At 55.0% G+C, this 253,108-nt stretch overlaps 89 protein-coding genes and 1 non-coding gene across 90 annotated transcripts in view; 45 read left to right on the top strand and 45 right to left on the bottom strand.

The window, feature by feature from the left end:
- LY79DRAFT_540556 (peroxisomal membrane anchor protein conserved region-domain-containing protein) overlaps positions 1-1,010 on the bottom strand; it is a 1,588-nt gene extending 578 nt beyond the window's left edge. The window contains exons 1-2 of the mRNA XM_060556883.1: positions 482-1,010; positions 1-422 (exon numbers count right to left, since the gene is read on the bottom strand). The exon at positions 1-422 is cut by the window's left edge and continues 578 nt beyond it. Coding sequence (XP_060418408.1) covers positions 1-422; positions 482-769 — 710 coding nt within the window. The 5' untranslated portion in view covers positions 770-1,010. The remainder of the gene's footprint in view (positions 423-481) is intronic.
- Positions 1,011-2,439: 1,429 nt separating this feature from the next.
- LY79DRAFT_350918 (PAPA-1-like conserved region-domain-containing protein) lies at positions 2,440-4,066 on the top strand. The gene is made up of 4 exons (XM_060552644.1): positions 2,440-3,088; positions 3,248-3,494; positions 3,559-3,665; positions 3,722-4,066. The coding sequence occupies exons 1-4, from the start codon at positions 2,594-2,596 to the stop codon at positions 3,956-3,958; spliced, it is 1,086 nt and encodes a 361-aa protein (XP_060418407.1). The 5' UTR covers positions 2,440-2,593; the 3' UTR covers positions 3,959-4,066.
- A 1,797-nt stretch (positions 4,067-5,863) lies between these two features.
- On the top strand, positions 5,864-8,840 carry LY79DRAFT_540544 (uncharacterized protein). The gene is made up of 2 exons (XM_060556882.1): positions 5,864-6,323; positions 6,801-8,840. Exons 1-2 carry the CDS (start codon positions 6,206-6,208, stop codon positions 8,552-8,554), a joined length of 1,872 nt encoding a protein of 623 aa, XP_060418406.1. The 5' UTR covers positions 5,864-6,205; the 3' UTR covers positions 8,555-8,840.
- Positions 8,841-8,935: 95 nt separating this feature from the next.
- LY79DRAFT_540542 (uncharacterized protein) lies at positions 8,936-9,632 on the top strand. Its single transcript, XM_060556881.1, has one exon. The coding sequence runs from the start codon at positions 9,115-9,117 to the stop codon at positions 9,568-9,570; it is 456 nt and encodes a 151-aa protein (XP_060418405.1). The 5' UTR covers positions 8,936-9,114; the 3' UTR covers positions 9,571-9,632.
- Positions 9,633-12,139: 2,507 nt separating this feature from the next.
- LY79DRAFT_540534 (ATP synthase F1) lies at positions 12,140-14,549 on the bottom strand. Its single transcript, XM_060556879.1, has 7 exons — positions 14,456-14,549; positions 14,231-14,375; positions 13,974-14,156; positions 13,863-13,905; positions 13,297-13,807; positions 13,058-13,101; positions 12,140-13,002 (listed from the first exon to the last, which is right to left on the bottom strand). Exons 3-7 carry the CDS (start codon positions 14,067-14,069, stop codon positions 12,311-12,313), a joined length of 1,386 nt encoding a protein of 461 aa, XP_060418404.1. The 5' UTR covers positions 14,070-14,156; positions 14,231-14,375; positions 14,456-14,549; the 3' UTR covers positions 12,140-12,310.
- Positions 14,550-16,104: 1,555 nt separating this feature from the next.
- LY79DRAFT_666466 (uncharacterized protein) lies at positions 16,105-16,660 on the bottom strand (the record flags this gene model as incomplete). The annotated part of the gene is made up of 3 exons (XM_060563228.1): positions 16,105-16,187; positions 16,347-16,525; positions 16,611-16,660. 3 exons carry the CDS (start codon positions 16,658-16,660, stop codon positions 16,105-16,107), a joined length of 312 nt encoding a protein of 103 aa, XP_060418403.1.
- A 624-nt stretch (positions 16,661-17,284) lies between these two features.
- On the bottom strand, positions 17,285-19,238 carry LY79DRAFT_694656 (ATP-dependent Clp protease; the record flags this gene model as incomplete). Its single annotated transcript, XM_060564800.1, has 3 exons — positions 17,285-17,885; positions 17,951-18,518; positions 18,571-19,238. 3 exons carry the CDS (start codon positions 19,236-19,238, stop codon positions 17,430-17,432), a joined length of 1,692 nt encoding a protein of 563 aa, XP_060418402.1. The 3' UTR covers positions 17,285-17,429.
- Positions 19,239-21,332: 2,094 nt separating this feature from the next.
- On the top strand, positions 21,333-23,841 carry LY79DRAFT_587233 (alpha amylase; the record flags this gene model as incomplete). Its single annotated transcript, XM_060560746.1, has 8 exons — positions 21,333-21,417; positions 21,468-21,592; positions 21,656-21,755; positions 21,816-21,928; positions 21,981-22,672; positions 22,735-23,070; positions 23,119-23,749; positions 23,803-23,841. The coding sequence occupies 8 exons, from the start codon at positions 21,333-21,335 to the stop codon at positions 23,839-23,841; spliced, it is 2,121 nt and encodes a 706-aa protein (XP_060418401.1).
- A 156-nt stretch (positions 23,842-23,997) lies between these two features.
- On the bottom strand, positions 23,998-25,472 carry LY79DRAFT_540524 (cytochrome c oxidase subunit IV). The gene is made up of 3 exons (XM_060556878.1): positions 25,097-25,472; positions 24,552-24,745; positions 23,998-24,481 (listed from the first exon to the last, which is right to left on the bottom strand). Exons 1-3 carry the CDS (start codon positions 25,326-25,328, stop codon positions 24,395-24,397), a joined length of 513 nt encoding a protein of 170 aa, XP_060418400.1. The 5' UTR covers positions 25,329-25,472; the 3' UTR covers positions 23,998-24,394.
- Positions 25,473-25,812: 340 nt separating this feature from the next.
- LY79DRAFT_540519 (uncharacterized protein) lies at positions 25,813-26,762 on the bottom strand. The gene is made up of 2 exons (XM_060556877.1): positions 26,550-26,762; positions 25,813-26,476 (listed from the first exon to the last, which is right to left on the bottom strand). Exons 1-2 carry the CDS (start codon positions 26,605-26,607, stop codon positions 26,304-26,306), a joined length of 231 nt encoding a protein of 76 aa, XP_060418399.1. The 5' UTR covers positions 26,608-26,762; the 3' UTR covers positions 25,813-26,303.
- A 138-nt stretch (positions 26,763-26,900) lies between these two features.
- On the top strand, positions 26,901-34,145 carry LY79DRAFT_540518 (Mus7/MMS22 family protein). Its single transcript, XM_060556876.1, has 6 exons — positions 26,901-31,901; positions 31,955-32,139; positions 32,188-32,355; positions 32,405-32,542; positions 32,596-32,776; positions 32,826-34,145. The coding sequence occupies exons 1-6, from the start codon at positions 27,026-27,028 to the stop codon at positions 34,025-34,027; spliced, it is 6,750 nt and encodes a 2,249-aa protein (XP_060418398.1). The 5' UTR covers positions 26,901-27,025; the 3' UTR covers positions 34,028-34,145.
- Positions 34,146-34,343: 198 nt separating this feature from the next.
- On the top strand, positions 34,344-37,911 carry LY79DRAFT_540516 (ATPase). Its single transcript, XM_060556875.1, has one exon. The coding sequence runs from the start codon at positions 34,405-34,407 to the stop codon at positions 37,576-37,578; it is 3,174 nt and encodes a 1,057-aa protein (XP_060418397.1). The 5' UTR covers positions 34,344-34,404; the 3' UTR covers positions 37,579-37,911.
- LY79DRAFT_599568 (TFIIH p62 subunit domain-containing protein) lies at positions 37,895-40,405 on the bottom strand. Its single transcript, XM_060561822.1, has 2 exons — positions 40,001-40,405; positions 37,895-39,937 (listed from the first exon to the last, which is right to left on the bottom strand). The coding sequence occupies exons 1-2, from the start codon at positions 40,140-40,142 to the stop codon at positions 38,112-38,114; spliced, it is 1,968 nt and encodes a 655-aa protein (XP_060418396.1). The 5' UTR covers positions 40,143-40,405; the 3' UTR covers positions 37,895-38,111.
- Positions 40,406-40,928: 523 nt separating this feature from the next.
- On the bottom strand, positions 40,929-42,342 carry LY79DRAFT_587229 (extracellular protein; the record flags this gene model as incomplete). Its single annotated transcript, XM_060560745.1, has 3 exons — positions 40,929-41,385; positions 41,443-41,808; positions 41,879-42,342. 3 exons carry the CDS (start codon positions 42,340-42,342, stop codon positions 40,929-40,931), a joined length of 1,287 nt encoding a protein of 428 aa, XP_060418395.1.
- Positions 42,343-42,473: 131 nt separating this feature from the next.
- On the bottom strand, positions 42,474-43,321 carry LY79DRAFT_350522 (uncharacterized protein). The gene has a single exon (XM_060552643.1). The coding sequence runs from the start codon at positions 43,182-43,184 to the stop codon at positions 42,606-42,608; it is 579 nt and encodes a 192-aa protein (XP_060418394.1). The 5' UTR covers positions 43,185-43,321; the 3' UTR covers positions 42,474-42,605.
- Positions 43,322-45,909: 2,588 nt separating this feature from the next.
- Positions 45,910-48,955, bottom strand: LY79DRAFT_507429 (LsmAD domain-containing protein; the record flags this gene model as incomplete). Its single annotated transcript, XM_060553828.1, has 4 exons — positions 45,910-46,127; positions 46,180-48,404; positions 48,456-48,840; positions 48,895-48,955. The coding sequence occupies 4 exons, from the start codon at positions 48,953-48,955 to the stop codon at positions 45,910-45,912; spliced, it is 2,889 nt and encodes a 962-aa protein (XP_060418393.1).
- A 2,412-nt stretch (positions 48,956-51,367) lies between these two features.
- Positions 51,368-52,931, bottom strand: LY79DRAFT_507552 (peptidase M16 inactive domain-containing protein; the record flags this gene model as incomplete). The annotated part of the gene is made up of 4 exons (XM_060553841.1): positions 51,368-51,463; positions 51,522-52,360; positions 52,417-52,591; positions 52,671-52,931. The coding sequence occupies 4 exons, from the start codon at positions 52,929-52,931 to the stop codon at positions 51,368-51,370; spliced, it is 1,371 nt and encodes a 456-aa protein (XP_060418392.1).
- A 479-nt stretch (positions 52,932-53,410) lies between these two features.
- On the top strand, positions 53,411-56,028 carry LY79DRAFT_540505 (RNA polymerase III subunit RPC82). The gene is made up of 4 exons (XM_060556874.1): positions 53,411-53,686; positions 53,747-53,809; positions 53,915-54,664; positions 54,718-56,028. The coding sequence occupies exons 1-4, from the start codon at positions 53,678-53,680 to the stop codon at positions 55,882-55,884; spliced, it is 1,989 nt and encodes a 662-aa protein (XP_060418391.1). The 5' UTR covers positions 53,411-53,677; the 3' UTR covers positions 55,885-56,028.
- Positions 56,029-56,328: 300 nt separating this feature from the next.
- LY79DRAFT_599554 (mitochondrial carrier domain-containing protein) lies at positions 56,329-58,120 on the top strand. The gene is made up of 7 exons (XM_060561821.1): positions 56,329-56,554; positions 56,616-56,653; positions 56,712-56,753; positions 56,840-57,087; positions 57,152-57,329; positions 57,388-57,642; positions 57,703-58,120. Exons 1-7 carry the CDS (start codon positions 56,491-56,493, stop codon positions 57,784-57,786), a joined length of 909 nt encoding a protein of 302 aa, XP_060418390.1. The 5' UTR covers positions 56,329-56,490; the 3' UTR covers positions 57,787-58,120.
- A 1,205-nt stretch (positions 58,121-59,325) lies between these two features.
- LY79DRAFT_540500 (uncharacterized protein) lies at positions 59,326-59,772 on the top strand. Its single transcript, XM_060556873.1, has one exon. The coding sequence runs from the start codon at positions 59,376-59,378 to the stop codon at positions 59,589-59,591; it is 216 nt and encodes a 71-aa protein (XP_060418389.1). The 5' UTR covers positions 59,326-59,375; the 3' UTR covers positions 59,592-59,772.
- A 14-nt stretch (positions 59,773-59,786) lies between these two features.
- On the bottom strand, positions 59,787-63,459 carry LY79DRAFT_694630 (hexose transporter). The gene is made up of 6 exons (XM_060564799.1): positions 62,948-63,459; positions 62,094-62,781; positions 61,946-62,023; positions 61,389-61,871; positions 60,621-61,333; positions 59,787-60,562 (listed from the first exon to the last, which is right to left on the bottom strand). The coding sequence occupies exons 1-6, from the start codon at positions 63,075-63,077 to the stop codon at positions 60,204-60,206; spliced, it is 2,451 nt and encodes an 816-aa protein (XP_060418388.1). The 5' UTR covers positions 63,078-63,459; the 3' UTR covers positions 59,787-60,203.
- Positions 63,460-68,655: 5,196 nt separating this feature from the next.
- Positions 68,656-69,435, top strand: LY79DRAFT_540494 (uncharacterized protein). The gene is made up of 2 exons (XM_060556872.1): positions 68,656-68,687; positions 68,761-69,435. Exon 2 carries the CDS (start codon positions 68,796-68,798, stop codon positions 69,276-69,278), a length of 483 nt encoding a protein of 160 aa, XP_060418387.1. The 5' UTR covers positions 68,656-68,687; positions 68,761-68,795; the 3' UTR covers positions 69,279-69,435.
- A 1,238-nt stretch (positions 69,436-70,673) lies between these two features.
- On the top strand, positions 70,674-71,878 carry LY79DRAFT_540492 (uncharacterized protein). The gene is made up of 2 exons (XM_060556871.1): positions 70,674-71,239; positions 71,312-71,878. Exons 1-2 carry the CDS (start codon positions 71,113-71,115, stop codon positions 71,527-71,529), a joined length of 345 nt encoding a protein of 114 aa, XP_060418386.1. The 5' UTR covers positions 70,674-71,112; the 3' UTR covers positions 71,530-71,878.
- A 432-nt stretch (positions 71,879-72,310) lies between these two features.
- Positions 72,311-75,982, bottom strand: LY79DRAFT_540491 (WD repeat domain-containing protein). The gene is made up of 3 exons (XM_060556870.1): positions 75,544-75,982; positions 75,334-75,468; positions 72,311-75,273 (listed from the first exon to the last, which is right to left on the bottom strand). The coding sequence occupies exons 1-3, from the start codon at positions 75,973-75,975 to the stop codon at positions 72,451-72,453; spliced, it is 3,390 nt and encodes a 1,129-aa protein (XP_060418385.1). The 5' UTR covers positions 75,976-75,982; the 3' UTR covers positions 72,311-72,450.
- Positions 75,983-77,124: 1,142 nt separating this feature from the next.
- LY79DRAFT_540489 (AMP-binding enzyme) lies at positions 77,125-79,982 on the bottom strand. The gene is made up of 3 exons (XM_060556869.1): positions 79,152-79,982; positions 77,508-79,095; positions 77,125-77,453 (listed from the first exon to the last, which is right to left on the bottom strand). The coding sequence occupies exons 1-3, from the start codon at positions 79,576-79,578 to the stop codon at positions 77,351-77,353; spliced, it is 2,118 nt and encodes a 705-aa protein (XP_060418384.1). The 5' UTR covers positions 79,579-79,982; the 3' UTR covers positions 77,125-77,350.
- A 2,020-nt stretch (positions 79,983-82,002) lies between these two features.
- On the top strand, positions 82,003-82,731 carry LY79DRAFT_350278 (uncharacterized protein). Its single transcript, XM_060552642.1, has one exon. It carries the CDS (start codon positions 82,230-82,232, stop codon positions 82,695-82,697), a length of 468 nt encoding a protein of 155 aa, XP_060418383.1. The 5' UTR covers positions 82,003-82,229; the 3' UTR covers positions 82,698-82,731.
- Positions 82,732-83,028: 297 nt separating this feature from the next.
- LY79DRAFT_540475 (uncharacterized protein) lies at positions 83,029-84,039 on the top strand. The gene has a single exon (XM_060556868.1). It carries the CDS (start codon positions 83,276-83,278, stop codon positions 83,573-83,575), a length of 300 nt encoding a protein of 99 aa, XP_060418382.1. The 5' UTR covers positions 83,029-83,275; the 3' UTR covers positions 83,576-84,039.
- Positions 84,040-84,856: 817 nt separating this feature from the next.
- On the top strand, positions 84,857-85,493 carry LY79DRAFT_576444 (marvel domain-containing protein; the record flags this gene model as incomplete). The annotated part of the gene is made up of 3 exons (XM_060559797.1): positions 84,857-84,929; positions 85,029-85,157; positions 85,225-85,493. 3 exons carry the CDS (start codon positions 84,857-84,859, stop codon positions 85,491-85,493), a joined length of 471 nt encoding a protein of 156 aa, XP_060418381.1.
- A 1,020-nt stretch (positions 85,494-86,513) lies between these two features.
- LY79DRAFT_350236 (uncharacterized protein) lies at positions 86,514-87,278 on the top strand. Its single transcript, XM_060552641.1, has one exon. It carries the CDS (start codon positions 86,680-86,682, stop codon positions 87,160-87,162), a length of 483 nt encoding a protein of 160 aa, XP_060418380.1. The 5' UTR covers positions 86,514-86,679; the 3' UTR covers positions 87,163-87,278.
- LY79DRAFT_540469 (uncharacterized protein) lies at positions 87,102-88,634 on the top strand. The gene has a single exon (XM_060556867.1). It carries the CDS (start codon positions 87,395-87,397, stop codon positions 88,172-88,174), a length of 780 nt encoding a protein of 259 aa, XP_060418379.1. The 5' UTR covers positions 87,102-87,394; the 3' UTR covers positions 88,175-88,634.
- Positions 88,635-90,184: 1,550 nt separating this feature from the next.
- Positions 90,185-92,042, top strand: LY79DRAFT_507242 (O-acetylhomoserine aminocarboxypropyltransferase/cysteine synthase; the record flags this gene model as incomplete). The annotated part of the gene is made up of 7 exons (XM_060553808.1): positions 90,185-90,234; positions 90,336-90,390; positions 90,459-90,542; positions 90,621-90,980; positions 91,067-91,659; positions 91,742-91,805; positions 91,890-92,042. 7 exons carry the CDS (start codon positions 90,185-90,187, stop codon positions 92,040-92,042), a joined length of 1,359 nt encoding a protein of 452 aa, XP_060418378.1.
- A 1,087-nt stretch (positions 92,043-93,129) lies between these two features.
- Positions 93,130-94,130, top strand: LY79DRAFT_666447 (uncharacterized protein; the record flags this gene model as incomplete). Its single annotated transcript, XM_060563227.1, has 3 exons — positions 93,130-93,568; positions 93,710-93,802; positions 93,907-94,130. The coding sequence occupies 3 exons, from the start codon at positions 93,130-93,132 to the stop codon at positions 94,128-94,130; spliced, it is 756 nt and encodes a 251-aa protein (XP_060418377.1).
- A 1,180-nt stretch (positions 94,131-95,310) lies between these two features.
- On the bottom strand, positions 95,311-96,399 carry LY79DRAFT_666446 (uncharacterized protein; the record flags this gene model as incomplete). Its single annotated transcript, XM_060563226.1, has 3 exons — positions 95,311-95,369; positions 95,433-96,235; positions 96,299-96,399. 3 exons carry the CDS (start codon positions 96,397-96,399, stop codon positions 95,311-95,313), a joined length of 963 nt encoding a protein of 320 aa, XP_060418376.1.
- A 2,157-nt stretch (positions 96,400-98,556) lies between these two features.
- LY79DRAFT_587219 (uncharacterized protein) lies at positions 98,557-100,898 on the bottom strand (the record flags this gene model as incomplete). Its single annotated transcript, XM_060560744.1, has 2 exons — positions 98,557-100,808; positions 100,886-100,898. The coding sequence occupies 2 exons, from the start codon at positions 100,896-100,898 to the stop codon at positions 98,557-98,559; spliced, it is 2,265 nt and encodes a 754-aa protein (XP_060418375.1).
- Positions 100,899-102,960: 2,062 nt separating this feature from the next.
- Positions 102,961-103,758, top strand: LY79DRAFT_576438 (ras family protein; the record flags this gene model as incomplete). Its single annotated transcript, XM_060559796.1, has 1 exon — positions 102,961-103,758. One exon carries the CDS (start codon positions 102,961-102,963, stop codon positions 103,756-103,758), a length of 798 nt encoding a protein of 265 aa, XP_060418374.1.
- A 22-nt stretch (positions 103,759-103,780) lies between these two features.
- Positions 103,781-107,034, bottom strand: LY79DRAFT_656372 (dolichyl-phosphate-mannose-protein mannosyltransferase). Its single transcript, XM_060562688.1, has 3 exons — positions 106,410-107,034; positions 104,896-106,330; positions 103,781-104,827 (listed from the first exon to the last, which is right to left on the bottom strand). The coding sequence occupies exons 1-3, from the start codon at positions 106,545-106,547 to the stop codon at positions 104,184-104,186; spliced, it is 2,217 nt and encodes a 738-aa protein (XP_060418373.1). The 5' UTR covers positions 106,548-107,034; the 3' UTR covers positions 103,781-104,183.
- A 1,341-nt stretch (positions 107,035-108,375) lies between these two features.
- Positions 108,376-110,955, top strand: LY79DRAFT_540433 (CHY zinc finger protein). Its single transcript, XM_060556866.1, has one exon. It carries the CDS (start codon positions 108,842-108,844, stop codon positions 110,675-110,677), a length of 1,836 nt encoding a protein of 611 aa, XP_060418372.1. The 5' UTR covers positions 108,376-108,841; the 3' UTR covers positions 110,678-110,955.
- LY79DRAFT_540429 (mitotic-spindle organizing gamma-tubulin ring associated-domain-containing protein) lies at positions 110,956-111,604 on the bottom strand. The gene is made up of 3 exons (XM_060556865.1): positions 111,330-111,604; positions 111,192-111,269; positions 110,956-111,129 (listed from the first exon to the last, which is right to left on the bottom strand). The coding sequence occupies exons 1-3, from the start codon at positions 111,543-111,545 to the stop codon at positions 111,061-111,063; spliced, it is 363 nt and encodes a 120-aa protein (XP_060418371.1). The 5' UTR covers positions 111,546-111,604; the 3' UTR covers positions 110,956-111,060.
- Positions 111,605-111,746: 142 nt separating this feature from the next.
- On the top strand, positions 111,747-115,456 carry LY79DRAFT_656370 (RNA polymerase I-specific transcription initiation factor RRN6-like protein; the record flags this gene model as incomplete). The annotated part of the gene is made up of 3 exons (XM_060562687.1): positions 111,747-112,155; positions 112,204-114,217; positions 114,268-115,456. The coding sequence occupies exons 1-3, from the start codon at positions 112,035-112,037 to the stop codon at positions 115,454-115,456; spliced, it is 3,324 nt and encodes a 1,107-aa protein (XP_060418370.1). The 5' UTR covers positions 111,747-112,034.
- Positions 115,457-115,699: 243 nt separating this feature from the next.
- LY79DRAFT_666439 (PITH domain-containing protein) lies at positions 115,700-116,627 on the bottom strand (the record flags this gene model as incomplete). The annotated part of the gene is made up of 2 exons (XM_060563225.1): positions 115,700-116,114; positions 116,377-116,627. The coding sequence occupies 2 exons, from the start codon at positions 116,625-116,627 to the stop codon at positions 115,700-115,702; spliced, it is 666 nt and encodes a 221-aa protein (XP_060418369.1).
- A 1,177-nt stretch (positions 116,628-117,804) lies between these two features.
- On the bottom strand, positions 117,805-120,935 carry LY79DRAFT_349761 (uncharacterized protein). Its single transcript, XM_060552640.1, has 6 exons — positions 120,676-120,935; positions 120,349-120,594; positions 120,006-120,117; positions 118,787-119,912; positions 118,540-118,723; positions 117,805-118,484 (listed from the first exon to the last, which is right to left on the bottom strand). Exons 1-6 carry the CDS (start codon positions 120,799-120,801, stop codon positions 118,020-118,022), a joined length of 2,259 nt encoding a protein of 752 aa, XP_060418368.1. The 5' UTR covers positions 120,802-120,935; the 3' UTR covers positions 117,805-118,019.
- Positions 120,936-123,621: 2,686 nt separating this feature from the next.
- On the top strand, positions 123,622-125,295 carry LY79DRAFT_507311 (citrate synthase-like protein; the record flags this gene model as incomplete). Its single annotated transcript, XM_060553818.1, has 5 exons — positions 123,622-123,729; positions 123,811-123,875; positions 123,943-124,136; positions 124,194-124,937; positions 124,997-125,295. 5 exons carry the CDS (start codon positions 123,622-123,624, stop codon positions 125,293-125,295), a joined length of 1,410 nt encoding a protein of 469 aa, XP_060418367.1.
- A 1,704-nt stretch (positions 125,296-126,999) lies between these two features.
- LY79DRAFT_540417 (uncharacterized protein) lies at positions 127,000-127,419 on the top strand. The gene has a single exon (XM_060556864.1). The coding sequence runs from the start codon at positions 127,105-127,107 to the stop codon at positions 127,369-127,371; it is 267 nt and encodes an 88-aa protein (XP_060418366.1). The 5' UTR covers positions 127,000-127,104; the 3' UTR covers positions 127,372-127,419.
- A 243-nt stretch (positions 127,420-127,662) lies between these two features.
- LY79DRAFT_507338 (mitochondrial carrier domain-containing protein) lies at positions 127,663-128,866 on the top strand (the record flags this gene model as incomplete). The annotated part of the gene is made up of 3 exons (XM_060553821.1): positions 127,663-127,888; positions 128,076-128,748; positions 128,812-128,866. The coding sequence occupies 3 exons, from the start codon at positions 127,663-127,665 to the stop codon at positions 128,864-128,866; spliced, it is 954 nt and encodes a 317-aa protein (XP_060418365.1).
- Positions 128,867-130,674: 1,808 nt separating this feature from the next.
- On the bottom strand, positions 130,675-131,729 carry LY79DRAFT_349626 (uncharacterized protein). Its single transcript, XM_060552639.1, has 2 exons — positions 131,118-131,729; positions 130,675-130,812 (listed from the first exon to the last, which is right to left on the bottom strand). The coding sequence occupies exon 1, from the start codon at positions 131,526-131,528 to the stop codon at positions 131,118-131,120; it is 411 nt and encodes a 136-aa protein (XP_060418364.1). The 5' UTR covers positions 131,529-131,729; the 3' UTR covers positions 130,675-130,812.
- Positions 131,730-134,318: 2,589 nt separating this feature from the next.
- Positions 134,319-135,269, top strand: LY79DRAFT_349459 (uncharacterized protein). Its single transcript, XM_060552638.1, has one exon. The coding sequence runs from the start codon at positions 134,465-134,467 to the stop codon at positions 135,074-135,076; it is 612 nt and encodes a 203-aa protein (XP_060418363.1). The 5' UTR covers positions 134,319-134,464; the 3' UTR covers positions 135,077-135,269.
- A 380-nt stretch (positions 135,270-135,649) lies between these two features.
- LY79DRAFT_540406 (uncharacterized protein) lies at positions 135,650-136,115 on the top strand (the record flags this gene model as incomplete). The annotated part of the gene is made up of 1 exon (XM_060556863.1): positions 135,650-136,115. A coding segment is annotated over exon 1 (250 nt), but the record flags the coding sequence as incomplete, so codon positions are not given.
- A 9,340-nt stretch (positions 136,116-145,455) lies between these two features.
- LY79DRAFT_540394 (plasma-membrane proton-efflux P-type ATPase) lies at positions 145,456-149,103 on the top strand. The gene is made up of 4 exons (XM_060556862.1): positions 145,456-145,959; positions 146,087-146,394; positions 146,476-148,693; positions 148,768-149,103. Exons 1-4 carry the CDS (start codon positions 145,761-145,763, stop codon positions 148,812-148,814), a joined length of 2,772 nt encoding a protein of 923 aa, XP_060418361.1. The 5' UTR covers positions 145,456-145,760; the 3' UTR covers positions 148,815-149,103.
- A 246-nt stretch (positions 149,104-149,349) lies between these two features.
- LY79DRAFT_576427 (uncharacterized protein) lies at positions 149,350-149,806 on the bottom strand (the record flags this gene model as incomplete). The annotated part of the gene is made up of 2 exons (XM_060559795.1): positions 149,350-149,484; positions 149,618-149,806. 2 exons carry the CDS (start codon positions 149,804-149,806, stop codon positions 149,350-149,352), a joined length of 324 nt encoding a protein of 107 aa, XP_060418360.1.
- Positions 149,807-150,775: 969 nt separating this feature from the next.
- LY79DRAFT_349194 (uncharacterized protein) lies at positions 150,776-151,618 on the top strand. Its single transcript, XM_060552637.1, has one exon. The coding sequence runs from the start codon at positions 150,850-150,852 to the stop codon at positions 151,279-151,281; it is 432 nt and encodes a 143-aa protein (XP_060418359.1). The 5' UTR covers positions 150,776-150,849; the 3' UTR covers positions 151,282-151,618.
- On the top strand, positions 151,519-153,221 carry LY79DRAFT_507226 (uncharacterized protein; the record flags this gene model as incomplete). Its single annotated transcript, XM_060553804.1, has 5 exons — positions 151,519-151,561; positions 151,636-152,046; positions 152,096-152,150; positions 152,200-152,420; positions 152,488-153,221. The coding sequence occupies 5 exons, from the start codon at positions 151,519-151,521 to the stop codon at positions 153,219-153,221; spliced, it is 1,464 nt and encodes a 487-aa protein (XP_060418358.1).
- A 622-nt stretch (positions 153,222-153,843) lies between these two features.
- Positions 153,844-155,780, bottom strand: LY79DRAFT_576425 (BZIP transcription factor; the record flags this gene model as incomplete). Its single annotated transcript, XM_060559794.1, has 2 exons — positions 153,844-155,288; positions 155,513-155,780. The coding sequence occupies 2 exons, from the start codon at positions 155,778-155,780 to the stop codon at positions 153,844-153,846; spliced, it is 1,713 nt and encodes a 570-aa protein (XP_060418357.1).
- Positions 155,781-156,952: 1,172 nt separating this feature from the next.
- Positions 156,953-157,786, bottom strand: LY79DRAFT_576424 (chromosome segregation protein; the record flags this gene model as incomplete). Its single annotated transcript, XM_060559793.1, has 2 exons — positions 156,953-157,500; positions 157,558-157,786. 2 exons carry the CDS (start codon positions 157,784-157,786, stop codon positions 156,953-156,955), a joined length of 777 nt encoding a protein of 258 aa, XP_060418356.1.
- Positions 157,787-158,060: 274 nt separating this feature from the next.
- LY79DRAFT_540381 (uncharacterized protein) lies at positions 158,061-159,088 on the top strand. Its single transcript, XM_060556861.1, has one exon. It carries the CDS (start codon positions 158,271-158,273, stop codon positions 158,652-158,654), a length of 384 nt encoding a protein of 127 aa, XP_060418355.1. The 5' UTR covers positions 158,061-158,270; the 3' UTR covers positions 158,655-159,088.
- Positions 159,089-159,092: 4 nt separating this feature from the next.
- LY79DRAFT_349167 (uncharacterized protein) lies at positions 159,093-160,635 on the top strand. The gene is made up of 3 exons (XM_060552635.1): positions 159,093-159,334; positions 159,446-160,422; positions 160,562-160,635. Exons 1-2 carry the CDS (start codon positions 159,253-159,255, stop codon positions 160,219-160,221), a joined length of 858 nt encoding a protein of 285 aa, XP_060418354.1. The 5' UTR covers positions 159,093-159,252; the 3' UTR covers positions 160,222-160,422; positions 160,562-160,635.
- On the bottom strand, positions 160,636-161,586 carry LY79DRAFT_349168 (uncharacterized protein). The gene has a single exon (XM_060552636.1). It carries the CDS (start codon positions 161,423-161,425, stop codon positions 160,910-160,912), a length of 516 nt encoding a protein of 171 aa, XP_060418353.1. The 5' UTR covers positions 161,426-161,586; the 3' UTR covers positions 160,636-160,909.
- Positions 161,587-162,024: 438 nt separating this feature from the next.
- On the bottom strand, positions 162,025-162,841 carry LY79DRAFT_656358 (uncharacterized protein; the record flags this gene model as incomplete). The annotated part of the gene is made up of 3 exons (XM_060562686.1): positions 162,025-162,206; positions 162,529-162,667; positions 162,797-162,841. 3 exons carry the CDS (start codon positions 162,839-162,841, stop codon positions 162,052-162,054), a joined length of 339 nt encoding a protein of 112 aa, XP_060418352.1. The 3' UTR covers positions 162,025-162,051.
- Positions 162,842-165,648: 2,807 nt separating this feature from the next.
- On the top strand, positions 165,649-168,388 carry LY79DRAFT_507479 (SPX domain-containing protein; the record flags this gene model as incomplete). The annotated part of the gene is made up of 5 exons (XM_060553833.1): positions 165,649-165,731; positions 165,796-166,966; positions 167,017-167,361; positions 167,416-168,193; positions 168,243-168,388. 5 exons carry the CDS (start codon positions 165,649-165,651, stop codon positions 168,386-168,388), a joined length of 2,523 nt encoding a protein of 840 aa, XP_060418351.1.
- A 743-nt stretch (positions 168,389-169,131) lies between these two features.
- LY79DRAFT_507292 (vacuolar sorting protein 39 domain 1) lies at positions 169,132-172,511 on the top strand (the record flags this gene model as incomplete). Its single annotated transcript, XM_060553815.1, has 4 exons — positions 169,132-169,213; positions 169,273-171,699; positions 171,752-171,860; positions 171,926-172,511. 4 exons carry the CDS (start codon positions 169,132-169,134, stop codon positions 172,509-172,511), a joined length of 3,204 nt encoding a protein of 1,067 aa, XP_060418350.1.
- A 175-nt stretch (positions 172,512-172,686) lies between these two features.
- On the bottom strand, positions 172,687-173,013 carry LY79DRAFT_666425 (Gon7 family protein; the record flags this gene model as incomplete). The annotated part of the gene is made up of 1 exon (XM_060563224.1): positions 172,687-173,013. The coding sequence occupies one exon, from the start codon at positions 173,011-173,013 to the stop codon at positions 172,687-172,689; it is 327 nt and encodes a 108-aa protein (XP_060418349.1).
- Positions 173,014-175,054: 2,041 nt separating this feature from the next.
- On the top strand, positions 175,055-177,275 carry LY79DRAFT_540368 (HbrB-like-domain-containing protein). Its single transcript, XM_060556860.1, has one exon. It carries the CDS (start codon positions 175,412-175,414, stop codon positions 176,822-176,824), a length of 1,413 nt encoding a protein of 470 aa, XP_060418348.1. The 5' UTR covers positions 175,055-175,411; the 3' UTR covers positions 176,825-177,275.
- An 87-nt stretch (positions 177,276-177,362) lies between these two features.
- On the top strand, positions 177,363-178,313 carry LY79DRAFT_540365 (uncharacterized protein; the record flags this gene model as incomplete). The annotated part of the gene is made up of 2 exons (XM_060556859.1): positions 177,363-177,471; positions 177,733-178,313. Coding segments are annotated over exons 1-2 (236 nt in total), but the record flags the coding sequence as incomplete, so codon positions are not given.
- A 1,981-nt stretch (positions 178,314-180,294) lies between these two features.
- LY79DRAFT_587206 (LIM-domain binding protein-domain-containing protein) lies at positions 180,295-182,900 on the top strand (the record flags this gene model as incomplete). Its single annotated transcript, XM_060560743.1, has 6 exons — positions 180,295-180,589; positions 180,646-180,848; positions 180,904-181,629; positions 181,684-181,983; positions 182,033-182,353; positions 182,412-182,900. 6 exons carry the CDS (start codon positions 180,295-180,297, stop codon positions 182,898-182,900), a joined length of 2,334 nt encoding a protein of 777 aa, XP_060418346.1.
- Positions 182,901-184,852: 1,952 nt separating this feature from the next.
- Positions 184,853-184,940, bottom strand: LY79DRAFT_t42. Its single transcript has one exon. It is a non-coding gene; the product is annotated as a tRNA-Gln (tRNA).
- Positions 184,941-185,476: 536 nt separating this feature from the next.
- Positions 185,477-186,490, bottom strand: LY79DRAFT_666422 (SNARE domain-containing protein; the record flags this gene model as incomplete). The annotated part of the gene is made up of 2 exons (XM_060563223.1): positions 185,477-186,137; positions 186,294-186,490. The coding sequence occupies 2 exons, from the start codon at positions 186,488-186,490 to the stop codon at positions 185,477-185,479; spliced, it is 858 nt and encodes a 285-aa protein (XP_060418345.1).
- A 407-nt stretch (positions 186,491-186,897) lies between these two features.
- On the bottom strand, positions 186,898-189,008 carry LY79DRAFT_694580 (WD domain-containing protein; the record flags this gene model as incomplete). The annotated part of the gene is made up of 2 exons (XM_060564798.1): positions 186,898-188,284; positions 188,372-189,008. 2 exons carry the CDS (start codon positions 189,006-189,008, stop codon positions 187,200-187,202), a joined length of 1,722 nt encoding a protein of 573 aa, XP_060418344.1. The 3' UTR covers positions 186,898-187,199.
- Positions 189,009-189,925: 917 nt separating this feature from the next.
- Positions 189,926-191,425, top strand: LY79DRAFT_666420 (geranylgeranyl transferase type-2 subunit alpha; the record flags this gene model as incomplete). The annotated part of the gene is made up of 3 exons (XM_060563222.1): positions 189,926-189,934; positions 190,065-190,983; positions 191,046-191,425. 3 exons carry the CDS (start codon positions 189,926-189,928, stop codon positions 191,423-191,425), a joined length of 1,308 nt encoding a protein of 435 aa, XP_060418343.1.
- A 155-nt stretch (positions 191,426-191,580) lies between these two features.
- Positions 191,581-193,214, bottom strand: LY79DRAFT_666419 (histidine acid phosphatase; the record flags this gene model as incomplete). The annotated part of the gene is made up of 2 exons (XM_060563221.1): positions 191,581-192,843; positions 192,909-193,214. 2 exons carry the CDS (start codon positions 193,212-193,214, stop codon positions 191,581-191,583), a joined length of 1,569 nt encoding a protein of 522 aa, XP_060418342.1.
- A 1,288-nt stretch (positions 193,215-194,502) lies between these two features.
- LY79DRAFT_540345 (Alpha/Beta hydrolase protein) lies at positions 194,503-196,258 on the bottom strand. Its single transcript, XM_060556858.1, has 2 exons — positions 195,788-196,258; positions 194,503-195,516 (listed from the first exon to the last, which is right to left on the bottom strand). Exons 1-2 carry the CDS (start codon positions 196,209-196,211, stop codon positions 194,717-194,719), a joined length of 1,224 nt encoding a protein of 407 aa, XP_060418341.1. The 5' UTR covers positions 196,212-196,258; the 3' UTR covers positions 194,503-194,716.
- Positions 196,259-201,298: 5,040 nt separating this feature from the next.
- Positions 201,299-202,141, bottom strand: LY79DRAFT_540337 (uncharacterized protein). The gene has a single exon (XM_060556857.1). The coding sequence runs from the start codon at positions 202,046-202,048 to the stop codon at positions 201,503-201,505; it is 546 nt and encodes a 181-aa protein (XP_060418340.1). The 5' UTR covers positions 202,049-202,141; the 3' UTR covers positions 201,299-201,502.
- A 1,817-nt stretch (positions 202,142-203,958) lies between these two features.
- LY79DRAFT_576414 (uncharacterized protein) lies at positions 203,959-204,589 on the top strand (the record flags this gene model as incomplete). Its single annotated transcript, XM_060559792.1, has 2 exons — positions 203,959-204,231; positions 204,299-204,589. The coding sequence occupies 2 exons, from the start codon at positions 203,959-203,961 to the stop codon at positions 204,587-204,589; spliced, it is 564 nt and encodes a 187-aa protein (XP_060418339.1).
- Positions 204,590-205,126: 537 nt separating this feature from the next.
- LY79DRAFT_348843 (uncharacterized protein) lies at positions 205,127-206,507 on the top strand. Its single transcript, XM_060552632.1, has one exon. It carries the CDS (start codon positions 205,514-205,516, stop codon positions 206,228-206,230), a length of 717 nt encoding a protein of 238 aa, XP_060418338.1. The 5' UTR covers positions 205,127-205,513; the 3' UTR covers positions 206,231-206,507.
- On the bottom strand, positions 206,508-207,428 carry LY79DRAFT_348844 (uncharacterized protein). The gene has a single exon (XM_060552633.1). The coding sequence runs from the start codon at positions 207,322-207,324 to the stop codon at positions 206,785-206,787; it is 540 nt and encodes a 179-aa protein (XP_060418337.1). The 5' UTR covers positions 207,325-207,428; the 3' UTR covers positions 206,508-206,784.
- Positions 207,429-207,578: 150 nt separating this feature from the next.
- LY79DRAFT_666416 (uncharacterized protein) lies at positions 207,579-208,212 on the top strand (the record flags this gene model as incomplete). Its single annotated transcript, XM_060563220.1, has 2 exons — positions 207,579-207,714; positions 207,995-208,212. 2 exons carry the CDS (start codon positions 207,579-207,581, stop codon positions 208,210-208,212), a joined length of 354 nt encoding a protein of 117 aa, XP_060418336.1.
- Positions 208,213-208,915: 703 nt separating this feature from the next.
- Positions 208,916-210,733, bottom strand: LY79DRAFT_507471 (glycoside hydrolase superfamily; the record flags this gene model as incomplete). Its single annotated transcript, XM_060553832.1, has 1 exon — positions 208,916-210,733. The coding sequence occupies one exon, from the start codon at positions 210,731-210,733 to the stop codon at positions 208,916-208,918; it is 1,818 nt and encodes a 605-aa protein (XP_060418335.1).
- Positions 210,734-212,276: 1,543 nt separating this feature from the next.
- LY79DRAFT_507551 (family 43 glycosyl hydrolase) lies at positions 212,277-213,830 on the bottom strand (the record flags this gene model as incomplete). Its single annotated transcript, XM_060553840.1, has 1 exon — positions 212,277-213,830. The coding sequence occupies one exon, from the start codon at positions 213,828-213,830 to the stop codon at positions 212,277-212,279; it is 1,554 nt and encodes a 517-aa protein (XP_060418334.1).
- A 1,634-nt stretch (positions 213,831-215,464) lies between these two features.
- LY79DRAFT_507401 (family 10 glycosyl hydrolase) lies at positions 215,465-216,757 on the top strand (the record flags this gene model as incomplete). Its single annotated transcript, XM_060553825.1, has 4 exons — positions 215,465-215,950; positions 216,064-216,298; positions 216,381-216,583; positions 216,665-216,757. 4 exons carry the CDS (start codon positions 215,465-215,467, stop codon positions 216,755-216,757), a joined length of 1,017 nt encoding a protein of 338 aa, XP_060418333.1.
- Positions 216,758-217,359: 602 nt separating this feature from the next.
- Positions 217,360-218,372, bottom strand: LY79DRAFT_507514 (cyclin domain-containing protein; the record flags this gene model as incomplete). The annotated part of the gene is made up of 2 exons (XM_060553837.1): positions 217,360-218,153; positions 218,213-218,372. 2 exons carry the CDS (start codon positions 218,370-218,372, stop codon positions 217,360-217,362), a joined length of 954 nt encoding a protein of 317 aa, XP_060418332.1.
- A 708-nt stretch (positions 218,373-219,080) lies between these two features.
- On the top strand, positions 219,081-221,963 carry LY79DRAFT_507268 (mitochondrial carrier domain-containing protein; the record flags this gene model as incomplete). Its single annotated transcript, XM_060553813.1, has 6 exons — positions 219,081-219,243; positions 219,307-219,387; positions 219,500-219,707; positions 219,987-220,912; positions 221,083-221,248; positions 221,411-221,963. The coding sequence occupies 6 exons, from the start codon at positions 219,081-219,083 to the stop codon at positions 221,961-221,963; spliced, it is 2,097 nt and encodes a 698-aa protein (XP_060418331.1).
- A 1,991-nt stretch (positions 221,964-223,954) lies between these two features.
- Positions 223,955-226,570, top strand: LY79DRAFT_666409 (uncharacterized protein; the record flags this gene model as incomplete). The annotated part of the gene is made up of 2 exons (XM_060563219.1): positions 223,955-224,896; positions 224,951-226,570. The coding sequence occupies 2 exons, from the start codon at positions 223,955-223,957 to the stop codon at positions 226,568-226,570; spliced, it is 2,562 nt and encodes an 853-aa protein (XP_060418330.1).
- Positions 226,571-227,158: 588 nt separating this feature from the next.
- LY79DRAFT_624587 (uncharacterized protein) lies at positions 227,159-229,836 on the bottom strand (the record flags this gene model as incomplete). Its single annotated transcript, XM_060562085.1, has 1 exon — positions 227,159-229,836. Exon 1 carries the CDS (start codon positions 229,679-229,681, stop codon positions 227,159-227,161), a length of 2,523 nt encoding a protein of 840 aa, XP_060418329.1. The 5' UTR covers positions 229,682-229,836.
- Positions 229,837-230,590: 754 nt separating this feature from the next.
- LY79DRAFT_666407 (mitochondrial carrier domain-containing protein) lies at positions 230,591-231,511 on the top strand (the record flags this gene model as incomplete). Its single annotated transcript, XM_060563218.1, has 1 exon — positions 230,591-231,511. The coding sequence occupies one exon, from the start codon at positions 230,591-230,593 to the stop codon at positions 231,509-231,511; it is 921 nt and encodes a 306-aa protein (XP_060418328.1).
- A 597-nt stretch (positions 231,512-232,108) lies between these two features.
- On the bottom strand, positions 232,109-235,503 carry LY79DRAFT_587193 (WD domain-containing protein; the record flags this gene model as incomplete). The annotated part of the gene is made up of 6 exons (XM_060560742.1): positions 232,109-232,297; positions 232,349-233,541; positions 233,595-233,805; positions 233,856-235,107; positions 235,221-235,305; positions 235,470-235,503. The coding sequence occupies 6 exons, from the start codon at positions 235,501-235,503 to the stop codon at positions 232,109-232,111; spliced, it is 2,964 nt and encodes a 987-aa protein (XP_060418327.1).
- A 1,929-nt stretch (positions 235,504-237,432) lies between these two features.
- Positions 237,433-237,930, bottom strand: LY79DRAFT_666405 (uncharacterized protein; the record flags this gene model as incomplete). Its single annotated transcript, XM_060563217.1, has 2 exons — positions 237,433-237,539; positions 237,663-237,930. 2 exons carry the CDS (start codon positions 237,928-237,930, stop codon positions 237,433-237,435), a joined length of 375 nt encoding a protein of 124 aa, XP_060418326.1.
- Positions 237,931-239,081: 1,151 nt separating this feature from the next.
- Positions 239,082-241,353, bottom strand: LY79DRAFT_700510 (DEAD/DEAH box helicase). The gene is made up of 2 exons (XM_060564907.1): positions 239,733-241,353; positions 239,082-239,638 (listed from the first exon to the last, which is right to left on the bottom strand). The coding sequence occupies exons 1-2, from the start codon at positions 241,053-241,055 to the stop codon at positions 239,132-239,134; spliced, it is 1,830 nt and encodes a 609-aa protein (XP_060418325.1). The 5' UTR covers positions 241,056-241,353; the 3' UTR covers positions 239,082-239,131.
- Positions 241,354-242,607: 1,254 nt separating this feature from the next.
- LY79DRAFT_587190 (6-phosphofructo-2-kinase) lies at positions 242,608-244,167 on the bottom strand (the record flags this gene model as incomplete). The annotated part of the gene is made up of 4 exons (XM_060560741.1): positions 242,608-243,126; positions 243,181-243,294; positions 243,350-243,939; positions 244,062-244,167. The coding sequence occupies 4 exons, from the start codon at positions 244,165-244,167 to the stop codon at positions 242,608-242,610; spliced, it is 1,329 nt and encodes a 442-aa protein (XP_060418324.1).
- A 2,310-nt stretch (positions 244,168-246,477) lies between these two features.
- Positions 246,478-246,871, bottom strand: LY79DRAFT_540287 (uncharacterized protein; the record flags this gene model as incomplete). Its single annotated transcript, XM_060556856.1, has 2 exons — positions 246,672-246,871; positions 246,478-246,590 (listed from the first exon to the last, which is right to left on the bottom strand). Coding segments are annotated over exons 1-2 (225 nt in total), but the record flags the coding sequence as incomplete, so codon positions are not given.
- On the bottom strand, positions 246,714-247,428 carry LY79DRAFT_540283 (uncharacterized protein). Its single transcript, XM_060556855.1, has one exon. The coding sequence runs from the start codon at positions 247,331-247,333 to the stop codon at positions 246,896-246,898; it is 438 nt and encodes a 145-aa protein (XP_060418322.1). The 5' UTR covers positions 247,334-247,428; the 3' UTR covers positions 246,714-246,895.
- Positions 247,429-247,865: 437 nt separating this feature from the next.
- On the bottom strand, positions 247,866-249,306 carry LY79DRAFT_576402 (eukaryotic aspartyl protease; the record flags this gene model as incomplete). Its single annotated transcript, XM_060559791.1, has 2 exons — positions 247,866-248,363; positions 248,425-249,306. 2 exons carry the CDS (start codon positions 249,304-249,306, stop codon positions 247,866-247,868), a joined length of 1,380 nt encoding a protein of 459 aa, XP_060418321.1.
- Positions 249,307-250,849: 1,543 nt separating this feature from the next.
- Positions 250,850-252,732, top strand: LY79DRAFT_540279 (uncharacterized protein). The gene is made up of 2 exons (XM_060556854.1): positions 250,850-251,699; positions 251,738-252,732. The coding sequence occupies exons 1-2, from the start codon at positions 251,251-251,253 to the stop codon at positions 252,423-252,425; spliced, it is 1,137 nt and encodes a 378-aa protein (XP_060418320.1). The 5' UTR covers positions 250,850-251,250; the 3' UTR covers positions 252,426-252,732.
- Positions 252,733-253,108: the final 376 nt, after the last annotated feature.

Genomic DNA, 253,108 nt, shown 5'->3' with positions numbered 1-253,108 from the left:
ACATCGTCCCTGTACGCCTCTCCGTGCCCGGCGGTCGCCTTGGGGGCGGGGACCTCCGAGACGGCGCCCTCGAGCTTCTCGATGATCTTGGCGAGGTTCTTAGACGTGGTGTCGTGGAGGTCACAGCGCGCTTCGGTGAGGGTTTCGACCATGGGCGCCACGACGTACTTACTCGTGCCGTAGAGGAGGGTGGAGAGGCCGGCGAAGGCACAGAGTGTGTTAAGGATTCCATTGGCGGTGACCAAGGGCGGCGGACGGGTCGACTTCGTGAGGAACTCGGGGTAGGTTACGACGGGGGGCTGGTCTATTTGGCGCGGGATAGAGACCTCGTTGTTAGGCGGTGGTGTCGGTACTTCTTGTGATTTGGGTGTCGTTGCCGTTACTTGTGTTGAGCTTGCCGATGCTCGTTCTGTTTGGGTAGTCTAGTAGTATCCTGTCAGTCATGAGCAGCGCATGCCATGGGCGGGGCAGAGAGACCAACGTCGTGTGCTGGTTCGGGTACCGAGCTGCCCAACAACTGCTCTATATCTGTAGAAGAGATTCCCTTGGTCTTGAGAAATGCCTCCTTTGCCTCCCTCGGCGCGTCTTTGATCTCGTCGTCTTGCAGAAACTTGCGAGCGATTTCGATGCTGTTCTCTCTGGGGGGCTCGTTCGGTACAGCATCCTGTGATGGCTGTTGGGTCTGCGGCTCGAGTTCGGCATCCGTCTTTTGGTCACGCTGCCATTCTGGGATGCCGGGCGTGCTCTTGTTGTCGTCGGAGTCGCTCATGACTGCGCCTATGATTTTGGGGAACCTGAAAGGGCTTTCTTGAGGAAAAGATGTCAAGACGCGCGCAATACTGCGACGATGTTGAGCCGGACGTAGAGTTCGAAGGTGTGTGTGTTGATGGTCGGCGGTTCGGCACCTATGAGCACATGCCTCGGCTGTTGCGGTAACGGAAGAGCTGGACGTTCATGACGGTGCTGGTACAGGGGCGACGGTGCGCTACCTAATACCTAGGTACCTACCATTGTCGTTTTCTTTTTTCTTTGGCTGGCCTGCTTTTGCGGTGGGAAGTGGAACCACACAATGCACGGTGCCCATGGCGACCAGCAGGGACGGGGCTCCGTTTTCGACATCCGGCGCTTCTAGTGGACTTCAGTGGCTGTTGGAAGAGAGAAAGGCTGAACCCAAAGTGAAGATCAACCGTAGTCCAACTGGATGGTTTAACAGCATCTCATTGAGCACCACCTCAGCTGTCCGCAGTCGCCCAAGTCATCCATCTTCCCGTCGCTGATTCGAAGCACTCTTTGACAAGGCCCCCCCCTTCTGTTTCAAGCGACCGCAGCGCCTTCATCGGAACCATCTGATTCGCTCGCTCACCCATCGACGACGATCTCTGACTATTTGTTGCCTTCGCCGACCTGAACGTTGCCCGCAAACCAGGGGGGGTTCCAGGTAAGATCTCTCAGTTTAATTGCCCGCTTCGAGTTGATGGGAAATGTGTCTCCAGTTGAATCGCTAAGCAGGGAAAACTAGGACGCAGAACAAAGCAGCGCGCGCCGGACACGGAGAGCAAGGGTTTTTAGCAAAGACGCGGAAGAGAGACATAGAAGGCGACACGCGTGAGAGCTGACGAGATCCAACCATTCCCAAGTCTCACTCCAGGGGGTCGTCTCTACTTTTTTCTTTATTTTTTATCGCCCACGCCCACGTCCACCAGTTTGGCTTGGCTAAAGCCACCAATCTATCCTCCCAGGAACCTTGCCGTGTGCTTGGATCCAGTTGTGAGGCGATAGGCCAACAAGGAAAGCATCACACCTGCCGTTCGTTGCCTTCGCGCGCGTCCCTCTCGCTGCTGCGGCTAGCCGTCATCTATCACTCCAGGAGTATATCAGTCGGTAAGCTCAGATGCGACCTTCTCTTTTAGCTTTTGCTTCCGTTCTCGACCCTCCCCCCTACTGCACCTTATCATCATTGCCCTCATCCTTATCCTCGGCGGTGTCTCTTCGTTGTATATCAGCCATCGTATCCGGTTACCTGCGCCGAGTCAAGTGAGGCAAGCAGTAACTTCTGGTTTGCGGATCAACATCTCTGAGCGGAAAGAGGCTGGATCGGCCGCTGTGCATGTCGCAAATCCAGATCCAGTTTGGTTCGGCCGGAGAAAGTTGAAAGTAGACGCGTGTTGAGAAACCGAACGCCAGGAACAAACGGAAAAAAATAGAGTGCCTGCACGTGTGTGCGACTCATTAAAAAAGGAAGAGGCGTAAAGCCTACCTACCTTGGCGTGCAACTTACCATCCATCTCCGGCCGACTACATTGCCTTACCTCATCTCTCTGTGTCTAGGGATCAGATTCCTTAGCAGCAGTGCCCCTTTCCCCTACCTTGTCTGCCCGGCCCCCCGAACTTACCTTAATTCAACCTCCCACGTCCAACATTGAACCAAAAAAAACCCAAAAAAACTCTCCGCCGTTATTCAAAACAAGCTCCCAAACCTTTTCACCCAAGACATCATCCGGCAATAAATCGCACCCGTGGAATTGACTCTCGCGACGTCGCTGCCAAGCCAACCCGCGAGAGACCACGTTCCCTCGATAACCCCCCCCCCACAATGGCTTCCCGGCCTCGCCGTTCGGCGGCCAAGAAGGCCCAAGAGCAGATTACTGACTGGGCCGACAGCGAGCGAAACAGCAGCATGTCAACCCGTACTCGCCGCTCAGAGGGCCGCACCTCAGGTGTTTCCCGCGGCCCGCCGTCTTCTCCCGGAAGCGAGCACCTGAATCTCACTGTCAAGGTGCCAGCCAACAAGCTTCGTGAAGCCACCAGCAGGGGAAGGAACTCGACGGGGAACAGCATCTCAGTTAATAGCAGGGTCTCATATGGTAGTGAGATTGTCGCCGGCAGACGCAACCGTGGTCCCAAGAAGAGCTACGTTGTTGAGTCTGATAGCGATGAGGAAGATGATGACGACGAGATGGAGGAGCCTGATGCCGATGCCGACGAGGTTGACATGGATGTCGATGCTGAGGGCGAAGAGGAAGACGCTGATGGTGACATTGACATGGACACCCCTGCTGCTGCCACCATCAAGATTTCTTTGCCCAAGGCCGGTAAAGTTGCTCCTCGGCGACCGGCAGCAGCAAGGGTCATCGAGGATGATGACGATGACGAGGAGGAGCTCAGTGAAATTGAAGTCAGTGACCCCGAGAACACGATGAACATGAGCATCGATGTGGGGGGTGCGGGCGATGATGAGGACGACGAGGACGATGACGAGGACGAGGAGGACGCCGAAGGCGAAGAGGAAGATGCCGAGGGCGAGGAAGACGACGCTGAAGGCGAGGAGGAAGAGATTGAGGTCGCCGATGAGACGGCGCAGCCGGATGCTGAGGGCGAAGAGCTTGACAGTGAACTCGGCAGTCGCGAAGGAACTCCTGACTTGACAAAGATGACAAGGAGGCAACGTGCCCGCTTCGAGGATGAGCCACAGCAGTACATGAAGCTTTCGGATGGTAAGTCTTGCAACGAATCCGAGGTGTGCTTGGATGGGCCCTGCGCTAATGATAGCGATCCCAGAGGTTCAAGCGAAGAAGGTGTTCACAGCGGAAGAGCTGTCGATGAGAAGGCTTGAGATGGCCCGTCGACGACGAAACTTGTCCGACAAGCGCAACGAAGAAGTCAAGGCAAGTAACTTTCGGCGGTGGAGTCGCTAGTCGGACGTACACTAACACGAACGTAGATGGAAACCATCAACAAACTGCTGAAGAAGCAGGCCCCTAAGACCAAGGGCAAAGGCGTCGGCGATGACACGCCCAGCAGCGAGTCGCAGAAGCCTGACGTCGCGTTTGTCCGCTGGGTTAACTCCAAGAAGGGCAGCGTGGTTGCAGTGCCGGAGGAGATGCTCGGAGGACCGACAGGCAAGGTATTTGTGCCCGGGGGTCTGAAATCCGGCAAGATGGTGGAGGAGGTTGCATAGTCGGGTTGATGGGCATGGGGATCTGCCAGAAAGGGTATGATACCCTCCCTACCAGAAAAGTCACAATGAAGAAGCACCTTGTAGTGAGCGACGCTCGGTATTGTTGTACAGAACACAAGGTCAGCTTGAACCGGTGTCATTTATTTGGGTCTAGAGATTTTGTTTAATGGCATGAGCACCATATACTATTTGATGCGTTTTACTTCGTCGCCAGACCTACAAGGGTTGGACGTTTGAGGCTACGAGCGGCACGTCGCTCAAGGGGACGAAAACAGCCTGACATTGAGCCTCAGGGCCGACCGGTTGTCCTTCTGTGACTTCAGCGCTCAGCATGAGGACGTGAAGGAGGACGTGGATGAGTTTGTGAGGTGATGTGATGATCAGCGGGTGACGATCTTCACCACATCTGCGGGCAGCGGGTGATGTTAGGTAATCAGTCAGACCCGTCCGTGGTGGGTTGAAACCCCTGCAGAGGCGAATGGGGGTCATGTGGTCACCCGCCCCCAATGGAGTCGAAGCTTTTCCCATCCGATCAGTCTGTCTCCGCATTTCTTTTGCGCAACTCCAAGGCTGTTGTAGATGAACCCTCGTCCGTTGGTTGATAGAGAGGGGGGACAGAGAAGGTTTGGGACGGACGCGAGAGGAAACATCAGCCAAGATTTCTCGCAAGACCGACGAGTGTTGGATGACCAAGAACAGTCGCGATGGTCATCTTTTGAAGCTTCAGGCTGCTTTGGCAGTCAAACCCGAGGATCCCCTCAACGTTTGTCATCACCCGGGGCTGACTGCTGCCAATATGTGTGAGTGGTGCGATGTCGACGCGTCGCCTTTGAATTGGGGTTTTCTGTCTCGGTCTTGAGTATTGTTTTGTAGTCAGAGGGGAAAGAAGCCAGATTCGGCAGACGATCTTCTGGAAGAACACAGATCTTGGCCGTTGAGCTCATCGGCGAATGAGCTCTCTCGTCTTGTCCGCTGGGGAAAAGCTTTTCGTCGTGGTTAAGGCCTCTCTTGGCTATGATTGACCGTCCTGCTTTCTGCTCCTGTCAGCATCTGACACGCCCAACGAAAAACGCGGGCCCTGCACGTACAAGCAGATGCTCAGTGTATCATTCGTCACTGAATCCCCAGACCGACTAGGTACCTAGGTTGGACTGTGCACCGAAGAAACGAAGAAAAAGCCCTTCCCCGCCGAGGAGCCTACTAACCCCCGGATCTGCTCCTGTCGTTAGCCGGGCAGTCAGGCAAAGAACCCGAGGAACGGCAGCACCAGCACGCTAAGGGGGGAAGCAAGTAGCTTGGCAAACTCGGTCATGGAGGAGGCAAGCACAATGTCGGCATGCTGCAGCTCGCCGGAAACCATCTGGAGCAAGACAGTCATGTCAAAGAACTTGGGCGCAACAAGTGCTGACAGGGCCATTGTCTGTGCAAGACAACCAATGGCACTATTGGCGGTTGACGAGCTTCTAGCTCTGGACCTGCCTCAAGCATCCACCGAAGCATCTTTCCTCAAACTTAAAGCACTTAAAACGACAACGACAACGCGATATGCCAGGGCACGGGAACCACCTCGTGTATCCGTACATGGTACAGTACTTGGAGGCCAAACTCTCTTCGTGCATTCGGCTGGTAGATAGTGGGCTCTTCCGGTGGCTTCTGCCAGTCTCCCTTACACTACCTATGGGTGTACGTACATAGACAGTACCTATTTTGTACCTCGGCCAGCGAAGACAGACAGACAGACAGCATCTGCGATTGGGAACAACATGCCCGCCACCAGCCAGGCGCACTCCTGCGGACCTTGGTCGATAGAAGGACATTGCTCAACTGACTTTCCGAATGTGGCATCGCTGAAAAAGGGTGCCGGTTTTATGCGCAGCCGCCGAGAGGGCATATCCCGACTGCAAGTGACTGACTGCGAGTGACATTGGCGAACTGAGGTCACTCGCTCCTAGGTGAACCCCTGTCCACCTTTTGCATTTTTGATGGTGGGGAGGAACACACCAGGCCCTGGCGGGCTTGTGCTCTGTGCTCCAACTACTATTACTTAGCGTAAGCCGCAGAAAATAGAGCCAGAATTGCCTTTGGGTTTTTCGCCTCCAACTTTTCTTGCCTTGCCGGATGGATGGACCCTTGGCCTGCTTCCCCTCGTCCTCCCACCCTCTTCCTCTCCCCGACTAAGTATCGTACATACTGACCGATATCTACCTGGTGCCACGACTCGCTTGCCTCCGCTATACAATATAAGCCATGGCGTTACCTCCGCCGGTTGACGTGCCGGGCCAGCATGATTGCCCTCCTCCGCCTCTAGCTGCTACTGCACATCTCGCCCCCGGCGACGAAGCCACCGCCCATCCATCAAACCAAGGTAAGTTGACGACGCTAAGCCAAGCTTGCCTTGTCGCTTTTGCCTCCTCTTCCTCTTCTTTCATCTAGACATCTCTTTCGACGCTCGTCCGCCACACTTTGGTCAAGTGCCTGTTGCCGCCTGGCGGTACCCTTCTCCATCCTCTCCACCTTTCCCCCCTCCCACTCTCATATGGATCTTCCTATTTGCTCTCAATATGGAAAGGGGACATACAAAAAACGAGATAGAGAAAAAGGTTCTGGACCGTCTTAGCCTGCCTCCCCCCCTCGAAACTCCATTCCACGATGCCCAAAAGTGGCGCGCACTACCACATAAACCTCCTACTTCTCCGCATTTCTTCTCTTACCCTGGACACAATGTACATTGCATGACCAAAGGGCGTTGCGTTGCGTTGCACAAGAAGCACCACCGCTCACTACCTATTTCCGTACCTCTGTAAGCTATTTTCATGACAGTATTTGGATACTGACAGCCCAGCCCCCTTGGAAACCACTATCAGGCCACTCGCGGCTGCGGCCACAACCCCAGACCCTGTCGCGGATCCTGACACCGGCGCGCCCCAGTTACAGCTCCATCACACTCACCCGCACCCGCATTCGCATAACCAGCCCACCCCGCACGCGACCGCGACTGCGACTGCCACCGCTGCTACTCCAACTTTGGCTAATACCGCCCCGGCCACCCTGCCCGAGGCTTCACTTGCACATCGTATAAAGACATCTCCCGGGCCCTCCCTGGAGCCCTCCCATATGTCCCCTCTTGCTGCCTCTCCTTCGTCTGCCGCGTCCTTTGCCAAACTCCCGCCAAAGACAAACCCCTCCTCCTCATCGACTTCCAAGATGCTGTTCTCAGAGATATACAAATCACCTCGCTCGCCGCTATCCAAATTCCGCCTGTCCATGTCACAGCAGCCTCTGACCCTGGACCTGCCTGACTACGAACCCGATTTGCTTAGCAGGGACAAGCTCAAGCAAAAGGAAGCCGTCAAGAAGTACCTGGCCGCCAAGGTTCGCAACGACTGGGAGTTTGTTTGGCCTCCAGTCGCCTCCTGCCCGCAAAACGATCACGTACTACCCGCTGCCGATGCGCCGCCCGAAGGAGGAGGTGTAGATCAGTTGCAGCAAGAAACCTCTGATCCTCGAGCCGAGGCGGCAGCGGCAACCTCACAAGACGAGGCTGTAGGGTCGATGGAAAGCGACGAGGACGACGAGGAAGAGGAAGACAGCGACGCCGACTCGGTGTACAGTACTGTCTCCGAGGACATAGCCCGCTTCAAGCCTCGTTTGGAATGGGTGTCTGACTTGTCCGATGAGGAACCGCCCGTGTCGCTCTCCCCATTCCGCTTCGATAGCCCCGACGCGATTGGCGCAGCTGTGAAGGCATCTGTGGCAGACAAGCGTGCGCGGAGGAGGCGAGCCATTCGCGAGGAGATGGCATGGAACGAAGGTCTGGCCTGCTTCGAGGCAAGACGCAATGCCTGGACAGGTGCCAGGACAGTGCGGGTGCGCACCAAACCCGTCTCCCCAACGCAGACTTTCTCCCCACTATCCCCTCGCCGTCTGTTCTTCCGTACTTCCTTTTCCTCGGGCCAACCCTCGCCACCGCCGCCTTTGCATTCCTTGCAGCAACGGCCCAGTAACGAGGCCTCCACCGCCGTGTCGGACGGCTCCGACCTCTCCAAAGACCCGTCCAAGGAACTCACGGCCCAAAAGTCCAAGGAATCCCACAAGTCAGCCGCATCCCCCACGTCGACGACGTACCCCATCGAGACCATTGTACCCCTCTCTGCGCCACTCCTCCCGCCAGGCAACCCAATGCGCGCCTCCATTACCCCAGCTGTATATATGTCGCTGTATGAGAAGGTAATAGTGCATGCCCTCACACCATCGTGCCCTGTCAACTTGTCAGACATGATCCGGGCATGCGTGGTGGGTTGGAAGCGGGACGGCGAGTGGCCGCCAAGGCCCTCAGCCGCAGAGCCCGGCATCGTGGCCGTGCGGCGTAAGAAGAAGTCAGCGACGGAAGGCCAGGGTCAGAATCCTGCTCGTAGGATGAGTTTTGGTTTTCTGGGCAGAGGCGAGAAGGCAGACAACCACGATGAGAGTGCTGGGAAGGGCATTAGGAAAAGCCTGCAAAGAGTCCTCGGCATCGGACACCATCCTGCCTCGGCTGCCCCTGCAGCTGGGAACAATGGCCCCGCAGCGAGCGGGAAAGACGCGGCCATTTCCTGAGCCTTGATATGATGAAAGAACACGAGTATGGTACAGAAGGGAATTAATACGTGTGTAAACCTTGGCAGACGGGAAGGGGGGAGCCTCCCCCCTTGGGTATCTTGTTGGAAAAGGGATGAGAACGGGCCTTTTGATCAAGTTGTATGGAACAAGAGACTACGCGGGACGGGAAGGTTCTTCTTGTGACGCTGATACCCCATGTGATCCAGTAGAGATGATAGTTGTAATGGTCCTTTGCAATGGTAATGAGACGCAGTTTGCATGTCATGAACGTTTTGTTTCGACCCCAAAGAGCGTCTTGATTGGTCGCCCGTGTACATAAACCCCCATCCATGCCTTCCTGACTGAGGACCTCCTTCCTTCCCTATATTTATCATGACACTTTCTTTTCTCCATTTTCAAGCCCTCTGCTGAATTCGCTTTCTCGTCGCTTCAACTCATCGCTTCAACTTAACCTATTGGCCTTCTCATCCTTTTAGCTTTCAGAATAATCATACCCTAACAATTCCTCCCTCTTACTCCCAAATTGATGACAGACGCCGAGATTAGCAGCAGTTACGATGAGTGTACCGAAAACCTTTGGCGGTAGCATCCCACTGGGAAGCATGATAAACCTCTTTAATAGCGAGAGCGAGTCGCCTGAGCCCGATCTTTCTCGATCATCCAAGCCGTCTAGAGAACGAGGTCGACAGACCTTTAACCCATTTGTGCCCCCCCCTTCTGAGGGACGGGCAGGCTCCGACGCCTTGAAGAAAATTGGCTCCAATTCCGAAGCCACCAATCTGCAGGCATGGGTCACGAACTCGAGATGTCTAAGCATCAGAACATATCGGACGACCAAGCTACAGAGGAAGGACACTACCTACTTTGGGGTTGTGAACGCAATTGTGGAAACAGAAACTGAGAGAATGAATACCTTGACGCCGGAACGAAGCCTGGTTAATGGGTTGTTGAAGGCGGATTCTCGGATGTGTTCTCAGTCACAAGCTGGATGCGGTGGACTCCAAGACGGTTGATTGCAACCTAGAGCCTCCTAGAACCCGCGGACATTCAGAGCCTCTTAGAGCCCTTAGATAATACCACTCTCGCAAGTACCTAATAGGCATGTTGAGGGTTACTATTTTGATGCCAATATCCCATATAATCTAGTAGAGAATGTCGACGAGTGATCCGAGGTTTCCCATCCGAATCTGTGCCTTCCCAATTAAGAACCTCCTCCCTTCCCTACATTCTCACAATACATAATTTCTCCTCCGCACTCTCTACCAAATTCACTTCTTGTCACTTCCACTCTCCTTTTCTTGGTTTTCTTCTTTTAACAAATCTTCAGAATGATTCCACCCAAATAATCCTTTCCTACAGATCACAGACCAATGAGATGATAATCACCTACGATGAATAACACCAAGAACCTTCCCTAGCAGTACTAGCCCCCCGAGAAACGCAAGAAGCATTTATTGGCAGTGACAGCGAGTCACCCGAGCCCGATCCTACTGAGGTCGATAGTGACGCCGGAACTAGGTCTTATCAATCGATTTCTAGAGGCACGAATACAACCAACAACCCCCGCCTACCTCAAGGGCTGAAGCGACATATAGAGGACATGACTGGGCTCGGCGTGCTGAGCACCAACTCTACAAAGCAACCATATCGGCCAAGCAGTCCTTCCTTCTGAAGCCAGTCTATCCGCTTGCTGCCACACCTGATCTTGACAGTCAAGACGGATACACCACTCATCAACGGTGTTCATCGCCCGTACCATCTGGTTCTAGCTCCGCGACATCTGAGCAACAGGAGGCAACGGCTAAGAAGTGGCCGCAAGAATTCCAAACGAGAGTCTCAGATAGATAGACCCCGCAATTCACGCAAAAACGGATTGACTTCACCAGCACCGTTGGAGCAAATCCCCCGTCTCATCGACCGAATCCAACCCCGAAAGGAAAAATCAGGTCAGGCGAATTCCCCCAGCATCCCTAAACAGCTCAGTCACAGGTCAGACCAGGAGGAATCCCGTGGACTGGACATGCAGCAAGATCACATTCTCAATCACAGACTAGACTATGCGGAGCTTTCCAGAACGTGCAGACATTCAGAACATTACAGGATCAGCATACAGATCAAATCACTCAGACCCAGCCAGTTCCTCGGCCACAGACCCGACCCGGTGGAGCCTCCCAGACTGGATCAGGCAGATCACAATAGGGTCCTGAAGGAATACTTGCCTCTCAATCAGATGATGAGAAAGTCTCATTTCAAACTCTTGCACCGAGGCCCAGAAGCAATGATCGTGTTTCGGGAGGATGACCGATCTGCACATGTCGACATATTCTTCCGTCTTTAACAGGATTCTTCTAGACTGCGAATAACACTCTTCGATTACAAGGGCGATCCGAGACCTTAGGAGGACAAAGACGCTTGATTCTTTTACACATTACTATTCTGTTTCTTTTTGGTTTGTATTGTGTCTTTCTTTTATTCGCAACAGGGGCGTTGCATTTGGGGGACGGACTTGATTTTATCGTGGTTTGGTGGAAGGAATCAGGACCATCAGGCATCTCCGAATAGAAGGACAGAATCAGAGGATAACGTTTGGCCTGTAGGCACCTCTTCAGGATCAGAATGGCTGAATTGATACATTTTTGCTCTATATAATCACGCCCTAGCTGAGTCGCCTCCTTTCTGTAGGGGTCGTTTGGGTGTCGAAGTCGTACAAGACATGGGCGTTGGCGGCGGTGTTCATGTCGTTATCTACAGGTGTCTCGCCCTTGTGTATGTCTACAGCGATGCGGCCCATTGCATCTGTGGCGAGTCTACTCGCAAAACCTCTAGGAAGCTTATCCAACTTTGTATGCGCAACTCGTCTGTTGCAGCTTCAACTTTTGCTGACAATTGTCGATTTTTCCGGTCATCAAACAACGATTTCAAGACCTTCAAGGCGGGGAACAAGGCTTAGTAATGTGGGAAGTCGTGTTTGTAGGGCACAAAATATTGATGACATCAAGAGTTGTGACGTTCTGCCTTGATGCGGTCCATAACCATACCTGCATCTCTGACGTGCCGCGCGTGTGGATGTTGTCGCGTCCGAAGGGGTCGGCTGTCCCCGCAGCCTCCCTGATGGCTTGTACCCCTCGCAAAACCACACGTCGGTAGGCTTACAAAGCAGACCCGGATGTCATAAGATAAGCCACAGTCGAGTCTCCTTGGGTGGCTGGGCCGATGTGTTGTGGAGCTTGCATTGCAACTCGAAAAAAGAACGGAGCCTGAACGCTACTCTAGGGAGCATACGAACCGTTCTACTATCTAGTCGCGAGGCAAGAACATGTTCCATCTTATGGCTTCATGGCACTGTGACTAAGGGCTAGGCAAGGTGTAGTCCAATACCAACGGAGCATGACGACGTTGGCTGAGCCACCTCGGATTGCCCTTTCTGACAGAGCTTCTAAACGACGTCTGGACATGGCAATACGTAGGACTCGAGAGCAAATGGCAAGGGTAGCTTCCTATGCCGGCAGCTGTCGAGTTTGGCACATGTTAAACTCGGGAGGCAGTGGAATGAATCACTTGCAAGAGGGACAATGGCTGAAGAAATAAGGAGATTCTCTCAACTACAAGAGGAATTAAGTAGATTTCTTGGTACACAGCTCACAAAAGAAACTTGAATTGAGCTAAGAAACCTCCCCGTTCCATCGTTCCTCTTCTATACACAGGCTTAATGCCCCACTCTCGACGTGATTTGGTATTTTCGTCGCGAGTCGTTTAGTTCTTCTCCAGATCCGCAAGGATCTTCTCACCCTTCTCCTTGGCTGAGGCGAAGTCACCAACCATGTAGAAGGCACCCTCGGGAAGGTTGTCACCCTCACCGCTAAGAATGGCCTTGAACGAGTTGATGGTCTCCTTCAGGTCGACGAGCTTACCCTCGATACCAGTGAAAACCTGGGCGACGGTGAAGGGCTGCGACAGGAAGCGCTGGATCTTACGGGCACGCTCGACGGTGAGCTTGTCGGCCTCGGAAAGTTCGTCCATACCCAGAATGGCAATGATATCCTGGAGGGACTTGTACTCCTGGAGGATCTGCTGGACACGGGTGGCGGTGTCGTAGTGGTCCTGGCCGACAATACGGGGGTCCAGCATACGAGACTTGGAGTCAAGAGGGTCGACAGCGGGGTAGATACCCAACTCGGAGATACCACGGGACAGGACAGTGGTGGCGTCCAAGTGAGCGAAGGTGGTGGCAGGGGCAGGGTCAGTCAAATCGTCAGCAGGGACGTAGACGGCCTGGACGGAAGTAATGGAACCCTTCTTGGTGGTGGTAATACGCTCCTGCATACCACCCATGTCGATGGCGAGGGTGGGCTGGTAACCGACGGCAGAGGGGATACGACCCAGAAGGGCAGACACCTCGGAACCGGCCTGGGTGAAACGGAAAATGTTGTCAATGAAGAGCAACACTTATATGTCGTTAGCCAGATTTTATCGTAGGTCACACCGTTGTTCAAAACTCACCATCCTGTCCTTCTTCGTCACGGAAGTACTCGGCAATAGTCAGGCTGATTGTTTGTTAGCATACTGTTATGTTTGTTGAGATGGAAAACGCCATGGATTGAAACCGGACGAAGAGCGCGATGAAAGAAAAGGATTTGACGAAAGTGAAAGAGAACGGAAAGTGAAACAAAAACCAAGCGGGATAGGCCAGGACTTGCCCAACAGGAGGCATTGAAGGAAAGAGTGTAAGAGCAACTTACCCAGTCAGGGCAACACGGGCACGGGCACCTGGGGGCTCGTTCATCTGACCGAACACCAAGGCGACCTTGGACTCGCCATCAAGTTGAATGACAGAAGTCTCCTGCATCTCGTGGTACAGATCGTTACCCTCACGGGTACGCTCACCGACACCAGTGAAGACAGAGTAACCACCGTGGGCCTTGGCGATGTTGTTGATCAACTCCTGAATGAAGACGGTCTTGCCGACACCGGCACCACCGAAGAGACCAATCTTTCCACCACGGGCGTAGGGGGCGAGCAGGTCGACAACCTTGATACCGGTGACGAGAACCTCGGCGGTGGTGGACTGGTCGATGAACGCGGGGGGCTCGGTGTGAATGGGCAGTCTCTTGCTGGACTTGATAGGGCCACGCTCGTCAATGGGGTCACCAGTGACGTTCATGATACGGCCCAGAGTCTCGGGGCCGACGGGGATGGTGATGGGGGCACCAGTGTCGGTGGCAGGGCGGCCACGGACGAGACCCTCGGTACCTAGGGCGATGTGAGCACGAGCGTAGTAAAAACTTTTTCAGGCGGGAACACGAACCGTCCATGGCAATGCAGCGGACGACATTCTCACCCAAGTGTTGCTGTCGAAACGTGTTAGATGAGACAAGACTTTTGCGATTGATATTTTCGTGACCGTCCAGGTACGTACCGCGACCTCAAGGACCAGCTTCTGGTCGTTGTTCGTCGTCTCGAGGGCGTTCAGAATAGCAGGGAGCTTGGCAGTGTCGAACTTGACTGTATTCATGAGTCAGTATTGATGCTTCGGCGATGAAGTTGAAACCCCTGAAGGGTTTTTTCTCGGTTACGAACCGTCGACGACGGCACCAATGACCTGCAGGATTGTTGTTGTCAGTTACCGGCTTCACCCTCGGGCCAGCGGAAGGGATGGGCGATGCCAGCACTCACCTGGTAGATCTTTCCATCACCGACACCGGCGGTGCTGGCGAATCTGCTGGTGGCAGGGAGTCTGAAGGTAGAAGGTCTGATGGCGCGACGGGAAGCGGTCGCCGCGAAGGAAGGGCGAGCCGCCCGGGCGAAGGAGGAAATGCCGCTGCGAAAGGTTGGTTAGCTCAATTAGGGCCAATTGAACACCAGAGGGTTCAATAAGTCGATCAGGCAATTGGTACCAACCTCTTGAACATCTTGACAGATGAATAAGGGCGACTTCGGATGGGAGTGGAGAGGTGATGGTTGAAAGTTGGAGGAGGACTTGGGAGGAACAGTGAGCAGTTTTGCTCGGAATCTACGCTTCGTCGGTAAGAGCTTTGCTCCGGGGTGTCACGTGACCGGAAATCGATTGGGAAAAATTACCTCGCTACGCTAGTCTCGATTTGGTCGAGCTCCTTCCTCCGGGATACACCGGGTCCACGTCGGGTTCAATTGGAGACTGGGAGCTTTACTTAGGAAATGACTGGAAACTTTTTTCTGTTCCTTTCCCGGCCTGGCTCAAGTCCTTGCCGCTACCAATACTTGCCTAGATACACTAGTAGTACACTAATTCAGGAGATTCCACTCGACGTGGGGACTGCGGGTAAATATCGTCAATTTTGGGGCCTTGTGGCCTTTTCCAGGCTCATGAGCACTCAAGAGCTGGAGCAAGCCCCCCTTAGTGCTTGCACTGCCTACGTGTCCTGCTATATTATGCTATCTAGTTTGAGATTAACGACATGGCCGAGCTGTTACCTCTACATACACAAAGTATCCTGGAATCTTGCGTGTACAGTCCCTTCTATTTCATACATAGATAATACACCTAAATTCTGATTCAACAGTAGCTCTAGATCATTAAGCCCTGTTTACTGTATTAATATATTAAGATATAGTATAGACTAGAAGTGCTACCTCTTAGGTTAAGCATGTCATAATATTCTTAAACCAGGACTGAGTCAGACCTCTTATACGGTCTAAAGTGATAGAAACACTAAATAACTACCTAATCCTCTATGCACCTGCTAGAAAGATTGCCAGCGTGCACCTCTGTTGCACTTTATAGCTAATAATATTTCTACTTCACTTGTAATAAAACGGAAAGACTGAACACATGAAGATGTAGGCACTTAGAACAAAATAGGTTTAATAGAATATGCTCTAGAGACTGCCACAAGAGACTAACTGAGGGATGCAAGTTGAGTAGAGGCGGTCTCAATCTAGGAGACGGTATCTTGTAACCCGGGGTGTGAGTGACATCCACGGATAGACGTACCCAGGTACCTACCGACTACCTAAGCAGAGCGGCGTATATGTACTTGTCCGGAGCGAGCGACTGAGGTAAATATCCAAGGCGGTCCCTCCCAAGGTCGCATAGGTGCACAGTATACCTCTAGTATCACAGAGGAATTAACCTAGATTAAAGGGGCGACGAAAAAAAAGGTGGGATGTGGCTGGCCTCGATCATGCGTGAGGAAGAAAAGAAGCTATCGCGGATTGCCTTGAACTCGGGGATATCGGCATTTAGGCCACCCAGACTGGTTCCCTCCCCTGGAAAAAAAGATAAGAAGGAAAAACGGATGCTCTCGTTCAATCGCTCCAAGCCCGTACCAAACCAGTGTCACTTCCATACCAACTCTAAATCCATTAATGCCGCCCGATGTCAGATGCTTCGTTCCTCCATGCTTGACATCTTCCGTTGGTGTATATCATGCCTTGCTTGGTTGTATGCGTTTGTTGGGCCCAGTGACTACTTCTCACGGTGTATCTTTGCCACACTGTAGGTGTGTGCTTCCGAAATGTAAAGGAAAACGCAAGGGAAACGCAAAGCTGCTCATGTCCCGTCGTGTCAATTAGGATATCTCATCACCTATCATCTTGCACATCTCGATGTATGTGTCGACATCCATGCCTGCATTGAGCTCAGCGACGGTCACTATGAGAAATTCATTTAGGTGTTTATCTCTAATACTACAAGAAAATACTTTTATTTTCTCCTCAATGCTGTTGATTGTTCGAGCGACGCCACGGACGACCTGTCTCAAGGCCTTGAATTTGTCGTAAATGACAGACTAGCGAGACTGGCAGGACTGACCGTTTAGCTTTTCAAGGAAGTTGTTGCCATCCGAGGCATCCGAGGCCGATTTGATGTCGTTGGCGAACTCGACGCGCTTCTTCGATGTTGAAAGGGCATTAGTTTCCTCTCCAAGGCGCTTAGCGAGCGAAGTCTTAAGGACGGCAGCTGCCAGGTCGCGGTCATTAAAGATATCTGCACTGTTGAACAGCCAGCCGTCTTTCTTGAACTTCGTACCATGATGTAAAATGTATCAGGATCCTGCCCATAGCGTCGGTAACCGACTTCGCGTCAAGACCCCTGAAGATATTTGTCGTCTCGCCCTCAAAACGCATCGCCAAATACTACATTTGGAGAAAGTATAGTATGTTGGAGGAAAAAAGAGGTAAGCGAGGTACGAAGAGTTGCTGGTGCAAAAAGAAAAGCAAAAAAAGTGTGGAGGAAGAAGGTTGTATTTTATATTTGGTGAAAAGCTCTATGCTCAAGCCGTGAAGAGTGAGCCGGGCGGCTGAAACTTTTCCTACGGCAGGCGCCGATTCCAAGACAGAGAGCTATTTTTGACGAAAAGGGCTACTTGTCTGCCACTTCTTTCGCCATGTCCATTGTCTCCAGCTATCCATGAGCGCACCCTGGGCCCTCCGATATAGTGTCCAGGTATCATGATCCAGCTCGATAGGTCAACATGCAATGAGGTACTGGACGCCCCTTGCGGTAGTGCGCTCAGCTTTGTCCTCCAGCCTTCGAGTGTATGGGTGTCTGGGAATCTGGGAAATGCCAGAATACTTCAACACGCCGTTTCTACATTCAAAAAGTGATTTAATGGAGTAAGCGCCACAGACTGCCGTACCACTCTCCGGAGGCCATGCTCGTCTGAGCCGAAGAGTCTCCACCGACACGCAGTCAAAGACGACTTTTGGTTCTCTAGGCAACAACGACGCGTGGCAGTGTTAATCGGGAATATTTGGAAATTACTGAAACTCCACCTCGTTGAAGTATTTCCATTCCGACGTGGATCATCGTCATCGACACCACTACTCCCTCAAAATATAGCAGCAGATACACACCGAATGGGCCACGACAACAATACCCCCCCGAAGACGGCCCTCAAGCGCCGCTCTGGCCGGCCTCTCGGAACTGCTCAAAGGTTATGTCGGGAATGCGCGAGCTGTGTTCGACGTCCTCATCTGCCATCCTTCGCTCCAACTCCATGCGGCCATCCTTGCCCCAGTAACCGGCCTTCTCGTTGCCTTTCACACAGCCCTCAGTGATTAAGACATACGGCATCGGGGCGTCAAATATCGGTTCCGCGAGAACACGCTCCATTTCCATCTTCAGGCCACGGGCTCCGGTCTCAGCCTTGACAGCTCTTTCGGCAATGGCGTATAGTGCCTTCTTGGTAAAGTGCAGGCGGGAAGGGTAGGTTTCGAAAAGTGCAGTGTACTGTGCGACTAGAGAGTTTCGTGGCTCTGTAAGGATCCTGTAAAGATCACCCAAAGACAAAGGACTCAAAGCGCAGATGTTATGCACTCGGCCAATCAGCTCGGGAATGAAACCGAATGTCTGGAGGTCAACCGGTGTTGTTAGGTCGAGGGGGTATATGAAGATGCAAATGCATCTGTGCTAACGTGAGGCAAATGCGAAAATAGGTGGCGCGGCAAATCGTGTTGATTGCCGGAAAGGCTCTGCTTGCCTCGTAACTCGGACCCAAAGCCCATTGAGGGTTTCGACACTCTCCGCACGACAACTTTGTCAAGACCAACGAAGGCGCCGCAGAAGACAAATAAAATGTTTGTAGTATCTATGGTGTATTGGTCGACCTTCGCCTGCGGCGGAGTGGACTGAGGGGCCGACGTTGAGCTCGAGGACGTGTAGTTGGTGGTGATGGGTGGTGTTGACCGCGAAGATCGATTGTCCTTGACATTAATGGTCACTTTGGAGCCCTCGACGAGCTTGAGTAAAGCTTGTTGGACACCTTCTCCGCCAACATCCCGGCCGTTCATGCTCTCCCTCTTGGCCAGCTTATCGAATTCATCCAAAACGATGATGCCATGTTCAGTCGCTTTGATGTCGTAGTTCGATTCAATCAGCAATCTCTCTACACATGTCTCCACATCCTGACCGATGTAGCCGGCTTGTGTAAAGGAGTTGCAGTCGGATATCGTGAACGGCACGTTGAGCTTCTTACTCAAAGTCCTGGGAAATGTTAGACCTGTTGGTCTAGGCTGCCTCTACAGAAGCAACTCACTCAAGAATATACGTCTTTCCGACACCAGTAGGACCGATGAGGAGCAAGTTGCTCTTGTCAATCTTGACCTGCGGGGGAGTCGGGGGTTCTTCGGATAGGTAAGACCCATCGGACCCGTTGGAAGAGCCATAGCCCTCTCCTAAGTGCTGTGTAGCTTCAGCGTGACCAGGGAACTCGTCTGGGGGCCATTCATCATCAGCTGGGAAGCGCTGGAAGGCAGAGTAACGATCGCGCTGACCTTGAACAGGATGGGTATCACGCTTCTCAAGGATGTCCCTGTCCCGTGCATACCGCTGTCGCTCTGCCTTTTCCCTCTGCACCCTCTCTTCATGTTCCTGATGTCTCCTCCTCCGCAAGCCCTGATAGTGGTTAAATATTGTGGAGCATATCGTCTTCTTTGCTCGGTCTTGCCCAACAACGTAATCGTCAACCCGCTTCTTCAGGTCTCGGGGGTAGAACTGAGGAACCCCAAAACTATTCTTTTTGAACATGGGGCCTCGGCCATGTTCGGAATTCGGATCGTAGCTGCTTGTGAAGCCAGAGTTGAAACCTCGTGTTTGTGTCGTTGCGGTTCGGGCGACCGAGGAAGCGGAGAAGGTGCGCCTGGTGCTCGCGAGCACCAAGCAGCGGGCACAGGTGTAGGCTTGGGGCCTAGAGGATAAAGCCATGGTGAAGCGCGCCCGGCGAAGGGACCATATCATGAGACGGTATCGGCTGGAGATCGCCAACAGATAGCATCTGCCGTCTGTGTAAGGATTGAGGAAGTAACGGTGATGGTGATGAGGATGACGATGGGTAGATAGTTCGGTGACCGGAGGGGATATCGTGAGTGCGCGGCTGCAGGTACCTTAGTAGATAAAGGTAGACCGGATAAGGAACCATGGCCAGAGCTCGTGGACGGGTGCGGGGTTGAGGAGCTGTAGCTCCAGCACAGCAGCGCTTAGGAGCGGCTAAGATTGGGGAAAGTTACAGCTGTGTGCTCACCCCCCAAACATGCTCCCAAAGTCAATCCGAATGCACGGAAGCTTGTACGATCATGCAATATAACTATACCTGCACGATACTATATTTGAATCGTATGGTCAAATAGGCAGCCTGCCAGTTGATTCATGAAGAGTGCTACGTCCATCAGTTCATAGGTTGTGGACTTTCACCAACTTTGCACATGGGATTACCCTATCTAGGCGTTGAGACCACTGGTAATAGGTAAGAGAGTAACCATGGACATCCCCGACTCGAGGCGCTAGTGCAACTGACACACAATGGGACAAAGAGTGTTGCCAACTACTGGTTTCTGTCAAATAAATGCAACGGCTTCGCGGTTGAACTGCGGTTCGGCCTGCAGAATCCACAGTCTGTGAATTGGTCCATCATATGGTTGACGGCCAATGGTATCGAGGTAGGAACTCGTGCCTAACCCACCCCCATAGTTCATGATAGGGGCAAGCTCCACCACTGTGCGTTAGGCCAGGCATGCAATTCTCAGAAGGCCCACGACGTATCTGTGATGGCATTTGGCCACGATAACGACATGTCGGTCCCACTACGCTGATACTGGTTGATCAAAGCCATCGTCTACCCTGCTCGCCAACCCCCCTTGACTGGTTCACCGATGGTACGACATCGCATTTGGTGTCCTCTTACCTCGACTCAAAGGAGTATGGTGGAAAGCAGGCAAACCTGTAAGCGGCAGTCTATTATCAAGTAAAACCAAGGGGCCGACGCGGAGTTAGCAGCTGAAAAAGCCTCAACCTTCAGCGTACCATTTGCCTTGGACCATCTGGGATGGACAGTCATCCCGCCTGAGATGTGTTCTGATTCGGCCGATGCATTTGTTGTTGAGACGCCAGAGGGGTTGGAGTGGCGGCCGCGTTTTTTTCTCTCCCCGTCGTTCCTACCCTGTCTGCCTTAGCGCCCTGGCGCTTCCGATGCTGCAGCAATTCTCGTTAAATTGACCATAGCAGACCAACAACAGAGGGTGCTGGGGCTACCTAGACTGGACCTAGACTGGACCTAGACTGGACCTAGACGGGACCTAGACGGGACCTAGACTGCTGAAATACTGCAGCGGGCTTGCTGTGAGGGGAGACGCGACCCGTGAGCTGCGTTGCCCCACGACGTCATACCATGCAATGCGCCGAAGATTGCACTTTCTCCCGCCCACCTTTCGTGTCCCCATGAGTTGGATACAAGTTTACAAGCTCATCCTAGACAGTGCGGGGAGAATTTATCAGGCCAATGTACATAAAGTATCTACATCCAAGGCGTTGCTTCCTGTAGCATCATTGTTTCCAAACTTATTCCTCCTTCCCACGTCAATATCATCATCTTTACTGCTGTCTTCACGACAATCCAACGCCTGATCGAGATTTCCCGGGTTCTTTTAACCCTTAAAGAGATTGCTACCAATCTGCGCATTCCTTGCCTAGCTCCATACCCCTACCGACCTACGTTAGGAAAGGCGTGGACTCCCATTTAGTTCAGGTACTTAGCTCTGCCGTCACATAGCTCTTCCACCTTACCTTACCTACCTCTTTACCTTGCCTCAACATTTTGCACAGGCAGCTTCAATTGCTTGCAACCCGCCCCATTCCCTGCGTTCACCCTGCCTCCCCTTACCTTAGGTACCTTGCAATCTTGGACGACACCTGACGTGCTGTGTCTTGCCCTACTTCAGGCCGAATCCAATCTGAACTATTGCGGTTCTGCCCCGCACTCTCAACTTCAACTGCAATTCTAAACACCAGTCTTCATCCTCCAACATGGCTGCTGTCGAGAAGTCTTCCAACTCAATCGCCTTAAATGGCTCTAGTGGTGCTGCTGACGGCTTTCCTACTGATGGCACTGGTAACACCTCCCCTCCCTTCTTTGCAGGATCATTGGCTGATTTCCGCCAGGCGTGGTAAAGCTTGACCCATGGCTGTCACCATTTCAGGATTCCCTCAAGAGGCGCTATGCCCGTGCTCAGGATTGGATCCAGAAGATCAATGAGACTGAGGGTGGCCTAGATAAGTTCTCCAAGGTAAGAGGAAGATGAAGCATAGTGATGTTTTCCTGGAGCGTCAAGCTAACCCGACCTTGACAGGGCACCTCGCTTTTCGGTTTCAACGTCGACGAGGACAACAACATCGTGTACAGGGAATGGGCCCCCAACGCTACACAGGCCTTCTTGATCGGCGACTTCAGTGAGTCTCTCTCTCTCTCTGATGCGGCGTCATGATTTTCTACTAACCGGAACACAACAGACAACTGGGACAGACACTCCCATGAGATGAAGAAGAACAACTTTGGAGTCTTCGAGATTGCCCTCCCCGCCGCTAATGGCCAGGCTGCGATCCCGCACAACTCCAAGGTCAAGGTAAGTTCGAGCCCAAGATACACCTGCCGCGTTTGAAGTTAACTCCCATCAGATCTCCTTGCAACTCCCCAACGGCGAACGCGTCGACCGCCTGCCCGCGTGGATCAAGTATGTGACACAAGACTTGTCTATCTCCCCCGCGTACGAAGCCCGATTCTGGAACCCGCCGGCGTCCGAGAAATACCAGTTCAAGCATCCGAGACCACGGAAGCCTCGAAGCGCTCGCGTGTACGAGGCTCATGTGGGAATCTCCTCGCCCGAGCTACGGGTTGCGACTTACAAGGAGTTTACGAAGAACATGTTACCGAGAATCAAAGATCTCGGTTACAACGTTATACAGCTCATGGCTGTTATGGAACATGCCTACTATGCCAGCTTCGGCTACCAAATCAACAACTTCTTTGCTGCCAGCAGTCGCTATGGTCCTCCCGAGGACCTCAAGGAGCTGGTTGACACCGCCCACAGCATGGGTATCACCGTGCTTCTGGATGTTGTTCACAGTCACGCCTCCAAGAACGTCCTGGATGGTCTGAATGAGTTCGATGGTACGGACCACCAGTATTTCCACGAGGGGGCTCGCGGTCGTCATGAGCTGTGGGACAGCAGACTTTTCAACTACGGTCATCATGAAGTAATGAGATTTTTGCTCAGTAATCTGCGGTTCTGGATGGACGAGTACCACTTCGATGGCTTCCGTTTTGATGGTGTCACAAGCATGTTGTATCTACATCATGGTATTGGAACGTAAGTCGAGCCGCCCGCCCCTTAAATTGATGCATGGAGGCGTTGCGTGCTAACCAAAACAGCGGCTTTTCTGGAGGCTACCACGAGTACTTCGGCTCTGACGCTGACGAAGAAGCCATTGCGTACCTCATGATCGCCAACGAGTTGCTCCACTCGCTGTACCCAGAGGCTATCACTATTGCTGAGGATGTGTCTGGCATGCCGGCTCTCTGTCTGCCGCTCTCACTAGGTGGTCTTGGCTTCGATTACCGTCTTGCCATGGCCGTTCCAGATATGTGGATTAAAATCCTCAAGGAGAAGAAAGACGAAGAATGGGATATCGGCAATATCTGCTTCACACTGACAAACCGAAGACATGGGGAGAAGACTATCGCATATGCGGAAAGTCACGACCAGGCGTAGGTTTTCTCTTCCAAGGTGACCAGCTCCAGCTAACGAAAATTTAGACTTGTGGGTGACAAGACCCTCATGTTTCATCTCTGTGATGCTGAGATGTACACCAACATGTCGACTTTGACTCCATTGACGCCGGTCATTGACCGAGGCATGGCCCTTCACAAGATGATTCGCCTCCTGACACATGGTCTCGGCGGTGAAGGGTACCTCAATTTCGAGGGTAATGAGTTTGGTCATCCGGAATGGCTCGACTTTCCCCGCGAGGGCAACCAGAACTCGTTCTGGTACGCGCGTCGTCAGCTTAACCTTACTGATGATGACCTGCTTCGCTACAAATTCCTCAACAACTTCGATCGGGCGATGAATACCACGGAAGCTAAGTTTGGCTGGTTGGCGGCGCCGCAAGCATACATCTCGCTCAAGAACGAGAGTGACAAGGTCATTGTCTTTGAGAGGGCCGGCGTTGTCTTCATCTTTAATTTCCACCCTACCGAAAGCTTTGCCGATTACAGAATTGGCATTGAGGTGCCTGGAACGTACAAGGTACTCCTCAACACCGACTCCAAGGACTTTGGAGGCCACGCCCGTGTCGATGAAGGTACCCGTTTTTCCACTACTCCTATGGAGTGGAACAACCGAAAGAACTGGACTCATGTTTATATTCCAAGCCGCTCTGCACTGGTAATACCCCTCTCTCTTCGATCAGTATACTATTTGAAGCTAACGGCGTACAGGTCCTCGGCTTGGAGTCTCCCGTGTCTCAGCACTCTTAGCTGTGATAGATCGGAGAGATTGTACGGATGCGAGATGATGGAGACTCACGGGTGAAAGGGAAGACGAGAAATTTACTTAGCAAGCTAATCCAAAATGGTGCAATGAATTGTGCGGAAGCACGTCTTTTTAGAACCAAACCCAATAGATCTGTTACTTGTCCAGGCAAACGTAGCTGCGTAGCTCAAATACCACTAAATCCGTCCCTTATGATGCGGCTACATATTTTGGGAGTACAGAATCAACACTGTTGTGACCGGGCAGAGCAGGAATGGAGACAAGAGGCATACGAACCATGGAGATCATACGTTTCACATGCCGCGTATACACAGATGTGCCGAGGATATCAAAAACGGATATGAAGAAACAAATGGAAAGGTGCTTGGAATTCAGATCTTTTGGTACAATATTTACACCAAGCAGATGGTTGTCCTCGAGTCACGTCGCAAGCCCCCCAGCCCATGCCAGCTCTACTACTAGTTTTATACACGGGCAAACTGCCATGGTCGAATTGTGATTGTGATTCTAAGAGACGATAGGGAAGGAGGATATCGATTAATTGGTCTTGGGAGGAGACTGGACCATGCCCTTGCCGGAGTAGCCCTCGGAGGAGATACCGGTGATGGGATCGGAATTTTGGTTCTGAAGGGAGAATAATTAGCCATTGGCCCGGACGGACATGCCCAAAGCGTCCGGAACGCCGGTGACATACCTTAAGGTACTCGTTAGAAGCCTCCTGGTATTCCTTGGTCATGGTGTCGGGGGGAGCGCCGGCGAAGGCACGGATGGAGGCGAAGATGGCCAAGCTGGCAGCGACGGAAGCGGCGACACCCCAGAAGACACGGGTGCCCTCACCGGTGGGGGTGCCAGCGCGGGGACCGTGGGGACCGAAGGCGATCCAGTAGGCTATTGAGTCAATTTGCGTTAGTTTCATCCGCGTCTCTTTTTGTGTAGCTTTTTGTGATGTGACGCAATGCATATGCACCAGGGATGAGTTTGGGTGGTTGTCAACTGGCGTTGCAATCTGGCTGGTTGGGTTCCGGAGCATTGGGAAGCTTGGATATATAGACCTGAACCTCGCCCTCCCAGCTGCAGCGATGGCTCAATTAACGGGAGAGAAGAAAGAAAGAGGCATTGGTGCATGTCATATAGCTTTTTCAATGCCTCTTATCCCCTCCAGTCCATCCCCATCTACCAATTCCCTTGCGGAGAATCGGAACACCTGTCTTTCGAATGAACGGAAAATCAATTACGCACCAGCCTTCTTCTCCTGAAGAGTAAGCTCCGACCAGGGGCCCTTCATGCGGTCCCTCAGCGCCATCCAGAGCTCGGCCTGCTCCTGAAGGGGCATGCCCTCCCATCTCTTTTCGATGTTTGCGAGCGTCGGGTTGGAGATGGCGTGGGTGGTGGCGGCGCGGCGGATGACGGAGGTCTGCTGGGCGGCGCGCAGGCCGGTGCGGGCCAGAGAAACGGTCGGGGTTCGCAACATTGTGTTTTCGGTTGTGGTTTTGTCTAACAAAATCGAAAATCGCTATGGGAACGGTTCGAGAGAGCGGAGAGGGTCTCAATTGCGGTGACGTCGAGGGTGGTTCGTTCGAGATGGGCCGTCGGAAGGGAAGAGAGGGTTTTTTTTGGCTACCTAGAAGTTCCGAGCAGTCGTCTGATTGGAATTTCGATTGCAATACGACAGCTGCGACTGGGTGTCTGGAAAGTCACGTGATGACACTGTGGCCTGTGCGCTGTTCATCCATCCAATTGGAATCATCTAGGGGGTACTTCACCTTGATATTCCTTGGGCCTTGCGACACCGAAAGGTAGCTGAGAACTCTCTCATGTGGTAGCACGGCGCGCTCGCTCGGCTGTTGCAATGCCCATCCCGAATACTGCCGCTTGCCCGGGATTTTGACTACCATTAAGGCTACTCCTAGTTATTGATACGCCAATGCTATTAGTGATTTATTTTAACCGTTTTTCACCAGCTTTGTAGTGATTCAGAATCATAGGTAGTGTTGCTTTGAAGCCTGGAAAACACAGCACTTGTGCTTCCGGAAAACCCACGGCAACCTTGACATCACGGTGCATTTCGGCTAATGGGACGTCACCAGCTAAGTGCATATGCAAACCTTGCCTGACTCTTTCAGCATTCTTAATCGCCCAACTCGCGGGACTCGCCTTATGTTACATATTTACATCGATCTTTATATGAATTCTGACTTGACTTCTATCTGGCAATTAATCTGATGTATGCCTTCAATCTGGCGTGACTTCCAGTTTGACTGCCGCATTTTCAACATAACCCCAAGTCGCCCGGGGAATAACGCCTTGCTATGATCAGTTCAGGAAGCTCCATCTCGTGTTGCATTTGTATTTGCTTTTGGGCAGTTATCGCAGTCCTATTGCCTTGCCCCAATTGAAGATGCTTAGCCCTGGCTTTTCTTATGTCTTCTGTGCACTCTTTTGCACCTCAGGTTTTCCGCGAAGAGCTATCTGCATCAGCGCCAGATCTGGGTGTCATTATGTTCGGGATTTGTAAGTCCGGGCTGTTCGGTTCACCGGAAGGAAGGGTTCTCGGTAGCTGCTCTTTCGATTCGCGAAGTCTCTTTTGCTCTTCAAGAGCAGGCTTCAAGGTGTGAGTGGCTAGGTATGTCAGTTATACCGGCATCATGAAGGGTAACTCGTTCTTGGGTTACAGGACTGGGATGTTGCATACAGATGCCGACACCAGCCACAACAGCTACAACAATTGGCAGGAAGTTTCGCAAGCTCATCTTGGAGGGGTTGATGAAGTGGGGCAAATTGCAGTTTGATGATACAGACAGGACAGCCTTGCCAGTTTGCAGACTACAATAAGCGGTTAATGGTGTAGAAGGCGATCGAAGTTGGATTAGTTGAGCGGCGCATTGCGACCGAGCAAGGTAGAGCTCTCGGCCTGTCTCCAAAAAATCCGGGCCCGGGCTGGGCATCTGACCGACGTAAAGTGGTTCGCCGACCGCGACGGGCGCGTGCCCCACCAAACGCGCTCAGCAACCGCCCGAACGCGTCTGCATCGAACGCTGTCCCAGTCAGGGTTAGGTAATGCACTGCGCTTTGCCAACGAGCCAAATCTCCTGGCCACCAACCTCCCAAATGCCTTACGCTCGGTTATGTTTTACGATGTTTAACTGTTTATGATGAACGGTACATGTCATGGCGAACTGGAAAGAACTGGGCGAGGTCCCAGATTCGGACGACGAGCTCGACTTCGATAGCCAGGATTTGGAGTCGCTGCCGGATCCCGAACTTCCCTCGAATACCCCCGTCGAACCCCCGCAGACGAAGAACACTCGACAAAGCACATGGGACGTTCCCGAGTCGTCGCAAGGATCGCCCGCCGTCGCGTCTTTAAAGCATGGGACGACAACCCTGGATCATGAGGTGCAAAGGCCCTCCGAGCAGGAACCGCCCTCCTCGCCATTGTCTTCGGTACCCGATATAGACGAGATGGACGACCCTTTCAACTTGGACGAACCGGAAGTCCAAGCAACTCCTCCTGTTAGGACGAGGCAGTCACACTTTCCTCATGGCCGCGACGACTCTCCCGATCCTTTAGCTGGCGACGACAGTATATCGACGAGCTATGTGAAGATCACAGCTCCCCAGCCCGAATTCCCGGCCGAGAACGGCACCACAGATCTTTATCCCCCGCCCAGGTCTCCAGCCGTCTCTCTATTGACGAGTCAATCAAAAGGCCAGCCAAGCCAGCAAAAAGCACCAGTCATAGAGCCTGGCGCAAGCCCTGGCCAGGACGAAGATGCCGCAGACCCAGTCTCGCAGCACGCGTCAGGTGGCACCTCCCCAGCAAGACGCCCGGCTAAGGCTCGGGCTGTGTTCTCTGTGGATATCCCAGTGCAGAACCGGGCGAGGAGTCAGCAGCAGTCGCCCACTCAGCGGGAGATACCCACAAGTCGAGATGGAGAGGTTGCCAGACCCGTTGCAGTGCGATATGAACGCTCATTCAGACCGAGAAAACCCATTCAGGAACACCCATACCTTATCGAGAACGCCCAATACAGCAAAGTCCTAAAGTCACACGGCATTCGGCCAGTCAGAATGCCTACAGAGCCCCCCCCTAGACGACAGAGAGCCGATGAAGATTCTGGCGAGAAGGACTTCGAAGACGATAGCCAAGAGACGACGGCTGGTGTGCCAAACGAAACCACAGATGAAAGTCAAGTCAACGGGATGGATGAACCGCCGAGCTCTGAGATCTTGCGCCTATCATCGCGGTCCCCGTCACCGTCGCCGTTACGAACCTCGTCCCCAAAGCACCGCACCAGGCCCAGCAGCCAGCCTAGTCAGGGTGACACCGACAACACAAGCCTCTCCGATAATGACGACCTCCCTTCACTTGATGAGATTCACCGCAATTTATTGTCAAACCGGTCTGCGAAGAAACGAAAGCTTGTAAGACGGGCCACATCTAAGACAAAAGTGGTCAAGCAGACGACTCCAAATACTCGCATACCCTCCAAGCCAACGTTTCAGCAGTATGATGAGATATATGGCACATTTTCTTCTCCGTCTTCGTCACCACAGGTTCCTAACGCCTCTGTCAATCCGTCAATGGAGCCGGTAGCGTCGCCTGCTGTACCCGATATTCCAGACCCATTTGCTGAGGACGACGGGCAGCCTATTGATAGCAACATGATGCTCCCGGCGGTGTCTGAGAGACACAGTTTCATGTGCGCGGACCCCCCCGTATTCGATCTGACCATGGAGGATATCTCCGATACTGGAGAGGATGATTCTGGGCACCGAGATGTGGAGATATCAGGAGGTGAATCGGAGGCCGGCAGCGACAGTGGCTCGGAGACTGGCGCAGAGGTTGTCAAGAATGTTGGAAGAAGAATGCGAGGAGTTCTTCCAGCATCCTGGCTCAGACTTGATCAACAAGCAAACCGACCCAAGCCCACCCAGCATCAACGACACGAAGTATCACCCGAGAAGGCAGGGAGACGTGGTGTAGCGGTTCGGCGAATCGGTCGTTCGGCATCGAGCGCAGCGGCTGCTTTCATCTTCGAGGACTCGGATGATGAGATTACACCGGCACCAACGCCCACACGCGCAGCACATGATGTTCAAACCATTTCACCTTTCGAAAACCCAGTAATGGAGGTTATAGATGACAATGACACTGGCTCTGTTATCGAGGACGATCAAGTCGACCCCATGCTTCCAAGTAATAAACGTCAGTTGAGTATGAAAGATTTCCAGCAACCCGCCAAGCGCCAGAAACAAAATGATTCAACCATGGGCAACCAGCGCAAGAAACTGGGAAGGCCTTCAAAAGCTATAAACCGGTCTTCCAAAGCCTCGCGCCTCGATCTTTGGGTGAAAAGCCATAAATCGACAGTGGGCAAATCTAGGTCTGCTGCCAGAGCGAAGACACCTCCGAGATTAAGCATTTTGGACGTCATTGAACCAGACGCGCCGAAGTTCCTGAAGATAGCAGCCCGGACGGCTCAAAACAGGTGTCACCTGGGAAGATCCAGCCCCTCAAACAAGACAATACGTCTTGCCACCCGAAAGGACAATGTCGATGCCGGTACAGTGCTGCAAAAGTGGAAAGGGGGGAAGATTCGGCCCCGTCAGGGGCTGCAGGGCAAAAAGCAGACCACATCAACCGGGAGGCGCCCACTTACCCAGTTACCTTCCAACGTTTCTGCTCGCGGCGTGGTGTCATCGCCCAAGGTCGACACTGCCGCACAATCTGGCCGAAATCGGTGTGAGGGCTCAACACTTTCGACCCCCTTATCTGAAGTGCGAGCTCGCGCACGAAACATGTCCAGGAGCCATTCCACTACAAGTCAACATGCTCGAGAGGCCACAAACAGGCCGGCGCACCTCGAAACGGATTTAACTGAGCAGACAGGGCGAATCGGATTCCATGCAAAGAAACGGGCCCTTGACGCTCTCTTCCGGCGCAGCCAAACGCAGTCTTTTTCCTCACGGAGCGCGCATCTGGATTCGTTTCTGGATGACGTATCTTCAGTTGTTTCGGGGCATAGCTTCGCTACCAGAGCCTCCCCCGAACCACCAATCACCCAGAAGTCCCGTCTCAAGCGTCTCAGAAAGCCCGCCCAGCCGATACAGATCGATGTTGCTGCTGCTCACTTCCAACATGCCAATGACCCGCTGCCGACCACGGAGCTGTTGACTCCAGCAGAGACGCTCAAGTCCACGTTCAACGACAACAAACTCCTTGGACTTGGTCCGTTTGGCACACACTATACACAGCACTTCGAAATATTTCCTCTGGACCGTGGGGTATTTTTTCACGAGACAACACTCATCGGCAGCGGTCGGCTCAAGTCAGCTGTGGACGACCAATTTCCAGACAAAGTCTGGCACCCTCGTCCCCGGATATCATTTAACCTGGGCGAGCTGGTTCTTCGTTGGGATACTTGGAATGAGCATGTATCTTCTGAACTTGGCATTCTGATGGACGGAATACTCGATCAAGTCATCAAGCCGGCAATATCAACGGGAGTTGGCTTCAACGCCAAAGAGGCTGCGCGCTTCGTCCTCGATTACGTACAGAAAGCTATGAGCTTCGCCAACGATTCCGATGCGAGGTCCTTTGTCACTCGTCTCTCTGATGTAACTCAAGCTTTCCTATCACGCCTGGATTCGGAGCATGGCCTCGATCCGCATAGACGTATAGAGCTTGTTGACATCTTGTCAAACTTGGTCCTGATTCTCTCGTCTGCAGTGCGGCTATGCCAGAAGACACACTCTTTGGTAACAGAGTGCTTCACCACGGAGGCTGTCTTCAGAAAAGCTGCTGAGGTGCTGGTTCAACTTCTGCTCAATATTGGACTGGACGACGTGAATCGTCTATACGACGACCTTCAGATATTGAGATACCGCGAGCGTGGTATCCGTTCGGATAGAATTGTACCACATGCCTGGGTACTCCTGATGAAAACTCTAGAAAATTTCCAGATACCAAGGATGGCTTTCTGGGACGTTACGTATTCGCGCATGCTTCAGTCTAGCGTCACCCGTGGAGTGGATGCAGAGGAGTTCGAACGGCTTTGGAAGGACATGTTTACGCTCTTGCCATTGTGCGAGTTCAATGATACGGGTGTGCTCATAAGCGATAGGAGACATCAGGTTCCCATGGAAGGCTGGAACCTGCCCCAGCAAATCCTGAAACGTGTCTTCCAGCTATACAGAGACAATCCTCGTCAGTCTCCCAGTTTCAACGAATACTGTCGGGCGCTTGTATCCAGATGTCACTACCTGGTTGACCAGTGGGGATGGCAGAAGTGCAGCGGCATTATCGGCACCATCTTTGACTTTTTCGGTTCCCAGAATCTCTCCCACCTGCGCAACGAAGAAGCATTCCGCTCGGCACGTTTTCTGGACAGCCTTCACCTAAACCCAACACTCACGGTTGAGCCTGAAGATCGATGCTTCCACATCTTCCTCAAGCTTGTGGCACTGACCATAAAAAGGTTGAAACAGAAGGGGCTAGTCAACGACATCCGGAACCTGGTCGCTCGTACGCTCCCGAATCATGACCGGCAATACTCCAGGGAGCAGAATGTTCACCAGCATGACTTGGCCGCACTCAGGAACCATCACGATCTCCTATGTACACTGTTCTGGGCAGCGCCACCTGACCTTCGTCCCGGCATACACAACCTGGAGAAGCTGGTTATCCCTGCCAGTTCGCACAAGGAGGCTTGCCTGATCAATTTGCGAGCGTGGAGTCAACTCGCACGGTTTGTCGTGCACGAGGAGCCTGCGGCAGCGTTCACACCGCTGGCGAGCTGGCAGACTAATGTATTCAGGCAGCTTCTCGATCAGTACAATTCTGCCGCAGCAGATATTCAACAGCAGTTCCTGGACTTATCCAAAGATGCTAGCAACAACGTTAGTGAAGACCTGATGAACTCCATCGTGGCTACAAACAAGGCCGCTACAATGGAAATCATGTTGTTTTCCGTCAAGTCCTCGATGGATGCTGTGCAACATGCAGGTAGTTTGGAGCTGGCCAGACTTGCTTCGAGTCCATGTAAGGCACAAACCTGACCGACTTTCGACGTTCTGGGGCTAATCTTTTCGCAGATCAACTACAGCAAGTTTTTCAGCATTTCTCTACCCTGCCAGCAGATTTCCCGTCTACACTTTTACAGGCGTCCCTGACTACTCTTGAGCGCCTTCTTGGCAGGATTGAGTCGGTATTCAACGAGGCGGATGACAGTCAAGACAGCATGGCGTCTAGGACGTTGGAATCGGAAGATGCTATTCTTGTATGTCTACTTTTACTCTCGCTCGATATCATTTTTAACCCATTGTAGATGCTGGATCGCGAACTGGCCACCGGATTTCTCTCCACAGCGCGCTGCCTTCTATCAAATCAGTCACGTGGCAGTCCTGGCACCTCTGCCGTGCCAAAAACTTGCGTCGAGCAGTCCGTCGTTATTTCAGGCATGATGATCGGCCTGTTCGTTCGTTGCACAATGATGGTGGGTTTGTCTCTTTCTATGGAGTTTCGATTGTGCTAATTGTTTTCAGGCACTCTCACAAGCTTTCAAACCTACCAAATATGGGCTTTTCGGCAAGGCGCCGAGCAAGCTTAGCTGGGAACAACGCCAGTATCTCCCCCTGTTTCTCTCTGTGATTGCACAGAAGGGAGCAACGATCAATCTGGAGGTAAGAAACGCAGGCAAACATATGTGACTGAAACATAGTTAACATCGTATTAGGATATTGGAACGAGTCTTTTACAACTGTGGCTCTCAACCATCGTCCAGCCAAGCCACTGCTTGAGATTCGAGAACCATTTCGGACAGGAGTTACAGCGCCAAGGGCATCCTTTTATCCCCGACAGAACTGCAGGACTGGTCGTCAATCCAGGTTACTCATCCAACCGCGACTTCTTCGAATGTAAGTTTGCCGTTATCTGATCTCATGAATACACGACTAACGCTTTCAGATGCGATATCCTGGATGCGACAGTCACAACAGACAGCCGATGCCGCCTCAAAGAAGGACATGCGTGTCGAGTTCGAGAAAGTGCTTAACACCGTCATGAACCAGATGCGGGTTGATGTCCAAATCATGGCGGCTGACTCGTCCGAGCATCCAAGCTATGTCAAGTTCGTCCGCGACATCATTTCTTTGATCAAGGCCTACGGCACGGACATCTGCCCTGTGCAAAAGTTCTTCTTGGAAGTGAGCAAGGAATACTCCCCGCCCATGCAAGATCCTCAGCTCCAAGCAGCCTTGATCCAGTCGTACGGATTCAAGCTTGCGGAAGGTGATCCAAGAGTCCCGAGCACTCTCTTCCACTTTTTTCTCAATAACTTCAAGGGTGCTCTTCAACGAGACCGACTATCGCATGAGGTTCTCCTTTTAAAAGGGGCTTTGAAACATGACGCTATCATGTCGTTCATCTTGGGAAAGATGCTTCCAGCAGTTTTGCATGCCACGTTGTCCAGCCACGAAGCTTATGCAATGCTTGACGTGCTGTGCGATGCTCTCGGGCTGGCACTGATGGGGCCAACTGTAGCTCGTCGAATGAGCGAGGACAGTTTCGCCTGTATCCCGGCCTTGATCACGGCAATGCTTGCCTGGGCCACGGTGGTGAAGGGCACGACACTTTGCCTTGAGCACATTCACGTCCTCAGAAGAATCACCTGGCTTCTCAATGCCTTTCAACCATCGATCGAGTCCTTCTCGCTCATGCCGGTCGCCGTCAGGGGCTGGGATAGCGTCATGGACAAATTGCAATGGTTTAGCCTACTTGCTGAAGGCGCTCGTGAATACCTCGGCGCGGAGCTTGACAAAGGTGATGTGCCTGTCGTGGCACCCTCGAGGCTGTTCCGTCTCCTAAGAGCCCACAACGAGGGCTTTAGGATCCAAGACACTACAGTTCTGACCTGGTCTGAACACATCGGGAACGACATCAGTAGGAATTGGGTGACCACAGGACCGTTTTTAACGGTGTCGGGAATCAACCGCGGAACATCATCTACACAATCTGGGCAAGGCTCACTCAGACCACAGTGGACCATGCAGGGGCTGACAGCGAGCTTGTATGACCAACTGGGAATTTGGCATGAGTGGTGGATAAGTGTCAAGGGATCGCCCAAAGAGCGTGAGGCGTTTAGCTATGGGGAGGATCTGATATTCTAAGATTAGCTCAGCCGGAGTTGCTCGTTGCTGCTGTAGTGGATTCCAAGGGGTGTTTGGAGCTATGGCATTTTACTTAGTTGCTATAACCTGAAGACATCAATATACAATAAAAGTGTACTTTAAACAACTGCGTTAGGCTGATGCAGATCCCATCATTCTGGTTTTTTTTTTTATCAATAAGATATCTACTTGCGAAACGCTGGGCGATATATTTATTACTGGGCCTGTGGTCCATTCTGCGATTCCATTATAATCTGACTGGTTCGGTGTGGTCCGGTCGCCGGTGAGCTTCGGTGAATGCTCTGCCGAGATTCCGCCGCTGTCACTAATCTAACGCCGGTTCAAAGAACTTGACGGCGAAAAAGGCTTCTTTTGCCATGCACCGAAACCGCCAATTGCTGGCATTCTGCACCCTGTCCTTCCGAATGCATGCAATAGGGCTTCGGGCCCTTGCCTCAGCCTCCCGAGTCTCTGCGTCGTCAAAATTGGCGCTTACAGTCGCCCGCCAGAGCCAGTGTCGACAATTTCACCCTTCGTATAGGTTACGGAAAAGTCCGTCCGAAGGCGGCGCCGGCGCAGAGGACGGCAAGCCTTCCGAAAAAACCCCTGGCGAGCAACAGGATGACGGCGGCAGTAGGAGTCGGGACGATGGCATAAACAAGACCGAGGCTAACTCGTCAGAGTCGGCGTTCCGACGCTCCAGAGGCGGCGCGTTCGCGTCTGCGAGAGCACGCCTTGCGAGGCCGCGACCCGCCGATGAGCTTCCGCCGGTGAAGCTGCCGACGAGCTTCCTCGAGAGCGGTGTGTCGCTGTACGACCCCAAGAACCGTATCGACACCCTCACGAACGATCTCTGGCATCGCCGGTATATGGGCACTCGTTGGCACGACCTGCTGTGGAAGGACTTGGAGCTGGTTTTTAGTCACGCCTCTTGGACCGAAGCGAAGCTGCAGGATGCGCTTCGCCAGGGCAACCTCGAGGCCATCGAGAGGCGCAACCGCATCTTGGCCGAGACATCGCAGTGGCTGAGCCTTTCTATTGACGAGATGCGGTCCTCAAACCACCCACAGGGTTCCCGCGAACCGCTCCCGACGACCGAATTTGCGGACATGCTCCGCTACTCCAACAAGTTCGTCCTGTCCAACCTCTTGTCGCAACACACACGCGACATAACAGACGTCGGTCCCGTAGAGGAACAAAATGATGATAGCGTACTGCAGTCACTGGTTGATCAATATATTCAGGAGGGACGGCCGAAGCCGAGGCGCGATGGACTCAGGCTATTCGACCCCAGAATCCGCGGCGAGATCGTTACAGCGGTGCTTGCGGAGCTCTCCCTGAGGCCGGACGCGGGCGCGGTGGGGAGGGAACTCAAAAGGCCCCTCACCGTCGTCAACATCCCTAACTACAGCGGCCGAAGCCATACAAAGAAGCTCATGGAGCACGTTGCATCGTGTGCCGAGGCCGATCTCGTTCACCTCGATGCGCAGGAGTTGGCGATGCTCGTAGGCGACTACATCGGTCAAGATTGCGCCTACTCACGGGGCTCTATCTCCGTGCTGGGTTACCGTGCGGCAGAGATGAACGGACGTCTGGCCAAGACCGAGGAGTCGCCCAAGCCTAATGATGAGGACCTGTCTGGGGAGATCGAGGCCGCCTGGGTCAACCTCCGGGATCACGGTGTAGATGGCGGCTACAACAGCCCCATGGATAACGAGCTTCAGAAGATCAGAGAGGGCCCCAAGGACTACATCCTCCCTTCTGTCGACCGATGGGAGAACCTCAAGATCAACGCCGTCCTCGAGGAAATTGTTAACTCTGCCACAAAAATGACGTCGCAATCCGACCGAAACCTCATCATCCATGTGGACGACTTCGTCGAGCTGAACATGACGCTTGAGGGCGCACTGCTCATCGGAAGACTACGCGCCATCGTTGACACCATGTGGCGCGCTGGCAAGAAGGTCATACTCGTCGGCACGTCATCCAATGAGAACCCTTCAGACCAGTACACATCAACACTCAAAGAGATCGCCGCCGAGGAGTGCCTGATTCCCCTGCCCCTGAACTTTCAGCGCATCGTCAACGCCAGCAACACCAAAAAGATGTACGAGGCCAGTGACTACCTGCAAGAGAACCTGCGTAACATTCAGCACATGCTGAGGGCCATCGCTGGCGTCTCGCCGGACATGAGCAAGCTACGCATCGTCGGCGTGTCCACGTCGTCGCCGCCACAGTACCTCCTCGGTGACGCCGAGGGCACCTTCAAGGAGGCCTCGCAGATCCCGCGTGTTCTGACCACCTCCATCCTCCCCGTCTCCGATGTCTACCATATCGCACGCCTTTTCTTCGTCTGCGAGGGCTCCGCTAGTCCCAATCAGGAGTGGCGGACGCTCTTCGATGTCGTCGAGTCCAGCAGCTACAGCACCGCCCAGATGCACCGCCTGCAAGACCGCCCGACGCGCTCCAAGCCGTCCGCCGGCGGCGGGAACTCCGCCTCTGCAGACATGCAGAAGACCGAGCCCGAACGCCTCCGCGTGTCGGGCAACTACAACGATTACGAGAAGAAGCTCCTCAGCGGCCTTGTCAACAGCAGCGAGATCAAGACGACGTTCGCTGACGTCCACGCCGACCCGGAGACCAAGAACAACCTCAAACTCCTCACGTCATTGTCCCTAGTCCGCCCCGAGGCCTTCACCTATGGCGTCCTCGCCACGGACCGGATCCCGGGCTGCCTCCTCTACGGCCCCCCCGGCACGGGCAAGACGCTCCTAGCCAAGGCTGTCGCCAAGGAGAGCGGCGCCAACATGCTCGAGGTCAGCGGCGCGAGCATCAACGATATGTATGTCGGCCAGAGCGAGAAGAACGTCCGCGCTCTATTCTCGCTCGCCAAGAAGCTCTCGCCGCTCGTCATCTTCATTGACGAAGCCGACGCGCTCCTTGCGGCGCGCGGGCAGCGCAACCGCGCCGCACATCGTGAGACCATCAACCAGTTCCTCCGCGAGTGGGACGGCATGTCCGACACCAAGGCCTTCATCATGGTCGCCACCAACCGACCTTTCGACCTTGACGACGCCGTCCTCCGCCGCCTGCCGCGCAAGATCCTTGTTGACCTGCCGCTGCAGCCGGACCGCGCCTCGATCCTTCGCATCCTCCTCAAGGGTGAGGATCTGGACCCGTCCGTGTCCGTCGACGACATCGCGCGCAAGACGGTGCTCTACTCGGGCTCCGACCTCAAGAACCTCTGCGTCGCGGCCGCCATGACGGCCGTCCAGGAGGAGAGCGAGGAGGCCGCCCGGCACACAGGCCCGGCGCCCTACGTCTTCCCCCCGAAGCGCACGCTGCGCAAGGACCACTTTGACAAGGCGCTCAAGATGATCGCCGCTAGCGTCAGCGAGGATATGGACAGCCTAAAGAGCATTCGGCGGTTCGACGAGAAGTACGGCGACGTGCGGGCGAGGAACAGCCAGAAGAAGAGGAGTATGGGCTTCGGCGTGTTGCCGACGTCAGCTGACGCCGAGGAGGCCCGGGTCCGGCAAGCTGTCGCGTAAGGCCGTCTACCACCCAGCTAGTCCCGGCCTCCTTCTTTTCCCCTTTCCTCTTCGACTTGGAGGAGTGTTTTATTTTAATGACTGGTATCCCGGAGAGGAAAGCTTTTAGCCTATGCTCGTTTTCGGGAGTGATTTGGGTTCATTGTACGATTTCTGCTGCGCGATGGGTCGAGGAGGATCCATCGCGCATTATAGAATGAATGGGATCTGGAGTCGGACTGTATCATTACTTGCGAGGTAGCTTCTCGGGAGGTTTTAACCCTGAAGGCTATTAACGGCTACTCTTAGAGATTAGTCTTCATAAATATAAGAAAGCCTTTTTCTTTGTTTCAACTATCGAACATCCTGACCCAAAGGCGCGGCTTCTTCGCTCGCCGAGGTGTCATGATTGCAGATGTATATGTCATTATGATAAGATGCTGCTTCCAGTGTAGCGGGAAACACCTAATGTTGATTCCGATTCCAGTTGCTATAATGTACAGTTCTTAGCTCCATCGACGTGCCCAAATCTAGCCGGGAAGGCTTTTCAGGCCTTAGGCCTCGGTGGAAAGCTGCACCCCCTCGGCGGCAAGAGCCCGCTTGTAGTCCGCTTGAGCCCTCTTAAGCGCCTCCAGCGTAGGCTGCATAATGGCCAGCACAGCCTTGCGCCCGCCCTTCTCGTGCTCCGGCCGCCAGCCCCTAATCTTCTTGCCCGTTGCCTTGTAGTGATCCATAATCTCCTTCTTCTTGGCACGGATGATGTCGTCGCGGGCCCGCTCGGCCTCCTCGGCAACGGCATTGATACGCTCCGCCGACCGGCCCAGCGACTCGACGAGATATTGCAGCTCGTTTGCGCGGTCCGGGTCGCCCGAGAGGAACGCGTTCCAGAACTGGTGCAGGAACTCAACCGTCGTCGCGTGCGTCAGCGAGCAACGCTCGGCGATCTCGGCGGGGAGGCCCATCGGGCGGGACTCGTCTGTCGTCATGTCGCCATACTTCTCGGCGCGCCGCTGGCGGATGCCCGTCATGATGTCGTCGCCTGCGGCCTTGCGCGCGGCGCGAGAGCCGACGTGAAGTGGCCGCTGACCCTCCTCCTCGCTGTCGCTGTCGTCGATGATACCTATGCCAGCACGGAGGTTAAGGCCGCCCGCGCCGTCCGTCTCGATTGTCTCGAGATCGGTTTGGATGTCGAAGAGGACGTCCGAGGGATTCTGCTTCGCAAAGGCAAGCGAGTTAGCGGACTTGGCCTGATCCTTCTTGGCGAAGAATCGATTCTGTTCCTTGATGTTCAGAATGATCTTGTTCTCCTTGGCGTCGCCTCGAAGATCACGGAGGGCGAGCTCCTGCCACGTCAAGTCCTCACCATCGGGACCGGCCTCGCGATCTGAAGGCGCCACGTTGGAAAGCATCCTCTCGCTGAGACTGTTGAGGGTGCTAACGATGGGCACGTTCTTGCGAGGTCGCATCTCAATATCCTTTTGGTTTCCGCTCCTGAAGCCGCCCTGGTTCTCTTCGTTGGCGTAGACGTCGATAATATGCGGCACGCTCTGCGCCATGCTCTTCCTCTGGAACATGGCTGTATTCTCGCTGGCATCGTGGGCGTCGAAGAGCGCATCTCGCTTGATGCCTTCCTTCCTCTCGTCGGTGATCCTGTCGCCTTTGAGGGTGCGGAACAGCTTGCTTAGGAAGAAGCGAGACCAGAACTCGCTCTCGGGGATCTTTGGCACATTCTCATCGTACAGTCTCTTGACCAGTGGGTGCTGCGCCATAATGAGCTGGACCATCTCGACGGTGATGTCAAGCTTGAGCACGTCATTCTCCAGCCGTGGCTTTATCGAGGGCAGGACGTTGTAGGCGCCCTTTTGCTGATTCACCTCGATGGCGTGGGCGCGCAGCAGGTTTGTGCGGGTCGACCAGAACTGCGCGTTGAAAGCGGCGTCTGATATCGACTCGGGCTTCGTCGCGCGCGCGTCCATGTAAGTCTGGTGAAGCGTGCGGTCCTTCTTCATAAGGGACTGCTGCAACTCAATATCGCCCTTGAGCTGAGCATCGTCAAACCAACGAGCATTGCTTGGCTTTGAGTTTACGGAGCTGGCAAATGTCATAGAACCCGAGCCTGACCCGCCAGCACCACTGGCACCATTCGCACCGTTCGCCGTTGGGTTCGGGGTTCCGCTACCTGATGGCCTGGGGACACTGGGATCGGCGGAGCGAACGTCGGCCAGCAGCCTCGAGAGCAAGTCCTTGATGGCGTTGGCCTCGGATCTAGCGTCCGACGAAGTGAAGTGGAAGAGATAGGGTATCTGCTCCGTGGCTTCGGGCGGCTTCTCAAAAATCTTCAGCATAACCTTGGCCGCGCTGTCTGGTGTCTGCTGCAGGTCTGTATCTCATATCAGTCCTGGAGCCTCCGGCTACGCGAATCTTCGGCCCGGCGGCAACTTACTCGTGATGTTGCTGAGGGCCAGTGAAACCGTAGGTGGGCCATCGCCAGGCGCTGGAGTCCAGATTACGAACTGTCGATTTGGTGTCAAGGTCAAGAAGCCATCCTTCTTCTTGAACGCCGCGCGACCGGACGGCAACGCCATTCTGCTCTGGTTGATTCAGGCTATGAAGCACTGTGAAGCATTACGGTGGAGAGTCCTCGTCACCACTATTCACGCTCTGAGTGTTTACTTGTCCGGCCCAGGGATGAGAGACCCAATACGTCAGGCACGGCCGCACTGGCCAACGCAAAACCGTCGAACCTGCCTCAGGGATTATGGAACAGATAGGGTTTTATTTTTCCAGAAGTAGGGATCGCGTGGTGACGTGGAATGGGAATCGATCAATGTCTTTCACTCGGATTTGAAGGCTCGAAGTTCAAAGCCTCAGCCACCAGAGCACATGCTGCCTGAAGTGGCGCGCTCGTGCCACTTGGCCAGGTGTCAGCAAGCCAGGACAACCGACAATGACAGTGGCAGCGCCAGCGGCAGGGATGTCCACTTAGAGTTAAGGCGAGCATCAATTTACTGTCCACTCAAAACCAACATCATCTGGCCCGAGTGAGTGGATGCAGCGCCGCAAGAGTCACCATAGCCACATGACGCGCACAACGGCCATACATTTACAACGATTGCAGAGTTGCGTGGTGCTATTTCTTTTAGAGACACGATTACCTGTCCCACCGTTCCGCAATGCAAGCCAGAAGCCAGGAACCAGTCCCGGAAGATCCATTGCCATCCTCCTAACGCCGAAATCTCAGAAAACCAGACCCTGTGTCGTGTCTATGGATGCGTGCGCCCGCGTATCTCGTCCAAGCCTCATAAAAATGTCGTGACCCCCTCGACAATACATTCAAAGGGCGATGAGGTTATTGCACATATTTTTGGGGCTTAGATGTGGTGTCTGAAGCGGATCGATCGGCGACCGTGAGCTCTCTTCTTCTGCCAAACCAAAACTTCGGTTGTGCCAGACTGGCACTTGGTGCCAGGAGCCATACTCATGAGGACCGACCATTGGCCAGAGGCGCAACGCTGAAAATAGGTACCAGAGACACAGTTCCACTGACCCTCGGGGTTACAAGCCTTACCAGGCGTCATGGAGCCGTCGGCAGCATCACCACCGGATCCAGCACCGGGAGAAGGTGCGAGGGTAGGCGTGGCGGGCGAAGCAGGTGGCGGAGTGCCTGCAGAGGTGGGAGCTGGAACACTCACGGTAACCCCAAGCTCCGAGGTGCAGTTGTCACTAGGTGCAGCTGGCTGGCTGACAGTAGCGAAGGTAGTCGGCTGAACGGGCGAGGCAGCAGGGGCGTTGCTGGGGGCCGGGACTGTCATGAAGACGCCGCCAGGGCTTTACAAAGTCAATAAGGACTAAAGGACAAGATGGAGTCTCAGGTGGGCCACTTACAGAGACGATGCGCCTCCAGCAGGAGTGGTGGTAATGGTCGGAATGCTCGACTGGTAAGCCTGGGTGGCAGACGGAGCAGGAGCTTCGACGGGCTTAGAGCTGCTGGGAGCGCTGCCGCTGCCACCGCCGCCGGTGCCAGGGTTAGGAGCAACGACCGCACCACAGTTGCCGACAGGAGGAGCGGTTTTAGTGCCAGCCATGGTAACATCCGGACCGGGGTCGGGGAACATGACATCAGATCCCTCGACAGTGCTGCAGCCGTCGGCGATGTTGGCCTTGAAGATCTGGGGACGGCTGCTGAACGGAGTGGCAGTGCTGCCTCCGGCGCCACCGCCGGTGATGGTGATGACAGCACAGTTCATGTAGCTGTTCGGATGTGTCAGCAAGGCAGATCTTTATTTCAGAAAGAGGTAGGCGGGAGAAGAGGGAAACGTACAATTCTCGGTTGCCAAGGTTGTTGAACCAGGTCCAGGCGAAGATGGCATCCTTTGCAGAAGGGGTATCGGCGGGCAAGGTGAACTTGAGAGAAGAGGTGCCAGCGGCGGGGCAAGCGCCGATGTAGCTGTGGATGACGGTGAAGGTCTTACCGCTGTCGAAGGAGAGGGACGCCTGGCAACTACCACCATTGTGGTTGGCACCGCCGGCGATGGTCATGTTGTAAGTCTGGCCAGCCTGCCAAGTGGCGACGGGGGCAGCCTCGGGGGTGCCGAGAAGCTTCAAGTCGCCCTTGCAGGGGAAGTCGCTGCCAGAAGCACTCAAGGGGCTGGTGATGCTGTAGTCGATATCATTACCAGAGTAAGGGTTCTCCTTGGATCGCAGAGGCGGCGGGTAGGTGATGGCCATGTGAGCGGCGGCCTGGCTGGCTAGCAGCGCAAGCGCGGATACGAAAGTACCCTTCATGTTGTCGTTGTTACTGGTTGGACGAAAGGCCGGTGCGAGATGAGGTGGGATGGAGTTGTTGTTTTCTTCCAGAAAAGAAAAAAACAACTAGGGCTTGATGGGAAGTTTGGAAGGTGTTTGTGTATGATTTTTTGGGGTCTTGTGAGATGTGTCAAAGAGTGTGTTTGCTCCTCGTCTTGATTGAGATATCCGCGGTTCGGTTGATCCTGGTATTGGGGGGAAGGGGGGCTTCAATGTGTTGTTGGTGAGTGATAGTGAGTCGTTCAAGTCAAGGTGACTGAGACGGGGGATATCTTCAAGTTTTTTATTCTCCGAGAAAGAGAGAGAAAAAAAAGTCTTGAAGTCGAGAAAGAATAGAAGTCAAACAACTGACAGTATTGGAAGGTCCAAGGAATGTGGTCGATGTGCAACAGCGAGGCTGGTCGCGAAGGATAGTACGTAACCGCTGCGAGTATTGAAGAGGCAGGGGAGGAAGGAACGATGATGAGGCTACTGATTTCCAAACGTGGAAAGCGTAGAGTGAAACCAAGTTGGGCTGGATTCTTAACAGTCAAGAGCGTGTATGACGGAACGTCGTAGACGAGTGAGCAGTAAAGGAAAAAAATGCGCGAGGCGAAGGAAGGAAGAGAAAAAGAGGTCGAATCGGTGATGAAATCAAGTGCGGATGAGGCAAGAGGAAGTTGTGGAAGGCAGGAGGCCGTCATTGGGTCTTTATCGTTGAACAAACCCATACCACGACCAACCAACTTGTCCATCTCAGGTAGGAAGGTACGAACGGGAAGCGAGCAAGGGTGAATCGGCAAGTCTGCATCTTGTCCCGTCGTCGCATAGGCACAGCCCATCTTGATCCATGGCCATGCGGCCAAGGTAGCGGTCGCGGGGTGTGCTTTTCTCTCTTGCGCCGCAAAAAAAGACTACCACCCACCCCTGTCGTCTGCACCTTTCTCTTCGTCTTCTCTATATTTCTTCACCATTATCTACTTCTAAATACTTTCCCTTCCCGTGTTGGTTGCCTCTGGCGGCTTGGTATAGCTACCTGCTGGCTTTACCTCCAGGCTCTCAGACGCTGGCAGCTAAAAGGACCCTTGGCCATCCCTTCGACGTAGAGTAGGTGCGATGCGGACGCCGTCTGGTTCGATGCCCTCCCTTTTCTTCTCCCTCGGGATTCTTTTTCCACGGGCCCAAGTCAGGGCGGATATCTCGGCTGCTCCGGCCCCTTCCTTCATGTCCAACGGCGCCTCGATGTCGAGAAACCCCGAGTTGCGCCCAGGGCCCGCGCCGGATTCCAGTCCACAGTAGGCAGCACACGTAGTTGTCTCCCTTGCGCAATCCTTGTACTCACCATTTTGCGCCTTACCCGCCGTCTACTACCGCCTTGCGGGTATAGGCCCCCCAGTCGTGCATGTGTGTACTACTCTCCAGATGTGATGATCAGTGGGCCAACATGTAAAATAGCCTGAACTTGGCTGCAATGTCGATTAGAGCGCGCATCTAGTCAATGTGGTAGCGCGCTCTTGTCTCTGATGTGAGTTGGGGGCGGATGGATGGTGGCTAGGAAAGTGGAAAAGGTGGGATGAACCAAGGATCCCAAAAGGGACAGGGCTGATCCAGAATGGTCATTGGCCAAGGGATGAATGCACTAATGGCAGGGCACTGCGGTAGCTGCGCGGTAAAGATCTGAAGCGCAAGGGATGCAAACCGACCCTGGAAGTGGAAGGGGATGGATGGGGTGCCGCCGTCCTCGCCCCTTTTTTTTTTTTTTTTTTTTTTTCCCGCCGTTCGACGTTGCTGCTGCTGCGGCTGCGGCTGGTTCCTTTCTTTTCAGACTCACGTCCAACCAGCTAGCTCGCGTGCCTGAGACGTCCAGTTCGCTGATTGGCCCAGCCCGTTTACTCACACTAGCTCACCTGTGCTTGCTGTAGGTAGGTATTACCTCTTTTTACCTTACAGCACATCACCTGTTGTGACACTCCCGGACTAGCTCAACAGTACCCGAAGAGGAAGAAATCACAAAATCGACGGAGCGTTTTCTCCATGTCTGTTTGTCCAACTGCCAAAATGGCTCAGTATCTGTACCAGCTATGACAAGCGAACCAAGTGTCGTTGAGGGTTCCACTTTGCCTCCCCTCGTGCACGCCCGATTGCATTCCTATCAGTGTGTTCCAGCCATACTACCGGCCCAGCGCCTCATCCCCCCTCTGACGCCCCTCCGTCGAGCCATCCCCTGGAACCGACTGTGACGTGACTTGGCGACAAGGGCCTGGGCTTTAAAAGTGGGAAAGAGTAAAAGGAAGAAGCGAAACCTGGAGGAGATGGCCTGAAACATGCGGCTTGCGTGCGCCGCCAATTGGCATGCGCCGTGCAACCGCCATAAATGAAAATGTTTCCTGCCGTCCCATCCAGCCAGCCGCCCGTCGCCCGCTGCCAGACTAGGGCCCACCCCCATGCCTGCATTCACATCACGTCTTGCCGTGCCGTTTCCCTACCTTAGTTGAACTCCAGCCGCTGCTATTTTCCCTTCCGACGATCCTACCCAGAGTTTCTAAAAAACTAGATTGAACTAGAGATAGAGCCACCTCGTCTGCTCAAATGCTAGTCATCGAAAAAATAGACCATATGCCATATATAGTCGACTTCACGTCATCCGTATTTCTGCCTACCCTGCCATGCCTAAGAATGGGATCTATCTGCACACCTTGGAACAGCCCTACGCGAAGCCATGCTTTCGACCCAGACCACGCTCGAACATGTCGAATCCAAGACCCTCTCTTGCTAGTGCGTGACAATGCCGAACGTGCCGTCTGAGATATTCCCGCGACGCTAGTGTTTCCTCTTGATCTATCTCCCTTCCGTCATGGCCACTCGTGCCATTCCGATGTGAAAACTCCCACCCGGCATCATTTCTTTTCTGTATTTCCCGCTCAAAGCGGCCAATTGCTATCCGTGATGGACTTCGTCCCTTTCGTTTGCTCATAGGCTCAGGATCGTCCCTTGTTGAAGTAATGTTTTTATCATGTTCAAGCCACCTAATGATAGATGGCTTTAGCCTAAGCTGCTTGATTCCTACGCTTCTTCTCACCAACTCTGTCCAGTTACCTGCGACATCCATCCTTCACATACGCGTCTGAATCACGACCGACGTCCTCACATCCCCTTAATCCCGTGCCATGGCCCGCTCCCGTGAGACATGAACAATCGCCCTCTTCGCGGCATCTTCGCGAAAGGCCCCTCTTTACCACCCCCCGAAACCCCTTGGGAGCTGATTCCGAGCTATCGTTTCACCAGCACAAGGCTTTCTGATAAACAAAACGCATTGCGTGCAGGAAGCCTAATCTTGTCTTTTGTCCCAGTGATTGGACTGCTCCAACTGACATATGACCCGAGGACGCCATCGCACAGCGGTGTTGTTTTCATCGCTGTTAACTGCCAGTACAACTATGTTCGTGACGTCTGTCTCAGGCTCCGCAAATCGAGTGGATGTCATGAACGCCGAAGGGGCACAGGTGCTGAGGCAGGTGAGGCGGGTTTCCACGGCGCTGTCGGCATGCCTTGGTCATGTTGACATGCTCATTTGGCTTCCTCGGAGCCTTCAGCAACGCGGCCGGGACCGCCGGCAGGAACCGAAGGAGCCTGTTGAGGAGCTTGATGCTGCCCGTGATTGGCAAACGGCTTGGCTCCGTAACTATTGCCGCCACTGCGATGCTGCGCCCCATACTGGTGCATTTGCGAGGGGCTTGTTCCGAAGTGCTGAGGACCAGGGCTGTTGTACCCACGGACGTTGCCAACTAAGCCGGGTGTTAGCACTTTAGTGGTATCGGCCGCCGGGTACCATCTTACCCTGACCGCCGGGTTGCTGCGGGGTGAACGCAGGCTGCTGATACTGCACGTTGGGGCTCATGCCATATACCGGCTGACCCTGCTGAGAACCTTGGTGAACCATCATGGGCGCTGATGGGCGCCCCGGACTGGGATAGCCGTTGGCCCCAGGGATGGGCTGAGGCGGTGCGCCGTTCGGAGGCATAAACTGGGTGTGGTTTCCAGCATACATGGGCATCTGCCCAGGGGCCGGAACCATGCCCTGAGGGTTCATGAACTGGGGCATCATCGGTGCTCCCATAGGGCCACCGGGCTGTTGCGGCATATACTGGTGGTTATTGGAGAAGTTCCGATAACCGCCCATCTGGGGTGTGCCAGGTCCGACAAAAGGCTGCATCATCGGCTGGTTGTAAGGAACCTGACCAGCCGAGCCCATTGCCGGTGTGTAAGTGATCGGGACCTGGGTCATCCGAGGAGAGGCAAACGACTGCGCCGAGTTTGAATGCATCATCCGGTGGTCATCCATGTTCTGGTAAGGCGTATGAGGGACGTGGCCATGCTGGTTCTGTATAGGCATAGGCGGCATATGTGGAGACTGGCGTGGGCCAAGGCCATGAGCAGGCTGCTGCAAATGGAATGGAAGCTGATGCTGGTGGGCACTGGGCACAACGTGCGTGTGGTTCGGCGTGGCGATTGACGATGCAGCGAACGACTGGCGCTCCAAGAACTCCTTGGAAGTGATAAGCATAGTGGAGTCGGGCTTCTCATTGTCTGAAGGCGCTCTCCAGGTCGGCAGAGTGTCGTACGAGGGCCTCAAGCCATCGTTGTCATCCCAGTTCCGACCTTGAGGGGGTGCAAAGGTCTTGACATGCGCAAGGATGTAGCATTTCTTGACATCAACAGCTTTGGTCTTCCGGCGAATGAGTTGTCCGGCGGACGCTGGGGTTGGCGTCGTCTCAGTACCACTAGCGCCAGCAGCACCGCCAGTACTAGCAGCGGCAGCGCCGGCGTTGTTGGCGGCAGCAGAGCGAGGACTGGACCCGGCACTTGGATGACCGTTCGGGTTGAACGACGTCGCAAACGGGTTGGGTCTGAATTCGTGACTGTTTGGGTTCAGCTTTCCGCCCATGTGGCCTGGGACACCGCCAGCGCGCCGGAATGCTTCCGTATTGTTCGCGGGACCCGTTGGGGGCATACGCATATCCTGGCCACCAACATGCTGATTGGGTGCCTGCGACATCTTCTGTTGCTCCACATTGCGCAAGCGTTGGGCCAACGGCTGACGGTTCTGCGAAGTCATGTGTTGACTAGATCTATCGTTCCTGTATGCTTGGGTGTGGTACTGAGGACTGGCGTAAGACTGACGAGCATTGGGATGGCGGCTCGGGACGTTGGAGGGAGATATCGTTTGTTGCGCAGGCCCTGGGCGTGCCGTGCTCTTGGTCTCAGCGGGAACTTGAGCTGCCGGGATGTCTGTAGACGGCTTTGCTGCGCCATCCTTTGAAGGACTCTCCTTGCCCTTGGGGGCGGGCGTCGCCTTTGTGCGAGCAACTTCTTCCGCGTTCTGAAGCGCCTTGGCCTGGATCTCCTTTTGTTTATCAGGATCCTTGGCAATGATGGAAATCAAGTCAGTAGGGACAGGGGTCGACAGCTTGAAAGTGTCGGCAAATTTCTTCAGCTCTGTCAGTTTGACTTCCTTGTCAGCCTTTGCCTTGCTGCTTCGAACTTTTTCAGCATTTTGCCGCTGTTGGCTGGCAAAAGACTTGAAGGAGTTGAGAACGTCGCGTTCCACGGTCGAAGCTGCGCTCGGCGCGCCCTCTTTGACCTGAGGAGAGATGGTTCGGCTCGTAGCTGCAGAAGGACGAGTCGCGGGAGCAGGGTTATCCACAGCCTTAGCTTCGCTGGTCTTCTCAGAGACTGGTTTAGTCTCTGCCGGCTTGAGCTCGGCCTGTTTGGTCGGGTCTTGCTTAGAAGCAGCTTTAGCCGCGGGCTTCGGGTCGACAGCCTTGAGCGTTTCAGCAGACTGGGCGGCGTTACCCTTATTTACCAGCTGGCTCAGGAGCTTGGCATCTTCCGGCTTCACGGTGGTCTGCTTCTTTGCAGGTGCTCTCAACTGCGATGAGATGATCGCAGGGTCGACAGGGGCCCCAGCCACATTTGTGTTCGAAGAGGGAGCTCGTTTTGCGGGAGGGGTGTACTTGTTCTCGCGGCTCGACAGAGGTGGGAAGTCCTGGCGGCGAACTCCACTGTACCTTAACATGGCTGTTAGCTTTGGACGCCGTCATCGCAAGTGAAACCCGTACTTGTCTTCTTCATCGCCACCGTGATCATCGCCACCGCTACTGACAAAATCCATCACGCGCTCCTCCGCTACGTGTGCCGTGGTGGCCAGGCTTCGCTCAATCTCGCGGGCCTTGCGATCGGCGGCGGCCATGCGCTCCCGGTACTGGGGGTGACTCTTGTCAATGGTGGTGGTGTAGATGTTCTCGTCATAGTCTGTCTTGAGCCCGAAGAGTCGCTCATTCTCGGCGAACTGATCCCAGGCTCCTCCGCTGGCGGAGGACTTCTCCAGGCTACCGTCAATTCCGTCGCTGGAGTCGGGGATCCATGGTTGAAGGGTTCGCTCGCTGCCCGGTCGGTTGTTGGAAATGGCAGTATCGGTCCTGAACCCAGATCGGGCGCCTCCAACATAGTTAGCATCGTCATAGAGGTCAACCAAGTTGTGGGAAAGCACACCGTTCGGGCCCTTTCCATCGGCCTTACCACCCATGGCTGAGTCCCTCTTGTTATAGGGCATGTTGTTCAACTTGTTACCGTTGTTCCCGATCTCACTTTGTTTCTTGGGCGCAACCATCTTGCGATCTGCGGATGTCGTGGTAGTACAGAAAGAAAACCTTCAACGGCAGTGCCACCGTGACCGCCAATACTCTCCAATCCCCTGTGACGAAGAGTCAGCCAGCTTCGCGGTTATTAGCTGCAACCCATCAAGGAGTCTTGACTCAAACCAGTCCACAAGAAAGTGATCGTATTGCCGATGTGATGAATTTCACTCCCAATGGATGGGACACCACACCGTGGCCGAGAGTGGTGGAGCAATTGTAATTATATGGAATTACGCACCTTGCGACGGGAAAAGGAGGATATGTTGGCTCGGCGGGCTCGAAATCGAACAGTCGCCGTTGACTGGCAATCGGCAACACAATCAGACGGCGAGGCCGCACCCGGCCCTTCAGTTCTGGTCAGATTCGACTGTGGTAATGGCAACGTTGGCAACAGTTAGCTTCCAGGGTCCACCAGTGGGGGGCAGAAGCATAAAGAACAGACAGCTGAGTCGCAGCTTGGCGCAGGGTTGAAGTATAGGTACGGCAGTAAGGAGGGAGAGGATATAGGGACGCGGTAATGGAATAACGAGAGTTTAGGAAGGGAACGATGTCGTGATGTCCGAAGACTTGGGCCCAAGAAGCAGAGATGGGGATGTGGAAAGGGCAAATGGCTATATGTCTCACCTAGGTAGTTCTGGTGCAGCGAAAAGGGCTCGAAGAGGCCTAATGGAAAGTAGAGAAACGAAAGGCGTCGTCCCCTGATATCGTCCAGCCGAGAAAACGGAACTGCACGAACTGCGTCGCAATTGGGCGACTCGATTCGGAGGGTTTGAGGGGGGGAGCAGGCTCAGAGACCAGCGTCGATCGTGGGCGAAAAAGGGCGAGAACGTGGAGGGAGTTTGGGATTGGGTGTGGTTGAGGTGAGGTGAGGCTTTGTGTTCCCACCACCACAGGCTAGCAGCAACTGGCACCAGCAGTCCCCTACGAATATGCCGGACCCTGGTGCTCTTGTGGAAGGTCGAACGAAGGTGCTAACTCGGGGTACCTTTGCCTATAGTGGGCCTACACTGCGGTATTATGTACCTTGCGCCATGTCACTTTTGTATGGGGGCTAGCGACCTACCTAAGAAGAGTGCGTGGTGTGGGTGCGGGTACGGATAGTGCTCCCGGGGGATGGTCAGAGATGAGTGGCTCCTCCATCGTTTAAGCCCCCTCGAGCCATCGGGTCAATCCACTACACTCTGGGCGGTTGATTGAAGGCACGAGACACCGCCTTAGGTTGGCTCACCTTTACCAGGTACGTTGTCACGCTGAACAGCGTTGGTTGGCAAGAGGAAGCTGGACTGGGCAAGACATGGAATTGAACGGTTAGGTACCTGCCTATTGATCCAACCATCTTGTCTCCTTGACTTCTCCTTCTGGGAGTTCTTTTTTTAGGCTCTCTGCTCTGGGAACTTTAACAGTAGGTACCAAACATCCCCCGTTCAGAACTGGGGGGGCCGTGCTTTGTGTTGTTCCCCGCCTCAATCCCATTAGGTAGGTGTGTCCATGCAGTGTTTCGAGCAATCGCTCAGAGAAGACTCGTCCCCCTTAGTATTGTTGTCCATTTTCCTATGCTCAGCTGGCAGTGACCGGAATAAAGACAGCTAAATGTTGGGGTTCTGATTTATGCCTCATCCAACCGAGCCTGTATATATCATTCTCCCGGTCGGCCCATCTTACTTATCTGTTGCACTTTGTTTAGAGAGACGAGGGCATCCATAGGTAGCCAATGATAGTTAATACAAAGATCAACCCACCAGACCAATCAGTGGTGTCCATGTAGCCCGTCGCATGTTCGGCGTTACCACCAGACCCCGTAAGTTTGTTAAAAACCGAGTATCTTAGCTTTGGATGGAGAATTTGTGGGTTTCTGAGCTTAGTATGGCTGTGCTTTGGGCATCGCCAGCGTCTGCCGCAATGAACAACATAACGAGTTGAGACCGTGGATATCTGCAACAACGGGTTTCTTGGTTTTTACAATATGGCAACGTCAGAAAAACTTTCGCTGGAAATCAGGGTGCTCACCCTTTGCCTCAGACCACAATCGGTCTGTCTGCTTGGGCTCGGTTGTTTATATGAAGTCCGCCAACAATTGGTGTCGCTGCCCATTCGTCCCTTGACTGTCCGTCAACCGGGTTTCCTGGGCTGACAAAAGGGTCGCGAGAAACACCGGACGAACATGTAAACAAAACAAAATTTTCATACGAGGGAATTAGGCAACCTAGGCAGACACAAAAAAATTCTACTACATATGTTCACAACGGATACATTTCCCCAATCTACCGCAAATGCTTGACTGTTGGTACACTGATCGTTCGGCCGCTAGGAGCCAGGCTGTTTCCCGTCTACACCCGAAGGCCAAGCTCCTCGGCGTACGGCAGCGCGTACAGGTCCCCGACGGCCGCAACACTGGCCTTACCCTCCAGGAGCGTCTTCGTCGCCTGCAATACAGCTGTTAGTATTCCAGCTCACAAAATATAGAAGGTTAGGTCCACTTACCGCCTTGAGCTTGTCAGCCGTGACGGATCCGATAGAGTTGGCGATCTCGGCGGCGTCGATGGGCTTGCCGTTGTGGACAAGTCCGGATCCGGCAAGAAGAATGCTTCCGCTGCGCTTCTCAGTAGCCTCAAGAGCGTCAAACTTGGCCTTAGCAATAGCCTTGGTCAGGTCCTCCTTGCTGACGGTACCCTCGGAGATGCTCTTCAGGGCCTTGACGGTCTCCTGAGCAGCGGTGCGGACAGCGGAAGCCGATCCCGAAAGCTGAACAGCCAAGAGTCCGGCGTCAGAGTAGTTGAGATTGACGGTGGAGGTGGACAGGCCAGGGGCGGAGCCAACAGCCTTGTTGATCAGGCTGAAGCCGGGAGACCACTTGATGCTGGACTTGCCACCCAAAAGGGCCGCAAGCACGGCAAGCTCAGGAGAGGTCTGACCGTTGGTAGCGCCAGGGAAGGCAATGACCAAGGCGTTGCCAGAGGGGCTGTAGGTGCGCTGCTCGCCACCGTAGTACTTCGTGGCGGCAGTGTTCAGAGCGAGCTTTCCGGAGGAGGCAGAAGGAACGGTCTTGAAGAACTGCTCAGCCCACTTGCTCACGTTCGCGGCGGACGCACCGTCGGCAATCAGGGCAATGTTGGACTTAGCGAAAGCGGACTGGGCGAACTCGGAAACGGCGAACTCGCTCAGGTAGGGCTGAATGGGAATCGAGGGTGTCAGGTTGGCGGGGGAGCCGAGGCCGGAGTGGAAAGCAACGGAGTGGGCAGAGTCGAGAGCGAGAGCAGCAGCACTGACAGCGGACTGCTTCAAACGGAGGACGGGCTGAACCTCCTCGTGGAACTCGTGCGCTAAGCAGCAATCAGCCAGTTGTATCACACATGCCATATTCTGGAGGGAGTCTCACTGGTGTACTTGGTCTGCGAGACAACCTCGGCGAGAAGTTCCGTAAAGTAGGGAAGGTCATCGCGGAAGAAGCTGGCCTCAAGGACAAGGGCTTCACGGGTGTGGTATGCGGTCAATTGGCTGCCGAGAAGCTCGGATTCGCGGACGATGCGCAGTCCAGAGCGCTTTGCAGTGGTCTACTCGTTGGAAAACTTGTCAGCGCAATGTTTCTCAACGGACTGGTTTCAAGGGTTGGATCTTGGCTTCGCATCGTACCTTGAAAGCAAAGGACTCAAGACCAGAGGTCAGTCCGGGAAGAGGCTGATATCTGGTACCGGCCTTGGCCACGATGGCCAGCTTGGTTGTAGGGCCCTGCGAGTCTCTCGCGGCAACCTTGACACCACCAACGTCGGAGGTCTCGAAGGCGCCGGAGCCAGCAGCAGCGCTGGCGAACCGGCGACCCGAGATTGTGCGAGCACAGCTCGAGTGGCGTAGAGCCTGCTGCGCAGGTCTCGCGAGAGACGGTCTAGAGATCATTGCGATGATGCGGTTGCCGACAATTGGCAGATCCAGTTTCGTGACGCTCAATTCGTCGGAGCTTCAACAAGAAAGTGCCTCGTCACAATCCCGACCAATTTTCGATCCATCGAACGAGGTTAGCTACGGGTCACTCGTACTATCACGTGACTGAAAAGTGCCTTGTCTCCGAACCTCCAATGAACGGTCGACTGATTACGTGCAACAGGGGCTCCACCGATTTTTCTTCCCAAGTTTGGAATATAAGCCTTAGGTAATCACAGTGATGAGTCGGACATTTCCTCGCATCGTTGGGAACTGAGGCTGGTGACCACCGGGTCTCTCCATCAAGCCACGGCGAGCCCCCCCTACTCCTCCACCGGCCGCAGATCCTAGGATGTGGCACCTCTGCGGCTCAGCCAAGTACCTGTTTAGGTAGTACCTGAAAGGTTCTAGCCTTGACTCACCTTGACTGTGTCGGTGACTCGGCGCTTTTCATTGATTTTGTCCCCCACCCCGCCTTAGGTGGCCCGCTGCCCAAGGAAAAAAAAGTTCCATACGGATACACTCACTCGACCTCCGTTCCTTTGCCAGCCAACGCAAGCGACACTTGACTGCGACCACATTGTTTTCCGGCCGATTGCTTCTTTCCCACACCACGCACCGGCATTGCATTATTTCAATGACTTCGCGGTAGCTTTTGTGGCAGCTCTAGGGATATTGAGAGAATCTCTAGAGTCGATTGATTACTGAATCCACGTTTCGCAATGTTGGTGGTGAGTCCTGCATGCCGCCAATAAAGCTGAACCGACAACTTTTTTCTAACATTCAACCAGACCAAACATGGCGCCGAGCTTTGTGCTCACCTCGTCAACGACATTTGCGGCGAGCTCCCTGCTGTAAGTCTGCTCAGCACCCTGGTCTTTTCCCAGTTGGCGCATCATCTCTGCACATCTTTGGCGACATGCCTCATTATTGTGTCTTGCTGACAGGTGCTCTTCCAGCGAATCTTAGGGGTCCTTTTTAGCAGGGGCAGGTCTACTATCGCACAGCTTGTCCAAACTACGGCCCTTACTCCGCGACAGTTGCGTCATGGCCTCGCCGTCCTTGTCCAGCAGAACCTTGTATATCACCAGGCCGATTCCAAAAACACGATCGCCACATACGAGGCCAACCCAGATGGATGTTACAATCTCATTCGAGCTGGAAAGATTATTGAAATGGTTGGTATCGAATACGGCAGCGCTGAGCAGGAGGTTGTGCAGACCGTTATGCAACTCGGCCATGCCAGGGTGTCGGACCTGCTGCAGGCATTCGAGAGCAGAGATGGGCTGGGCATCAATGGCGCCCATGCGACCAATGGCCATGTCAATGGCAACGGCTTCAAGCCGAAGACCAACGGAAGTACCATGGCGCACTCGTCTCATCAGTTGCACGCTATTCTTAGCCGGTTGATTGCAGCTGAAATCGTCGACCAGGTTGGTCCCAAAACATTCAGGAACCCTGAGGATGTCTACCGCGAAATCGAAGAGGAGGTTACCAAAACGGCCCCTGGCGAGCGAACAACAGCGCGGAACAAAGAACTCATGCAACAAGAGGTGGCAAAAAGACTGCGAGAGGCTCGGGACGAGAGCAAGAAGCTGAAGCGTCAAGTTGGACGGGGCGGCATGCTCTCAACCAAACGGAGGAAGCTTGTAAACGGCAGCGGACAACGACAGTACTCAGACTGGGATGATGATGTGCCAGAGCTCGATGTGAGTTATTGCTCTCAACCCACGAAGAGTCAACCCAACTAACAGTAGCACAGTCGCATATCGTTCTCAGAGTGAATGTTGAAAAATGTCTCGTCGAACTCCGTAATCAACGACTCGCCCAGTACGCGGCTGATGCTTTCGGGGAGGTCACCGGCCAGGTATACCACACAGCCTTGCGGTTGCTAACGCAACAAGTACCTCGCTGTCAGCTCGATCCAAGAATCGACTCCGATGCAAATGACGGTGACGGCCCAGGCCCGAATGTACGCCAGCCAACCGTCACTAGCATGGAAATCCTTGAAGCCCTTGATGAGTCTGTTGATGTCTCTCATGGAGTTGGCAAGGCTTCAGCAGATCAGATTGACCATAAAAGCGCCGAGAAAATAAGAGCTGCATCCGGCCAACCCATGTACGATTCTGATGATTCTTTCGACGAAAGCCCGCCAGTGCCGAGGGCAACTGCTCGCTCCCAGACAAATGGTTCAAGAGGCGGAGAGTCTGGCGATAGCGAAGATGACGAGCCACGAGCTGTTTCTGGGTCTCGGGAAGCAAAGGTCAAATTTGAGGACGGGCCTGCACCAGGTAGTAGTCGTATGGACCAAGTACGACAACATCTTCTCCTACTATCAGAAAGCAGGCAGGGGTTTCTGCGGCATTGCGGTGGCCAGGGTCGAGGCCAATGGACCGTCGACTTCAAGCCATTGATCGAAGGCTTCAAACAGACGGAGGTGGATGCCGTGATCGAGCAATCATTCGGTCGGCATGGACTTCGTCTGACTAGAATTTTGCGAGAAAAAGGCAAATTGGACGAGAAGATGTTGCCTTCCCTTGCTCTTATGAAGAAGGGAGAGGTGCAGGGCAAGATGCTTGCGATGCAGATGGCTGGTTTCGTTGACGTCCAGGAGGTCCCGAGAGATGCTAGCCGAACAGCAACACGAACCATGTTCTTCTGGTTCTTTGACATTGAGAGGATTGAAGCTCAACTTGTCGACGATTTCTACAAAACCATGCTTCGATGCCTTCAAAACTTGGAGGTCCACCGGTATCGGGAACGGAACATCCTGTCTTTCGTGGAGAGAAATGATGTGAAGGGTAAGGAGGAAGAAGTCATGACTGCGGAGCACTACAACAAATACAGCAGATACTTGGAGTTGCAGAGTAAGCTTCTCGGTCACGTCATGAGACTTGACGATCTGGTAGCTGTCTTCAGGGACTACTAGATGGAAGCATGATTAACGGGTGGCGCCTTGGTCATGGGTCAAAAACTGGCAGGGGAAGGCAGATGGTAGATACCCAACAAATCAACACGAAGACGCCGACATTTGTTAATGGCGTCTCAGCCTCGTGCTCAACATCTGTGCAACTCTAATTGTTCGGTAAATTTCCATGGATACTCCGATCATGGAGATCAAGTATTGGTTAATCAGCCTCCATTCATCTGGTGTATTCATTTATCAATCTCAATCAAGAGCCGGATTCAACCTCGATCGTCCGGCGGTCGCAACGGTCGGGTCGCAGCGGTCGGTAGCTATGCTTCGGCGGGTGCTAGTCCCCACTTCCCGATGCTCGGCGGCGCTAGGGGCCCCTGTCCTTGCAGCAGGGCCAGCAGTCGAGCTGCGAGGCCGGGCAGAAGTGGTTGAGTAAAAATTTCCAGCTGTCTGTCTCCAAAAACTTTTGAACCACACACTCTTCGAACCGCTTCGTGTCGTGTGATATCCGTGCCCCTCGACCCCTACGACCTCCGGAGACTGCTTATTCTCTTGATCAATTGGAAGCTCGTTTATTGATTTCTTTCATCTTTCCACACGCAAATACACACATTCAAGATGTCTCCGCCTGTTGCTTCTGGACGGGAGAAGGAGTCGAACACTGCACGACTTCTGGGCTCCGGTATGCATTTTGCGCCTGGTCTCCCATGATGCGCAAACCTTGGCATGCTGACTCTTCGCAGGTTCCGCTGGTATCGCCGAATTGGCCGTCTTCCACCCCGTAAGTTTTGCGACAGGCTGCATTAGTCTGAAGTGGAGAAGCTGATGTGAAGCTTTAGGTCGACACCATCGCGAAGCGATTGATGAGCAACCAGACCAAGGTACGCACGATCACCGAAGACCTTTCAAAAGCTTCGGCAACACAACGGGCTCAAGAGACGTCTGACACGTATTCCAACCATTCTAGATCTCCGGCATCGACCAGCTCAACCAGGTCATCTTCAAGGACAAGGCCACCGCTCCCGCAGGCCGCAAGTTCTTCTCCCTCTTTCCCGGTCTGGGCTACGCCGCCGGCTACAAGGTCCTGCAAAGAATATACAAGTACGGCGGCCAGCCCGTTGCCAGAGACTACCTGAGCAAGAACTTTGGCGAGGATTTTGAGCGCGCTTTCGGCAAGAAGACTGGCAAGGCCATCATGCACTCCACTGCCGGCAGGTTAGTCTAGCTTGGGTGAAGGAAGCAGCTGGGCCGGGGTCATTGCTAACATGCAGAACAACAGTTTGATTGGTATCGGAGAAATTGTTCTTCTTCCCCTTGATGTCCTCAAGATCAAGAGACAGACAAACCCCGAGGCTTTCCGCGGTCGTGGTGTGTTCAGAATCGTCGCCGACGAGGGCTTCGGTCTGTACAGAGGATGGGGCTGGACTGCCGCCCGTAACGCACCTGGTTCCTTCGCTGTAAGCGCTTTTGCCTGCTCTGATCTTGGTTTCGACATGGCTAATTCTGGGTACACAGCTGTTCGGTGGTTCCGCTTTCACGAAAGAGTACCTCTTTAAGCTTGACGACTACAATAAGGCCTCGTGGTTCCAGAACTTCATCGCCTCTATCGCCGGTGCATCTGCCTCCCTAGTCGTATCCGCCCCCCTGGACGTCATCAAGACCCGTATCCAGAACCGCAATTTCGAGAATCCCGAGAGCGGCTTCAGGATCATCTCCAACATGATGAAGAACGAGGGTGCCGGCGCTTTCTTCAAGGGTCTTGTTCCCAAGGTACTTTTCCACCCTTGCCCTTTCATATTGACGCTAGTTGACGCTAACCTCCTCCCTTAGTTGTTGATGACTGGCCCGAAGCTGGTCTTCTCCTTCTGGCTGGCACAGACGCTCATTCCCGCCTTCGATGGTATGCTTAAATAAATACAAAAAAAGAGACTCAATTATAAAGGCCACGGCGTTGGGTTGATGAATATGGAGTCTTGGGAGCTAAACCTGCTAGACGGTTGGGTACTGCAAGAACCCGACGAAAGGGTATTAGACAAAGATGAGAAGCAAGGTATTTAGCTGGTCACCCAAAAGAAAAGGAGAAGGTGGTTTAAGGCCCCAGATAATGTACAACAACGTAGGATTGATTCGGATGAGACAAATCACCTCTGGTTTTAATACACATATACAAGACCATTGAGCCAATTCCAGAAACCAAATGGACGTTGGTGCGGACCATGTCCCAGCTCCCATCTGGCTATCGCTACCGAACAGTGAATATACCGCTGCTCTACAAATCCTTGCTGGATTCCGATTATACACAAGTCGTGCCCTGGAACCTGCTCCGGTGATGTTGATAAGAGTGACGCGATACGTTCCCAATTGGCCATATTCCACCAAGGTGCAAAGACTTCCACTCGGCGAGGTGGTATATATCCTTGCTCCACGCTCCCCACTAAATACCCAGGAAGCTCATCCGCGAATCTTCGTGTCTCGGTGACGGCGCTGATGTCTTAACCTTCTGGGAGTCTGTCGTATTTCGAAGGCGAGATCGTGGGTTCCATGCAGACGCCAAGGAACCTCGAACCGGGCAAGCCATGGATGCGTTGAGCAACACATCTCGCTCGTTGTTTGATATACCGACTCAACAAACACTATCACGGGTGATTCTGTCCGCTCTGATGCCCTATTTTGCTCCCGTTTCCGCGCCGTGCTGTTGTTGTTTCGGTACAGTTTCCCATCGATTACGTAGGTAGATCGAGCAGGACCATCCTTCAAGCCCGCTGCCACTCCTCTTCTCGAGCTCTAACTACTCCGCGCCGACGATGCTCGACATTTTATTCAACAGTCCTTGATTCGACAGGGGCTGACCTTCAAGTGTCGTCTTTTATCTCTCTTATCCGCTAGTTCTTTTTTCTAGCTTTCGCCCACGCAAGGTTCAGACTGGCCGGGCCCAGCATGACCGGTCATAGCCCACAAGGGCAACAAGTCGCAGCAACAACATGAACGTGTTTTTTTCTTTTTTCTTTTCTCCCTCCATCACCGTCCTTCGGTTCCTTGACATAGAGGCCTCCAAGACGATACCTGTGGCCACTGTGAACGTCAAACCTACAAACGGACAACGAGCGGTCGTAACTCACTCTTTATTGGATGAGGACGGTACATGGAGCCATATTGTCTTTTCACATGGGCTTCTTTCTTATTATCAAATCACATCCAGTCCAGAAATGGACGTACTGCGGGTTGGCCGTGGGCGGTGGCCACGCCCGACCAGATCTCGCAGTCTTGAGGCCATTGGAATCTATGCCCTCTATCAACTGACTGTGCCATCTCTCCCTCCGATCATCGCCGGGCTCATCGCTACCAAGAACAGAAACCGTGGTCCTACCCCAAGCCTTTTTGCCCCCGGGTTGCTTCTTCCATGCTCAAGCAACGAATCAACCGCCGGTTCGGGTCTCCCAGCTCTGCTCAGTTGTGACTTAAGGACGCTAGTTTGGCGGAATAAACGGCCTCCAAAGTTAACAATGAGACTTCTCAGCCAGGCGCACCTCATCACCTGGATTCTCGTGGAAACACTCGCTCGTGTTCATGACCTGATATACTTCGCGGGAGGGGATGCTGCCATCGAGCATGACCAAGGATGGAACATTGCCATCTTACAGCCCGGACAAACAACCTCATCCGTTAATTCTGCCAAAGTCCTGGGCCAATACACCCACGCAGGCACATGGCTTCTATGATTCCAACTAGGGCACTGAGTCCACTTCGAACATACAAGTTGTCCGCTCACACTCTGGCCACGCCGACAGCCCAACCCTGCCCCAGGGAGCAAGTGAGGAAATCCAACAGAGAAATTCTGCAGCCATTATAGATCAGGACCCAGAGCACTTTCTCCCATTGCATACAGCTAATACTCACACAGTAAGTCAGGGATTGGTAGGAAAAGGTATTTCTTGTCAATGGCTGATCTCTATGATTCCAGAGATTGCTGGTAGTAGACACAGAGTTTATGTACACACGCGGTCCAACGGGGAAAAAACACAACCCCATATGAACAAGACACAAAAAGTACTCCCAGACGCTTTGAGCACGATGGCTCGTACCGCCTTTATTCTACAACGCTTCTCTTGATCCAACTCGACATCCTAGTTTTCCCTCACCCATGTCAAAAAAAAAAAAAAAAACCCAGAAAAGAAAGCACACTCTGTTCCCCGCTCAACCTTTACCTTCACCTTTCTTTCCCTTTACCGCCCAGTCCGGGGGAGCATGCAACACCGAGAAGAGATGTAACCGCCTTCTATATGCAAAAATACCATCTAAGCGTGTTCGTTCTCGTGTGCGTGGGGCGCTTCTTAATCATCCTGGTTGTTGACCGGAGCATATCTGCCACTGCCGCCACTGCTCTGGTCTCGTGTACGACCGACAACTCTGGAGACCCATCCACTAATGGTGCTGCTGGCCTCGCCGTCCTGGCCCTTGCCATCGGGAATGTCAGGCGGGTCCAGTGACAGGCCGGGGATGGCGCTGTTGGCGGTGAAGTTGCCGGGTCGGCCTCGGTAGTCAATGGACCCGATAGGAGATCCGGCACGCATAAGCGAGTCGTTTTCGGCGGCGTGTACCGACGGCGTGCCGATGGCGGTACTGGCGTCTCCAAAAAGCGAGTCCATCTCTTCCAGACGGACTCCACAAGTTTCGGGATAGATGAAGTACACTAGGTGTTTCATGTCAGCCAGGTGACGTTCATAATGACAAGGAAGAGTGCAGCTTACCGACGACAAAACTGACTGCGCAGAAAAAGGCGTGCACGAGATACAACCGCCACTTGATCCATTCTTGCAGAATGGGCGTCATCTCTCCTACCAGCCAGTTGAAGGCCCAGTTGGTCGCGGTGGACAGACTGGCACCCTTGGAGCGAATGTTCAGGGGCAGGATCTCCGGGGGGTAGAGCCAAGGGATCGGTCCCCATGAGTACCCGAACGCCGCGTTGTAAATCATGACAAATATGACGACCAGAGTTGGTGTGTACGTTATGTCGAGGTAGATCCAGTATGAGATCAAGGACAGCGAAATTGACATGATAATGGCACCACTCAGGAGGATTGGACGCCGACCCCACCTGTCAACCAGGTACCAGGGAGGGATGGTCGACAGCAGGTACGTAATTCCGTTGATACCAGTCATGAGCACAGCATCGTGGCCGACCCAGCCCGCCGACTCGAAAACGTACGGGGCGTAGTAGCTGATGACGTTGATGCCATTAAGCTGGGCGAGACCCTGGGCCGACATGGCAATGAAGACGCGGGTTTTGTACTTGCGGAACATCTCGGCGTACGTGCGCTCTCCTTCTTGTCGCTGGAGAAGTACGTTCATCTTGATTTCGCGGTACTCGTCCCTAGCCTTGGGATTGTGGATGTCACCCTTTCCGTACAAATTGGCAATGACGACAATACCCTCCTCATCATGATCGTTGTCCAAAAGCCATCTGGTCACAGGTTAGGAATGCGCGCAGAGTCTCACAAACAGACTTGGAAACAAACCTTGGAGATTCGACAATCACCAGACTGCCGACGCCGAGAAGAGCTCCCATCACGCACTGCATCAGGAGAGGGAGACGCCATGACATGTCGCTGTCGATGAAGCCGCAGAAGTAATCGACCCAGACCGAGGTGGTATAACCGATAATGTTGCCAGAGAACTCGATGCAGGCAAGCTTCCCGCGGTTGTGCGGGGGGGAGATCTCGGACTGGTATACAGGGACGATGGTGGACAAGGCACCGACGCCCAGACCAGCAATGATTCGGCCAAGCATCATCATGGGCATGCCGTTGGCAAACGTCTGAAGGGCACCGCCAACGAAGAAGATCATGGAACCGTATAGGATAGTCTTGCGTCGACCGATGATGTCTCCCACCTTACCAACAATCAGGGAAGAGATGAAGGCACCGACCTCGAGGATGGCAACCATGGTACCGATTTCGGCCGTAGAGGGCTGGTGAAAGTAGTTCTTGAAGTGAGGGCCTCTGTGATATCGACGTGGTGAGTAGCAATATTCTCAAGGCAGGGGTGACAGCGACTCGCGGGGTGGTGAACGTACGTGATGATGCCCGACATGACACCTTGGTCATACCCGAAGAGGAAGACGCCCAACGATACGAATATACTCGTAAAGTAACTGCGGCATTGCAAAGTCAGTCAGCCGGCTCGTCGGGGAGGAGGTGATTCTCGGGGAGAGCGGGACGCACATCAGGGCGCGGCCAGTGAGGCCGTGAACAGAGGAACCGCCCGACATGATGAGGCCAATGACTCGCTGCGCGCGGGTCGGACGAGGCTGGGGGATGTCTGGGACCTCAATGGCCTCCTTATTAACGGCTCCACGACGGCTTGGTGAGGTATCGTGACGACCAGGAGAGAGTTGAATGCGAACGCGCTTCTTCTTGGAAGGCTTTGAGTGGGAGGGATGCCTTTTGTGGATACCGGCTAGCAGCTCGTCATCAATGTCGCTGGCGAGCTGGATGCGGAGGGGGTCTTCCTCGTCGGCAAGCTGCTCAGCGAGGTCGCCAGTGTCGGTCCACGAGTCGGAATCGGAGGCGAGAGAGTCCTCAGGTGACGGGTGACCGTGATGAGGGTCCTTGTCGTTATTGTAGTCGTGATGGTGGCTGTCGTGGCTGCGGATGTGGGAGGAGTGGTGGTGGTCACGGTGGTGGTCGTCGTTCCGATCCGAAGCGAGCAATGACGTCGCTTGGTCGTGGTGGTCTGGATGTGGACGGGCCTGCAGGGTCCGCAGGGGGATATTGGACGGAAGACGTCGGCCGTTTGAGGAGGGAATCTTGGGCGGTAATGGGGGCTGATTAGCAGCAGCGCCCTTCCGCTCTAAGAAGAATTGAAAAGGTTGGGAGTGGGAAGGGTTAAAAAGAATGTTTTGCACGACGCCTGGCGGAGACGGCGAGTCGAGTCGAATCGAGCCGAGCGAGTGAAAAGAGAGTAGTCGATGGGTGACGGATCAGTCAGGGTCTGGCAGCGAACAGGCCGAATTGGCATGGGGTAGGTAGGTACTCCTGCAGCTGGGTAAGTACTGTGGACAGACAACACAACCAACCCGGGCAGTGGGCGAAAGAGACGGTAAGCTGCGGGCGGGTGGACGGGCTAGCTGGGGCGTGGAAGGCGGGCCACTTGGGCGGAGGGAAAGGACGACTACGATTGGTGCCGGTAGGAGGGAGGGAAGGCATGGAGACGAACGACAATGGGCAGTGGATTGGGCCGGGCTGGCTGGCGGGTTGGGCTGGCAGCTGGGAAGGGAAGGCGACACACAGGCGGCGCGAGTCCGGCTTGCGGGTGGCAATCTGCTGCACAGTGACACACTGTCTTCCCGGGAAGCCTGCAAACGAACAAGGAACCGGCTTGGTAGAGACCCACTCCACTTGCTGCACCGCTGTGGGGACACGATGCGCCGCTCGATGCAGGACTGCGTCAGACACACACTGTAGGTAGCGTAGAGTACGCAGTATAGCTCTGGTGCTGGTGCTGGTGCTGGTGCTGATGCTGATGCTGGTGCCGGGTTGAAAGCTGCTGGTGGAGCCGCCTTCTGTTCAGCTGTTGAAGCAGAATCCGGAATCCAACCTGCTCCAGAGTCATCGTCCCCCGATGCAAGATGCCGCTGGTTCTCTGCCTCTTGATTCCGCTCCTTGGCGCTCAACCCGAGACAAGATAAGGAATAAGCGGGGCCTGCGAAGCAGGTATTGGAGGAGTACAACAAAGAGGTGATTGCCGATAGCAGATGATCGGATGTCAACAGACTCTCCGTCTCCCGATGCAAGATCCAATCCACCAGACGAGGCCTTACGCAACGGTGCAGGAAACGACCAATGGAGATGGGCGACGAACGAAAGAGAAGGGAGGGGAAAAAAACGACTTTTTGATAGACACCATTTTCTCTCAACGTACCTTGAAGTCCAGGTCAGGTAGTGCAGATCCACGCAGCACGCACCCAAACGGTCTGCCTTAGCACACACGAGACGAAATCGGCTGGGGTCCCGTATTCGACAGCAGGCGACACTCGTAGCAGTAAAAGATAGCGCGCGGTAGGGTGGAAAACCGATGACGATGAAGGAATGGGGGGGCTGCCTGCTAGTATCCGTAAGGCGGCACAATGGGCGTGTACCGCCGGGCCGGTACAGAAAAGGTCAAGAATAGAACAGATAGTGCTGGGTAGGAGGGCAACGATAGTAGATAGACAGAGCATAAAACGCGATGGATTAATCAGTAGTCATGTGGTTAACAGTCCGAGTCGTGGTTGTAGTATAGGTGCGCATCGAACGAAAAGAAAGTATCAGATGGTCTGGATTATGGCCGGGTTGCGGTTTGGGGAGGGAGAGAGAGAGAGGGTGTTGATGGGTTGAAAATGGTTGAGCTTGTGAGTCTCTCCAGGGACAGCACGCGACCTCCTTTTCTTCGCACGAACAAGAAAAAGAAAAGCAACAAAACACGTTGCTGCTTTCGTTTCCTGTTGCCCCCTTCTCTTTCTCTTTCCCCCTGAAATGAGGATTATCCGATCATGTCGCAGGGGTTTAACGCTTCTGGAGGGGGGCCAAGGGAAAGGGATCAGGTACCTCGTCGACGGGACGGCCTATCCAATGCCATTGCAAGATTGCGCAGTTGCACATCAGCCTTTCTGCAAGCTCCTCAGAGCAGGTTATTAGGTTATTACTGGGCACACTGAGGACCCAAAGGGGCAGAAGAGAGGCTTAGAAATTGAGGGAGCCACTTAACTCCCGACCAGCGTCCCCACGAGTTTCTAATGATGAAATCCAACCCAGTCTCGGCCGCCTGCGGTTTGGGATCTCGACGGGTTACGTATGCTTCGACTATGCCGCCTTTTGAATCCCAATTTCGTAGCGGACGGTCCTTGGGATCACCACGAGGTGTGCACGCACGTGAAACCCCTGGGCCGTGGCTGACTCGATCAAGTGGGTAACGCTCGGCCGTCGTCAGGGTTTTCGGGCCATGCGAGACCTTCCTCCAACCTTCCAAGCGTCTTCAACCGACATTCCGTCGGTCGGGCTAAGGCCTTCCCGTTTCCTCCACGGAGGGGTACGACCTCTATCTGAAATCAAATTGGTGATGACCCCCCGGCCCGATTGCCACGGAGGGACAACTGCGGACACCCGGCGTTAGGTCTTGCATAAACCCCCATCCAGCTTTCTCGAGATGAGGTGAGGCGGCGGCGGCGTCTTCGGCCCCCCTTCCTCCCCCTCTAGCTTCATGTCCGTCCGTACCGTGTCGTTTCGACAGACGTCTTTCCGGCGGTTCTGTGGCGAAACAGAGCGACACGGCCGCGTTGTCCTTGGACGACCATGCCGGTGGGGGAATCAAGAGCCCGGCGGCACCTGAAAGTAAGTGTGAACAATAGCGGAGGCGAGATCCACAACGGGTGCGCTCTGGCCGTCGTCGCCCGACCGCGATGGTCTTCTTCGTCAATCGACGTCATATCTTGGTTTCCATTAGGGGTCATCCCTAGTCACGAGTGTCCGCAAAACAACGCCCCGTGGGCGGGACCAAGGAGGGTCCATCCTCCCAGCAGTGCCTTACCCCAGACGATCCAACCCGCCCCCCAAAAGCCCAAAGCACCTTCGCAACCTCCCATCGCAAACCTCGGATCTTGCGAAAACCAAGATTAGATTGAGTCTCAGCGCAGGGAAAGTGTCAAGGTGCCACGGTGCAATATCTTCATGTGACCGCCTGACACCTGATCGGTATAGTTGGTCAGCGAGTTATAACGACAGACACGTGATGCGCGCCTCCACATCCACCACAGCGACGGGGTTGGCGCTGTGCCCCGGGACCATGAAAAGGTGAACAAACTTGCAGCTTATTGTCATCTGGCCGGGCGCCTTGATTGTGCTGCGTACTCAGCATTCCAAAACCCCACCACATCGGATCCACATGGAGTGGAAAGATGGCAACGTGCCCCGTCCACGATGGCCACCGCCGAATTCTCGTGGTCCCCCCATATGCGTGCTTGAGACCTGCATTTGGCACAGCGGGGCCCTCTAGGTATACAAGATACAGGTACAAGTACTTTAGGTTAGGTAGTTTAGAGAACGATCATGTCCACCTCTTTGCCTCCTCCCCCATGCCCCGCGTGTGCCACGAGTCGTGCCCGGTGAGGAAGGACCCTTTCCCATCGTGGAGACGGAGGGGAAGCCCGAGTATTCTTGACTAAGACATTGGGGAAAATTGACAGTGGGCGCTGCCAGGAAGGATGGCTTGTAATGTGGACGCCGTGGGGAAGGGGGACTGTTACCTCGAGAAATCTGACGGATGACCACGAGAAACGAGGCTAGATAATAGACGTTTGGCTCGGAATCTTGTAACTAGGTAGGTACCAGGAGCATTAAAACTTGAAGTTGAGTAGTCGCCGTTCTCCTTTCACTCGTAAGCAAGGAGTGATTATTCAATCCTTCTTCGCCACAGCTGCTACCGAATGATGCGCCGCCAGGCAGGACCCATGTACATATTCTCGCAGGCAGCTGTGCTGCTGGATCTTAATAGGCCATTTGCGAGGGAGAACAAGAACGCTCGAGGCTTCAGCCCAAAACACTAGCTTATACTACTATGTCAAACAGGATCCCCAAAGCTTAGAAAGAGGCTAAAGGAGAGTAAGCATGGTTACCGTCATGATGGTAGACTATGTCCCAATGCACGATGCATGGAGATGGTCAACGGTCAGCAGATGTCAACTGAGAGAGATGGCTCTCAAAACCCGCTTTAGCCCATCGACAACGGCAACAACAGCACGAAATATTTAGATTTCCAAGCAGTACCAACATATTTCTCCGAGACACAAATGATTCCGGGATCAGTACCAACGTTTCGTCGATCGTGTTGCTGTGAAGCTCGGTGTTGATAAGAGGGTTGAGAAGCAAAGGTTTGCTCTTTCACCCCCTTGATGGCGCGCGTCACCTTATACCCAATATGTCCTCGCCTGTGGGCTGCCGGTTTTCCTCTAGCTTTTGTTTCGTGAGTCTACCAGTAGAGTCTCCATGCTAACCAGATCCTCCAGCACGTCAGTGTTTCCGTCCTTAATTTGGGGTCGCTGCAGATTCATGATCTTGAGTGCTGTTTGCGGAAAATCTCTTCTTGCCTTTGTCCAAATTCATCAAGACTCATGTGGATGTAAATGACAAGCAATTCCAGCCTTGTTATCATTTTAAACATGGCGGATTGCCCTTTCTGCCGGTCGCATTCCATCGAAAAGGGGTATTTATTCTGTCACGATATATAAGCTACTATTACTGTCCACGTAACTAACGGTATCGTTTTGTTACGTGACATATTCACTCGAGACCTCGTTGCCATTTTGGCCTGCCCTGTCGTACTCAATTCCGCCGCTAACACTTAAGCATTTTAATGACAAGCTCTTATGCTTAGTCCAGGAATTATTTATGACACATATTACTATAGTAATCATGTGTGTTTTAAATGGTCAGGTTCGTGACGCGGCGGAAATATCTCCAGGGCATAGAAGAATAGCTCTGCATGTTAGTGCGATCGAGGACTTGTGAATAAGAAGTCTATTGAGACATAAACAAAGAATTCCACCTCCAACATGACTATAAGTAGATACTTACTGTAACATGCTAGTATTATTTTCTGCCGAAATTCTCTACATAATAACAAACAGTCTCCTGAAAGTGTATGTTGGCATTCTCCTTCTACGCATCGCCATCATGCCAACGGACATCTGGACTTTACGAATCATGCTCCTTATGACGGCTATGTTAGGAACAGGGCTCCTAAGTTTTATTGATATTCCAGTGTCAACTTGTTAGCAATTTCTGGGACAAAAGCCCCCGCTCGTCCGAGTACTGCTTCAATGTTAGTATTTTGTTCGGTCGCTCCACATACGTAGGAAAAACAAAGCACTTACCAGTATTTTACTAAGTTTTACGTTTATGTATATCCTACAACATCCAGCATCAACTATTTGCATGGCTCGGAAGTCGCCCAATGAAACTGTGTTGATTAACATATAGACTACCTATGTTGCAATAGTTCAAGTATAGTCACTGTTATTCGGCCGATTACTATGCCATCCCTACTGATTTTGAGTCTTGATAGCTTTCTTCATAAGCCAGCCTGCCTGTTTGTATAACCTAAGATGGGAGATGTCAGTACGAGACTATACTGAATTCCGGCCTGTCGTAGGTCATACCTCATACCTGATTATCTGGTCCACCACCGAGACCGGAATAGGTATATTGGAAGCCTGTGTACCGGCTTTGTGTCCTATTGACTGACGGCTATTTGGTAACAGACAACGTCAGGGGCACAACCGGAGGATTTGGTGGACGAGACCGCTCCCAACAATCAACGTTACGATTCCATTATCGAGAAATCCATCGAGGCCAAGGGAGTTCCAAGGTAAATCCAGCTCAATAAGCAAGCCTAAGCAACCAGCTGGCAGTTCTAATTTCAAGCCTCGGATGTCTCAAGTATATCCAACAATCTGACGAAGTCGGAATATGGACAAAAAGGGAGCGTGACGATTTCACAGCATGAGAGCGCCAATTGGCGATCATGGGTAGGAACGGGGACATGGAAGATTTTATTCTTCTTTTGTTCTCTAAGTGGGCATTCAAGTAACTATGAACAGCCAGGTGCTCGTTCCTTCCTGGATTAATAACTTTCTTCCGCTAGTGTCGTTCCTGCCTCCTACTTCAAACCTTCATCACCTCTGTGTCACTCTTATCATCAAGTCACAACTCATATTCAAAACTCCACATCGTTGCAACTCGGCAGAGAATCCTCTTCAAACCACGAATCATTAAAAAAACGAGGTAAGCAATAGACTGACTGGCTGGAAAATGTGTATCTTCTTCCATGGAATCTCCTTCTCTAACTACCCTACCGACATTGCCCGCAGCTCACTCATCAGACCGTTCGCGATGCCTCCTAAAAAGCCTCCTATCGACACCACTGCCACAACCCCGGGTCACAACTGTAATAACTCCGAGGTCGGTCTCATGCTCGCAATTTTGCGACAGATCGACCGTCCCGCCATTGACATGGACGCCCTCGCCGAGGCCGTCGGTGCTGCCAGTGCCAACGCCGCTCGTACGCGCATCTCCACTGCCGCTTCGAAGCACGGTTGGTTTACCAACCCTGCCACAGCCACCGCAGGCAATGTCAGCAACCCTGTGACCCCTCGCGGCAAGAAGGCTATCGGCTCCAGCGGACGGAAAAAGAAGGCCCCAGCCAACGAGTCTGACGGCGAGGAATTCCAGACTCCCTCGAAGAAGCGTCTCAATACCAAGTCCAAGAGTGCTGTCAAGACAGAGGCTGACGGAGGAAACACTGCTCACGAGCTGCGCGGCGATGGTGAACAGAACGATGCTCCCAAGGAGGCCGATGGCGACGATGGGGTCTGAAAATTGGGATGGATTCAGATAATATTGCCGAGCCTTGGCTTGCTCATTGAATGGCGGAAACAATACCTTGGGAAGTTGGCCACAATCAACAATGTTGGTAGGTTAGACGCTTATTGGGACTGAATGGCAACAGACCTTGGGTTTTGAGAATATGGGCAGCAGAGCACTCGAGGTAGAGTGTGGACAAACACCTAGGTTATCATGACTGGTCCAGTTTCGAATGAACATATTTGACATCATAACTCTCTTCGTAGCGAAATGGGCGAAAGTATCAGCTATGGTGGACTTGGACTATCTCATAAGCAATATTTCCAGCCCATCTCAGTCGTCTAGACATATTCCCATCCCGGCCATTCACCCCACGCAAGGCTCTGGTATTGTGTTGATATGGAATACTCCCTGCTACCTTAACTTCGGTTACTTATGGGCCATCCACTCTGTCAGTGTCCGATCCTCTATTTCATTAGCCTGAGAGCTCGAATAAGCCGAACAGAGGACTTTCCACGGGCCCATACTCTACCCATGTGAGGACAGAGTCAGCCCCATTAATTTGACAATCAGTGATATGGCCAAAAATGCATGTAATCTTATCTTCGGCGGTAGGTTGTTGGCCCAAAGCTTGGTAGGACCTCGAGGTGCTTCAATTAGCATTATTGGAGGGAACAGGCAAAGTCACTCTTGATTCGGAACTTACATCCATCAGAGGTCATAATGAAGTAGAGAAAGTGTTAATATGGGCCAAAATGCCAGTAGTGCAGGTAATCACAACCATGCGGCGGCCTGAAGACTGTTTGCACACACAATAGTATCACGCGGTTTTTATCAGAATAGTGGAAGGTCTACTCACACAGCAATCCAACGGGTCCCAAGCAACAGCCAGCATCTCAGACTCTCGCTCACGTTAAATCTCAGGCTCAGGCACGCAAAACGTAAAATGAATAAAAAAGACTGTTTAGAAGCAAGTCGATAGAGAGGCTTTCGTCAAGGTTGACTCATAATACCAATTTAAGGAGTTTAAATTTTTAATCCGCTCTCTTGGAGTTTGAGGCCAATGCATGAGAAGAAGTTTCCGGTAACATCGAATCAACTTGTTGGTAGAGCTGAATGAACCCAAAGTGACTTTCACCGATTGACACTGTCTTCTCTCTTCAGTCTTCACGTTGCCTCCTTATGGGTTGGTCACGAAGGAACGACTTTTGCTCTACCGTTCCAGTTGCAGATTCACAGTCATGCCTAGGTTGTAGCTTAGAACACCTAATATGTAGCAATGTTGATATTACTACTATAGACGAGTTCTTTGATTCAAAATCATCTTCACGAACATGGCGTGTTGGCATATTGATGTAACATTGTGTCTGAGTAAAATGCACAGAGTACTAATGAGATCGATTATAGTCTCACATTAGACCCCATCAATGGGTTCTTCGAAAGGAAAGAGAGACCCTAAGTGACAGACTCGTCCCCGCAATTATGATCTCACTCTCTCATTCATCTTACAATCGAACCCGTCTCCCCTTCAGACCAACACCATCCCGCCTCTTAACAACCGCCTCAGCCCCTCGCCATGGCGACCTTGAGCGCCCTCATCCTCGAACCCGCGACGCTCGAAGACGTTCCCGCCCTCACAGAGGTCTGGTTCGCCGCCTTCGCGCACGATCCGGAGATCACCCGCCTGTGGCCCGACACGCCCCGCGTGCGCGCGTGGTGGGACAACGCCAACCGCGGCGACATGCTCGGCAATCCCTTCCAGTAGTTCGTCAAGGTCGTCGACCCAGGCGCCGTCGACGCCCACGGCAGGTCAAGGGTCGCGGCCTGGGCCAAATGGGACACGTCAATGCCGGCGCGGCGGGGGCGCCGGTACCCGCCCTGGTGCGAGGACATGCCGGCGGAGGTGTGCGACGCGTTCTTTGACAAGGAGGAGAGGGAGAGGGTGCGAGTCATGGGGGACGAAGAACATTATTGTGAGCTGCCCTCCATCTAAAGGAGGCGTGTGCTCCGGTTCAGGTCGTTTGCTAATAGGACGGAGGGAGCAGATTTGGACACACTGGTGACGCACCCTGATTACCAGCGGCGAGGCGCCGGGTCGATGCTACTAAAGTGGGGGTGTGAGCTCGCGGACGAGAACGGGTTCGGGGCGTACGTTGATGCGAGCAAGGCCGGCAAGGGGCTGTATGAGAGGTTTGGGTTTGTGGACAAGAGCGAAGCTGATGCGGGCGAGGTTGCGTCAATGGTGAGGCGGAGGCGCTCTTGAGGTCACAGCTTCCCGATACAACATGAGGACGAAGGGACTCTATCATGAGCTGGAGAAAAGGTAACGGCCGGCGGCGATGGGTGGGCTCCAGGAGAATCATCATTACGGCCTGGTAAAACACTTCAAGAGAAATCGATATCATGCGCCGAGTGCAAGGCTCATGCGTTCTACGACGTTCCAAGTCATGTGTTTTACTTCGGCCGGCGTGGGTGGCTTGATTAAGGTCACATCTCGCAACCATGGCTTACACATCTTTTACTCGATTCAACGTTAGCAGTCGATCGTCATGACTTTGGACCTGGGTCAAGGCACTCTGTATGGTTCGTCACCTATCTATTGTAAAGAGACGTTTACACGTGTGGCTGGCTGAAGTGACTAACCTATCGTTCTAATGACTTCCCACGTCTTCTCCTAAGGCGTTCTGTAGGCTAGTAATATTTTATGTGCCCTTCATATAGTTGATCTCCTTGAGGATTTCGCTCTTAAGGAGGCCAACCGGACTACAATTGCTTGTGCTTACATTTTTCTACGCTATGAATTGCTCCCTGTTCTATCGGGGGTTTACACTGCTTCGCTTGCTCTCTTCACGTTCTCACTGCCAGCTAATGTTAGAATACAAGAAGTAGGCAGTAGCTCTAAGATTATGCTATATCTAATAAATACAAATTAAAAAGCAGTAGTCAACTTTTATTAGCTTTATTTAGAGGGGGTTTCGAGTAATTTCTTGGGTCCCTTAACAGAAGAAAGAATTCTTTAAATATTACAAAGGGAGCCTTCCGTAAGAGGTCATAATTCTTTGTATTCGTTTAACAAGAGTATTTCTACATCTTTAGTCTCTATGAGCCATAGTAACCGCCAGCTTCCGCTACGTAGGAAGGCTTATATCCGACTACCCACGCTGGAGATATTTTTTCATCATTTTTAAAGCGCTTCCCAGGCGCTCTTCTCATAATCGATCTCCTCTTCAAGATCGAATTCCCATCCCTGGTCGTGGATGGGGTCGTCAACGCACACCTGGTCCATGAGCAGGTCTAGCTTCGTCATCTCGTCCAGTGCCTGGAGATCTATATCTTTTGCCATATTCTCCTCGTGCTGGGCCTGACAGGCAGCAGAGGGCATGTCTCGCAAAGGTCGATAGCGAGTGACCTTGAGCGATTTGCGGCGGAACATCTTTTGGTTCTCTTGTTGCTCCCACTCAACCTTGGCTAAAAGGGGCTGTGACGGGTTACCCTCAAAGTGAAGCTCGGATCGGTAGAGGCCGAGATCGAGATATTGTGGCCCCTGGATTACGCCAATGGTAGGGTCTCGGTGCCGAAGCAGCTGGCCCCTTGCTAATAGCATTCTTCCTCTTTCAACCCCCGTATGAGGCTCTGAGGCCGAATTGGGAGCTGGAGGCTCCTCGTGCTCAATGACAGGTATCGGACGACGGACTGGGTGGGCGTCTCGCGGTCTTACACCAGGTGGGGTTGGTGGCATGATGTACTTCGCAGGTGGCTCGTCCTTCTCGTTCAGTGATAGTAGCATTACCCTTCCAGTTGCATCCCCGATAGCCAGTCTCGAGAAGCAGGGTGAGAAAGCACCGCATGATATGGCACCAGGAGCCTCTAGGAGATCTCGAACAAGAGGCTGCCGCAGGTTTCGCACATTCCAGACCTTAACCACACCATCTGATCCACCAGTGTAGAAGCGGTCCGGCGTAGTCCCCCATGCGGTGAACTTGACACCAACGTCTGCCTCTTCCCGGTCACCAGAAAACTCGTCGATGGGCTTCTTATGCCGAAGGACATGGATCGGTTTATCACCGCGGGCGGTATCCCAAACGTAGACCTTGCCATCGGTGCAAGCAGCCGTCACATAGGAGTAGATAACGCTGTTGGGCTTTATGGTAAGCTCGTTGATGTCTCGGGCCGGACAGTCCAGGCATTGGATCTCGCCAAATGCTGTATCTCCCTCAGGAGTCTGGCTAGGTCGGAAAACTCGAACCTGCGTCATCGCGTGGTCATCCACCATCAATCCAGCTGGCGAGGTTGCCACAAGGAAGCTGGGCAATGTAGGGTGCCAAACGACCTCGAAAACGTTCTGTGTGGATGCCGTCAAAACCTTGATTTTATCGCCAGTCAGGCAATTCCAGAGACAGATCTCTCCAGTGTTCCTCTTGCCGTCGGGTATGTCGTTATCATCTCCGGTCAAGCTTCGTGGGGAATAGCCGACAAGAAGCAAATGCTGCACTTCCTGCGCCAAGCCCCATTGCATTGTTGCCGGAAAATAAGCCCATTTTTGCGTTCCCGTCGTCTGTTCATTGCCTTCATTCCAGGCTCTGGAGCCGGAATAGGTCTGGTATGGGCTTGTAGAGATGCTGTTGCTGTCAACATTGTAAACACGCACGGCATGGGAGGCAACATCCGCAGCGGTGGCCACCATACAGCACTCGTGCTTGGAAACGGCTACAAAGTTGACGTTGCCTTGGTGAGCCCAGGTGCCCAGTACAGTCATGTTCCCTCCCGTTTTGTCGACTCTCCAGACCTTGACTGTCTTATCGAAACTGGATGTGTAGGCACGATCGTTGATTTGGTCATAGTCAGAAGATACGACCGAAGAGTACAGCCAAGGGCTCTGGCTCTCCCTCATCGCCTCTGTTGAGTTCTCTCCCTTCTCAACAATCGGGCGCGGAATCCTGTGATCGGGATGGGCCTTCAGCTGTCCCCTTGTAGTAGAGCATAACAGCAGGTTGCCTGCCTTGTTGTACTGTTGGTTGTGCGAATCGGAATGGGCTGTGGCGCCGCAGATAAAGTTGGTGTCCGAGGTCCAGACGATGGTCATAATGTCACCGGCGCAGCCCACCCATTCAGCCCGCATCTCCAGATCGTCCTCATGAGCCTTCCTAAACTCGTTCGAGAAGTTGACCTGCCGTCGCATTCTTCCAAAACCTCGGTGGCCATCAATTTCACGAGCGAGCAGAAGCGAGGGTATCTGGCTCGTGCGCTGCCCTTCGCCCTGCTTATCAGACTCATCCAGCTCAAGTGTCAGCACTTTTGGCTGCCTGGATGGTCTCTTTTGCCTGTCAAGTAACTCGTCCAGCAGATTCCTAATCGCCACTCGGTCTCGCTGTGCTAAGGCTCCCTGCAACTCAAGCTCCGGCGGTATGGCAGTGAGCAGCTCTGGCTTCTTGCGAAGCAGTCTCCCCAGTTCTCTGATTGTGTCGCTGCTCCTATTGGCCCTGGCCTTTTTACCACAGTCTTCCCGGATCCTTCTCCGCAACGCCTCCATCTCATCGGGCGTGAAGTCAACATGGAAAGGGAGTGGACCAAGCGCCGCCGCCGTCGCACTCGTGCGGACAAGCTTGGATGTGCCGCGAAAGATCCTATTTCGCTCTTCGGTAGTGATGTATGGCCGCCTTGGCATGTTCATCCATGCGATTTTGGCCCTGCGGCTTGCCGTGGTCGGCGCCGGTTGGGATGTGTGAGTCTTCCATGACTTGAATGACTTCGCTCGCGCTTTTGTTCGGTAATTCGTCGACGAGACAGGAGGGCCCGGTAAGTCCTGAGCATGGGGCCGCGGCTTGGTCTGGGATGCACTCGCAGGGTGTGTCGAGGATTTCAGTGGAGTCGAAAGTCTTCGCGAAGGAGTTACTGGCGTGCATTTTGAAGGTGAAGGGTTCGGGATCGCGTGGGCTGTGGTAGAGACCGAGGGTGCTCTTGGAGAGGGCGATGCTGGGGTGCCCGCCGGCCCTCCAAGGACAGGTTTCTGGGAAATTCAGTGTCAGCTCGCGCCTGCCGCGTATGCTTTTCTATGATGCATCCTTACGAGACGCCCATAATAGTGAGCTACTAGGTCGCGTGCCTTGTCCGCCAGTTCCCTCTCGAGGGCTAGCGAAAGGAAGCCGCCATTGTGGGTGAACTCGAGCGAGAACTGCGGTGTGCTGCCGATATCGTTTATGACCTGTGGCCATGGCGTTAGAAATCGTAACACAAGGCCTGGAGTTTTCGGAGGCCCTGCAGGGTCAATTCTACTTGCTCTTGTACCAATCTCGTAAGCGTTGGCCTTATCCACTGGAATCTCCGCCAGGGCAGCGTCGATGTAGGGCTTGACCTGTGCCTTCAGACAGGCTGCGAGGTCGCGCGATTTGCTTGGAAGGAAAGGGCCGTCAGAAACGCGCTGCCGCTTGCGGGGCGGCTCGCTGTTGACAGCAGTTGGTCGTGGGCTCGATGGAGGAGAATCGTCAAGCGTCGTCAAGTCAATACTGACAGGATGCTCGTCGCTGGTGAGGTCAATCACCGTCTTCGGGGGGTTCGTGGGCTTTCGAGGGCTGCCGTTGAAGGCGAGCATCTTGGAGAGGAGCCCGCAGACGCGTCCGAGTTGGCAAAAGTTTGGGCGCGTGAATGAGTCGCCAGCGCGTAAATTGTCAAATGGATCAAATTTAGAGAAGCTATAACAATAACCAGGCATAGGTAGGTGTTAGGCAGAAAGGAATATAAAAAAGTGGATCTGGTACATACCAAAATAAAATACCCCTGTTAGGTAACTTACTATAACGCTCACCCTCTCCTTATTTCAGTAGCAGGCATTACAATACTGTTTACTAGCCTAGCTGGCTGGACTGTGTGGCGATATTACATAAGTGGGGTATTTTATCTATCTCTGCCACATTGTACCTTCTACAGGGGTTTAGCACTATATTAGATGAGAAATGAGCTATTTATGTATATATCAGGGTTTAAGTATCATGTCAAGAACTTTATAAAGCTATCTTTCTATTAGCTAAAACTTTTATTTAATATACTATTCTATTGTTATTTTAGTAAAGAAACTCTTCTTCATAGTTTTAAAATAATTTATATAAAATATAGCTTGTTTTTAGTTTCTATCTTTCTTAGAAAACAGACTGTTCTTACCTTAGTATCCAACATCGTCTTCAACATAAAAGGCGTTTACGTCTTTGTATTTCAATTCAATAACTTCAAAGTCGATCAGAGCATTGGCCGTTGACATAGAGCAATGATGCTTGTCGTATCCTCTCGAGCCTTATCGTGGAGAACTCCATATACCGCTCATAGAGCGGCAGTAACAAAGCATACACACATACATCGTAATGCAACTAAAATAAACTTTGTTCAACCCCCCCCCCCCCCCCGGGCATTAAGCTTAATTAGTGGCGTGACATCGTGTCAACAATATGCTCAGCTGTCACGCGTCGTCATGCCTGAAGCTCGACAGCCAGACGCGTCGACCGAGGTCGACGGTCGTCGTCTCAGCACGCAGACCTCGGATCAGCTTGTAAACGCCAGTTGTAACCCCCAAGTGCATTATGCAAGTTCCCATAGAATAGATAGGAAGCTCGAGCGTCCACGGAGCACTAACCATTATACTACTTAGATACTTAGGTACCTAGGGAAGTAAGACATTTATGGTGCTACCGGTGGGCTGGCCTTCGCCCGTGGCCTCCCGGGCCAGAGTTAGGCATCGATCTCCGGCCGGGCGCTAGCGCTTGCATATTGGAGTTATCGACCAAGCTCAACATTCTAGTAATACAGTATATAGTTTAAGTTCACCCACATTCATTACTTGCATTAACAGCATGCTCAAATTACATTAGAAGAAGGACATGCTATTTAATTTACATCTGTAACAAGTGCTTTGTTTTTATAGCTGAATTGAGATGTGATCAACCACGTGGCAGGCTTAGTGAGGAGGTTTAATAGTATTCTTTCAAGACACATGCGATTTGAACCCTATAAAGCCAGTAGATCAAGTCATATGGTACAGTACACATAGCCCGCACATGAGACAACATTAGCCAACACCAACCCATAGTAGGGCCCTTTTAGAGCTTGGGCTTGGCCGAAGGCGCGTCGTTGACCTCCTCGTACATCTTATCGATCTGCTCACGGAATGCCTTGGCAGCCTGCGGTCTCTTCATTTTAAGACTGTTCCCACACTGTTAGCAAATGTACATAAAAGGCTGCGCTGTTTCCACGTACGTAGGCGTCAATAGCTCATTGTCGACAGTGAAAGGATCAATCGTCAGGTAGACATTGCGCACGCGCTCGTAGCTGTTGAACTTGTGGCTTCGGCCGATCTTGTCGAGCTCCGCAAGGAAAGCCTTCTTGACTTTGGGGTCAGCGCCAGCAGCCTTGATCGCTGCGAGGTCGGTCATATCGATTTTCTTCTTCAAGACCTTGCTGGCGAACGGCGCAAAGTGCTCGGGATCGACGCCGAAGATGGCGACAAGGCACGACTGGGCCGGGTCGCCATGGACGTAGGCCATGGCCGCCAGATTGGTGCTACCAAGGTAGACGTTCTCGATGCGCTCTGGAGATATGTACTCTCCTTGAGAGAGCTTGAGCACGTTCTTCTTTCGGTCGATGATCTTGAAGCGACCCATATTGTCGACCTCGCCAATATCTCCCGTGTGGAACCAGCCGTCGGCATCGAAGGCCTTGTTTGTCTCCTCCTCATTTTTGTAGTACTCCTGGAAGATGTTAGGGCCACGAAGAAGGATCTCACCACGCGGGTACGGCTTGTCGGTAACATGGTAGTCGAAGTCGGGAACGGACTCCAGACAAATCTCGTTGCAGGGGGCGGGCGGTCCGATATTGCCCAAGCTAAAATCGCCCCTCAGCTGGACGGTCGAGACGGCGTAGGTCTCCGTCAGGCCATAGCCCTGGACAAAGTGATTGCCAAAGGCGGCTCGGAGGAACTCGTGCACGTCGGGATCCAGCTGAGCGCTACCACTCACCATGCTGTGGGCCTTCTTGAGACCGACAGCGGCACGAACCTTGGGAGTCCAGATTCTGTCATACAGAAAGTGGGAGTTGCTCGCCTTGCCCACAGGCAACTTCATGTTTGCCTTCTTGGTGCTGATAACCTGGCGGGACAGGGATCCCTTGATACCGTCGGCGTCGATGGTGGCGGCCCGGATGGCCGAATTAAAGCGGTTGAACAACCGTGGGACGGACATGAGACCTGTTGGCTCGAGAATCTTCATGTCGTCGACCAGTCCAACGATATCACCACGGAAGAAGCCAACAGCAGCACCCTCGGCCAAGGCGCATTGGTCGACCATTCTCCCGTAAATGTGAGCCAAAGGCAGATAGGAGATATGAACGTCCTTGTAAGTGACTGTCCCGGACGATCTCGCGGCTGCAATGCCGGAAACGGCATTGCCGTGAGTCAGAACAACACCCTTGGGCATTCCTGTCGTCCCCGAGGTGTAGTTGATTGTAACGCAGTCGGTCGAACGTGGGGGACGCATGGGGCGGGCAGACTTGAGGCCAAGCTCCTCGATGCCGGCCATGGAGTGGATCTGAATGCCATGTTGGGCAGCGATACCATTCAGGACAGACAGCTTAGAGTAGCCGTCAGGCTCGCCAGCGTCCAAGGGGTCGAGGGAAATAATGACTTTGAGAGAGGGGAGTCTCGGCGAAAGCTTCAGCAGAACGGGGATGTGCGGCAAGGACGTAATGACGCAAGTCAGGTTGGCGTGGTTAATGATGTACTCAGTCGTATCGGGGCCGAGGGTCTCGTACAGGGAGACGGTAAAGAGGGACTGGGACGCAGCGCCGAGATCTGGCCGCAATCCAAGTTAGCATGCGCTCTTGACAGGGGCGGAACGGCAAACGTACCAGCGATGTGCCATTCGGGACGGTTCTGGGACCACAGGCCAACGCCGTAGTGGTCGCTGGTGATGCCAATCTTCTGGTGGACTTCTACGAGCCCGGCACCAAAGTTCTTACGGCGCTCGGCAACCTCGGCATACGTCTGCCAGGTGTACTTGTTGTCCCATTCCTTGGTGGCAGCGTTCCAAGCTCGGTGACCCAGGCACCTCGCGCTGGGGCGCTTCTTGGCAGCATCTTCGAACAGGTCGTGGACGGTCTGGGTAGCGGAATCAAATGTGGACAGCAGAGGACCGTCGCGGAAGCGCCAATGACGGTAAATTGCGCTGCGACCCTCCTTCTCAGAACCGGGGACTGGCAGGCCGTAAGGGGAACCTGGAGGCGGCGGGGTGGCCAGCTCCTGTATGTATGCGGCGATGTCTTTTGAGGGAGCCATATCCGAGACCGGCAGTGGACTTTAGTGAGGGTGTTTATTGGCGGCCGGGAATGCAGAGGATTATTCGCTTGTTTGCTGACGCCGATCTACTGAGATGCCGCGGCCGATGCGTTGGAGGGGGAGTGGCAGCGCAAAGGGACGCTGTTGCGAAAGATTAGATGGACCCTGGAAACCCAAGAAATGGATGTATGGAGGATATCCTGGGATGGGGGGGAAAGTAGATGATGAGGGTGTAGAGGTCGGAACGAAAAAAAAGAAAATAGAAGAATCAAAAGGTTGAGAGGGGGAGGGAGAGGCTTTCTTGTTCAAGAATTGGTAGTCGGAGACTCGGACTACATTCAGGTAGGTAGACAAACACCAAGGAGCTGGAGAACCGAATATCCCCGTAAAAGACGTAAATGGGGGGAATGGGGGGGGGGGATCCAATGAGCGAGGCCGTGAGGAGCATGGACCGAGGCACAGCTGTGCAGAGCGACCAAGGTTCCACCAAAGGTCCTCGGTAACCCCAGATGGAGACATCGCTACAGTGATTTGGGGAGACCTGATAGGCTGTGGTAGGTCCTAACCTGCTTGTCAAGGGGCGTTGAATGCAGTGGCTTGCGGGGAGTGCTGGGGAGGCTAGCAGCGGAGGAAAGGGGGGCTGAAAGCTGAGGGTTTCTGGGTCGGAGATTCTAAAGAATGGGGAAAGCTGCCCCGTGGACCGCCGTCCATGACCTCACTGCGAAGTGCCCACGTGGAGGGCGTTGCGTGCATGCACATTAGCTTACTGTTGAGACTCTGGCAGTATGGGAGGAGTTACTGTCGAGACTCTGACAATATGAGACGGCTCCAGCTGCGACACTCGACGCTGAACAAGATTTTACATGTGAGTTATGGATTTCGACATTATCGATAACTGACCGGTGACTTCTTGTACATAGATGCAATATCATCACGGCTTGGAGCGACCTATCACACCATCCTCGGAGACGGATGTACATAAGAGAGGTATTCGTGATGGCTAGTAGGCAAACGGGGCTATTCGTTAATCAAATATACCCTCGACAGGGCACATCCCAGCCAGACAGACCACCGCTGAGTACCTAGGTGGTGGATGTACCGGTATGTACTGTAGGTACTGTGTAGGCAAGGCCAAATGCGAATAGGACGGTGCTCGACTTCCTTGTTCGAAGCGGAAACCCTGACAATTCCCATGTCCATCCTTGTCGTTGGTTTTCCTCAGTGAAGGTTCTGTTCTATGTGCTCACTGAGGGGCGTTGACTTGCTTACGTTAGGCATGTTGTCGATTAAACGATACACTGACTAACCATGTGGCAGACGGTGGAAGCTGTCTCACATGCCAGATGTTGGAGGCTCACGTCCGGGCGCAGAGCTTCTGTCTCGCCCCGGGCGGGGGTTATTGGACACCGTAACGCGGAATGGACCGAAGAAGCCACCTGCTACGGGCCCGCCCTGACGCCTGTTTGCTAAGGAAGAGTGTCTACAATGAGTACACATTGCGATAGCAGTAAAGTCAGCAGCGCTTACTAACACTGGATTGATCACGGATCTGCACTCCTTCTTTCTATAGGCGGTTTGCAAGAGACTTTTTCTTGGCCTGTAAATAACTCAAGGCTCTATCTCATTTGGGGCTCATCCTGTCAGACTCCATGTTGGTGGCTTGGATCTGATTACACCGGTAGAAGAGCTGACTGAGCGTCATTAGCTACCTTGGCCTATTTCCAACTCTTGGAGGCTGGGATTTGCGTTCATCCAGAGGAAAGACATGGATAGCTCGGCCCAGAAGATGAGATATCCCCAAGTGCGACAAGCAGGCCGGTATATCAAGATGGTTCGAAAGCTGGGCGACGCAGCTTATTGATGTAGCGGGTGGCCGAGTTACTATAGTTGGCCGATGGAGTTCCCCGCTTGACCGGTGATTTTTAGGCTTCTTGTACAACCGGGCGACAAGTTATTGACAGATCCTAACTGTATGTAGGCCACGACAGCTTTGACGGACCCAATGTGATAAGTAGACGGTGAGACAGGAAACGGCGATGGTGGAACGGAACAAACACAAAACAAGCGTCTGTGTCTTGAGTCGCGTCTGATCAGGAAGTACGCCGGGCACGACTCTGCGTGCGCAGGCATAAAAAAGGGCCCTGGGATGACTCGTGAGGGCTTTTCGGGATGACCTAGCCTAGGCCAGTTGTTCATTTTCCAGCATGTCGTCTCAAGAGAACCGGACACTCAGGAGAGTCGGGCCGCCTTGGCCCAAAAAAAACAACAAGAATACCAGAGGGGAACGCTGCTTATTAGCAAAAAGCGCGGCCAGAAAAGCGTCGACGGGCTGGCGTCGCTTCGAGTTCTTTTTTCGATCGGAAGGGCAGGCCCGGGATGACAGACCTGCCGAAGCTTTTTCGTTTCTTCGCGTATAATATTATGTCCCTAGGCAGACAGCGAGGTTGAAACGAGGCGGCAACTGAGGCGACATGAGATGCTACGGAATCAATGTCAGATCTTCTCCCGGGTGGGGAAATATAACCATCTTTCGGGTTTGCGAGAATAAGGAACACCATCTCAATCTGTATGGGACGGCCCCGACTCGATCTCTCTGTCCATATGCCTGTCTCTCTCCGTGCGTCTGATGCAGGCATCATGGCCGCCGTTGCATGAGAAGGCAGCGGCAAGACGAGGATTTCAGAATCGACCCCCCCCAGCGCTTCGTCGAGGTTCCACGGAAGACAGTAACGGGTCTAGTTCCGGTGGTGGCCAAGACCTTCTCGTGCGCCCGATCAGAGATGCCAATATTACTATCCGTATGTATGGGGGAATCGACGTCAGGGGTGGCCGGCCGATGGGCAGAAAGCTTGAAAAGGGGCATGAGATGCCCAGGAGTCCCAAGCCTTTCTGACAAGACGTCTTGGCGAGGCGAAGCTTTTGGCAGAGTAGTAGTCCCGAAGGTAGCCAAGCCGGCAACGAGGACCGCTGTTGCAGCGAGCAGAGTGGTGAAACACACAGACGGATGGGGGAGGGAGGCCTGCATCTACACCTACCTACTACCACGTACTCTACGCTACGACCTTGGGATGGAGGTATGTGTCAGCAGGGCGGGAAGGAGACCAGGCAGGCCGAGGTGAAGGGTCTACCGAAGGAGACGTCTTGGCAACTTGGCACCTCAAGTATCGGACTGAGTCTGGGAGTCGGTTGTGCGGCGTCTCACAGCTTTTTTAAGAACAGCCAACAGGAAGTGGACGGACGGCGGCGGCCCCCAGTTTTCTTGCGAGGGTACGGCGCGTTGCGATTCAAAGAAACCATGGGAGCTTGGAGGTTCCTCTCCAGCCGCGCATGCGCGTCGCCTTGCCAAAGCTGTTTCGAGTGTCCCGCGAGGAAACTCGGGCTCTCTCTCTTTTTGTCGAGGAGGCAACAATGGGCCATTCGCCCTTCTAGTGTAACCTGAGCGAGGAATTGTATCAACCTCTATCTCTCTCTCTCTCTCTTCTGCTGGTCCTATTCTTGGCTTGGCGTATCCACCCTGGTGGCCCAAGGCGAGACGCGACAAGGTTTGATAGCTACACTGACCCCACTTGAACTAGTATTACTCGGATACGAATACTACCTACCTGGGTAGCAGCCCACAACCTGCCCGCCGAAGCGTGAATCGAAACATCGGGCGTTCGGACACTTCTCTTGTTCTTCCCACCATCTCCTGCCCACCATGCCGGTACTACATCGTACATTGCAGTCCGTACCACATATAGGTAGGCGTTCGCTTTCTTGGTCTCTGGTCCCCCCTAATCACCTTCTCCCGCGCTATTCCATGTTCAGTGTGTTCCACGCAACCGCAACCCGCTCAGTTGTCGCGGCTTGCCCTCTTTGCTGCTACGTTTTGCCTCTTGTCACTACTCGTTTTGTTTCAACGCCCACAACACGAGATTGCGCAGGGGCTCTCGTCTTCGTTGCCGTAGTCGTTGTCGCCGTTGTCGAAAATGCAGCCTTGGCGTCCGAGGGCAAATGATGCTTGGCATCTCAAGACTCGCTGTTCTCCGGTCTCAAACCCTCAGAGCCCATTTGCGAACCTCGCTTGTCGCCCCGTTCTGTCATCTCGCCGTGTGTCTCGGTCTGAAGATCCCCGCTTCGGCCCTTCGCCCCAAATCTTTCCAAACCTAGCCCACACACCTCTCTCTCTCGTGTAAAGACGATTGAGGCGAGCACGTGCCGGTACTTTCGGCAGCTACTGGCAGCAAGCAGGTGCAATGCAACCTAGGTTAATCCGGGCCCCCGAATCGGTTCGCCCAATATCGCCGTTCCTGCATGTCTGAACGCATGAGGAAGCATACATACAATGACTCTTCATATCCATCCGTCCTCCGCCTTTCTGCATACCGCCAGGTATTCGTATGCTCTGATCGTACCCGGTAGGTAAGGAACCTTACGTGTGAGTGAGTGAGTGTGTGTGTGTATGACTGTGCCTCTTACTCGCCTGCATTGTAAGAGAAATAAAAGAAAATAATAAATCGCCGCGCGCTTGCGCCGTGTCGCTGATTCACCCCGGTCGGCTATAGTACTGAGCCTTGTCGTCCAACAAATGCGGGCATCTTGCCGATTAGAAAACCCCCCGTTCCTACCCTTCCATGTGAGCCTGCCACGAGGCCAATCAGCACTCTCTCTCTCTCGCAAAAGCCTCCAGGAAACCAACAGGGCCCATCCCCGATACCATTCTGGCTGCGCGTAACCTACCAACGCCAAGCCTTGGTCCCGCATGAAAAGGAGGCTCTATCGATGTCGACCGCTAGGATTGGCTCAACAGGCCTTGCTCCACACCATCTTTTCCCCATCTGGATGGCGCGCATGGCGACTGCCCCAGGGAGACCCGTTTCAGATGCATTTCAGAGGTATCAGGCCGTGCATTCCACAGACAGACCCTTGGAGGGCGAGCGCCCAGTGATGGGCCAAATGCCATGACCTATCCGTACATGTTCCGCCTCTCAAACACTCGGACAGGGACACATCGAGAAGATGGGACTGCCCGTCCATACAAAAGCATCCATGATTTCCCCTCCTTCATGCTTGCGTTGCCCTTTTCTTGGTCCTTCTCCCGCCTGACCGTTTCCACCTGTTCTCTCTCTTGTCATCCTTCATTCTTCACTTCTTCAAACAGCGCACTGGGGGCCAGCTTATATTTATATTTATCCTACTACTATTCTTTATTTCACTTCCGATTCTCCTGTTCCTTCCTACCTTGACGAAGCCTTTACGAGTCTGTCAAAACGAAACGATAACGAAAACCGCCGACAAGATGGGTCTTATGCTTCCTCTCCGAATCGTCCAGGGTGTTCTGGCGTTGGTGATCCTCGGTCTCTCGGCCTTTGGTACGTGATAGGAAACCTGCTATAGGAAGCCGGTCTACCACGGTGGCTGGCTTTCGTGGTGGAAACTTGATCATGAACTGACTGCGGCGTGCTTTGCAGTCGCCAACTGGTACAACATGGATACCATGACGTCGTCCCCGTCTCAGATTAACTTCCTGATCTTTACCCCCCTCTTTTCTTTCATCTCCATCGCCTACCTCGAGGTGGTCCCCAAGTTTGCTCCCAGAGGTGAGTCTTCCTTTTCCTGGCTTTGGAAAGAGAGTGAGATTGTGGACGGTTGACTGACTAAACATAGCATCCCACCCCTGGGCCGCCGTTGGCTTCGAGGCGCTCAACGTACTTTTCTACTTCTCCGGTTTCATCGCCCTCGCCGTCTTCCTCAGCAAGCTCCTCTTCTGCCGCGGCTCCGTATGCGGTGCTGCCCGCGCCGACACTGTCTTCGCGGCATTCCAGTTCGTCCTCTGGTCGGGAACCACCCTGCTCATGGCCAAGGACGTTTTCAAGACGGGGTTCCGCAAGCCCACCGCCGGTGGCCCCCCTCCTCAGATGAAAGAGTCCGCGTAATCACCCACGCTGACTCCTTCAAGTCCTTCCACGCCACTCTCGAGGAGCGACGGCGGGGGGCTTCTGTCGAGCTTATCCGGACCAAGCGGATGCCATCCTGGGACCGCAAGAACGACCGAAAGAAACTATGGGAAATCGATGAGATGCGCATCCATAGCCCGAGCTTTAGTGACGTGAACCTTGTCTAGATGACTGGTTCACAACGAAATCTAGGAGCGAAAATAGGGGGGTCCAATAGGTGGAGCCCTCTCTGTAGTAGGGCGGTTATGTTGTATATTGGCCTGTCACATGGTTGACACAGGATTATTAGGAATTACGTGTTGTTTGAATACGATTGGGCTTTGGGTTGGTTGCTTGCTTCAACAGGACTTAGATGCCATCCGTATTATTACTGTTCTGCAGGCCCCCGCTCTGTAGTCTTTTTGCCCTCAATCTCTTGGTCCTTGGTCCATTCCAATCTTTGGCGTGTTAGTCAGTATCGGCTTGTGTGTGAGGTTTGTCGGACGACCGACCGACCGTCTTAATGCTTTTGGCAACCAGAAGCCGAGTTGTTTGTTTCTGCAACGCTTGTCCAAATAATTCTACAAACTCACTCCAGGCAACCCCCACGATGCCTTCTCCAAGGACTCTGCGCTAAATGCGGGAATCGACTTCTGATGCTTCAAGATGTACAGTCGCGGCGCAGCCTGCAGTGGCGCCAAGCTCACGGTGGCAGCGGGAGCGCCAGTGACCAACCAATTACTGCAGGTGTCTCATTTGGCCACTTTTTTGGTTTCGTTCTTACTTAGGGCTGAAATGATCAAGTCTGCGGACTACTCGAATAGTTCTCGAATCGCAACCACTCCGCGGAGATGACAGATATGCACGTCCTACGAACCCCTGCAACGTCAATCTGTCGAGCGATGCTGTCAGCATGGTAACGTCTGGCCGCAAAAGAGGCCACAGCTGAGACAGTGACGATTCTCCTCAACCCGATATTGCGAAACGAGCGAAAACGCTGCTGGATTGTAACGGCGATGACCGAGAACGCCGTCACGTCAATTATACAGTGGGGTGGATCTGTGCGCTTCACATCGAGCTGGCTGCAAGTCGTGCCATTCTCGATCGCCAACACAGAGATCTGTTCAAGATAGCCAACGACCCCAACGAATACGTCCTAGGCGACATCGGCAGGCACAACGTCGTCATGGCGTGCTTACCCTTGAGCCAGTATGGCACGAATAACGCGGCAATCGTGGCAAGCAACATGCGTTCGAGCCTCCCATCGATCCGCGTGGGGTTGATGGTCGGCATCGGCGGCGGGGTCCCTGGCGACGGCTTTGACATCCGGCTAGGCGACGTTGTGGTCGGCACCACGGTGATACAGTACGACTTGGGCAAGATCTTACCGGGCGAGCGTGTTCAGCGGACTGCAATACCAAAGGTGGCCCCGCATGATCTTTTGAACGCTGTCTCGAAGTTGCGTGCATTGCACGAGTCCATGCCCAGTGGGGTGCCTTCGATACTTGAAGAGATGTTCCATCAGCGGCAACGGCAGCAGCCTACACGAAAGAGCTACTCTCCACCATGGCTCCGAGCATGGTCGAGGCAATGCTGGCCGCTGACGTGCGGGAACCAACAACATGTAAAAGTGAGTATATCATTAGGTCCGACCAACAGGCGGGGCTGATACCTTCGCAGTGCAACAGGAACTACAAGATCGCAGAGCGCACTTGTTGGAGCTGCTGAGATTTGAACAACTCGACTCGCGGCATACGTCCATCAAAGCCGCGCATAGGAAAACGTGCGAATGGCTACCCAACCACGAAGCTTACAGGGATTGGCTTGATCCGCCAAAGCTATCGCAACATTGTGGTTTCCTGTGGATCAGCGGGAAGCCTGGCACTGGAAAGTCGACCCGGATGAAACTTACTTTTAGTAAGACGAAGAAATCTCTAATGGCAGGCAAAGCTACTGCTTCTTTCTTTTTCCACGCTCGAGGCGACGAGCTGGAAAAAACAATACTCGGTCTGGTATACCGGTCTTTGCTACTGCAGCTCCTCGAAAGTTTTCGCGACTTGCAGACCGTCCTCGATGATCTGAGCCTCATCCCGTTGGACCAGACAGTATGCCCGGCAGTCGAGACCCTCAAAAGGCCCTTTCGTAACGCCATCTTGTCCCTTGGCCAGCGCTCTCTGACTTGTTTTGTCGACGCTCTTGATGAGTGCAGCGAGGACCAGGTTGAAGATATGGTCAGGTACTTTGAGGATCTAGGAGACGACGCCCACGAAAACCATATCAAACTACGGATGTGTTTCTCCAGTGGCCATTATCCTCACATAAAAGTCAATAATGGTCTCAAGATGACTGTTGAGGACCAGTTAGGCCGCAACGAAGACTTGGACAGATACGTCCGGAGCTACCTTAGAAGGGTAGATTCCGAGAATTTCACCAAGAAGATCCAAGACCAAATCCTGAAGAATGCTGATGGTGTCTTTATCTGGGTCGTTCTGGTTCTGGATATCCTCGACAAGGAAATACGAGATGGCCGTCTGTTTACGATTGAGAACCGACTACAACAGATCCCTAGCAAGCTGAGTGAGCTTTTCAAAGATATCTTACTGCGGGACAACAACACAACAACAACATGGATGACCTCCTGCTGTGTATCCAGGGGATGCTGTTTGCAAAACGACCACTGAGACGCAGAGAATTCTACTTTGCTGTCCATTTCGACCGTTTTCCTTAACCTTCCTTATGCGTGTCGTATTGAGGTGTTCGATTTCATCTCGAAAGACCTCTCAGCTAAGGTAAGGGAGGAACTTTATCGAAGCAAGATATATACAGAAGACCTTCAGACCACTCTGCCTCAATCCGTGGCAGAAGTTAGCAATGAAGAGGGCATAGCGGAATGGTTGAGAAGTGGCGAGTATTTCTTGGAAGCGTGCGGGGATATGGAACCAGATCATTCGACACCATGGTTTAACGATCACGAGATCGAGGACATCGAGGACTTGAACTGGTTACTGCATTGGGAACCATCTGAGACACAGTAGACCTGTATGTATAGAGGTACTAAGTTGTTCCTGTAGAGTACCTGGTCTGGTCAGAATAGGGCTTGAGCGGACGGTGGCTTGATGAACTCTGCGATATTTACATCATTACGTGCCTATGGGATCTGTGTGACAGTAGTAGAACAAGTTTCTGCACCGCTTCTTCACCGTCAGATATTCTCTTTGATGGTACTGTTGTCAGCTAGACGAAACTGGAGGATACCAATGAAACACACAAGTAGGTATGATAACCTTCGTCTAGTCAGGTAGATGTCAGAAACGCAATAGCGCAGCAACGAAACTAAATCAAGCGGACAGAAGGGTGTCAAAAGAGCTCAGCGCCTATTACGACATCTTTTACTCGGTTGGCCGAGTTGCCGCTGTACACATGGGCGGAGAAACAAGTACCTGAATAACTTGTTAGTTTGGTGTACTTGTCCGAATATGTGAACAATGAAGGAAACATCCGAGGAACAACTCCTATACCGACCAAGCAATCTTTCAAGCTCCAGACGTGCCTGAAGCTGATCACTTTTGCAATTTTCACCTTGGGCCACTGAGCCCAGATCGTACAAGTTCCCCACTCTCAAGATCGAGCGACAGCCGCTGCGGGACACGGGCTGCTGCTTTGTCCACAGTTCATGTCTCCCGACCGACGACCGCTGCGGCATCGCAGCCGTAGGGCGCGGTGGAAATTATCGGACCAACTGTCGAAGCCCGATCCCGTTGTCGACATGGCATTTCGCGTCCCAAAACTACGCCGGATGTCCAGCCACCAACAAACAATCAGATGGCGACCCTGATATCCCCTACAGCAGGCCTTCCTCACATAGGAAGGCAAGCGGCAAGCATTCCGAGATCAAGCTGCCTCTGTAAGGAACAAAGACCCTCCAGGCACTCAGTATTCTTGTTTATAACCGGCGGAGCACCAGGCCGAGCCAAACACACGGGTAGGGGTTGAGAACGTGTGTGTCATGTTCCCCAATGGCGCTAACAGGACACCCTTGCTCTGCCCCGCAAAGTGACATTTCAACGTCGATTGCGTGCTCTGGCCAAACCCCACATCATATGCCTGAATCGGCGCTCTCTTCGCGCACCCAGCAACACCACCAAACCTACGTTAGATTCATCTCGCTGCCATGCTAGAGCAGACCAAGCCATTGGGACCCTCGCCCCACTACCGGTATTGGACCCCCCGTCTGTCATGAGCGAGCTAAGGGCAGATGGAGGGGTTCTTACAAGGGGTGTCTCCCAATGGGGAAGGGATACATGAATTATTACCAGCACATCGCTGGACCCATTTGTCAAAGGAAGAAGGACGATGCAATCATATGGAAAGGTCGTTCGATGGTGTCATCTCCCCTCAATGGCATCATCGTAGCTGGTCCGAATCCTCCCCGTCTTTCTGCTGCCCCTCTTCGTCTGATTGTGCCTCTGCTCTTCGTCTGACTGCGCCTCCGGTTACCGGCCCTCATTGGTCTTTAAGCGCGTCGATCTGCTCTTACCGTCACACGCTCCCAGAAGGAAGCTTTTCCCTTTTCCCCTTTTCCCCTTTTCCCTCCCCGGCTGTCCTTCCTTCGCCGAGAAACTTTTTCTCACCTGCCTCTCCGCATTGATACCCATTCATCTCTCCCTGCCACAGCGAACCAGAAAGTCACAATGGCCGAAGAACTGAGCAAGAACTTTGAGACGCTACAGCTCCATGCGGGGTACGTTCACACATCACTCAACCCAAACAGGTCTTCGTGGGGGGGGGGGGGGGGTCTTGAGCTTTGAAGCCGTCGAGACTGACAAGACTTGCGTGACGCAGCCAGGAGCCCGACCCAGCCACCAACTCGCGCGCTGTTCCCATCTACGCCACCACGGTTCGTGATGTTCAGCGCGTTTTGAGCAGAAAGGGAGGCAGTAACTGACAGCAGCTCCCAACATGTAGAGTTTCACCTTCAATGACTCGGCCCACGGCGCAAGGCTCTTCGGCCTCAAGGAGTTTGGTAACATCTACAGCCGTATTATGAACGTATATGCCTCTCGTCCCAATCCTGTTCTGCATGTGTAACAAGAAAGCAAGGACGCCCGTTGACACACCTCTCTGTAGCCCACGGTCGACGTCTTTGAGAAGCGCATCGCCGCGCTCGAGGGCGGTGTGGCTGCGCTGGCCACCTCGTCCGGCCAGGCCGCCCAATTCATCGCTATTAGTGCCCTTGCCCATGCCGGTGACAATATTGTCTCGACCTCGCTGCTGTACGGCGGTACCTACAACCAGTTCAAGGTGTTCCTGCCGCGCCTCGGCATCACCACCAAGTTCGTCGACGGCGACCGCGTCGAGGACATTGCCAACGCCATCGACGACAAGACCAAGGCCGTCTACGTCGAGAGCATAGGCAACCCCAAGTATAACGTGCCCGACCTCGAGGCCATCGCCAAGGTCGCCCACGAGAAGGGCGTTCCCGTCATTGTGAGTAGCGGCCTGCCCTGCTTGTTGCGTGTATTCAAGTGAGGGAGAGAGAGGTAGAGAGTGGGTGACTAACACGCCGTCCGCAGGTTGATAACACCTTTGGCGCCGGCGGCTACTTCATCCGCCCGATCGAGCACGGCGCCGACATCGTCGTTCACTCGGCGACCAAGTGGATCGGTGGCCACGGCACCACCATCGGCGGCGTCATCGTCGATAGCGGTAAGTTCAAGTGGGACAACGGCCGCTTCCCGCAGATGACGGAGCCCAGCGACGGCTACCATGGCCTCAAATTCTGGGAGACGTTCGGCCCCATCACCTTCATCATCCGCGCGCGCGTCGAGATCCTACGCGACCTCGGCGCCTCGCTGAACCCCTTCGCCGCCCAGCAGCTCATCATCGGCATCGAGACGCTCTCCCTCCGCGCCGAGCGCCACGCGCAGAACGCCCTCGCCCTCGCCAAGTGGCTCGAGGCCAGCGACTACGTCAGCTGGGTCTCGTACCCCGGCCTCGAGAGCCACCCGTACCACGAAACGGCCAAGAAGTACCTCAAGCGCGGTTTCGGCGGCGTCCTCAGCTTCGGCGTTAAGGGCGGCGGCGCCGCCGGCAGCCAGATCGTCGACGGCTTCAAGCTCATCTCCAACCTCGCTAACGTTGGCGACTCCAAGACCTTGGCCATCCAGTGAGTGGAATCCCGGAAACGTTTGCTCTTTCTCTCTCTGTCTTTCTCCCTTGTGGGCGGTGTACGTTGCTAACACTGACAGCCCCTGGTCCACGACCCACGAGCAGCTGTCCGACGAGGAGAAGAAGAGCTCCGGTGTCAGCGAGGTAAGCCCTCTCATCCCCCATCTCCTCGAAAGAGAAACATATCGCAACACCTGGGCCTGTGACTGACAAGGTACCCCACAACAGGATCTCATCCGTATTTCGGTCGGTACGGAACACATTGACGATATCATCGCCGACTTTGAGCAGTCCTTCAAGAACGCCGCTTCCGCCAAGACCAACGGCAAGGCCGCCTCCGCGGCGGAGACCAAGCAGGAGGATGCGCCGCTGGCGCCGTAAGTTAGACTAGACGAGACAATGAGGGAAAAGCGACCACACTTGCTTTACGCTCTGCCCGGACCTGGTTGGATACCCCCTTGAGTACCTTTCTGGTAAAAGCACAGCGTGCGCGCGCACGTGTTTTTGTATATGCATCTGGATTGGGGATTTTTTTTTTCTTGTATGAGAGAACGAATACCCGTAGGAAAAGCAACGTTGATCTGTCTTTCGAATCGTATATTACTGAAAATTATCGGGACGGAAGTGGCGGAGGAGCAACAAGTGAATATCGCTTCGCATCCCTTGCCATTCCTCGTGTAATGTGATGTATCGATCGAAACCATGGCGATCCAGGGCAACTGCTTGAAACAAGCTTCTTTAGGCCCGCCCGCTGTCGCCATACCAGCGTCCCCTCACACCAACATCAGAGTGCGAGCAGGGAAGCAAGGCAAGGTAAGAAATGTGATGCCCCCGAGCCCCTCCCTCCTGATCTTCCCGATGAGATTGGCGATCGGCTGCCTGTGGCAACTCACGAGGCACGTGGAGAAATGAAAACGTGCCGACGCCACAACTTCCTAGTGGGCGGTTAGTGGTGGTTTGATCACTGCGAGCCGCCGCACGCTCTCAAAAACGTGCTAGAGCTTGTGGTGCAAACAAGTTCGTTATTCAGCGTCGCACCGGGACCGCTGTTGCTAGCTTGGAACTTGACAGCTCTGGAATGGGGTTTGGTGGGCAGGGAGGGGCGACGAGGGCCGCTCCCCGGTGCGCGGCAGATGACAATAATCCGCCCGCCGGAGCTGATTGGTCGGCAACGGGCCCCAACGCCAGAAGCATACTTGCATGTTGCACCAACCTGTGCGGCCGTTACTCTCACCAGATCCAAGCTCCATCCCACGCCGCCATTCATCTATACCTCCATATCCACCATAAATCGAACCCTCTTCGGTCCGAGCTTCCTCTACCCTCCCCTTCTCACCCCCTTTCATCCCCCCGTATCTTACTCGAACATTGGTATTTGAATCTTCGAACCTGCTCCCGGGTAATCCCACCGAAACCGAACCGTAGACTTCGAAATCCTATAACCGCAGACAGACCATCACCGAGAGCGATGCGCCTCCTCGCGTCCCTCACCGCTCTTGCGGCCTGTACCGCGTCCTCCCTCGCCCTCGCAGCCTCCATCACTCTCTCGGTGCCCTCGTCCCCGGCCCTGCCGAATCCCTACACCCTCCCGCCCTCGACGCGCGCGACCCTCTCGGCCCTGGGCGCCTCCTTCTCCGCCCCGCTGTCGGTCAAGAACACCTTCGTCTTTACCAACGTCACCGCGCCCGGGTCGTACTTGGTTGACGTCCACTGCGTGACGCACGCCTTCGCTCCGTTGCGCCTAGACGTCGCCGCCGACGGCAGCCTGTCGGCGTGGGAGACGTACCGCGGCAACGACTGGGACAACCGCGGCGAGGTGTACACCTCCAAGGACTTTGAGGGCGGCGGCAAGGGCTTCGAATTGCGGGTCCTGGGCGGCAAGAACTACTTCATGGAGAGGAGCAAGTGTAGGTCTTCCCTTCAAACCCCCTTCCCTGACATTGTCGTGCTCAGTTTCGAGGGCTCAACGGCATTGTTACGAGATGCGTAGCACCGCTTGGGAAGCTCCCTAGCGTTGAGGAAAGAATGCTGACACTCGTGCGATGCAGTCTCGGTGTTCGCCATCCTCAAGAACCCGATGATCCTCCTCGGTCTCGTCAGTATGGGTATCTTCCTCGGCATGCCCTACCTCGTCGATAACAGTACGTTAACAAACCCCTCTCCCGCTTACCGCTCCTCTCTGCTCCACCTGCCAATTCTTCCCCGTCCCAAACCCCTGAACAGTTGTTGATATACTTCCTCGCAGTGGACCCCGAAATGCGCGCCGAGTTCGAGGAGCGCCAGAAGAGCAACCCCATGAACAGTATCCTCGGCAGCGGCGGTGATGCCGGTGCCAACCCTATGGGTAACTTCGACATGGCCGCCTTCCTGGCGGGCACCGGTAAGAAGGAAGAGTCGTCGGGTTCCGGCTCTTCAAACGGCGGCGGCGGCAGCGGCGGCGGAAAGAAGGAGAAGGGCGTGCGGAGGTGAGAAAGGGAGATGAGCTGCTGCGGGGTGTGATTCACGTAAGATTGAAACCAATAAAATGAAAGAGGGGCGGGCGTTACTGAACGTCGGACCGGACAGTACGGTACGTTACAATTCGCAGGAGCCGGCAAACGAGTGGCGCGCATATTCCCTATATTTATATTCAGACACATTTGATGGCCGACCGTGCCTCACTCACCACATGCCGCGTCTGTGACGTGCGTACTTGAAGGGCAGATCTGACGGCCCCCTTTCAAAGGTAACATTGCGGCAAAGCAGACCCCTCCATCTACGATGGCCTCGAGTTCGGGACTAATGCGCCACGATGAAAGTGCGCAACTTTCCTATATCTATATCCATATCCAGGCACCTTAATGGCCGACCGCAAGCTGTGTATCGGACCAGGGACAGGCAAGACCGATCGGGCTGTTGGATGAATCAATATGTATTCGCCAGAAGCTTCATAGTTACGACGGCGGATTCGGGAGGCCTTCAATGCCGGGTACAGCATATCGTAGATCGGTTTGCTAGCCTGGACCCCTATGCCCCGGACCGGGCTGGTTCCACAAGTACGGGCTCGTTTCATCGCCCTCGGAACGTAATTTACAATTCAGTTCCACACATGCGGCTATTCAGCCAATCTGCGAGACTATGTTATGGGACTAGGTGTCCGTTAACTATGGCTGCCTCTGATCCGGATGTACACCTTGATGAATAAACAGGGGGAGAGCAAGCTGGCGTGGGTGCACAACCCTCAGCGTTTCCACGAGACTTGCAAGGACAAGCATCTCCTTACTAGCGCCCACATGAAGCGTTTTTCTTGCGTTCCAAAGGCGGCACCGTCTAAGTATGAAGTTGCTTATGCAAAAGTACGCGCTGCGATTGCGACGTGTGTACTTAAAGGGCAGATTCGACGACTCCCTTTCAAAGGTCACTTTGCGGAGAAGAAACACCTCGTGAGGGCGTTTAAGATAGCAGAGAGTTCAAGACTAATACGCAACGATGAAAGAGGTCAAGTGTGGCCTGCTGTGTTTTCTACCATTTGTGGAAAGGGGGCAAAAAAAGGAGACGCATTATGGACAAGTTTCACACCACCTGCCCGCCCATTCCAAATCTTCAATTCATGGCCCGTTCGAGATGTTTCGTTTCAAGCGACACACCGGCTCGGCCCAACCTCGACTGCTTAGAAGTCGCCGCCAAAGTCGTCTCCACCGCCAAAGTCATCGCCGTCCTGGCCGTCATCTGTAGCACCATACCGTCAGTATCCGTGGGAGTCAAGGTCGGATAGTGGCAGCCTAAACTTACTGTAGCCGTCAGCGTACGCCTCCTGCTGCTCGTCGTTGACGTGGTCCGCGATCAGTGCGCCACCGAGCAGACCGGCACCGGCACCGAGCGCTAGTCCGCCCGCCATGCCCATGCCGCCGCCGCCGGGTTTCCGGCCGCCACCGCCCTGCATGCCGTAGCCCCCGGGTGGGCCGTAGCCCTGCTGCGGGGGATAGCCCCCGTAACCTTGTTGAGGAGGGTAGCCTCCGTAGCCCTGCTGGGGAGGGTAGCCCCCGTACTGCTGCTGAGGCGGGTAGCCGCCGTATCCCTGCTGGGGAGGATATCCGCCGTACTGCGGCTGCCCGTGGCTGCCCGAGCCACCCGTCTTAGCCTTGCCGAGCAGCTTGCCGAGGAAGCCGCCGCCGCCGCTCTTGCCCCTCGTATCCTGCGCGCGGGGCGGAAGCTGATTGGGGAAAGGACTCTGGGATTGCTGCTGCTGCTGTGGGTTGTAGCCAGGGGGCATCGGAGAGTGCGAGTTGGCGCCGCGGGCGCGGGCCTCCTCCTCGGCCTGGAGCTGGCGGGCGAGACGCTCGTCCTCACTCATGGCGTTGGAGCTGCTAGCGCCGTAGGGCTGGGGCGTTGAGGACTGGTTCTCGTAGGGGTTTTGCTTCTGGTCGTATGGGTTGACCTTTTGGTCTACGGGCGGCGTCGAGTCACCCGGGCGCGGGGCGTAGCCGGGGGGAGGACCGCCCGGGTGGGCGTCTGCCGCGGGCGGGGGTGGAGGCAAGGCGGGCTCGGTCGGCTTGTTCCATTGGGACTGCTTAGTGTGGAGGTTTACGTAGAACCTAAAAGCAGAGTCAGCGTCGAGATCCGCGATGACAGTAGACGGGAAGGCCACGAGAGCTCACCATTCTTTGTACTGGTCATTCCAGCGGGCAACCCAGCCGGGAGGGACCTCAGGGGCCTTGGGAGGCGGGGGGCCCGGCGGGGGAGCGAATTCGTCGGCCATATGTAGTGCTGTGAAATTGGAAACTGAGAGCGAAGAAAAAGATGCTGTCAACACTGGTTCACCGTCTGCACGCGCAGTGTCTTGATATAACGAGAACCGTCGAGTCGGGATTGACGCGGGGTTGATTACTGACTGTTATGGAGTTGCGTGAGTGAGATTGTTGGAGGAAAATCAGAGTTCCAAGCTTTCTGCAGCTACCCTTCCAGACCGTTTTCTGGGTAGTCAGGCACCTGAAATAAGGGACTGATGTTTGAAGGGGGGGCGGAGGGGATGGAGAAAGGCTGCCTCTTTACTCGGCGGGGAGTGTCAGGTGCTGTTGCAATTGGGGAGGCGCAATAGCGGTAGCGTTTATGGGGGGGCATGGGCATTTGGTAGGCAGACAGCCAGGATTACGTCTTTAAGTGTTAGACGTTTGCCTCTCCCTATCTAATACGTAGGTACTAAAGTACCTAGGTAGGTAGGTAGCTAAGCATAAGGTACAGGTGTCTACCCTATGGGGAACGGGCACGTCCCAATGGCATCCCGTCGTTTCCGCATCTCCCGCGATTTGTTCGCCCACAATGGGAAGTGAGGAGGAGGCAACGAGGCGGAGGCTGTCGCACGCGGGCGGTCGTCCCTTGCTGAGTGGATTAGATCGGTCAACAGTATTCAGCTGCCTCTTCGAGGGCGGAACAATATAATGGCAAATGGCAAATGACAAATGGCAAACCGCTCCCCATGTCATTATGGGTTTACGAAGTCCTGAATGAGGCAAGAGACGACGCGGAGAGAGAGAGAGGTGAGAAGAGTCAAAAGCTCTCCCTGTCGTATATAATCCCGCTTGCCGAGCACTGACCGGACCGAATCACCTCAGAATGCAGTCGGTTCGGTCCCCATTCGTCTTTTCTATAGCGCTTCTCGAAGCTGTGGTCTCCAACGTTGCCTATCTTCCCACTCCTGCTACCGCTGCAATACTGCCTCTTGGCTCCCAAGGCCACTGTGTACTTCCGCCGGCGCTGCAACGAGGGGGCCCGCCATTGATGCCAGCCGCAAAAAGCACAGCCCCTCTATTCTGATGCTTGTCTGATGTGATGAGTGTGTTTTGCCACTCAAACTCACTTACACATCAGCAACTCAACTCTCTTCCCCAGCGTCTCTCTGCTGCCTCGTCCCCTCCAGAGGCCCCCTTTTGCTTCGCTTCGTTCCGCTTGCAGCTAGCTCTAGCAGCTGTTTCTGTTTCTCTGAGACCCCGGATGCTGGAAATCCGACCTGAGAACGTGGGGCGGCGCATGAATGTCTCTCGACGGTACCTTTTCACAGAAGACATGGCAAGATGATACGCCAGGATAACACTTCGGCACCTCGGTCGATACCCTGCAGCGAACCCCTCCCCTTTCGACTGGAAACGTCTCGCTCGCACGAGCCAAAGCTCCACCAACGAGGGGGGACCCATAGGTTTGACCCCTCCCTCTCATAGAGTGCTTGCTTTTCATGCCTTTCCAATGAGATCATTTCTGAACCCTTTCTTTCCCGCCTGCTCTCTCGACTTACCCATGCCCGTACGCACAAGTGTTGTGACTGAAGCTTCGGTCTTACAGGCCACGTTCAGCAAAAACCTGCTTGGCTCAACAGGATCAGTGCTTGTCTAGGTATGATAAGCAACGGTGGCGATGTGCGTGCTTTCTTTGCGGGTCGACGCGCCGCGCGAGTCCAGGTGGCACCATCACCGCGTAATGCCCCCAATCCCCGTGTGGCGGTGCACATTGCCTTCGATATTTGTGCAGCTTCGCGCTGCTGCTGTACATGGTGTATGTACAAATACGATTATTCAAATCCCCGAACCGCGCCGCACTCCGCCCCTATACGCTGAGATGGACACTTGAACGCGAGCACATCGTGGCGCAGCCTTTCACCAGTAAATTCCACCACTCGCCCTCCAGAAAATTGTCAGACTTGGCACATGTGCCTATGCCGCTCGCTATGAGGTAGCAGACGACAACACTCCCATCTCAACGGTGAACCTGAAAGCTTTATTCAAAAAAGGCCCGTTCCCGGGCGTCTATCCCATCTCGGCGTGTAAAGCATGTGCTGCACAAGAAACTCCCGAAATCCTCAACGACCATACAATCTCTGTGTCTCCAAAAAGTACTGCAATCACTAAGGTATAAACATGTTTCCTCAAGGCAGGCCTCTGTCGTCCCGCCGTCTCTCACCAAAGAGGTAGGCCGCCTCCATGCAGTAAGCGCCCCCTCCGCTGGCCATCCGTCGCTCGCTGCCGTAGCAAATCACCACCGCATCCAAAATGCCGCTGAGAATACCCTCCATGGCGCCCATGACCGAAAACCCAATGAAACTGGCCACTATGCCAACTACATATGCGTACGCCGAGCCCCGTACCCCCATCCCGTCCGGCAGAGCGATTGAGAGCTGCTTCGCCGTCATGACCCATCCCGCAAACCCGAGCGCTGTAGCCATAATGAATCGCGTTGCGTACAAAAGCATCTTTGCGAGCCGGTAAGGAAGCAAAGGAGAGTGACTGGACCGCCGTGAGCTGAACACCTGCGGCGTCAGTGTCGTCGTCGGCCGCTGCGGCGAGAGAAAGTCCATCTGGCTGAGGCCACGGGCCGCCGTGTGCAAATTCTGCGAGTGAATTGCCCCATACGTAATGGTCAGGGGATTCATGAGCGCGGCGATGGGGGTCGGTATCCACATGGCGGCGATGTGCTGGAGGATGTTGGCCATCCTCCGGGGAAGCACGAGAAGAGGCGCCCTGATGAGCAATGCCAGAAGCGTCGACTCGCAGATGCTGCCAAAGATGGTCGTCGTCGCGTGGTTCAGCGCAGCGGTGACAATCTCCGCTGACGTCGGTGCTGGAGCCGCGTTGCGGTGGAAGTACCATTGTGACACCGTCGCCGCTGTCGTCGCTCGTTGCACTGCGTTGATGACGCCGATGGTCCACATGTACATAAGGACAAACCAGATTCCGAGCCACCAGCTGGACACGCTGATGATGAACCTGGCGAGCCTGCGCGAAAAGTAGCCTCCCAAGAAGATTCTCGAGAACATCCACATCCAGATCCAGGTCCAAGTTACTATCAGTGCCAGACAGCTGAAACCCAAGATGAGGAGCGCCGTATTCGCTGCGAGGATCCTTGTGGAGAACTCTAAGATCTCGATCGCCTGGCGGATAGCATGTCGGCCCTTGTAAGCCATGTATACCCAGACAACGGCAGATATAGCTGGAACAAGAGCAGCCCATCGCATGGCCCGGTCCTGAAAGCTAGTCCCATGCGACCGACCTTCGTAGCTGGAAATGAATGGGTACAGCGTGAACGAGAACATGATGATGGGGACTGCCACGAGAATCAGGAGCGCCAGCGGCCGGGCGAACGACCGAAGGGCCGCCAGCCAGACAAAAGACACAATAATCGAAATAAGAGTGTCGATGGCCAACATGTGGAAAGATGCTTGTAACGTCGTGTAGACTGTGTCGCCCCATCCCTTCTTAGGCGTGCCCGTGTGCAGCCAGACGAGCACGAACGTAGATACCAGGCCAGCCAACGCAATAAGGAAGATCCAAGCAAAGAAAGGGTCGTACTTGAATATTTCACCTTCGGCCAGGGGGACCGTCGCAGGCAGAGCCTCGTCGTCGGAGCTCGCTCGCCGAGCCTCGTCAAAGTCGTCTTGTCGGGTGGCTTCCCTCCGCAGCGGGAACTTGCGATCTCCCGACTTTGGGTGGAACTTCTGGAAAGCGGGCGGGCTTGAGTCCGTATGCGTCTCGTTCAGTAACGACGCAGACGGATCGTCGTCGTCGTCCCGGATCTGAGAGTCCAGCCCGATATCGACCATTCTAGGGTTCGTATCCGAGCCCCGGTCGGAGCCCTCGCGTGGGATGTCCTCTGCCTCTTCGTCTATGGCGTCCCTCCCGCGGTTGCGTCCACCAAAACTCCTTGTGCCGTTCCAGCTGCTACGGATACCCCTCCGCAGACCGCGGTCTTGATACCTGCGTCCAGGGCCCTCATTGCTATGCTCTAGTGAGCCACGGCTAGCGTCCGGTTCCGTCTCAGAGCTCTCTGCCATCTTGCTCGCGGCGGCCACGCGCCGTGACATGTGGAGGGCGGCCATATCCGCCGCCTCGCGGTCCCTCTCGTCCTCGTCGTCTTCCTCCATGTACTCGTCAAGTGTACTGTGAAAAAGCGGTGCATCCTGGGCGGTGGAGATCCGGGAAGCGAAGCCCATCTGCCCGAAACGTGAGCCAGCCGCCTGGTATGGGTTTCCTCCGTAACCTCTGCCTAGAAAGGACCGTCCGCCATTCCGTGAAGGTCGTGATGACCAGTCGTTGGGTTGTCGTGATGGGTTCTCGTTGCTTTCGACTTGGCCTGCGAAGTTGGAGATTCGGGATTGCGACTGCGCCAGGAACCTGGACGCATCTGGGGGAACGGGTTTGTCAGTCGACCGCCGGTTGGCGTCGCCTAAGCTTTTGGCAGTGACATGACAATAGACTTACATTCCGAGAACATGGTGCTATCGATAGTGAGGACCTCGTCCCCTCAAAAGAAAATTGGCGTGCTCTTTCGGGGTCGACGAGGAACGCGGGAAGGTGGGTATAGATAAAGTCGGCGGCCTATGTAAGGCGTGTGAATGACGATAACGGACAAAGAGTAAACGGGTGGAATGTTTGGGTGCCGGCGGCGGTGGACACTACTAGTGTATACGCAAACAGGAAGCAAGACGAGACTGGCGGGTGGGGGGGGGGGCTCAAAACAACTTCTGCGATGAGATTCTTGAAGCGGGTAAAATGTCAGTCACCCTTGAGTGGAATAGACACTTTCAGGTCAAGGCCGGGGTGCTCGTGAGAAGGGCATCTGCACCAAGATGTCGGAAAGAAGATGAATCGGAGGTCATGGGGTACAGCCCGGATGAAGAGGTGAAGGTGCCTAGGTAGGCAGGCGAACGAGTGGACCAGCGAGGGAAGTGGTTGTGGCGGCACGGGTTCGGGGTACATGGGTAACCCGCCATCTGCTGGGCGCACTGGGATGGAGGCTTGTTAGGCAGCGCGGGCGCTGCAGCCTCGGCCTGAACAGCGACATAGCACACAGTTAGGCAGCCTGGGGCGCACGACACTGACACTTCCCGCAATCAGCAGCAACTACCTAGGACCCTTTCCCATCCCTCCACCACCACCCCGGGTACCTCCCTCGCTAACAGACCAGCCACCCAAAACGTCAGTAGTGTACCCGGTGAGGCAGGGACATGGTGGTAGGTAGCCACCCACCACCCATGGCAGCTGCCGGCACTCATCCCGACTTTAAGTGGGCGATAAGGCGGTAAGTTGTTGTGATGCATTGCAGCATTGAGGGCCCGGATTACTTTACCGTACCAGATGGGCATGGCCGTGGGTGCTGTTGGCCGACTCCTTTCTAGGTTCGCCTCGAAGCGGACTCTGGGAAGCGTTACTCGTGCAGTATCCGGATAACGTCCATAAAAGACCACCTTATAGGAATATGCAGGAAACCCATGGGCATCCCCTGGGCAAAGGAAACGTGAAAGGCTTCTGCTCGAGAGGGCATGCCTCACGGTCACCTCTCTGGCACCTGTAATTCCCACGAACCCACGTACTTGATACGTTCCTCCTATCTGCGCTGCAAATCTCCCTCACTTTGCTTCATGGCACTGACATGTCCCAGCGTGAGACACCAGCGACCGCTTTAGTCCGGTCCAACCTCCCGAGTCATTCAGTCGTTAGTCGCTAGACTCGGAGGTCAAGTCAGTTGGTCATCTCCAGGTCGTCGTCAACTGACTACCTACCCTGGCTCCCATTGGGGGCGTTCGTCCTCCCTTCGCCTGCTTCCACCATAGGTGGCTCGCCTCTGCTTATCACCTCAGCACTTGCGTCACTGATAACACCGATGGCCCCCAACCCTGCCCGCCTTTTTCCCTGGTCAGCGGTCCAATCTTAACTGGGGCTCTGGCCGTCTTCTGGGCCTTGCCCGTGACAGGGGAGACCATCTTTAACATTGACCAGCGGGATACACTTCGCCGTTTCCTACAAACGTATTGGATCCCACCTACGTTGAACTGTACGTCGCAGAAGCTTAACGTACAGACGAGGTCATCGATTTTGATTTTGATTTTTTCCTCTTGGAATAGTACTGCAGAGCCGCAGACAGACTGGACAGCCTTCTCTCTCAACCGTTGTCTTAGGTGGCCACGGGAACATCCCATTGAGAACAGACGACATCTTCGCAGTAACAACATTCCGTTCCCCCCTTCTTCCGAACACGTGCTCGGACAAACCACGGCAGCTGTTTGAAGCTCCTCAACATCAGACCAGCATCAACCACCTACCATAACCACATCGAAGACACGCTCACGCCCTCTCCAGTCTCATCTTCTCGAACCCTCCATCAGCGAAGCGAAGCCCTGCCTTACAGGCTAGCCGAAAACAACAACAACAACAGGAGAATTCAGCGCTTCATCCTCTCGGGAAGAAGGGAAGAAAAAAAAAGAAGGACCACAGACCTTCATCTCTCTCTCTCACCCCCTTTCCCCCAACCCACGAACCCATCCCGCTTAAGGGTCATGTCGTCTCCACCATGGGACTACATTGCTAAACTCGTCTGCATTGGCGACTCAGGCTGCGGCAAGTCCAGCCTCACCATCCGCCTCTGCGAGGGCCGCTTCTCTCCTCATCACGATGTTACCATCGGCGTCGAGTTCGGCTCCCGCATCGTCCCTGTTGGCCCCCCCAACGCCCTCCCTCCCGCCCATGCTACCCCAGCGTCGTCCGCCGCCCAGAAGACCAAGGAAGATGGCACAGCCTCGTCCAACGGTCTCCCCGAGCCTCCACGCCTCCCTGAACCGGTGGCCGCCGATGGGCCCCAGAAGCACATGAAGCTCTCCCTCTGGGACACGGCAGGGCAGGAGACGTACAAATCCGTCACGCGCTCCTACTTCCGCGGCGCTAGCGGGGCCCTCCTCGTCTTCGACCTTAGCCGCAAGCAGACCTTCCAGCACGTCACCGACTGGCTCAACGACCTCCGCCAGATCGCCGAGCCCGACATCGTCGTCATTCTCGTCGGCAACAAGGCTGACCTCACTCAGGATGAGAATAACAAGCGCGAGGTCACCAAGGAGGAGGCCCAGGAATGGGCGAAGAGGAATGGCGTCTTCGAGTACGTCGAGACGAGCGCCAAGAGCGGCGAGAACGTCGAAAAGGCCTTCATGAGGGTTGCTGAGAGGATATATAACAACATCCAGGCCGGCAAGTATGACCTCAATGACCGGAGGTCGGGTGTCAAGGGGCCCGGCGCCGGAGGGGGTAAGCAGATCAAGGTAGGGAGCGACGCACACAAGGGATCCGGCGGTGGCTGTTGCTAGACGGGCTGCCGCACAGTGCACCAAAAAAAAAAAAAAAAAAAAAGCACACATACGAGAAGGATAGTGATACCCAAGGCTACCGGCAAGAGTCTTTAGCTCTTTCTCGTCTTTCAACCTTGTACTATTACTTTTAATCATAATTCATCGTCATAGTTGATTCAAGTCTCTGGGATTGGCAGATCAGAGCGCGTTGCAGAAACAAGCAAACAATGCACGTTGTATTATGCACGGAAGTATCATCCGCCAGCTGTCTCTCCCCTATCCCAAGCTCGAAACCAGCTGTTACCCCTTTTAATCGCCCATATTCTTACAATGAGCTGGGTGAGGAAAGTTGAGTCATGAATCCTCCAGCTCTCCCCAAGTACATGATTTACCAGAACAACCTGTTAATTACAAGTGATTGTATTAAGATTTCGTTCTGTGACTTAGTCCGAGATTCTCCAGCTGTCGAACCACTTCAGGTAGCTGTACTGCTTGTTGGGGCCCGTCATGCCGAAGCAGATGGGGCTGAAGAGGATGTAGAGCCCGATGATGGCCGCGTACAAAACACCGTAGACGGTGTATTGAACGATCTGGTTTTTGTTACGGAGGAACCAATCGGCCAAGAAACCAAAGGTAAGGATGGCGAAATAGAGAGCGGGGTAGTAGTGGTGGACATAGGTGACACGAGCCATGACGACGAAGGGAAGGTAGTGAAGAAACCAGCCTGCTACGGGGTACAGTCCCGCGTAGTGGATCTGATCAACCTCCTTCGTGTTCAAGTCGTTATAGCCACGCTGCCAGCGGACAACGTACCAGACGATGACGAGAGCAAAGATGCCAAGGCCGGCTGTGGAGCCCCAGTAGACAAGAGGGTTGCCGAGGAGGAAGTACTTGACAATGTTGTCATCCCAACCACACATGCGTAGACCGACATTCAGGATAGGCCACTGCCACCAATGAGATGCCAAGTCGTCCTGCTTGTCGGGATCGGGAACAAGAGCATTGTTGGATGTCATCATGGCGACGTTCAGATGAATAAAGTCATGGAGGAAGGGTGACTTGTAGGACCCAGGGTCGCCGGGGGGTACTGCATATCAGTTAGCAGCGGATTCAGAACGCCATTTCTATTCTGTTTCTACGCCGGCGACGACTTACGCTTGTCGTTGGTGTGGGCCTCAACATTCCAGTGCGTGTACGAGTCCTTGGGGTTGTTCTTCTTGGTACAGGTAACCTCAATCTGCTTGAAACCCCACTGAGGTAGGTTGACGTTTCCAGCGCGGAGATAGCAGCCGAGGACTGGGTGCTTCAAGCGGAAGGCGGTAGTAAGAGTGCGGATGCGGCTACGGTCACGAGAGGCAACATCGCGAACAACTTCGACCTGCCAGTGGTCCTTGTCATCACCAATGGTAAGGTTGCCGTAGCAAGAGACCTCCTTGTCGGCCTTGGTAATGGGAGCAGCAATCTCGTGGGAGTGGAGGTTACGTCCGGTCTGGGCGTGGATGAGGCGAATAGTACTACCATCAGCAATGAAGCGGGGCTCGGCCTCAGGATTATAGTCCTCGTCGTGGCGGTTGGGGTAGAAGAACCAGTCGTTGTTGGCATCCTTGTGGTGGTAGCAAGTGACCTGCTGTTGGGTAGAGCCCTCAGGATATGTTTGGATGTGAGAATGAAGCAGGCCGCCACCATATCCCATGTTCTTGATGGTGGCGCGCGAGCCGTAGGCGATCTCCAAGGGGCTGTTCTTGCCAACCTCGGTGCCCTTGAGGTTGGCCTGGAACAGGGAGCTCATTTGCGCGTCACCGGGACCAGTTTGGTCAAGGATGGCGAAATGAAGAGCGAAAGAGAGCATGTAAACCAGGAAGGGAACAACGATGAGGCCGACAACGCGGGTGACGACATGGGCACCCAGAGTAGTGACGGGCATCTTTGTGTCGCCAAACTTGTTCCAGAGATCCTCAATGGTGTAAAGGCCGACTAGGGAGGTTACAAAGAGACCAACGAGCTTGACACTGCACACGCAACCAATGCTAAGACCAGTCATGAAAAGCCAGAAGAACCATTCGGGCTCAAAGGCGTTGTGGCGCTGGTTGTGAAACTTGGCCCAGCAGAGAACAGTGGCGACGGTTCCGAAGAGTAGCATCGAGTCGAGAAGAATGAAGCGGCTGATGGTGGTATAGGAATTTTCGCAGAGAACCATCAAGGTAACGAGCCAGACGGCAGGGCGGCGCAGGTTCAGCTCGCGGGCGGTGAAGTATGCCATGGGAATGCAGAGAATGCCAAAGAGAGCGTTGAAGGCTCTCATGAAAGTGTAGTCGACGTCCTCTGGGTACTTCTCGCCAGACTTGAACTCGAAAGATCCGTTGTAACCGGCGAGAACGCCGGACAGACCGACGAGCATCTTGCCCAAGGGCGGGTGAACGTCGAAGTAGTATTCATGCTTGATGTAGTGGCTTCCAAACTTGCCAAAGTGGGCCTCGTCCCAGGTAACGATGTTGCTGAGACCGATTCTCCAGAGTCGCGTGAAAATGGCAACGGCCGTGAAGATGATGGGGGCGATGATAACCTCATACTGGTCGAGGAAGGAGGGGCCCTGGATAAAAAGAACCGTTTCGTCAGCATCACGCAATTCTGTGATGGATAGGTACCAGAAAAGGAAAGGACAGGTTTACCTTCTTGGCAAGCTTCTTCTTGTCATCGACCTCCGGAGCGGCCGTCAGGGGAACTGACTGGCCTTGTGGCACGGCACGGCGTCTGACGCCATCGCCGACGTCTGCTCCGGACGCGACAATTGGCTTTTCGACAGCCATGGCTGTTCGCCTGCAAGGTCAGCAAACGGAACGAACGGGGTGACGAAGAATGTTGAATGGAGAGAGGAGACTGACTGTCGGAACGGGATAGCCGAAGTCGCTGACGAACGCGGCTTAGAGAGTGTGTACGGGAAAGACGACGGATGGAGAGAGAAAGAGTCGAGCTCCAAGAACAGGGGCTCTGAGCTCTGTGTTAAGGACCGGACGAGTCAAAACTCAAAGTGTAAATCAATAAAAAGTTAGAGAAGAGGAAAAGGGGATACGTGGGAAGATGAACCACCGGAGGAAAGCCGCAAAACAAAAATCAGCGGGTTTCTTTCGAGGCGCTTGGTTTCTGCAAACCAAACCAGCTCATCAAGGTGGCTGGCTGCTGGGGCTCCTGAAGGTAGGTAAGCTGGGGAAGGGGAAAGGGAAAGCTGGAAAAAGAATCATGTAATTAATATGGAGGTGACGGGAGGGTGCCCTTGGGCAAGGTGGGATTTTCCCGTCTGCTAAATTGGGAGAGCTAGGTACCTGCCCCCTTGCGCAACACGAAATAAATGCCACCTATGCACCAACAGACGGGCTATCCCTTACGGACCAGACCACACTTAACGCGAATCAAGGGTACACCAAATAGCTGCCGACCCAGAAGCGCGTTGGGGGCCAATGTCATGATTCCATTGGCCCGGCCCCGAAGAGCTGGAGGTCATACCTGGTACTGGACGCGCATCTCCTCCCGATGGAATGCTCCCCTACCCCCACAACTGCATTCCCCTGAAGTCCTCTTGGGCCCCGTGGAAGCATCGCGGTCCATCGTCGGCGTGAGGCCCTAGCTGATGATATATCTCACCATCCTCCCTCTCCGGTTCTTGACTTCACTTTGTCTCCTCCACCCCTCAGGCTTGACATGAGCGTCGTTATCGGCGTCATAGCAACACCAAAGATGACACGACGCACCTAGTGCAATCCTGCAGCTACATTCATTGTTTTCCACGAGGTCGCTGCTAGTGTGTAGCCAGAGATCTGACGGGGCAAACACACAGGCCTGCAGCACAATGACAATGGCTTGTCTCTTCAAGTTGACAGCAGTTGGGGGCTCCCGAAGCAGCGAGCTCCGCATGCGCTAACCCCTTGCGGTCCGTATTGTGGACCCCCTGCCCTCGGAGCTAGCCGCCCATTCAGCTCCCATCGTAGGTATCGACACAAACATCATCGGCGAGGTGAAGTCCCATTTCGGGCATACGGCACATGGGCCGTGCTGTGTAAAGATTGGGTAGTTAGGAATCATATCGAAGCATTAACAGTCAAGCAACGCTAAATACCAACCTCCAATGTATTCACATCATTCAAAGGTGCTTTTTCTTCTTGTTTTTTAATCAGAAGGGGGTGGAGGGTGGTTTGATGTGACGAATAACCATGCAAGTATCCGTCGGTACCTGTCACGGGCCCAGCTTCCAGCCTAAGGAAGATGCCTGCTGAACTGGTTTACCAAAAGCCGTCTTTTTTTGTTTCTTTTTCAATCGGACAGAGACAAAAGGGGGTCGTGGCATCCAGTGTCTACCCGGACATCCATCTCACTCAGTTCAGCGACCCACTACGCAGGCAGCCCAATCCACCAGTGTCACCACCGTCTGGGCGCGGCCGCCGGCCAATTAGCCCCGCCGAGTCAAGCTTCGCTGAAGCCGCATGCGGGATCGCATCGCAACGACGGCGCATCACATGTCTTTTTCGACTTCCTGGCGTCCATTCCATGCCATTTCCCCTCCTGCTGGTCCCGGCCGGCTCCATGTACACACACCAGTAATCACAGGCACACCCAGACATTCGCTGATCACTCTCTCTCTCTCTCTCTCTCTCTCTCTCTCTCTCGCCGACGGTGCAGATTTCCAGGTCCCAGAGACTGTCCGACACCTGTGCAAGACCCAGACACGCCTCAGGTGTCTCTCATTCCCGTTCAGTTTTACCCCCACTGCCGCCGCCGCGCCCACTTGTCGACCGTCTCCGCTGACGCCGTCGCCGACAAAAGAGACCGGATTTCATTAGGGGTCTCGACCGTCTTATGTCATCGCTGCTGCATCCAATCGTCCGTTACCGTACCACCACCACTACAACCAACACCACCGCTCTCTACCAGTAACACTACCGATCCTTTCAAATATTATCCCCGCGACACCCCGACTAATCTTCGCCTCCCCTCCCTCCTCCGATCTTACTGCCCCGGATGTAGACTGAGTTTCACAACCGTGCGTCACTTTTCTACATAGCCCGCTCGGTTCCTCGACTCGCTTTCAAGAAGACTCCTCCCTCTCTCAATGTCTTCGCTGGTCTCTGACTTCATCATCAATCCGGTCCTCCGGCAGGCCCGCCGCTTTTCCGAGATCTCGAGAACCACCTTCGTCTCCGATCGGGACACTTCCCCTGACCCTATCGCTGTCACGACCGACTCCGACCCCTCGCTGACCCGGCATGCGACCGATGCGCCAATCCCATCGACTCCAACACGACCTCTCAGTGCTTCAACAACCGTTGACGACGAGCCGCCTCCACCCCCCACACCACATGCGCCAGTCGCGTCCTTCCCTGTAACCGTGCCGATGTCTCCTACGACCCAAGAGTCTCTGCCTGCCGACGATGGCATGGGCGCGCTGCGGAAGCGTCTCATCAGCATCCAGTCACAGGAGATTACGGCAGAAGAAAAGGCCCGGCTGATGCACGAGGCCTTGATGGAAGGGTACCGCAAGTCTCGAGACACCCCCCGTCAAGCCGATGTGCCACCTACCGCGATACTCGCAGGCGAGGCATGGGAGCAATCCATTCCTATCGCACCTCTCGAATCATTGAAGTTCTGGCAGCATTCGCCTGGAGAGCCGTCTTCACCGCAAAAGTTCGTCTTGACCGTTGACGACGTTCGGCCGACGTATGCTCCACCAAAGCTCTTCACGAGGGAAGAGCCCGAAGGTTCCCTCATACTCGGCTGTCAGCACTACCGGCGCAATGTCAAGCTTCAGTGCTCTACATGCAACAAGTGGTACACCTGCCGCTTCTGTCACGACGCCGTCGAAGATCACACTCTGGTCAGGAAGGAAACCAAGAATATGCTCTGCATGCTCTGTGCCTGCCCTCAGCGAGCATCAGATGTATGTGTCAACTGCGGGGAAATGTCAGCTCGTTACTACTGTAATGTGTGCAAGCTTTGGGACGACCATCCAACCAACAACATATATCACTGTAACGATTGCGGCATCTGCAGACGCGGAAGAGGTATTGGCAAAGACTTCTTCCATTGTAAGGTACGTGTCGTGACCCACATTGTTGATAACCCCACCCCTAACGGATATTCCCAGAAATGCTGTGCATGTATTTCGATATCTATACAACAATCCCACAAGTGTATCGAGCGCTCGACGGATTGCGACTGCCCCATTTGTGGGGAGTACATGTTCACTTCCCCCAAGCCTGTCGTGTTCATGGGATGTGGCCACAGCATCCACCAGAAGTGCTACGATGAGCATATGCTGCAATCGTACAAGTGTCCTATCTGTAACAAAAGTTTGCTTAACATGCAAAGCCAATTCCGTCAGTTGGAGCTGGCTATTCTGGCTCAGCCGATGCCCCCCGAATTCCGGGACACCAGGGCAACGGTCTTGTGCAACGACTGCAGCGGGAAAAGCTCAGTCCCATACCACTGGTTAGGTCTGAAATGTGCCATCTGTACGTCGTACAACACAGTCGAGCTTCAGATCAGCGGCGGAAGAGATGGAACACCCGCCACGCCGACAGTCGTCGCGCCAGAACCTAGCCCGGTTGCCGTCGAGGCTGCTGCTGCCTCGGCTCGAATGGACGTACCGCAAGTTGGCCGGCGAAGACACTCGTCTCATGCCGGCCCAGAGACGCGGCATTTAACGGTGGATCGTCTCGCTAGATCAGCTTCGCCGGCACCCCCAGTGTTGCCGCCGAACATGGCGGACAGCGCAATTGAGGAAGAAGAGGAGGAGTCAGAAAACGATATCCTCAATCTTTGGGGCCGAGGGCATCACGACTCTGACGATAGTGGGTCTATATCCACAGACATGGACGAGGAAGATTCCGATGGCGAGGATGATGACGATGATTATGAGAATGAGATTATGCTCATCGGACATCGATAGCCCCTGCGATGATGCATTCACGATCCGGGACAATAAGGTGGATCTGGTAGCGGGAATGTTATGAAGACCGGCGCAAGGGGCCTGGAGTGACCTCACGGTTTGGACATATGGGGGTTTATGGATCATTGCGAGCATATTCACGGTTAATCATCGGTTCAGTTGGCGTTATTAGGATAGCCAAGTTTTTCCAGTGTTGGAGGAGAATTTCGATTGTTGAAGCCCCTGGAGACTGGGTTATAAAAGTTTCTATAATGGATGAACCTGGAAAGTTGAACGTATCCAATGTCCCAAAACGCCTTGTATAGGTGATTCCTACCTATCCTGCCCTACCTTGCCCTGTCGTTACTTTCGTATCAAGACCTAGTACAGTGAAAGCAAATCCTTCATCTTCGTCGTGAGGCAATCTGTGCGTCTACCTCCTGGGACTCTTTTCTCAGTTCCTTCACAACGCTCTGCGGTGGCTCAGTCAGTCCTCCTGCTCAACTTTAACGACCAAGGCGAATGCTTTGCTTACAGCAAGAGCCTCGGGGTTGACGCCATTCTCAATCATGGAAATACATATCGAGAGAGTGCGGCGGTCCAAATGGCAGTTCTTTCACAAGGTCAGTGTCGGAACGAGTTGCGCAACGCATTAGGCGTCTTGGGAACTGACGAGAATGGTGGAGATCTCATGCAGGATGTCAACGGCTTGCTGAGCCGCGGCCTGCTTTCCGCTTCGGTCGTCGGCAGGCATTTCGTACGGATGGTTTTTATGATTCAGTTTTGGTGTCGCATTTGGTATTGTGTCAGAGGGGGGAATAGAGAGACAGTAGAGAGACACTGAGAAGCGATAGGCTGAAGGGATAGACAGAGATGAATGAGGTTCCATCGAGGTTAGTGGAAGCGGGGCCCAAGTTACATTAGACTCTTTTTGGCAAGGGAAAACGCGTCTGGCGCTGACGCGCTGGGTGAACAATGGTTGCAAAATGGCAGGGGTCGGTGGGCTAAAGTGGGCAACTGCCGGAAATGGGGGGTCCATTGTGAAGCCGCAACTGACCGAACTTTTTTGCTTTCTTGGATCTCTCACTCACTAAACCCCCCCCCCAGTTACTGTCTCACATTTGCTTTATCGTCATGACCTCGACTTTGCTGCGACTGCCGGCTCTTGTTTTTGACGACTCCCTTTCAGGATTCGCAACACCCGATTCTCGCTAGGCACCGACCCATCCGGCCTTCCACATGGTCCTCGGTTGCTCATAGTCCGTCCTGGCCGCTCACTCCACCCTTCGCATGATGAAGCACACGCCATCGTTCTCTCACGATATGCTCACTTTCTCACGGATATACTGCTTGGGCTTACGGGAAACGAACGGCTCTAATGGCTGACGAACGTGAAGAGAACACCCGCTTGTACGGCCCTCCGAAAATCACAATTGTACCTCATGAGGGCCAAGAGGATGGACCGCCGTTGTTGCACACAAGCCGTGTTCCGGGTCAAGGTGAGGCGGCTGCCCACACTCAGCTTCAGTGATACTGACATTTACTAGCCCAAGCAATACGCATCGTTCAGGCTCCGGAAACGCTCTATCCTGCCTCGAGGTCCGCAGAGATAGTGCCTTCTTCTACTGTTTGGGATTCCCAACGAGTGCAGCAACGATGGCTTCTCAACGCCCATCCACAAGCCTTTGTGGGCAGCCTGGCAGCCTCGAGCTTCTTGGCGGAAGGTCTCTCCAATCTTATGCGCCCAGACACCACGCCCACCGCTCAGCCGCTGTTAGCGATCACTCAGATGGCGGACGTCGCCAACCACACCCGGGTCGTGCCAGTCCCCGTGCTGGCCATGGCTGCCGGCGAATCCGGCGAGCTCCTGCGCCTTTCCAAGATGAGCGAGACGAAATGGCAATGGGGCGAAAATGCGAGTCCGACGCTACGGATGTTCAGCATCGACCAGCACGACAGAGAGGAGACGGTGTTGTGGTCAAGTGACGGAGCCCCAATCTTGCAGATCAAGGCTGCGCTGAGCTTGGTACGATTTGAGCCTACAAGATGGCTGCTGGTGCAGAAACGGACATCGACTACGATTCTCCAGCCGGAATACCACAATGTGCCAGTTTCAGAACGCCCGTCTGGGATCGACAAGGCTACGGAACGCCCATCCCGAATCAACCCAAAGCCTATCCTTGTCATTACCTCGGAACAGACTGGCGGTTTCGCACATTCTGATGTGTCATTCAGCTATGGGTCTCAGAAAAAGCCACCCCAACTGGCCATCGTGGACGAGTGTGGCTACTACAGTGTCTGGGACATCAAGGGCCGAGGCGTTGTGGGATCTGTCAGTATGCGGCCCAAACTCCGGCATTGCGGTCACATTCAGCTAGGCGTCACGGAGCAGCTCCCCGATGAAGACTCGCCGGCCTTCCGCGCAGAGCCTCACGGAGTGCTGTGGATTGGCCCATCGGGCCCCGGTGTTGATCTATGGGACGTGCCGACGGTTGAAGATCCTGATACGGGAAACGACCTAGCTGCCTTGACGGCGCGGTCCAAGAAGCTCTTGCTGTGGAATCGCACGAAGTTTGAGGTTGTTGATGTGAAGAACCCATCTTTCCGCAAGAGCTTGACGATTCTCAAGTCGGATGAACCAGACTACATCCTCGACGTGAAACCAAACCCAGTGAGCCGAAGCCAAGTATTCATACTCACAAGCTCGTGTCTATTTTGGATTGAGACGTCCTCCCCGGGGACAACCACCACTGAGCAGGGCGGTCTCACTGTTCTGCAATCCTTTGCGCACATGAGGGTTTCAGATGCCGACACCTTGAGGCTATCCGTACATCACGACGGCTATGGGTCAGGAGATGAGACGTGCGCACTGTATCTCTACTCCGAGAAGTCATCAGAAGTCGAAGTGTACTGGTTTTCCATCCCTGAAGCAACGAGGTTACCGCAATTTGAGCACCACGTGATGAGGCTCTATAGCAATCCGTCAAAGTTGCAAGCCATATGTCCTGTGCCAGCGTTCTTGAACAGCGCCTCATCCGCAGCCTCCAAGGGGCCAGGGGCAGATTACATGAACCGACAGGTCAAGTTTCAACAACTCTTTGTCCTCGGAAGAGACTTCAGCCTGAGTCGAAGCCTACTCGCTATCTCAGCAAGCCCAGTCCTCGCAGTCGTCCCGCCGGACAATAGTCACAAATGGTCAAAAGACGGACAGAGACAAGCGCATAACAAGAGGCGAAGGGAATTTTTGCAGCATTTTGAGGACAGCTTTGTGGTACCTGACGGTCTGGGAGATATGGATGAGTTGGTACAGCGTCGCACCAATCGGTACCAGGAGCTCATGGACATCGAGCTGGAAGGGGGTGGCCAGCAGATACATCAACGATGGCCTCGACCCCAGAACTTTGACCACTTCATGTCCCGTATCAGGGTCTCCATCGAATCGGTTATCATGGCGTCAGAGCACGCCAATACTGAGGGGCCATTGTCTGTCTTTGACGCCATCCAAGAGGCGGTCGTCAACTGTCTAGAGACCGAGGGCGGCTACATCCCATTACACACTTTGTGAGTTTAGTGACTCATATACGCAAGATGCAGAGACTGACTAATACCAGGCACGAGTATGAAACCACGTTTGAGGCACCGCCCCTAACCCGCGAGGCTGTTGCCGCGTGGGACTCTCGCTTCCAGGAACTACTGGACGCCCAAACCGAACGTATCATTGCTCGACCCATTACCAAGCAGCATCTTCGCCATGGCGAGACGGTCTCTCCATTGGCGGACATCCGCGACCAGCTCGAGGAGCTGTGGAGTCCGGCGGACCTCCCGGTGAGAGCACAACAATCACGCAATGTCGTCCTGGCCGAGACGGCCGAGGCTATTGCCCGATCCCTCTTCGGTGTTGCGATCCTTGACGCCAATCTTCCCACCCCAGAGGCCGGGCCTCCTAACTGGGTGCCTGAACCACCTCCCCAGCCAAGCAGCCAGCAGTCAAGCCAGCGCTTGAGCCAGCGGTTCTCGCTATCGCCGGCCAAACGAGGTCAACTATCGTCGAGTCAACGACTCTCGCTTTCGCCAACCAAGCTGAGCCAGCCACTCAGCCAACGAATCTCGCTCTCTCCCACCAAACGCGGCCAAGCTCTCGGCCAGCGTCTCTCCTTCTCGCCCACTAAGGGCACCCGCTCTCAGCCCCCCTACATCCCCTCCTCCTCGATTCCCTTCCCCTTCCCCTCGTCGGGCCCCTTGTCCCAATCCTCTGCCGCCTCACCTACCCCAACTCCACCCCCGCCATCCACCGCCATCCAGCGCCTCAGTATGCTCGCCGAAGACCTCAACACCGCGGACGCACCCGCCCGCCAACACCCGGTGCTCTCGTACTGGCCCACTACCCGCGGCGTCGGCACCAATGGCTATATCTCCTCCGTCCTCGCCTCTTCAACGAAGCACATGAACGCCATCAACGAGCGCCGCCAGCGCGCCGAGTCTCGCCGCCGCAAGCGCAGGTCGCAGCTCTTCGGGCCCTCCGCCGTGGGCGCTTCGTCGCAGCCGTACGGGACGCAGGACGAGTGGGAAGACTCTGGGCCCGCAACTGGCCCCGAGAGCGCACCGCTGCCGTCTCCGGCGACGCAGCCGCTGCCCAAGCTGGCGCTCCCCATTATCGGCTCGAGCCAGGCGCCGCCCGTGGTAGTGCCGTCATCGCAGACCTTCTCCTCGCAGATGCCGCAGGTCATGTCGCAGCCCGTGATGGGGCGACACGCGATGCGGTCACCAGGGAAGAAAAAGAAGAGAAAGTCCGGCTTTTGATCATCTCGAACTTTCCCTTTGATTTCAAGGATTGAGATGGGGCTTTTTTCTTTTCGGTTTTACAGGATTTTGTTTATTTTATTCCATTAGCGCTAGGCTATGGCGGAGATGCCATTACACCCCCCTTTATTAGACGAGCTTTTACCAAAACTTGATGCATATATTAACCACCGTCCTCGAGTCGCCATTTATGCTTTCTTCTTCGTCCTGATTCCGAGCCCTCTCCAAATGAAAAACACCACCTCACTGGCCTCCCCCGATGCCCCCGCCAACCTCGTTAATCCCCGTGCCCTTGATCTTGTGGTCGCTCGGGTTCGCCGCCGCCTCATAGAGGATGTTCGCGGGCGCGCGGCCGAGCTGCATCCACTCGCCCTTGAAGCCGAGGTACCCGACGCGCGTCTCGTCCTCGTCGCCGTCGCCAAAGTTGTCGACGATGAACAGAGTCAGGCGCTGGACGCGGCCGAAGAGGGCGCGCTTGACGGGGATCTCCTGGACCTGGGAGGTGCGTGAGAGCTCAAACTCCTGGGTGGCCTGGGCGTCCTCGGCGGAGGCGAAGTCGAGGTCGTCGCGGTTGGCGAAGAGCTTGAGGGTGCGCGGGGCGGCGGGGGAATCGGAGGTGCGGAGGAGGAGGGCGTGCAGCTTGACCTGGCCGGTGAAGCTGGGACGCATGTCAGTCCCAGTGTTTTCTGTTGTTATTGTTGTTGTTGTTGTATTTTGTCTTGTGGCTGGCTTGGAGTTGGAGAGAGAAGTCAAGGGTGGATTTTAGAGATTACGTGATTGAGATATGAGATAATGTGAAGTTCCATGACTTGAATTCGGGATAAGACCTCCATCAGGACCATAACGCACATGAGTTCCCGGGAGCGAACACAGTGACCGAGGATGCATTATATGAGACTGTAAGGAACCTGCACACTTACGGAACATGTATCATCAGCTGCTCGTCGGCATCGCTCACGACCTCGGGCTCCGGCTCGAGCCTCTCTGCCCACGTCTTCTTGACGATGGCGCGTGCACTGCCGATCTGCGACTCGTTCAGGGCTGTTACCTCGTCAAAGTTGATGCGGCCGTAGAGAGAGTGCTGCAGGGCGGGCGTGATGTCGTCCGAGTGGTCGTGCTCGTCATGGCCTTCGTGGGAGTGATCGTGGTGTTCGTCGTGGCAGTGGGACATTTTCGCGAACCTGCGATGACGATGGTGATAGTGGGGTTTGGCGAAAGCGGCCCTCTTTCCACGCGGGGTAGCTTAGGAGTCGGGTGCCTGGATGGGACCGCGTCTCAAGGGCCTTCTATTTGGCTAGCTTCTTGAAGGGGGGTGGATGCACGAATAATTCGAGAGAACTCAAGTGAAAGCGAATGGGAAGAAGCATCCACTTGCTCGATGTGAGTGATGAACGTTTGCGCTTGAAGAAGGGACGTGACGGCCGGCCCCACCTACGGCAGCCTAGAAGCTTCGGACCGGTTCCGTGATTGGCCGATCGGCCACCACTGTCTCCGAGATCACTACTGCACTGACATGTCTTTGATAGGACATTCTTAGCTGCATGACACACAACGCAATAATTGCTAGCAGATTGAGATGGCCCCGGGGTTCCTCGGCGACTGTTGAAATAATCAGTACCAAACAACAACGGAATAGTGGGATATAATTCAACAAGCCCCCTGCTCCCACGTACACCGTCTACAGCTGACTCAATGGTTTCGAAGGCAACATAGCCTAGCCAGACATCAACGACCAGGTCGTGTTAAGTTTATTCTACAACAACTTTGAGAAATCTTTGACTCTACCTTGTCTTTGAACTGGTGTCTTGGTGATGACAGGGCCAGATCTATCCATTCTCGGGGCTAATAGTAAAAAATGTACAGATGCATAAAGATCTTCGGCAGAACGTTGATAGTAGAGGTGTGCCATGGCTGTGGTAGTCTTCTGCAATGATAGCATGTTCCATTCCACATGTTCACCTACACCTATCCGTCCGCGGCAGCATGTCATAGTCTTGAGTCGCAAAACTCTGCTCTCATCAAAGACACAGTCTTAAAGTCCCCCAAAAAATCGCCGGAAAACTTAGACGGTATCAAGATCGATGAGCCTTTGAGATGGTGAGATGATTGAAGGACAGATTGAGTGTCGAACATTAAATACACCTAGGACCAGGATCATCGCCATACGGAACACACTTAGGTCAAATCAATTCATTTCCCCTCAAAGCCGATTTACGCAACAGCCAGTTCATGACTGAGCGAATCACTCTGCGAAGCCAAGGAAACCAGTCGGCTACATCTCAAGCACAAATGCTCGTGTACGGTGGTATCATCATGCATGTTGTACCGAAAACGAGTCCTTAACCACCCTCCCTCCAGCACGAGCCAAATGCTTGGTGCGGGTATTTCCCTTTTCCACCCCGGTACCCTGTTCCCCCTTTGAACGCCACGTGAATGCACAGCCGCGAGTCATGGCAGGCCAATCCGAAGAAGTCGAGAGGCCAAAAGACGTCAAAATGCAGAGAAAATCCTGAAGTCCATCCCATATACAAGGCTTCAAGGATGCAAGAGAATCGAAAAAGTATTAGTTGTCCTTGGAAGCAGGGAACGTGAAGCCGGGAGGGTAAGCAGGCATGCCGTTAGGCAGGGTGCTGATGCCAAAGGGAAACTGCTGCGGGAGCGGCTGAGCGTTGGCGCTTGAGAGTTTCTTGTCCTCGCGGCGGTGGTCGCGATCGCGGCTACGGCGCCAGCGGCCGGAGTCGTCGCGACTCGTATCGCCCCCGGCCCGGGTAGAGCGAGGGCCATGGTTGCCGCTCTTGTCCGTCTGCATACGACGGCTGATGGCCTTGGAGGACACGCCAGCGCCAATCTCGATGTCGGGCTCCTCGACGACCAGGCCAGTTACAATAGGTCTACCGCCACTGCCTCCGTACTCGGCAGTAAGCATCCACTTGCGGTCAGCCTCGGTAAGAAGCTCAATCGGGATGACGCTAACACCATTGCTGTAGTCGCTGGCATCACGCGGACCAAAACCAACGCCCCATCTGGTCTGCGTATTGTTAGTCAGGAGGCTTCAGTAAAAGAGGACTGTAAGTAAAGCTTACTCGCAGGGACTGAGTGTCACCATGTTGCTCTTCAGCAAGACTTTCCATAGCATCCTTGGCCCGAACAGCATCGGGACGGGATATCATTTTCACGAACGCATGACGCTTCTCCTTGTTGACGATGACCGTCTGGACTTTGCCGTAACGACTGAAGATTTCGCGGACTTGACGTTCCGGCATACTGCTATCACTTATCAGTCACTGATACCACGGCGCGTGCATGCACCCCGCCCTAAAAAGTGCTTACTTGACACCACCCACGAAGAGCGTTCGGCTAAGAACCTTGATATGGCCGGCAGGGAGAGACCGGTCGTAGTCGATCCACTTATCGTTTGAACCATGTCGGGAACTGTTGCTAGCGCCACCATCACGATTCGGTGGTGGACTACGTTGGCGATAGTCACTGTCGCGGCCACCTCTGTCGGGGGAGCGACGGCTATAGTCAGTGCCGTTGTCACGGCGACCTCGAGAAGAGCTGCGCGGGTCCCAGTGGCGACCGGGCGACCTGGATCGAGAACGACCCTGGTGTCGATTCGGGGATCGCGCGCGGTCATTGTTCCAAACCTGGCCGAGGTTGGCACTGGGCTGAGCAGAACCGCCGTGTCCCTGGCCTTGGGCGTAGTAATTCTGCGCGGCAACGATGGAGGGAGCAGCGGGGCTGTGTGTCGTACCGTTCTGGGCACCATTCACAGCCGCGAGCATGGCAGCAAACTTGTCGGCGGTAAGACCCTGGCTAAAAAGACTTTGCAGCATCGCCATCTGTTCGGTAGTGTTGAGAGAGGCACCCGCAGGCGGCTGAGGCATTTGGGGCATCTGGGACATCTGGGACATCTGGGGCCACTGGGGCATCTGAGGCAGACCTGGAAATTGCATGCCGGCAGGCTGGGTTTGTTGTTGGGTCGAAGGCAGCGAAAACGAGGCCGGGGCTGGCGCGGTAGGGGCGCCGCTAGTGAAAGGAGACATCGAGTGTGGGAACTGCTGAGAGTTTGTGGGAGGCGCAGATTGCTGCTGCTGCTGTTGAGGAGTGACACTCTGGAGTCTGGAGAGCAGACTCTGCAGGTTGGCGGGCACCTGCGGGCTACTCTGGGTCTGGACTGGAACTTGGGGTTGACCAGAACTGTGACTACCATTTGGATACTGGCCGTTGTTGTGGCCCGGGCCACTATATTGAGGTTGTCCCTGGTTCTGTCCCTGAACGCCGTTTTGGCCCTGTTGCCGCGAGAACCTCGCAAGGTTCTCAAGATTCGCCAGGATGTTAGTGGCATCTGACGCAGGCGTTGAAGACTGAGCCGAGGGCGGAACCACTGGCTTATTGTAGCCCATCCGCTCGACCAAGTCTGGGGGGGGACTACCCTCCGGCGTGAAGGACTGGGCTAAAAGATCAAAATAATTAGTTTGAGGCAGAACTCGAGGGTTTTGGCGAGCGAAGTGACGAAGCCCAGCACTAAGTAAACGGTGAAACATACTCGGGGCGGAGGCAGACGTAGCCTCCTCCAGCTTGTTCTGGAATGACTCTATCATCTCAGGGGGGAAAGTGAGGCCTTTGCGCCAGATTTCAATCAACTTGTTCAACTTATCCTACGAGGCAAAGCAGTGTGAGTGGGTAATTCGTCAAATTTAGTTGTAGTCAAGAACAAATGGGCGCCAATGTGTGTGAGTGTGCAGTCTCTGTAGTCCCATTCTTGTGTCCCAAGTGTGAGACAAGGGTGGAGGATGAAAGACTGCACGCACCGAGCGCCGCTATCGTCACAAAAGTACGAGGGGGCATGTTATGGAAAACGGTCTAGTGTTCCAGGGTTTGACACATACCTTATAGCCCTCGGGCAAAGCTCGAAGCAGGTCATCAATAAGATTGGGCATGAGCATGGTCAGTCGGTGTGCGCCGGCACCAAACGTGCCATCTGGGGCATTCTCGTTGGAGACTTGCTGGCGACTTCTGGCCTGCTCAAGCCATTTGCGGATCACTGAGTCCACTACATACAGGATGCCGAGCTTGTAGGGAGGGGTTGCCATCTTGAAGTACGTGAATAGCTTTTGGATAAGGACCGACTCATACTGCAGAAAAAACGCCAGAGGTTAGTCTACTCCACCAGCCTACTCAAGATTGCGATGTCGTATCAAAATATCGTATCATACCTGAACGTTTTCAACACAGATGCTGGTCATAGCAGCAATGCGAGTGCCTGTAACGCCAGGAGCCTTGTAGTCCGAGATGGCCTTGAGAGCGGCCTCAAGGGCCGCAACAGGCGGAGCGGAAGCCATCTTGCAGGCTGATACGCAAGAATAGCGATGGCGGCAGTGGTGCGCTTTTCTTCAGAAGTGGTCTCGTTGCGAAGTACGGGTGGAAGAATGTAAGGTGGACTGGCAGGCGCGCAAGAGGGGAGGAAAGAGGCAGACTTCGCGACCTGCTTGGGGAAAAGGGTGGCGCGAGGTGTGGTTTACTGATTGCGCGGGAAGATACCTAGGTAGGTACGCGAGCTCCAGGGAGTGGAAAGGGTCAACGAAAGGAAGGCACCACGCCTTTTCCTGGATGAGAAAAAAGACAGGTATAGCCAGGTCGCTCCTTCCCTCGATCAACAGCTTTTTGCGATATTTTTCTTGTTTTACGGACCGCAGGCAGAAAAATCCCAAAATGTCGCAGAAGCCACACTCTAAAGGTACGAATAAATCGAGTCTGTGGATTTGGATGAGTCTCTACTTGTACGGACAGAGCGCGCGACACCTTTTGACGAGTCGTCCAAGGTCACAGAGGAGATTTCAAATGGCAGGAGCCGTCGCCTGGACTACTTCTTTTTTGGCTTCACCCACGATCGGACTTGCGCGGTCCTCGAGGGAAGAAATACGATCCTCGTCAAAGTACGATGATATTTTCGATGGAAATCAGTTATCTTAGGCTTCGGGGAGGGCGGGTGGCTGGCGGCAGTCTCGCGCTGGGCTTTTGTCAGTTTTCCTAGAAGGGAGAGTGGTGAAGATGGGAGGTTGGAAGAGGAAGAAATTCAGAAGTGGAGACGGACACACAGGATGGGAGCTGGTGTGACACTTTGGGGAGCACGGGGAACTGGTCCTTTGAGTCGCTGGCAGGTGGCAGGCGGTAAGTATGTGCGTCACTAAAGACCGCTTTATTTCGCCCTATTTTTAGTGGTGGTTCAATCAAATAACCAAATGTCTTTGTCAGCTCGAGCTCACGTTATGTGCGTGTCTGTGCCTGAGGCATCATTTCTTTGGTCTTATTGCTTTTTTTTTTTTCCTTTTTCCGAAGCGAGATGATGGTCCACCACCGAGGTTCTACCGCGACGCCGTTGTTGACGGATCGGACAGCAGCAGGTAGCTTGAGTTGTGCTTACTTATTCCGCGCTGGGCAAACAAGGATTCCGTTCGTCAACCAATTTGGAAATGGCGGGAATTGTCTCCAAGTCTAGTGCTAGGATTGGCCAAAGCTCCCTTTAACGTGTGTGCGATGACGGGCAGGACATCAACAGAAAGTATTTGTGGGCGACGGAGCTGGACCCTGTCCTTATCGTTGCCGCAATACTTCACGGACTGTTTACTATCCACAGAGGAGTAGTTGTTCCCTAGCAACACCGCACTATGATCTCCATTCAGACTGCCACTTCACGATCCCCGCCGAACGATAACCTGTATGTATCCTGTTCGGCATGCAGCGGCCACTACCCATATCGCACATGCGATTGCAGAGCGACTACGCGATGGTCCGAAGGCAGCATTAACTGTCTTGGTTGTAGACGAACAGAACTAGTCATCTTCCTCGGATGAGCTGGTCGAGCTGTGCCATGGTTGGCGTTGCGGACAGACCGGAATGCGGAATGCGTGGTTTTAATTGGCCCATCATTGGGACCTACGGCGGGTCCTGGAGGCTCGGAGCTGGTGGAAGATGCGTGAGACAGGGCTCGGAAGAGAGAGAACGGTACTGACGCTGACTCTGGCGAGTCCGGTCCTCATCTCTGCAGATGGCTGATTCTGAGTAACACGGACGACTCGTGGGGGACCGGGCCGTAGTCTAAAAAGCCCGGGTGTCTGGATCGTTACCGGTCGCCCAGTCTCACCGTGAGGCGCGTTGTCCTTGGCCGTCCGTCCAAGGGTCTAAAATCAAGGCTGCGATATTGTGTCTACGATCGACGGGCATCGAAGTAGGGCCTTCCGAAACTCGGACGAAGAGTGGGTACTCCGAGAGAAGCCGCCCAGTTACCACCCATCTCGGCTTTTCGCGCTCAAGAGGAGCGCTGGATACGGGTGACAAAACTGGGGACTGGAGCAGATGCCAGACTCTGCAGATGTTACGGTGGAACCATAAGGTGTACGTAAACAAAAAGAAATAGAGAGATGAAGAAGAAAAGATGGGGGCATGTTAAGAAAGGCTCCCGCAGGTGAGATCCCAAGGTTGTTGACTGGCCAAATTGACAGAATCCGCGGTTGGGGCGCACAAGAAATACATCTTGCACGTCTCTGGGTACGTATCTCTTCGCGAGTCGCTCGCCTCTACGGTGCTTGCTTTCTCCCTCGTAGCCTTTTCTATCTACCTGGTATGTATCCGTGTGGGTTTACCTGAGGTATCAACGGTCTAGAGGTTTTCCATAGCAGCAATTGAGACCTCAAAGGGAGAATGTCAACGGAGTGCCGGATGGCGGCTGAGCCTCTCACTCAATTCCTGCATGCCGGCGCAATAGTGCGCGCGCTATGGCGCGTTGAATGTTCTGCAGTCTGGCCTCGATCTGCATCTGCTGGATTCTGGACAACCTGGAACCTGGGGAGCTCAAAGAAAAAAAAAATTCCACGGTTAGACCGACGTTGGGAGCGCACTGCAGGGCAGCCGGGGTGCGACAGATGTACCTGCAGCGCCAAAATGGCTAGCGTTAGTACCTCACCGCACTTGGAGACAACCCGTATGCCCGCTGAGGTACATTGTTATTTCCACACACCTGTGACGTGACCCCCGAAAAGGCCCCCCGGTCCAAGAGCGCCTTGCTTCATATTTTTCTATCCCATTGCCTGCGGCTTTTTTCTTTCCCTCCTTTCCGACCTTCATCCTTCACCAGTCCCTGAAGCCTCACGATATCTTCCACAATGTCCGTAGCGCGTCTTTCCTCCTCCGCTCTGAGGGCTTCCCTCAGAGCCTCCCCCTTCAAGGTGTCAGCTTTCAACGCTGCTCGCTGCTACTCTTCCAAGAACCAGGTAGGCCGCCCTTCCACCATGCCGCTTGTCCGGCCGATCCCAACACCTCGGTTATCATGAAACTGACATGACCGCATCTAGACCTTGAAGGAGCGCTTCGCTGAGCTCCTCCCCGAGAAGATCGAGGAAGTCAAGGCTCTGAGAAAGTAAGTTGCAGCCATCCGTTAAGCCTCCTTGTCGCGAGTCCGGCATCCGCTAACCTCGCCGTCGCAGAGAGCATGGCGGCAAGGTCATTGACCAGGTCACTCTCGACCAGGTCTACGGCGGTGCCCGTGGCATCAAGTGCCTCGTCTGGGAGGGTTCCGTCCTCGATGCCAACGAGGGTATCCGTTTCCGCGGCAAGACCATCCCCGAGTGCCAGGAGCTCCTCCCCAAGGCTCCCGGTGGCAAGGAGCCTCTCCCTGAGGGTAAGTTTAGGTTCCACGATAAGCTTTTCCGTTCATTGTACTGACCACGGTGCGTAGGTCTCTTCTGGCTTCTCCTGACTGGCGAGGTCCCTACCGAGCAGCAGGTCCGCGACCTGTCCGCCGAGTGGGCTGCCCGCTCCGATATTCCTAAGTTCGTCGAGGAGCTCATCGACCACTGCCCTACCGACCTTCACCCCATGGCCCAGTTCTCCCTGGCCGTCACCGCCCTCGAGCACACCTCTTCGTTCGCTAAGGCCTACGCCAAGGGTGTCAACAAGAAGGACTACTGGGGATACACCTTTGAGGACTCGATGGACCTGATTGCCAAGCTGCCCACCATTGCCGCTCGCATTTACCAGAACGTCTTCAAGGGTGGTAAGGTTGCCCCCGTCCAGAAGGACAAGGACTACTCCTTCAACTTCGCCAACCAGCTCGGCTTCGGCAACAACAACGACTTCGTCGAGCTCCTCCGTCTCTACCTGACCATCCACACCGACCACGAGGGTGGCAACGTCTCTGCCCACACCACTCACTTGGTTGGCAGTGCTCTTTCCTCCCCCTTCCTGTCCGTTGCCGCTGGTCTCAACGGTCTGGCTGGCCCTCTCCACGGTCTGGCCAACCAGGAGGTCCTCAACTGGCTCACCGAGATGAAGAAGTCCATTGGCGATGACCTGAGCGACAAGGCCATCACCGACTACCTCTGGTCCACCCTGAACGCCGGCCGTGTCGTTCCCGGTTACGGCCACGCCGTCCTCCGCAAGACCGATCCCCGCTACACCGCCCAGCGCGAGTTCGCTCTGAGTACGTGCCCCTCCGGCTTGATCCATGAAGCCCGCAGAAAGAAGCTAACAACCCTACAGAGAAGATGCCCAACGACCCTATGTTCCAACTCGTCAGCCAGGTCTACAAGATCGCCCCCGAGGTCCTCAACCAGCACGGCAAGACTAAGAACCCCTACCCCAACGTCGATGCCCACTCTGGTGTCCTCCTCCAGTACTACGGTCTCACCGAGGCCAACTACTACACTGTTCTCTTCGGTGTCTCCCGCGCCATCGGTGTCCTTCCCCAACTCATCATCGACCGGGCCCTCGGCGCCCCCATCGAGCGCCCCAAGTCCTTCTCCACTGCCAAGTGGGCCGAGATTGTCAAGAAGCTCTAAGCCTGTACACGTAGGAGACTGGAGTGCGAAAGACGAGGAGAAGACGGCGGACGCGAGTAGTGTTGCCTGTGTGGAAAAGGCGGCAGGGTCGCAGGAGCGATCAACAATAGACATGAAAAGCAGCGTGTTGTTTCAGTCGGGGTGGATAGAAAGGCTCCGCGCGATACCATCCACTGCGCTTGTACAATATCGAGAAGGGCTGCTTTTACCGGGAATTTCTGGCTTGTTTTAGTTACCTTGGCCAAAAGCTGACACGGGCTTGCGTCCTGAATACACCATGACGATTTTGAAGTTTACGTCTGAACTATTTTGTTTGCCATCCTTGCGAGGTCTGTTCGCAAAACATGGGTCGCACGCCAATATGATGTGATGACTCGGGATGAAATGGAGTCGCAATGGGGAACAATTGCCGATCAAGACTTTTTTGCGCATGGCGGGTGGAATGTCATGCACGCCACGATCCCTTGGGGCGTACGGCGGGACTCGAGCTATGCAAGCTTAGAGTCGAGCTGCTGCAGGCACGCGCGCACCAGTAGTTCATGTCACTTCAATGGATGTATGTAAGCCGAAGCCATCTTACATTACATTAGCTTACGCATGTCTACACGGCCGATTGATTGCTTGTTCCCCAAGCGGAGTCCGAAGGAGACTGGGAAGGGCGCGGCTCTTCCTAAAGGGGGGAGAGAGTCACGGAAAGAGTGCCGCATTTCTAGCGAGAGGTCCATTGAGTGATAAGCTGGCAGCTGTAATGCTGTATGTACCAAGGTACCTAGGTAATTACCTAGAAAAGTCATCGATGCAGAAAAGGAAGGGGGACAAAACAATTGCGAGTGTGAGACTTGAACAAAGCAATGGCAAACGATTGACCGAATGGTAGGTGCAAGTGGAGGGCCGACGAGGGTCGCGGTTGAGGCTTTGCATACGGAACGTCCCCACGGAATTTTGCGTTGAGCTCTCCAGATGGGGACAAGGCTGGAGCTGTTGGGGTGGTTGAGCTCCAAGCTGGGCGAGTTAGTGTCCGTTTAGAATTGCTGGTGGAGAGCCCACGGGCCAGTCCGTGATCATTGTCGAGGAGATGCGCAGCCAGCGGACCTTATTTTTTTCTTCTTACTGATGTTTTGGTGCAGGAGGGTGCTATAGACCAATGGAGAGCTAGAGCTCCCTGCTAAAGCTGAGATATGAGGTGAGGTGAGAGGTCAGCCCTGGTGAGGAAACATCAACGGCTGGCTGGTTTCTATCCCTATTCCCAGCTTTGGCTGGCATTAGACTGTATGTCGGGAGTGTTCAATCGGTACACGACAACAAGTGAAAACATTCTCGAATTGACTTTGACCGTGACGTGCCGTCTATGCTGTACGTTGGACGACTCCTGGGCGAGGCAGGCGCAGGGAGAAGGAAAGGGGGTCTCGTCTTATAATAATGTCCAGACAGACAGACGGCGCCATCTTAGCCTTGACCGCCTGTCTCACCATCGCATTCTATTCCCATCTCCCGTGTCGTTGTTGCGTCCATCTGCTGGCCATTTCAGTAGTTGAACACGCCAGTGCAATGTACCGACCGGCGTGAAACCCAGCTTAGGTACCTAGGTAGGTACCTTACCTTGGGTACACTGCCTCAACCATTTAGGCGAGAAGGAATCAATGACTGCTTGGCTGCTTACTTGGCCATTTTGCTTCAGGGGAACTATCCATCGGCGATTGACTGGGACACACTGGGTCTTACCGCTCTCTCGATTTCCCATTTCCCAAGCTTGATTGTTTCCTCAATAGTAAGCAATCGATAGCTGTGGCTGCCTTGTCCGTCTATCGGATGGATCCCTCGGACCGACCCCAAGTTCCAGTTCTAAGTCCAAACCCAGGTCAGCTCAGCAAGGCCCGCCCTGAGACCAAACGATTGGGGAGCTACTCAGCTACGGGTGGCACCCCTGGCTCACTGTTCCCTTCCCCAAACCCACCCAATTTCCACGTGCAAAAGGCGCCGTCTCCCTCGCTCGCTCACATCCGGAGAATCCCCCTTCTGTTCTTTCTTACTCTATCCTGCCCCCCCAAGAGAAACAGCTTCCCCGGTTCAGACTAATCCCGTCGCCTACTTTTCCCCCCCGAACAAAAACCTGCACCCTTTTCCCCCCTTACCAAAAACCTCGGCCTTCCTCGCTAATCCAGCTCGATATCCGAGGTCACCAGCCTTCATTCCGTAACCTACCGCACATTCCCCATTCTTGAGCTCTCCCGGCTCCATTCCCAAGCCCCCTCCGTCGGCCTAGCCCGTACCCCATAAACTCCAACTACACTTTACATCCCCCCGCGAAGAAGCACCCTCTTCCCTTGGTCAGGGCCCTCTTCCGTCATCAACAAGTAGCAGAAAGCCATGGTTGCCGTCGCCACTATGCCCGCCCCCATCGGGGAGCCCCAGAAGCTGGAGAAGAAGCCCGTCAAGTTCTCCAACCTGCTCTTGGGCGCCGGTCTCAACATGTTCGAGGTCACCACCCTTGGTCAGCCGCTCGAGGTCATCAAGACCACCATGGCCGCCAACCGTGGCGACGGCTTTGGCTCTGCCCTGGGCCGAATTTGGGGACGTGGAGGTGTCCTTGGCTGTGAGTAACCTCCCAGATGACTCCCATCTATCTACGTGCCTGTGTCTGCTTGGATTCCCGGAACCGCCTTCAATCAATGCTGCGTGCTGCGAATCGACGCCATCTCGATAGTATATCACGCAGACGAGTGATCCGTCCGGAATAGTCACATCGCGATCGAGATTGACTGACACTCTTCTTCCCACAGTCTACCAGGGTCTTATTCCCTGGGCCTGGATTGAAGCTTCCACCAAGGGCGCCGTCCTGCTGTTCGTTGCCTCCGAAGCCGAGTTCTACGCCCGCAATGCTGGTGCTTCCCAGTTCGGTGGTGGTATCATCGGTGGTATCACGGGTGGTGTCGCCCAGGCTTATGCCACCATGGGTTTCTGCACTTGCATGAAGACGGTCGAAATCACCAAGCACAAGATGGCTGCCTCGGGCGTCAAGCCCCCCAGCACCTTCGCCACATTCATGGACATCTACCGCAAGGAGGGCATCAAGGGCATCAACAAGGGTGTCAACGCTGTTGCCATCCGTCAGATGACCAACTGGGGTTCCCGTTTCGGCCTCTCCCGTCTGGCTGAGCAGAGTATCCGCGACTTGACCGGCAAGAAGAACGGCGAGAAGCTCGGTGCCTGGGAGAAGATCCTTGCGTCCAGTATCGGTGGTGGTCTGTCCGCCTGGAACCAGCCCATCGAGGTCATCCGTGTTGAGATGCAGTCTAAGAAGGAGGATCCCAACCGTCCCAAGAAGATGACGGTCGGTAACACTTTCCGCTACATTTACGCTAACAACGGTATCTCCGGCCTTTACCGTGGTGTGGCCCCCCGTATCGGTCTTGGCGTTTGGCAGACGGTTTGCATGGTTGCTTTGGGTGATATGTGAGTTACTCCGCGACTTACTGCCTATCGACACGAACAATGCTAATTAGGGCGAAACTATAGGGCGAAGACTTACGTCGAGAAGATCACCGGCGACAAGGTCACGGCCAAGCACTAAGGTCACGGCGTTGCAACGGGGATTCGAGACCCATGCCTGGAAAGGTTGTTGGGGTGAGCATTTAACGGTTAGCAACAGTGTGGGGAAGCTGCTACAGCTCCATTGATATCGCGGATAGTCCCCCCGCCATAATCCCGCGCGAGTGAAATCCCGGGGCCCCACGTCTGTATCCGTTCTTGATTTCGTGTTTTATCTTTAGAAATGTGCCGCTGCGGGAACACCTCGCGCCCTTGGAATTTTAGACCAACAATTCATGGATCCAATTCCAGTAGCCGTTGACGGTGGCTAATTACTGCCGTATGATTGTGCAATGAGTTGCTACTGATGCCTCGACGGCGTCCGGTTGAGCTTGCCCGGTCACATGTCCGGTCGAGGCCGAGCAAGCGGCTCTCGGACCGGCCAAGCACCACAGTAGCTTCAACAAGACTGACTAGGACCAGGACTAGTACCAGGACCAGGACCAGGACCAGGGCCAGGCAGCTGCGCTCCGTCATCGATGAAACATACCTTCGGTCCGGGCCCGTGATCCGCTGCGGCTAGGTCTGACAACGGTTGCTTATCATATGTGGAACTAGGTATATTTGCATCGGCGGCAGATTCATGGACACTGTGTAGGAGTTATAAACTAGGGGCCTTTTTCGGCAGAGCTCCCTTTTTTTCCCTTTTCTCTATCTCTCTTCTTTTTTTAGATAGTTCGATTGTGAAGCTGCTCCGCTCATCCCCTCCTCAAGGCTGTGCTAGTACGTGAGATTTGAGCTGCCATCTGGCGTCTTTGCGAAGGCACTGCCTATGAACGTCCCGATGCTTCTTCTAGTCTTCCAGCCAAGGGACGACGGAGTGGTCGGCTGTTGGACTGACATCGTGATCGCCATCGACGCACGACACATCGGGATCACCCTCGCAGCATTCCGGCGTCTCCGCATTGTCTTTTGCATCGTGTCTTCCAAGTTCTCTTTCTGATTTTTGGTGCGGTTTTCTTTTGTACTTGCGTTTCTCCTGTGTCCTGTATCCCGGATACTCACTCGAACTAAATGGAGTTGTGTCCCCAAATGTACTGGCACCAGGGGCAAATGTAAGGGGGATTCGAGGGCATTGCATCTATCCTGCCGAGCGATACAGATATCGACCTTGAGATCATGATCGATCAGGCAACATACTCGATCCTCACCCTAGAAGTTCCGCCAAAATATTTCAACCCTGATCTTGCCACGTTCTTCGCTGAACGCACTACATACAATGCTGTATTAGCATCTTCCAGAACGCCTGACCAGACCTAGGTACTGTGAGCGGCACTCATGGATGGACGTACCCCCCACCCACGCTGCAGAGTAACTGAGCAGGGGCAAGCCTAGATGCACTCGGAAAACATCATAAATGATCACCTCAAGCTAGCCACACACTACATCGTCGATATACCTGACAGCCGGTAGCACAACCTCAAGACCAGTGGTTTATTCGGGTTATCGGGAGTTTCTTCTTTTTCCAACAACCAGCGGGAAAAGGTTCGGTTTCGAGCCTTGGCTAGTCTGTACTGAGTCTCGCTGGAAGGATAAATTGCAACGCGGTTCGAGGACATTTCCCATATGCTTCTGTGGGCCTGCCTTCCTGTTGCTGGAGCAGACCAGGACTTCACCTAGAGATATTTGGGGGGCAGTATCGGCAGTTTGCATTGCTAGCCCTATGATCCATGGCAGGCTGCGTTTCACGTGTTTTTCAAGGGCATTTCTTTATAGCTTCCGGTAATCCTAGGTCTCGGCATAGCAGATGAGGATTGAATGTAGTTATGCAAACCGCCTGTTGCGATTGCCCTCCCCCGTCACCAATTCTCTAGCACTATAGACAATATATTCTTCCCCTGTAATACAGTTCAGGCACCCGTTACGACAACAAAACTGTGTGTTCTGGGCAATCGCGATCAATGCTGACGATTGTTAAACTGCTGGGCCCTTCAATGAGGACGAATAGTAAACAATTAGTATAACTGGCGATATATGAAGAGAAAACGCACACAGTATTGGGGTAGGAATCTCTACAACACTCTCAAGGGGCCTTTGGTAGATTGCCTTGCCCAAAGAACCACGTATCCCCAATGTAGTCCAAGCACTGACGGACCCATCCCCTACATTAACATGACAACATGTCCTCCTGTCCGTATCAGACGATGCAGAAAAACACCGTGGGAACCAACAATGGTCTGCCACGACACCAGAGCAAACACCTGTCCAATCAAGCCAAGCGGGGTCGAGCACACTCAGCATTTGATCTTGCCGTACCGATTCCTGGTCGCCTCGAACCAGGCCGATGAGATGGCGCCCTCGTCGCAAAGCGACGTGAGTGTGAAGCCCCAGTTGAGGACCTTCACCCTGTCGTCTCGGCTGTGGTCATCGCACCACGGCTTCGTGATGGCGCCGCACGAGGCGAAGCGGCTGAGATTGTGCCAGAGGCGGGAGCAAATGCGGGCGACGTTCTCGTCGACGACGGCGTGGACGATGTAGCTGTTGGTGACAGTAATCGGGCCCGCGGCAGGCCAGCGTTCAAGCGAGCAGCGGGCGGTGCTGCCAAGCGGGGGGCCCGAGGGGCCGAGAAGGGGCGCCTTGTGGGGTTTCGCCGAGGTGAGGACGCTGACGGCCACAATGAGGAGGGCGGTGAGGTGGAACTTCATTGTTGATGGCAGAGCTCGAGGCAGGAATAGAAAGACTGTATGAGTGTAAGGCGAGAGAATGAATGGGCGCCGACTGTTTGGAAAAGGAGTGGTGAGGGCAAGGTAAGACTCGAAGCTTGGAATTGGAACTGTGGGTTTTAATGTGCTGTGATGGACAGAAGGGTAATAATAACGAGATAATCAAGCGGAAAGGGCGATAGATATAGACCTGCATGTCCCCTGAAGATGTCTGGGAACGGAGTAATAGGCACATCTTGCTCCATCGTTGTTTCAATGCACGATGCCATCACTAGTCTGTCTGTGGATCAGGCTCGCCACTGAGCTGGCAGAAAGTTAAAATCATACGTGATTCTCGAGCCTCGTGGCCAACTGCACAGGTATTAATGTTTGCAGTGCACATCTCATGGCTGGATGTGAAGCATCGGTGATGCGTAGACCCAATGAGACCACCGTCGTTCTAGCCAACGATGGATTCAAATGGTGGAGGCAGGAGAGATGGCTGTCATTGTTACTAAGCGATTCGGCTGGATTTGAAATCGGCTTGAATAACACGGCAAGCTCTGAGTATCTCACCGTCAGGGTGGCTCGAGGCAAACCGGTGCCGACAGCGGAGAACCACAGAGGTAGGGAGGTTCTGTTGAGGTGGAAAGTTTGTCACGATATCCAACAAGTACATGTAAGTGATGACAAAAAACCGAGATATAGCGGCTTCGTCACAAGTAGAATTGGCTTGAACACATGTGTTTTTCTGATCGAAAACAGTTTATACCACAATTAACTTCAATAGTCGGACTTGTCAAAGTCTCAAACGACATGAGGCTTCGCTACCTGTACGGCTTCATCGTGTGTTCTGAGCTCACTTGGCCAAAACTCGATGAGCCTCTGGTCTGATTCCGAGAACCTCGAGAGCTTTCTTTTCTTTTTTATTTTCTTTTATTTCCTAATCCTGCCATATTTTCACGTGTCAAGCAAGCAGTTGTACAGGAAGACCGTCTTCACAGGAAGGATCGTTGACCTCCTCGTCGAGCAGAAACCTGAGTACATCGTGGAATTTACAGCTCTAGAATGAGACTTATTCCGGAGAGAGATGCATGCAGCATGGAAAAATAGGAAATAATCACACGTGAAATGCAATCGTTCGGTCCCCTGCTGCGTGATCATGGCTACTGCCCATCCACTCCTGTTCGTAATGTAGCCAGTGAGTGACTCTTCTCGCATGCCCGTTGTCCTCGGAAAGCATTGCAGCGAAAATATCACCCAGAGGCGGCAGAATGGTTTATATGAAGCGAGAAGAGCTTGACAGGGACTGCCGGACAGAGCGCTCGTCACGATGCCAGATACGCGGAGGCAACTGATACTCTATAGACCTATTGAACGCCATAGCAGACGTATGCCATACGGCACCGGCCTCCCACAGTGAGAGAAATAACTAGACCGCATCCGTAGGCAAAGATTAACGGCGAGTTCTCAATCCGAAAACTCAGTCGTGTAGCTACTTTAGCGACAAGGGGTTCTCGTAATACCTACCTTAACCTCTGACAGCTTGCATAGTTTCTACATCATTTCCGATGTCAATCTCATTGCACATTTGCCACCGAGACTTGGTGACTAGATATACAGAGCCTTCAAATTCACATAAGGAGCGTAATCGATGCTTCAAGACTTGAAAGATACAGGAGCCCTTGATTCCGGCGTTGATCTTATGTCCTGGCATAGTCCTTGGCGCCACAGGCATCTCGGAGCCAGCGTCTGATACCAGACTCGGTGATCTTATGATGCCTTCCAGAGCTGTCAACCCCAATAACAGATCAGTTGGAGACCAAGACCCATTCGTCGCCGATAGCAGTCCACGTATTCACTAGCACGACAATGAGTGCTGACGAGCAAACCAAGTTAACTATTGAACAATGTGTGCCTCCAAGCTCTCCCTTCACCACTGGCCGGCACATCATGATGAACCACGGCGTCTGCCATACGTCAACCGCCGCACTCGGCATTCCGTCGCTGAGCCGGAAGCGGATCCTCACGCTGCGCGAGCGACACCCCCTCATTGTATTTGCCCGTTAAGGAGACCATTGCCAAGCCCACGAAAGAGCGCATTGTGTTCCTGCTTCTCTGGAGTGAGGGCTCCCACTACTATAGTATTCGGCTTTGCACTTTCGACACCACACCTATTGCGCATGGCAAACTCGCGAGGCCTGCTTTGGATCGGCCGTGAACAAGTCAACGGAGTAAACAGCGTACTGCAGCCTCCTCCTATACATATACATCTCATAACAGTGGCATCATAGCAAATATCCCATATTGGCCAGCTTGTAGAACGTCGACTGTTCCAATAGAGCGCACTGATCTTTCTTCTCAAGACACAATCACTTCATCGTGGCCAATCGAGAGATTAGCGAGTCACAAACTGAAGTATCTCCACGGCGGACTTTCGCCAACGTCCGCCAACGTGACTTGATGTTGAGAGACGGTCTTTGACCGTCCCAAACGTTTGCGTGGGCTTTCTACCCCGAGAGCGAACCTCTGACACCGCACAAGAAAGGACTGGTCTCTGAAAGACGTCATTTGCGTATGGACATTGCTTGCGAGAACCTCCAGCATCCGGATATTGCGATGCCTTGACGGCAACACTGGCAACCATCCCTAGGGACGGAGGCCCCGTGGAAAGCAAACGCGACACAACTCAGTCTCTCTTCAGCTAAGCCCAAACCAAGAGCCTCAAACGGACGAGCCCGCCAAGGCCAACAGACCTACGTCATCCAGGTTGCTGAAGACACCTACTCATAACATCGTCAACAACTCAGCCCCCTACTCCTTCTGTTGGTGATCCACGAAACTCTCCGGGACCACAGCCCAAAAATACACAAGATAACATTGCATAACGGTCACCTTGCCGCGTATGCCGTAATCTCAGTCATGGCCCAAGCCCTGCAATGGCCACGTCTCACAAGGCGAAGCCCTCCCGCAGCCTTCTCTCGAGCCCCAGCCAAGACCGACTCACTCAACCCCTCATCCAGCCTGCCTTCCAAAGCCTCAAAGTCAAAAACAGAGCCGCCTGCGCCTCCCCATCCAAGCCTTCGTCATCGCAAACCGAGGGGGCACGGCAGGATGGAGACCACGTCGCCCCCCCTCTTCCGAACCCCGCAAAGCCGGCCTTCCAACAAGGACATACGTTGAACTACAGACATGCCGCAACATCGGACGAAAGAGGAAAAGAAAAAGAAGAGGAGAGATGGGTGACGCCTCATCACTCAGCGAATGCGCTCGCTGCCCAAGACATCCGAACAAGTTCTTCGCCCAGCCCCGCAAACTTTCCCATCGCACACGTTGTAAAGCAGACGCAGGCCCGATGGCCCACGTCCACATTGGCTATGCCATCTGATGCAGAGTTCCAGGCCACAGGAAAGGCCAAGATGAATGGAAAAATAAAAGTAAAAAACAAAAACAAAGGGGGAGGGAGGCCGCACAGCTTGGAAGTCTGCACTTGCTCACTTCCAGCCCTTACAATTGGACATGTGCGTGCTCGGCGGCCCAACCGACCATGACCTTGATCGGATATTTCCGACGACCACACCCACCGCCCCTTATGCCCGTGTGAGAACAAGCCACGTTGGAAGAGGAGTAGAACAATTCGAGAAACTGCTTTTCCTCGCGCCAAGAAATCTTTTGTGAGAAATCATCAAAGTCACAAGGGGGCGAAGAGAATTAGAAGCACAGGCTTCTCCGTAGCATCGGCGCAAACACCACCTCTCGTCACCGTTCCCTCACTCTTTTCCCGCGTTATGTTGAGAAAGCACTGTGTACGTGTGTGTCGTCCTGCTATACCAGCAAGAGACTTGCGCGAATACGCGTGTATATGTGTGTTTGAATGGCATCCCCCCCCCCCCCCCCCCCCCCCCGCACTATCAGTGAAACTCGAAACACGTCGGCATAAAGCGGTAAATGGAAACGCATGAATGACGGGAGGGAGGATCAAACGGGTTCACGTCAAGCAAGCTAGAAATCCCACCGACCGCGCGGGCGGGGAAAAATTGGCCCAGACAGCGTACAAGCCAGGAAAGAGAGAGACGAGAAACAAGACGAGACGAACGGGCCGGCTGTGCACCACCACCACCACCACCACCACCACCACCACCACCCCCCTCCCCGTATTTTTCCGCCGTCGGCGCAGGGCGAAACGAGAAACAAGAAAAGAGAAGGGAAACAAACAAAACGTGGGGAGGGGGGTCGATCAACGTCGATGAGCCTGGGGACTGATGTTTCATGCTCTTTCTTTCTCTGTTCGCACCACTACCACCAGGCACTACCACCACACACACACTCACACAAGGGGTTTTTCCTTGGGCGAAAGGCTGTCTAGGTTCGCTTCTCCCACGGTGTCGGATCTCGACGGGCACTTGCCAATTGTGCCAAGGCTGCTGGTGCTGGTGCTGGTGCTGGGCTTGGCCTGGCCCACGTACGAGTTGCTTGCAAGACATTGAGAGTCGGCTTCGCCAATTCGTACCGTACGTAACGTAAATGCAGGGAGAGGTATCGGACAAGAAAAGAGAGAGAGAGAGAGAGAGAGAGAGAGAGAGAGAGAGAAGAGGGAGATAGGGAGTTGAAAGATGGAAAAGAGTGACACGCCGTCGTGAATTGACCCCGTCGCTGCGACGAAGTCGTAGCCGCTAGACCCAGGAGAGGTAGGTGAATGCCACAGAGGACCTGTTTTTCTGCTGTTGCCATGGAGAGCCAAGACAACAGTCCAAACACGCTTGTAAATTATAGTAAAGTTAAAATCATAACCGAGAAACAACAACACGCAACGCATGCTTCCATTATGGACCGAAAAGCCACGCCCCCCCCCCCCTTTCACCCCTGAACGCCCTTCCAAAGGAGGTTGCATCTAGGAAACAGCGTTCCGTCCGAGAATGATACCGATCTCTAATGGTTGGTCACCTGCATGATGATACCTACTCAACAATCACAGCAGCTGGCTCTCACCCCCCACTGTTACTTGGCGACGCAAAGGCACATGCAGCATCGTATCGGACCTCTACGAACTTGGTCTCGTTAGCTGATGGCAATTGGTGGCTGTAGCGGCCATCCCTCTCTGTCGCCACCGCAATCCGCTTCCACTATTGCTTCTAGAAGCCCCGGGGAGCAAAGGCGGATGCGTGCCATCACGTACCAGCGAACGGCCGGGCGGGTATGTGGGCAGGTGGGTGGGTGCGGTACGGACGGTGCAGCAGCTCCTTGGACTCCTGTAGGTCCGCTGGCGTGCTAGCTGCATCGTTGGACCGTGGTGGAGAAAAAGCAACCGGTTTGATGGAGAGCTCGTACGGTTTTTCCATCCCTTCCTGCTTCGCCCATAATGCATGCCAAAAAATGTACAGGATTTGCCGCGGCTCGACTCGGAACTATGGAGACGCCAATCTTAACGCCAGATCCATCTGGCCAGACAGTGCAAAAGCATGGCTCGGCTCCGTGTCGGCCATTGAACGCCCTGGTGCATGGCACCAATCATCACCGCCCTCTATCCTCCATGGAATCCGACTGAACCATTCCGGCTGATCAACGGAGTCTGTCCGGCCTAATGCCCTCACGATGGGGGCCTCGACACGGGAGTCAGGCCCCCCTCCCCCAAGGAACCAGGTCTACGCAGCAGTATTCCCCGACATAAGAGCCCACTGACTCGTCCCTCCTCCAGTTTCTCTGGGGTTCTCTCAGAAACGGGGCGTCGGCCAGCGTCTCATGGTTCCACCGAGCAAAGAAAAAAGAGACCACGGACACAGACCACAACAGAAAAACGGCCCGTAATTAATCGTTAGCCAACGGCAACTCCACGCAACGCCGTCGCGACTCACAGGGGGGGGGGAGTTGGGCTGGGGTCGACGCGAACCCTCACCGCTTGATCAAGTGCCGTGTGGAATGTCACCAGCTTTCCCCCGTGATTTGGGGGGCCTGCCTGCCCTGCCCTGCGCATGTGCTTCTACTGTTCCTCGGGATCCCAAGGTTGGGCATGCCATCTAGCCGGCCATCGGAACGACTTGTCGACGGCCGACTAAGACGTTGGCTTTTGGCTTCATTGCTTTGTTTCAGGCCCTCGCCCATCTGCAACCCCAACGTGCTGTACTCGAGCTGTGCCGTGTGGCACGCATCCGGCCCTGCAAGTCGCCGTCCGTCAGCCGCCTCGTTGCCATGCGGCCATGGGTCTTGACGTTCCATCGGCAAATAACATGGCTGGTGATGTTGCGTTGTCTTGAGTCGCGCCGACCACGATAAGTCGGATCAACATTGGCCGTCGACTCAGTACGCACGTTGAAGCGCAGCCGGTCTAGTCTAGTAACATTCCATTCCTTCTTCCGGAACGTTTCGACATGTCTCGGCTCGCAGCTGCAGCTGCAGCTACGCCGAACCCCTCGAGTACGATGCTATCCCAGCGCAGCTATTCGCCGTTGACTATGTATGTTGCGCGAGTACACTCTCGGGCCTAGGGGGGCTGCCCCACGACTTCGGATGACGTCTGTCGTGGAGGCGGCACGCATTGAGCAATTTCAATCGGACGAGATGAAGCGGCACATCGGCCGACTCATGATCGACTTCACCTCGTTAGGCCAAATCGAAAATCAACTCTCTCTGGGCGCCCGGTGGTCCCCTCCCCCCTTTTGGTCATGGGGGGATGTATGTATGGTAAACAAATATGATTGTGCAGAGTCTCCATCTCACCCACAGGTTAATGTCCGAAGATACCAGGGTTCGTGACCGCAGACGGAATACATACATGATGCAAATGAACGAGTATAGCGACCGTGCCATGACCCTTCCCATTAAGCCTTGACAGGGTTCCCTCGAGCGGTTGAACCCTTTTCCCTCCGAGCGCTTGCCTTTCTCATGGGTTGCCAGGTCGCAACAAGACGAGACAGCCCTGCTAGGAGGACGAATAGCTGTGTCAATGCTCTTCACTGACATACCAGGCGGATCCGGAGCCGGTAGGATCACCTCAGCGCCCACAAAGATCAAGATGAACGGCTGGCTGCAAAACAACCCTAGGTCCAGCCGATAGTATGGGCATTATGGGATACGGCCTGGAGGGCCGGCTTCCATATGTGCCAGTAGCTCGCAAAAAAAAAAAAAAGAAAAAAAAAAGACCGCCGTCGCTTGTAGCCATGCCCGATAGCCTAATAGACGGATCGGAGTTGAAGACCAAGGTACCGTATACCCCCTTAAGGTCGCACAACCGGAGCGATTGAAGACGTAACGGGACCGAGGCCTTGCTATGCCTGATCCCTGCATCTTGGGATGTGCAATTGTGAAGCAGTATTCCGACGGTCTGAAGACCGTGAAGCTGGAAAAGGCGAATTCCTGCCAAGTAGTGGCGGTGCTGATCGCCTACAGCACAGAAGACATTATCAAAGACCTTCTTCTCCGGAGGCGGGGGGTACATTCATAGGCGAAAGTCGCTGGCCAAGACTTTGAGGTTCAATATTGCCCACCCCAAAAAAACATCAGTGCGCCAATGCTGAGCCCTCTTAGATTCCTTTGGACCTTCACTCGCTCAATCTCCAGGATGATGATTTCTCACGGCTCAGCGGGACTTTGCTGGCTGAACCTGTGAGCCGAGAGAGATCATCTATACTTGGAAATGCCCTTGTCTTACAATAGCCAAACGAGGCGGTCGTGGGTTGGGAAAAGGCGCATATCAAAATCCGCACAAGGGCTGTCGTTTGCTAGACGGCCAAGACCCTGGAAGTGCCTCGTTACGGGGACCCGATCTTCTCCAAGCCCACTAGAGCCGACTGAATTGGAAGGGAGGTCATGCAGGCCCGACTGGCGGCCGAATGAGGCTTCGAAGGGTCGGCGGGCTTGCAGCCAGTGCGGGAGAATCAGGGCCGTCAAATCCCCGCATTCTACAGGATGCGGGAGCGGAGGCACAGTGCAGCGATTTGAAGCAACGACATCGGGGGAACGAGGAACTCTGTGTGTGGGGGGGGGGGGGGGGGGGGGACGCGCCTGGGAAGCGTGATGGTGTGGTGTGTAGAGTCTAAGATGCAGCAGTGCGGCGATACTCCGGAGGTGGTCCTAACCCGGAGTTGGTCGAAATGCCATATCATCCAATCCGACAGCGAGGTTCTGAAATGGCTCAGCGTTTCCTCTTTACTAACGAAAGCGAGCACAAAGACGGTGAGCGAGTGCCGAGAGTCTCCACGGGAGCTCACGAGGACAATCACTAGCTTTGGCCAGCGAGGGCGAGGTTTCTCCAAGCCCCCGCGACCGTCCAGGTTTCCCTGCAGGTTCTTTGGACGGGTCTGTCATCCAGTTCAGACGTAAGGATTGTAAACCACACCTGGGCTTTAGATGGGCCCGGGCGTCGCTCCGTGGCAAGGCCAGGCAGATAGACTGGGATGGTGGGTAGACCGTGCTCGACATGCTCGGTGAGCGATTTCAGCATCAGCCGATTCCGCAGACGAATAGACGGTCAAGCGGCTCAGTTTGACCGAGGCAAAATAGCCAAGCAGACCAGACACGTTGTGCATGACGGATCACCCCTCGCCTCCACAACGGCGAGACCGAACGCTGACCGACACGGCTCCGATCTTTTGACATGCCGCGCTTCGGACGGAGAGATGGGATAGCGAATTATCAGCTTGGGATACCCAGAAAGCTTAGGCTAGTTCCAGCGGTAGCGAAGCGAGGGAAAGAGGCGTCGATTAGCCACTCATGGTCGGAGGTTGGTTCATAACCGACCCGCGCAGTGGGAGGTACGGATCGGCCGGAGCGGCCACCTGGACTGAGTAAGAGAAAGGTCATCGAACAGGAAAAGCCCCAGTCAGCATGACGTAGAGGCGTAGAGCCTTTCTCGACAGGTGAGCCCGAGGAGGAGGGACTTGGGGCAATTGGATTAGTGAAATCCCAGAGAACCATCGTGTGTCTGATTTGTGATCCATCAAACCGGCCACCCACCTACTCAGCACGGAGCAGCTCTGTCATTTCGAGGACCCGTAGGGCCCGTGTGCCAATGGGCAGTGAACAGGCATCGATGGTGGAAAGGCATAGATACATACACAAGGTGGGCGAGGGACCCTGTATGCATGTGAGATGCGGTGAACAGTGGATGTCCATCGGCAGGGCTAGGGCCTTGGGGAAGGGGTTTCTCGCCGTAGACTACCCGTACACTAGGGTTGAACCCAGGACTGCGTCAAGAATTGAGAGCTTCCCCGGCTTAGAGAAAGAACCAGATAAGACGAGGTCGGACCAGACCATCGCTATCCAAGGAGAGCGTAATGCACGCCGACGAGGCCAGCCAGACTTTGTCCAGCCTTGGCCCCCACGGAAAAGGTCATTGGGAAGGGATGTCGGTAGCTAGCCGGGGCCCTGGGAGCCGTGTGAATGGAGGTGGTCCTCCAGCACCGCTGATTTTCTTATCCACAGCGGAGCTGAGAAGGCCAAAACTCTTGCCTTCTCGTTCGCCGAAACCGTCCATTGATGGAGGATTTGTGGTGGAGAGGCACGGTAAGGTAGTTTAGACGGTAGGCGGCTCGGGCGATACACCGTAGCATACGGGCGGATACGCAGCAAAGCTGGCCTAGCTTTTCTCCTTGCTAGGCGTGGGCAGGGGACGTGGTTCGAGACTTGGGGAAAAGGCGACAAGGCGTGCCTGGACCACGTCGGCGCTGCTTGTGCACGCGCCGGCGTATTGCGTAAATGGCTGACAGTCCCAAACTCCTTACCAAGGGTCTCTCATCCAGCAGTGTTTAGTTGGTGTTTCCTATCCAGTCCTGGTGCTGCTATTAAGGGTAAGCGCAGGATCCGTAGAAACCGGTCGGTAGAAAGAGCAAAGAGGTACGGAGTAGGCGTGTAAGGGCCGTGGAAGCAGCGGGAGATGTTAGCGGCACGAGTGGTGCGACGATTGCCCTAGCACGAAAGGAGACAAGATCAGGTCGTCGCGGATTAGTTGCTCCAGAAGCCTAATGCGAATTCCCAAGAGTGCCGGTATCCATGGGGGTTGTATGTACTGCATATTCGTAGTGCCCCCCCTTCCCTTTCTTTTGTGTCTCAGCTTTGCTTCCCGCAGGATGAAGGTTGGATCATGGAAATGGGATACCCGTTAGGCTTAGCGTCGTGACGGAGAGTTGGCCGAGGTGCCGAATCCATTAGACGCGTGGGAGTACCGTCGCTTTGCCGTGTAGGAAGGACATGACCCTAAGAGGGACACGTCGAACAAAGGCAATACTCCATATATCTGACCCGCTCGTGAGCATCAATTCGTCTTAGCTCTAGTGGCTAGCTGGCCTCTGCGCTTGTGGTGGTGTCTCTTTGGGTAGGTACTGTTGTCTTCTATTCCTCATGGAAGCCAAGGAGTTCGGAAAATGGCGCTCTGACAGTGCGGGCAAACAGTGTCAAATTGGAACAGGGCATCGTTGAGTCGAGCTTGGTGATGCGAAGAGTTTGGAAAGGGCCGTTTCCTGATAACGAGACGATTGGCAAATTGAATCCAGCATTGCAGGGATCATGACAGCTGCTCCCAGGCCAGGCCCCCCTCCCGAAAGCCTGCTTGCACGGCTATTCCTGTCCAAGCTCAATCACGAATGGTAGGCGGCTCGCATCCATCGTCGCTCATGACTGGCAGCAGAGATTTGGAGGAGCAAAAGCTTGTTGTGATCCACTTGCGACGAAGAAGAGGACCGTGCTGCTATCGACGAAGACTGTGTGGATCTGATCAATATCCATGTCGAGAAAACGACAGGGAAGATACGTACTTTAAATTTTTCATAACTCTTTTTTGTCCGCCACCAGGTACCCCCGTGCTGTTTCCGTGCCTATGCTTCTGGGTGGGCGACTCGACACCACCCGCGAGGAACGCCTACGGCACGTTATCCGCGGTGCGCGATGACTGATGAAGAATGATTACTGAGAGTTTCTCCGAGGCTTGGCGAGAGGGAAGGGAAGAAGAAGAAAAAAAGGCTCTTCGCACTGCCGCCGGGCGAGACAAGCGTCGTGAAAGCGGTCATATGCGCCAATGGGCATGGCACTATTCCAATTGACATGAAAGCGGCAGTTAATGGCCGTTGGGAGCAAAGAAAGTGCCACTTTGAACCGTTGCTGACCGCCAGCCATCCCACCCCATCCGTGACGGGAGAAAGCCCAGTCTCGTGTGCTTCACCTACGAAGGGTAGGGAAGCATCGGCAGGACGCTCCAACGGGCGAACCCCGAAACGACAACAAAGATGGGCGGGCCATGCCTGCCGACCGACCTGGCCTGTCGTCGACTTTAGGGGGGCGGCTTTGGGAGAGCAGTGTCGTCATTATCATCGTCAGCTGGCCGCGGCTTGAAAATCGCGCAAGCCGTTCTTCCTGCTCGCCTGGGCACAGCTTCGGAGAAGCCAGGGAAGGAAGCGAGACGAAAGAGCCATTTCGAGACGAGGGAATAAGAGAACGTAGCAATCAGGTAATGCAAGTGAATTAAGGTAGGGTCGGGGCCAATGGTGCGGAAACACCAATGTCAACGGTACGCGCAGATGAAGAAGAACTTACATTAGGATTACCTACAAACCTGCTTAGCTGACACGGCTCCTTGATAGCCGGACGAGAATAAGGTACCACGGATATCAGGTAGCGCTACCCACGTTTGCACTTATCTAGGTAGCTGACCTGGGCCGATGTGCGTGCATGCGTGCATGCGTGCGGTCCTGGCCTCGCATGGCGCCGAGAGGGAGAACGTGTGTGGTCAGCGTACCGCCCTGTCGGCGACTCCATAAGCTCGAGGAAAGGTGTGGGAAACAACTTTGCACTGGTGCTCCCCACGGTCGATGATGAGCGAGGTATCGCCGACGCCACAGCGAACCAATGGAAAGCCTCTCAGATGGGTGGAGAAGGCGGTGGTCGCGGAGAAACAGCGAACGAAGAGAAGTCGCAAGAAAAATTCTGTTGCATGAAGCTAATTCGCCCAGGAGAGCAACGAACGGTAGGTAGGTAGGGAAAGGGACGAAAAAACTAAAGGAAAAAAAAAAAAAAACAGTTGTGTGGGTCCCGTTGCGACTTCCGAAAGAAACGCCCCACTGGAACTACCACATCTGGGCCATACATAAACAGGTATCTACTACGTAGGTAGTCGGCTGCACACGCAGCCCACCTTTTTCATCCAGGTACCTGCCTGTCTTCCATGTCCGCGCCTAGGAAACCTGCACCTCACCTGGTCCTAGGAACCGTGGCCCGGCGAGTCCATGTGGGGTTCTGCACCTTGTTTACTCACGAGATTACCTCAGTGCATCCGTATTCCGCACTGTGAGTGTGCATGTGTATTTACGAATGGTTATGAAATAACGCAGGGATCCCCAAGGCCGCCTGTGGGTTTGTTTGCATTGGACATATGTCTCCCCTAGTAGAGCTATGCCCATGCGCTGCCATCCCATCCCCTCCCAGTCATTGCATTCCCATCCGCGCACCAAAATGAGATTGAAGGAGCCAACGGAGGGAAGCAACATCGTATCTAAGCTATAAATTCTTTTGTGAAGGAAATTAGGCCGGTCCGTGTTGCATAACAACGCCAAGCACGTTATTATTATTTTTTTCTCACTCCCCTTCGTCTGGGCTGCATGTCATGTCGCCCGCTTATCATTTCTTCTGTCATGTTGGCTTGCTGTGTTGTCCCGCCCAACTGCCGCCATATCCAACCAAGCATTTGCACATAATGTCCAATACCTCCCCCCCACTTTACCGTCGCACTCAATTTCGATTCGTACTGTCTCGCGCCGGGGTACCTCGCCCCCATGTATTGTACTCCAATACTCTATTCAGACTGAGCATGCCATTAATCCTTTGCCTCGTCTGGATGGTACCTCCCCATCCCCCGTCTACACTGGGTCTGATCCTATCCTATACGGGCCTCGTTCTGGCCTTGAAGCCCTGCCCTTCTCCGAGGCAAGTTCTCGTCCTTGCCGTTCAGTCTCCGCAGAGAGTGCTGGGGACCAGGGACTGTAAGGTAGACTGCAGTAACTGACTGGCCGATCTGGGCCTGGTACCTGACTGTTGTTGTTGTCGCTTGTTGCTGGCCGGGTTACAAGGTACCATGGACCGATCAATAATGCTTGTAGCTTCTCCAGCTATTGCAGCTTTCTCCGCGACCTCCCCGAGCAGGTTAGGTACTTAGGTACCTGCCTACCTTGAACTTTACATCGACCTTACCTCACCTTCCTTGCCATTCGTCCGTTCCCTTGCCTTACTACGCAGCTTCTTAGCTCACCTCGCTCACCTTTACGTTGAGAGGGGCCTTGGGATAGAAAACACTCGAGATGCGACGGGGGCTACTCGCAGTTTCTGGAGCCTAAACTTGCCCTACCTGCCTATCTCTTCCCGCTTAACCGTCTTGCCGTAGGTACTACTGTGCTGTACAGTTGCCGAAGGTTGCCGCTATCGCGCCGCTCTTTCTTCGCTCGTCTCTCGCTGTTTCGCTGTCCTGCTGTGCTATGTAGGCGGGACCATTACATACCGTCGCTAGCGGGTACGTAGTGGGGATCCCGATTGGGATTGCCCTTCCTTTTTTTCTGGGTCGCAAGGCAGGTGCGGATGCCGCTCACTTGCCATCACTCTCACAATCGCTGGGGACCAGGACGGGTGACGAGGACTAACTCCGTCAATCGCGCCGCCGGATAGCTCCCATGCTCCACTCCACGCCCATGCCCATCCCCACGCCCATGCCCACACCCACACCCACACCCACACCCACACCCACGCTTGCTTGCCTGCACCGGCAGCGCAGCTTTCTCCATTGACTCTGCCGCTTGTGTACACGCCCTCTTCCCTTCCGCCCACGTCCCCACGTCCCAGTGGTCGCCTGCTTGCTTGGTGCGTTGCTCGTGTCTCTGGCTCTCTCTCACTCACTTACCTTCGCGGCCACTCCTACTACGGCTCGTTCCTCTTAAGTAGCGAAGCTTCCTCCCGCCTCGTCCGGAGTTCCCTTTTCCTTTCTCTTTCTCCATCACCCACGAAGGCTGCCTATATAGATTGCCCTTCACAATTCGTGTGGTGCTCAAACCTCTCCCTCCCTCATCCCACTCTTCACCTTAATCACGCGTTTTCCTGCGACCTCAACATCCAGTATTCCTAGGCCCCTCCTAAGAAGAAACACAAGCAGCGCCTCGCCGTACACCTCGGACTTCACTCGATTACATCAATTCCTATCCGCGATAACACCTACCCATTCGCGCATAATAAGCTTGAGCAGAGCTCGTCTGTCTCACAACCACCGCAATGGCTGACTCCCACGCCACTGCGGCCCCTGCTCTCAGCACGCCCATTGAGAGCCACAAGTTCGATGAGAAGGAACGCCCCGTCGACGCTCCTCCCGCCAACCCCAAGGTTGAGGCCGACGAGGAGGAAGATGAGGACATCGACGCCCTGATCGAGGACCTCGAGTCCCAGGATGGTCATGTCGATGAGGAGGAAGAGGGTACGTTGCCACCCCTTGGGTCCGCCGACGAGATGTCGGCCTATAGCATTTGCTTTTGCTGCCAAGTCTCGCCTCGACGAGTCCCGTCACCGTCGATCAAGTTTTGCTAACGTCGTCTCCCTTGTAGAAGATGGAACTCCCGGTATGGGTCGCGTCGTCCCCGAGGAGCAGCTTCAGACCGACACCCGCCTTGGTCTCACTGAGCAGGAGGTTCTCAACCGCCGCCGCAAGTGGGGCCGCAACGAGATGGCTGAGCAGAAGGAGAACCTGATCCTCAAGTTCTTCATGTTCTTCGTTGGTCCCATTCAATTCGTCATGGAGGCTGCCGCCGTCCTGGCGGCTGGTCTTGAGGACTGGGTCGATTTCGGTGTTATTTGCGGTCTTTTGCTGCTCAACGCTGCCGTTGGTTTCGTTCAGGAATTCCAGGCCGGATCTGTAAGTCAACATTGCCCCACATCCCTGGCATGCGTTGCCAAGGGTGCCCCAAGATCACATTGCTGACCGTCTCCACTCTAGATTGTCGCCGAACTCAAGAAGACCCTCGCTCTCAAGGCTGTCGTCCTCCGTGATGGTACCCTGAAGGAGGTTGAGGCCCCCGAAGTCGTCCCTGGTGATATCCTTCAGGTTGAGGAGGGCACCATCATCCCCGCTGATGGTCGCATTGTCACCGAGGACGCTTTCCTTCAAGTCGACCAGTCCGCCATCACTGGTGAGTCTCTGGCTGTTGACAAGCACCGCAACGACAACTGCTACGCCTCTTCCGCCGTCAAGCGTGGTGAGGCCTTCATCATTGTCACCGCCACTGGTGACAACACCTTCGTCGGTCGCGCCGCCGCTCTCGTCAACGCTGCTTCCGCCGGCTCTGGTCACTTCACTGAGGTCCTGAACGGCATCGGTACCATTCTCTTGGTCCTTGTCATCTTCACTCTGCTCATCGTCTGGGTTTCCTCCTTCTACCGCTCCAACAACATTGTCGACATCCTCCGCTTCACCCTCGCCATTACCATCATTGGTGTCCCCGTCGGTCTTCCCGCCGTCGTTACCACCACCATGGCCGTCGGTGCTGCCTACCTTGCCAAGAAGAAGGCCATTGTCCAGAAGCTCTCCGCCATCGAGTCCCTTGCTGGTGTCGAGATTCTCTGCTCTGACAAGACCGGTACCCTCACCAAGAACAAGCTCTCTCTGGCCGAGCCTTACACTGTTGCCGGTGTCGACCCCGAAGACCTCATGCTCACTGCCTGCTTGGCTGCTTCCCGCAAGAAGAAGGGTATGGACGCCATCGACAAGGCTTTCCTCAAGTCTCTGCGCTACTACCCTCGCGCCAAGTCTGTTCTGTCCAAGTACCAGGTGCTCGAGTTCTTCCCCTTTGACCCCGTCTCCAAGAAGGTTACTGCCCTCGTTCAGTCCCCCGCTGGTGAGCGCATTACCTGCGTCAAGGGTGCTCCCCTCTTCGTCCTCAAGACTGTCGAGCAGGACCACGAGATCCCTGAGGAGATTGACCAGGCCTACAAGAACAAGGTTGCCGAGTTTGCTACCCGTGGTTTCCGCTCTCTCGGTGTTGCCCGCAAGCGCGGCGACAACGGTTCCTGGGAGATTCTCGGAATCATGCCCTGCTCTGACCCCCCTCGTCACGACACCGCCCGCACTGTCAACGAGGCCAAGTCTCTCGGTCTGTCCATCAAGATGTTGACTGGTGACGCTGTTGGTATCGCTCGTGAGACTTCCCGCCAGCTCGGTCTTGGCACCAACATCTACAACGCTGAGCGCCTCGGTCTTGGTGGTGGTGGTGACATGCCCGGTTCCGAGGTTTACGACTTCGTTGAGGCTGCCGATGGTTTCGCCGAGGTCTTCCCCCAGCACAAGTACAACGTCGTTGAGATTCTCCAGCAGCGTGGCTACCTCGTTGCCATGACTGGTGACGGTGTCAACGATGCCCCCTCCCTGAAGAAGGCTGACACCGGTATCGCCGTCGAGGGCGCCTCTGACGCTGCTCGCTCCGCCGCCGACATCGTCTTCCTTGCCCCCGGTCTTGGTGCCATCATTGACGCCCTGAAGACCTCTCGCCAGATTTTCCACCGCATGTACGCCTATGTCGTCTACCGTATCGCCCTGTCCATCCACTTGGAGATCTTCCTCGGCTTGTGGATCGCCATCCTCAACCGTTCCCTGAACATTGAGCTTGTCGTCTTCATCGCCATTTTCGCCGATATCGCCACCCTGGCCATCGCCTACGACAATGCCCCATTCTCCAAGAGCCCCGTCAAGTGGAACCTGCCCAAGCTCTGGGGTATGTCCGTTCTTCTCGGTATTGTTCTCGCCGTCGGTACCTGGATCACGGTCACCACCATGTACGCCCACGGCCCCAACGGTGGTATCGTCCAGAACTTCGGTAACCTCGATGAGGTTGTCTTCCTCCAGATCTCCCTCACCGAGAACTGGCTCATCTTCATCACCCGTGCCAACGGTCCCTTCTGGTCCTCCATCCCCTCGTGGCAGCTCGCCGGCGCCATCTTTGTCGTCGACATCATCGCCACCTGCTTCACCATCTGGGGTTGGTTCGAGCACAGCAACACCTCCATTGTCGCCGTTGTTCGTATCTGGATCTTCTCCTTCGGTGTCTTCTGCGTCTGCGCCGGTGTCTACTACCTCCTTCAGGACAGCACTGGCTTCGACAACCTCATGCATGGCAAATCGCCCAAGGGCAGCCAAAAGCAGCGTTCTCTCGAGGACTTTGGTAAGTTTACATAACATTCATTACCCCACTCGTAATGAGTCTTGTCACAGAATAGCGGCTAACCGTTTCATCAGTCGTTTCTTTGCAGCGTGTCTCCACCCAGCACGAGAAGTCTCAGTAAAGAGGAACTCCTAGGCAGAGCCAGGTGTGTCCATGACGTAGAATGCGTCATGGCCGAGCCTTGTCGACTCCGCAGGACCCTCCTGGGCCTGATTGACTCTGGCCCCTAATGAGACCGGACGAGATGCCGACTTACGCCCACGACGTTCATCTTTCTTTTATGTTTAAAGTTGTACGATGATATAAATTATCATCGGTAATTACTGTGATTGAGTGAGGAGAGGGAGAGAATACCCTTAGTGCGTTATAGACCTAATACAAATTCGTAAAATGAGTAAAAAAAATTACTAGGTTCCCACCTGTGAAATCTATATCCTTAGACGTAGCTTCGTAGGCCCTTGCCACAGAATCAAAACCAGCAGTAAACAATTTATACTGCTTTTCAAAGCGGTCACTTGACTACCTGTGGGGGGAGCAGTGTATATGACTGGTAAGGTTGAGCAAACAACAGGTCATTGCTTCAGTCAAGCAGTAGTCACTCGGTCTGCTTCTATCATGACTTTATTTCCATTGTATGTATATAGTCACGTGGTTTTCTACTGAGGAACAACAACGTCCTTGGAAGTATCCAGCTCTTCGTGTCTTCTCAGGTCCATGGGGCGGTCGAGTAGAGGCACAACATAAGGGTCAAACGTCTTCCAGTAGGGGTTCTCGAGGTGGTACTTTTGGCTCTGTAGTGATTGTTGGTCAGCGAACGAAACACCATGCGTGAATATCCTCGCAGGATGATGAGGAGAGAGAGTATGTGTGTGTTTGTGATTATAAGGGTGGTGTGATGCAGCCATGCCGGCCGGCGCCACTTACAAACTCAGTCTCGAAGCGCTCGACAATGGTGAAGGACCGGGGGTCGTGGACGTCCTGCATGACGAACCAGCTGACGGTCTCGCGGTCCTGGGAGTAGACGCGCGAGGCCTCAATGAGCTTGGCCTTGATGCGGTCGACCGAGTCCGGGTGGTCGTTTGCGTGGAGGTGGACGGTGATTGTGTAGACCATTGTCGCGGTTCGGGGAGGATGATAAAGGAGGGGATGTTTGTTGGAACGTTCGATTGAGCAATCAGCGTCGAGGTTGGTGTGCAGGTAGGCAGGTAGTTTGTAACGGTGATGTTTGGTAAAAAGGGGTGAGGAGGGAGGGGCAGCAAAGCTCTCCGACAGCTATGTGAGGGGTGGAGGGGTAGTTTTGGGAACTGGGTGGGGACTAGATGATGCTTTTGGGGGGAGGGGTTGAGAGTGGGGGAGTGGATTGAAAGAGAGAGAGAGAGAGCGTTGAAATAGAACGCGTGGAACAGCATGGGGGGAAGAGACAGCTGGTCCCGGGGCTTGGGTTATAGGTTTTGGAGGGGAGGTTCTACGACGGTTGCACCTCCGAATTGCGTGCGTCTTGAGCCCGTAGAGTCTGGGTGAAGCTCGCAGCGAGCCAGTCAGTGAATCACCAGTACGTCTATTGCACTGCAACGCGGCTGTCATGGCTGCCAAGATCTATACGGCCCATTGTCCGGCGGCCACATGCCCCTGGAACCTCCGGCGCTGGCTGTACACTACGTCCGGCAATGATGGCCGGAGGCGTCGTAGACCGGCGTGGTCAGCGCCGGGATCGTTGTCAGGCCGTGGCCAGCAGCCTTACAGCAAACCCACCTACCTAACAAGCTAGCCAGCCGTTGGATGGCGAACAACGCCCCTACTCTCGGGGCCGCCTGATCAGCGAGAACTTTGGAGTTGGCGAAGAGAGGCCAAGCTTTCTATTAGTAAAGGGCAGAACCGCCAGGTCATCGGACCGGCTGTTGTTGTCGCAGTAAGGCGCACTAGGGCAAACGAGACGGTGAGGGCGGTGAAGGGGACAGATTGGTACCAACATGGCGGACGCCGGTCCGATTCCAGCGAGCCTACCCCAGACTAGCTACTAACCTAATAGGCCGCCGCATCTTGGCTGCCCGCCTTCTGTGCCTTCCCAACTTAGCTTCCTCTATTTTCTTTTGCTTTTGGAAGCGCCGTTTTGCAATGCCTGCCTTTATAGTTAGGTAGGAAGGTAGGTACCCAGAATGAATGTTCCGCACCTGACCTCCTGGAGAATAATCATGTCAATGCCGGCTCCGGCACCGACCCGCCACTTCACCTCACCGCGATGTGACCCACTCTTTTTTTCTCTTCCATCTTCGGCCACGGCGTCTCCACATTTGCACAACCACCATCCATCCTTTTTTCCTCGCCATTCCATCCCCGTCACACCCATCATTGTCGCGTATCCAACGGAGAGCTGCACTTCAGAGTCACCGATGCCATCTCATCTTGCCGGCCTCCCTCCACGGAACGTAACTACCGATTCCAATCATTCTCGTCATCACCACGACATCTTACTGGTATTTTCATGCACGTTTCCGCCCCTCTCACCTCGCGGGCACGCCAACCTCTCAGAAACCGTGCAGCTTAACACTTACACCCACACGCCGGCAGGCCGCTCACAGCGTCCTTGATTAGTCGGCCAAACTGTGGTGCCCCTGTTTGAATCTCGAATCGAGGAAGCAAACTAGTGTAGATTTATTTCTTCTCTAACTAGTTCCCCGTTGGGGTATACTATCTTTAGCCGCCCATATCGCTAGGTTCTAGTCGTGTCCACACTGAGGAGACACACAATCACGCTCTAGCCTCTAACTATACCATTACGGACCCAAGGCACTGGCCCCATCAAGCCGGACTGAATCCTGAACACCATGGCACCCCAACAGCGGATTCAAATCCCAGGGTACTACTACGGTACTATACACACGCCCCTCACGATCCTCCTCCTCTTCCCAGATTCCGTCTTAGCTAACTTGAAAGACGGCTAGATGAGGAAAAGGGCAAGTATTTCAAGGTCGAAAAGAACACATCGGCACCGCAGGGCGCCTTCTGGTCCGCGGACAGCGTCAAACGCCGCAAGATACAGCATCGTGAGGCCGAAGCCGTTGCCGCCCGCCAGGAGCGCCTGAAGCGCCACATTGTACGCTCCGCCGTGTTGCGGGACCCGCTCCTTGGTGGTGTTCTCGACGTCGAGCTCGGTCTCCGGCGCGAGCGGCGGATGCGTACCCACGCCGGAGTTGGTGCGGAGGACGTCCCGGTCGTGGCCTGGACGAAAGGGCTTGTCGACAAGGGTGAGGTGCCGTTTGTGCCCAGCTTCGCGAGGCAGAGCTTCCCGAATATCCCATGCTTCTATGTTGGTGGAGATGATATCAAGACGGGGCTGGGTGTTGCGTATGCTAGTAGGTCTAGGCCCTCAAGCTGGCGCTGGAGGTATGCTGATATCGCTAGCTTTGGATGAGGAGACTTTGATAGGGTCTTACATTCCCACCGACGAGAACGAGAAGTGAGCTTCACCAGTGTCCCGATGGCTGCGCATGTTCTTATCGTACTAGGATATCTTTTTGCACCGATGCCTCAAGCCGCCCAGAGCGCCGCCTGTCGCACAGGCATGAGATGATTGGTTGTCAACAGATCTCTTCCATCAATTATCACCCGCATTCCCACCGCATCATTGTGACCTCCCGCGAACCAAGAAACACATGCGACATCTACCTCTTCTCCCCGCCCAGGTCCGCCCCAGACGATGATCGGCCTCTATGGCTACTCGACAGAGGTAATGCCCTCCTCCCACCTCACTCGCCCCTTAACACCCTATTCTAACGCACCGGCCCATCCATCAGCAAACAACCTCCGTCACATCTCCTTCAACACGGGCCGCCGCGAAGGCGTTGTGAATCAAACGACACCAGCACCGCCCTCGTCATCTTCCCTCACCTGTGTCATTGGAACCTCATACGGCCTCCTCAAGCTCACCTCAGACGAACGTATCCACTGGCTCGGCCCAGCCCGCCCGCGCCCAGGCCCCGCCGAAGGCGACTTCTTCGACCAGTCATTCCTCCCCTTTAACCCCAACGTCCTTCTCGCTGGCGGGCGCAACCGCGACGTCCGGATGATCGACATGCGCGTCAATTGGACCGAGTGGGATAACATCCCCGTCGGGCCCGTGGCGCGCCTGAGGGCCGTGAACCCACACCAGTTCCTCGCCGCAGGGCCGCGGTCGCGGATGGCACTGTTTGATATCCGCTACCGGAAGCGCAGGCCAAACGGTACGAGGCCCGTAGTGAATTTTGCGGGCTACCGGAACGAGGCACACATGCACGTCGGATGGGACGTTGACGTGGATTTGGGCGTGGTCGCAGCAGCGCACGATGACGGTCGCGTGGGCGTGTACTCGCTGCTTTCGGGGCGGAGGCTGGCGTGTCCCGCAGTCGACGCCGTCATGGCGAGGACGCCGGTTCGCAGTTTACAGTTCCAGACGATGCCGGGGCGAAGGCATGCGAGCCTGTTCGCTGGCGTGGGGCCGAACCTGAAGATGTTTTCGATCGGGGCGCCGGGGGCGGACGACGAGTGCTAGGTTTTGAGAGACCATACTCAGCTGCCGTTGAAAAACCTCCACCGACTGAGGTTTCCAGAGGGAGATTGCTGGCAGGCGGCTTTCACAGCATTGACTCTGCCTGCTTCTGCCAGGCCTGTTTTGTCTTTGGTAATGAAACCTCGCCCGTCCAAAGCCGGCACAGCTCCTCGACCCATCAAAGTACGAGATTAGGACGGGAAGGTAGAAGCATCAAAGAAAGCAGGCAGATCATCCATTTTCCGCAGGGAAACGACGTCCAATATTATACTGCTGCTGCTGCGATCTGTTCTTTGAGTGCCATATGCATATTTCGCCGCCAGAGGTTCTACGCCTCTCCTGTTACGCCAAACCATATCTCAATAAAGCTGGGCCTCTCCGCCTGGTAATGATGACTTCCGTGCCGGCCAAGTACGCCATAGAAATGATACTGTGCCTCCGCCCAGCCCACACCGCCCAACCAACATCCAATGCCAACATTTGATCGCATTTAACTGGCCGCCTCTTGCATATCTATACATGTATGTAACAAAGCAACGGGATCCGTACTTTTTCGATATTCGGGTTAAGCCGAGTACCTCCTGGATTAAAACATACGGCCCTTGAGAATATCTGCCCGGAGCGATTAGACCTTCAAATTGTACGTCCCCGCAAGCTTGGGAAATGTCTGATGGAAAGCCTGCCCAAGCGTCCAGTTCTCTAGCCTCCGCAGGTGCCGCTCGAACACAGGGTTGATCACTACCTCATCCGAATCCGGCACTTGTAGCAAGGTATCTGTCTCCTCGTAGGGCCAATTCAGGCTCAGCGTCGTCGTGAACGGCACAAAGAAGGTGTCGAACAAGTACTCGCGTGGGTTATAGTCCCGGCAGAGCTTATCGCGCATGGCCGGGAAGGGCACGTGGTCGATCCAGGCGGGGTGTTCGGTGAACAGCTGCGAGGGCCGCGGGCGCACCCACTCGGGTAGGCGGTCGTAGTTCTCCTGCGTCGGCGATATCTGCCAGCGCATGATGAGAAACATGATGTACAGGACCGCGACGCGCTGGGGCAGGGCCGAGAGATCCGGGAAGGTAGCGAGGATGTCGGTGAAGACCTTGGAGAGCGGGTGCGAGAACTTGCTGTTGGCGGGGTTGAGGAGCGAGAGCACCGACGGGTAGCGCGGGCCGATGATCTCGTTCGTCGGAAGGCCGTCGGCCGCCCGCTGGCGGCGCTCGTGGAGGAAGTCGAGGAGGAGGCTGTCCAGCGGGCATGTCGGTCCGCAGTTCTTGACTTCTGCCGAGTAGCTCGCTGAGCCTCTCGGCTCGGTGGGCGCGCTTGGCACCTGCTGAGGGCATTCGGCCTGTGACCGGGGGTTATGAACGATCGGTCCGCTGAGGGACGGACTTCGGTTAGGATGGACGGAGGCAACAGCGGTCCAGTCATGCTTCATGGGAATGTGATGGTACACCGACGAATCCTGGGCGCCGTTGACGCCACTCTGGATCTTGGCGAGGCGAGCATTCTGATCGAGAAGGAATTCCAACCCTAGCTTCTCCGGGCCGAGGTCAAGGCCATGACGGAGGTCTTGCCGCTGCTGATTCAGCATCTTGCTCGCGGCTGACATGTGGTTGGGAGAGGACGGGTCCGAGACGCCGCTACCCGGCGTCGCCTGCCAGCCGGCGGTGGGATCGATGGAGGCTGGCGAGGCCACGCTGTTCGGCGTCGACGCGTAGTTCGCCGAGACGGGCCCATTCAGCTGATGGACATGCGAGTGACTTGCGCTCGGGGAGGGGAAGACAGGAGGTTCTACCAGAGCTGTGGATCCGTTAGGGCCGTGCCGGGTATGCAGATCGCCGAGCTGTGACGGCTCGGGCTGTGTTGGCGGAGAAGCTGAGATCAGCGGTTGAATAGAGGCGATGAACGCCGCCAAGCGGCGCTTCAGGTCGGCATTCTCGGCCTCGACGGCCTCCTTGGCCCTCTGGACGGCCTGCAGGTCCTGGTAGGGCTGCTGCGACGTCAGCTCCAAGATGCGGCGCTCAAGGGTTTCGATCTGGTTCTTGGTGCGCTCCCGGATCGCTCGCTGGGCTTCCCTATCTGATCAGGGGCAATGGCACATCGGTTAGCCGTGGTGTGTCGTCAGTGATTGCAACTGAGGGAGTCAATGCTGTGGAGAGTCGGACGGGGGTATAGCGGGCAGCGTACGGAACTATTAACTTCAACTGGAGACGCGTGGATGATGTGTGAAATCGGGTACGATACAAGCGTGGAGCAAAGACACAATAACAATACAGGCAAGGAAGGGCGGTGATTATGCTCACCGTTGGCGCGCTTCTTGGCCAACTGCTCGGGTGTCAGATTGGCGACACCCCTGGAGCCAGGACCCATGCGACGTTTCTTATTCGTACCACCGGACGGCTGCGAGGGAGGCGAGGCATCGCCGCCGGTCGGCGTGCAGGAGTCGGCATTGCCGGGCCCTGCCGGGCTGGGCTGGTCGGGGACACCACGCTTGTTGTGACTAAGGCTGGGGGTCACTGACGAAGCCACGGAGCCGGCGGGACTGGGATGGTTGGCAGCATCGAAGGCCATGGGAAATCGGAAGGGGTGGACAAAGAGAGCGGCAGACGAGGACTGCGGAGTTCCGCGTCACCTCCGGACTCGCGTGGTCAAGTCAGGCCAAGCTCCGCTCGGTCAGAATGCCGGGTGCTGCCCGTGATCTCAGCGGCGGCGACCGAGAGGCATAGGCCTACTCTCCGACCTGTGCCCGGACTGTGGATCGAATCAATTGGATGATAACGACGGGCGAGCCCCTTGCCGTGTCCTCGACTTTGCGGCCCCGCTTGTTTCCTGTTGAGGGGAGACGGGGCGTTGTCTTCTCCGTTGGGCCCCTATTGGATGTTTGTTTCTTGGTTCTGCTGGAGCTGGCAGCACAAGGGTGTGGCAGACTGAGGTGCTGGGACTGGCAGTGCGGCGTAGCGCAGCGGAGCAGTGAGCAGAAAATGCGAGTAACGAAATTCGTCGTACGAGGCGGGGAGGATGGTGTGGTTTCTCCGTTCGGAAGGCCAAGGTCCCCCGAGTCATGAAAGATCTGGCAGACTGAGCAGATTCGTGCTAACCTCGGGCATCTTGTCGCGGACAGGGATGGTCGATGGGGCAGGAAAAGTTATTTGAGCAAAACGTCGCCGGATGCGGCGATAAGATTGTTCGAGGGTTGGTATTGTCTGGAAGTTGGGGGTTCCAACTGACGACAATAACAACAAGAACAACAACAAACAGACGGTGCGTTTATAACTACGAAGAAGGAAAGAAGTGAGAAACTTGAACGGCGGGTTTTGGAATAGAGTTTGTGGCGTCTAGAGGGCGAGGGATGGTCACTGACCGCGTCCAAAATGTGCAAAGCCCCCTGCCCAATCATGTGTCGTGCGTGCTGTTTACGCTATCTGTGCAACCTATTATAGGATGGTCCTGAATAGTCACAAGTATGAAACCCTGTAGTGACCTTTTATCTCTGCCACCACAGATCTACTACTAACTCGATACGTTCGCATGGATATAACAGAGGATATTTGTGAAAGTACAAGAAAACAACCCGTCGTCCGCATGGGCGACGGCGTCAAGCCACACTCCGCTCCACTCAAGCCATTCCTGGTCCCTAAGACAGCATGCGAGAAAATCTGGGTATCCATTGAAAAGAAAACTATCGTCGGTATCGTCAACATCGTCATTGCACAAACTCGAAAAACTGGCTTGCTCGAGACACTCTAATTTTTCATCGCCTCAACGAATAGCTCCCGCATGCCCTTGAGCAGCACCGCTAGCTCTCTCGTCTCGTTAAGCTGGTCGAGCACCCGCTCAACCCGCTCGCGCTCCAGCTTGGGTCGGCAGTGCCGGATATCGTAGTCTCGGCTCGACGTGTTAAGCTCAAACCATGCTTCTCTCTCCCAGTCCTGGTCGTCGACATATGTGTAGACGAACTTGAGCCGGTCGTCCTTGCCCGCGCCTTCGATTCGCAACCCCAGGTTCTGCTGCCAGAACTCAAGTTCGGGTACGTTGAATCGTGACTGTGCTTCAAGTTGTTTCGCATGCGCCCGCTGCGCCACCAGACGGGCGTCGATCTCTCGTTGGGTCTCCTCTATTTGCTTCTTGAGGGCGTCTCTAGTCGCCAGGTGCTTGTCGCGTTCTTCGGATAGCTGTGCGATGGCAGCTGTCATCTCGCGCGTTTCAGCCTTCTCTTTGGCAACCGTCTGCTGATGCGTGCTGGTCTTGAGCTGCAGGATTTCGATATCTTTCTTCTTCATACGTTGATCCTCTGCAACAGACGTCAGCTTTCTGATCTGTGTGTATTGGGTGGCTGTGCTTTACGTACCTTGCAGTTCCGCAAGGTTCATGCGAAACTCGTTCCTCTCCTCCAAAACGCGCTTTCGGCCTTGTTCGATGAATGTGTCGAACTTGGAGGTAAATTTGGCCATGCGGTCGCGAAGCTCCTCAAAGCCAAAGTTCGCATTTGGCAGCGTCTCCGCGACAGACGGAGTCGCCATCAAGGACTGTCGGTTGAGGCTGGCCGACAGCGACGATTCTCGGAATGCTGAAGACATAGTGGGCAAAAATAAAACTCCGAGGGGTGCGGGACTCGACTTCGGTTCTGCTTTCGAGATGGTTACATACGATCGAAAGCGAAAGGTCCGGAATTTGCATGTGAGGGAGGGGCTGCTGATGATGGGATGCAACAGTTGTGACGGTAATTTGGATGTTTATGCCACGCGTTGCTATGTCAACAATCTCGAGGTCAGAAAGAAGCGCTGACTAATACTCACTTAGTCAGCATATGTAGGTGCTTGAACTGGGGCCAAATCAACCAGGTAAAGCGCGCCAAACTCCTTTTACTCTCACTTGTGGTTCTGGTCGTTCTCTCTTTCGAGACCCGTCGCAAGCGCACCTACACAGGTCTGCTGTTAATGAGTGTGATTGCATTCTCATCAGCAGCGGTCTTAGCGGTAGGCTAGTCGCTATCAATCTCGCAAAAGCTGGCTCTTCGGTCCCTATCCTCGAGGCAGGAGAAAGCGAGCTAGCTAGTGGTGGATGTTAATAACTACCATTCAATTTCTTCTTCAAGCACGCGAAGAAGATGAGAGGAGCAGGAGGAATGACTTTGTGACATGGAAAGCACATGAAGACTCGTACTGGGTTGGGAACAAGAACGTTCCCTCAGATGCAAAGCTTCTGGACCATCAACACCCACCAGTTTCCTCTAGCATTATCTCTGAACTCTCTCGCCACCAGCGTAATCTTCAACATCCGACAGTAAATCACGCGCTAAAAGTGTCAATTTTCTCGTCGTTAAGGCCCTTTGCTGAGCGGATATGCATTGCAACTCCAAAGTTACCAGCGGCGAGAACCGTACCGCCACTACCCTTCGCGAGATCATTCTCCCAGGAAGCTATCGCTGCTTTCGTAAGCTCCTGAGGTTCAGTGCCATTGGTATGGTCGATGAACTGCGGGAATTATTATCCTCATCCTCGCCACCTCTCACGCCACTGAGCTCATTTACTTGGCTGTTTGGAGACTAGTAGGCGTCTGTTGAGCTACCGAAGGTCGTGATGTGGTTCATCGCCGGTACCTTGAGGAGTGTGTGATTTCTTCACGCATAAACACATTCATTTGATTCTTATTCGCACAGTCCTGCTGTGTTTATGAAACTCATGAATCGAAACTTTGGCCAGGAAACTCTCACCCAGCTCACTGCTGTACTATGCTCTCCAGTGCGTTGTATTTATGTGGCATACCAACACACTTAAAGTACCTTACGCATGTTGACTGCGCTGCCAACAAGTCACGTCCAGGAAACATTGTCCAGGCTCGAACAGAGACGTTTTGTAGTGAAAAGAGGAACCAGGGCTCCAAGGTAACTGGACGATATGTAAAGAGGCCAGTCATCTCCCGTAACGACTCATCTGCATCTGAGCAAAGAGATGATTCACGCCCCCGTGACACTAGCCCCTCCACTCGCCTTCCTCATGAATTCAAGTGTTTAAACGCTCTTTCAAGACTCTCTTGCTCTTTCATGTTTTCAAGAAAACTCAACCTCCAAATTCTGTCGCAGCTGAGTTTTGTCGCCACTAGACAAATAGAAGAGCCCATCATAGGTAAGATTGCTCTCTTTCCGCCTTCGGTCATGATGAATTTTCGAGCAAATATGAATACCCTCATAATTCCAGGTTTTGCTACCTTTTGAATGTATATACTGACCAGCACAGACAGGAAAGCAACAGTAACGATGGCCGACGCCATGATCATTCTCGAAACTCACATCTACTCCAACACTCCCAATGGCCTGCCGCCCTGGGTCCGCAGTTTCCATCTACGCCTCTCCGCGACCGGGAAGAAAGCCGACATCCTCAAACTCGTCCGTGATTCTATGGTTCGTCTTGGCCGCCCCGACCCCGTTGCTGAGGAGCAAATCACCCTTTACTGGACTCGACATGGACGAGTCGTATCCATCCCAGGCACCAACAGCTCAACCGCCGCGATCACTCTACCCATCTACCAGCCGTCGCAGCTCTTCAGCTTCAACGTCGGCTACCCTATGGTCTACCCGCAACATCCCCAAACGGCGATGGTCTCCGGGTACCCACTGGCTCTCACCTACTCGGGTGGTGCCAATTACCTGCACTCGTACGGCCCGAACCCTGTCACGATGCCGCCTACCATGGTTCCTGCCCAGCAGACCTGGATGGTCGGGCACGTCAACGTTCCATTCTTCGCTGCTGATCGTGTTGGTGGTATCGGAGGCCAGCCCATCGTCTCAGATGTTGTCAGAGAGGCTCGTCTTGACACGCTTGCGGAGGAAGGCCTTGACGGCATGCTGGAGTGGGCCACAGGCCCTACAGGCCTCAAGCTGATCCTCATCGTCGATGTTGACGGTCGGGGTGTAATCTCTGGCCACATTGGATCTCCCGCCGCCCCAGTTGCCCCGGGCTCTCCCTCCCCAGCCTCTTCGGCCCCTGCTGCCTCTCATAATCCGGGAGACTGAAGCGCTGGAGGACGGGATCGGACAGACGACAAGAACGAGACAATAACTAATTACAAGGACTATACGACCAAGACCAAATCTCATGTTCCATAACAGGGAACAGACTTTGAATATATCCTTTCGAGAGGATTGGAAATTGGTATTTATAGACCCGTTACTGGGCCTGTGGAACATATGCCAACGGGATCTACCCGTCTATAGGTAAGTTCTAACCCCCTTCTCCCCCTTCCATATCAATACCCGACGCAGGGTAGTCTTGAGTACCAAGTCATTAGTCAAAACCTCTTCTGTATACAACTCCCGGTCGGCATTGAAGCTAAAACCTTCCTCTTAAAACTAGGCACTACATTCGCCCATCTCACAGTACAACGAATTAGTAAGATGCACCGTATCCCCTAGTAACTATGCTACTTTAACTTGCAAAGCTCATCGCCGCAGAGACCTAATGCTTGTGTTCCCGCTGAGAATCTCGGTAATGTATTTTCATTTCTCGCTATTGAAGACTGGAATGCAATTGTGCTCGTGCTATTTGCTGTGTTCTAGTCCCATCGAGGATTGGCATAGCTAGAGTAGAGTGGGTGACCTTGACAGTTTTCTGTTTACCTGTGGTCAGGGTTTGTTGTTCACTGTTACCTCTGAGGAAGGCTAAACCGTACATACCTACTCATAATCAGATAGAATTCTCGGTTCATTGAGTCAGCCGAGCACATGCTCTTCTGACTCTCTTTCTGGTGAAGTACGAGATGATGCCAAGCAAGCAGAACACCGCACTAACAGCCGCATATATGCCAAAGGTAGTAGCAGATCCAATACTAGCAAGATATTGCATAGTACGCGGGCTGAGCCCAAAACCCACGAGTCCACGTGCGAGAGGATTTATAATGTGAATGGCACATGTCATAATCATAGGTATAATCCACGCGATGAGCCTTTTATCCGGCTCGTGAACTCCTTGGTGGCGGCGGGCTCCGCAACGGACGACGTGGTCGCTGAGCCAGCTGATGAGCGGCACACACAGAAGCACGATAGGAAGCTGTCCAAGCTGAATGAGGGGAACGGATACATTCTTCCAGTTGTCCGCCGGCTTCATCAATGTTCCCGCGTAGGTCGTTTGAATGGAGGTATTGATGCCCTGGAAGAGGCCGTTGCTGACTGGTGCCCGGAGAACGTGAGGGAAAGGGCAGAGTTGCCCGATCCTCTTCATACAGAGCCAGCACCGATGCCTGTGGGGTTGTACACAAAGATCTGGAGATTAGAAATAAAGTTCGCTTTTCGTATCTCTCTTAACTACCGACTGTTTCCCTGACGATCGTCGTATGCTTTGGAGCGGGTGACTGGCTTCCGTCCAAGTGCCGGGCTGCCGTTCTGAGTTGGTAAGCCATTCGTGCTGGTTCCCATGAACGCCTCGATAGGTCGGCCATATGCCGTCTCAGGAACCAAGAGGGCGATGAGACTCATGGCTACGCCCGAGAAACCGGCAAACATCCGATATCCAGACCTCCATCGGAGTGCATCAACCATGTATGAAGATACAATGGCCAAGCTTTAGTTTATGACGACTTCGGCAAACGCGTAGTTTTCAAAGACGTGTGCGCGTTGGTGGAGGAAGTAGTTGTCTTGCAGCATACAGAGTTACAACTTTGTAACAGGATCGGAGCAACCGGACACTTTTATTTGCATGATAAGTAGTGCCAGGACTTGACACTGAGCCCCAGCAAAGGCCGCGACCATGCGGTTCGTTGCGCAGAGGATAGCAGATATGAAGAGAAGCGCAGTGGATACTAGCATCACGGGACCTCGGCTGACGGCTGCGGCTATTGGCATTGAGACCTAACTACCAATACCTAGAAATAGGCTAGAGACCGTTGAGAGATCCAGAAACCGATCAACTGTGATTCCTTCACGCTCATAGTCGGGCATGACGAAAACGGTTAGGTTGGACAGAGCGGTGATGAGACACACGCCGGATATCCCGTCTGAAAGGCCTCTATGTAAGCCAAGATCTCTCTGCTAGGGCTCCAAATTCCTGTACGTCCCATGGTGTACACAACACCATCGTGTCCTCTATGAGTTTTATGCCATTTCGGAAGGCTTAGAGGGTCTACAACAACTGGTTATTTACCCATCCCTGAAGACACTGATTCGCTCTTCTTGGGTCGTGGTGGTTGAAGTCCTATCATACCTTTTGGGTTCTCACGTGAAATCGGAATGAGAATCACTCTGTCTCTTGTAGCCAATGTAGGTTTCCGTCGAAGTATTTGATTTTCATATTTTTGTCTCTTGACGCAACAGCAACCTCATCCTTACTGCTTGTCGTGCAGCTCTTTCCGACGTTTCCAAGAGGTTCAGAGGGCTTTGAGGCATTATCTGGGTATTCCATCGCCGAGAAAGGCCGGATCAGACCTTTGAAAATACCACTTCTACGAAAGAACTCTGAATCTCTTGGCTATGAGGAGTATATGAGCCAGTCCGCGAACTATTTCAGTGAAGGTAGCGTTGTAACTTGATTCTCATTTGACCAACACGATGTTTCGTTGCCGGTTTTGTTTCTGATATGTCGTTTGCCGTTACTTACAGCCACCTCTAATTTTGCAAGAGAGCGGCCAGTAAACTCATCCATGAGAAGGTAAGTAGGCCGGCGTAGTAAAAGTCTGCATGATTTAATCAACCGTGATATCAACGCATACGACCAACGGCTGAAGGCGATAGGCTGCATGTGTGGAACAAGATTCTAAGGATAGAGTCTTCGTGTTAGCTTTCGACAAGTCAAGTAGAAAAAGGAGTGCTTATCCGACTCTACATAGCAATACGAACACCGAACTAAGGCCACTCCACAAGTTCCAAATGAGAGTTTACGCGCAACACCGCGATTCGAACCTGAGACATTTATCGATTAAAGGATGTGTCCGATGGAATCATGAAAGCTCAGGGTTCTTGTACCAATGTGGTAACCTGGGAGTATCTGCGCCTACAGAGGCCCTTCCCCTTGCCCTGAGTTTACACAAAAAACGAAGCAGCCTGTAGGCAGACTGCTTATAACTGTCACCGCCGTGTCTTCGGTATAGAAAGTTTGGTCCGGCCAGTATATCATACCACTTTCTGCCCCTCCATCGCCGCTTGTGAATCGTAGAGTATCCGCAAACTCTCGGGACAAGAGGGGCCATGAGTCACGTCCGATACCTCAGGCCCAAAATTCCCGGAAACGAGAGCAGTTATGGGCAAAGCCTGTAGCTTCAGGCGAAAGATTGATATGTCGAGCTGGCGCCCGTTGTACGAAAAACACCCAAAATAAGTTGCCTGCTTCCTGGAAACGGAGACGCCGGTTAAGAAACAATCGCCGATATCAGGTGCACGCCGGGTGTCAATTTTGGATGAGCGCAAACCCTTCGGCACAACTTTGTAGTCTTCGAGACACATGTGTTCATCGTTGCGCTCGCAACATGTGTCACGCCATTGCTACCACATGGCTTACATGCAGTGATACCTTTGGATGTTGCGCCGTTGTTGACGCTACAAGAAATATCTTCCGCTTGTGCCCCTTCCCGTACGAGTGATCGGTGTGTTCAAGATCGAAGCCAATACTGCACTGACGGATCTGACTGTCTTGACCTACATCTTTGGGTTCTCTGCTGGGCCGTTGCTGCTATCTCTAGCAACATCTCAGTTAGCGGGCTTCTGCAACAGAACTGTGATGTGCTCAAGCTGCCAGGCTACCACGCAACTTTGATTGCATAGTCTCGGTTTTCTGGCCGGTTGCGATGGGTTAAGCGCAATAACCCAGGACGATGAGACGGCGACAAATGTCATGACTACGGCAAAGCATGGTAATCTCACGACAGCCGTGTCGTTTGATAGCGCCTGCAGCTTCGCGATAGGGCCTAGTTGTAGGAGGCGTCAATACTCAAACCAAGAATTAGAGAGGTTGTTTTAGATCTCTGATCTTCGTGGCAAGCTTTCTTCTCCTTGCCAACCCCGTCTTTTTTTGCGAACGACCTTCCAAAACATTGTCTAGAGTTGGTGTGGCGAGGGATTGCGCTCAAATGCTCAGACTAAGCGTACTACCGGGCCATCGTAGCAACACCATTCTTCTACGGACTCCAGGTATAGCCCTGTATCCACGTTCCGATGACATACAATGCGGCGCAGTCTTTGATCACAATAGAGACAGGGTTGACTTTCTCAGGGACAAGGATGGACATACCCAGCGTTCCAATCATGTTTGATATCTCACCAACGTGGTCACGGAGAGAGATTGGTGCGGGTCAGAGAAAGGCAGCCAAAGAATCGTCTTCCATTGCTCAATGCAGCGGACGTCCTTATAATTAATCTGGTGGCTTATGAATAGCGGCCAAGCCTGGGGTGTCCTACATGTTGCCCTTGATAAGAGATATTCCGGTAGGAAACAATTATTCGTCCTGAGTATTAATCTCTTGGGATTCTATCCGCATGACCGGCGTGTGCATTGTTAAAAGTAATAAACCGTATGCGACCCTACGGGGGACAGCCTTGGACTCGTCCCTTAGTACATAGTGTATATAGTTTATTACTGCCGGGGCTCTTTCGACGGTGCTGCTTGTGTTTCGGTACTCGTACAATTACAAAAAAACGTTGGGCGAGATCCAATATTTGACCTCGAACCATTTGTTGACCAAAGAGTTGACAAGGTTGTCGCAACTCTAGGTAAACTTTGGGGGATGGATCATAAATGCTCACGGAGCGTTTGCAGCAACCGGATTGCTGGATCGCTGTAAACAGTGTATATCTCACAACCAGGTTAACGCTACTAACAGAGTACCTATGTCGCGTCACTGCATTACGTAAGATATAAGTGGTTTTGTGGACTTTGTCTGTTCCATGACCATCAGAGCGCAACCAATGGTATCGTCGCCAATCGCATAGGACGTGGCGCCCGTGGATCTGGATTATGCGGTACGCTAATCCTAAGTGAAACCAAGCACATCGTCACGGGGCTCGCTCAACAAGCTGGGAAACAGGATGACCAACGCTTTCCGCACGTGTCGCAGCCACCAAAGAAGTCGCGAGATGCTATCGAGGTAGCTTAGATTCAATCCCGAGCATTTGAAGCACGTCGCGATAACCGCCGATAAGAAGGCTCACCCGACCCTCCGCCACCATACCGCCCCAGAAGATCTCCGCAATCCCTCCTCTACCCACCAAGCAGGCGCTGCAAGCCCACCAGTCCTAATTGATCTAGACCAGCCGTCGACAGGCTTAGGGGATCGGGGAGGGAGCTCCACCACCACCAACAACAACAACAACAACAACAACAACAACGACTCCACTACTGAGAACTACGAGCTTGCGAACTACAATCACATTACCGCAAGGAAGACAGCCAAGGATCACGAGACCCGACTGCAGCAGAAGAGACTTTGGAAGAGACAGTGGCTCGAGGAGCAAGACGATATGAAGTTCTCACACAGCATTCAGTTTAATGCTGTTCCGGACTGGAGCAGTCATTACATTGCATACAGCAACCTCAAGAAGCTGTGAGTTGCTCATGCGCCGCACGGCGGTCCTGTGCGCGTGCGGATAACTAATGCCACGTCGTAGGATCTACCAGCTCGAGAAGACCGTCCACCAAACCACCTCAGGAGATGCCGAATCGAGACCCCTCATCCGAAACGAAGATCCCGAAGAAGTTTTTAGCCGTGCGCTTGGCGTAGAGTTGGAGAAGATCTGCTCTTTCTATGTTTCCAAGGAGGGCGAGCTTCTGGACGAGGTCAATCAGTTGCTGGGAGACATCGGTAACCGTACCTTCGAGGACGAAGAGAACGGTGGCGAGCCACGACGGTCGTTTGGCAGCGCGTCCCGCCCGGGGTTGTCGGTGTCCAACGCTAGACGGACATCCATCTCCATTGACGGCAATATCGAAGACAGCGACGATGACGAAGACGATGACGAGACAACAGGACTGACGAAAAGTCGTTCCAGTCTGGGTTTCGGCAGACGCAAGACGGTTCCGAATCTTGGGCAGTCGACAACAGAGATGACAGCATCCACTGAATTGACGCTGGCAAGGTCATTGCGGCGGTACAGCACCGCTCACGACGAGTTGCCGGACCAGTCTTTCATGTATTCTTCGGGCATCATGCTGAAGAAGCGCATTATCAACCTCTACGTTTCTCTCTGCGAGCTCAAGTCATACGTACAGCTGAACAGGACTGGTTTCAGAAAGGTCCTAAAGAAGTTCGACAAGATCCTGGACAAAGAGCTGCGAGTCAAGTACATGACTGCCAACGTCGACTCTGCGTACCCATTCAAAGTAGAGAGCATCAAGACGATCGAAGAAAACATTTCCAAGATGGAAAAAGCTTACGCCGAGGTTGTCACAAATGGCGACGAAGGACTTGCCAAGCGCGATCTTAGGTCTCACCTCCGGGAGCATGTCGTCTGGGAGCGCAATACTGTCTGGCGAGACATGATCGGAATGGAGCGTCGCGCAGAGGCTGCCAGCCTAGGAAGATCGCTTCTAGGTAGGGACGGAGCAGCTAGGCTGAGGAGACTTCAGGGTGATGATGAACTTGCCCCTGCAACCAAGGAAGTCGTCACCCCTGTTGGCCGTTTTGTTGTTCCTACATGGATCGCGAGTACGCCTTTGCTCACTCTTTTCGTCTCCGTTGTCGTCTTCTTTCTGCTCATTTTCCTGCCCATCATGGAGAAACCCGAGCAACAGAACTGCTTGGCTTTGGTTGTGTTTGTCAGCATCCTTTGGGCTACAGAGGTCAGTTTCCAGGAGGCTGTGGGCACAATTTGTTACTAACCTGCACACAGGCCATCCCGTTGTTTGTCACGTCGCTTATGATACCCTTCCTGTGTGTCGTTTTGACTGTTGTCCGCTCCGACGACAAGCCTTATAGGAGACTTGATGCGAAGGCCACGACTGCCTACATTTTCTCGGCCATGTGGACGCCCGTCATCATGCTTCTGCTTGGCGGCTTCACGCTCGCGGCCGCTCTGTCAAAATGCAAGATCGACAAGCGTCTTGCAACCTTTGTTCTCAGCAAGGCGGGCACCACTCCACGCACCGTTCTTATTGCCAACATGCTTGTCGCTGCCTTTGCCAGCATGTTGATCAGTAACGTCGCTGCGCCAGTGCTCTGCTTCTCAATCATTGAGGTCAGTTCCCGCCTGATGAATTTTACTGGTGCTGCAAGCTTACACCGACTCTAGCCGATGCTGCGCACCCTACCTTCCGAGTCCAATATGTCCAAGGCCGTTATCATGGGCATTGCGCTTGCCTCCAACATTGGGGGTATGCTCTCACCCATCGCGTCTCCGCAGAATGTCGTCGCCATCGGAATCATGAAACCGGCACCTACCTGGATTCAATGGTTCTTCATTGTCATCCCCGTGGGCATCGTCTCTCTGCTCCTCATCTGGGTGCTGTTGTTGATCACTTTCCAACCAAGCAAGGGAACTACCATCTCCCCGATCCGTCCTGTTAAGGAGAAATTCACCGGCATCCAGTGGTTTGTTTCGATCGTGACGCTCGTCACGATCGGACTGTGGTGTGCAAGTCATCAGATGGAGTCTATCTTTGGCGACATGGGTGTCATTGCCATCATCCCCATCGTCCTCTTCTTCGGTATCGGGATTTTGACCAAGGAAGACTTCAACAACTTTCCATGGACCATCATCATCCTTGCTGCGGGAGGTTTGTCGCTGGGCAAAGCTGTCAAGTCATCGGGTCTGCTGCATACCGTTGCCGACATGGTTTCCAAGGAAGTCGAGGGGATGAGCCTTTACGTTGTGCTTGTCGTCTTCTCAGCGCTCATCCTCGTCATTGCTACGTTCATCAGCCATACTGTTGCAGCTCTTATCATCTTGCCGTTGGTATTTGATGTCGGCGCCAGTATGGATGAACCTCATCCTAACCTACTGGTTATGGGCGGAGTCCTTATGTGCAGTGCCGCCATGGGCCTACCAACCAGTGGTTTCCCGAATATGAGTAAGTTATCTCCCGAGTTGATTCCAACCCTTGACTGACATCTGTCTAGCTGCTATCATGAAGGAGGACCCGACGGGTCAGAGATATCTTAGAGTGAAGCACTTCATCAGCCGAGGTGTGCCCAGCAGTATTCTTACCCTGGTTGTCGTGGTAACTATGGGTTATGGTCTTATGAGGGTAGCCGGACTAGACTAGGAGGTATCTGCCATAAGCCCTCAGACACGCCAGTCCTCTCCAAGAGTCGTTTCATGCCTGCATTTTAGTCTGCTTTTGGTTGTCTTTGTGGCATTCAGGGAAGGGGCGCCATATCATGGGAATATTGTTTTGAACTTGGAAGGTATAGAGTGGCCCGTCCACATAGAACACTCTTCATATTCATCCTGGATTGTGCGGTATATAGGTTGGAGTCAGCGATATATTGGTACAGTGAAGCGATTACTCGCAGAATCGCATCCATCCTCTTTGTGAGACCCATTTCAAACTGGACTAAAATGTCGGAATTGGGCAGAACCGCAGCCAGAGGCATGTCTTCCAGGCGAAAACACCTAGTGTAGGTGCGCCTAGGGCTGCCACTGCATGAAGCGAATGTAGTGCAATGTTAATCCCGATTCGCCAACCAATCAGTTCCTGTTAACAATGCAGGCTGGAGGGGGGTGGAGACAGACTGCTTCAAGCGGAAGGGTCGCAGGGGCGCTAGTCCTCATTCGGATAGAATAGAGGTCATCGGCTCCCTTGTGGGGGCATTCGTCCTGACGTACCGTCAGGCGGCGCATCTTTGCCCAGCCATACCCGAACCAACGCTCGAAGCTTAACGACCTCTCTCACGCGCCGTCATGATCGCACATTGACTGCTGTAACGACCCGGTGCACTCCTTAAGAACCCCTCTCCAGATGACAGCTTGCTGAACGATCGCATATTCGCCTTACGGGCTGGCGCCATGCTTTCAGCATTTACAGCTCGGCCGATCATCGAGCTAAAGCCGGGGGTAAAGTCCAAGATCGAGACAATCCTCGCGCATGGTGCGTTGCCTGGAATACTAACCGCTGCAGAAGAAATCATGGCTGACGTGTTCCTCCAGGCGATCGTGTCTTCGTTGGCCTCAACAATGGCGTCCTTCGCATTTACCGAGTAAATGAGCTACCGCCTCCGTCACCGACCAAGGCCAATGGCTCTCAACCGACCGCAACGAGCCCACCGACAGCGATCGATGGTGATGAGCCACCTAAACAAACTGAGAAGCCTACAGATCTGCTACGCGAAATCGAAAAGTTCTCGAACAGGGCCATCGAGCAGCTTGCCATCATCAAAGAAGCCAATACGCTTGTGTCATTGTCCAACTACTACGTGTCGCTGCATGACCTTGGGACCTACGAACCTCTCGAGACGTTATCACGAACAAAGAATGCCACCTGTTTCGCTGTAACGTCAAACATTGTCAAGGACGCATCCACTGGGATACCCGAGATCATCAGCCGCTTGGCGGTGGCAGTCCGTCGCCGCCTGTTACTATGGAGCTGGCACGCAAGCGAGTTGGGTACCGATGTGGGAGAAGTCACGTTGCCGGAATCGATACGAACTGTGACATGGGCCAGCGCGACAAAGATTGTATGCGGAATGAACGCCGGATACGTAATGGTCGATGTGATTACTCATGAGGTCGAGGATATCAATAGCCCCGGCTCGGCGGCATCAGGCGGACAAGTCAGTCGCTTCGGAGCTGTAAGCAGTGCGGGCATGGGCTACATGGGTCTTGGAGGGTACATGCCCAAACCGCTTGCCACAAAACTGGCCGAAGGGGAGCTGCTGCTTGCCAAGGACGTCAACTCCATGTTCATCACTGATGAAGGCAAACCGGTTGAAAGACGACAGATTCCATGGCAGTCCGCCCCCGAACAGATCGGATACTCGTATCCTTACATCTTGGCGTTGCAAGCTCCATCCAAGGGCTCCCTTGAAGTGAGGAACCCAGAGACTCTGCATCTGCTACAGACCATCTCGCTCCCTGGCGCGGCGCAACTGCATTTCCTGCCCCCCAACCTCAGTCTTGCTCATGCGGGCAAGGGATTCCATATCTCTAGCGATCGATGCGTGTGGAAGATGGGCTCCACAGATTATGACTCGCAGATCGACGAGCTTGTGGAAAAGGGCAAGTACGATGAGGCCGTCAGCATTCTGAACATGCTGGAGGACGCTCTGCTCCAGAACAAGAAAGAAACTCTTCGAGAAGTCAAGATGTTGAAAGCTGAAGCACTTTTCAAGCAAAAAAATTACTACGATTCCATGGATCTTTTCAACGAAGATGACGTTCACGCGCCGCCTGAGCGAGTATTAAAGCTTTTCCCCCCTTCCATCGCTGGAGAGATGTCGGGTTGGGCGCACGGCGTACAGCCAGAAGAATCAGGCAGTGATGAGAAGGAAGACGAAGGAGAGTCTCAGGAGAAGACAAACGGCGAAAAGTCTGTCAAAGAAGATACGGATGCAAACCCCACATCACCCGCCAGAGGGGGCGTTGGCTTTGCCAAGCTGTTCATGGGACACCGGAAGCCAGCGCAACCAGACACTGCCTCGACCATGTCTAAGAAGGACCCGGTAGATGTCGAAGAAACCAGCAGTCACCGAAACAAGGCTGCAGAAAACCAACCTCTTGAAGGGGACGACCTTCGAGACGCCGTTAGGTCTTTAGCCGGATACCTCGTTGGAACGAGGACACGCCTGCAACGGATCATTGATCCAAGTACTGGCAAGCTGAAGAGATCGGACACGAACGGATCTACTGAAGAGGCGATGAAAAGTTTCATGTCGGGGTCGCATCTTGACGAGTCGAGTAGCCAACTTGAGGGAGAGATCCGAAGGACTTCAAGAATCGTCGACACGGCTTTGTTCCGGAGTTATATGATGACCAGCCCTTCCTTGGCCAGTCCGCTATTTCGCCTCCCCAACTTCTGCGATCCAGATGTGGTGAACGAGGCGCTACTCGCTCACAGTCGATACAACGAGTTGGTAGACTTCTTCAGTGGCAAGAAGCTACACTCCCAGGCACTGGAGCTTCTGAAGCGCTTCGGAACTGCCAAGGAACCTGACGAAGCTGCGCCAGGTCTTCACGGTCCTCGACGAACTGTGACCTATTTGCAGGCCTTACCACCATCCGAGATCGATCTAATTTTGCAGTACTCCGAATGGGTCTTGAGAGCAGACTCCAAACTAGCTATGGAGATCTTCATTGCCGACTCCGAAAACGCAGAGACTTTGCCTCGTGGTCGTGTCGCGCGCTTCCTCGGGGGGATCGATCTCAGCTTGGAGGTCCAGTATCTGGAGCATATCATCAGCGAGCTCGACGAATCGACTCCAGAATTCCACAATCGTCTGGTTGAGCTTTTCATCAAACAATTGAAAGAAAAAAAGCGGGATGACGAATGGGACGCAGAAATGGGACGCTTTGTGCAGTTCCTTAAAACCAGCAGCCAGTACAGCCTGACCAAGGCATTTAGCCTTATCCCGCGCGACGGTATTGCCTACTCGTTTCCACAGTTGGTATCGAGATGACTGACATTGGGTAGATCCCGCGTTCTACGAGGCCCAGGCTATTGTTCTAAGTAGCATGGGGTCGCATAAGCAGGCTCTGGAGATATACGTCTTCAAGATGAAGAATTATGCTAAAGCAGAAGAGTGGGTTTAGTTCACACGAAAAGGTTTTTTCTTTCTTTAACCGGGATATGATCTAACTTGCGCAGGTATTGCAACCAAGTGCACAAGTCTAAAGACTCTAGACCTTCATCTCCGGATCAGTCGCGGCGACCGTCATCGTCCGGTGACGCTGAGGACCCATCCCCGTCCATCTACCACACGCTTCTTTCATTGTACCTCACACCGCCTCCACCTCACAAACCAGCCAACGAGCCAGCTCTCGAACTACTCTCAAGGCACGGGTCACGTCTACCGGCAGCTTCGACACTGTCTCTAATCCCCGACGATCTCCCTGTCCGCGATCTTGAGTCATACTTCCGCGGTAGGATCCGGTCTGCCAACAGCGTCGTCAACGAGTCGCGCATCGTAGCTCGGCTGCGAGACACGGAGTTGGTGTCTACACAAGCCCTGCTTCTGCTTGGTGACAATATCCCTGGAGGTCAGGGTGGGCGCAACAGAAGGGTAGTCATTACGGAGGAGCGCCTCTGCGGGGTATGCCACAAGAGACTCGGGGGCAGTGTGGTGTCGGTTCTGCCGGATAACAACGTCGTCCACTACGCCTGTCTCAACAAGGCATCGTCGCAGAGGCCCCACAGCTCACGGGCGGGAACTTGGGCCCGAAGGTTTTCGTGATCAAGGGGCGCGCGGGTGTCCTTGCGGGGGGTGTTTTGGTGTTGATTTTCCTCGTACATTTTGGTAATTGCATAAGCCCGGGTAGGAGGCTTCAGCATGATACAGTAATACCCCCCGTATATAGGTGGCAAGAATGTACGATGGCGCTCTGAAGGGAGGCGTTGCTTATTCTCGCTCAGTCATCGTCGGGAGGCGCCTCTTCGCCGTAGTTCTCCTCCTCAAGTGCTTCGTCCACGGCGGGTTTGGAGGTGGCGCCGTTCGTGGTGGCCTCTCTGGCCTTGTCCTCCTCCATGCGCGCGGTCAGTTCCTTGTTAATATTTTCCTGGGCGGCGTTGATAGACTTGCGCAAGGCGTTGAGATAGGTCGCCTTGTCGCCGGCGCTGGGGGTCGGCGGGGCAGGGAGGGACTCGGAGAAGGCGAAGGGTTCGTTGGTGGGGGATTTGTAGGTGGCTGAGAAACGGAAGACCGGGGCCGAGGCCGCGGTGCCGTTGGCGTCTGTCATGATCGGGTTGGCGGGGGAGCGAACAGATCGTAAACAAGGTATTGGGACGCTCGGGTGGCCGTGTTGTGTGTCGTCAGAAGAGAGAGTGTATGTGTGTGTGCGTGTGTGAGTGAGGGGAATAATAATTATGACGGAAATTGGGCGGGTGTGGCCCGTCCGGGTTTGGCTTTGAAGGAAACCGACGGCCCCTCCATTCCAGTTGACTCGAGGGCCGCGCAGTATTACATAGTAATGTTCCGCTGAAGATGGGACTTTGGGGCCAACTGCGGGGTTGATTACACCAGACCAGCCCACACTCCAGCCCAGAAACAGGTCAGGGTCGCAACCCGCGTCGCGTCAGTGGGAACAAGGGGCTGGTACGGATGCACCGCACCACCTGGTTAGGTAAACTACTATGTAACGTAGGCCCAGCAACAGAGAGGGGGGTAGCCATCTGGGATGACATTGTGTTCCCGTTCCTTGGTTCGGGGCCTGGCAATACGCAATACGACGTGGAATGGCGATGGATGTATGATGATCAGGGTGAATTGGCCTAGCCTCGGGCGCACTGGCTCATCGCAGGCAGACGACGAACATGACCCATCCGGCAGCAAACCAACAAATCGATAGACAACCGCATCCACCGAGTAAGATTACTCGGAGTTTGTTTGATACCTAGATAGATGGCTGGGTTGGGTATTTCTAGATCGCGTGTGTAAGGTAGGTAAGCATGCTTATTACCTACCAATACTTAGTTAGCCCGCGAAGGGAGACTACGAGGTGAGAGGGACCCAATCCTGCCAGCCGCATTGATGCTGATCCTGTCCTCTCGTCTAACTCTCTCACACTCGGTCGGCCCTTGAGGCGCAATCCACTTCGCTTTCTCATACACACCCTATTTCCCTCCCTAGCCTCGTATTTTCTCGGCCTTCTTACATCACCAATTCCCGCAACTTTTTTTTTTTTTGAGCATAATCCTACACAACCATTTTGCGGCGGCCCCTCCCAGCCGTGCAAACAATTATCAACACCCCACCCCTGCACTCGCCGGCTGCTTCCCTTACTCAACACAGCCAAGAAGCCAAACAGAACCAACCTTTACGCGAATCAGGCCTTCTTCACCCAATCTCGAATCGTCCGAAGCTCCAAGATGTAACAGATCCCTAACATATCCTCGACAATGCAACCAGCACGGCCCCCGCCCCGAGCGCCGGGCAGCTTTAGCCCTCTGCCGGGATCTACGGCCTCCAACGCACCGCCGCCTCAACGTCCACGACCACCTGCCCGCGCCGAGTCGACATCCAGCGAAGAGAGCCCCTCGATCAGTTTCGTCAAGCCGCGAACCCACGCTCCCAGCGCCCCTACGCAACCTTCCAGCACCCCGATCTACGCCCAGTTTACATCCCAGCCCAACTCGAGCACCACAAGCCTGCAGAACTTTTCGCGCCCGACTGCTCAGCGATCAGGAACCACGCCTGGAGGGCCAGCAGGTCACGCCTCGGCCGGAGGAAACGATCTGAGCGTCACCGTGAGCGCAGTCGCCGCTGCCCGCACGGCGAGTCCCCTGACGAAAGGGCATTCGAGGAAGCACAGTCAGACCCCCGGTCTGTTCGACTCGACGCTGCCGTCGACGAGCACCTCGAATCTGCCCCAGGTTGCCATACCACACCCGTCCGCCAGCTCGTCTTCCACACAACAGCAGCACCAGCACCAACTGCCGAGCCCCGCCCTTTCGGCGAGCCATATTGCGGCACAGGCGGCCTTCCAGCACCAGAACAGCCAATATAACCTGCAGCTGCAGCACGCCCGACAACGATCGCAGACCGTCCCCAACCCCAACGGAGACGGCGACGGCGCGAGGAGGGGGAGCAGCGGAAAGGGCCCACTCAGCCCTCCTGTCTTAAGCCTGACCGAGGCAAGCGGTCCACGAGAGAGCGGATTTGGGAGTCAAGGATACCACAACGGCCTTCTGGGAAGCCATTCAGCCGCCGCGACAACAGCCGCGAACGCAGCGTTCCCGCGATCGGGCCAGACTTCACCAGGCTTGTCACAGTCACAACAGCAGCAGCAGCAGCAGCAGCAGCAACAACAGCAACAGCAACCGCAGCCTCAACAGCAGCAGCAGCAGCAGCAGCAACATAGTCCAGTTCATCCTCCGCCGCAGTTCATCCCAGATCAGAAGCCGGTAAAGCCAGAAAAGTCCAAGGTCAAGCTCTTCTCGCGCCCGGTCAAGATCGGCACCAAGGCCGATCCCAAAGATAAACCACTTCCGAGCCCCAGCAAGATCGGCAGCGCGCTCGCTTCGTTACAGCGGGGAAATTTTAGCACGAGTAGTCTGGTTGATACCAGCAGCCAGTCCATATACAACCTCAACAATTCGTCTTCGGCCACCATTCGCGCAGTTCCCGAAACACCCACCATGGAAAAGGAGGGGAAGGAAAAGGAAAAGAAGCATCATTTTTTATCACGGCAGAAGCACAAACTCAAGGATGACTACCATCTTCCGCTGTCTTCCGCATCGAGCAACTCGAAACCTACAGACCCCAGCGCCCCCTCGAGTTTGTACAGTTTCAACTTACCCCCTAGCCCTGCCCCAACTGCAACGTCGTTTGGCAAGGCTCGGCGGGACAAAAAGACTGAAAAGGAGACCAGCAACCTCAACGTCGAATCGAGTTCGCTTCCCGCAGAGTGGCCAGGGCCAAGCAGCCTACCAACTTTGACGCATCAGTCGTCGTATCTCTCCGAACCAATTGACGCAGGCAAGTACGGTCTCAACAGCATGGCTCTCGACGATGCTTGGCCGTATTTGAAGGCGAAAATGCTCGTCATCTTTGAGGGCGAGGACTTGCGACAGCCAGTGGAGGATTTTAACAAATTGGTCACGCTGCACATACAATACTGCATTCAGCGCAGGTCACCCAACATCATCCTCGAGGACTTGCGCGAGCTCCTTGCGACCGGCTTTGCGTCTTTAGATATGACTCTCAGACGTACGCAAGAGGACAAGGTCATCCCGGCTCTCGTCGAGATGTGGCTCATTACCTACACCTCCATTCTGCCCTATATGCAGGCCGTCTTCCTACCTCTGGACCTTGAGTTCTCTGGCTGCGGTGTGCTCATGAACCACGACCAAGCTCGTGACTTCTGGGGCGGCATCAAGGCACCGTCTTCAGACAGCGCGTCGTATGTCAGCCCCGCGTGCGCCGTCCTCGATGTCCGCCGCATTGTCCTCACAGCGTATCGCGACATTGTTATCCTTCCCCGCTACGACTCACTCAAGGCTATTTTCTCCCGACTATCCCTCGAGTTCCTTCCGTCCTCGTTCGCCTCCCTGGCCCTCGCCTCACCACTGCCGGACCCGGCGCTCTCCTCTAGCCCGGCAGACACTATGTCTATGATGCGCCCCGGAACGGCCATGAGCCTGGACCCATCCGTTGCGAGCTACAATTCTAACGCGACGACGCTCCTGGGCGACGGCAGCTCAGGGGGTGGCGGTGGAGGGCGCAGCCGCGGACTCAGCAATGTCAGCTACGCCAGCGCCGGTAGCGACGGGCAACTGCGGCCGTTCACGCGCGAGCAGAACGTCGAGGACTCTAAGCAGGTCACTGAGATGGTCGGGCGTATGCTACAGTGTATGAGCATTCTTGCTAGCATCGGCGGCACTTCCGGCGACGGCAGCGACGAAGGCAACAAGCGGATGGAGGAGCTATGCCGGCTGCTAAAGCTCAATTGGCTCGGCAGGGGCCGGACAGGGAGGAACCGGAGGGGTATTGTTGGCGGCAGACGGCGGGAGATTCCCGAATCCATCAGAGAAGGGCTGCGCGTTGTTTGAGGGGGATGATGGCCACTTTCCAAGTGGGGTGGGCTCCCCCCCAAATGTTTTTTTCGGCGTTCGCATATGGCCTATTGCAACATAAACGCGGTGTATGGTTACGGCCTCCGTGACGGCGTTTTATTTTATTTTATGGGCGGCGGCAGGCAGGGGGAGGGCATCTATCACAAACACCAACGATCATAGCAAAGTGGTGTTTTATATGGCTCGTTTGGCAAGGCAAAAGTCAGAGGGGGAGAGAGGATGGTATCGGTTCCTGGAAGCCCCCCTGATTCTATGGGCGTGTACTGCATGGTTTTTACATGGTTGGAGCATTGCAAATTGAAACTGATCAAGTACATGACGTAAATGTCTCATCCAGCATCTGACGTCGTTCCTAGGGCCTGAGACTGGCCTTCAATCCCGGCGGCCTCGTGGTGGTCGAGACTTGATGGAAGCAATGTGAAGCCTGTCAAACTAGAGCAACTGGAAGATTGAGATTTTCTTCCCGCACGTATTCACAAATTGGGCCAAAAGGTCATGCACCGAGATTCGAGAGTAATCATGAATTTTTCTTTATTTGTATTTCTGACTCTGTCGAGGCACGAGGAGATGGTTGCCGGCGCAAACTCGTCAACTATGTATGAGTGGTTCTCTATGCAGCAAACCTGATTTAATGTTAGACAAAATCCTACGCCGGAAAACAACAAAAAATCGTAAAACCCAAAAGGCTGGTAAAGACGGTCAGACATCCAAGGAAGAATTTGCCCTCATGCATCACTTAAGACGCCCTCTTTTGAAAAAGAAGCGCCCGCCGGAAAAGCTCGTGGCCGTGACTCGAGTGAAAACTGCGAATTTGATGGATATTTCATCATGTTGAGAGGAAGGGAAGCGGGCAGGTGTGGATAAAAGTAAATGTTCGGACTAACCTTTGATGGAAATGACATAGCCATCGCTGTGGATGTTAGTCGATATAGTATGGTAGCAAGTGGCTTTTGGCCATGGTCCTGGACATCTATCTCACAAGTCAGCAAGAACGTTTCTAGATACATCGATGCTGATTAGGTGAGAGGGTGATGTGTCAGACAGAATATACTGGCAAGTAACAGGTTCGCCTTGACGGGAACCCGAACAGACTAGGTTTCTTCATGGTCGATTCGGTTGGGAAAAGAAGACAATGTTTCTTGAGTGTCATCATTCGGAAATGGGGGGAGAACAGCGAGCAAATGTGACCTACCTGACGTGTGGAAGCTGGAAGCTGATCGTTGTAAGTAGGTCGACAGTTCGTAGCTAGCAAACCTTTGCTCGTCACGATGCTAGGAACGCGCTCCTTCCCGTAAAGCTTGAATTGAAGCTCTTGGAACTTCGCGGGTTTGCACGAGTCAGGAAGGAGGGAGCGCGTTTCTGCCGTCGATGAGAGTCAAGATGTGATGCCGAGAAGTGGTGCAGAAAAGGTTCTGACGTGCAGAGGAACAGTTTTTATAGATGAGGCTCATGAGAGAAAAACTGGAGACAGAGTTGGGAAGATTTTTTTTTTCCTAGCACCTTCATATGGCCCCATATTGCACGTGACCGGAACTCGGTGAGTGTGCTGTTGTTCTGGATCAGGGTGGGGGGGTTAAAGGTCACCACGTGACCAACTACACTAGTTGCACGGAATATTCGCCGTGATGCCGGTCCCCGCCTTCCGAGATGCATCCTGGGCCTTATTGGTCAACTCCTCAAGGTTCATGTCACCAGACGTGGATGGAAGGGGAAGAAGGCCGTGGGCACGAGAAATGGGAGGAGAAACCACGTATCCGGGTGGTTCGGCGAACACGTGGTGGCCATTGACAGATGCAAAACCCAGCAAGGGAACGGGCAGGTCGACGCGATTCCAGCGCTGTCATTTTCGTTGTTGCCCTTTGTCAACTTACTGGCGTCGCGTCCCGGTGAAGTGGGAGAGAGGGAGGGCTGGAGGAGGGGGGAATTAAGGAGTGACGGGGTTGCAACAAAGTTGCAACAAAGCGAGGCTTCTCTGACTCCTGTCTCCTGCCTCATTGCTATCCTGCGACACCTGCTTCACCCCTGGATGGATATTGCTGAAGAAGAGTGGCTTTTTGCATAGAAACGCTGATCGCAGCCACCCTCTTTCTGCTTAAGTGAATATCTTGCATTCATTATGGAGCTTCCCGCTGCCACAGTCTGGCATATCCATGCGTACCTCCCCTATAGTTGCATAGTGTGCTCTTCTAAACGGATCAAGCCCCACACCCCAGTCGAAGCAAAGGGTTGTCCCAACTTCCCGGCGCTCCAGCCTGACATTCTGGCATGGTCGCCCGCCCACCTCGCGCTCCTCTGTCCCTGCCCTCTCCCCGTCTCGACCTCTCTCGATCGGCCTCAGGGTTTGGATTTGGCCGCAACTTGACGCCTCACCGTCCGCAACTTCCTCTGCTTTTCTCTTTTCCCCTAATCCTCTCTCTCATAACACCCCTGGGCCCAGCTCCTCTTTATTTTTATTCCGTTGCATCGGGGTCCCGGGACTCGTCTTGTTCGTCTTGTTGCTCAATCGGAAGCCCCAACCCGCTTGCAAAAAAAAAAAAAAAAGAGTCCAGAGCTTAGATCCCCAGCTCTCCCCCCCAGGTCCTTTGCCTGTCTTGTCTTTGCGTCCGTCTTTCCACTCAAGCCCAACCACACACAGCCTGCACCACAACCACCTCGCACTCTCCAAATCTCACTCTCCTGCTTTTTCATAAGCAAGGCGCCGCGGAAAGGCTTGTTCGTTCGCCCGCGTTCGACGTGTGCGATAATAAAAAAATCGGGCATTCAAACAAAATAACCCGCTCCGGATGTCATCGACTTGCGTCGATTGAAGCACATACGGGCCACCTTACCAGGGATTCCCACTTTGTTCGTTCGCTTTGGTTATCGCGCGATCATCGACACGGGTCTTGCGTTGTGTCCACCTTTTTTCCTCGAGATCGCAACAGCGCATCTTCCCTCCTCCTCTCTCCCCCCAGTCCGCTCGCCACGTCTCTTTCCGACGCCAACTCTCCTCCTCCCGTCACCGGGCTCTTTTAGTTGCACCCACCCAACAACCTGCCCGCCGCCCTGAACCTTTCTTCCCGTTCTTTTTGTTTGTGGTCGCATCCCAACTTCGCATACTCAAAAATTACACGTTGTCGTCACGCCGATCATCGATGCCTTTGCGGTTCGCCTTCACCAGTTGACCCTGCCGTTTCGCAAGAAAGACGCCCCCTACCGCAATCGATAACGCTAGTCGAAACCGCCGCACCACCCTCGCGCGATTGAGACCACTTCCCGCGTCTCGCAAATCACGACCTGCATCCTTTTCGCGTCGCGCCATCACCCTCGACGCTCAACCCACTACGCCGCGGCCGATTGCCGATACCATCGAGATTCAACACGTCTAGGGCGCATGCGCATGAGATAGTGCGGAGGGAAGAGACGTCGATATCCACGCTGTGGATCATCGACACCCTGAAGACATGATGACGAGTATGGGACCGTCTTTTGCAGGTCATCCTGCCGGCATGCAACAACATCCAGGTGTTCCAGGCCATCCTATGGCTCAGGGGATGCCTCACAATCCGGGTCAGCAAGGCCCGCCGGGCGGAGGAATGCCTCACCAGATGCATATGGCGGTGTCAGGGCCTGGTGGTCAGGTTAATCCAAACCAGTTGATGGGCGGTATGCCGCCGGGTGCTGGTGGTCCGAACGCTCACGCTCTGCAGCATCTCAATCCTGCCCAGAACCCAATGTTCCAGCAGAACCAGTTCGCCAACTGTATGCCCACCCTTCCAATTGTCCCATTTTTGTGCATCTCTAATGAATCCGCGCAGACAACAACCCAGCCGCGATGGCGCATGCCACCCAGATCGCACAGCAGCGGTTATTCCAGCAGCAGCAACAGGCACGGCAAGCGCTCATGGCGCAACAGGCCTTCAACGCGAACATGGCCGGCGTCAATGGCATGCCGATGGGTATGCAGATGAACCCCATGAACGCGGCCCAACTTGCAGCTATGCGGCAGGGCATGCGACCGGTAAGGATATCATCGCTATGTTCGCTGCAGGAAGCGTACTGACGCAAGGCGGTAGCAGGGACACAACCCTCAGGCACAAGCGATGCTCGCCCAGCAGATCGCTCTCCAACAGCAGCAGATGCAACAACAGGGTCAACAGCAGGGCCAGCCGGTCCAAATGAACCCTCAGCACATGCAGCTCCAGCAGGCCCAGATGGCTGCTTCGTTGCAGGCCCAGCAGCAGCAGCAACAGCAACAGCAACAGCAAGCTCAGCAGCAACAACAGCAGCAACAAGCTCAGCAGCAGGCTCAACAGCAACAGGCCCAGCAACAGCAGGCCCAGCAGCAGCAGGCTCAGCAACAGCAGGCCCAGCAGCAGCAGCAACAGGCCCAGCAACAGCAGCAGCAGCAGCAACAGCAGCAGCAACAACAACAACAGGGCCAGCCTCAGGGCCAACCGCAGCAGCCTCAGCCGCAACCCCAACAGACGCCTCATCAGACACCGCAGCAGCAGCCCGCGCAGCCTGTTAACCCTCAGTCTGCTGGTCAGCCTACGCCATCTCAAACTCCCGGGCCTGCTCCGAACCAGCAGCCGCAGCCTCCTCAGGCACAGGCCCAGCCTCAAGGCCCTCCCCAAATGGCTGCTCAGCCTGGGCCGCAACAGATGAACCCCGCCCAGCAGGCCGCAGCTCAGGCTGCTGTTGCCAACAATCTTGCCATGGCTCAGCAAAGAAGGGAAGGGATGAAGGGGCACTGCCTGCTTAAGCTGATGCAATTTAGCGAGCACCTGAGCGGCTTCCCCGTAAGTCAAGCTTTCAGATAATGGTAGTGAATATGTTTGTTAACAAATGCACAGGGTTCCAAGGGCAAGGACGACCTGTCTTACTGGAACAGCTTCGTCAACCAGTTCTTCTCCACGAAGGGTGTTTTCCGCCACTCGGTACACATCACGGATGTCGAAGACCAGGCAGACAAGCAATACGAAATCACATATCCCGCTCTGCCGCGATACTTTCACACGCACTTTGACAGCGGTGTGAAGAACATGCAGTTGATCATGGAGAAGGGAACTACCGACAGACCACTTCCAGGCGATGGCCATTGGATCGAGAACACCAAGTCGAGTCTCGTTTATTGGTTCGAGAGCGGCTCTCACGTAAGTCGGACTTGCCTCTATCAACAAGAGATCATCTAACACCTCACAGCTCGTTGCAACGGGAACCGTCAGAGCGCACTTTGATGCGGAGCAAAAGATTGAGCTGTTTGAGTTTCTGACCAGCAACCACGAAGAGTACATTTCTCGAAAGGCCGCCATCGAAGCCGCAAAGCCTATACACAATTGGGTCAAGGAGTGGCACAAGGTCAACTCCCAAGATAGCAAGGCTTCGCCGGAGATGAGCAAGAAGGGCAAGGCCCGTCTCATGAAGTCTCCGCAAAATCCTCCGCCGGAGGCGCTTGTGGATCTCCCAGAGTCGGCGGTCAAAAGGGGTATGGGTGTTACCGAAGCCGTCTTCCAGTTCCTCGAGGTATGTGACAGCTCGTTCATGCACGGATGTGGATCTCCGGTACTAAGATGACATGCAGATTGCTGAAGTGATCGGTCAAATGAACCCACTCTTCGCCTTCTACCACACCCACCCTAACCTCGGCCCGTACGCTGCCCTGGAGCAGTACGTCAGTCAGATCAACGCCGTGCCTGCAAACATGAATGGCCAGCCCATGCCTCAGGGCCCGAGGACGCCCAGCTTCGGCCAGTTCCCCATGGGTGCGAGCCCAGCACAGCCGCACATGCAGCTACCTGGGTCGCCTCATGTCCAGGGCAGCCCTGCTCAAGGTCATATGCAGGCACCCGGCATGCAGATGCAGCAGAGCCAGCAAGGCACCAGCTCCAGCGGGCCCAGTGCAAACACATCTCCAGCTTCCAACAAACGAAGACGTCCATCCGGTGTCAAGATGGAGGAAGACGGCTCCCAGGCCCCAACTCCGGGCGGCCCCCAAGTCAATGGGATCCAGAACAAGGGCAAGCCGCCTACACCGCGGATGGCGAAGAGGATGAAGGGCAACCCGGCATGAGCCAGGGGAATGTCTCTGGCCATCCGGATTTTGCTCTAATACGAGTCGGGCTACACGGACTCAGTAATGCCTTTTTTATGTCATCATTATGCAGCATGGCGGCGTCTTAGTGCTTGGCTTTATAGCTCTGGAATCTTGGGGCTGTTCATACGCGGGTGTTCGGCAAGCATATCGGTCGTTCGGTGCTGTCTGGGAACGATATCCGCCACAGGGCCCTCAGTTGTTCTCGTTTGGCATATGGGCTCTCTTATCGATCACGCCCATCAGAGGAGCAGGCAAATTCCTGCATGATCTTGGGCTGCGACGTCGCCGCTTAGTCTGCTGTACAAGTGGTGATGCGCGCGCCCAAAGGAGGCTCTTATCGCTGTCCAAGATAGGCAAGCGTGGGCTGCAACTTGTCGCCCTTCAAACGAGACACGCAGAGGCTAATCAAGGCAACGAACGTTATCCATGTTCCTACAACCCTTCTGTACGATATCAAGCTCGACCAGCTCGGGCTCACTGTTTCACGTTGTTATCGCTTCGACTTCGCCTTGTTGCTGCTTCCTCTCTCGAGTCTACGCTCGATTAAGTCTCAAGAACTCCTTTTGTTGTTTGCGAGGAACCAGTCGGGGAAGGATGGCTTTAAAAAAAAGAAGTTCTCTGGAATTTTTTGGCGGGAAAGTTTTTCTCATTGTCTGGCGGCGAAGAGGGTGGTGTTATGTCGGCGTAGTTGTTGCTGATTGCTTTTTCTCTGTTCCATATCACAAATACCTAGTCTTGCCAGAAAGGAACCATGCATACCTATACATATGACAGGATGCTTGTTGACTGCGTGATTTCGCCATATCGGGTTCATTTGTTCGTGCGCTATCGTGGAGAGTGAAGAGCACATACCTAAAGTCTTGTAACCGTTTACCCAAGGACAGAAGCCGAAGATAGGATCCGTCTCCCCCTTACCCCTGTATAGCAGCTATTCCCATTCGCATCCCATCGTGTCTACATGTTGACAATAGACTCCCTCACTACGCTGTCACGGATTCCCTAGATACGGAGGCATTCATAAAAACGGTCTCTCCTCACCGCCACATTCCACCCTTCCTGACGACTTGTTCAGGTGTCTGGCCTTCGTCGTGAGCGGGTTCGAGCGCAGCCGCTCCCACAGGATATCGTCGGGGCGGTCGAGGATGACTTCTAAGCTGGACGATCTACGGCTGAAGTGAGGCATCTCCTGCCAATAGGTTTATGTGGTGAAGCGGCTGGCTGGAGATCTATAGGATGGCGTAAAGAGCCATGTGCCGGACAACGGTGTTGTTCCGAGCGAGCAACTCGCCGGCTTCGCCAGCCTCTCCATCGCCTAGACGAGGCGAGACTGGACTTGCCTCTATGGCTGATACGGCAATATTGACAACCACCCTGGCCTGCTAGTATGTAATCCGACAACACCAGTACATCGTGAATGGCGGTTGCGTTGTCCAATGAGAGCTAGCGATTTCCGACGTTGCTTTGCAGTTCGCAGTGTCGAGAAGCGTTTGCTCACTTTATGCCGCATGATTATTCTCCCTTGTCCCTTCCCCCCTATGACATGATTGTGATGAATCACCCGACTTGCAAGAATGTTTTGTCGGGCGTGCCAGTCAGCGGCTCTCGCCAAGGAGGGGACTATGCTGGAGCCAACTCCGAATCATTGCACTAGGCTATGCATCCCACAGCGACCGTCTCCTACTCTCTTCTTGTATACAGCTTATGAGTGTCGCTATGTGATATAAAACTAGAGAGATATAGCGGTTTTGATGTTATGTTAGGATAATTAGACTCAGTGCATATATTACGTACAGCAACCCCAATTCAACTCATTATAACCGGACCAAAGCGAAACTCCATTGCACCAAGAAAAAAAAAAGGCAGATTGATAATGGCTGATAGATAACTTCAATAGAGATGAAAGATTTAGCAAAATTAGCAAAACGAAAAGGTCCATCCAGGATTCGAACCTGGGCCTACGGAAGGTTCTGGCTGTCAATCAGAATCCGACGTCCTAACCAACTAGACTAATAGACCGAGTGTGCTAACAGGGAGGGAGCCCCATTTGACGGAAGTCATCGTCGACAACCTCAATCTATAAAGCAGAGTTGGGTTTAGGTTCTTCATAAACATATTCCGAGGCTTACACAGTTACCCAAAACCGAAGTCTGTGCCTGGAGACTGTTACGATTCCCTGACCTAGCCACAACATCCCACCATCCGGCCAAATTAGACGCATTAGAGGCCGCCTGGCTTGGACGGGCTGTCGAAGGAACAGGAGTGCAAAAATGTAAACTTGATCCTAGATCGGTGGACTACGAGTAAATAACGACTTTGGGATAAAACTCCTAGACGCCAAACCATGCTATGCGCCATAATCTCAAAGAAGGAATTCGGCGATGGCCGAGAAATACACCCCCCTTGCCTCTCTGGTTGAGGAACGTGCCTTCAAATAAAAAGCGGCTGTCGTCACTTGACCCAGCCCTGCTGCGTTTCCCACCTCAGCTCAGTTCGGCGGGCTCTCCCCGCCCCTCCCACTCTCTCGTCTCCCGTGCGGCTTGCACAGGCCCCGATCATTTCAGGATAGCGATCAGGAGAATAAGGATGATGATGAGTACAACGATGGCAATCATCTGTTTGCTCTCCCCAGCATCCCGCGCGACCCGGCCGAGCGACCTCCGCGCACGGTCAAGCCGCCCCTGGTGCCGGTCCACAACCTCATCGACCTCGTCGAGCATGGCGACGTGCGAGTCGAGCTCGTCCCCGATCTGCATGCTCAGCTCCCTCTGCCGCCCGATGGACTCGCCCAGCCGGTCGAGGTGGTCGTCCTGGTCGCGCATAATCTGCGAGTGGTACGCGTGCAGCTGCTGGTTGTCGAGCCCCTCGGCCTGGTCACGGTACCCAGCCGTGTCGGCCGGGTCGTCGCGGTACCGGCCCTCGCCAAACAGAGCGGCGGCGGCGGGATCTTCGGCCGCCACCACGGCCCCGCCGCCGGGGGAGTCGGTGAAGCGGACGGTCTTGTTATTGCCGGCGGCAGAGCCGGGAAGGCCGCGGAGGCTACCCTTGAGGGGTTTCGTGGACTGGGCGGCGGCGAAGTCCTCGGAGAGGGACGGGTCATTAGGCGAGGTTGTGGTTGACGACGTGGACGGGTTCGAGAAGCCGTGAAACTGGGAGGTGAGTTCGGAGTATTGCTTTTGAAGGGCGGGCAAAGAGTCGGTGATGTTCAGTGCGGCGCTGTCGGGAGGTAGTTAGCCGGGCGCCGCTCGGGGGGGCGGAAACGGTGCAGCCTTTTGGCGTTTAGAGCGCTTTGGTAGGCATACCCGACATGACGTCGCATGATATCCTGGATACCATCGAGGAGGAAATGTCACCAATGAGGGGGAGGCTCACCTCTCATCACCGGCACCCTGGAGGCGCTTGGCCTCGGAGTCTAGGAATTCCAGGCCATCTTTGAACTGGTCCAACGAGCGGGAGATGTGGCCGTCCTGGGTATCAGCTTCGAGGTTGAGCGACAAGGCGCGCTGGCGCTCGAGAAGGGAGAGCTTGATGTGGTCGGCAAGTAGGTAAAGCTGATTCAGGCTGGACATTGTGGACGTGGAGGCACTTTGTTGCAAGGTAATACGAGAAATCAAAAGTCCAATGGCTTCTCCAATCTCACTTTGGGTATCGAGGACGAGACGACGGAAAAACAACAAAAAAAACGGAGGGGGACTCGGTCGGGAGGAATGGTGGTTTGCGGACTTTGTTCTTGGATGGTTCGGAAAGGTTGAATGAAGATTGGGGGTTTGGACGTGTTCATGCGCCTAGGCGGTTTGAGACGTGCGCTGACGACTGCGAGGGTGTTTACGAATTGGGGTGCAGGCAGCGGCTGCGATTCCTATTTGCAGGGCCACACGGGCTCCAAGTCTGGGGCGTCCGGGGTAACTAACATAACGCCTCCGGCTGGTTCGGGGCCGCTGAGGTAAACGGGCCTGGGAAACACCCTCCGTAATTCGTCTAGGCAACAACACAGAACACGTATAAAAACAAAAACAAAAATAAAGACATAGTATACATATTCGTACTTTAGCTACATTCTAGTTGATCCAAGGTAACCGTTTACGTGTTCTTCCTCGAGATCATACGCAAGACTTCTTCCTTTAGAGTGGCCTGGGTATCGTTACGTCCATCCCTGGTGATTGATCCATGGCAGAAAAGGAAAAGAGATGTATATGACGAATCCAAGGTGGTAACTTGTATCATTCTGTTATGGCTAATGTCCCCCTTCACCTAGTAACTCAATTCACTCATCAATAATTATCGAATGACATCCCCCTCCTTGTCGATGCCGGCTAGGCTTTCAAGAATGTCGCTGCCAAGTATCCCTACGGCGCCACCAATTGCCATCTTGGGCTGATCCCACCACACTTCATGAAACTTGAGGGTCTCATCGCTCGATGCCACCACAATGGTCCCTTCTCTCGCCGTCCGGCTTCCTTTGCGCGCATCAGCTGGTCCTCCAGGGTACGGGATGGCATATAGAGCCCGGGGACCGCCCGGCCACGCTACGGCGCTGATTTGTCGGCAAGACGGCCAACTGAAGACAACAATGCGGTATGGGTGCTCGGTTTGCGCGTAGCCGTGACTGTAACCAAATGTGGCTGCGATCTCGCGCTTCGTCGTAGACCATATCAAAGAGGTGACTTGCGCCCCAACAACAATGGTAGCCAGGGGTGTGCTCGTCCCGGCGTGGAAGAAGTGAATGCATTTGTCGCCTAACCCACCGCCGGTGGCAACGAGTCCTTCTTGCCAAGGACAGAATGCAATGGCCTTGATTGCGGCGTCATGTCTCCAACAGTGCATCTCCGTGCCATGTCTAAACAGTCGAAGAGCTTGCGTGGATGTTTGAGTCGCTCGCGTAATGCTCTCGGCAACGCCTACCTCTATGGTTTCGCTGCTCGGAAAGGCATCAAACGACGTTTCCACGCTCTCCGTTTGACTTGGACCAACCCCGGACTGGTCGGTAGACAGCGTGCCTCTTTCAAAAGAGTCATCATGTTCCATCGAACGACGACCTCCGCGGACCACGGCCGAGTCGCGTTTCTTGTGTGGACCTTCCATCGTCCGGCTCATCTCAAAGTAGCAGGCGGTGTTGTCGTTACTTCCCGACACAAATTGCTGCCCGTTTGGCGACCATACTAGGGCACAGATCTGCGAGGTATGGACGGCAATTTTGGCTATCGGTGTTACCTTGCCAAACCAAGTGTCCCTCGAGATTTCCCACAAGCTAGGCCATTCAACAATGTAGTGTAGGATGCCCCCCTGGCCGTCTCCAACGAGTATGTCTTCCGTTGGTACCAGGGCACCCGAGTTGAAGGGATTCTGGGATGGCCTTTTCGTGACTGTTGGCCGCTAGCTTACGCATTCGACCGGAAACGGGTGGTAAAACCAAAACCGGGGTAGAACTTCGTCAATGAAGGAGAGGAAACCAAAGAACCCGTCTTTTCTTCCAAAGGCAAGAATGGCTTTGCCACCCTGAGTGGAAGAGAATGATAGGGATGTCAAACTGTTCCGTCGGAGACGCGGCGCACGGTAGACGGGCTGGGGATCATGCTGCTCCGACCATCTGTAAACAGTGTTACCCAAGGCGACCGCCAAGCATCCGCAGGTCGGAGAGTATGCCAGTGGGGAGCGGTAGTAGTCGTCTTCAAGCTCTGGCGCCTGGAGGACTCGGTAGGGTCCCGAAGGCAGATTGCAGCTTGGGGGCGTTTGCGCCTCAAGCGTGGGCCAAGACCTTGAAGACTTGCTCGAGGGCCGTAAAAGGCCTATGCGAAGGACTCTGGCTGCCTGGTCAATCTTGAGGGCGTCGGCGAGTCGCTCCTCATGTCGTTTCTGGTCTTCCTCCTCCCTCGGCCGGGGCCCAAAGAAGCGAGTGGTTATACGTCGGCCACTAGCTTTGATCTTGACTGGCGGTTCCGGTGTGTTAGTAGACAGAATCGACGGACGCCCAACAGTTACAATGGCCCGGGAGGAGGGTGGCAAGGATGATGGCGGCAGCAAGGCTTTTAGCCGGATCTTGTCGGAAAGGGGAGTCTCTGCGTCTCGGTGAGGGATGTAGCGATGCATGGCCTAGGGGGAGGGGAGAAGATTGGATCTAGGAGCGGATGAATAAAGATTGTGATGTAAGAGAGAGGTTCAGGGGCTAGGACAGGGCTGTGTTGCTATTATGCCACAGATACATACACATGACGCTGATTGTAGACTACCTAGTCGAGTCGCTCCTTCCTTGCGAATATCAAGAGCAGCAGGTGGCGTGTGGATAGCATACCTAGGTGAGTACATACTAGGTACTTCCGTCGAGATACAAACACGACAAATGTGTGGGAGGACAAAGAGGCACCCACAAATGTATGTCATGAATAAAATGGCAGAAACGAGTGCTACAACTGTATTGTTGTTGTAAATTGCTCATCCGGCAGGCCACCAAGACTTTCGCAGGGTTGGGGTTAACAAGCTGTCAGAATAAGACACGCCGAAGTCATGGTATAAGTCTAGACAAACCACGCGTGGCCGAAGCGCATGCTGCGGCCCACCTGGAATCGCTCTAGGTGAAACACCATATCACCGCGTCTCGGGCAGCTGCCATTGAGAAGCTTCCCATACTGACGGATCAAGTCGAAAACCATTGATGGTAAGGTCCTAGAAAAAGAAAAGGAAGAACAAGAAAAAGATGAGGCGCGACATTGCGTGAACGCGGATCTAACAGAAGCTTGGGCCACTGGCTAAGACGGCATCCATCTCCTTGGGGTTCCAGTGGACAGGGTCAAGAGTGGGGACATCGGTGGTGGGGAGCCCCCTGCTCCTTTCAATGTGAACCGGTTCCCGCATCAGCTGCTTCATGCCGCCCAGAGCTCCCTGTGCCTTCATCCGGTCCATCCTCACTAATCAATCCGCCCGCTCCAATCGTCCTTGTTGGCTTCCTTGCTCCTCCCTCTTAAAGCTAGACCATCCCGCTCTCGTAGAGGAGCATCCCTCAGGTCCCCATGGAAAGCGTAAGTACTCACCACCCTCGCCAGTCTCATCATCTCTGCGCAGCACCTTTACCTCTTCGCGGCTCAATCTCCAACACATATTACCCCAACCCCCGCCGCGTTCCAAGCTAACAAACGACGCAACAAACAGCACGGCATAGCCCGCACAGCCAGGAAGCCACGAACCGAAGCCCAGCTGCAATCAGACCTCGCCAAGATCGAAACCCTGCGCTCCGTCGAGGACGCCCTGCTCCGCGCCGCGAACCCCTCTACCGCCGACGCCCTCGACCCCGCCGCCACCCTCGCCCTAACCACCAAGCTCCTGCGCCTGAACCCAGAACACTACACGGCATGGAACGTCCGCAGGCGTTGCCTAACCTGTGGATCATTATCAAAACCATTGCCTGGGCCATCGCCATCGGCGCCGTCCGCGAGTTCTTCAGCAGCATGCACTACGCCTCCGTCCTCCACCGCTGCGTCGGCCTCCTCCTCGGCCTCGACCACGACCCGGCCCGGCCCCGCGTCCCCAGCAAACCAAGCGAGTGGGAGGAGTGGTACAACAGCTAAGGCCGGGGACCCCGCCGCGGCCGGGCACCAGGACGCGACGGCGTCGGGGGGGGAGGAAGGGAGGAAGGGGCCTTCAACCGAGGAAGTCGTCGGGACCCTCAAGAACGAGCTCATGTTCACCGTCCCGCTCCTGCTCGAATACCCCAAAAGCTACTGGATCTGGAAATACCGCTCCTGGCTCCTCCAGCAGGCCATCGACCTCCTCCCGCAGCCCGTGGCCCGCCGCGTGTGGGAAGAAGAGCTCGGCCTCGTGTCCAAGATGCTGACCAAGGACCGCCGCAACTACCACGCCTGGGGCTACCGTCGGAGGGTGGTTGCCACGCTGGAGAGCACGGCGCTTGACGGCAGCAGCCTCGTTGAGCAAGAATTCGAGTACACGACCAAGATGATCAACGTCGACCTGTCCAACTTTTCCGCCTGGCACAGCCGCTCCAACCTGATACCGCGCCTACTGGAGGAGCGCCGCGCCGACGACGGGGCGCGGCAGAAGTTTTTGGAGGACGGTAAGATGACTACTTTTCTTTTGGATTTGGACGGCATCGGGCCAGGACTAACACGGGGCCAGAACTCAACCTCGTCCGCGAAGCACTCAATGTGGGGCCGGAGGATCAGTCGCTCTGGTTCTACCACCACTTCCTCATCCAGAACATGACCGAATCGGACGGGCGTTCCAAGATTGCGCCGAACTTATTACGGGAACAAAAGGCCAAATACGTGAGGCGCGAAATCCAAGACATCAAGGACCTTTTGGAGGACTATGACGACATCATGTGGATCTACAAAGCGTTGTTGGACTACACGAGAGCCCTGCCGAAGGTGGAAGGCCGCACACTCAACGGCGAGGAGACGGACGACCTCAAGACGTGGCTGGCCAAAGTACGTCAACTAGACCCCATGCGCAACGGGCGCTGGAGCGATTTCGAGAAGGACTGCGGATTGGCTTAAGAGGCATGCAAATCATCGGTTCCAGAAGTTGCGCTGCACCAAGGAGCAAGCGAGGGGGGGGATTATGAATTATAGCGACGAGGTACATGTACACATACTTTTGTAAAGATCACTCTTTTGTACATTCCAGTCATGAGATCATTATAAGCACACACTCAGGCGCTGCACTTGCCCTTGACGAGGCTGGCATTCTCTCCCACCAGCCCGTCAAAGTACGCCAGCAGCGTCTCGACGGGGATCATGTCCATAAGGGCCAAAGCCGGGCTAGACGACTTAAAGACTTGGCCGCCCCAGAGGACCCTCACGTACCAGCCGCCCTCCCTAATACCGGCACCGACACCGACACCGGAGCCTGTTGCGGGTGTGGCCGCGGCAGTCGGAGCAGCAGTGGCATGTGGGTCCTCGCCATCGGCTGCTTTCTGCTTGTAGAGCTCGAACACGACCTCAGAGCCCATGCCGGGCCAGACCATGTTATCGATCTGAAGGATCGAGAGCAACCGCGAGACGGACCCGTCGTGGGCCACGTTGTGGTAGTAGATGGTCTCGCTCTCCCCCTTGACAGCAGCGCGGAGGTGCGTGGCGAGCTCGGCGATCCAAACACCCCATGTCGCGACGCTGGCGGCGAGGGAGTCGGGAGCATCGCGGTAGATCTGAGAGTACTCCCAGTGCCCCAAACGGTACGCCGCGTCAGCGAGGTCTTGGGTCACGCAGGTGGTGCTGTTGACGCCGTCGACGAGCTTGCAGGGGAGGGGCTTGTCGTGACACTGCCGGGCGGACAGGTTGTCGTAGTAGTGGTCCAGGGAGGCGTGGAAGCCCGCGTCGTCTACGGAGACGCCCGAGATGTCGTCGAGCGTCGCGTAGAGCGGGCCGGCGGCGGCGAGATGCTGGGCCCAGGCGGCGTTGGACGAGGACTTGATGCGGTCGAAGAGGGAGGAGCCGGCCGGGCAAGCGTACTGCGGCTCGAGAGAGTCGACGCCAGCGGCCTGGATGCCGAGGACGAGGGAGTCAGTGGTCGCCCACATGCCGTTGACGACCATGCCGGCGACCTGGCTGGTGATCTGGTTGTTGGTGACGCGGTACTTGACCTGGCGGTGCCACTTGGGGGAGTTGACAGCGTCGCGGGAGGGGAGGAAGCCCAGCAGGTCGTGGTAGACGCCGTAGAGGTCGGCGCCGTGAAGCCACGAGTCGTCGAGGCCCTGGGCGGTGATCTGGGGGAACTGGCAGGTGCCGACCCAGCCCGCGGGGACGAAGGGGTTGACGGGGGAGATGTAGAGCTTCCAGTACGTCTTTGCCGGCTTGTTGCCGCTGGCGAAGGACTCGCCGTAGTAGAAGAGGCCCTGCTCATCGCAGTTCCACTGGTACGACTCCACCGGGAAGGCGTTGGAAGCGTAAGGCGTGCGCTTGTGGTGGCGATGGACCTGCAAGGTTGGTTTAGCGGCCGCACGGAGTTTCAACGATATGGCACGAGAATGGCGAGACGTACCAGTTCGACGTATTTGAGCTCGTACTCGTCCGATGGCTTCACATACTCCGTCTTGCGCACATGGGGCATGTTGCACCAGTTGTACTGGCCATACTTGTCGTCGGGGGTCTCGGAGGTATCGTAGATGAAGCCCCAGACGCCCTCGCCGTTGATGACGGTCGCGAGGTTGTTGACGTCCGACTTGGCAGGCGCGTGCCAGCTCACGTCGACGCCGGTGGTGGCGGCATTCGCAGCGCCGCCGCTCGGCCCGCTGCCGCTGCCGAGGATAGCGAGAGCGGCGAGCAGAGAGGGACCTTTGGGGGCCATGACGTGCGGAAGGGCGAAATCGACGAAGACGAGAACGCTGGCGACGATGGCGAGCGACTTCAACCAAGCGACCGGCCTTCTAGGAAAGAATAATGAGGAAGCCATCCATACTTTGTGTACAGGCTTGTTTCCTTTTCGGCAGAGCAGGGGCGGCTACCGGACAACTCGTATCTGTACAAGAACCTTGCCGGTGAAGTATCCCACGTGCCAGGCGCGGTACGGCGAGAAGGAAATGAAGCTACGACGACGCAGCTCCAGGGATCGTAAGGGCGTGGGGGGGATTGGCCAGGAACCCTAAATGTGACATACGATTGATCGTATCGTCTCTCGCATCGAGGTGAGACAGGTGAAGACGTTGAAGCTTCAGTGGGGGAGCGCGTGCGCCACGTGTGGGAGCAAACGCACCGACTGGCTGGGAGCTCGGGGGAGAGCGACAGGGGTCAGAGCTCGGGGAGGAGAGTGGGGGTGCGGCCCCACCATACGGATAGAGGCAGTGTATTTCGGCGCCCAGAACGGACCTAATCTGCCTCCAGCAAGGGGATTTCCGTAAACGGCCGGCAATCTCTGGTTTGGGGGGGGGGTTCTATTATGTATAAAGCAAGGTTCTTCTTGACTCTTGTCTTCTCTCTCCCTTGGAGGACAGACTGTTTCGATATGACCGCTGCGTATGCTGCTCTTTACTGAAGGGACAGTGAAGTTGAAAGCAAAGACTGCACCACGCAAGAAACTGGTGGAAGACAATGCGTGATTGTATTTGTCTTGCCTCCCCTCGGCCTTTCTCTCTTCCCTCTTCCCAAAAATTCTTAGTAACGATTTCGAACCTGAAGTAATCTTCTCCTTTGGGGTTCTGTAAAAGTGTATTCCTCAACCAAGCTCTCCTCAGTCTTTGGTCATCGACAGTACCTGAATTAGAGAAAGGTGAAGCAGGACAGTCCATGATCGGTCCAGGACATTGTTAAACGCCTGGCTCTTTTCACGATTCATCATGCTCTGACTCTCATCATCATTTCAAACCCCTGCTGTTGGCTTTCTTCTTGATCTTTTCCATCTCTTCTATCTCCAGATGGTCCAGTGTGCCAACATGAAATATTCCTCTTCTGGGGAAGCCGCCTCCGAAGGATTGAATGCATCATTAAGTCATGTATCAGAGCCATCCCCACCACTCCCCATTCACGCCGTATCGGGCCAGCCGATCTGAAGTAATGTCTGATTTGAGATAACGCGCGGAATTTTTGGGGGACATCCTTTCATGTTTATGGACCGTACACAATGGGTTCGTGGGCTGGCTGATTATTGAGGCTGTATGAGGTCGGCCCTCGTTGGCCAGCCCTGGGCCGGGCACATGTTGGATTGGGATGAAAAGACGGAGAGATTGAAAGGGCGAGGCAAATATGTCCGCAGCGGTAAGATGCAGCCGAAATCTATATGGTCTCTAAGCGCTTGGATATCTAGATCTAGATCAAACATGCAATCTACAACAACCCATCTAACTGTTATGATATTCAGCGGTTATTCTCCCATGCAGCGACGACAGCCCCGACAACCTCACTCCCCTTCGTGATGGCGACCTCATGCCCGCCCTTCAGCACCACGACCTCGACGGCGTCCTCCCCGAGCACGGTCTCCGCGTCCCACACCGTCTCCCCCGGGACCACGATATCGTCCCTCTCTCCTAGCACAAACAACACCCGCCCCTTCCTCAGCCCGGGTGCCGCGCCCGCCCTCCTCGCCGAGAGCGCCTCTCCGAGGACCCTCCACTCCTCGCCCCCGCGGTCGTAGATGGGCGCGTGCCGGATCGTGCTCATGTAGCTCCTCACGTAGCCCGGGTGGGTCTCCATCTGCCACTTCACGACCTCACCGATCCGGCTCCCGCCCACGAGCCTCAGCTCGTCCCACTCCGCCGTCCCGCCCTCGTCGTCGTCGACGGTCTCCTTCTCTGGGGCGTCCCCCCCGCTCTTGGGGTCGGCCGGCGCGATCCTCCGCGCGACGAACCACCGCCGCACGCCCTCGGGGATCCACTCCGAGTTGTACAGCAGGCGGCTCCTCCAGCTGACGTGGGCGGCGGACCGGATGAGGCCGCCAGGAGCGACAAGGGTGAGGGAGCGGACGAGGTGCGGGTGCGAGGAGGCGAAGGCGGCGGCGACGGCGCCGCCGAGGGAGTAGCCCAGCAGGTGGAAGGCATCGTTGCCGGCCCAGCCCGGGAGAGGCGAGGAGGCGAGGGCAAGAAGGACCTGGGTGGTGTAAAGACGGGCGTCGTGGGGGACGTCGAGCGGCGCGTCCGAGTAGCCGCGGCCGAAGAAGTCTGCTGACTGTTAGACTGGGGGCCGTCGAATGTGACATGAAAGGGGGTCGAGGAAGGAGCGATGAGGGGTGGGTGAAAGTGAGACATGAGACTCAACCAACATGAATAAAGGAGGGGTTGAAAAGGCAACCTTCATTAGCCAGGCTGCAAAGTCAACTCTTTCCTCTTCACACATCACACCTTACCACACCCCATGTACCAACCCGAACAGATACTGAAGCAAACAAGAAGAAAAGAAGAAAAGGAGTGAAACATCGGCAACAAGACTCACCAAACGTCATGACCCGCCAACCCTTCGCCACAAACTCGGTCGCGACGCCTCCCAGAGCGAGGCACGGCGTGCCAATGCCGTGCAGCAGCAGGACTCTCTCAGACGCGTCCTCGGGCCCGAACTCGTAGACACGCAGGTTCCCGTAGGCGGTGGCAACGTCCTGGCCGCCAGGGAGGGCGTCGGGCGGGTACGGCTGGGCGTCGCGGGCGGAGACGGAGGCGGAGGCGGAGAGGGCGGGCAAGACGGTCCATTTCGGAGACCGGGCCGTCTTGCGGGGGTCGAGGGCCGGGCGCGGGGTCGTCGTCGTCGGCGTCGCTTGGAAGGAAGTGAGGAGGAGGTAGGTCGTCGTCGCCGCCGCAGCCGCCGCAGCCGCCGCGGCTAAGCCAAGGCCGAGGTGCTGGGATTCCAGTACCCTGTCTCTCATTTCTCTCTTCCCTCCTTTTTTCTTTCTTTTTCTTTCTTTCTTTCTTTCCTCCTTATGAACCGCACGGGGCTAGAGCAACCCTGTGTTACGTGCGATGTGGCAAAAAGCGAGGCTTCGACTACTGGTACGACGGGACACCGGTGCAAGGGTTGTGGTTGTGAGAGGGCACGGAGGTCTTCACATGACGTGCTGGCTAATGGCATCCCCACGGGTTTGGGACGACGACGGGGCGAGTGCGCGGGACTTGGGCCGCCGGGAGGCGTGGGACGGAGGCCCCCGGTCACCATTGCACGGAGGTCGGGAAAACATGGGGGAGGGGAGGGGTCGCGGATCAACAATAGCAGTACAGGGAGTCAGAATGAATAGAGAGACCGTTCTTGAGTCGAGCCGGGCTGACTAGTCACCTTACGCTAGAGAGGACCGGATCGAGGCGGTGCCAGCTGCTTCAGGCCTCGCCTAGCAGACACTCGATATTATTGAAGCCGTGGGAAATCATGCGTTCTTTCAGAGACGGAGGGTTATCGCGGAATCTGGCGTACGTAACGATGTACTATCAGATAGTAGTTTCCACATACGAGTATAAGCAGGGTTCGCAGATATCGGGGTCGCCGCAATGCGTCCCGTGCCCCTCCGAGTCCGTCCGGTTAGTCCAACTCCGAGGCCCGGTTTGTTGAAATGGCCAAGGACTTGCATGTCGTAACGTCGCAGAAGTGGCCGGCGGATGTCCTCTCTCTGTCTCCGTCTCTACCCTTTCTCCCGCCTCCTACCCTGCGCATGCTTGGATCTGCGCAGGGTCTCCCACTGCTTCTGTTTGGGGAAATCGAGCAATGCCACTCACTCAAGACTCGGGCCGGGAAGGGGACTCCCCTTGATCAGCTGCCTACATAACCCTGGAAGCGGTGACATGACACGGCGCGGGTGGGACGAGGAAGTTTTCTACATTTTGCGAATGTCTGTCGAACCGCCGCCCCCTCTCGGATATCTACGCCACTGTTACGAATCAGAGACGAATAAAAAAGACACCGCCGCCGACTGCCTACCTGCACTGCGCCGCACCGGCGTTGCTTCGGGAGTGGAAGCACTCAAGGGCCACAGGCAGATCGCCGAGCGCAGTATTGTGCCGTTTGACAGGTTGGCCCCTCCACCACAAGCCTAGTCTTTAGTGTATCAAGAATAGCGTAGGTTTTACTGCCGGCATGTGCCCCCCCTAATGCACGCCGGCTAGGTATGCACATGGTGTCTCTCTACTCGTCGACTAGCCGTGAGTGATGTTCTGGCCGGTCCGTGTTGCTTGGCTAGACAGCGCCGACAGTGGCGTCTCCCCCGATACCAGGCGGCATTGCAATGCACTGCTGCAGCTCTTTGCTTTTGCAATGGGCGGCGGCGCCATTGCACCACACCACACTACATACTATTATATAGCGGCAGCTCTCTGCGGTGAGCCCAGGTGACTCGGCAACCCAGCCTGCCAGTCCAAGCTCCCGCTATACTAGCTCCGTGCCTGATGTCTTTTCTATTGTCTCGTCTTTTTACTCCCCTCTTCCGCAACTTTCCAACTCGAAAGCCCAGGACCCTGAAGGAGACAGGGAGAGGGAGGGAGAGGGAGAGGGAGAGGGAGGGGAGGGGGAGGAGGAGGAGGAGAGGGAATCTTTCCCCACCGAATGACGGTAGCCACAAAATTCCGCGGGGAGGAGATAGACAGATAGACAGATAGACACACAGAGAGACAGGGAGGGATGGAGGGAGGCGGAGGGCGGTGCTGCTGCTGCTGCTGTGACAGCGAGGAAGAATAAACCACTATTGGCCGTAACAGGCGATGCATAATCCTCGGAATCGAGGCTGGCACAAGCAAAAAGTTGTAATTGGTTTATTACTCTGGTAGCCCAGCCCTCGATGCCAGAATGGCGGTGTGGCAGTAAAGAAGGGGGGCTTTTCATGCCCCCTCCCCCCCTCAACCTGGTTTGTCCACCGCCGCTGTGCATGTGACCTTTCGTCCTGGTGTATGGCAAATAGGCAGTCAGAGTCCTAGTTTACCATGGTGCTAGAAGAGTGTAGTTGCCGTTCAGCAAGGAGGGACGATCCGTCCGTCAGATCTTGCGGGATGAGCCCCGTCTCGTCCGGCTGTGTCGTCCCAGGGGAGCGACAGCAAAAGCGCATGCTACTTTGCGTGTAGGTATGTCACCACCCACAGACAAGCACCTGCCACCGGTACACGGTACACAGCATGCAAGCGGTTTCACGCAGGCGTCCGTACTGTGGAAGAGGTGAGGGAGGAAAGGAAGGTTCGTTGCCGATAGAACGATGGCACGGTCCACGGGGGCTATGTACCGTACACGTACAGTAAGAATGGCTGGTTCGGGGCTGGAAACAAAAGAAGGTTGCCCAACTGGCCATCGAAAGCTTCTTCCCCTCCCCCCAAGCCCTCCCCGAAGAGAGCTTCGACCTTTGTCTAGGTGTAGGGCCCCGAGAGCGGATTGGATGCCGCGATAAGAACCACGATGCCATGTTTGCCAACGCCTAACTCAATGGCCGCCCCCCACACCTACCTCTCCCTCAGCCAGCGTCCAGACCCAGACCCTTGGCAGATGTTGGCTTGCCCGCCCGTCCTGCTTGCAGGCATCGGGCTACGTATCTTGCTTTGCAAGAACCATAACTTGGTGCAAGAGTGTCAATCCTGCCTCGATGGGGGAAAGCATGTCCCTCCGGAAGGGACCCTCGACATGGTACCCAGGCACCGGTGAAGCTAGCGACCCTGAGACCAGGACCGTCGTCTTGCTGGTGGTGAGGTCTGCATACAGATGCAAGCACCGAGTTAGCCATGGGGAACGTCGGGCTGGGCCAGCAAAAATAGCAGCTGCCGCCCTCCCTCCCGTCTCGTCCCGGGCGCTGGAACCGAGAGCCATTCAGACAGATGGGACGGAAAACGACGAGCAAACAGACCCGATATCATCCGTCGTCGAAGGAAAGAATGTAATGTTGGTCGAAGGAGGGCAAGGCAACGAACAGGGGGAGGGGGATTGGGTGAAACTGACGAGGCGACGGACTGGACGTGGGGTGACAATGGCGACGGGGGAATGCGATATGCGCCCCCTCCCATTTCGTCAGTCGGATTCCCTTTCAGCTCCAGCTCCAGCCCCAGTTCCAGCACCAGCTACCAGCTCCACCGGGGAGAGATCACGAAGCCATTGTCATGTGTCTCAGGATGGTTTCCCGTCTTCCATGCCCCCTAGCAGTGCTATGCCCGATTCACCGGGGCAAGATTGCCTCGCCTCCGCAGCAGGGGGTAGCCGGGCTCACCAGGCTCGGGTCGGGTTCACCAGTCCCAGTCCCAAGTCCCCAGTCCCAGCCCGGCTTTCGCAGTCATCGACCGGGTGGGCAGGGAGCCTGTACTGTGCCACAGTGAACGGCGGGATAGGACAGGACCCCCAAGGGTCTGCTCCAGGTGGCTGCTGGTCTGTCTGCACATCGCACTTTACGTAGTGTGTGTGTGAGAGAGTGTGTGTGGTAACGCAGGGGGCCCGTTCGCTATTCATGCATGCACGGTGGAAGGTCCACGGGCAGAACAAGATTTTAGTCTAGAAGGGCGGGAAAGCTGACGGCCAAGGGGCGATAGAGTTAGGATGCGGATGGAGGATACGTCGAGGTTTGGAGCCAACTCCTGTCAAGCCTGCCCGCCGTGCTCGGTAATCGGACAGCAGCGGCCGTCAACCTGCTTAGCATGGATGATGCGCCGGACGACAATGCCGAGAATCAAGGAGGGATTTGCAAGAGGAGAGGATAAGCCGATTAAGCAGCCCTGTGGGTGGCTGCATCATCATGCTATGTTCATCAGTTGGCCACTGACGGATGATGCTGGGGCAGGGGAGAGGAGGGGGAGGGGGCGAGAAACCTTCCTTCAATGAGATAGATCTGCGTGAGCGATGAGAAAGAGAGAGCAGGTTGTGTAAGAAACCGAGGGTGAGTGAGTGAGTGATGTGAGTGAGCCCGGGGTGGGGGGGCGACGCGCCCAGTGACGGATTGGCAAGGCAGGGTGACATTATCTGTGGTTGCCCCGCTGTTAGTGCGCAGGATAGAAAAGTTGACGAGTGAGACTGTGGGTGAGTGAGCCCAGCAAGGTACGTGGAGTAGGTACGTACCGATACCCTGTGTGGATGAGGGGCTTTTTGCTCAGTCTCGTCAGGGCGGTCTGCAGGTGGCAAGGCGACACACACTGTGATGCAGTTGGTGCCTAAGTCATAAGGCCCACAGAAAAGATGGGTCATCCCCCTCCCCCGCCCCTGGGAAGGGTCTTGTCGATTGATTCGCTTGCACACTACAGAGTAGATAGATCAAGCGTGCCAGCCGCCACGTTTCCGAATCCAGGCCACAGGGCAAGGGCCCAGGTCATTTCCTCATGGGTTTCGTTTTTCCTTTTGGGACCAGAACCAGGATCTTAGCAGCCAGTCGCGGCGGGAACTCGACCCCACCCAGTGCTTGGATGCGCGTGTGTGTTTGGCCAAATTGGAAGGGGGCAGGCAGGTCACTGCCTCGTTGTTCGCTATGCAGCCCAGGGGGGGCTCTAACCACCTGCATCAGTGTGTTGTGTAGAGTGTAGAAGCACACACACTTACGCTAGGTAGATACCCAGGCAAATACCTATAGTGGACATGGTAGATATATGTGTACGTACCCGGTGTCTCTGTCACATCACAATGTGAACAATGTGGACAGTGTGGATAGCGAAGCCCATCCGTGACAGTGCGGATGTCTAGCCTCTGCGGCAGCGTTTAAACTAGATTGTGGCTGGCAATCCCACGCTATGTGGGCAAGTCTACTTCCTACCCACACTTCTTGGTCCTACTCCTTCGTCTTCTTCGTCATGTCTCGCTGCCGCCGTGCAGATGGACGAGGTGGGATGTGCGAGGTCGAGTTGAAGGTAAGCGGCCGGGTGGTCCGTTGCACTGTTCCAGTTGCGGGCCATTCGTTCTCTGCTGTGTATCCATCCGTATACACACCACTACTACCTTGTCAATAAGTACGGTGGTTAGCCGATCCAGCCCAGTCCGCCCACCGCCCAATCGTGCGGGTGCATCAGCAGTCCGTTCCATTGTTGTTGTTGTTGTTGTTGTTGTTGTTCCCCAAAGGTTGGGATTCGGGGCGGACAGGGGTGCATGGGAGCCACCCAGGCGAGGTCAGAAGGGGTTTCACTTGGGACTGGAGCAGACAGCGGCACACTGTGAGCGAGCGGGACAACATGAAGCCAGCCGAGTGTGAGAGGGAAAGACTTCCAACCAAGCACGGAATGGGAAACACTAGGCTGCGTCTCTCGTGTTTCTGAAGATCGGATTGCGCCAGTTTAATGCCACTGTGGTCGCAATTCGGGCTTCCTGGGGACGGGACGGGACAGGACATTGCGGATTAGAGCCCGCGATGGAAACCCTGATGCGATTGTGCGCAGCATCCTGAACTGAATGCGTTGCGTCAGCCTGAAAAGCATGCCGACAAGTTTGCCCTGTTCTGAGGAGCAGCCAGCTCCGACGAGATCGAGACCGCCCCTCCCCCACAAGGACGCAAGGGATAGTGAAAAAGAGAAGGAGAAGGAGAAAAAGCAGCAGCAGCAGAAGGAAAAGACGAAGAAAGGTACGGATACGCCTAAGCGGATCAGCGAAGATGGGACGAGAAGCAAGATACGCCATTAGTTGCACCACGGCCAGGACCGAGAGCGACAGGCGCGGCGCAGCGCAGCGCGCAGGCAGGCAGGTCACTTGATGGCAGATCAGGAGAGACATCTCGATGCCGAAGGAGAGGAAGAGTGGGATGAGAGGAGCATGGGATGTGTACGTGGACAGGCTTGGCATGGCATGGGTTGACAGGGACGGGGGTGCTACAGTGAGGATATCCAGTCCCCACACCACGTATACGAAGTACCATGTACGGATACACACACACACATTGTGACAGTCAACAACTGGGGAGAGACAGCACAGCGGCCGATGGGCCACAGGCAGCAGACGCCGTAAAATGGAAAGGGAGCAACAGCCCCAGCCCGTATTGTGTCTCGCCTCTAATCTCGCTCAGTTGCTCCCCCCTACAAGTAGCGCAGCATTATTGAGCATTGCTGCTGATTGAATTCCCCATCGCGCACGCTCGACACTGGGGTTCTGGAATGAGAGGTGTGGGCGGCCAATTTCTCTCCATGGCCGCAAGCGGTGGTGCCAAAATTGTTGTAAACAAGGACGAGCGACAAGTGGCGGTAACCTCGCCCATCTCAGGAGTCAGGAGGCTTTTCCTCGGGTCCCCGCCCCGACACTGAGAACGCCTACAGGTACAACGCACACTACAGCTGCAGACACGGTGAAGAACAGGGAAGGGGGCCTTACAGTGCGTCTCTGCGGCGGGCAGACGCAGTACCTGCATGCCACGCATCAACTGGCCCTGCGTCGAGGTTCCGACCCGAGATGCCTGCCTGCCTATGCCCAGGCCGGGTGAGGGGGTAAGAGAGTGAGGGAGGGAGAGCGTGAATGAGTGAGTGAGTGGGTGAGTGAGTGAGTGAGTAAGAGAGCGAGAGTGAGAATGAAAGTGGAGGGCCAGGGTTACTGAGTAGGTTTTCTGCACTCTGCCAGGTACACTGCAGTTGCTTGCTTGTCTGTCAGTCAGTCAGTCAGTCAGCCTGTACAGATGTGTGCGTCTCTCTCTCACTCTCCCCTCTGACTGTCCGTGCCAGGGATACCCAGGCTGACCAGGAACACGCAATGCATCGATTCCCATATCCTCCTCCCGCGGCTACAGTGCAGTGTAGTGCACTTCCGACTACCTCACCTGCCTAGGTATCGTAATTTCTTAGCTGGTCATCCACCGGCACCTACTCAGCACAACCCCGGCCTTTCCTCTCACTCTCGCCCAGATGCTTGTAGTGTCTCTCATCCAAATACGGTCGGTCAGCCCTCGCGAGCTCTCCACCCGTGCCATCCGTACATTGTACTGTCCGCCGCACTGAAGGGGGGGTGGGTGGTGGTTGACGCCAGCCGGCGCCACGCCCCAAATTTGCATCAGTACCACCAGACGGCGCTAGACCTGGGCGGCTCTAGGTTAAGATCTGCCAGCCAATGGGGTCTCAGTGGCGAACTCGCACATGGCGTCAAGAGGTGGAGTCACAGTGTCGTTAGACGATGCACTGTCCCCTCCGATCCTCTTTCATTGGGCAACTGTGGGTCCATCGCCGCCGCCGCCCCCCCTCCCTGCCCTTCGCCTTCCTTGCCCTCCGTGCCCTCCTCGCTGCTATCCACTCACCTTTCCACCGTTCCTTCCACTCTCCCACACTCTCACTGTCCTGCTCGAACCAACAAAACCATTGCTTTCTCCGGATTCCTCCCTCCCGATACTTTACAACATCTCTTCCCCTCTCCGTCCAGACGTACCTTTTTTATTTTGTTAACCACCCACCAAAAAAGCGCTCCAAAACCCGATCATACGCTACATCAATCCAAAAGAAGAAAAAAAGCACGACTCCCTCTGTATGACCTTTCTACCTTGAATTATCATAACGTGTATACACTTGTTTCTCCTCGCACAACGTCGTCGACTCGGCAGGTCTCATTGTTTGTGTCCCATACTGCAATAATACCGCACCTCGGCTCGCCCACAACAAACACAAAACTACCGCACCTCCGCCAAACTGCCTCCCCAACCAACAAAACCAACATACATTCATCCTCCAACAACGACATCACCACGACACGGATATATTTACCCTGCATTTTCGTAAACAATGTCTTCATACTACCAGTTCAACCACCACCAGGCGCATCCCACCCCGGCCGTTCCCGGAGCCTCCCACAACCACCATGGCGGCCGGAATCGCAGGGCTCCCAGACTCTCCGTCTCCCAGAACCAGCATAAGCAGTTCCGCGGTGTGCGCAGCATGAAGGAGTTGACCGAGTCAGCCACCATCAACGCCTTCCGCACAAAGTTCGAGGCTGGCCGCTCCTTCGACCTCGAGGACGACATGGAATTCTGCCCCGGCCTGTTGACCGATAGCGACGTGAGTATCCAGGAGCCTTGGATCTACCTATAATCATCTGGTGACTAATCCTGGACGCCCGCTGCAGATGAACTCCATCCACAGCTCTTCTGAGCGCTCCTCCTTGGCCAGCAACTCGCCTGAGTCCTCGCCGACCCAGCAACCCCAGACCATCGCCCCCGGTTTCTCTCTCAACTCCTCGTCCCCAGCCTTCATCCCTCCTGCCTACCAGCAGTCCGCCATGAAGCTTCACCAGCCTTCCGCCACCCGCGCGCGCAATGCCATTCCCATTGTCAACCCGGCTACCGGCATCACCATGTCGAGCCCTCCGCCTTCGGTGTCCCCCTCCAGGATGCAGCAGAGCATCCGCAGATGGTAAAGCGCTAGTTCCGCTCTCGCGACAGAGGGCCGGGGCTTTGTGCTCCCTGCCGTCTGTGTTGATGCATGCTGATGTGCAAAATCCTGCTCATTCGGCCTTTCTAGCCGATCATCTTGGCGGGCACCGAACAAAAGAAACTTGAATGGCATCGATGATTTTTCTCTCTTGCGGGCCGGGTACCTGAAGGCTTTGGCGAGGCCGCTGGCGTGGTCTGGTCACAACGTTGGCTCGAAAACAACATTCCTCTCTTGTACAAACAACCTCACGCGACATACCCTTGTTTCAAACCGACGAAAAAAGTCCTCTCCGAGGCCTCTTCCCTGGCGCGATGCGAGAAGTTATCGATACCATTTTTTCCTTCTTGGGATATTTCGACAATGAAAAAAAATCGACAAAAATCTTTCGGTGTCCTGTCCTCGCAAGATGAGGCTGGGCTTGCACGAATGGCGTTCCACACGGACGGTTTTGCATTTTGACGACATTGCATCGGTGTGTCAACACCACGGCGGAGTTCACGGATATAATTAATTCGCGGCATCTTATTTTTCACGGACAGCGGGACGAGTTTTTGAATTTCCAGGATGATTGAAAATTTCAGTTATTCATCATGGTGCTCGACGGGTCATGAAGTCATCGAAAAAGATCATCTCGACATATAGAATGAGTGTCTTTTCAGCAACTTATTCGGAGCAGTAAGGAGGCGCGGGGCAACAGGTGTTTCTGTTATGGGCTCACATGGGAAATATCAAACGGGCGGTGGCGGGCAAAGACATGCGTTGCTATTGTTTTGCGGCAAATCTCCAAAGCTTGGAAACAGGGTCCGGGAAATACCTTTTTGGAAAGGTGGAGTTGGTCATGATTTTGGGTGCGGGCAGCTGGCGAGCCTCTGCATTGTTTTGTTGCCTGTATTATTGGGCTTGAGCGATGCGGACGGGAACACGCGCGCAGCAGTGTTTTTGTTTCTTGGATTTATTGTGGCATCTTCTCTTATTTCATTATTCGAAGATGGACTGTTCCTATTGCTCTCCCGGGGGAAGCACAGAGCTTCTTTTGCATCTCGGCACACTGGGAAACGAATGGTGGTGGTGTGGATTCACCCTCGTCTGGAGCACTTTTTCGCGAGCACTTCGGGATAGTTGTGTTTTTGCTGGGAAGCGGGATGACACGATCTATCGGCTTCTCGTGTGGTTTTCTGGATCTGGTGAACGGGGATACCATTGGGGGGGCTGTTCAGGAAAGGAAATGCTCAAGACGTGGAAAGGTGTTCAAGAGGGTCGGACTAGACTTGTCCGATCTTGTGGCGCGAAGCCAGCAAGGCGCAATGCAATATACGATACGTTCATCTCAAAATCGGTCTTTTACCCTCTCGTGTCAAGTGATGCACTTTCGCCATGCCGTGGGTGCCCAAGGGGTGGCACGGAACAGCATCTCGCGCGCGGTCGGATGAGCTTGTGCCTTGATCGTCGCCGGCTTCCTGACGGATTTTACGAGTCACGATATCGAGCCGGCCCAGTCGGAAGAGGAGATATTGTGTTCCAGGACAAAGCGATGACAGGATCCCGCGGGGGTGTGCCTTTGACGCTTGCCGCCCAGTTAGCTAGCTACCGTTCCTGCTTTCTCTCTGCTCCGCTCCGCCCCTAATAAGCGACTCTGCTAATAATGCCGTGCAGGATATCTGTACATAAGAGGCGTCTACTATTGAAATGGGTAAGGACGGGCGGGCTGATGCTGAGCCTCGCCCGCGACTGTAAGACCCCGGCCCTCCCCCTCTCCTCCCCTCCTCCCCCTCTCCTCCCCTCCTCCCCCTCTCCTCCCCTCCTCCCCTTGTTCGAGCGGCCTGGGCTGAGTTGCGGCTGGGGCGAAATGAGGGGTAGCAAGCAACCTGACGTACTACTAGATGACAGGAAGGCAAGCAAGCAAGAAAAGCAGACAGGTTGCCGCCGCCGCCGTTGTCGTCGTCGTCGTCGACAAAGAGCAACAAGCCAATCCCCAAGGTACCGGCAGAGTAGTTATAGGTAATTATAGCCCGCGACGCGAGCGAAAGCGCATGGGGAGTAGGGTCTGTCTTAACTGCGTGTCTGTAGCCGCCAGCATTAGACAAGGAGCAGAAGGCACCCTTTTTTTTTTTTGGCCCTCTTGTTGGCGACACACGATTGGGGCTAGACTGGCACCACTAGGCTGCGTCCAAGCCGACCTTACCTGTTCTTGCTGCACGCTGCCGCAAGGAGGCACGGCGGCGCGAGATGGTGAGGAAGGCGGCGGCGGCTGGCGATGCACACAGGGCACGAAGTGCTGCAGGTCCCAGACCAGACGAGAGGGGGGCCTAGAACGAGATGTAAATCACGTGATGAGTTGACTGGGGGGGCGAGGGGCGAAGAATACTCACTATAGGCCAGAACGGACAGGTGCGGGGATGAATGACGACGATAAGGTTGGGGCCCCAGCTGAGATGGATTTCTTTGATGATATGATGACTGGCCAGCTGCGTGAAGCCGGCCGCAGCTGGTTGCCCTCTGGTTGCCGTCCCCCCTTCTGCTGCTGCACGTTGCTTCCTTCACCTTCCGGAATGCGATGACGAGAGGAAAGCGGGCTTCTGGCCAGTGGTCACAAGCAAAAATAATAATAATGGCATTTTGCGGGGCCGCCCGAGTTTGGTTTGCTGAGGGAACTGCAACCAGCTGGTGGGGGAGGGAAGGAGGGAAGCTCGGTCCTGTGGATGTCACTATTCGGGACATAGCAACGATCTAGTGACGTCACGGCCGGGTAACGAGACACTCGAAAGCTCGGTTTACCTAGGTAAGATGTCGAGCTACTGGTAGCCGATGGCCTTACCTACCTCGCCCAGCATCGTCCACATCTCTCTTTTTTTTTTTTCTCTCATTCTTTAATACCTCGCTCTTGGCTTTTTGTTATATCGACATTATAATACCCAAGAAACCCCTTTCAATTGCTCAAGTTTCGGCACCGCAGCACAGCAACACCAGAAACCATGGCTTCCCGCATCGTTCTCGCGTCTACCCCCATTGCCCGTGGCGCCTTCGTCATCGGCAGACAGACTGCTGTCCTCGAGCGCGGCTCCAGAATCTCGACGACGGCCAAGGTCGGCTTGAAGGAGTCTACAGCACGTGAGTCCATTCGCCCTCCCATCTCTTTATTTATGTCGCTTCTGGTCATTGGGCGGGTAACTGGCCAGCTACCTGCCGATGGAATGGGTTTGGCGTAACGTTTCAAACTTTGTCATGAAGTATCTCTGTGGCCCGGCCGGTTGTAAGATCATTCGCTTGATCCCATGCCTCGTTGCCCATCTCCTCAAGAGTTGGAAACGGGGGTGGCTTGGAGGCCCAGTACCACCGGGCAGACTGTACGCAGACTTGGACACGCAGCAATTAACTGACACTACCACAGACGACGACACCGAAGCGTACGAGAAGCACAAGCAGGACTCCCTCTCCAAGCAGAAGCAGGGCAAGGGCCACTGGAAGCCGGAGCTCGCCTCGGACAGCGAGGAGGCCCTCAAGGCGGACCGCGACGAGACTTCCGACCCCAAGACGATGCAGGAGAAGACCAAGCACCACGCCGAGGAGAAAGCCAAGGCCGGCACGAGCATGAGTGACGCTCTCTAAGTGACATTCCTTAAGGAGGTCCTGAGCGCTGGTTGATTTCTTTTGACCTCAACCCACATACGCGCATGGCAAAAGCATGAACCCTTTTGCACTACTATAGACAGGCATCAGAGAGTCGTGCAACGAGTTTTTTTCAGTTTTTTTCTTCCTCAGCAATTTGGGAATTTGAAGCGAAGAAATAGCGCAATGCAGTAATTAGGACAGTTAGTTGGGTGGGGGCGGTATAGGTGTTGTCGGAACTGTACTCGTACGCAACCAAGTCGGCTAATTCAAGTCATTAATCCCTTTCACGAGGTAAAAAAGGCGGATTGGACACGTGGTATCTGATGATGAAAAATGGTGTTGAAGAATCCGGTCACGGACAGCTATTCCACGCGATACGGGAGTTCGTCGATGACACACACAGCCTTACGTTCGACTGGCATAACGGCATCTTGGAGAGTGGCGTTCCCAGAACCACGATGATACCATAGTCTCCGAGTCATTTTGAATACAGCATAACAATTTTTCGATCCAGCTTAGAGCATGTGATGTACCAACTATGTGTATGTTTATTATCGAACCAAGACAGATATATCAAAGTCGTCTCGTTAGCCTGAGGTGGCATGTCTGTTTCCTCCACTGAACAGGACAGCCCCCGCTCCAGCTTGGCTGTTCATGCGTATAAACCATACAGCAGTCGAGCCCGTGCTAAAAACAAGCCTTATGGGGTAAGCTCTTTGGGCTTCTGTTCTGTCCATCTCTTCCTTAGAGTATGTGCCGCCAGCTTGGGCCTCCGGTCTCTGGTGAAGACGCCCTTCTTGTTGCCGTCCACCCGAAAGATGAAGCTGGAGGGTGTCTGGAAGTCGGCAAAGTTCCAGACGTGCTCGCCGACGACGCTGTCCACGCGGTCAAAGACCCTGTGGCTCATCTCCAGCACCCTGCTCTGGTATTCCTCGCTCCAAGGGACGTCGCCGACCGTGTGCAGGCCCGCGAGCGTGTCGGCGCCGTACTCGGACACGATGATGGGCTTGTCGAACTTGGCCGCCCAGCCCCGGAGCTCCGCCTCGAGGGCCTCCTCGGCGGCCTCGAGGTCCCCCGTGTGGAGGTACCAGCCGTAGTAGCGGTTCAGGCACAGGACGTCGAACAGGTCCGAGATGAGGCACCGGTCGACGCTCGCCTGGTACTCGTTGGCGTAGCACAGGGGCCGCGTGGGGTCCAGCCGCCGGGCGAGGGCCACCAGGGGCTCAAAGTACTCGCGCGCGCCCGGCTCGCTCGCGGCCGGCTCGTTGGCGATGGCCCACATGACGACGGACGGGTGGTTCTTGTCCCGGGCGACGAGCTCGCGGATGGCCTTGCCGTGGTTCGCCCGCGTCTCGTCGCTGATCGTGTCGGGCGAGAAGGTGGGCGTCCTCTTGCCGCCGTGCAGCCCGGCGACGATGGACAAGTTCAGGCCGACGGCGGCGGTCTCGTTGATGACGACGACGCCGTGGCGGTCGGCATACTCGAGGACCTCCTCGGCGTACGGGTAGTGCGCCGTGCGGAAGGAGTTGGCGCCGGCCCACTTCATCAGCTCAAAGTCGTGGATCATGTAGGCCGCGTCGTGGCCCTTGCCCCGGACGGCCGTGTCCTCGTGCTTCCCGAACCCGGTGAAGTAGAAGGGCCTGCCGTTGATCAGGACCCGGTTCCCCTCCACCCGGACGGTCCTGACGCCGACGGGCAGCTCGTACGAGTCGGCGACGGCGCCCTGGCCGTCGAGGAGCTCGACCCGCAGCTGGTAGAGGTAGGCCGCCCCGGGCTGCCAGAGGCGGACCGATCCGACGTCCAACCGGCCCCGTCGGCCCCGCGCGCGGCCGACGACGTTCTCGTCCTCGTCGAGGAGCGAGACCTGCACTCTGGAATCCTCCGTCGGCCGGTTCGTCCCGACCTCGAAGTGCACGGAGCCCGAGGCGCCGTCGTCGGCGACGTCTGTGGCCACCGTGAGGTCGTCGACGTGCTCCGCGGGGACGCAGTACAGCCAGACCGAGCGGGCGAGGCCGGCGTAGTTGAAGAAGTCGTGCTGGTAGTGCTGCTTCCGCCTCCCCGCGGCGGTCGTCTCGACCCTCCCGGGCGGGACGGTGTGCCAGTCCAGCTCGTTGCCGACGGCGACGGTCAGGCGGAACCTGCGGCCGGGGGCGACGACGTCGGTGACGTCCGCCTCGAAGGGCGTGTAGCCGCCGACGTGCTCGGCGACGAGCCGGTCGTCGACGTACACGCGGCCGTGGTGGGTGGCGGCGTCGAGGCGGAGGGCGTAGCGGCGCCCGGCCCAGGCCCGCGGGACGGTCGCGTGCCGCTGATAGTACACCCACCCGACGTGGTCGCGGACGCGGGGGTCGAGGAAGACGTCGTTGTAGCTGGCGGGGACGGGCGCCTGCAGCGCGGGCGGGATCCTGGTCTTCCACGCCGCTTCGTCGTCGGGCTCGGCTGACGTGGCCAGCGCGAAATTCCAGGTCCCGTCCAGGGAGACGAGCTCCCGGTGGGCGTTTGCTTGCGGCTTGAGCATTCTTTTTTTTTTTTTTTTTTCGCCTTCTTCTTTTTGTCAGAAAGAGCACGTGGGCATGAAGGCCGCGGAGATGGGCTATCACAATATAGGAATGAGGGGTGTGTCTCTCACGACAGAGTGAATCACACGAAAGTCGACGATGGCCGATGGGGTGGGCGTAAGTCACCCCTCTCCTCCTTGTAGACGGAGAGAACTTTAGGATCCGTACACGATGTGGCCCAGTCCTACCCGGCGTTTCTCCGCACGGAAGAGCAGAACAAGGCGACTAAAGCCTCCATTGCATCATCGTGAGGGGCGAGGGTAACGCAGCATTATTCGGCATCGCGAGACCATGTGAGCGGTCTTCCGACTAGGGTGTAAGGGGCCTCGACCACATCGCCCGCGGGTATTGTACGCTGAGAACTGCCGAGGCGTTCCCCCGGGTGCCAGAACAGGCTCCCGGGGGGTCGGCTTCGCGGATGAAGAGCTGGCTAAACAATGGCTGATTCTCGGGCTTGTCGAGCTTCCTGATTGATGAACTGGGAAATTCGGGGTAGCAGGGTCGTATCGAGCTGGTCCCGACAGCCCAACCAAGTCACTTCGTCGAGTAGTTGGATCGTCGAAAGAGCCGAAATCCCGAAGGAGTTCGACCAGCGCAGAACATGACCCGTACGATGGCAGGCCCGGCCGAAGATCACCCGGTGATGTCGTGTGGGACTCAGGAGACGATCCCGGTAGTTTGGCATCAATAACAGTATGCTTAGTGGGTTCCGAAGGCGCTCTCTTTCGATGACGATGAAGTTGAGCCCGCCGCGCTGGATATGCTGGCACCGCCAGCCGTTCCCCATGGGGTTGGTTCCCCACGGTTTCCCCGCGATCGGTGCGCGCGGTATACGTCCGGGGATCGAGTATGAGGAGTTCCGTGTCCTGGGAAAGGGACCTTGGAAAACTGGCCAGGAAAACCATTGCCACTCGTGCGGACAAAACACACCTTATTTGTTCCTCTTTGCAAAGCTCCTCAGCGGTTGCTGCGATTTTTTTGTCACGTATCAAGATGGCGCAAGGAGCCGGGCCGGATCACTCCTCTTCCCCGAGACCAAGGGAAGGACCTACCAGGAACTCGACGAGCTGTTCGAGCGGCGCGTTCCGGCGTGGAGGTTTTCCAAGACGAGGACTGCGCACCAGAACGGCATCGAGCTACGGGCTGCCAACCAGTAGAGACACCACACGTGCCATTCATCGACACTCTGTAAGAGACTGGTTCTCATGCTCATATCACTTGGGAGTGTTTGAGATCTTTCTTGGGCAGTTGTTCATACAGTATACTGGCATAGTTCTGGTTGCCATAAATTTGCAGTGCTTAGCATTTGCGCAGTATCACAGTTGTCTCACAGGTGCTGGGCAGTTTTGGTAGAAGTGCTTGCGAGGTAGGTTTTGAATTTAACTGAATGGCTACTAGACAGTTCAGACGCGCCTGGACCGCCCAGATGTGAACGGACACCACGCGGCAGCACCGAGTCTGCCAGCTCGGTGGAACTAGCTCAGAAGGTTCCCGGTCAGCGATTCAGCTTGCCGCACTCGTGAAAGACACGACCTTAACGGAGCCACCGAGCGACTTGGTCGCAAAGTTGAAGATGCCGTATCGGTAGCCCATGTAGAAGGGCCAGTCGTTGTTCAGAGTGAGCTGGGAACCGAAAGAAACGAAGTTGTTGCCGTCCAGGCTGTACGAGAAGGAGCCCTTCTTCCCGGAGCCCGGTTTGATGTCCGCGGTGGCGCGGAGCCAGACGCGGCGCTGCGAGACGCTCATGCTAGCGGCTTGGGTTCCCGTCGACGAAGTGGCCCAGGTGCTCGAGACCATCTTGAGGCCGTTGTACATGACGATGGAGTAGCTCGAGCCGGAGCGCGCAACCGCGATGTATGCCGAGTCCTGGCGCAGCAGCGACAGGCCGGCGCGGTCGCCATCGGCCATGTTGGTGAAGTCGATGACCACGGTACCGGTCCCGACGGGGCCGTGGATACGCTTCGTCAGCGTGTTGCGGGCGGCGTAGAGATCGCTCGTGACCGTGGCCGTGCTCAGGGTCAGCCCGTTGTTGACGCTGAACTTGCTCGTGTCCGGGTTGTGGTTCCACTCCCAGGCCGGGCCGAGGGACGACCCGCTGAAGGAGTCGGTGCCGAGCGGGGACTGCACGGAGCGTTGCGTCGACGGGTAAGGGTAGGAAGCGCCCCAAGCGTTGTTGGACAGGGTCACGGCCGGGAAGCCGTCGGAGCCCCAAGTGACCGGGGCCAGGACGGGGATCCGACCGCCCGGGTAGGCGTCGATGAAGGCCATGTAGTACCACTTGCCGTCCGGCGTGTCGATGAGGCTGCCCTGGTGAGGGTTTCCACCCCCGGAAACGGGCGGGGACACGCTCAGGGCGAGCGCCTTGAGCGTGTACGGTCCCCAGGGGCTGCTGGCCTGGAGGACGTACTGGCTGGACGCCGGCTTGGTGACGAAGATGTAGTACTTACCGTTGCGCTTGTACATCCGGCTGCCCTCCAGGGTCCCGACGTTGGACGGGGTCGAGAACACGACCTGCTTCCGCACCTCGGACAGGCCGTCGCTGGAGAGCTGCGCGACGCTGAGCTGGGTGTTCCCGTACGCCACGTACATGGTGTCGTTGTCGTCGATGAGGAGGCCCGCATCGTAATAGCACGTGGCGATCTTGGCCTTCTGGGTCCACGGGCCCGTCGGCGACGGAGCGACGAAGACGTACGTGGTAGAGTACTCGATGCAGCCGATCCAGTACCACATACCGTTGCTCTTGCGGTACTTGAAGGTGGAGGCGTAGATGCCCTTGATGTAGGCTTGTTGGCCCCCGGTCAAGCTGTACTTGGAGCCCCAGTCCAGCGACGGGACGGCGTGGCTGAGGTACTCCCAGTTGACGAGGTCGTACGAGCGCAGGATGGGGGCTCCCGGCGAGTAGTGCATCGTCGACGCCGTGTAGTAGTAGGCATCGTCGACGCGGATGACCTCGTTGTCAGCGAGGTCTTCCCAGAGCACGGGGTTGTTGAAGTTCTGGCCGAGAACGAAGGACGCGAAGCCCACGGCCGCGGCCAAGACGTTGCGAAGGACAACCATTGTTTCGTGGGAAGAAACAAAAAAGGACTCAGACAACCAACCAACTTTGGTTATCAAAACAAACAAAGGCGATCCATGGGAGAGAAAGACCGCCAAGAATGTGCCCAGCTGTTATACCCACGCAGCGGAGAAACAGAATTGAGGGCATATTGCATTGACAACATCATATACCCACGACCGATTCGTGGAATATTGAGCCTGACTGCCACCCCCTGACAAAAATAGGAAAACTGCGCATTTAACAGGTGCGGGTCTGCCGTGTTGCGCCAATTTAAGTTTTTGCAATCTCCATAAGACGATCAATATCAACGTTCCCACAAGCCAGTCGTTTATTTAAATCTCAGCACGGCGATTGATTTGCCGTGAGTAGCGGGGTCATAGTCGTTGCTCGTGGAAGACGTGATCTAGCCAATCGCATCTTTCTCAACACGCCCCGGACTCGAGGATAGATACCAGTACACGGGAACTGCATTTAGCATCGAGCCTATGTAGCATCGAGCCTATGCAGTGGATGTATTTAAGAACTCGGAGTCACTGGTTGATGTTAGCGCTTACTTGGACCGGGTAATGATGGCTTTACTTGGTTTAGAAAAGCAGATACTGTTGTCGACCAAGAAAAGAGTCAGATTGTGTTTGTCTAGTTGCAGGCACAGGCAACACAAAGACGTCGGGCAACCAGCTGAACCCTCCACAACCACGGAGGCTTGTTTCTTCCATAGGTAGATTAAGCATCTACGTGGTAGAGTGTCTGTTCAAGCTAGCCCGGGGTTGTAAATTCCGGGACGGGAAAAATATTCAAGTTGACCGCAACGTGATGCGCTAGCTATACGAGGGGGCCGTACTCGTATAATCCACTCTCGAGACCAGCCGGCCAACTCGGTTAAAGTCAGAAGGGGGTTTACCATGGCCGGCCTTGTGGTGTACGAGCTGGTGTAACACGGAACGGCGACGACGTCTTTAACAAATCCGGCGAATCAAGACCCGGCTGTCCTAGCTGTCGCATGGGAGCCGGCTGTGTTATTGATGCGAATTGCAAAATCCGACCTCATGCCCACACCACGACGGGCCGAAGTGTTCACATGAGCGCAATCCCATATACTCGCTACCGGAAACTGATGAGCCTGATCCACGGTTGCAGCACGCAGCCTTGCATTTCGTTGTTGCAAGTAGCCTAGTGACAACCATATATGGTGCCGACAGTCTCTTGGCGAGAGCGTCAGCCATTCACCTGCTGAAATGTGTTGACTATTGGGGAAGGCGCTCATCACGCATGTCTTGCGGACGTCAGGAATCCTGCCACGCCAACTATATTCAACGAAATGCTGTATTTTCCGTCCTATGGGTTGCGAATGTCACCGGAATTTGCGGCTCCGCCGTTGTCGTGTCAGATACTGTCATACGCGATCCAATGAGAGCTCGTTGGATTACTGGAGATACAACTCCAAGGAGGCAACATGAAGCAGGCGGCGAAGAAACGTATCTTGATGGCGGGCCTCGTCGTTGTCGTCATCCTCGTCGTCGCCGTTGTTGTCGAAGAATATAAAATACCTATGACCCAGATGTGAATCCAACGTAGTCTATCTAGCCAGTCTCCATCAAACCGAACCAAGAGCTCCTCGAAGGCATAAGTCAACATGAAGTTCCAGCTCGCGTTCCTCTTTGTGCCGCTGGCCGCCGCTCTGCCCACGGAGTTCCAGAGCAGCAACGCTGAACTGGCAGCCCGCTCAGCGTTGGAGGACCGCCAGGCCTCTATCAGCATCGACCAGCGGTTCAAGAACAGGGGCAAGGTCTACTTCGGAACTGCCACTGACCGCGGCCTGTTGCAGAGGGAGAAAAATGCGGCCATCATCAGGGCCAACTTCGGCCAGGTCACGCCGGAGAACAGCATGAAGTGGCAGTCCATCCAGCCGAACCAGGGCCAGTACAACTGGGGCGACGCCGACTACCTCGTCGACTTTGCAACGCAGAACGGCAAGTCAGTTCGCGGGCACACCCTCATCTGGCACTCCCAGCTCCCTACGTGGGTTTCCAACATCCGCGACGCCAACACGTTGCGCAACGTGATCCGAACCCACGTCACTACCGTCGTGACGCGCTACCGTGGCCGTATCCGCGCCTGGGTGAGTAGACGGAGCTCTTTCTCCCCCTTCGTGTAGTGGTGTCTTTGACAGCACTTCACGACTAGCAGAGTTGAACCGAGTTGAGATGGCAATGGTTGCTGACGGAACACAAGGACGTTGTCAATGAAATCTTCAACGAGGACGGCACGCTTCGCACCTCCGTCTTCTCTACCGTGCTCGGAGAGGAGTTTGTCAAGATCGCTTTCCAAGCGGCCCGCGCCGCCGACCCCAACTGCAAGCTCTACATCAACGACTACAACCTGGACCGTGCCGGGGTCAGCAAGGTCAACTTGATGCGCTACTACGTTGACAAGTGGATTTCGGAGGGAGTCCCCATTGACGGCATTGGTACGTTGGGTGTTTTGGAAGATTCATATGTCTTCTTTCCGTTTCCCGTTGTCCACATAGCTAATGCGAGTGCACCATGAAGGTACCCAGACGCATCTCGGCGCCGGCGCGGGCAGTGCTGTGCGTGGTGCCCTCGACCAGCTCGCCTCAGCCAAGGTTACTGAGATCGCCATCACCGAGCTCGACATTGCGAACGCGCCCACGGCTGACTACAACGCCGTCGTCAATGCCTGTCTGGCCGTCTCCAAGTGCGTGGGCATCACCGTCTGGGGTGTCAGCGACAAGGTATGTGCAAATTGTGCCGTCGCGGTTTACCAAACGTGGCATCGCTGCTATTTCGAGGTTTCAGTACTAACGCCCGCACAGGACTCGTGGAGAACGGGAGCCAACCCTCTCCTCTTCGACGGCAGCTTCAACCCCAAGGCGGCATACAACTCTATTGTCCAGGTCCTTGGCTGAGCTCGGCATTTAGATCCTCGGATGAAGCCAATGCCTAGTCAGTTGCAGCATGCAAGGAAAGTGTTTCCCTGGGTGGGCATGCTTAGTTGTACTGTTTTTGTTTTTGACCGAAGAGGTGCCATCCACAAATATGAAACCATGGAGAGACGTCTATTATTCCTGTCTCGTTGCCTCGTTGTGATGTCATCCATTCATTCTGTATCCGAATTCCAACATCGATAGAGTTGAGCGCCCTTCATCCAGACTGACCGGCGTCCAAGGCTGGTCCAATATCTCTTGGCCGACCCTAGATGGTGACAAAGCGTGAGACATTCCAGTGCAGTGAATCAGAAAAGTACTGCTTCGACTTAGATAGGCCAAGGAGAATCTGCGTCAGATGGTCTAGAACACCGCCTCATTGGCCAGGGACCGGCCAGAATTCTTCAGACGGTTTGGTACTGTGCTATTTCCACTTTTCGGCCACATGCGTCTCCGCGTGTGCTCAAGGCCCAAGGTTAACGCACATTGTTGATGAGCTGATTTGTGCTTATAAAAAACAGTCGACTTTGCGAGGCAGCATGTATTACGCACACTGGTCGTGAAGCAGGAAAACAGTGCCCCAATCACTTGTCAAGGACCCTTGCCTTGACGAAGCGGTTGATTTGCTCGCGGGTAAGCTTGTCGTTGTACTGATCGTGGCATTCGTAGAATGAGATCATCTCCTGAGTACAATCAACCATGGGAGGGATTTCCACGTTGCACTCGGCCAGCCAGGCGCCATACCGCTGCACCCGGCCGAATCTAGCCTCCGGTTGCTTCTCCTTGTCCGCCGGATTCGGCGTGCCTGGCGTGGGAGGTAGTCCTGGCACCCTCCCCTGAGCCTGGGCCAGCGCCGCACTTGCGGCAGCAATGCCTGCGGCCGTTGGCTGGTTCGAGCCGGTCATATTCGACGACGGTCGCAGGATCAGCACGAGCAAGATCGCGGTGAGTGCAATTATGTGCGGCGGGTACAACAGGGGCAGGTCCGTCATGTAATGATCGTTGATGATTGACCAGCCCAGATTCACATCATCCTGTGTTAGGTGCAGTTCCTGTTGATAGTTGTTCAGGGTTCGGTACGGCGCGTGGACTATGAGCTGGGAGCTCATCTCGGAAATCATGAAGAACTCGCACTCGCCGAGCTTCGAGGTATCGAGGCTAAGGAAGTCGGGCCACAATGAGCGAGCCTCGCTGACAATCAGCCGGATATGCTGTGGGCACTCCTCCATCTTGCAGGCCAGGTAAAGGGCGGTCGCGACGACCAGATAGGGGTTCGTTCGGCGGATCTCGACCTTGGTATAGAAGCGTTTGATGTAGACCTGAGCGGTGGCCATGGCTTGCTGCCGGATGACCATTCGTTTACCGAGACGGTTGACCTCTGAAGGCGGAGCGAGTCAGTGGACGAATAGCGGACCTGGCAAACTCCAAGCGACTCACGTTGATTAAAGAATATGGCCAAGTGCCGCGGTTGCGGGAGAGGGAACATCTGAACGAGCTCGGCATTGTCGTCTTCGAGTTTCTGGCGCACCGTTTGGAGTTCGTCTTTGGAGAAGAGCCAGAAGCGACGCTGAGTCGATTCCCAGTAGTTGGCAGCCATAATGACCTCCCCTGGGCGCTCGCGTCGGAGCCTATGACATGATATGTGTCGGTAACAGCTCTATAGTTGTGATGAGAGGACACGGTGAGTAGTTGGAAAGACAGACAAAGCGCCAGCGAGTGGCTAGTCAAGAGGATAGAGAGATACGTAGTCAGGGACCAACTTGTGGCTAGTGACACCTGATAGCCGATAAGCGATAACACGGAAGATGCCCGTCCGCCTGGCTAAGGGGACTTTCAGAAACGAGCAGAAATAGCACTGAAGCTCATTGCTGGAACACTGGCAGCTCTCGGAAGCAGTGCTAATTGGCGGCAGCTGATTGCCTCGCTTGTCTCACAGTGGAACCCATGGAAACCCACCCCTCCCATGTTACCGAGCTTTTGGCGCTGTGGCTTCGGCGCGAACCACTTGCGGCAGGCGGTTCTACTTTTTCCTGGTCGCTGCACCTCGCGATTCCCCCCCCCCTACGTCAGTCCTTGTGACTTGCAGCATGCAAGTGTGTCGCGACAACACAACGCCTTCTTGAACCCTCGTTCCCACCATGTCTTCCTAAGAGAAAGAAAGAGAGATACACACCCCACGATACACTCCACGATATTATCCGTACCTGCCGCCGTCGCCGTCGCCGTCGCCGCCGCCGCCTTATGAGTTCCTTGTCGAGCCCGAAACCTCGACTCTACAGCCCTGCGTCCTGATGCCGGCGCCGCCATGGGGGTAACAGAATGGGTTGCCGAGCGCCGGACGGAGGTGGATGAATCACAAAACCAGCGGGATAAACGGGTCGAGGACCTCTGGAGGCAATTGGATCCTAATGGCTCGGGATATTTGGACTTCAAGGGGTTGCAGAAGGGGTTGAAGAAGATGGATCACCGTCAGCATCAATCCTTGTTCGAAGCACCCATACGGTTCGGTAGTGGCTGACCTTGCGCTGCAGCCATGAAAAATGCCGACGACATGTTGCGGAAAATCATGAGCGTCGTCGACACGAACCGCGACGGTAAAATCCAATACGAAGGTGAGCTGCATCGAGGGAGCCTGGCGGATGCTGGAGCAATTGGCTGGGTTCCCCTGTCATGTGGCCTGAGGGAATAGAACAGCTGCTGACGATGACAACACCCGCCTTCCAGAGTTCCGCTACTTTGTCGAGCAGACAGAGACGCAACTGATGATTCTGTTCCAGTCCATAGATAAGGACAACGATGGCCGACTCGACAAGACAGAGCTGCAGGAGGCTTTTCGACGGGCTGGGCTTGTTGTGCCGATGCGCAAGCTCGGTGCCTTCTTTGGCGATATGGACATGAACAACGATGGCTACATTAGCTTTGAAGAGTGGCGGTAAGTGTGGACGTTTCCTTGGTCGTTTTGCTTCTTCTTGGTCGAGTTTTGATCTGTAGCCATCTGTTTTGCAATCGTGAGCGCGTAGATGGATAGAGGCGCAAGGGGGCGTACCGCAGATGGCGATTTGCCCTCGGTGTAGCTCGGTGTAAGAGAAGAGGCGGAAAACTGGTCGCCGCGAATCCTTGGTTCTGTCCGAGTTTGTGTTTCCGCCGGCGCGATTTCGTCTGTTTTCTCCGATAGCAGCAGATTCACTGACAAGATGACCGACCTGCCCAGAGATTTTCTTTTATTTATGCCGACACCAAACAGCCATGCACCATTGAAGGCCGTGCTGGAGTATTATTCTTCCATCGTCACCCTCTCTGCTGAAGGTGACTCGATGGTATCGGAGGAGACACTCGAGAGCTCAGGTACGACCGGCTTCCTTCTGCAAACCCTCTTTGGATCCATTTTGAGGATCGCATCCCTTTCTTCGGACCGTGAGCCCGGCGCCACCGACGAGCCCCTCACCGACATCAACGGTCGACCTGTGGTTGTGGCCGTGCCTTCCCAGGAAGAAGCAGCCTCGCCCCTTCCCGGTCTTGCGCAGCTGCCCACTTCAACAACGCAGCAACAGCGGCAACCACGGAATAACTCACCGCACAACGGCAGCTTCGCTTCTTCCACGGATTCCTCCTCTGCCTCGCAGCAGCAAACACCGTCCACGCGGCCGATCGTATCGCCAATATCTCCTCCCGGCTATTCAGGTACCAGCGCCAACATGAACAATATGAACATGGAGGCAGCGGTGCTGCAGGCGTGCATCGAGGCCGCAGACGAGAAGCGCGCAGGCATCCTTCCAAGACTCCCCGGCGTCGGCACCTCTCAAGCGAACCGGGTCATAGGCGACAGCTCCGAGCAAGGCTCCAGCTCCAGCTCAGATGCAACTGTAGCACCCAAGACCAAGAGACTGACTGACCTCGCCCCTGATCCAGGTTATTTCATCGCGGGTGCCGTCGCCGGAGGACTTTCGCGAACCGCCACCGCTCCCCTCGATCGACTGAAGGTCTATCTTCTTGTCAACACTCGAGCGAGCACCGAGACTGCGGCTACTGCCCTCAAGCAGGGACGACCACTGCTCGCCCTTCGCAATGCAGTCAGACCCTTCAGTGACGCTATCAAGGACCTCTGGAAAGCTGGCGGTATCAGGAGTCTGTTTGCAGGTATGGACTTTTTCTTCTTCTTTCTTCTCCTCCCTCTCCCTTTCCTTTTCTAGCCTACTTTTCTAAACTGAAATCTCGAATTTCCGGGGTTTCCCAACGCTTAAAGTGCGGGTGTAGATAATGGAGAGAGAGAGAGAGAGGTCTTGGGGATTTTTCACTGACTTAACAAGGCAATGGACTCAACGTCATCAAGATCATGCCTGAGAGTGCCATCAAGTTTGGATCATATGAGGCCGCAAAGCGAACCCTCTCTAAGCTCGAGGGCCACAACGATCCCACAAACATCAACAGCTACTCGAAATTTATTGCGGGCGGCGTCGCTGGCATGGTTGCTCAGTGAGTTCTTCTCATATCCCCTTACTTGTTGCTTGTACTGCCAGCCACCGTCGCTACACGGCTTGTTCAATGGAGGAGTTGCTGTTGTCCTTTCTGGTGTTTTTGAGCCGACACGGTTCTCTTTGCCGTTTTTTGTTTCACTGCTGACGCCACGCCCCTCAGGTTCTGTGTATACCCGTTGGATACACTCAAGTTCCGACTGCAGACGTCAACGGTCCAGGGCGGCCTGTCCGGAAATGCCCTTGTTCTCGAAACGGCCAAGAAGATGTGGCAGGCTGGTGGTGTGCGCATCGCCTACCGTGGTGTCACCATGGGCCTGTTGGGCATGTTCCCCTACAGTGCCATTGACATGGGCACATTCGAGTTTCTCAAAACCTCATACAAAAAGTACATGTCGAAATACCGTGGCATCCACGAAGAAGATGCCAAGCCAGGCAACATCATGACTGGCATCATTGGGGCCACCAGCGGCGCTTTTGGAGCATCAGTGGTGTACCCTCTCAATGTCCTCCGTACTCGCCTCCAAACTCAAGGCACCGTCATGCACCCTGCAACCTACACAGGCATCGTAGATGTTGCACAGCAGACGCTCAAGAACGAGGGCATGCGGGGCATGTACAAAGGACTCACACCCAACCTGCTCAAGGTTGCTCCTGCATTGAGCATCACCTGGGTTGTGTACGAAAACTCAAAGAGACTCCTCGGCTTGGAGTAAGGAGGAAAACTTGGGAGGCAGGAAACAAGGGATTGGAATCACTAAGAAGTGCCAGAGCGTGGCATGGGATGGATCTCCTATTTGAATCATTGAGGAGGAATTGGAATGCGTTGTAGGGCTGCTTTCCGCTGGCCCAAGGGGGGCGGGCAGCCCATTTTTGTTACATAGCCATCTACCATGGCGTTTAGAAGATGTGGGGAGATATACCAGAAGACTTGATTCATGCGGGGGCGGAAAGAAATCGAGCTGGCGGTGGCTTTGCGAATGTACATCGGCTCGAGCCGCCCCAGATACATATGTGTGCCCAATACAGACGAATGCCGGCATTTTAGCGGCCGACGCCCATGCGGATGCGCACTGTTTGACCAGTCGAGGCTATGGTGACGTTGACGACGGAGGCGTGGAGGCCTTTTATGAACAAAGTGCTTCCAATGAGTCAGTCCCATTCCCCTAGAAAAGACAAGCTTAATTCCTAGTGATAAAAAAAAAAAAAAGCTTGATACCGGTAGATTTCTTGGCGTAGACCGGACTAAGAAGAGGAGTGCAACGTCGTCGGCCCGTCCTATACAAAAAGCTTACGTCGCGATCGTCGTCACCCTGTGTGCCCTTCCAGGGGAGTCTCAGATCATCAAGAAGCTTGATTGATGGACACTGGTCAGTGGATATGCAGGCGACGTTTGTGATTCGTAACCCTTGGGAAACGGCACAAACAAACCAACCCCCCCCCCCCCCCGTTTGGAAGCGATATCCGACGTCGGTGAGCCCGGGGAGAGGGAAGGGGACTTTTGTCAGCGTACGGAGTACTGTTGGCAGTAATATCGGGCAAAAGATGGCCCACCTTGGCGAGGGATTTTGGCGCATCTGATTGATAACGGCTCGCCGGGTTTGGCGACTTAGGTACACTAGGTACGAAGGAGTACTGTAGGTAGTTGCTTCGTACCTCAGTAGGCATGGCGGATAAAGTTGCTGCTTGGCTTTCTGCCCCCCATTTCCTAGTGGCATGTCAAATTGCACCGGAATCCTGGCCCTGGTCCGGTGGTACGACGTCCAACTCTTCATCCTTGCAAAGGATTGGTGGTAGGGTCGTCTTACATTCTCCACCATCGAAACTACCAATCGACCCCCGTCGCAAATCCACGCCTTTTCGTTGAACAGCTTCCTGTTTCGTTTGGGCGCAAGCGTGTTACGCAAGAGGAGCTGCAGCGTATTAGCAACTGCACAGTAGCATGCAACTGCGGGGCGTGTCTCACCGCGGTAGTCGAACAAGTCCTCGACACCGCCGTCGGTCGCGGTGACGGTACGCAGTCTCATATCTTCCCTGATCGACGAGCTGACGAGTCGCCTGCCCTTGTTGCGATGTCGAAATCCCTTCGCCGCATCAGGTACAGGCGCCATGGGGTCCGGGGATTACGGTCGGTCGGTCGGTCGGTCAGTCAGTCAGGCAGGCTCTTCCTGAGTGGCGCTCAATGCAATCCTACCGTTGGCTCCTTTCTATCACTCTCTTCTGTGTCAGTCTCTCACCCGTCCACCCATCTGTTCCTCCCCCGCCCCCTTCTTCCTGTCTCGACCAAGCGAACGCGCAAACAGCGTCGTGGCCCTAATTGCTCCTCGTTCCCGTCTTCACAAGTCTTACGATAATTGCATTGTGACAAAGCACAGCTTCGCTCCTCTAAACGCCTCGCGTCCTGTCAATCGTGAAGCGCTGGTCAGCATTCTGTCCGTTGTGGGACAGAAGCTTGCTTTGACGTTGACTGTTTGACACCGTTTCTTGGCGTCCGTTCTTCCCGTCTACGACGCTGCGCGTATCAGCCAAGTCCTTTTGTGAATCAGTCACTACCACTTCAGTTGGCTGTTCCACCACCCAAGGTTCCAGAACAAGGGGCAGGAGCTCAAACATTAGGGACCCAGCATTTGGAAACAGAACGTCGCAACACATCGGACGAAATTCAAGCCAAAACATTGCCCGGGAGACCGAAATAGATCCCGCCGCCATGCCGGCCCCATATTCTGACAATTTGTATTCGGCCGACGACTCCGACTATGATGATCACGTTACCGACGACAACGACCTCGACCATCACCTCTCACCAACTGACGGCTACTTCCAGAACAGTACATCGTCGTTGTCAGCCGGAGGAATTTACCCTCCGCAACAGGGACACTTCTACAGCCAGGACGACGTAACCAACGCCGCCTTTCCCACCTCTGCCGGCGTGCCGCATGTGCCTAACATCCTCGTCCAAGACCCGTCGCTGCGTTTGCAACAAGAGGGGTCCTCCTCTACCTCCAAGAAAGATCACGAAGCAAGGGAAGAGGCAAGACTAAACTCGCCGCCCGTTGGTAGGACCTTGTCGTCACCCGCCACCCCCGCCGACGACGACCACTATTACGACGGTTCCTCTACTGCAGCCGACAGCGAGGCGACGCCATCACATACAGCAACGACGACGACGACGACTGCGTATACTTACACCTCCTCCAACGCCCCCCAAAGTCCGTCGTCGTCTTATACACCCTACGCGCCCTCTGTCGACGCTCCCCTGCGCACGCCCCAGACTCACCCAAGAAGGAACCTGTACTCACACCCGGCCTCGCTGTTCCGTATCCCCAGAGAGGCACCTCCCGCTTACACGCCGTCTCCCACATCCCCACTGGCGTCATCTCCCACACCGTTCAGGAACTACCAGACCTTCAGCAGCAACATGGGAGCACCCGAGGAAGAGGCCCGCCTGCTGGGTCGCGACCCCGAGAGCATGGGCGACGACTCGTACGACAACCATGACCCGAGGCCATCGCCGTCATGGAAGGACAGAGTCCTCAAGAAGTTTCCTTGGGCTTCGAGACGGACCGTGAAGACGGCGCTCCTTGCCGCCTTGGTCTTTTTTACCCTGGCCGGGTTTCTCAGCATGCTGGCCACAACCGTCGTAAACGTGGTATGTATGACCCCCGCCCTCGCCCACTGTCCTCAAGTTAACAAACATCCTTAGCCGTCCGATAAATCCCCCTCAACGGAACCCTCAAAGGAGCTTGACCCCGTCACCGGCCAGCCCATTAAGGTCGGCCCTTCTGAACCAACCCAGCCCAGCGAGCCGAACAGCCCGATGCCCTGGAACCCCGCCAGGACGTGCTTGCAGTCAGAGTATCGCTTCGATCCCAAGGTCTTTGGCGTCTCTTTCAACCCGGACAAGACCCTGAGCATCATCCAAGCCGTTGAGAGTGACGCGCCCTCTCGCGGGTACCGGCCCCAGGTCACCGGCAACCTCGTCATTCGCCGCCTGCAAGGCAGCGCTCCTGGACCCTCTGTCGAGCTCGAGGTCGTCGCCAATCACGAGGGCCTCGACGTCGGTGTCGAGTGGGACTCGGAACAGCAACAGCTCCTGATCAAGGCCCCTCAGCGCATCGACTGGACCAGCTCTCTTCGTCCCTGCCTGGCTGTACGCGCTACTCTTTGGGTACCCGAAAACGCCGAGCTGTCGCATCTTTATCTTGGCATGACGCACCTCGGCGTCGAGCTTGCGGGTGACCTCTCCGTCACCATCAAGAACGGCTTTGAGATTGTCGCTATATCCGGCGACGTCCGCACCCCCGTGGAGCCCTCTAGCACGTATCGTCTCGCCTCACGCGACATTGTCGTCAAGACCATTTCCGGCGACATCTCGGGCTCGTGGCCGCTCTACGACTCCCTCAAGATCAGAAGCGAGTCGGGCGATATCCGCGCGAACGTCAATCCCCAACCAGTCCTTGAGTCCGCGCCGCGTCCCGCTGTCCTCGAGGTCACCAGCATCTCGGGCACCGTCAGCGTTAAGGAGCCCCTCGACCAGGCAGCGAGTAGCACCAAGCCCGACACCGTCATCCCGCCCCGCGACTACATCACCACGCTCAACGCCAAGTCTGGCGGCATTCGCGCCTGGGTCGCCTTCACCACCATCGCCTTTGCCGAGAGCATCAGTGGCGACGTCGCTGTTGAGCTCCTGCCCGTATTCAACATCAGCTTGTTGCAGTCCCTCGGGGAGCCCGAGCTGCACACCAGCACCAAGAGCGGCAACGTCGCTGTCAAGGTGCTTGAGCCCATCTGGGCCGAGATCGCGAGCACCGAGGGCACCCTCGGAGGGGAGAAGCCGAGGGCCAAGCCCAACGAACCCGTCGACATCCCTACCAACCCCCTGCCCGTGCCCAACATCCCCAAGATCCCTCGAGTGCCGGGTGCCCCGCTCATCCCAGGCATCGGACAGCCATTTAGGCGCAGCCCCCAATGGACCGGCAAATGGACCGACGCGTGGCCAGTCCGACGCTCCTCAGCGGATGCCTCCACCCAAACCGAGGAGCGCGACATCATGGCTAACGACCAGCCGCCGATGCGCCGCCTCAAGTCCACACACAGCACCATCAGCGGAACCACAGAGATCCACTACCCGGCCTCATGGGAGGGCTCCGTTCAAGCCGAGAGCAACAGCGGCAAGATTAACATCCGCGGCAAGGGCGTCACGATTGACAGCAAGACGACCTGGCCTAGGGCCGTCCATGCGCACAAGGGCCAACCCTGGTCTTCCGACGCCTCGCTCAGCAGTATCTCTGGTGACCAGACTCTGCTCATCGGCCAAGTCTAGGTTGGTGCAGATGGATGGATAAACCTGCGGTGGAAAGTCGCAAGGAAAAAGGGGGCGTTGGGAGTAATCAACGAACAAAACATCCGGATATGCGGGAAATATGTGGATGAACATCACGCTGTTATGTGCGATGAGAGGGGGAGGAGGAGGAGGATCCAAAGACCGGGCTGGACAAAGGATGGTATACAGCTGTCGTTACGGGATTCGGACTGGCTTTTTTTTTTTTTCTCAAGAATCACGGCGTTGGGAAAGAAGCCCTCATCGCTGGATGGGTGCGTTTTCATAATTACACATGTTTTAGCACCATACCATCGAGGTTAGCGCAACCTCGAATTTCCTACTGTTTCCAACACATATCCAACACATAAAGACATGAAATAGGCAACAACAAGACCTTTTGAACTGGCTGGCCTCTTGCGGGGTGTTTTTTTTTGGTTCCATTGTTTTCATTTTGATTAGAAAAACGGATTGCGAGTCTTGCCTCACCGCGGAGGGACCGACTTTGGTGTCCGTGAAGAAAAAAAGAAGAAGCCATTTTGTAGTAATACACGGGTATCTAACGCTGTGACCGACACACGACTCCGGTGCCTAAACCGCGACTCTCGGTTTCGCTCGCGTCCCCCTCAGCCTCTCCCGCCTCACCCCGCTGAGCCGCCTCCTCATTCTCTCCTCCGCCTTGCCCTCCTCCAGCGCCCTCTTCCTCATCACCGCGGCCCGCCTCGGGGTCCTCTCGCCTGTTCTGCTGCCGCCCCTCGCGCCGCCGCCGCCGCCGGCGATGCCGTCCAACAGCCCCGTGTCCACCTTGCGGTACCGGAACTCGTACTGCACCCACCGCTCCAGCCCGGGCAGGCAGACGCCCAGCGTCGGCAGCGCGAGCATCCGCAGCATCTCCTCGCCCGTCTCCTCGTCGCGGTTGACGGCGTACAGCGCGGGCAGCGTGTACCGCACCTTCCCCGGCGCAAAGCGCTTCAGGATCCCCTCGAGGCGCGCCCTGGCGTCGTCGTCGCCGTCGTCGCCGCCGCCGCTGGTGACGCCTATCCTGACGCTGCCGACGTAGCCGGAGTTGGATTGGGCGTCTGCGTCGGCATCGCCGGCTGCCGGCGGGGATTGGCCCGGACCCAGCGCTTCCCGGAACGCCTTGGCGTGGACGGGCGCGAAGGGCGCGACGCGGAACACGGCCTTGACGCGCCCCCGGACGCGGACCCAGAACCGCCCGTCCCAGAGCCGGAAGCGGCGCCACGAGTACCACCGCTTCGACTTGAACTCGTGCGGCGGCAGCGGCTGGCGGTGCAGCTGCGCGATCTTCTCCTTGTCCGCCACCGCCCTCGCCTCCGCGGGCTTGTCGCCTCCGCCGTTCCCAATGCCGTTCTCAGCGACGGCGGCGTCCGCCGGCCGGCCCCACTTGGTCGGCGGGAAGATCGGGTACCGCTGGTCGTCCAGGTTCTTCGCCGTGTAGAAGTCCAATTCGGGCGGCGGGTGCAGCGAGGGGTAGGGCTCGCGGACGAGGTGCCACCTGCCGGGCCCGACGGGGAGGAAGAGGACCGAGGCCTGGTTGAAGGCCTTGGGCGGGGTCGGGGGGTCGGAGGCGTCCGCGAGCGCGGGGAAGAGCCTGCCGACCACGGTCTGCAGCGACGACAGCTGCGGCGGGTTGCGGTCGGGCGAGACGAAGGCGACGAGCCTGCGCACCATCAGGGCCGCGATGAGCCGCCTGTGCGCGAGCCGCAGCTCGCGCCTCGCGTCGTCGTACATCGACTTCCTAGCCCCTCCCGCCGCCCGGCCGTTGGGTACCCCCATGTCGGGCAGCCGAACGGCCAGCGTGCCGACGTTGGGCTCGAACTCGGCGTCCACGCACCTCCGGAGCCACCGCTCCGCCTCGTGCTCCTGGCCCCTGACGCGGGCGTCGCACCGCGCCGCGAGCCGCAGGACGTTGTCCTTGCGCAGGGCCGCGGGCAGCGCGTGCTCGCGCACCATGTGGCGCACGGCGTTGCGCATCGTCAGCGTGCGGTCCTTGTTCGTCGCGTCCTCGAACCAGCGGACGTTGTTGGCCTCGCACGTCGCCACGAGCCTGTCCTTGCCGAACCCGAGCAGCGGCCGGTAGATCATGACGCCGGCGTCCTCGACGCTGATCCGCGGCATGTTGCGCGCGGCGGCGGCGGCGGCGGCGGCCCTCGCCCTGGCCGACGCCGAGCTCGCCGCGCGGGAGAGGGCGTCGACGGCGTCGGCGGTGCTGCCGCCGACGTAGGGGCTCTCGTGCCAGCCGACCTGCAAACCGGCGCGCAGCTCGGCGCCGTAGAGGTCCATGTCCAGCTCGGACCGCAGCTCCATGCGTATCGACTTCCAGTCCTTCCTGGGCGGGCGGAAGCTGACGTGCGGGATCCGCATCATCTGGTCGTCAACGTGGCCGCTCTCGTAGACGCCGTGCATGTCGTAGCACTCGGGGATGTTGGCGGCGGGCGAGATGCCCCGGAGCCCGCGGCTGCCGTGGCCGGCGAGCAGGCGCATCAGCACGGTCTCGTGCTGGTCGTCCTGGTGGTGGGCGAGGAAGAAGCTCTCGATGTGCATGGCGGCGCAGAAGATGCCGAAGCGGCGGTAGCGCGCACGGCGGGCGGCGCTCTCGAGGTTGGGCAGCGCGGCCGGGTCGCCCTCAACGCCCTCGGCCTTCCAGTTCACCGTCTCTATGTTGGCGCGCAGGTAGCGGAAGCTCCTGAGCTCGCGGGCGACGTTCTGGGCCTCGGCGTCGCTGCCGGGGCGGAGCCCGTGGTCGACGACGAGGGCCGAGATCTTGGTCAGCGGGTTGTCGACGATGCGCATGAGCGGCCTCACCTCGCGGAGGCGGTTGAAGAGGTAGGCGAGGGCCATAGAGTCGACGCCGCCCGAGACGGCGAGCCCTATGCGGCGCGGCTGCGAGGTGCGGGCATGAGGGAACCGGGGTGGGGTCGCGGCGCGGAGGGCGTCGGTGAACTCGATGAGGCTTACGGGCTTCGGCGTCGGGTGGAGGTATTGGCGGGTGGCGGCGGCGGCGGCTGCTGCTGCTGCTGATGCTGATGCTGATGCTGATGCTGCTGCCGATGCTGCTGCGGTCGCGAGCGGCGGGGAGTTGGTGAGGCCCATTCCATCGTGTGGTGGCCGGGTTCGGCAGGCTCTCAGTTTCGTTCGCCTGTGTGTATATGTGTGTGTGTGCTTGTAGGTCAGCGTTGTGCAGCACGCCCGCGCTGGACTTCCGTCTCTCTCTCTCTCTCTCTCTCTCTCCTTTTTTTTTTTTTTTTGTCCTTTCTTTCTAAAAGCTCGACGAGATCGATCGCATGTTGTTACTGTTGTTGCCAATTGACGAATCAGTGAGACTCGGAAAGCCAGATACACACACACTGACACCGTTGAGCGATGGATAGAAAAGAAGGGAAAAAGAAAAAACAATGGAGCTTCGGCCGTCCACCCGCGCGCGCCGGGAGCTCCAAGCTCGGTCCATTCGGAGGAAAGATTTCCCAAGTGTCTAATTAGTCCCCTGCTCGGACGGTCCACCGATGCCTCGGCGAGTCGGAGCTCCAACGCAGGACCCCTGCTGTAGCCTTTTTTTTTTCTCCTGCCAGCAGGGGAGGGCAGATGGGTGGGTGTGCGGGTGAACATCCGATCGTAGCTCCGATATCTAACATCTCGCGATATCTACGCCTTATCCACAAACACCTTTCTCCCTCAACCTCCTCCCCCCCCCTTCCCGTAGCACCAATGATTGGTACTTGGTCGTCGTCATAACACCGGGCTCCGGCCTTTCACTCTTTTCCACCATCCAATCACGCCAATCGAGCCGTACCAGGCTCTCTCTGTCGCACACTCGCAATCGTCCATCCAGCACGCGGCCAAAAACCCGCTACAGGCCTCGACCCCAATCCGTTTCTGACACCTCTGCCTCCCGAGAACTCGAATCCCCTCGAACTTTTATCCCTCCCATCCGACTGTTCCTCCTCTAACGACGCGGAACGTCCAGAAAGAGGGCACGCCTCCAAGCAAAAAATAAAAAATAAAATGTCCTCCTCGAACCCCCCCTTCACGACAGCCCTGCTCGCGGGCGGCATCGCCGGCACCACCGTCGACCTCTCCCTCTTCCCCCTCGACACCCTCAAGACCCGCCTCCAGTCCTCGGCCGGCTTCTTTCCCTCGGGCGGCTTCACCGGCATCTACCGCGGCATCGGCTCCGCCGTCGTTGGCTCCGCCCCGGGCGCCGCCTTCTTCTTCTGCACCTACGAGGGCTCCAAGTCCCTCATCTCCTCCCGCCTCGCCTCCCTCTCCTCCTCCTCGTCGGTCCTCGGCGGCCACAAGGCCGGCTGGGTCGACCCCGTCTCCCACATGCTCGCCGCCTCCCTCGGCGAGATCGCCGCCTGCGCCGTCCGCGTCCCCACCGAGGTCGTCAAGCAGCGCGCCCAGGCCGGCCAGCACGGCGGCTCCTCCCTCCTCGCCTTCCGCTCCATCCTTGCTCAGTACAACACCCCCGCCGGCCTCGCCGGCGTCTGGCGCGAGCTCTACCGCGGTTGGTCCATCACCGTCCTCCGCGAGGTACCCTTCACCATCATCCAGTTCCCCCTCTGGGAGCGCCTGAAGCGCTGGGGTCGCGAGCGCAAGCAGAACAAGAACTGGAAGCTCGGCCCCGGCGCCCGCCAGACCGAGTACGAGGTCAGCGCCGTCGAGAGCGCCCTGTACGGCAGCGTCGCCGGCGCTGCCGCCGCCGGCATCACGACGCCCCTCGACGTGCTCAAGACGAGGGTCATGTTGAGCCAGCAAAAGGAAAGGGTTGGCGACGTGCTCAAGACGATATACAAGGAGCATGGCATCCGCCCTTTCTTCGCTGGTATCGGACCGAGAGTCATGTGGATCAGCATCGGCGGCGCCATCTTCCTCGGCAGTTACCAGTTTGCGGCAAACACCCTGACCGGTGCTGTGATATCATGATAATCTACGGGTTTTAGGGGAGGGGAGGGGGGGGGTCGAATCGAGGTAGATATGCGCCCGCGTAGTCGCGTAGAAGCATCATGTGCCATGATCCGGAGGAGGGCAGCTGGCGGCGTGAAAAGAAAGATTCTGTATTTGGGGGAGGGCCCGCATCCGTCCCCCTTTCGCTGTATAAACATGCTGAGGTATCCAGCCGCATTAGATGGGCTGCGCTTGATAACTTTTCCGCTATGTACATTACTGAAAACGCCATAATACCCGTACTGATAGAAGTCATAGGCCGCCCCACTCATACTTCTTGGTCCGCGTTATTGTACACGAACCAACTGTCCATGAGTATTTTACAAACATCAAACGACCTCTGTACCAGCCATATTCCCTGGTTGGTCGCATACTGTTGACCATCCGACCCTATCGCGAAGCCGGAGGCGGTGCTGTCGACGAAGACGACGGCACGGTGATTTGCGATGCGGCCTGCTGCAGGTACTTTTGTTGGACTGCCATGTTGGCCACTCGGTTGACCTTGAATTCCTCCTCTCGACGTCCGCGCACTCGCAAACGTGACCTTTGTCGCCGCCACCAACTAGACAGCCGAGACTATACTGTCGCCTGGGGGGGCGTCGCGGTGTCTTGCGAGGGAGCCGTATCCGATTCCACGGCCTGGGGCTCGGGCGGTGGGTTTGGGATCTGCTTGCGACCGTTCGCCTTGTACTGGAGCTGGACGTCGTTACCGCCCTTCCAAATGTGGGCTCGCAGGGTCGCAAGTGTCATGGTGATCGGGAGGAGCTATTCAAGTCAGTACAGAATACACGTGGCGCGCAAGTCGAGCCAACTCACCTGGTCGTTGCAGTACAGTTCCAAGTACTCGTGAGGCAGGAGCGCGTCCGGCTCCGGATTCTCGGACTGGGGTTCGATCCGCTCAGCAACGTAGGCCAGAATCTTCTTCACTCGCAGCATCCTATTGGCGTTGAGGCGGTTGTTGCCGTCCGTCGTTGCGATGTCGGGCAGGCTGTTCTGCCACGGCTGAAGAACGAACGAGACCTTGACTGGCTCCTTGAAAGGAATTTGGTTCGTGAGAAGAACCTCCCCCAACCACATGGGACCACGCTGTTCAATAATGTCCGCGCCCTTTCCTACAGTCTCTACTGTGCCCTGGTAAATGTTGGCGCTGCCACCAGTCGTCTCTTCCTGGAGCACGACTTTTGTACCGGGTGGCAGCTTGAGCACCGGCGTGTCGTTTGCCAGGCTTGGGGTGACCTTGGTCTCAATGAGCTTATCGGGGTTGTCTGTGAGTGACTTATCGTAGTCGTTGCGAATCTTCTGGATGGCGCCTAGAAAACTGTCGTCCACCTCCTTCTCGTGTGTCGATGACTCCTCCGACTCCTCAGCCTTCTCGTCCACCACGACAGGCTTCTCCGGAGCGGTCGTCGAAGCAGATCTTCCAATCTTCTTGCTTCCAAAAGACATGTTCATGCGGAACTTCTTTTTACCAAATGGCGTGCTAGGGGCCTTTCCGTTGGCGGCATCTTTGTCTTTCTCCTTTTCCTTGTCTTTGCCCGTATCCGCGTTGGCTTTGGACTCGGCAGGGGCCGTCTGCTCAGCAGGTGTCGCCGGCGCAGCTGTGGGTTTCGAAGCACCCTCAATGGGCCCGATGGCACTGGTGAAGTAGTCCTCCTTCTCACTCGAAGGCCGGCTGAGCTGAGACGACTTGTTGTCGAGCGGGCTAGTAGGCGTCGCCAACCCTTCCGGCACGTCCTGAAGCTTGCTAGAAGTGCCAGGGGTTGCCAGGCCGATAGCCATGCCGGGCGTCATGGGATAGTGGGAGCCGTTGGCCCGCGGGGTCGTTCCCGAGTTCTCGTCCCAGGAGCCGCCTTCGGGGATAGTTATTGATGATGGTGGGTTTGCACGGCTTGCCGCTAGTCTCCGCTCCACGGACTCGTTGAGCGTCTGACGGTACGCCTCGTCTCTCTTGATTTCTTCGTCGATCAAGCCGGAAAACAAATAACGAAGGACCCATTTGCCAAGGTTGACTAGGACGATGTCAGTGAATGCTCCAGCTGAGTAGTAATGCAATGCAGCTTACTCCTCTGGTCTTCCCGGAACTCCACCGGCTCTTCCAACTCCAGGTCGTCCGCATACATCTCTGCGTCGAAGCAGTTGAACGGTTCCAGGACCACGGTCAAGCTTCCCGAGCTGATATCGATGGAACACCATGGGGCCACTGCCTCAAGGGTGTTGACTTCTGGCTCAACGTCCTCGAGATGCCTCTTGGAGAACTTTTGAATCGGTTGGCACTACAGTCGTCAGCTGCTGCTTACGCCTCCAGTAACCCAGATGGGCTTACCTTGATCAGATCCCACAGGAGAACATCGCCGGCCGTGTCTAGCGTCAGGACCCTCCTCCTATCGTTTAAGAGCCTGTGCTTGACGAGACCGAACTGGCCCTCAATTGTTTCCTCCGGGTTCAGGTTGATGGGCTCGGTTGCTTGAGGCACGGAGTGGCCAGTGGCAGGAGGGGAGTCCGGGCCGGAGTTGGTCTGGATGGGGAATGCGGCCGTGTTGGAGATTCTCAGAATAGAACTGGGAGAGATCTCCTTCTTTGGTGAGTTGGCAGGCGGAGGGTTCAACGGCTGCCTGGGCCTCGAAGCCGTGGATGCTGCGCGTTGGCGTCGGAAAGCCTCGGGGAGCTGTAGACTGGGACCCGTGTCGACATTGGACCAGCGGTTGATGGACGAGGTATTGGTGGCGGTCCAGATGTAGTCGCCTGCGGCCACGACCTTGCTGATAGAATGAGACTCGTGGGCCACGGCGACGGAGAGTCCCTCGTCCAAGTCTTCGTGGCTCCCTCGCACGTCCGTCTTGACGACGAAACCAGAGCGGTCACTGCTGTAAAAGGTGCCCAGCTCGGGGTCGTCCGAGAATAGCGACCAGACGCTGTCCTCGTGCATGGTGAAGGTGTACATGCAACGACCAGCGGTGACACTCCAGAGCTTGATTGTGTGGTCGGAGCTGGCGGTCAGGACCTTGTCGCCGGCCTCATTGAGCAAGATGCCGCGCACATTGTCTGTGTGGCCGACGAACTTGGTAACCCTCTTGCCGGAGCGGGGGTCCCAAAGACGGACAACAGACTCGGGACCGCCGTTGGCCATGATGTTGTGACCAACACTCAGAGCATAAACGGAGCCTTTCTCGGCAATCTCGTCTCCTCGGGTGTCGATCTCGAGCGTCTTGCCGCCTCCATTCAGGTCCCACAGGTATATCTTGCGGTCGAAACCGCCGGAAGCGACCCAGTTGACGGAGCCGCCGGGTGGGGTTGCGACACACTTGACGTAGTCGGCGTGCTCTCCGATGGTGGCGGGGATATGGTCCGTCTCGGAGTGTGGGCGCCAGACCTTGACGGTCAGGTCGTTGGAGGCGGTAACGACGGCCGAGTTGTTGTTTGCGAGGACAATGTCGTTGATCCAGGCCATGTGCGCCTGGGTTTGGGAGCGGAAGGTTGTCTTGGTCTTGGTGTCGGAGGGGGGCGCGCTGCCGCCGCCGTGGAGGTACAAGTTGAGGTCCCATGCGCAGATGTAGCCATCGCGGGCTCCCGAGTAGCTGTGTGCAGGCGCGACATGTCAGCGACCGTAGGCGCGCGCGAGAGGGAGAGAGGGAGAGAGGGAGAGAGAGCAATAGCGGATGTCGGGGATGATGTAGTCTCGGGATCTTACAGGATGGCATTCTCCTTGTCGACGGCGAGACCATTGACGCCTAGCCTGTGGCCGCCGCCTTGGGAACCAGCTGGAAGCTCGAGGACTGCGGCACATGACGATTAGCACGGGCGAGCGACGGCCAAGAGTGCGAGTGTTGCGATGGAAGTAGAGGTTCGTGTCGCTCGACGCGGGTGGACGTGCGGGGTTGAGCCGTGGGCTTCAGCCAGCATACGACGGGAAGCGTAGCAAGGCGGCACACAAACTCACCATAGCTGATCCTTTGGCGCGCCTTCTTAGCCATATCGAGCGGTAGCGCGAGGGGGGTTCGATTATAGATTACGCATGCAATAGTGAAACAATGCAGATGGAATGACGGGATGCAATGCTAAGGCAAGAGGAAAAGAGAAGCATGGACGGGCGAGCGAGCAAGCAAGAGAGCAAGCAAGCAAGCAAGCAAGCAATGGTATGTATTCTGGGGTTGGCGATGTTGCGAAGAATGGATGTGGTGGTGGCTACGGGAGGAAGAGAGAGAGAGAGAAGAGTGGTGTGTGTGTGTGTGTTGGTGTGTGCGTCTGTGTGCGTGATGGAGGGAGCACGGGTCAAGCAAGGAAGGTATGATGATGCATGGGGTGGATTGGACGGGCTAGAGTAAAGTAGACGGGGTCGGGATGGGATGGGGTCAGCGAGGTGCACCTGCGCGTTGGAGCAGAAGCGGGAAGCTGGCGCAAACCAGGGCGTTGGAAGGATCCATTGCATTGCAGGATCCATGACTGCCACCTGAGGTCGGGGTAGGAAGAAGTAGTGCAGTGTTGGGAAGGTAGGGTAGATGGGTAGGTAGGTACGACTGAACTAGCGTGGGTAGGCGGGAGGTAGGTGGGAGGTTGCTCTTGCTGGACAGGGACATGAAGTGGATAAGGCGGGCGGGGTGTCGAAAGAGGCATGGAAGGTACGCAGGGGTATCATGGATCCTTCCTGTCTAGCTCTGTGGCCTACAGTAGGTACGTCAAGGAAGGTACGTAAGTGTAGGTATTCGTGTCTTCGTATGTGTGTGCCTTGATAAATTACCGTAGGAATACGTCGATATTCCTACGTGTACCCGGGCAGGTACGTATGCATGCATGCATGTACTTGTACGTTAGATTAGGCGGACAAGCCTACTTCCATGTAGGTAAAGATACGTATCTCCAAAGCGGAGGGAGCTGCAGAGCTGCGGTGGCATGTGCAGAGAGGTGTTGTGTGGGAGATGATACAGAAGATTTGCTTTGCGCTCTGCTCCAAGACTAATTGAGTTCCGGTGGCGTCGTTCATCTTGTTGGGGAACACCAACCCACCCACATCCGGCCTTATTGGACCCTTTGCCTCGCATTGGTATGTAGTCCTGGTGGCACGAACCCAAACGAGACGACCACCACCTTTTTTTGTACGTAGGACACCCAGGTAATTTACAAGTCGGATCTCGGATGTGCGTTTTCACTTCTCCACGTAGGTAGTGTCCATCTACACCACCGTTGTACTACGGTACACTACACTACGTGGTACTTGTCCAGGGCAGACATACATCTGTGTGTGGCGACACAGATACGTGCGAGATACCAGATCCGCGAAGCACATGGCTCGATTCACTAGCGCGCTTAGCAGTGCCATGTGTCTGGATTTGCCTACGAGAACTGCAGGCCCCCCCTCCTCCATTGGAGAATGTCTTCTTCCTCAAACTACCCACCGGCGGCAGGTCATACTACCGGTATAGAAAAAGTCGGCTAACAAGAGCCAATGCCCTGCTGGGCAAAATCCCGCCAATCTCCTCTTACTCCTCTTGTTCCTCGTGTGCGCGAACCTCATCTGACCAACCAACCAAACCCCCAAAAAGCATGGACCGCCGATCCCCCTCCCCTCCTCCCCCCTCTCTCGGTGCTCTTTGCCCCACAATCTCGTCCGTCAATTAGCCGACGCCATTCGTCACTGCCGAACTGTCAGACCCGCATCTGTCATGCTGCATCCCGCAGACCGGAGATCCAACGCCATGACTTCCACCTCCTCCCGTCTCCATCATCATCATCATCGTCATCGTCGTCGTCGTCGTCGTCGCCATCGCCATCTTCATCGGTCCCAAGTGCTGTGTCGCTAAAACTTTTGCTGTTTCTTCCAGCGGGTATCATGTGTTTTCCCCCCTCGGCCAAGTTCCAAAAAGAGAAGAGAAGAAAGAAGAGCTCACTCCTGAGAGCGACTGCCCTCAATCATCTAGATCCAACGGTTTTGTCGAGGCGACAAGCTGCTCCAAGCCGAGAATGCTCGTCCTAACACCCACCGCTGTGCTTGCACCCTCTCGAGTCTGAACGCCTACACCGTCATCATCGTCAGCATCAATCGTTCTTTAGGTAGTTTCATCTTGCAGACAATCAATGCCCATGATCTCCATCATCATCACCGCCACAACCACCAGACATTGGAGCCCAAACTCACCCTTCTCCAGAGCCCGCAGCTCCCTCTCCCTCCTCATGCACGCACGACACCGACCACTCACCGGCCGCGTTGCCACCTTGGTCTTCTCCCTGCACATCGGGTCCGGGACCTCCCACGGCAGGATGTCAGGCAGGTGGATGGTATGGTCGAGGGTGAGGGCGACCGAGGCCCGGCCTGGTACGCCGCCCCGAGCTGAGACACACTTGAACGTGTTTTGGTACTGCCTGTGCATGCAGTCCTTGTGCATGGTATAGATGTAGGTGCACATGGCGACTGCAAGCCTATGTGCCTGCTTGGGCCGCCCTTGAGGTGAGGTGAAATGAGCTGATTAAAAGAAAGTGTTGCAACGGTAAGGCAACGTGTAGTGGTGGTGGTCGTCGTCAGGGAAGTTGCATTGGGTGCGGCGCAACACTGTGACGGTGGTGAATCCTGTTAATGACTGTTTTCTGTGGTAGAAAGACGGGATGTTGCCTTGTACGTTTGAGAATTTGCTTGCTGGATGGGTGAGAAAAGCTTCGTCTGTATGTGATGAGCTGCTCAACGTACGCAGTATCAGTTGCCTCTTTTTTTTTCTTCTTCTTCCTTTCTTCCTCCCTGCACCCTGTATTGTTCTCGCCTTGGCACAAAGAGAGAGAGATAGGGAGAGAGAGAGAAAGTAGCAGCAATCAAAGAAGGTAGGTTGCAAAAGATTGACGACCCTTGCTCCCCAGCAGCCTGCTGTTGACTTGAGAAAAGAAGAACAAGAAAAGAAAAGAACAGGAAAGAAAAAAAGAGAAGAAACAAATCCCTATCCCAAGTTGACCTGCTGGCAGAGCGGTGGTGTAAAGACGAGCAGACCAGACACACACCCTTCCAGGCAGGAGCCGGATGAGAGACCGTCCATGGCTGAGATGGTCAGAACGAGTACCAACGCGGCCGTGGCGGTGCCCGTGTAATACATATATACACACACATATACTTTTTTCTTTCTTGGCGCCCTCTCCTCCGAAGAAACGCCCTTGCTCGCGATATAGTTTATTTCATCGTCTCAGGTACGCGGGCGATTCCCCGACAGGGAACACGGGTGAAACGCCGAGAACAATGAGCTTAATTCAGTGTCCGACATCGGATCGTGGAGGGAATGGAGTACCCTTGGTTCCAGCGGCCTTCTTCTTATTTATATCCCGTCACATAGGTTTTCCTCTTTTCAAAACGTCCAGTTAGGATCAAGGCAGCCCGGGAGAAACCCCCCACCCCTCCACCCCCTGTGTGATGACGGATCGGAATCTTGTGCAAGTAGAAAGAAGAAATAAAACCCAGTCCTGATTGATTACCCTTTTTGACTATCATTTTTTGATGACGCGACGCCGTGCTGACCAAATCTATTCTCACAAGACCAAGCCATTTATGTTTCTCTCACTCCCCCGTCCCCCACCCCCCCCCACTCATCCATCATCTGTTCTCAGCCTCCGCCCCGACATTGGTATAATTCATCGCTTCTTGTAGAACCCCCCGGTGCCCTTCTCCTGCCTCGGCTGGCTGCCGTACGCCCGGCGGCCCTGCGTCTTCTTGTCGCGGCTCATGCTCGCGCCGACGGTGATGTCGACGCGCGGCGGCGTCGCGAAGCCGAAGCTCTTGGCCACCTTTGCGAGGTCCAGCTTGTTGACGTCGAAGACGGTGCGCAGCGAGTGGCTGGCGTACGCGTGCAGGTAGCTGCGGTAGCCGTCCTTGGCGCTCTTGTTGAGGTAGTAGTTCTGGCTGATGAGCTTCTCGAGCAGCGACTGGATGTTGGCGATCTTGTTGGCCGGGAAGTCGAACTCCACCACCGGCACCCGCGCCTCCTTGAGGTGCGTCAGGAACCCGACCTCGGACGGCTGCAGGAACATGAGGGACCGGCCCTTGCTGTTGGCCCCGCGCGCCGTCCGGCCCACGCGGTGGATGTAGTCGCGTGGGTCGTCGGGGGGGTCGACCTGGACGATCCAGTCCACTGCGGGGATCTAGGGGAATCATTAACATCAAAACTGGCAAGTCTTTTAGGGAAAGGGGGGCCGGGGGTTTGAAGGAGGAGGAGGAGGAGGAGGAGGGACTTACATCCAAACCACGGGCGGCAACGTCGGTGCAGATAAGGGTGCCCTGCTTGGCGTTGCAGAACTCGAAAAAGGTGTTGGTGCGCTTCTGCTGCTTCTGCTTGCCGTGCAGGTCCAGCACCGGCAGGTCGATGTAGTTGAGCAGCTCGGCGTGGTACTTGACCGAGTTGCAGGAGCTGAAGAAGACGATGACCTTCTTCTTGAGGTTGCGCTTGAGGAAGGAGAAGAGCAGCAGGAAGCGCTTGTCGGCGTCGCAGATGACGTAGCCCTGCTCGAGGTTCTCGACGGTGCTGTGCTGCTTCTGCTCGTCGACGTTGACGTACAGCGGGCCCGGCCGCAGCGAGATGCGCGCGAGGTCCTCGACCTTTGTCGTCTGCGTCGCCGAGAAGAGCATCGTCTGGCGGTCGTTCTTGGGCAGGATCTTGACGATCTGCCGCATCTCGTCCTCGAAACCGATCTCGAGGATGCGGTCCGCCTCGTCGATGACGAGCGACTTGAGGTTCTTGAAGACGAAGGGCGTGTTCTGCAGGTGGTCGAGCAGCCGGCCCGGCGTCGCGATCAGCAGGTTCACGCCCTTCTGCAGCTTGTCGGCCTCGGCGCGGCGGTTGGCGCCGCCGATGACGATGCCGTACGTCTGCGAGTGGTGCGCCATCAGCTCGCGCGCGACGCCAAAGATCTGCAGCGCCAGCTCGCGCGTCGGCGACACGACGATGACGCCCGTGCCGTTCCGCGGCTTGAACCGCAGCGCGTGCAGCATCTCGACGGCAGGGATGAGGAACGCGAGCGTCTTGCCCGACCCCGTCTTGGCCGCGCCGAGCACGTCCTTGCCGCTGAGCAGGGGCGGAATGCCCCGCCTCTGGATCTCCGTCATCTTGGTGAAGCCCATCTCCTTTATCGCCTTCATCGTCTTTTCTGACAGGTTCAGCTGTGCAAAGTCGTGCGCCTCGGCTCCCGCCACGGGCGGGAGCGTGAGGTTGTCGCGGTTGGGGATTTCGGAGCCGTCGGCATCGTCTGCCTTCTTGGCGGGGGGCTTGACGTCCTCGTCGAGGTCGGAGCCGTCGGCCTCGTCATCTTGCTGGTTCTCGGGTTCCTTGAAGTTTTCTGCGACGTCATCATCCTCCTCATCCTCCTCTTCTTCTTCTTGATCTTCGCTGCCGGCCTCGACCTCCTCCTCCTCATCGGATTCCGGCTCGGGCTCCTTGCTGCGCTTCACCTTCTTCGATTTTTGTGCGGGGGCGGCGGCGGGGGGCTCGGCGCGCTTCTTGCTCGAGACTTTGACGCCATTGGAGTCGCGGGACTTTCTCTTCTTTATCGTGGCGGAATCCATTGTGTCTGCTGCGGTGTTACAATGGGTTGGGTTTGCAAGATCCTGTACAGCGTAGCCGGACGAGAGAACCTTCACGATTTCCTGGGGAGCGGTACGGCGGTCGACCCTCGCCAGGAAATTTTCTTATCGGGGGTTAAGAAAATCTGGAGCTGGGCGATAGCGGAGGTGGATGATCCGTGCCGAGTGGACTGTGGTGCGGGGCAAAAGGTACGTACCAGGTGTCGAGAAATGCAGACAGACCTTTTGATGAATATAGTCGCTCTAAACCCCCATAAGTGGTCTAGATGTAATATCACGGTATGTAAAACCTGATACGGGGCACCTCTGACCTGTGCCGGATCTTGATATTTTAATACGGTATAGAATACCTGATAAGGCAGAGCAACGGCTGAATCTGACTTCACTTTAACGACGGCCTGGAGCGAAGACCTTTAGGCGCTGATACGTTGGCTGCATGCATGTCCTGGTCAGTATTCATGCCTAGACCTCAAGTCTTGGGACAAACAGATCTTGACTGACGGTGATATTGATATATCAAGAATAGTTCCTAATTTGAAACCTTGGCATCTGTCTGTCCTTCCCGGCCCTTGGCTAACCAAAAAGAGCATCATCATCAAACCCCTCCCGGTGTGTCGAGGCTGTTCCGATCTCATGGCAAAAAATTTGAAGAGGCCAGACTCACATGACTGTTTGGAATACAATCATGGCCTTAGAAGAAAAACTGACATTCTAATTCTGGTGCATACGCCAGAAATAGAGCAACATGGTAAGTATGAACGGATGACTCTCATGTTGGGCGCGAACCCCCCTCTACTCGATTACAGGCATGCAACGGTCGAAAGAATCGTCAGTACCTACAGCACACGCACGCCCCTCACAAACAGCAAACGAGTTAGGTCGTCATAAGGGAGAACCTAGGGAATTTGTCCCTCTGTCATGTCACGACAGCCCCCCTCGTCCCGTCCCGAACCTTTGTTCCAGTGTACGGTTGTGCATGCTACCGCCTCAATCTTGGAATGCATTTTTGTACCCTACTGCCCTATGTGGTGTGGTGTCAAATCCCAAATTGTCCCAAGGGTTATCACAAGACCCTAATGCAAGAGCGAAGCAAAGCAATGTGAATGCCGGATCAGGATCGCGATAGGACTGCGGAACTCTGGAGCGAGTATCCGTGGTGCCTTTGTTGATTGGCTGATCCCGCAAAACGAGGAACAAGTTTGTAGTTTCATCGAGAATGGATGTTGGACATGCCCATCTTGATATGCCATCATCCCTCACCCCCCCGCGTTTTGTCGCCTAGTAGCCCCTGTGTGCGTATCAACAAGTTTTTATGTCGTCCTGAACGCCGCCGTTGTTAAACTGGTATGAAAATGCCGAAAGAAGTGGGGTTTGGAAACATTGATCGTCGTCAAAGAGAAAAGGAAATTCTTCCTGAGCTGGTGGTTTTCCAGCGTTTTGTGACCGGTGCGTCGCGTTCCGCGTTTCCTCAAGTTCCTAGACTGCCATTCAGCAAGTCGTTCCTCGTCAAATCACCACTCTGAGCCAGAGATCTTCACATACACTCCGCTACCGGGTTCTCGTGCTTGGCAGTGGAGCCCTTGCCGCGCCAGGTGCTGACTGCCGGGATGTTGGCTTCGTAGCGCACCTCTTCGGTTCCGTAGGCGCGAGGGGTGAGCTTGATGAGCGTGTGTAGCGGCACGTTCATCCAAGGGCTGTCGGTCTGGTTCTTGTTCATGAAGTAGGCGTAGATGCAGCGCAGCACGGCCTGGTGGGTGACGATGAGGATGTCCTCGCTGCGCTCCAGCTCCATGATGATGGGCTCCAGACGGATGACCACATCGCGGTACGACTCACCGCCGCGGTAGCGGTAGTTGTACTTGTCCTCGTCGCGAGCGGCAAAGTCCTCCGGGAAATGATCCTTGATTTCCTGGTAGGTAAGGCCGTCGCAGACGCCAGAGTCGAGCTCGTCGAGCGCCTTCCACTGCAGCTGGTTGTAATCAGAGGGGAGGAAGCGAGCAGTGGCAATGGTCCGCTTGAGCGTAGAGGTCCAGACAGTCAGGGGGCGGTCATCCTGCGGTCTTTGTCAGCAGGCGGCAGGTGGAAATCAGACGAAGGAGCAACTTACACCGACCGACTTGCGGACGAGCTCCGGAAGCTTTCGGGCGTACTGCTCGCCGCGGGGAGAAAGCGTGGTGTCGCCGCCAATGCGACCATCCAGGTTGTACATGGACTCTCCGTGCTGTTCAGTGTTAGCAGACAGGCTCGTCAACGGAAAATACACAGCAAGCACTTACTCTCGACAGCCAAATGGAGCGAGGCCGGATGTGGAGGTTCATAAGGTAGTATACGACGCGACTCTGGAGGTAGTCTTGGATGCGGTTGATGATGACCTGCTTGCCGACGTCCATGATCTTGAGGTAGGTGTACTCGTTCTCGTCACCGTCCTCGTCGAGCGTCTTGTAGACCTTTTCGTAGTTGCGGATGCGGTTGCGGAAGTCGAGGGCAGCCTCCTCGGGGTCCTGGCCCTCGTAGTCGGGCGAAGTGGTCTTGACGTCCCGGATGTTGGCCATGATGAGGTTCTCGTCGTCGCACTTGCTCTCAACGAAGAGAACCTCGACGCCCTCCCTGGTGCAGATGTCGAGAACCCACTTGCGGCGCTCCTTGGTAGAGTTCGTGGCATCCAGGATGCCAATGACACCGCCTTGGCGGAACCAAGCCAGCATGTCCTCGATGGCCTTTTCGGCGGCGGCGCGACGTCTGCGCTCACCTTCGGTGTTGTGGATGTCAAAGAAGTCCGCCGAGGGGTGGGCGTCCTCCTTGCGACGGTAGCTGCCGACGTTGAAGGTCTTGGCCTTGATCGAGAGCCAGCCGAGATAGCGTTGCGCTGATGAGAACGAGTCAGCGTTGAACCCTCGCTGTTTTTGACGCGCAAAGCGCTCTGCAAAAGACGCGGGGTCCGCGTACCAAGGTCCCAAGGGGAAGCCTAAGCCTGGGTTTATTACTCACCTTTTTGAGCAATGAAGCTCTTGCCCCGAGCGGGCAGGCCGACCATGACGACACATATCTTGGTATCCTCCACCTGGACGCCCACACCGTTAGTCTTGGCAGGCATCTTTGATGGGGGTAGGTAGTCTTGGTTGTTTGGTGTGTTGGGTGGAAGTTGCTACGCCGAGACAAAAAAAGAAGAAGGGGAGCAAAACAGGCGAGGCGCCCATGAGAAAAGAAGAGGGCCTGGTTGAGTGGCAAGACAGGGGAAATCGTGGTGGAAGGCAGACTGCTCGCGTGATGCTCCCGGCCGTGGCAATAGTTCTATGCCCAAAAAGGCGGGACCCCTTCGGGTGTTGACTTTTGGGGGCGGGTGCGGTGACTTGGGGGCCGGGGTGGATGTACTCTCTCCACCACAGAACCACCAAGACAAGGCTCGGGCAGACCCTGTGAAAGAGCTACTAGCAGGGGTTGGTATCAATGGGGCAGCGGGCCGGTAGGTTGCAAAAACAGGTGAGTAAGGGCTGTTTGCATGTGCATGTGTTTGGTATTTGTATATGTATGTGTAGGTGTGTAGGTGTAAGAAGATGCAGGTTGCCTCCGTGGTTGCACAGGTTTTTGGGGGGTGATGTATGAGGAGAAGAGCAGCAATGTGACGTTGTCTGAACTGAGGCCAAGGTGAAAGTGGAGGTAATATAGAGCAATGAGAGGGTGAGTAGCGTGCACGACGCTACAAATGTGCGAAGAGGATTGAGAGAAAGGTAGGTAAAACGTACGTAAAAGGGGAGAGGGAAGGGGGAGGGGAAGAAAGGACGCCGAGAGAGCATCCCGAGGAACAAAACAGAATAGGTAGCTCGGAGCCAACTTGGCCACCAGCAAAGGGCAGAAAGCACATGTCCAAAGTGGTGGTGATAGCCAAGCTGGACTTGGTCGAAGGTGCTATAGCTCTCAAGAACACCAAGACCAGCTGCTGCAACGGTGAGTCGACAGACAGAAAACAAGCGACTAGCTCATCTCACATCCATCCAGGCCAGGCGGACCCAACTCGACTCGGATATCGAACCCGCTTGCAGGAAAACAAACTGACGAAACTCGTGCGCACCGGCTAACAACGTTGACGCGGCCTTCAGAGCATTCGACACATGCGCGCGTTGAGTCGACCATTGGCGATGCAATTGGCATGACAATTGGCCCATTCCGGGAAGCTTCGCCCAAGTCCGATCGCAGTTCGATCATGAAAGCCAATAAAAAGTCATCTCGTTACTCTTGACTTCCTGTCCGCTGGTCCGTAACGCACATCCACACCCACAAACGCCACGGCTCTTCCCCAGTGGGCGGCTCGTGGATGACGGGTGCATGCGCCGAGGGCCAGGGACTTGGCTCGGCACAGCATTGCGTGGAATGGCAGAGTCCGGTCGCCTTCTCTCTCAGCTCCTCATCCGTCGTCAGCCAGGTCAGGTCAGGTCAGGTCAGGTCAGGTCAAATCAAGCCTGTCCACCCCTCCACGACCCCATCCCAACTCCAATCCTCCCCATTCGATGCCCCTCATTTTCGTGTCGTGTGCCCGCCTTCCCCCCGAGCCCCTGGTCCGGTTCAGCCTAGCCAGAGAGAGAAAGGTTTGGCTGCAAAGGTCCAGCTCCAATGCCACGTCCATCCCCGCATTGATGGGGGACATCGTGCATCCGAATCCTTTTGCAGAGCTTGCCAGCCAGCTCTCTGCTCCGATGCCCACCTCCAAGCTCGTGGCTCTCACCGAGCACAACCGAGGTACGGTAGGTGGGCATCAGCCCACGCCAAAAAAAGACTCCAATCTGACTCGCCAGCCATAGCCGGACCCGTCACATCAAACATCGGAATTGGTGAACTACCTCTCCCAATGACGACGGCGCAAGCGCAAACCCCTCTCGTTGCCGAGGAATGCAATGGAGTTCCAAATCCCAAAGCCACACTCGTTGTCAGAGACATAAGTTAGGAGCTCGCGTGCATTCCTTTCCCCCGTTCGCGACAGCTGTGTCATTCGCATTCGCTCCCGGCCAATGCCCGTCGTCCTTCCGGCCATTTCCGGCTACTGAAATCCTTCAACATACCAAGTTGCCGACTTATTCATCGCCCACGAAGCAATGTCTTCGAGACCGCAACGCGACACAACTTTTTCTGATTTCTCACAACGTGAAGAAAAAAGAAGAAGAAAAAAACGGAATCTTGACCCATTTCTCGTTTTGCCTCCCAGGCCTCTCATAGCTCTCCATGAACATGAACAAGGTCAACGCCCACTAGCAGCTGACCCCGACCCCCACGGAGGCTGCCAGGGGTTAGGGAAATCACCCGGGAAAAAGTCTTCTGACCTTGAACGCGGAGTGGACTGCCGCTGCACTTGCTAAGAAACTCTCTCGAGATGGCAGGGGGGGGGAATTCGCTTTTTTTCTTCTTTTGTTACAGCCAAAGCCCGGCACCAAACCAGCAAGTCCAGGCGTCTGGACTCTCGGAACCAGCAAACCGGCACCGTTGCCAGATCGCATCGAGCCCCAGGTGTGGTACTGACCGACACCCCTGCGTGATTATTCACACCGCCAGAGACCAACAAGCACGGAACCGATTGGGTGCGAAAAGGAGGAAGAAAAATCAAGTCACTTGACGATGGCCCGCAACCCTGCAAGCCAAGCGGCAGGCTGCAAAGCACTGCTGCGGCAACGCAGACTGGCCGGCAAAAGTACAAATCGCAACGATCAAAAGAAAACGTCATGATAAGGCACACACACACACACACACACTCGGTCAGAGGGAAAGGAAACACGTTCGTCCGTACCTTGCTAAAGCTCCAGGTGTGCTGTCTCCGAGGCGGGCGCTTGGCGTCCTCAGCGCCTGCCGGGATTACTCCGATGCCCATGATGGATGCGTTTGAACCGAGGGAAGGCTGTACTTCGCAGTCGCCGAGAATTTATTCGGTGACTTGGTACGGTTTGAAGAGATACTGCTTCTATCTTCTCTTTGTCTTTCTTCCTTGCTAAGGCGTTGCCGAGCACGGGGGGTATCGGAGGGGAGCGGAAGATCGGTACAGCGACTGCCGAACTGGGGGGGCGACGCGAAGAGATCGTAGCAACGGAGACGGCGCTGGGAGACGGGATGAGAGAATACGGGTTCAAAAACAGAAAGGTATGACTGCTCCCGATGGTAAGAGCGACGCTTTGAGGTGAGTTGGCGAGAGTGAGAGAGAGAAAAGAGAGAAAGAGAGGGGTGTGAAGGGCTTGAATCGCGAGTCCTATCGATTCAAGTGGCAGAAACGATTGAGCCATCAGTAAGGGTGAGTGAGGTAGGTCACCGTAAGTCACAGCAGAAGAATCCTTATCGATAAGCACCCGACGAGCAGCAGCCGCAGCAGCAGCAGCAGTACCCTAGCCAAAGTGGGATAGGACCCTCCGCCATTGCCACTTCCGATAAGTCCCGACTGAAGCATTGGTTTCAGCGGCGTCCACTGTGGAGCTAAACCTCCAAAACCACTTCATCTGGTTTGACGCACCCTGGAACTTGATGGCAAGGCACAACTGCCTAGGCGTCTGTCAGGAGGTTGGCGATCAAGCTTTGGCTCAGACTTTGTGGTAGCAGACTGAGTTGAGCTGTCAACGAAAGCATGAGCCAGGCGGCCTTCATTACACAGAACCCTATCTCACAGCTAACAACCCCCCTTTCTCTCTCTGTCTGGCGAAACAAATGTTTTCCGGTCATCTTGACCCAGTGATACTTCCCAGCAAATCAGTTGCCTGTCACATCGGTGTCCGCTTTGGTGGGCACGAGTCCCTTATACACGACCAACAGACCGGTCATCATCTACTTCTCGGGCAGCTGAGGCGTTGGTCCAAACGTATCTCGCCCATAGAAACGCATCTGACCGGCCCCAACGTCGAAATAGGCTTCGACATTGTGCAAGAAGACGGTACCGAGAATATACGGCCCCGTGCCGCCCGTAGTGATACCAATCTGGCAATATCCCGTGAGTGGGTCAACAAGGCCGGGGTATATAAGGTCCACGGGATTGATGAAGAAGCTTGCTCCCTCGATGACGACAGCAATCTTGGGAGCGATTGCATGGCAAGGAGCAAAATATCCGCCGTATTGGAACAGGTAGACGGCGCTGGGGGAGAAGGACCGGGCGATGGCTTCGGCAATAGGCGGAGGCACGTACATGAGCGTAGTCCCAGTGTCGACAAGGTAGAGGAACCTTCTCGTGTCCGAGGTCGATCCCCAGCGGATGCCGTCGACAAGGACAGTGTAGTATGAGTACTGCCAGCTGCCTGTGGGTCGATGCGGATTGATGGTGGTCTTTCGCTCGTCAGCTAGCGCCAGGCAAATGAATGGAAAGGGCATGGAAACTCGCATGGAAACTCACAATGATGAGGCTGGTGTACGCTGTGGGACCGTCGACTGGCAGACCGGTGCGGCCACCCCACGCGACAAGGCCGCTGGAGTTGCGGACAAGAGAGACGCTAAAGGAATCGGCAGACAGCCCCTGCTGGACCATGCTGGTGAAGAAGGGAGAGTACGGGACTTGGAAGGCAGGGCGGTCCTCGTCCATATCGCCCATGAAGGCGCTGGTAAGGGAGGAGAAGGCCAGTCCGAGGATGCCGTTCGTGTAGTTGTTGCCCATCCAGTACGTCTTGTTGGCGAGGCCGACCTGTTGCTGCTGAACGGTAATGCCGGCCACCCCGATGTCGCTGAAACCCATAGGGCCAGACACTCGCTCCCCAGAGCCGTAGCTCAAGGTGAAGTGGAGGTCCTCAGCAGGACCGTACTTGAAGCCGTCAATCTTGCTCGGGCCAAAGCCACAGGCCTCCTGGGAGTAGGCTGCTGTGCCGGCCAAGTTGGTGCAGGTGAAGTTGGAAGCAGTGACCCAAGTATCACTGCTGCCGGTATCGAGTATCATATTGACGGGCTGACCGTCCCAGGTGACCTCGACAGCGTACTGGGTCCCATAAGGGGAGAGAGCCGTGATGTTCTGATAAGCGGCCGAGAGACCTCGTGGCTGGGCTGCTCCAAGGGCAGTGGCGGCATTGCGGCCATCAATTTTGATACGGAATGGCTTGAGGGCCTGAACGCGGCCAGAGACCTCATCAGGAGCAGCCTCACGGAAGGCTTTGATACGCTGAAAGTTGACGCCTTTGAGAGGGCTCTTGATCTCGACGCCGATGCGATGTCTATCTTTGGCCAAGGCGACACTAGCCGACAGCGAGCCGAAGCCCAGCAGTGATGAGACAAGTATGGCAATCTTCATGTTGCGCTGTCGAAATTGAAGATGGAACGAGTGTAGTTGAAAAGGAGCGATTGATGGAGTAGGAGGGAGAGCAGGAAAGGCAAGGTGTAGCTTCTGCCTCGGGTTAAGAGGGGGAAAAGAAAGGGGGGTCAATTTCGAGATGTTTGCAAAAAGAAGATTAGAGAAAGGTGAGAACGAGTAGGGAAGATGAAGAGCCGAAGAAGGGGCAATGGTCGTCTGTGACAGACGCACGATGCCGAGAGGAAGGAGCAGCGGGTTGCCGTCGAGACAGGTCGACCCTTCCTAGTAGGTAGGTAGCTCTTGACTTTCATTCGCGGCTTCCCTTAAGAGAATATGTGGCTCAAGGATGACATGTGTTGTCTACGTACCTCATCCATCTCCTTGGGCAAGAGCTGGAAGGAGAAGGAGGTAGGCGCCCTCGTAGACAAGAAGGGAAGCTGCCGTCAATCTCGTTTATCCGGGCCGTCGCTTCTGCTTCTGTGTTTGCGAACCTCACACTCACGGAAAGAGCCTGCCGGGTCTTTGACTGAGTATACAGTTCAGAAGGTACGAGTCTCTTTCGGTCCGTTGGTGTTCTCCGGTTTGGACATGGCTACTCTTCCGGCCTTTGCGCATGGCGGGGGACCGAGTGAAGCTCAATCATTGTCAAGATACCTACGTCGGGTATACTGCCTTTTCTGATACGACGTCTTCCCGTCGCGTCCTACGTCCTGCAACGACTCGACTTTCCAGGCGGGCTCAGGCTGCAATGAGGGGAAATTTCCCTGGCGTACAAGTACCGTCAACTCAGTCTCTGGTTTGTGATATACTGATGCGGGCAGCATATTTTCGAAATAGGGGGAATTGGAAACCTCACTTCTTCATCCATGTCTCTGACTAAAGTTATTACGGAGTCGCCGTATCTGCAAACTGCCAGACTTTTACAAGCTGACAGGAGTCTCCCACGGACGCCTGCAGCCGTCGTCCCATGTGTCGTTCCAGGTACGGGTGGCACAAGACACGTTCATCCGGAAACCGGCTATTTCATCAGGCAAACACCTCCAAGCCAGCTACCGCCGAGGGAGTCTTCCTTGAAGTGGTCTCGAGGGCTTTTGGCAACCTGCCACGCAAATTTCCTAGCCCGTATGTGTTGCCTATGCTGTGCCTAGGTGGCCAACCGTTGTGACTCGCTGCCGCTGCCACCAATGGTACTTCCTCCCAGCCGAATGAACGGTGACAGGCGGTTCTGGGTTGACGAGCCCCTTGCCTGGTACGAGAGATAAGCCTGGATGTTACGGCTGTCACCACGACGGACTGTATATGCAGAGAGTGGAAGCTGTCGACAGTGGGTTGAAACTCTCATCAGCAGGATAAAAGGCCACTGGTTTGGTATCCCAGCTTACGAGACTTGAGCAGACAAAGAAGTGCTGACAATTCCAGCCGTGAAAACGTGGCTGGCTTGCCGCCAAGAATCGGAGCCGTAATCCCACCGCCGGCCCGTTGGCTTTGTTGTTCCTGCATCACTCCGTAGTCAGCGGCCCCTCTTCAACAAGCTCTTCTAACACAACACAATTCAGCCAAGAAACTGATAGGAAGTCTAGGGATTCTTCAAGATGCGGTTGAGGTAGCGGTGCACGGTGCATCAGCGACTGAAACCGAGGCACTTCCTGAAAGGGAAACCCAGCTAACCTTGACATGATGACGACAAGACCTACAAATAGGGCTGAGGATGCACGGCCTAAGCAAGCAAAGCTCCTCGGTTACCTGTCCTCCCAACTGTTTCCCACTACTTCATTCTCGGCCTCACTCACCTCTCCCCATTCACTCCCTCCCTCGTCGGCTATTGGCACTGCAACCCACCAGCGAGATTCACCTGAAAGTTTTCTTTGACAGATCCTACACGTGTAAGAAGCTTTCTTTGGGCACATCACACGCCAAACCAAAAAAGAATAGAAAAAGTTCACCATGGCATCAAACCAGCCCGCCGACGCGTCCGGGCCCCTGCCCGCCATGCAGGAGCTCTCGCCGACGACATTCCTGTACAACCCGCCCTCGGCGGTGCTGGACCCGAACTCGCCCAAACTCATCGCTATCTTCAGCTGGATGTCGGCCCAGGACAACCACATTGCAAAGTACACGTCGCGCTACATGGCCCTTTACCCCTCCGCCAGCATCCTCCTCGTCAAGTGCCCCTTCATTCACACCCTCTCCGCCCGCATCTCCAAGCGCGAGATCAAGCCGGCCGTTCCGGTTATCCGGGCCCTGGCCGACTCCACCCCGCCCTCCGAGGCCCGGCCCCAGCTGCTGCTCCACGTCTTCTCCAACGGCGGCGCCACCAACTTTGCAAAGTTCCTCGACATGTACGCCGACGCCGACCGCGCCGGCCGCCTGGCGCTGCCCCCGCACGTCACGCTGTACGACTCCTGCCCGGGGGGTTCCACTGGATGCGCAGCTACCGCGCCCTCTCGGCGTCGATGCCGAGGGTCCTCGCGCCCCTAGCGCACGTCTTCATCGGCTTGTTCTGGTTGCTCCACGTTCCCTTCGGGCGGCGCGGCTTCTTTGGCAAGATGTGGGCCACTCTGAGGCAGAAGGCGCTGCTGGCGAGCGAGAAGCGGCGGGCCTACCTGTACAGCAAAGAGGACCGGATGATCCACTGGACCGACGTTGAAAAACACGCCGAGGAGTCTAGGCAGGTTGGCTTCAAGGTCAGGACGGAGAGGTTTGAGGGGAGCCAGCACGTCGCGCACTCAAAGCTGAACCCGCCGAGGTACTGGGGGTTGGTCAAGGAGGTGTGGGGCGAGGACCTGAAGAAGGCCGAGCCACTGCTAAAGCATGATGAGGCCGCCTCGGAGCCATCAAAGACGGCGCCGGAGCCCGAAGCGCCAAGGTTTACCCCGGAACTGGCAAAGACCACAATAGAATCTGAACCGCCAAACTTCACTCCCGAACAGCCAATTAGCACGGTGGAAGCTAGAGCGCCAGAGGCGGCTCCGGCACCGGCACTTGCTCCGACAATGCCCGCTCCGGTGCCTGTCAAGCCTGCGCCGCAACCCGAAGCCGCAAAGGCTGCTCCGCCGCCGCCAGAGGTGAAGCCGCCCAGGCCGAAGAAGGCCCCGACGCCGCCCCCGACAATTCAATGACGGCTTTCAGTGATTCTCTCTGAGATAGTTCCGTGAGTTTGTAGATACTTGTAGGATAGACTGGTAATTCTTTAGGTATACACTCTAGACCTTGCGTCGCTATTTTTATACTTCCCTGTCTTTATTCGCGAAATGATGTAAAGTGCGTTTGCAGGCTTCATGCAAATTTGTGTTCATGGTGTCTTCGCTGCGAGATGTTAAAGGGAGCGTAGAACTGGCTAATGAGAGGCCGAGAACGCCAGCCAAAAGCTAAGCCACGTACCTGCCTGCCCCCTGTTGGCCTCTTTTCACTGGCTAATATGCATGCGCGACTTCGTGTAGCCTACAGGAAAGCCTAACAGTCTACAGGAGCTTTAATGGCTATTGTTGTTAAAGTACGTTACACGTATATACGGCGATAATCCTTGTTCAATTAATTGATACTGTCGTGTGTGTATCTAGACTGGCGTTGCCCCTTAGATGTCTATTGCCTAAGGCAAAATGTGTTAAAGTACGTATAAACAGCAGTAATCCTTGTTTAATTAATCATTGTTCTTTCATGTATCTAGGCTGGCGTAACACCTCAGATGTCTGTTGCCTAAAAGTAAATGCGCGTGCTATCAGATTTCCCTTATTTAGCCAGGGAACTCCTATCCTGAATATGTTAACAACTTTCCCTACGCTCTAACACCTGCTGTGCGAAG

This window comes from Colletotrichum navitas (genome assembly GCF_030913465.1).
Source record: "Colletotrichum navitas strain CBS 125086 chromosome Unknown LY79scaffold_7, whole genome shotgun sequence".
NCBI lineage: Eukaryota > Fungi > Ascomycota > Sordariomycetes > Glomerellales > Glomerellaceae > Colletotrichum > Colletotrichum navitas.
The sequence above is the reverse complement of the archived record's forward strand: the minus strand, read 5'-3'. Positions and strand labels throughout refer to the sequence as shown.

What these genes read in the sequence shown, in the direction of transcription:
- LY79DRAFT_540505 (XM_060556874.1), top strand. An exon ending in TTTGCGGCGAGCTCCCTGCT is followed by an intron (nt 53,810 to 53,914) that starts GTAAGTCTGCTC and finishes GTGCTCTTCCAG; the next exon opens with CGAATCTTAGGGGTCCTTTT. An exon ending in ATGATGTGCCAGAGCTCGAT is followed by an intron (nt 54,665 to 54,717) that starts GTGAGTTATTGC and finishes ACAGTAGCACAG; the next exon opens with TCGCATATCGTTCTCAGAGT.
- LY79DRAFT_599568 (XM_060561822.1), bottom strand. Translation starts at nt 40,142, where the DNA reads ATGGCGTTGCCGTCCGGTCGCGCGGCGTTCAAGAAGAAGGATGGCTTC. An exon ending in GGCCCTCAGCAACATCACGA is followed by an intron (nt 39,938 to 40,000) that starts GTAAGTTGCCGC and finishes TATGAGATACAG; the next exon opens with ACCTGCAGCAGACACCAGAC.
- LY79DRAFT_350278 (XM_060552642.1), top strand. Translation starts at nt 82,230, where the DNA reads ATGAGAAGGCAGCGGCAAGACGAGGATTTCAGAATCGACCCCCCCCAG.
- LY79DRAFT_540433 (XM_060556866.1), top strand. Translation starts at nt 108,842, where the DNA reads ATGTCTTCGCTGGTCTCTGACTTCATCATCAATCCGGTCCTCCGGCAG.
- LY79DRAFT_540279 (XM_060556854.1), top strand. Translation starts at nt 251,251, where the DNA reads ATGGCATCAAACCAGCCCGCCGACGCGTCCGGGCCCCTGCCCGCCATG. An exon ending in CTGCCCCCGCACGTCACGCT is followed by an intron (nt 251,700 to 251,737) that starts GTACGACTCCTG and finishes CTGGATGCGCAG; the next exon opens with CTACCGCGCCCTCTCGGCGT.
- LY79DRAFT_348843 (XM_060552632.1), top strand. Translation starts at nt 205,514, where the DNA reads ATGCGGACGGGAACACGCGCGCAGCAGTGTTTTTGTTTCTTGGATTTA.
- LY79DRAFT_350236 (XM_060552641.1), top strand. Translation starts at nt 86,680, where the DNA reads ATGGCGTGCTTACCCTTGAGCCAGTATGGCACGAATAACGCGGCAATC.
- LY79DRAFT_540491 (XM_060556870.1), bottom strand. Translation starts at nt 75,975, where the DNA reads ATGCCTGGTTATTGTTATAGCTTCTCTAAATTTGATCCATTTGACAAT. An exon ending in CTTACGAGATTGGTACAAGA is followed by an intron (nt 75,469 to 75,543) that starts GCAAGTAGAATT and finishes CCATGGCCACAG; the next exon opens with GTCATAAACGATATCGGCAG. An exon ending in CTCACTATTATGGGCGTCTC is followed by an intron (nt 75,274 to 75,333) that starts GTAAGGATGCAT and finishes TGAATTTCCCAG; the next exon opens with AAACCTGTCCTTGGAGGGCC.
- LY79DRAFT_540494 (XM_060556872.1), top strand. Translation starts at nt 68,796, where the DNA reads ATGCCTCCTAAAAAGCCTCCTATCGACACCACTGCCACAACCCCGGGT.
- LY79DRAFT_349168 (XM_060552636.1), bottom strand. Translation starts at nt 161,425, where the DNA reads ATGAAGAGGATCGGGCAACTCTGCCCTTTCCCTCACGTTCTCCGGGCA.
- LY79DRAFT_540283 (XM_060556855.1), bottom strand. Translation starts at nt 247,333, where the DNA reads ATGGCTCAATCGTTTCTGCCACTTGAATCGATAGGACTCGCGATTCAA.
- LY79DRAFT_540518 (XM_060556876.1), top strand. Translation starts at nt 27,026, where the DNA reads ATGGCGAACTGGAAAGAACTGGGCGAGGTCCCAGATTCGGACGACGAG. An exon ending in AATCGGAAGATGCTATTCTT is followed by an intron (nt 32,140 to 32,187) that starts GTATGTCTACTT and finishes AACCCATTGTAG; the next exon opens with ATGCTGGATCGCGAACTGGC. An exon ending in GAGCAACGATCAATCTGGAG is followed by an intron (nt 32,543 to 32,595) that starts GTAAGAAACGCA and finishes ACATCGTATTAG; the next exon opens with GATATTGGAACGAGTCTTTT.
- LY79DRAFT_540345 (XM_060556858.1), bottom strand. Translation starts at nt 196,211, where the DNA reads ATGAGAGACAGGGTACTGGAATCCCAGCACCTCGGCCTTGGCTTAGCC. An exon ending in TTGGCGGGTCATGACGTTTG is followed by an intron (nt 195,517 to 195,787) that starts GTGAGTCTTGTT and finishes AACAGTCAGCAG; the next exon opens with ACTTCTTCGGCCGCGGCTAC.
- LY79DRAFT_540417 (XM_060556864.1), top strand. Translation starts at nt 127,105, where the DNA reads ATGGATCCCTCGGACCGACCCCAAGTTCCAGTTCTAAGTCCAAACCCA.
- LY79DRAFT_694630 (XM_060564799.1), bottom strand. Translation starts at nt 63,077, where the DNA reads ATGCCTTCCCTCCCTCCTACCGGCACCAATCGTAGTCGTCCTTTCCCT. An exon ending in GTGATTGTCGAATCTCCAAG is followed by an intron (nt 61,334 to 61,388) that starts GTTTGTTTCCAA and finishes ACCTGTGACCAG; the next exon opens with ATGGCTTTTGGACAACGATC. An exon ending in CGCAGTCAGTTTTGTCGTCG is followed by an intron (nt 60,563 to 60,620) that starts GTAAGCTGCACT and finishes TGAAACACCTAG; the next exon opens with TGTACTTCATCTATCCCGAA.
- LY79DRAFT_700510 (XM_060564907.1), bottom strand. Translation starts at nt 241,055, where the DNA reads ATGGATTCCGCCACGATAAAGAAGAGAAAGTCCCGCGACTCCAATGGC. An exon ending in TTGCCGCCCGTGGTTTGGAT is followed by an intron (nt 239,639 to 239,732) that starts GTAAGTCCCTCC and finishes TGATTCCCCTAG; the next exon opens with ATCCCCGCAGTGGACTGGAT.
- LY79DRAFT_540368 (XM_060556860.1), top strand. Translation starts at nt 175,412, where the DNA reads ATGGAAAAGGAGGGGAAGGAAAAGGAAAAGAAGCATCATTTTTTATCA.
- LY79DRAFT_540519 (XM_060556877.1), bottom strand. Translation starts at nt 26,607, where the DNA reads ATGAGCTTGCGAAACTTCCTGCCAATTGTTGTAGCTGTTGTGGCTGGT. An exon ending in TGTGGCTGGTGTCGGCATCT is followed by an intron (nt 26,477 to 26,549) that starts GTATGCAACATC and finishes TGACATACCTAG; the next exon opens with CCACTCACACCTTGAAGCCT.
- LY79DRAFT_540469 (XM_060556867.1), top strand. Translation starts at nt 87,395, where the DNA reads ATGAAACTTACTTTTAGTAAGACGAAGAAATCTCTAATGGCAGGCAAA.
- LY79DRAFT_350522 (XM_060552643.1), bottom strand. Translation starts at nt 43,184, where the DNA reads ATGGGCTGTGCCTATGCGACGACGGGACAAGATGCAGACTTGCCGATT.
- LY79DRAFT_348844 (XM_060552633.1), bottom strand. Translation starts at nt 207,324, where the DNA reads ATGTCCCGAATAGTGACATCCACAGGACCGAGCTTCCCTCCTTCCCTC.
- LY79DRAFT_540394 (XM_060556862.1), top strand. Translation starts at nt 145,761, where the DNA reads ATGGCTGACTCCCACGCCACTGCGGCCCCTGCTCTCAGCACGCCCATT. An exon ending in TGTCGATGAGGAGGAAGAGG is followed by an intron (nt 145,960 to 146,086) that starts GTACGTTGCCAC and finishes TCTCCCTTGTAG; the next exon opens with AAGATGGAACTCCCGGTATG. An exon ending in AGGAATTCCAGGCCGGATCT is followed by an intron (nt 146,395 to 146,475) that starts GTAAGTCAACAT and finishes TCTCCACTCTAG; the next exon opens with ATTGTCGCCGAACTCAAGAA.
- LY79DRAFT_540544 (XM_060556882.1), top strand. Translation starts at nt 6,206, where the DNA reads ATGGCGTTACCTCCGCCGGTTGACGTGCCGGGCCAGCATGATTGCCCT. An exon ending in CGCCCATCCATCAAACCAAG is followed by an intron (nt 6,324 to 6,800) that starts GTAAGTTGACGA and finishes CTGACAGCCCAG; the next exon opens with CCCCCTTGGAAACCACTATC.
- LY79DRAFT_540492 (XM_060556871.1), top strand. Translation starts at nt 71,113, where the DNA reads ATGCCGGCGCGGCGGGGGCGCCGGTACCCGCCCTGGTGCGAGGACATG. An exon ending in GGGGGACGAAGAACATTATT is followed by an intron (nt 71,240 to 71,311) that starts GTGAGCTGCCCT and finishes CGGAGGGAGCAG; the next exon opens with ATTTGGACACACTGGTGACG.
- LY79DRAFT_540534 (XM_060556879.1), bottom strand. Translation starts at nt 14,069, where the DNA reads ATGAATACAGTCAAGTTCGACACTGCCAAGCTCCCTGCTATTCTGAAC. An exon ending in AGCTGGTCCTTGAGGTCGCG is followed by an intron (nt 13,906 to 13,973) that starts GTACGTACCTGG and finishes ACGTTTCGACAG; the next exon opens with CAACACTTGGGTGAGAATGT. An exon ending in TGACGAAGAAGGACAGGATG is followed by an intron (nt 13,003 to 13,057) that starts GTGAGTTTTGAA and finishes ACGACATATAAG; the next exon opens with TGTTGCTCTTCATTGACAAC.
- LY79DRAFT_350918 (XM_060552644.1), top strand. Translation starts at nt 2,594, where the DNA reads ATGGCTTCCCGGCCTCGCCGTTCGGCGGCCAAGAAGGCCCAAGAGCAG. An exon ending in TCAAGATTTCTTTGCCCAAG is followed by an intron (nt 3,089 to 3,247) that starts GCCGGTAAAGTT and finishes GAGGACGACGAG; the next exon opens with GACGATGACGAGGACGAGGA. An exon ending in AGCGCAACGAAGAAGTCAAG is followed by an intron (nt 3,666 to 3,721) that starts GCAAGTAACTTT and finishes ACACGAACGTAG; the next exon opens with ATGGAAACCATCAACAAACT.
- LY79DRAFT_540475 (XM_060556868.1), top strand. Translation starts at nt 83,276, where the DNA reads ATGCCGGTACTACATCGTACATTGCAGTCCGTACCACATATAGGTAGG.
- LY79DRAFT_599554 (XM_060561821.1), top strand. Translation starts at nt 56,491, where the DNA reads ATGTCTCCGCCTGTTGCTTCTGGACGGGAGAAGGAGTCGAACACTGCA. An exon ending in TGCACGACTTCTGGGCTCCG is followed by an intron (nt 56,555 to 56,615) that starts GTATGCATTTTG and finishes GACTCTTCGCAG; the next exon opens with GTTCCGCTGGTATCGCCGAA. An exon ending in TCAAGGGTCTTGTTCCCAAG is followed by an intron (nt 57,643 to 57,702) that starts GTACTTTTCCAC and finishes CTCCTCCCTTAG; the next exon opens with TTGTTGATGACTGGCCCGAA.
- LY79DRAFT_349626 (XM_060552639.1), bottom strand. Translation starts at nt 131,528, where the DNA reads ATGAAGTTCCACCTCACCGCCCTCCTCATTGTGGCCGTCAGCGTCCTC.
- LY79DRAFT_540500 (XM_060556873.1), top strand. Translation starts at nt 59,376, where the DNA reads ATGAGACTTCTCAGCCAGGCGCACCTCATCACCTGGATTCTCGTGGAA.
- LY79DRAFT_540489 (XM_060556869.1), bottom strand. Translation starts at nt 79,578, where the DNA reads ATGGCTCCCTCAAAAGACATCGCCGCATACATACAGGAGCTGGCCACC. An exon ending in TCCCGAATGGCACATCGCTG is followed by an intron (nt 79,096 to 79,151) that starts GTACGTTTGCCG and finishes GATTGCGGCCAG; the next exon opens with ATCTCGGCGCTGCGTCCCAG. An exon ending in AATGAGCTATTGACGCCTAC is followed by an intron (nt 77,454 to 77,507) that starts GTACGTGGAAAC and finishes GTGTGGGAACAG; the next exon opens with TCTTAAAATGAAGAGACCGC.
- LY79DRAFT_540524 (XM_060556878.1), bottom strand. Translation starts at nt 25,328, where the DNA reads ATGTTGCGAACCCCGACCGTTTCTCTGGCCCGCACCGGCCTGCGCGCC. An exon ending in TCTTCAGGAGAAGAAGGCTG is followed by an intron (nt 24,746 to 25,096) that starts GTGCGTAATTGA and finishes TTGACTCAATAG; the next exon opens with CCTACTGGATCGCCTTCGGT. An exon ending in CTTCTAACGAGTACCTTAAG is followed by an intron (nt 24,482 to 24,551) that starts GTATGTCACCGG and finishes TTCTCCCTTCAG; the next exon opens with AACCAAAATTCCGATCCCAT.
- LY79DRAFT_349167 (XM_060552635.1), top strand. Translation starts at nt 159,253, where the DNA reads ATGTTTTCAAGAAAACTCAACCTCCAAATTCTGTCGCAGCTGAGTTTT. An exon ending in AATAGAAGAGCCCATCATAG is followed by an intron (nt 159,335 to 159,445) that starts GTAAGATTGCTC and finishes TGACCAGCACAG; the next exon opens with ACAGGAAAGCAACAGTAACG.
- LY79DRAFT_349459 (XM_060552638.1), top strand. Translation starts at nt 134,465, where the DNA reads ATGGCCACGTCTCACAAGGCGAAGCCCTCCCGCAGCCTTCTCTCGAGC.
- LY79DRAFT_349761 (XM_060552640.1), bottom strand. Translation starts at nt 120,801, where the DNA reads ATGGCTTCCGCTCCGCCTGTTGCGGCCCTTGAGGCCGCTCTCAAGGCC. An exon ending in TCTGTGTTGAAAACGTTCAG is followed by an intron (nt 120,595 to 120,675) that starts GTATGATACGAT and finishes TTTTTTCTGCAG; the next exon opens with TATGAGTCGGTCCTTATCCA. An exon ending in GTGACACTCAGTCCCTGCGA is followed by an intron (nt 118,485 to 118,539) that starts GTAAGCTTTACT and finishes AACAATACGCAG; the next exon opens with ACCAGATGGGGCGTTGGTTT.
- LY79DRAFT_349194 (XM_060552637.1), top strand. Translation starts at nt 150,850, where the DNA reads ATGAATGTTCCGCACCTGACCTCCTGGAGAATAATCATGTCAATGCCG.
- LY79DRAFT_540516 (XM_060556875.1), top strand. Translation starts at nt 34,405, where the DNA reads ATGCACCGAAACCGCCAATTGCTGGCATTCTGCACCCTGTCCTTCCGA.
- LY79DRAFT_540381 (XM_060556861.1), top strand. Translation starts at nt 158,271, where the DNA reads ATGTTAATAACTACCATTCAATTTCTTCTTCAAGCACGCGAAGAAGAT.
- LY79DRAFT_656372 (XM_060562688.1), bottom strand. Translation starts at nt 106,547, where the DNA reads ATGGCTGTCGAAAAGCCAATTGTCGCGTCCGGAGCAGACGTCGGCGAT. An exon ending in AGAAGAAGCTTGCCAAGAAG is followed by an intron (nt 106,331 to 106,409) that starts GTAAACCTGTCC and finishes CTTTTTATCCAG; the next exon opens with GGCCCCTCCTTCCTCGACCA. An exon ending in GGCCCACACCAACGACAAGC is followed by an intron (nt 104,828 to 104,895) that starts GTAAGTCGTCGC and finishes ACTGATATGCAG; the next exon opens with TACCCCCCGGCGACCCTGGG.
- LY79DRAFT_540429 (XM_060556865.1), bottom strand. Translation starts at nt 111,545, where the DNA reads ATGGAACCTCATTCATCTCTGTCTATCCCTTCAGCCTATCGCTTCTCA. An exon ending in ATGAGATCTCCACCATTCTC is followed by an intron (nt 111,270 to 111,329) that starts GTCAGTTCCCAA and finishes ACCTTGTGAAAG; the next exon opens with AACTGCCATTTGGACCGCCG. An exon ending in TCAACCCCGAGGCTCTTGCT is followed by an intron (nt 111,130 to 111,191) that starts GTAAGCAAAGCA and finishes GAGCCACCGCAG; the next exon opens with AGCGTTGTGAAGGAACTGAG.
- LY79DRAFT_540337 (XM_060556857.1), bottom strand. Translation starts at nt 202,048, where the DNA reads ATGCCAAGCCTGTCCACGTACACATCCCATGCTCCTCTCATCCCACTC.
- LY79DRAFT_540542 (XM_060556881.1), top strand. Translation starts at nt 9,115, where the DNA reads ATGAGTGTACCGAAAACCTTTGGCGGTAGCATCCCACTGGGAAGCATG.